The sequence below is a fragment of the Symphodus melops genome (assembly GCF_947650265.1).
Source record: "Symphodus melops genome assembly, chromosome: 2".
NCBI lineage: Eukaryota > Metazoa > Chordata > Actinopteri > Labriformes > Labridae > Symphodus > Symphodus melops.
The window spans coordinates 15,755,510-16,043,867 of NC_136692.1; the positions used below are offsets into that span (position 1 = coordinate 15,755,510).

Below are 288,358 nucleotides of genomic sequence, written 5' to 3' on the forward strand. Positions count from 1 at the left end.
CTCAATTAAGGTCAAGAAAGCGTGCAGTTGTGAAACTAAATATGCAATGAAGAATGTAATAAATTCTGAAATCAGCACGAGGGGCGAATAATGAGCAAATGAATTATGAATGAAAGAACTAATGAGAAAGAAAATGACAAAGAGAGAAAGATCTATGCAGCTTCTTAAGTCTTGTACATATTGCACAAAAGGAGTGTTTTTAAGAAACCATGTTTTTACCTGATCTTTATAGTTTTGAACATGATTATCATTGATTGATAACATAAGCTGCAACGCTGCTGCACTCTGCACCTATACAGGCTTTTAGAAGTTTCATTTATATGCCTCTGAACTTTGTCTTACTAAGGTAAAGGTTGGTGAAACTTTGCATTCTTTACAACATAATGCATTTTAATCAGTAGAGTGGAAGCAATGTGGTAGAAAGTAAATCCAACCCAATCATAACTACTATTTGCAAACATGTCTCCCACAACGACTGTTTATAACATTGACTTTGCCTCAGTGACATTACCATTTGGTTTCTGAAGTGCATTTGTAAGTCTATATTGGATCTGCTTTCTAAACCAAATGTGGTCAACCAAGTAGCAAGCAAAGAAGCTGAGGTGGTCGCTTGGTTTCCCCCCTGAATGTTTTTTCACAGGGGCGTATCGAACAAAAGTAGTAAAGTAAAAAAAAAATTACAGGAACGCTACAGACAACAGTTTTTTTTGAGTTGTTTCTCTTAAGACTACTTGTTCAGACAGGGAATGTATGAATTATCTCCTGAATACAATTACAGACATTTTAACTTCAATTAACTGTGGTTTAACTTGTTTGCACGTGATTTAGACACATAAACTGTAGTTGTTTTGTTACGTTTTTGGCTCTCTGCAAAACATTTCAAAATGTTGTTTGGAGGAAACTTGTGTGTGTACAGTCGAATCAAAATTTGTCACAAATACATCCAGTCAAAACAAATCATTCAGTATTCAGACTACACATAAAATTAATCAATTAATTTAAAAAATAAATAAATAAATGTCCCCAGGGGTCACACAGAGCAGTAAATGAACAACTGTGCAGGTATACTAAACATTAGGCATATCAAACATACTGAATAATATACTTCATGCCTCTTATGTCTCTTGAGACTTTAACCGCTAAAAGCCAGGCAGGCGAGGTTAACAAAGGTCACAAAGGTTTTTGGCAGCAGTACAGTGGAAATTGAAAGATGTTAACTTTACAGTTGAGTGCACTGTGGTGTCCTGGAAGAACATTTGAGGGCAGTCTAACTAAATCAAAGAGTTTAACCTGAAACATGGTGTTCTGATTGGAAGAAAGGTAAAAGGGCACACTCTCAAATAGAACTGAAGTTGGACACGGTTAATAAAAAGGTTCAGAGAGTTTTTGGAAAATGTGTTAGGTGAGGTTCATTAAAGTTTATGATATGCTACTGCAGGCACAGCTCACATCTCCCTTCTTCTTCTCTCCATCACTCTTCTTCATCTTTTCCCTTCTGGACACTAAATCATTCATAGTTTTTTATTGTGTAAATTAACTGTGTAGAAGCACACAGAGGCTGTCAGTGAGGTAGACTGGGATGGCTAGCATTCAGGTTAGAAGAAAGCCTTTTTGGCCACCTGCAGTTACTGACTGACTTTTGTTGCTCTTCATGTTTGCCAAATTTCTATCTGATGTGATTTCTCCCTTTACGTCCAGTTTATTTATTCTTTTTTTTTTTTTTTTTTTTTTTTTTTATACATTTGCCGGGTCTGGCTGGTCGGTTAATGTTCAACTCATTTGTTCCTTTGACAGCGGAGGTATTTAAGCTGTCATAACATACACCCAAAATGTCAATTGTAAGCTTTTTTAAAACAAACCTAGCTATTGTGAGGCAGAATAAAGATCCTGCCCAAATCTCTTTTAGAGAAACAATAGCACTGCTGTTCACAATGTAGATGATGCTGCTGAAGGACCGTTTATATGTGTCATGTTAGACAAATTATCAGAAGTGCTTCTCACGATGAAAGCTTGTAAAGTAAAAGACCCTACATTTGAGCTGCCATCTCTTCAGAATGGATTCAGCAAAAAACGACTGTTACAACATGCACATAGATGCTAAGCGAATGTCATCATTATACTAATGGTTTGTTTTAGAACATGAGAAAGTAGGCCCATGTAAACTATATAGTTACTTAAAAAAAATGGTCAACAAAAGCTTGATTAACACTTCTGAAAATGTAAAACTAAATTATAAGAATAGTGATTACTTTGTTTATATAGCACCTTTAAAAAGTGTGTTTGACTAACAGAGAGAGAAAGGAAAAGGATGCAAATTTAAAAAGGAATACAAATGAATGTAAATTAAAGTTATTGACCAGGTAGAATTAGAAATAGAGCCATAAATACATACAGATAGAGAAATAAATTAAACCATTAAATAAACAAATAAAAGCAACCAAAAAAAGGACATAGTTAAAGGACATAGTTATTCTTCTACATAACCTAGGAAAGAGTCAAACCACAATGTCTGGGGCAGAAGAGTGAGCCTTTTTTTTGTGGCTCTTGAAAGTGAATGGTAAATGGACTTGAGCGTCTATTCTACTTTTCTAGTCTTTTGACTACTCGTGCTTTTATACCACGTCATACCTACCCATTCACACACTGATGGCTGGTTGCTGTGTATATTGACCATGTTGAGAATCGAAGCCTCAACCTTCCGGTTGACCAACTGAGCCCTAAAGGTAGTTATGTAGTTTGGGTGAATTCTATACCCAAGTCTGGTCCTTTAAAACCATATTTTAGAGGAGCAGACTGCATACTGTTGTTACTGGGGTGTTGATTGTCAGACTCATCAATTCATCCTGTTGGAAGTCATAGTTTAGTGTTTTTAAGATTAAAGACAAAAATAGTTTAGAGAAACACTTTAGTTTGAAGAGACTTTTGTGGTTCTTGCACAAACTAACATTATTCAAACTGAAGTGCAGTCAACAGTTTTTCCATCCCTCTGAAATTGTTTGTTTTTGCTAAATTGTACATTTCCCATGCTGAATCAACTCCAAAGTTTCATAAGAAATGAAACGTCAAGGCAAATCCGTTTAGTGCCGTGGTTTTCCCTTCCTTACCATAACAAAGCTGTACCCAACAGGGAGTGCTGTCAAGGTATCCAGATCTGTGGAATTCCCTCAAAGCAGTGCTGAAAGTGAAAGTAGAGGTGAGTGCAGAGCTGCAAATACCACGCTAACCAGGAAGAGACAAAGCTGCATTCGCTCATACAGAGAGGGGATAATCAGAGCAGCATGAAGCAATGGAATAATGGAGATCATTTGAAAGGCTGAGGTGTAAAACGCTGCTCTCCACATCTAAACCTGTACTTGTGGATTTGAAAGGAGGGACACGAAGGGGGAGATGCAGGGAGAGATAAAGACTGAGAGATGAGGGAAGCAGGCTGTGCAAAGAGAGCATTTGAAGTGAAAATATATCCGCTCCAAACCAAATCTGATAGCAGGGGGGAAGGTCAGATTAATAGCTTCCAATTCATTTTCAATCTTCTCTGGACCAACACATGTGGCCCTCTGTGCCAAAGGCATTATTACACACGCACACATTCACAGATGTCTCCAGATACACACACCCAGATAGTATTTTTAGATTTGATAGAATGTTCCACAGGAAAAAAGCTTGAATTACCTGTTTTACATTTTACTTTTATATTACTATTTTATAGGTCTCTCCTTTTTCCATCTGCTTTCTTGGAACATTGACATCCTCTTCCTTAATGCCACTGGTCATATAATACCATATCTGTCTGCTGATTGCTATTTAACTTAACTCAGACTAATCGCACGTAAAGTGGGAAATTGACCATGTGGACAAGGGTTTCCTTCATTCATTTTTTAATGCAACAAGTGAAAGGTACGTACAGTACACATATTTGGAAAAGTTAACCCCATTTTTATTAATAGTAAATCAGTGGTGAGATGGTCATAAAGATTAAGTAATGGATGTTCGATCATGCTGGATTTTTCCAGTGTCTTGTACCAACTAAGTGATATTTCACTTCATCTAAGGGAAATTCTTTGCCTTTGGGCAATGTGAATGGCCTCTAAGATAATTATGTAGATTGTATTTCAGGGGAAAAGGTGTTTACAATATTTCACTAAATTTGTTTTTATAATGTCGTTCACACCTCTGATCAGATCCTGAAAATGTTAGATCTTGTACAGCTGCTCCATGTTAAAACCCGTTTAAAATACTTGCTGTTGTAGATCTGCCTAACTATTAATTATCAGTCACATGATAATAATAATAATTAACATTAACATAATAATAATTTGAGCTGCTTGACTTTAACTGCACTAATACTACATTATCAGTCCTACCCATTTTATTTCCATTATAGCTTATGTTAATATTAGAATGATCAGTCTATTATACGTTGATGTTATGGCTACTACCATACACACACACACAATCTGTTGAAGTCAGATGAAAACTCTGACATGAAAACTGTCTTGTTTATCAGCTCTAAAGAAGAGGTGAACTAGGTTTGATGCTGCATCGCTTTTTTTCATGTATCCATCATTTCTCTGCCGTTCAAGAGGTGTAATATGCTGAGAAATCAAATACCTGTACAATCCGTTCATATATCTATTTCATCGCTGTCGTTCCTGTGGTTGCCATGGTCACTAAAGCAGCAAGTTGACAAAAGTTGAACCATTATAAACTTTGAATATGGGGGCGAAGAACTGCGTGTGTTCCTGCCCTCTCTGACTGCTGTCATATTTATGTTGAAAGCATTAGAGGTGACGGTAACCTCACATTGCTGGAAATCCCATCCTTAATTCCAGCATAATTTGAGTGCATGTCATGACTGCGGGGTTATCCATTTGTTGGTTGATTTTAGAATTGTCTTCCTTATTATCACCTTTATTTGCCATGGGATTGAGTCTGCATAGAGGTGCAGTAATTGCAAGTTTGTCTCCGTACTTATGGCATTTCTTAGCTCTTAGTTTGTAAATGTTTAAATATCAAGTATTACATTTTATAAAGAGCGGATCAGACTGGACTTCGAACTTTACTCCACAGATCTCATTTAGTGAATGCACGTGTCATTATTTCACTCTGGCATTTTCAATTGCACCTATCCTCAAGCCGAAGCATTTTACTGGCTGGGTTAGGGGGTACAACAGCATTAGTTTAACTATATTGCACTGAAACTGTAAGGGATGATGCATCTCTTACCCCTGAAGTCTGGCATTTCAAATGACAGTTTGAAGTCTGGAAGGGAAACTACAATAGTTGCCCGAAAAATATTGTATTTCAAACCAATTGATCCAAGTGAGGAGCTAATCAGTCAGAGGGGGTGACATGTTTACTGGTGTTGTACTTATCATTGTCCGTCAGTGGTGCAAAATTGATTTATGTCGAGGCTCCTGCCACTATAAGAATAATCATGAGTGATTGTCTTTTATTGAGACTGAGGCCTGATGGAGGTAGTAAAGAGGTTGGTACTTAGATTGTACAGTGATTAATAAACTAAATGTTACAGAGTTATATAAAGTAATCTGATACAAGTGCAACATTTCTTTTCTCGGGGGAAACACTATGGTTATTCTTCATTATTTATTTGTTTAAGTCTCAAACAATTTTGTACAACATCTTGTTAGTTTGTCTTTCTTCCTGTCTCATTGTTTTGAATGTTTTACCTTATAAACACTTTTAGAAACAACCTTCAAGTTTGGCATGCACTTAAAATTTTGAATAAGTGATCAACAAATTACAATTTGTGTTTTAAACTCAAAGTTGAGGGTTACTGTGATCTCATAAAATAGACTTTTGGCTATAACAAAAATATGATTATCAGCATTCAAGAGCATATTGATGTCTACAAAGAGTATTTTAAGTGACTGTGATTTGCTGATCTGCTGGAAGGAATTGAATTCACATCACGGGAAAACTTGGAGAGAACATATTTCCTTAAAATTGAAATCCCCTTAAACACAAGAATGAACCTTTGAGATCTCGCAAAGATATTTTGACCTCGTTATTTAAAAGGATGACCTTAGCGATAGAACAAAATATATAACATGGTTTTTTGGGGGGGTTTTTTTGCTTTTGTACTTTTTTTCTATCCGTCCGAGAGAACAACATAGTCTCTGATCCATTATTTGACTCATCTTTGATAGTGTACTCCTCACATGTTGGTTCTGCACTTGCTCTCTTCTAAAGAAATAGATACACCCTGTATTTCCAGTTTCTTTGAAAATGTTTCAGCCATTAAAAAAATTGTAAGAAAAATTGTAAGAAAAGGTTTGTTGCGTGTCCCATGTGCAGAGGCCACAGCTTTGTAGCAGTGGCCGATCCAACTTTGGCCCTCTGCTTGATGTCATCCCACACTCTCTCCTTCCAACCATTCCTGTCTCTCTTCAGCTGCCCCATCCATTAGAGTTAAATAAAAACAAAAAGAAAAGTAGGCCAGAGGCAGATGATCAGCCAGCAGTATTCATTTCAACCTGTTTAATAACTAAAAACAGATTGAAATGATGAGTTTAATAACTAAACTAACAACTCCTCACATGGGGCTTTAATGATGCTGGTGAAACCTCACCTGTTCATATATATAATTATACAAATACCATTGTTTACATTCAAGGGGAATGTATTTTTTAAGAATATTTAAACAGACATATATTCAGTGATATACTGTGTGCCATGCAGGTGATTAGCTGCAACTAGACTGGACAGTTGTAACATACAACCCTGAGGCCTTAATTCTTCTCAAACATCAAAAGTTCAAAAACACAGTAGGTCCCCCTTTGTTCAGTGTGTATGTATGCAGTGGTTTGATGTTTGTGCCTATTAAACTAGACAGGTTGTGGCTGTAATGCCAGTGGGAATAGTGCTGACAGCTCTTCTAGCACTCTGGACCACTCCTATATCATGAGTGGACATGCAGCATGACTGAAGAGAAAAGCTATTCATGATGATATGTAGACACACACAGTGCTTTTCTGTCATCCGCTGTGATGTTAAAAATACATTTATCCAATTTCCTTTTCTCTCTCATATATAATAATACAAGAACATAATTCTTGTGACAATGGTATCCAAATTTCTTCTGCAGCTCTACAGTATATAAACTATTTATCTCATACTTCCTCATTCTGTCGCCGTCCTGTCTTGTCTTTCTTTGACTGTCTCCCATCCGAGCTCAACTGCTGTGCTTATGCTAATGTCTGTATTAATCACTATGCTAATATGACTGTTAATCACTATGCTAATGTAACGATACCTACCTGTCAGATTGGTTGAAAGGCTGCACTCGAGGACCTGTCCTTTTCTCCTATCTGCTCCCTCTTTCTCGTCAGGAATACTATTTATAATCATAATGTTAAATGTTTGTTTTGGGGGTTTTTAAATCACTGCATGCATTCCACACTCCCTTCCCTTTACTGCATTGTAAACATTCAGCCTTTCCCAGACTGGACTGTTTTTGTCACTCTGCTTCTCATATCACTGTTGAAACAGCTTCAGCAAGACTCAACTGAAACAATAGTTTGTATCTTTTTCATAAGCTGACAGAAAAAAAAAAGGGAAAAAAAACGTAAACTCTTGCTTTTCCAGCCTGTTTTGGTCTCTGTAACCAGTCTGGTCCTAATAAGCACCCAGAAGGACATCCCACTGAGTTTGTTTTCAAGGCTGTTTGTGTCTAAAGGAATATATGTAATTCACGTTTAACACCAAAAGCTATTTTTTAATTTATATTCATTCATGTGCAGGGGGCAGACAGAATAAGAGCCTCCATGTATCATAGTAAATGCAGAGAGTTGTATGAATGTGTTTGTTGCCAGTTATTGCGAGTGACAGCAGGCATACCACATCCCTATCTGTGAGTATGAATGTGTGTAAAATACATAGATCCACTGCTTTTGGTTCATACCAAATCTCTATGGAATAAATAGTTCTGTTGGATAGCTTTTGGGAAGTTTGAGGTTATTAAACATAAAGGACTTTATTGGATGTTAAGGAAATTGAGCTGATGAATATGTCATTGGATAACTGAACTTAAATAACAATAAACTGTACACCACAAAACAAAAACAAAAACATGTTTTTTTCATAAAAACACAACATAACATTCCAGAGCTCAATCATGATCACTGTATATAGTTTGACATAAAGAAATAAAATGCCATATAAAAAGAAAGCATACCATTACACATAACTAATAGTCTGATAGAAAATATTTTTTCCTGATTAAGCTACTGACATAAATGTAATACATGTGTTAAATACTGAGTGCTACTTACAGAGATATAATAGTTAAGTAGTCATTCTGTTTTACAATCAGCACTATATTTTGTATTTCATCAGCCATTGATCTTATCCAGATGCTTGTTGCTTGTTGTTTTAGCAACAATAGCGTGGTATTGCTCCCTGCTGTTGTATGTCAACTTGAAAAGACAAACGTCTGGAGCTCCATCATTTCAACTTGCCTCCTACATATATCACACTTACGCTCAAATCAGGTCACATTCCCCTCAACTACAGTAGAGACACCCCTCTTATCTATTCATGAGTGTGAGTTACCACCGTTTGTCTTTTAAGATAAAAGCCTGTTTTTAATGCTATACATCATCAAACTGCGGTGGTATTTGTTTGGCTGCATGCACACCCTGATCCTTACTCAGCCAAAGTAAAACAGATATACTGTATGCAAATCAAATTAAAGGTTAACAGACTGCTCTGTAGCAATCAATGTATTCTAAGATGCAATAATTGATTAAGTCATGCAGGAAAAGAATACATTAATTATCGGCTTAAACCTTCAACTGTGACCCCTCACAGATCAATACGTAATAACCTTTACTGTCGCCTCAAGCTGATCGAGCATCTAATGTCAATACTAATACAAGCGGAAATACTAATTAAAATTATTTATTTTAAGACATTATATTATAGACTAAAATGTGACACATTCAGGGGTATTTTTCTAGTTAGTAGCTTATCCTAACTATAGAAAGAGATTGCTCAATTTTAGCTTTGTTAACCACTACGTTACAGGACTTACAAACTTTCACCATTAGAAGATTGCTATATAGACACAAAATCGGCTACCACTGAAAGATTTCTGCAGTGCTTCCCATATTTCTATGAAAAATCAAAGAACTGCATCTGAAAATCATCACTTTACTCTTATAAAATTTATAGCTAAGTTATATTTAGTCATTATCAGTTCTTACCCTGCATAACTGTTATCTATAGAGAGTGGAATAACGCCTTTTCATGACAGAAATCTACTGAATTACAAGGAGCAGTTTCTCTCCAAATTTGAGATAAATTCTTTGTGAAAGAAAATGTTCAAACAAAATGTTCTGCAGGCTCCTCAGCCCATTTAACCCACAGCGTCAGTTTATTCTATTTCACTGAAAAGACAATTTGTTCCTTCACAGAAGGGTACATTTGTTTTAATGGTCAACGTTTTCACTGTTACCTTTTCTGGTACAACTTAAAGCCTAACTTCTTGGAGCAGTTCAAGCCAGCGTGTATGGAACTAATGAGGGAGCTTAATAATATCAGATGCCGCAGAGCACAAGTACTTTTTAGGTTAATATAGAGAATCATATCATACAAGTGGTGAAGAGTGAAATAGTATGGAAGAGACAGAAAACTAAATTGGAAATCTGCTGTCAGTACTTTCGGCTTGGAACTGCCAGTGTGCAGTGAATAAAACAGAATGTATCTAAGCATTTTGAAAACTGTCAGACATTGAGGCACCTTACCTTACTGAAACCAGTGTCAGTCAGGAAGAAATGGTCACATCAACTAGAGGTTAGATTCTCTGCCTGACTCACACGTGGCCCATTGATGGGTTGAGCCAAGACTGAGATGACTGCTATACCTGCCAGCTGCCTTGGCACAGTTTACCATAAAAGCTCCTACCCACACTCTCTGAACTTGGCATCTCAGGATCTGTCCTCTGCTGGTTCTTGTCCTACCTCTCAGGGAGATCTTTTAGAGTATCTTGGAGGGAAGAAATGTGTGAAGTGCACGACTCATCCCCAGGGGTGCCTCAAGGGTCAGTGCTCTTTCCCCTTCTCTTCTCCATATACACCACCTCACTGGGTGCAATCAATCCTCATTCATGGTTTCTCTGACCACTGCTCCACAGTTGTTCCTGTGATTCCTGTCAGATGCCATTAAAGTCTCAGCAAGAATTTTGTCACGCCTTGCTGATAAATGGCTATGGGAAGGTAAAGGCCACCTTCAACTGTAATCCCAGCCAGTCCCTCTATGTTACAACAGATCAATGTCCAGTTTGGTACAAGAAAAACTCATCCCCATAAAGTCTGCCAGGAACCGAGGTGCCATAATTGATGACCATCTTTCATTAAAGTTTCACATGGCCTCAATTGCCTGGTCAAGTCGATTTTCCCTGTACAACATCAGGGAGATCAGACCTTACCTGTCAGATCATGCGACATAGCTCCTGGTACAGGCTCTTGTAATATCACATATTGCAAGTCCTTACTGGTAGGTCTTCCAGAATGCTCAATGAAACTCCTTCAGATGATTCAACATGCAGTTGCACAACTGGTCTTCAACATACCCAAAACTGTACGTTAATCTGCTGTTTATCTACCCCTGCGGGCTCCCAGTTACTGATCACATCAATTTTAAAACAGCTCCTCCTTACCTAAACACTTTTATCCAGGTCTACACGCCTTCTGCCCAAGGACCCATATAGTGCTCACCAAAGAACAATGTGACCTATTTGCCTGTGGCTCATACTTACCCTGAAAGGTACAAACAACTCTATGGTAGACTGGAGACCCATGACCCCTAAGATTTCCAGACAAAAAAAGACTGTAACTTTAAACGTTTTCATTGTGTTAAGGGAGTGTCAAAAGTTAGGGGGGGCTTAACTTTTAATGTTTTTGACAGCTTATGTTTGTCCTCTTATTAAATAATGTCAAGTTCCTCTTTATTATGTATGTGCTTATGTCACTGTATTGTTTGTCCTGAGATGGAAAATCAGATTTATGTCATGCACAATCCTCCAGAGTTAAGTGCTTTGCAGTCCCTTCGTGATGTAGCTCACTGTTTTGTGCTGTCTATTCTTAAAAGGAAGTGCATCAACACTTTTGATATTGGCATCGATAGTTCTCTAGAGCCATCAGTTGTATATCGATTGAGGATGGATAGATGTGGTTTGGCTGGAGGTTTTTGTGTTCCTCTGAGGGTTTGTATGGATCAGTGTCTGGGGCTTTTTATGCCTTTATTAAGAGATTGGACAGTGGATAGAGTCTGAAGAGAGAGTGGAGACAGACATTCAGGAAAGGACCTGCATGCTTAGAGGACTTTAGCCTCTGTAAATTACCGCACTAACCACTAGCCTACTGGCGCCTGATTTGGACTACGTTAAACAACAAAAGCCCATGTGGAAATATGTGTTGAAAGTAACAAGACAACATTTAGTAAGCTTTGTGATAAAGTTACAGTATGACGTGGTCAAAGTCAGGTGACTGCGCAATTCCCCCGCTGGCCAGCACAGCGGGCCGACTAACCTTCCCTACGGTAAGCACGATTACATCTTCGATATGATGTCGTAAGCCAGCACATACATGATATGTTATCATGAAGCGTGCTCAGTTTACGAACAGGTGGACTCGAGCTACTTTGAGGCTTATTTTGATTCATGTTTAGTCACATACAGTCATTAAACGTATGTATACTTGTGAGCTTGTGCTTGTGCATGAAGCACAACTCTCCGAAAGTCTATTAGCCAACCTAACCCAGTGCCATAACATAAATCACAGCTCGGGAGTAGGCAGAGTTCTTGAAAACTAAAGGTATTTTTAAGTTAAACAAGGGTATCACACTGGGATGTTAACTCCTATATTAATGTGGTAACTCTTCCCTGAGTGTTATCTTCTCTTAACCTCCTTCTCTGCTGCAGATAACCTCGTGCTGTTGATGTCAGGTACTGCCTCTCTGCTCTCATGCTGGTTGCTGCCGATACATATTATTGTCAGCTTGGCATCACCCACTGAGCTTGTAGCCGCTGAAATAACACAATAGCTCCTGAAGAGATGGCTACAGGGGGCACAGCAAGTTTGTGTGTGTGTGTGTGAGTGCATGTGTGCCTGTGTGTGTGAATAGGTGAGGGGTCATGCAAGGTGAGCAGCAGCCTTCAAGGAACCACAAACCCAGTAATTAGCACAGCATGGTTCTGTAAACATGATTGGACTTGTGTGTATGCGTGTGTGTGTATGTGTGTGCTATTCTCATCATTATGAGCACCACCTCTTTTGTTTTTTTCTCTGTTTCATTTCTCTGTAGTCGTTCTCTCATTCCTTTCATCCCTCTCTTTTGCTTAGTGGAATTTAACAGCCGCCTTCTGTATGTCGCCATGGTGATGTATAGAAGTCAGGTGGTCTGACCCGGCACTGCTGATCAGTTCTCTCAGACCAGAATGTGTGTGTGTTTACAGGAAGTTTGCGTGTGTGATTTATGACAGCCTGCACGGTGTTCCTCAGAGACGTTTTCCTGACAGCCTAACTTTCCAAAAAAGGACTTTGACGGGACATCATTTTCTGTAGTTAAAAGGCCTTTTCAAACCTGAAACATAATTATCAAATGTTGATGAGTACAAAAATTAAAATAACCCCTTTCTACGAAACTTTGAATTTTTAGACATCTGTTCAGATTTTAATCTATAAAGTAGTCACTAATACTGTTAAATGCAAAATCATGCAGAAATGTGTTTTAAGAATGATCTTTTTAGTGGATGTTTTCAGCACGTGTTCTGTGTATCTGGAATGTATTTATTAACAGTCTATTCAAACCACTGAGGACTTGAGGGAAAAATATTTTTTTCACATTTTTCTGACAAAAAATATAGCGTCATACACTAAAATAACCAATATTTTTATTTTATTTTTTTGCGATGTTTCCGGCAGAGCAGACACTTCAATTATTGTTTTTTACGGTTGAAGTTAACAGAACCTGGGGAATATATCTAGTTGCCACCTGACATTAAAGAGAAGTAAAAGATGTCGAACAGCCAATCATGTCTCAGGGATATGGGTAGGCGGGCCTACTGACGTTCGCAGCGGAATGAAAACACAGCCTAAATTAGCGTGAGAGACACATAAGAAAGTGCTGATCCTCCCAACTCAAAGCAGGAGAAAACACTGTCAACAAGACTGTTAACTGTTTCAAAGATGAGTGCACTTGACACAATATAACTTGATAAAAATACGCTGAAGGAAAGACATGACCAGACGTCCCAAACCAGTGTTAGTGTGGACCATATTGTATACAATATAATCAGTGATTGGTGTGGAACCTCAGTAAGCAGGAGGCCAGTATAGGCTAAATGTTACTAGCCAACTGTTTACTGTCATATCAGCGTTTCCAGCTCTGAGCACTAAGCTTATGATGGGCAAATGACCCTGTTAAATTATCATTTGACAATAAAGAATAATTAAACCACAATTAACCATCAGGTTTCTTTAACTTTCACTTAGGAGAAAAAAAAATAGCTTTTAAATTTGGAAGAATCAATGATTTTACATTTGTCGTTTAGAATTATTGATATTGACTGACATGAAATTTTTACCATGATAACATTTTTAGTCATATCACCCAGGCCTACTTGGTGCATACTGAATAAATGCCTCTGAGGCACCTCTGTCTCAGGCATTTTCCCTTTTCTTTTTGTTGCCTGGTCTCATTCAGTTCAAGTAAAAGGCATGTGTTATCTCATCAGAGTAAACAACTATGTAATATACATCATTCTTTTTTTTTCAATTCCAAGGACAATCATATTGTTTAGAGGTGTTTTAAAGAAAGATCACAGATCTACTCATACTAGAATAAGCTTGATTGGATGAATCTATTCAAAACAGTTCTAATGTTGGTATTTCGGTGCTGAGAGCAGGCTGTGACATTTTGTTATATAAACTTGAAGACTAATGGCGTAAAACTATGAGAAACCCAAACAAAGCCAAGTCTCCGAGTTTGCTAAATGACAGTCATTAGTCCGTCATTAACACGTGCCTCCAATGACTGCTGTCTGATGTTGTTATCCTGGGGAGTGTTGACTGGCATGTGCTAATTTGTTGTGGGTAAAAGTGCTTGTTTGTGTTCCTTTGTTCTATGAACCAAAATTAACCAAAAGGGTCTCGCCTCTGCTGAAAGAGACACACATCCCTAAAGAAACAACACTCTGGCTTGACTAAGACATAAAAAGATGACACATTAATAATAATGATCTTAACAGGAGGGTCAAACAATAAAAAACAGCAATTCTAATGAGTCATAAATAATTAACCTCCCTGCTTATAGATAAAAATGTCAGAGCTATGCCGATTGAGAGACATGTTAAAATGTTAAAAGGCTGAGAAGAGGAAGAGAGGAGCTGCAGAAATTAGACTTTAATTTGATAACATACAAGTCATAAAACAGATCTTTGGTCAACATTAGGATTAGACTTTTGTCAGATGATAGAGTTAGAGGTTAGGGAACCTTTTTTGTTGAAAAAAAAAAAAAGCCTCACAGTCCCCAAGGTCTCTGCAATAGTGATGCAGTATGAGGATACATTACTCTGAAGCAGAGTGAGGGGAAACTCAGGGTTCAGAGGGAGGACTAGGGGAAGCCGTAGGAGTGGCAGAGGGAGTTGAGGTAACAAGCTCAGAGGATACTTGGGTCAACTGAGCGTTGAGTGGAGTTGCACCAGCAGTGAGGTTCTGGACGGATTCCATTATTTCTTGCAGAGCTTGTTATCCCACAAGGATGCCTTGAGAAGTGAGGGGTTATCAGAGTCTGCTGGGTCCATGTGGCCATGTTTTTCTGTTAAACCAATTGTGTTTGGGAGTTTTTGTGAGAGTTTGAAGAGATTTATTACAATGCTGACTTATTTCTGTTTGACAGTTTGTTTGTTGTTATTTTTTGTCAGTATTTGAAGGGGATTAATGACAAGGTTGAATAAATGTATGCCTTCCTATGCTCATCCCTTGATTTTATAAGGACTGTTGTTGTACCCTGTCAGAGCCCAAAATGTAACAATGACACAAAATGTTGTAAAAAAAAAAAAGGAACAAAACCTAAAATGTGATAAATGGTTGATAATGTAACAAAATGTAGTAACTTTTGGCTCAAAATGTATGAAGTTGTTCCATTATTAGTAGAAAATTATTGTGCCTGCCCCATAATGTAATAACTGACCTAAAATGTAACAAGTAGTTACATTTGTAACAAGTTGTTACGTTTTGGTTAATACAAAATAGCAAAAAATGTATATGTTTTGGTCTCATCAGTTTGTTACATTATTGACCAGTTAATAAATTTTGGCTTTTGCCAAAAAGTTCGGGGACTAACACTCCATTATTAGTGTTTGTTATAAGATGACAAATAAGTAGGCTGACATGCATGGTGGTCTACGTTGTTCTGCTTTATACTGAGGGAAAAGTGGCTCCTCTTTACTTTGTCCTGCCAGTGCAACCCATTGAAAAAAAAAAGTTTGGATCACTGTGTTGAAGAAAGAGGGACCACCATGCTTGAATCAATCATTGTTTTTCTTTTAAAGCAAAATGTTCCAAAAAAAAGACAGATTCACAATATGATTGCATTACAATTAATCGAGCAAATAACATACACAGTACGTTTTTGTATGTGCAAGTAACTTCCTCTCTTTTCCTTTGGTTGAAATGGCGGCTCAGTGCACTGTTGATGTCTAACATAGTTTGCTGTCCTAAATGTAAACTTGATATGAATCCACGGCAGGATAATTAGGCTGATTTTGGCCCCGATTCTCCCCTTCCGATAATCTTATAGACACCCCGATCATCGTAAAATAATCTCATAAGATCATCCTGCCGTGTGTGGTGTGTTAAGACTGCTCTCGTCTGGTTGGAAGCATGTCGGAACTGCTCTGATTTCATATCGGGGATATTCAACATGTTGAATTGTTTTGGCACAATTTCTCATTGTGTGTGGTGTCCCCTGAGGGGAAAATGAGCACAAGCCTGTTGACTGTGACTGCGTAGCCAATCAGAAAACAAGGTGACGTAGTGGCGAGGAAACGCTGGGAGCAAAACAACAACAACTCACCTCCATATCACCATGTAGCAAGTACAGTCCATGATCTTGTTGTCTCCACTCCTTTGACCAACGCTTCTTCTTGTTAAAACGTCAGATAATTTATCGCAATGTGTGTGGTCTCTAAGGTTTGGGAAATCGGCCAACAATTTTAAAATCCTGCTGTGTGAACAAGGCATTAGGCTCTAATATCAAATTACCCATTCCATTTAAATGAAGGAGCATTCTCGTGAACAAAGTGTTACACCTGCATCTACATTTGGGTGAATATTTGTTATTTACATAAAAATGGACACCAGCCTGGAAGTGTAGAACAAGGCTGTGTTCTTCGCTTCTTCTAAGAACATAGAACAAATGTCTGTCTTTTGCTCTAGCCTAACAATTATCACAAAATGTATCATTAGTTCTCATTATCTTCTTTCTTAAGGACCTGGCCTTCTCTGCACTCAAAGAAAGGAAAGCAGCTTGTATGAATATTAGAGTACGCCTTGAAACATACAGTAACATACACACAGTAATAGCTACGTTGTCTGGTTACATCATACTGTTTAATGTGTCATAGTGATATAAAATAATGTTAATGTCTTCTGTTCTCTTCACTTCCCACTGGTCACTGTATTTTTAGCTCTGTCAGTAGTTGCATTGCGTAATTGGTGGTCAGCCATGTTCCTCCAGTATTTGCTCGCCGTTTCACATGCCTGGCAGTGCTGGAAGACGAAAATAGTGAGCAACAGTGGTCGTGGGCAAGAGAGGAAGCCTACATACTTAACATCCACATCATATTACCGTTTAACTACATCACACAAAGAGAGAAAGAAAAACAATAAGTGAGACAGAAAGCACAGAAAATCCCACCAGATGGTCTACAGGAATACTCTGTGTTCGTTTGTGTTAGGTCTTGTCTCACAAGCAGGATCCAATCTGTAGCTACACACTCAGTATTTCCCTTCAACTTACATTCCTCCTATCACCCGAGAAAGACATCTTGGTTGGTTGCTGGTAGTAAACCTGTAAACACAATCTTTCCCTTCCCATGCCTCCTTGTTGCTGCAGTTTATCAGCCTCAGTTGATTTCCTGGAGCTGACTGGCTGATGGGTACTCTGATTCTCTCACCCAAAACATGAGTCAACCTTTATCTTTTTGGTTGGCACATGTTTACATGCAGTTTTGGCCTTGCAGCAACAACCTTCAGTAACATCTCCCATAAGTTGATAATAACTTATTAATCTAATGGAAGTTCTACGGGGGGCAAATAAAGATCACTACTCTGATATGTAAACATATTTTTACAGAATGGATCGAGCCATCCAAGAAAATGCCGATGATTGAATCAGCCAAAATGCATCTTATCCACTAAAAAATGCACACAGCATGCACATGCAGGGCTTCATAATATTATAGTCAGCATTGGTTGCCACAGCAACAGGACCGAGCTTTTCTTAAAGAATCCTATGGCAGCTGTGAGCCCAACATCTGGGAGAGAGGGAGAGCAAGAGAAACACATAGAGCGAGTCTGATTAAGTTTTACACTAAACTGAACACTATAGAGACATTGACTTGCTTGTTATAGGTTATTTTCATTTTCTTTACTGATTATATGGTAAAGTTGGGGACGGAAAGAGTAAAACATTTGTTGAATTCAGAAGTTGTGTGAAGATATTAAGAGTTTTTCTCCAGACCCTCTTTTTTGTTGCGAGGACATATCGGGCTGGGACTTTCAGTGTGAAGATTCTTTCAGAATAAAAAATGTTTCTCATCAAATAAACAGCTTTAGGGGAGCTACACACTTAGCACATAATTTCCGGGAGTTACAGTATTTACAGGCGCCCCTAAGAGACACTGAGTCAAGCCATTTCAGCACATAGCCAAATAAACTAATCATTGTAAACACTGATGTGATGAGGAGGCGAAGCCCTGTGGTCGGTGATGCTGAGCTCCTGAAGTCATACCAGAACAAACACAGCACCAGAATTACGTTTTAGGTTGTTTAACTGTGGCTTGTCCTTTGAACAATTAATCTGACACTGCACTGAACACCCATATTTAGCATTGATTATGTTCTGTTCCTGCATTAATGAATCGTGCCCCTCTGCATCACACTGCTTCAAAAAAAGTATTCCTTTCAACACCACTAGTGATTAAGCTATCTGTACATGGCAGGTAGTTCTCAGCTTTGTAATTGCTCATTAGTGAAAACTCTTTTAGTTATTTATTATTATGTTATTGTTGCCCCTTGACACAGAAATAAGACTTTCAAGAAATGATCACAAGCCAATAGCTAGTCACTTTTTATGCCTTTGTTATGCATTCTATGGCGTGGACACTTCAAACCCTGTACACTGCCAATCCGTCTCATTTGATAACAGCAGTGATGCTGCAGAGTTATTGTGCTATTGATTCATAATTTAAAAGCTTCATAAATCACCTTAAACCCTACAGGGCTTTGAGTGTAATGAGTTCAGTAAAAATCCAAATAGAACCGCTTCAAGGTGCAGGAGCCTGATGAGCAATGACACACTCATAGAACAAATAATAGTTTCTGTTGGTACCATCGTCCTGACAATTATCCACATCACCTCGAGCGTCTGAGTGTTTCTGAGTGTGTGCAACTACTCTGACCTCACAGCTTTGAGGAAAGAGGAGCTGACATGAGACGCTGTGAAGCATTACTGCGTGATATTCCATGACATGTTCTGCTACACTCACACACACACACACGCACACACACACACACACACACACACACACACATTCACACACACCCTTTAACCAGTCAGCTGCACTGGATCGAAGAATCCTCGTGTAAAATACCAGGAAAGAGAGAGACCTGCCAACCTTTCTGGATGTTATAGAGTGATGGAAGAAAAGAGCAAGAGAGGAACAAAAAGATGGATGGGAACAGAAGTCCAGTTTGAAGTGAGATAAATGTGTAAAGGGTTAACACAAAGACAAAAAAGGATGACTGAGGTGATACATGACATTAGAATAAATGGCTGTTTATTGATTAAGCAGAGAGCAGTAAGTGACTGTGTGAACTTTAAGCAATTTGCTTTTTAAATGAAGTGACTACAGTACCAGGAGAGGTTTCATGTTCAGTAAGCTATCCAAAGGTGATTTATTCCTTTGGTGATTAAAACCTGAAGCAAATTTTGATAAACAAATGTTGACCCTGGATCGGAAACCCAGAAAAACCCAGAACATGAGGAGAGAAAAAAAAGAACATTAAATTCCCATCTTCTTCTTACTAATTTATGGCAGCTTTTTTTCTGCATCAAAACTCTATTTTGAAGAAGTAGCCAAACATTTTGATTAATATTTGTGTGTTTATCAGTACCCTAGCCAAACATGAACTTTTAAAAGGACATGGTCAAAGGCAGGCCTGGCTCTTTCAAACATTAAACTCTGAAGCAGGTTTTTATGTTACTGTAAATGGGTGATCTTATTTTTATCTTCAGAGTACATGAAACAAATTCCAGCTATTACAAACACAGCAGCAGAGTCTCCCTCACCACAGCAGTTGGTGATTTAGTTGTACTGTTGCACTGGAAAAATAAATGACACAAAGTAAAAAGATAAAAAGATAACGTATCAAAGAGAGACGGAGGACGTCTGAACTGTTATCTTGCCAGCTTAACACTTCTGAAGTAAATTTCTGTTTGAATTTGATACGGTAGTCTGATGCACAGAGGTCTCTATTCAGATGAAATTCATTCATCAGCAGCTGAGTTTCTTGCTTTGGACTGGGATCATTAACATGATGGGGTTCTCTTTAAGGACATGAAAGCTCAAACCAATATAACTACCTCTTATCCCTCCCTATTTTGCATGTTTTATCTCTGTCGAATTCCTTTTCTTTGAGACTATTTACTTCATTTTATACTCATTTGGTTGCTGGGGAAACCAGAGGTCGTTTGCCTCCTGCGTTTCTCTCTGGATACAATAAAAACATGCAAGGGAGAGCCTGGCAGAGAGACACTGAGAAAGGGTTAGAAAGAGTGAGGCCATGCAGCGAGGTATTAAGAATTCATTTAGCCCCCGCTGTCACACACTTTCAGCCTCCTAGCTCTTTCTACCTCTGTCATGCTGATGCTTTCAGCACATGCACATCTTTTAGGTAGTGGTCCCCACTGGCCTTTTAAAACCATGAATTTGATTCTTCCCAGCACGCCAAAACAGATTTAAAATGTGTTTGTACTAAAATGAGTTAATCAGATGAATTTATAAGGTAATTTAAGAACAATTATTTTTATCATTTGTATCAATGAAACAGGCTACTTTCATTCTTTGTAATTGATATAATCTCATCATTATTATCTTTAGGTTTGGCAAGTAGAAGAAAATAGCAGTTTGAAGACAATGACAGTGATGTTCCTAATTAAAAAAACGTTTGTTTTTTGATCATTACAAACTTTTTTATGCAGACATCCTGAGCAGGCTAGCTTCACTTCTTTACACTGAGCCAAATACATTCTGGAAAGAAACAAATTACAACATCAGCAGCTTTTAGACTGGCCAATCATCATCACACTGAGTATCACATGACATCGTCGTTTCTGTTGTGCGGTGGTTGAAGTCAACCTCTGCTGGTATAGTAAAGAGCCTCAGGGTTCCATTTTCCTAGCCTCAAATATCTATTTGCTATTATCAGTGACTACTGCTGAGATATCCAGGAAGTGTCACACCCCTCCTGACCTTGCAATTCCTACATCTACACACGGCATGCTTCAGGTATAAGGGAAGAACAAGTCCCATTGTTACGTCTTTGTACACTAAATACAAATCGATGTTGAGGAAACAAGTTACAGTACAACACGTTTGCTTTAAAAGAGCTGTTTAAAAAGGGCAAAGGTGTCAACAGTTGAGTCATTGGCAACAATATGGAGCCTTTTTCTGTGTACAATACCGTCTAACAGAGGCTCCGCAGTTACACCAGCTATTCACATTATACACTGAAAACAAACCCATAGTAATGCTTTTCCTCTGTGTAATTTTACACAGCATGCCAAGGCAGCAAAAGAGGCGAAAGAAGGTAAAACACAGAGCTGTTAGGTGTTGTCGTCTCCACACTTCAACTCAGAGTTTGACTTGCCTCTGTTACCACCTCCACACACTGGCTTTATGGTAGAACACCATCATCCTGTTCCACAAATAGCAGCACAGCAGCCCTGCCTTGCACATGCTGTTTGAAAGTAGTGCAGGTTTTGACATTCACAGTTGATGAATTATAGTGTGAGAAATTGTTTTACTCTCGAGTTTTCGTCACTCTATTGGTAGGATTGCAGTACGTGCCCCAACATTACCTCAATGCCCTTGTAGAAGCTTTTTAACTTGCCAATGACAAAAAAAAAAAAAAAGACTGCTTCAGTTTATCAGGAAGAATCTATGAAAACGCGCTTGAAGTCGAACTGTACTCCTGACTATTTTAATTGAGCGGCTCAGTGGCCCACATTGCAATACTGTGGGCGTTCCAGTCAGCTTCCATAGTACGTGACATTTCCTGGATAAATGAGAAAGCTCCTGAATGAATGAGAAGCAGAGTAGCTTAAAACACCAACCAGCAATAAAGAAAGAGAAAAAGGTTAATAAATTCTGAGTTAATCTTCTTCGAACATGCTGCCTGTAATGGAGCTTTGCGCTTTGAATTCAACATTATCCTCCATCCGGTTGCAGGGCTGGTGTGCTGTATGTGTGCAGGTATCTCTTTGAGGAAGGAAATAAAAACGTGTCTCAAAGGTACCTCCACTAATTGTCTCATTTTTCAGAAGTTTAGAGGGATAGACGGACACTTTCACACTGTTAAAGGCAGCTCACTTATCGAGTGTTCAAGGAAAACTAAACTGGAGAGCTTGGCAACTCACTGAAGCTGTTTTTTAACAAATAATGCATTTGGCAGTGGAAATAACCCTGAGATTATCCTTACAGCATTAGCCCAAGGGCTGTCATCATTACTTAGACTGGGGGAAATAAGAAAGCGCTGACCTGCAGTTTCAGTCAGCCATGCATTCCACATTAAAGTGTGTATCAGCCTGGAAAGTCTGCACTTTCTATGTGGTGTGTTCACAGACGTTGCCCGGAGGGTCTCAGCACCAGCTTGGTGACACCTGCGGATGATATCTCTGTCCTCATTAGGAAGGGTCGGATATACAGAGAAGAGCTGAAGCTGCAGAAGAGTGAATGTGTGCTACTTGGCCTGCAGTATGTTCTAGCCTGTGGAATGATGACATTATTGTAATATTTGTATCATTAAGTGGACTTGAATTCATTTTCCAAACTGTTCTCATTCCTTGTTCATACGTATACCTAATGAACTGAAATTGAAAGACTGTATCTATCACATGTAAACTTGAAATTTGGCTCTCAGCACTTTGGATGTTTGGAAAATAGAGTTTTGAGATTAACCTTGTCCTGCAATGATTTGTTTAGCGGAGGCTTTTGTCCAAACAATGTACATCAAGGAATAAATGCAATGAGAAAAGAGAATAGGCCTCAACCACATGTTTTGTTAAAAGTTTAAAACCCATTTTACACCGGGCCAATAAAGTGTATCTTATCTTTTGCTGGAGGGCCCCTTGAAAAAGACTTGACAAAACAATACAATCTGGATGAGAAGATTTAAGAAAAAAAGATAATACCCGAAAAATGTGCTTATCATTTGAATTAGTATTGGAATATTTTGCCAGATATATCCCTTTGAACAACCTCTGTCCTTAAACATCTCTTAGAGGTTATCACTGTAGATGAAAATACATATTTCTGAACTTCAAAATAAAATAGTCCGAATTAAATTTCAAAAACAATCTTTTTTTCTTCTTTATGCACCCTTTATATTAATTTAAAAACATTTCTACTTTCTTACAGATCACAAAATATGTACTGTTGATTCTGTTTTTTTGGATATATTTATCATGTACATTTCCATGATTCAGATCTTACTAGGAAAGCAAAAAAAAACAACAACAAAAAAACAGCTGTTCCTTTGTACAGCTGTGGCTCAGTCGTTAGAGTCGCTCACCACTGGAAGGTCAAGAGTTCGATTTCCAGCTCCAGCAGCTACATGTCCAATGTTTCCCTGAACGAGACACTTACGTTTCTGCTTCTTCAGCAGCGTATGAATGTATATCAGTTAATACTAGGTGGACACTTTACATAGCAACCCTTGTCATCAGTGTGTGACCTGCAGTGTAGACGCAATTTTCAAATTAAAAAAAACAAACATTTGGAGTAATCAGGCTAGAAAAGCTCAATTCATTAACATTGTAGAAATGTAAATGCAATGTTTACATGTCCATACCTACCTATTTAAAAAAAATAAAGGCCATGAAGGTAAAAAAAATTCTGTCCCCTAGGGGGGGCATGACAGAAAATAATTGAGAACCACTGGTTTGACAGTACAATCTGTGAGGTAAGATATACATACAGTATATCGGATCACATAAATTGCCTCTTGAACTGGTCTCACATGACTTCTTCAGCTTTAACAGAATGTTAAATATATTTATATGTTCCCCATCAGCAGGCACACATTGATTTAATGTTGGATCGAGTGTGAGACGTAATGTGCACAATTAAAAGCATGTATTTGTGTGCTTATGTGTGGGCGGAGAGTGTGAGCGTTTCATGTTTTTGAACATGCTGCACGTGCAAATCTGGGTATGGGTACTTTTCTGCTCATGTAAGTGTGTTGGCGAGTGGGTGTTTGTGTGCATGTGTGTGACTGCTCTGTCTGTGTGTTCATGTGTATGCATGTGTTTTGCCCACTCACAGCCTATCTTTATCCGTGCTGTGATATCTACAGTAGAGCACAACTTTCGAGGAGGGTTCAGGCTGGGCCAACAGAAACATGCTGAGAATTTAAGCTTTTGTGGGATTTCTCTGTTCAAACCTGCTGTGTAGTACCCTCAAAGAAGAAGAATAGTCTCTTTTTTTTATTTTTTATTTTTTTTTTGCTGAAGCTGCTCCTGTGTTGCAGTCCTCTGGGGGAGCATTTCAGCATCCTGTACTGTACAGCCTCGGGGAGGGAATGGACCTCCTGGGCTATTACAGCACATCCTCTTTCACACGCTTGCTAGCCAAGCCTTGCGCTCGCTCCCTCCCTCAGCACACTAGAAAATGTATATGGAACTCCTCCGTCACACTCTGCTGCTTTGTTTTTGTTCCTTTCCCTCGAGTATGCAGCTTGGTTTTGCATTTTCTGCTCACTCTGTTAACCTCTCCTTTAAACAAGTGTTCTCGCCTTGGCGCTCTCAAAAAACATTTGGCAACAACATAGAAATTGTCTGCCATTCATTCTGCAGATTTCCCCTTCTTCTAAGTAGTCACAGTCCTCATAGGGAAAACCAAAGTAGTGAGGTTTTAAGAGATGATAGAATTCAATTTAGTTTAGTGTAATGTACCTACCATCTGTTAGAGCTTTACAGCTTTGTATTTTACTGTAATCTACAGTACATTTCTATTGGGATGGTAAGTGTGAGTGTCTGGGCACTGATAGAGAAAAACAGGAAATTGCTTATTTGATAGTGTTCACATTGTAAATGTGTACTTATTGCTGCTCCAAGCACAATGTTATTGGGTATAACTTTTAAGCCCTGCACTTAAAAGATTATAAGGCAGTCATTGAAGAAAAAAAAGCACTTAAAGTCACAGTTTTAATTTAACATCATGACTTTGTGTGACTTAATTGGACCCTGTAGAGTTTCCCTTCCATTGCTATGGTGTTGTAAGAGATAAGAGTGCAGTAAAAAAAAAAAAAAGATAACTTCGAAGACTTTTAAAGCTTTTGGTATAAATAAAAGTTTGTAAGGGAGAAGCCTGAAGGAGTGATATGACCCTGTGGAGTCAGAGAAAAAAAAAAGCACCGTGGAGTGTTCAACACATTTGTAATTTGCCGAAAGCAGGAGATTGGTAAGCGGCCTTCGCTTAAGAATATGAGGATCCAGCCTGTGAGTTACACACATTTTATTTTGCTTCTGCATGAGACACACTCAGCTTTAAACTGTCTCTCATGTAACTCGTAATGCTTAGAGAAGCTGTTCGGGAAAATAATTACCTCTGGATTTACATTTTCAAAAAGTCACATGTTGTCTTGAGGCACTAAAAGAACTTGATAAGTTATGATAAAAGAATATAGTGAATTTAAAAAAACAAAAAAAAACTGACATGAGTCACAGGACTCACCCTGACAGCCAATCAAAGGCAGATACTGTGTTTTGAAAATATAATACTGTTAATCAAATGTCTGATAATATTTTAAATTGCCATCCTTTAACAACAACACCAGATCTACAGTCAGAATTTTGCCCCCAGACTGATGCTAAAGAGAGAGAGAGCCGCAGTGGTCGAGTGACAGGAAGTTAAGAGAAAAAGCACCACGAATGAAAACCAAGCTGAGAAACAGAGTAATACAATGTTATTCTATGATTGTTTCATAGAGTTCATACTTTCACAGTCCAGTCTTTAACATGCAGGAAGGAGCTAGGTTGTGTTCTTCCAAGTCACAGAGTTTAAAGTTCTGCTTTTTTGTGAAAACCCAACTTAGAATATTCCAGTCGTTTCAGTAGAGGGGTTCCCACCCAGGTCATCATTTGATGTTGTGTGTGAACACTGTATTTGCATAGTTTGATTGAGAATGTGGTGGCCAAAGCTGTTACATGGCGTTCCCGTGTATCATCCAAGGTGTCATAAGCTATCGCTGAGATAATTCTAAAATGATAAATTGACATTTGAACACATTTGTGAAGAAATCTGTAAGGAATTTACTCACCCACATTTTTGCAATATTCTCTTTACTAACTACAAATGATGCATAAAAAAGTCTGTTTATTTGTCCTCTAAGCCTGAACAATGTCCTACATCTCTGCGTCAGCTGTTCTCCTTGACACTCCATGTTCTACGTGGTTCGAGCGTGTGAGTATCATGGTGATCCTGTTGAACTGTGTGACCCTGGGAATGTACCAGCCCTGTGAGAACATCGACTGCTCCTCAGACCGATGTCAAATACTACAGGTATACACAAACATGTGTACACACACACACACACATACACATTTTGCTGATCATGGTTTTTTTTTTCAAGCTGCCTCTAAATGAATCCTATACTGAACATATCCTTGGCTTGAGGTACCGCATGCAAACATTATCATTGTGTTCATAATAACTTAAACATTGTACATGAAAATGTTGAATCACTGAAACCAAGTGTTGCCAAAGGGGACCATTGTTGTTCTGATGTTTTTTCCCCCCGCTATTTTTCACAAGCGTGTCAATCAACCAATCAATCTTTATTTGTATCGCGTCAATTCAATTCATAACAAGTGTTATCTCAAGAGACTTAACAAAAAGCAGGTAAAGGAGTGTGATTTTCTTTTTTTTTCAAGGTGAAAATAAGAGATGTCAAAAACGAGTAGGAATAGAGAAATCAAACGTTTTGGGAAATGAGACGTCCTGCCCTCAGTGGCGACATCTCAATTACGGATGACAGTTTCACAGCTGGATCACCTCTTCAAAGGCTTGAATCTGTAATTTTATTCCACTCAAGGGCTTTTCTGTGAAACTGAAATAACCTGCATCTCAAACCAATGAGTGATTGGTTATTGATATTCGGCAACTGAAAACGCAGTGTAGTTCTAACTTGTGTTTTCCCATACTAACACTTCATACAAACTGTGGAACTTAACTTTCATGTGTCATGGCTGTATTACTATGCAGCTTCACAGAGCTGCTGGCGTGACTGAAGGGTCTTGTTTTCCTCTTTTCTTAACCATAGCTTTCATATATGTTCTTGTCTATGGTTTACTAAGTTACACAGGCTCATGTATATTTGATCAGGACACTACATAAATAGAGCCATGCTGTGGACAAGCACTTACAAACATGTGTTAACAAATCTGAACAAATGTACACTTCAGCTTAGCCATGCATATTTCATATATAGCTCCCTCTTAAGCGGACAACTTGAGTCACAAAATCATGCGAGACTGCTTTGTATAACAACACGTGTCGGAAACAACACACGTACATACTCAAGCTGAAATGCATGGTTACACAAACAGAACTTTCCTTGAAGAGGGGAGCGAAGAGAGTGTGCTTTATATGCACCATTTCTTGATATACATGTAAAAACGTAGAACATCTATTTCACATGCTCGCGCACGCATAAACACACACACATTCACACACACAAACACAACCTCCCCCTCTGAATTTGTCACCGTCTTGCCCTCCCATCCTGGGGTCTGTAATTCTTACAGTGACTCACTGCTAGCATGTGGTCTTTATGGTGACTTTTTCTCAGATAAGCACCTCTGCAGCTGCCTTCGTCATCTTGCAAAAGGCACTGAGTCCCTCCTCACTCATGCCAAAGGTGGACCGAGTGGGTGTTTCATCTGTGCGTGAGCGTGCACTCGTATGGCTCCGATCTGTTAGGGTGAAGCGTTTGTTAAATCAGCTCAGCATCATGTTTTCTCACACCAACACACACACAAGGCAGCGCACTCAACATGTAACAGGCAACACACACAGTAGATTGATTCGGCACCCAGGGGGAGGTGGCTGGTGAGTTGGACTTAATAGAATTTCTCCTCCAAGTATCTATAGACCCTATTCAATATAGGCATGGATTTGGAGGGCTACAGCGCCACAGTCAATACATTCCTCTTAGAAAATCCGTTGTTCAATACCATGATTTCAATGGTGCCTCACCAGCACAATCTATAAGCTCCAACAACTGTGGACTTACAGATCCTTTAGAAGCTTGACTGGTTGGCCGGCAAAATCAAATTAGTTAAAAAAGATAAAAATAAAAATCTAAAAACCAGCTGTTCAAAAGTGGTTAGTGGGTCACAAAGGTTCACAATTGTTTTCAGTTGAGGTGGGGACTTGTGGAGCAGGGCTGTATGTGGTTCATTCTGCTGGATTTCTTTTTGCCTATTTGTTGTGAAAATATCTTCACTTATGTAAAGGAAGACACAAAGGCAACTATACATTTTATATGAAGCAGTTGACATCGATGTCGCTTTATGACCTACAAAAGCAAAAAAGCCCACGAGCATAAGAAATTATTATAACTGTATAATTGTTTGAAATGTGTCAGATGAGGGGATTAACAGTGTGCTGCAGACACACATGTACAGATGTACAAGACATACAGTGAGAGGGACATTAGATAAGGAAACAGGCTTGTTTTAAGTTGCACACATGTTTTACTAACTTGTGCATGTGTCTTAATTTAAAAAAAAACAACAACAAAAAAACAACTAAACTAAAGCAGACAATTTTCTCAGGACAGCCATGTTGCTGTGACTTCACACTCAGGGAGCGGGAAGCCTTAATGATGTTAATGTGTCTTACCGTTGTGCTTCAGGTTTAAGTCATGTTTTCTCCTCACAGTTAAATGTCAAAGCTTCCCCATTCATTAAAAAGGACACAGACAATGGATAGAAAAAATGTGGAGACACTATGGGCCATCATATGTTAAAAATAACATATTCAATAATCCATTGGCTACCACCACATTCAGCCACTTAATGATTAACATTTACTTTTGAGAATCACTGATAGGAAATGAAAGACGTTTATTAGTTCTATGATAATTATTCAGAGACATTTATTTGAGTCTAAGGTAAGAATTGTTGGCTGTATTACATGTATTGACAATAAAATGTTTGAATATTTTGACTTAATAGGTAAAATGTACTTTTATCACCCACTTTATGAGAAACATAAACGAAACCTGTAAAATGAATATGGGTTTTGCTTTGAATCACAAAATGGTCTTGTTGAAATTATGACAGTCTATACATGTATTCTCAACCAAAGTGTTGGTATTGATAATCAAAAGATTCAAGGAAACAGAGAACTAGAGTGTTTGAGTGTCGACTGGTTAGATATCGCTTCAAGATAACAGGCTGATTTTGGGCCCGATTTCCCCCTTCCGACCAAAGCAGGAAGCACAACATTGTCCATGTTAAATCCCAGTCTGAGATGAATGGTGTAAAAGACAGAAAGCAAATGTTAAAATGTAGGGGCAACAGGGTTTGCATGACAACAATGGTGTCATCTGCCCAAAGATGTACTGAAGCGTTCAAATTCAAACCCTCTAAAGTCTGATTTTTTTTTTCACTTTTGAAATCCTAAATTTGTTCATACAACAAAAAAATTTGTTTTGCATCTCAAGATGCTCCAAGCATCAATGGGTAAGAGCTTACCGTTTCGAATGCCTTTTGAATGTGTAAGAAAACAGTTTCAAGACAAAACAGAAACTGACTTTGCATTTGACTTCCTTCTAGCTATAACATGACCTGAATGGCTGATGATCTTCACAGACATCACACGTTGCTATGTGTGGAGAGAGCAGTATTTTCATCCGACCGAATAGAGAAAGAATCAATAATAAGCCCTTAGAAACAGAACTGCATGCAAATACCGTTGTTCAACACACTATAAGAACAAATGAGTGCTTAAGCTTGGACACGAATGTTACAAGGCTAAAACACTTGTGTCCTAAAGTTTTTTTTAATCAGGAACATTCTTTGATGTGATCATTTGCTGAATTTGAAGAAAAAAATGTGAACGACTTGTAGCCTTCAGAACCATTCAATCAATTCAGATGTTTGCTTTGAATTTCTCTTTCAATAGGCACCTCTGTAATTTGTACTTTAGGGCTTCTAACAGATCACCTATTTGCATTTCTGTCCAGCATTAATTGAAATCGTCCCTTAAAGAGCAACTTGCAGGGTTTTTTTGTTTGTTTGGGTTTTTTTTTTACATTAATATGAGTCATTTTCTGGTAATGGCTTTTGAATCTTAATCTTTGATTTGATGAACACAAAAGGGCTTACATTTTTTTTTTTTTTTTAAAGATTTTGTTTTTGGGCCTTTTTGCCTTTAATGATAGAGGGAGGACAGTGGATAGAGCCGGAAACCAGGGAGAGAGAGTGGGAAGAGACATGCAGGAAATGGGCCACAGGCCGGACGCGAACCCGGGCCGCCCGCGTGTGAGGACTGAGCCTCGATACATGAGGTCGCGCGCACTGCCGCTGCGCCACCGGCGACCCCAGGGCTTACATTTTAAGTAAACCTTTTTTTTCTCCAACATAGCATCATGGTTCCGTTCAACGTGTAGTTGAAAACAGTCATGTTGTTTTACTGTATATTTACAGTTTCAGTAGTCCTGCTCTTCATTAGCTTGAAAGGAGATTGTTTCAACTGTTCCTGTCACCAAAAAAAGAAGGACAATACACTCAATCTCGAGGTTAACAAGAACAGTCTTTACGTTCAAAATCAGATCAGGCATGATCAACATACAAAAAACAGCAAAGATAAAATAATAATAATAATAATAATAATAACAATATGAGCTGTGGGAAACACACAAGGACAGGAAGTGAACGATCTGAAACGAGAAGAGAGGTAAGTAACACAAAATAAAACAGGAAATACTACAAAGGAAAAATGTAGAGCTGGACGTGAGACAAAAGGGAAAAAGAAAAGAGCTAGCTCCTCTAAGTGTATTGTTGTCATGACCTCTGCTTCCAAATGCTTGGCATGTCACATAATATATACTGTATATACATTTGATTTATTGAGCAAACACTTTTATCCAAAGCAGTGCACATCAGAGAGAAAGAACAACACAAGGAAGAATCTAAGTTAGATGAGTATCTAGATGAGTATGTAGCCTCCTGGAGGAGGCATTTAACTGAACACATGATACTGGGTTTTGGCAGGTGGCTTTAAACAAATAAAAAATTCAGTACGAGCATTTAGACATTTGAAATTGAGAAGCTCATTACGTGTTTATACGTATTTAACATCAGCTCTTTTCTTTGGAAAGCCGTTCAACTGCGAAACCAAATGTTTCTAAATGACAGAACAGTCGCTCATTAAGAATACTGGACACAGCTGTTGAGAGTTATCCTCCTTCTCAAGGGGACTCTGGAGTCTTTTTTCTGGGACTTGGGAATTAGTTTCATTATAGATTTATCTAAAAGAGACAAACCCGAATTGGACTGAAAACAAATAGATAAAAGATGACGTACATTTTGAAAGAAACAGGGTAGGGTAGTTAATTGGACAGATTATCAATACCTGTTGCTTTCCTTCTATTACACTTCTATATTATCCCCAGTGATGTGAGGATGTAAGCACGAGTTAAAGGGATACAAATCTTTCTGCATGTAATCCTCTATATTATTTTATGGAGATGGCAGAATACAGACAAATGAGGGAGACTTGTCAATCTAGTGTAAAGCAGAAGAGCTGGATAATTACAGAACCAAAAAAAAAACTAAAATGACAGACAGAAGAAGACAGACAGAGAGATTGAGATGTTTAAAAAACTGAATGGTGAAAATGTCAGAGAATCAACATTTCTTGGGTCAGCGAGTTTCACAAGAGATGGCACCTCGTCCAACTTATCAGTTTGACAAAGGTCAAGGTTGCACCATTTGCCCGTTCTTCCACATTAGTAGGCCAGGCTGGCACCTCGACAGTCCTCAAGGACTGCTGAGTAGAATCCGTCTTTTCAGAAGTCAGCTTGTGACAACGCAAAGAATTGCATCGATGATTCAGATTCAGATCATGTTGCCTGCAGTACTTCCATCTGAAAATCAAATTACAGGGAAAGCCAAAGTTGTCAGTTAATCTCTAATCCCCCCGTATACACAGACAAGAACAACAGCTAATCTAGGCTTTTGCTTGCAACAGCAATAACACGCATTAGCGAGTGGAGATCTTTGATTTATTTGTTTTTTTTTTCTCTCTTCTTTTAATTAGATGCCTGATTAAAGCCGTGTGTGAAGGGGGTGTCGACGGGGGGTTTATGTTTGATTACTGCTCAAACAAATTATTTTCCATTACACATCGTTTAGGGAAAACCGTTCAACCGTGGAGTGGGGGATGAGTGGGGAAAGAAGGAGGGGAAAATAGAGGGTTAATGGAGACCATAAAAAAGGGTGATGAGGGTATTAAATCTTCAGGGAGTGTGAGGAGTTAAAGGATAAGGAAAATACTGTAGGACGAGAGATGAGGGGGGAGAAGAGATTGGCAGGGAGGGTTGGAAGGAAAACTGAGACTCCCAGGAGAGTGGTGGGAAAGAAGAGAAAAAGTGGAGGTTGGTGAAAACTGGCCTCGTTGAGAATCCTAGAGCTGTATATGATCATATTTTACATTCACTCACTTTTGATTTGTGTCCAAATGAACTGCTGGGGGATCACCCACCTCTTCCTCAAGGAGCCATTGAGTTATAAAACAAGTCATCAGCTGCATTACTGAATGGTCAATAAAACTGTCAGAGCATAACAATGCTTAATAGTGTTCCAGTACCCCGGGCAGTTTCTTCTGACTGATTCTAAAAGCAGACCATCAGTCCTAAACCAAACAAAGTTATTTGTTGTTTCACATTGATTTTATCTGAATTGTGCCTTTCTATATTTATGTCTGTTTTACTGATTGGATCTCAGTTGTTGGTTCATTAGCACATTTTTCCTTTTTCCCCGTCTCCATCCAACCTCTTTTAAGACTTATTTGTAAGTAAAAGTGAACTTGTTCTAGTCAACTATTACCTGGAGCAGGTAGGTCAACAAAAGCTAATATTTTCCGTTTCCTTCTGTTGACGAGAGCCACATTCATTCTCTCAGATGTCCATTTGGTACATGTTTGACACTGACTGTAATGGCGATGAATGCATGATTGTTCGTGGCGTCCACAGCACAAAGATAATGACATTCTCCTTCTTTTCCATCCCTCACACGTTGTCTCTTTGTCTCCTGCTGTCTTTCTGTCAGGCTTTTGATGCATTCATCTACATCTTCTTTGCTCTTGAGATGGTTATAAAGATGGTCGCTCTGGGAATCTTTGGTCGACGCTGTTACCTCGGGGACACATGGAACCGGCTGGATTTCTTCATTGTCATGGCAGGGTGAGTACCTAATTTTCTCTTCATTGTATCCCTTTGTGCAGTTTGTCAGCAGACACATGCGTTTGAGGGACCATTCAAAGGCTATGTCCTAAATACAGGCACATGCTTTTTTTTTTTTGGTCACATAAATTATGTTGGAATATTTATAGATTTTAAATGTTTACAAGGTTCTTTTTAAAAGCCATGCTCCAATCCCCTTTTGTAGTTTGGAAGTTCTTAAACATAGTCCTGCATATCTCATCATGTTGGTGTCAAATCTGTAACATGAGATTGACGAGTAACATGATGTTGATTGTGATTCCCTTTTCCCTGGTCTTTCAATGAATAGGTCACTGCACATGGTCATTATGTTGCTGCTGACCTCAGCAATACGAGCCGAAACCTCAGCAACATAAAATCCTCTTAATTTTTTTTTTTCACTACTGTTTATGAAGCACAATTTATATTAAGTGTTCAAAATCTACTTGGCATATGAGTATGACTATCATATACAATAACTGCTGTAATGGACACCCTGAAAAATGCCTTCCTACTTTGCTTTTCCTTTTCTGTTATTATGATCTTTGCTATGTGAATAAATGCATTCATCTCATCTCATGGAGCCTCTACAGTTTCTATCTCCCTGTCCTGCTGAGATGATTTTATATCCACCCGTTGACAGCATTCCTTGCTTTCACTCTTTGCAGTTTCTGCTTATTTTCAAATTAGGACATTCAACCATCAGTTTGTCTGCGATATCAGATCTTTTCTCCTGATGGTTAAAGCATTTTCAGAAAAAACATCTTCCATCCTCGGTGGAAACAGGGCTTATGTCCACTACGATAAGAAACTTAAAATGCCAATGCTAAGTAGTTGCTCGAACAAATTTGTTCAGAAGAATCCCACATCACAAATTACAATTCATCCATGTGGCAACAAAGAAGCATACAGTGTCTCCTTTTATCGCTAACTTTTTATTCACCTTCACAGCGCCCTCTGTAACTTGTGTGTTTCTGGAGCTCTGGATAGGCGCATCAATTCCGAATATGCTATTACAATAAATATTTAACTAACATTAATATTGTGTCAAATAAAATCTATTTACATTAGTGTGTTTGAATTATTAACTTTCTCCTTTGTTTTCCAGTATCGAGGAAAAAATAAACTTGTGTAAATAGTGTGTAAATAACTCAAAGCTGTGGACAGCAATGACAGTGGGGGAGCTCTTTAAGGTGGGCCCATCTGACAGCACTCACTTTTGTGCTGCTAAAAAGTTTGTCAATGAAAGTCTGTCTGGGAATGAAATTTGGATTTTCCATTCATCTTAAAATTCACCAGTGCACTGTTCCAGCCCTTTACCAGAGAAGCTTGCGCACCATCTTGCATTCTCGTAATGCTTTATCTGGTCTGTTTCCTCCACATTCATCTCAAAGTCACAACTTTGTATGTCTTTCTTTGCCCTCCATCTTGTCATCCTTCACTTACCAGCCTTTAAGTAGCATCTGTAGAGATTGGCCCTCTGCGCCATGATCCATTGGCTGTGTGCAGACCATGCACAAGGATGCCTCCGCCACTAACAATTATTCTCCAGTCTTAGGTCCATCACAAGCAGGGTGTGCAACTACAAGGCGGTGGTAGCGTTTGGGGGTGGGGTGATAGAATATGGCACCGCTGGGAACTAGTGTGCTGCAAACACAGACAGTAGGCGCTCTGCAGGGAAGGGATTAGGAGCAGCATGAGTTCCACACCAGGCTCTGCTTAGCCTGCCTGCAAAGCTGAACCAGAGCTCTACGCACATGCAGATTGTTTGGAGCGCTGTGTGTTGTCTGTGTGTTTCGAGAAGCAGGTGTCCTACATCAAACAAAAAGTTTCTGTTTTGGGGTTAATTCTCCCTCAAGGCACAATCCCCCGCTGACCGCCTCATTGTCTGGTATTTTAATTCGGACAAACAAAAGTCAGACTAAAAGCCTTTTTGTGGTTTTCATACATTTTTGTATACACTAATAAGCGTGATAGTTTCCACGTCCACAACGAGCAACAGTTTGAATGATCAGCCACTGCTCATTCTCAGAGTAAAGCTTTTAAATTGAATCTCAAAATGGGCCTCGGCTATCTTTTCTTTTTCTAGATTCACATCTCCTATAGTTTCTAATAAATTTGAAATAAGTTAACATTAAATAAGTAATCACTCAAAACAACTACATCTAGGTGTTTTCATAAACTAGATATAACACTTTAACAAGATCAATTAACAATTAATAACTTAACAAAACTTGTGTAAATGCAGTCTATTTTACATTTTAATTTTTAAATTTTAGACATTTCTAAAATCTTCAGACAATATTTTTATCGCCCCTGTTTATTTTCCCGAGGCCTCATCTGAGTGCATGTCTTATTTGTAATTATTTTAAACTTAAATCTTGCCCATTATTACTATTTACCATATACTTAAAAGACAAGGATTGGCACATCAACTATCAGCATGAGCATTTCCAAAACCAGCACCATAGGAGATGTGTCTCTTTATATTCAGACCCTCTGTGTGTTGATAATGTATACAGATGCTCTTGGCTCTTAGTCGCAGTAATAGCATTACTTCCAATGACTGACGCTGATCCTGATTTGTTGGAGCACTGCGGCACTGTGCTGCCTGCAGCCGAGCGGACAGGGAGTGATGGAAAGAAAAGAAAAAGAATGGTGAAGCAAGAGGAGGCATTAGAGTGTAAGATGTTTGTTTCTTGTGCCTTTAGTCTTATCCTGTTGGCACCTGCCATTGCTCAGCATTAAGACTATTGCCTTGCTTCCACAACTATAGATTGAAGCTTTAATTTAGGACGTTAAACTGCACAGGAAGCAAAGTAGATTTTGGCTTTGATCCTTTCTGTGCGGATAGAGCAGGAACCCGTTTTAAGAATCAGAGTCAACTGACAGGCATTAATGAAATCTAATGGTTAAAATTCGTAGCATTTCAAATTATGAATTAAAATTAATGATCATGGATTAACAATAACAAAACAAACAAAAAAAGTTGACAAAGATGAGATGCCAGTTTTAAGGATCCTGGTAACCAAAAGTATCTGCGCATTGCTCAATTTTCTCCTCCGGCTGATGCACTCGAGCCCCATCACCTCTCCGTGAGAGAGATTTTAAAATGACCCAGCCTTAAGAAACCTATTACTTTAAATAGGGCATGATTTTTTGATGATTATACTCGATTGAGGTAGTTCATACCTTTGCTAGCTGCTACTGACTTTGAAGTATGTTGAGGCTATACCTGCCCTATGAAGTCTGCTTTATAAATAAACTTCACTAACTAGCATAGCACCATAGACGGAACGGGCATTGGCAAGATGACGGCAATCTGTTTGTTTTGAGGCCAACCTTTTCATGCCTGAATGTAGGCATTTTCCACCTCCAGCCCTTTTAGCAGTATGGCTTCTCGTACTTTTCTTCTAAAGAATTAGTCGAGGAAATCAGGGGTGAAATCAGGGATGACATGCAGCAAATGTTCCACATGTCAGATTTATAACCCCGGCCGCCCACTTAGTGGACTGTTACCCTCTTCACATGGACAAAGTCCTAACTGCTAAGCAAATCTTCGCCCCTGATTCTCATTTTTTCTGTCTCGATTCTGTTTTAAAGATCACTATAGTCACAACTTGTCAATTCAAGGTAGCCACATTCCCTATACCCTTTTTACGCTATCGCTTCACTGCTCTGATTGGTTGTTGTGTCAAGAAGTGTTTTAGTTTGCTCCCTTTGATAACGGCTTTTGGAAATTAAAATACAAATGAAACGTAAATGGATATGTATTGTATTTGAATGAGTTTTGTTTAATTGAACCGTGACTGTCACATGGACCTTCACTCTCTCAGCAAAATCTGTATATAATTCATCCATCCATTTTCATCCCAACCCCCACCCTCATGATCCTGTTGCATATTTGACCTGTGTGTATGTGTGTGCACATCCCTTTGTAAAAATGTGTCATGTGGGGCAGCGTAGGAGAGGCTATCTGCGAGAGCAGGCCCAGCTTTACACCTTCTCTCCCAGGATGCATTCATTCAGTCAGCTCCTCCTCTCTCCCTTCACGCCCTCTATCAGTCTCAAACACTCCGCAGAGTGAGCAGGAGAGGAGTCAAAGACATGCTGATGTGTAGCGGGAGTATGAAAGAAAAAAAAAAAGTACAAGCAATGTAATGGATAAAGGAAAGGACATCAAAGGGTCTGAATGGGGAATTGTCACAGCTTATAAAAATATACAATTTGCTTACTGAAAGCCCTTTCTATCAAACCAGCGGTATGAATAACAACCAGCACGATGGCCTCGGTTGCACAGGTTGTTGCTCTCTTATTCATCTGTTGTACTGAGCAACTAAGAAGAACCACCACATTGGCAATCGGAGTCAGCATATTGCTTGCTTCAATGTCACTACATTTACAACTAAAGATGCCGGTTGCCAGATTGGTTCCTGATTGGCGGCGCTCGCACAGCAGAACAACTGCTGACAGATTCAGCCCTGGCAAATGATCCTCTGCTCCACAGATCATTTCACCCTTGCCAGGCTGGAAAGGCTATTTTTCGCATAAATGGAGACCAAAAGTAGCAGCGTATTTTGTTGCTTCTCAAGATTGAGCAGCTTTTCCAGTTACTTCGGATGCTTATTAAAGGTGAAAAGGATAGAACAATAGAGGGCTAAATATTGGCTTTTTCTTTTTTCTTTATAGCGTGTATTTGGTGTAAGTTTTAGTTTCATGTATTTGTTGTGTTATAGAAACAAGGGGTGTAACAATCTGACTCTTTGAGGTCCAATACCGATCCGATACCTGGGCAATGGGCATCTGCAGATATAGTAGACACAGATCCGATCAGACACCAGTGTAAAATGAATAACCTGTATTCTGTAATCTTCAACTTTTGTAACTCCAAATAATCATTAACTTTTTAGTGTTGAAACTAGAGTGTCATCTGCATATTGCACTGATTTTAAACTTTACAGTGTTAACCTTGCAGTAAAAATGAAGAGGCAGTTGAAAGAAAATAGTCTTCATAATCTGACTGTTCCATTGGTTTGTCTTAAGGTCCTAGTTTTTTTTTTAAAAGAAGAAGATTTTCATATTGATCATTTCTGGCACCTTTATGTTTATAATTTTGTAATATTTAAAAGAAAACATTTGTTTCTCCGGGAAGTTGAGAGAATACCTTGTCATGTGATGCCCACAATTCTTGATCATGTATCAGTTGAGTGTGGTATTGAACTGTGGTAATAGTTCAATAATAGTTTTGTATTTCTTCTCGCGCCTACCTTCACTCAGTGCTCTCTATATTTGTGTCATTTCTTATCTAAAGTGCATACAATTTCCCACTATAAAAATCAATGAGTTCTCTATTGTTAGGACCACTGATGTAATCGGGATGAATTACCTTGGTCGAAAATAAGGGTTTGTTGTTGATCGGGAAACTCTCACCTTGACAAAACCTTCAAGTGAGTACATGACTTGGGATTCACATAGTACATGCTGCTACCTTATTGTTTTTAGTGACTCTACCAGACTGAAGACATAAGGGCTATTGACTGCAACTAAAAGGGGATTGTGAAGGTAAATCACAGGGTGATTCTGGATTTAGCAAAAATAACTGCTATAAATATGAACATTAATGTATGACAGCTTTGATTATAATGGATAATAATATTAATCAACATCATTTAGCATACTTTTCGCGGAAGTTTTGCTTGTTTATTACTTATTGCAGCTGGCAAATATGTTCATCAATTGGAAAACAAAGGTTTTTTTCTATCACAATATAAACCCACACCAATAACCCCCTTTTTTTATTTGTGTGTTTTCTGAGTCCAGCAAAATGTGTGTCATTATGAGAAGGAGTGGTGTGGGGCAGAGCGATTGAATGCAAACTTATTAAATGATTCCTGAACAATCTGTGTCATGGAAACTAAAATATGTTGCCAAATTAATTAGGAGATTAGAGCTCCAGTCCTCTGACCCTCCCTCTGTGTTCAATCAGAGAGTCAAACCTCCACAACATACATTCAGATAAAGTTAGCATCCAGACATCTAAAACTTTTGTTTAAATTAAAAATATTAATGCTTTGAGGGCACAACTGCATTGCCAGAATTAACATGACTTCCTTTTAACAAATGTTTGTAAATTGGTTATGTCTTTTGTCATCCTTTAAGATAAGTATATAAAGAAAGTTTTTCGGTTACACTTCCGGTATCAAACATGGCATCTACATATTTTATATTGGAATACAGATACAGATAGTGATGTCTGTTCACACCGCTACTCTCCAGGCCATAGCAATTTAAAAATGCTGTAAGCAGGCTGAGGGCGTTTAGATAAATAGGACTGCTGAAGAAGATGTGAAGTGAGAAAAAGGTTGTGCTGCTTGAGTGCCGAGTCAGACACTCCATTACCTGCTCATTATTCATTAAATCAGAACAGTCTGTGAGTTCATAAAGAATAACAATACAAGTCAATTACTTATGAACAACATAGTGTAACCCTCAACACACAGGCTTTTGAGTATTATTTGTCCAATAAAACCCATTTATGACCCATGATTAGTTGCACAAGTTCTTTGTTGTAGAAAGACCACTGAAGAAACACTGGCAAGCCCCCTAAGCTCACGATACTTTAATGACAGCTAAAAGGTCAAACTGTAGTATTGCTAGATTAAAGATGCTCATCACAGTTTGCAGGAAAGGAAGCAAAACCTCAGTAAGCCAGTTCATAACTTTGAATGCTGACCATTGACTGGTTGGTATGGAGGCATATGTTTTACCAAATTCAGGCCTCCATGGACTGACTGTCGTGGATTGTATTTATTGATTGAGATTGTGTTTTATTTACACTGATACAACTATTTGTTGTGCTTTACAATATAGAGGTGATCAGATAGACAGGTATAATGTATAGTATAGTATTTTATATATATATATATATATATATATATATATATATATATATATATATATATATATATATATACATAGTATTGAAGTGATGTGGATTACTGCTAACTGGCCCCCCTACTGAACACTGAATATTTCCCTTACATCTATATAAATGCCCCCGGGTGTCAAATGCTTACTTTGATGATGAATGCACTAACTGACTGCGTAACATAGCTGGAGGAGTTCATACCACATACTAAGGAATGAACACATTCTCAGAAGCATAAGCTTCACATGAACTAACTTATCAAGACATCAATGTAAAATATACTTTGACAGTCTCTTTTGTTTTCCTGCAAGAGAAAAGATAATTATAGACTTGTTGGTTGGTGGCGGACAGTACAGGATCCAATCCGTCCTGTGTTGTTCCCCACTCTCTCTCTCTCTCTCTCTCTCTCTCTCTCTCTCTCGCCACTCTATCCACTGTCCTATGTCTAAATGAATGTATAAAAAGGCCTTTTTGGGACTAAGTGAATATTTTCCTGTGGTGACAATTAGAGTAGGATATAATTATGTTCTTATTTTAGGTTGTGTTTCAAGAAGAGATCAGGTTTGGTTTTTGCCAAGCTAAGCACAAACATTGAAAGAAGGAGAAAAGAAAAATGGCGGCACTCTGTTATATGAGCCTCTAAGTAACCCCTGTGATGCAGCTTGTGATAGCATAATTTAAAAAAAATATGGCTTGTAGTTTTGAGTTGGCAAAAGGCATCTCCAGTCTTCCAGATATCTACATTTCTTTGTGCTGAGTTTAAGGACTTCTCAACTTTTTTAAGAACAGCAGCAGATCTTGAAACTGTTGGTGCAGACTTAAGTACCTCTCCCCTGAGGTGAGAGTATTTTTCAGTGAGTGATTCCTCACTCATCCTTTTTCCCTTTGGCTGCAGATTTGTGGACTGTGCTCAGTGACTCGGACAGAGCCGCAACACGGCCCGACACACTAAAGGTGAACATTCTGAGGTTGCACATGGCAACGTAAATGACTCATTACTTCTCTTCATGCATTGCCTGGGAAACTCAGTGTAGTTACAAGGAACTTTAGAAGCCTCTCAGAAGGACTAAGATGCTTTGAGAATTACTTGTTTATTGAAGGTTCTAGTTTTAAAACCAAGTTGACATTTCTGAGAAAGTGTCATCATTCAAAGAATTTTCTCAGAATATAGTTATCTGGAGCAACTCTTCGTACTTAAGCCATGCTCAGACCAAACGATTTCCATTAATGTGAGAGACCCCACACAACAAATGTGATAAATCAGCCTGATTATCTTGCAGTGTGCACCGTGCTTAAGGAAGCTTTGTGAATACTGTCCCTGGATAGCAGGCAGTGTGAGTGGAAAAATGATTTACAGAACAACAAGGTTGGAGATGTCTCAGTTAACACTGCAATCTATTCTGAATTGACATTACAAACTTCATCCTTTGTCAAAATTCTTCTGTGGACAGAGTAAAAGTAAAAGCGTGTCTCTTCCAACAGCCTTCTCCAGTGACACTCATCAAACCAGTCTGCTGAGCTCACACACTGTAAATACCCTGCTACCCGTCCTTTTGTGCCAATCACAGAGGAGCTCTGTAATCAGAGCCACATTGATTTAAGGTGGACTCAATCTCACCTCCACTTGAAATGAATGAGACTCAAGCATAATTAAACAACACTAACCAAACTTCCCCTTGCAAGTTAGAACAAAGCATACATATCAGAGACACATATTACATTCAGATTCCTTTTTCTCTGAGTTTAAACAGAAAAAATAAGTTTAATTCATGAATGTGTTTTATTCATGTTAAAGTGAGATCAGCGACTGGCTCCAAACGGATCAGATCAGATCTGTGTCTGCACTAGCCGCCACCCAATCCCTTTAACAGCGGCGGGGGGCCTCTTCTAGAGTCATTTCCAGCTCAACATCCTGCACGGTCATGATGGTGGCTGCTCTGCATCTATATCGCAAGACATGTCTCATTTCGATGACAGATATCACAATTGTTGAATATGGTGTGGTCTCTTGGCACGAGATCTTGTGAAATTGATTCGAAGCAAGTACTCACAAAAAAAAAAAAAAACATGTTTTACTTACTGTTTAAGAACTTTGTTCTTCCAGTTTCCCTATACCAGGTTAATGAATCAATCCATCTATAATGTCAATTCATAAAACATCTCATCTCAAAAAACTACTTACTCTGAATCATATTCTAAATTATATTTACAAACACTCATCAGCATCCTGCTTTTTTTAAGAGAGTTTTAAGTCATGGGCTTGAGTATGTGAAGTCAAACAGGAAGAGATGGGTAAGAACATGTGGGGATACAATGTGTAATGTAACCCTGGTGAATAGCCCTCAGCAGACAGCTGACGTCATACACACACACACCTACACACACACACACACACACACACACACACACACACACACAGAGAATAGTGTTTGGGCATCTGTACCCAGCTGGATGTGTAACAGTAGCTCATTAGAGCTCTGACACCAAACAACACTCTGTAGGAACGTGCGAATGGAAATAATAAGGAGAGGCACAACATTCAAGCACACGTATACACACACACACACGGATGATCAAACTAAACAGATGGGTAGAAAGAAAGATGAGAAAGGTGTGTCTACTATAATGGAAACAAAGAAGAAATTTAAGAGTGAGTTATTGAATTGTAAAATTTGGCATGAAAGAAAAAAACTGCAGCGGGAGAGTAAAAAAGGTAAAGAAGGAGTCAAAGGCCTCTAAGCTGTAGTAAATTAGTGTACGTGTGACTCTTTATCTTCTCTGACTAGCAAACCTCTTCTGGGGCTGAAGATCTACTGAATCCATTCATCTCATTTTAATAATTGATGACATCTTCTCCAGAAGGAGTTTGGCTTGGACTGTCGGCATAAAATGAGACATTTAGTGCTGCCTGGTAATTGCCATATTAGTTCATTCTTGCCTATTAGACCACAGCACTGCTAGTGGAACGGACGCAACACATAATTTATTTTTCACAGCATTAGTTTGCTTTCCAAGGCCACACAAAATGGGAACAATAACTGTAATCCTGGTGAACTGCGACGCCTGTGTCTGTCATGCTGTACCTTTTTTTTGTTTGTTTCTTATCAGATAGTATGTTAGTATGTTTTCAGTATGTTTTCAGTGGATTAAGCCAACTAATACTGACTATAAGAGGGAACAGGTGTGAAAATGGGGAAAGGTGTGAGAATTTAAGGACAAAGAAAGGTCAGCTAACTTTAAAAATCTTGTCAGAAGTAAAGAAATACAATATAAAGACTCACTAAATTAACCTCACTTTGGTTTTCAATAAGACATTTTCTCTCAACACTACAGAGGTGCTCATGAAATTCATGGTGTTTCAAAGCCTGCCCTACCACCAATTATCTCCAACATTCAAAGTTTCCTTCTCCAACCAGCAGCGCAGCCCAGGAGAATAACTCTCCCACTGTTCCAGTCTTGTAGCTCCAGTGAGAATAATTCAGAATATTGGAGACATTACAATGAGCTTCTTGGAGATAAAGCAAATGCAGCTTCCTCAAGCGAAGAGAAAGAAAGAGAAGAAAATCTGAAAAGAGAAGAAGGAGGATCTTTAAGAACCAGTTAAAAATCCACATCACACCCCTACGAGGCCTCTTAGAAGAAAAGTAATATTCTAGTTCTCCTTTTCAAATATTTATGAAGGTGTTTGATTAGGGAGCTGTCCTAACTCAGATACAGATGCTCAAATTAGACATAGTGTCTTTCAGAGTCTGCGTCTGAGCGATCTCATGTGAGTGCGGTCTGTCTTTGTTCGTAAAGGTGTAGCTCGGTGAGACAAGGTCGGGGTCAGATTTATTAAGCACCTTAAAACACACAAGGTTTGTCCCAAAGTGCTTGACAGCGGACATTAAAGCAAGCTTCATGAGATAATTTAAGAACAGACCATCTGTCGTCTATACATAGAGACAGACAAGAAAAGCCAGACAAATCCGTACACCACTTGTTTATCGTCGCTGTGGAAACACCAGATGTTGTGTCAAAAACCGCTGCATAAGGAAGAAGGAATTACTACTTAAAGGGATACTTCACCCATTTGCATGAAGCTGTGTATCATTATTTTTCTCGTCTCAGGGCAAAATGAGGGCTGGATTCACGACCATTCAACACTACTACCATGTTTCTAATGATACAAAGCTTCATGCAAATGGGTGAAGTATCCCTTTAAAGTGGCTGTATGGCTGCGAAGAATTTTTTTTTAATTATACTTGGATACATTAGCTCATCTGTAAACATTATCTTCCTCAGGTTTGTTTCACCTGTTTGACATGACTACGGTCAACTTGGAGTTTGTTTTCATTATTTGAAGAGAGAATCACTACCATGATTCCCGCTAGTCTCTAAATTATCTTTTGTTTTGTTTTTTGATTGAAAGCACCCTGGTGGTGGAATGTGCTGTGTGTTTAACTGGTGATAGCGTTAGCAGATAATTTCATGTTTGCTAACCCCCTCCTTCTCTTCGTCCCAATACGATCAATTCTGGCTCTGAAACCCCCCCCCCCCCCCCCAAAAAAAAATAAAGACAACAATAGACACAGTTTGAAATGTGTTGACTTTCTTACTACACAGTTTTATTATAATTGTTCAATTTCAATATTTTCTTTGCTGCAATGTAAAACACTTACACCGTTCCTTTTTTATCACTCGTCGTGCTCACACTTTGCTTCATAACTGTACCGCCTTTATTCCATCCTGCTTTAAACTCAACACAAAATACTTATCTCCTCCTCTTATTGTGGAAGTGGTTGAAGTGTACACCCTGTTCTCTGCTTGCGCCAAAGAAAATTGGCTGTCAAATTAGATCACAGCTCCTCACTGAGAAACTGACCTCTGTGATCTCACATAGATAAGGCTGTATTCAGGATCTGTGCAAACTCCCACCTTGCTGTTCATGGTCAGTGTGTTTTGCTAGCCTGTTTTTTTTTTGTTTTTTTTTTTGGATTTGTGGTGGAGCTGTGGCATAATCATGGCTCAGCAGGCTCCTGTCTCCACAAAGGATACATTGATACACAGGCAAGAGGAGAGATTCGTATTTCACAGTTGACTGAGTCAGATCTGCACCTTATGGATTCTCTGAAGCGTGTGCAGAGGTTTTGGTCACTGGACTGAGGTTTTGGTCACTGGACTGGACAAAGAATAAAGCAACATGTTTTGTTAGGGAGACCTTAAAGCTAAGGTAGCAGCAGCTTTCAGGATCAACTTTGAAACTTTTTCACCCATGTTTTTCAAGTTCATACGGAGGTACACCTGAGGGGACATGAGCTCCGGTTAAAACTCTGGGAACACACATGCTCTTCCTGCTTGACATTTGATTGAAGTTGGCAGTTACCTGCTATATTTTCTAAGGTCTTGGAAGAACTTCAACCTGGCCATTTTTTTTCTCTCAGCCTCCTGAGTATCCTTATATAACTTGTTCATGCTATCAAACTTTGAAACCTAGCACGATTCCATTTCAAAATGTGTAACTCCCCCTGGACCACCAAGAAATGGAAGAATTTCAACATTTCTTTCTATGTAACTGTTTTTTTGCTGTCAAACATATTCAAGACTTCTGTCAAGGTGTGCAGGTCTTAAGGTCGAGGAGCTGAAAGCGAATAATTGGCTGGGGCTTTTTAGACTTGTGAGAAACCACCTCTTAGACTCTAACCTCTCTTTGAAATGAGCTTCTTATTATAAAGGGATTAACTATGTTGAAGTATATTGGTGTGAAATACCTGGAATTTATCTTAGTTTCTTGTACTTCTTTCCCCTTCATCTTGAGGCCTCTCTCCCCCCTTCCTTTCCTGAGAGCATACTTTCCTCTGCTCAGACAGGTATATGCATATTGCTCCCCTCTCCCTGTCTCGCTCTTCCTAACATTGTAATTATCTCTAACACTTGATAAAACCCTCAAGCTCTACTTGTCTCACTCTCTCAATCTCACTTTATTGCACTTGTTATATTTCACTTCATCATCCCATTTTGCTTTTACATGCATGGGTTCTAATCTTTTCGTCCTCTCCTCACACTTTTCCATCTCCTGCCCGTCTATTTCTTCTCTCTTCTCATAAATATTGAACTCCCCCTCAGTTAGTCATAATATAGGAAGAAACACTCTTATACATGTGTAGATGATCAACAACTGCTCTATTTAATAAAATAAAATAAAAACAAGAAGCAGTTTTCTTCTCACTTGATGTATCCCCTTGGTGAAACATTTTGCTACTGGCTTTCAGAGTTTCGACTGCTCGACTTTCAGGTCTTCTTGATTCCAGCATTATCTGTGTGATGTAAATAATGTTCACATATAGAGTACAATAAAGGACAAAGCAAGGCATACAAGAGTGTGGCTTTCTAGTCATTAACACCATATAACCACACAACCTAAAAATATCAATCACACTGTTGTGTGAAAAATACATTTTGCTGTGTTTCATCTCTCTTCAAATGTTGCCGTAGTTCTACCTCCTGTCTGCACTCCAGTTGTTTTCTTTTGGCCAGTCGTCTGGCAAATATGCTTCCCCTAGTTTAAAAAAACAAAACAAAAACAATGTCAAGATAGGTCAAATATTAAAATATTCTCTCTTTGTTTTGATCCTCCATCTTCATTATTCCATGCTTAGTTTAACTTCAAGCTTGTTTTCTTCCTCCACCTTCAACCTCTGCCCCTCTGCTGTAATTTGGTTTGTTTGCAGGTTTGGTTGAATTGCAGGCTCTTCATTCTAAAGCACACCTCACACAGGCTAAAAAACGATAGAACCAGTTTCAGGGATCCAGTGGGTCTTCTGTACTATTTGACATGTCATTTTCAACCTATAGGTCTTTTTTTTTTAACAAATTAACAAACATGGAGGAAGAAGTATATTACACTAACTTAGAAGTTCAGCAGAAAGCCATTGTTCTTGTTTCCATTCTCTTTGACACCCTATAAACTGTTTGAAACTGTGGTTTTCTAACATTGTTTCCTATGTTCTGTGTATATTCCAGGATGGTTGAATACTCACTGGACCTGCAGAACATGAACTTCACCGCCATCAGAACAGTGAGGGTACTGCGGCCTCTCAAAGCAATCAACAGGGTGCCAAGTAAGTCATAAAATCACTTTAGATCTGGGTACTAAATAAATATGTACATAAAGGAGTGGGTGCAAACATTCAATACATCATAAATAATTTTTTTTAAAGAAGTTTATAAAATTGCTGTTCATTTTTTTGTTATAGTAAAATAAAGATTTTATTTTTTTTTTTACAATGTTCATTCATGTAAATGTGGGAGGACCACGGACAGTGATTGGTAGCTTAGTCGCTGTCCGGGGTGCTGGAAATGAATTGTGCAGAAAAATGGCGACAAGCTATACTGATAATTTTCAACAGAGATTTTGATTTGGCTCTTACTGACTTCCAGTACACTTCTTATCCAAATTCATTGGATGAACTCCGATTATGAAAACATGTGGTTTCATTTACTACAATAGTGCAAATAGCTTCAACTATTTCAAGTTTAGCGCATTTCAGTAACAAGGCAACGTGATTATGTTATCTGATTGTATACCTGTAGCTGTAAATGAGATGGCCTAGTTTTTCAGGTGCGGTATAATTTTCTCAGCTGCATTTCAAACAGTGATGGACACCTGCACAGGAAAAAGGAAAATGAAAGTAGAGAATTTAAAAAGAATGTCCTGACAGGGAGGTCATATTTCATCTCCATCTAGCTGTACACGTAGTTTCATCCTGTGTCAGATAATGAATCCAGGGCAATGCAACGTTCACAGGGTTATTTAAATTCCTAAAAAATAATTGTATCCACCCTGAGCTGTCCTAATTTTGACACTTGTCACCTGAACCCGTCACTTGGACTCCCAGAGTGCAGCTCAGCCTCTGTTCTTTTTCCTTGAGAATAATCAGGGCTGGTTTCTTGTTAATGTGAGCTTGATGTGCCGAACTAACAGGCAATCATTTTAAGAATCCTCTCTTTTAGTCGCATATGTTGGTGAGAGACTCATATTGTTTTGCTTCCTATACTGTATAAGTAACACTGCTGAACCTCCCACTGCTCATAAATCTGCATAAACTAATTAGCATTTTTTCTTGAAAGCAGGTGCGGTGAATTGTGTTGGCTACAGAGAAACGTGGGTTGATGTTCTATTTTTGGCGCATACTTTACATGGAACATTCTTTATATGGGTAGATAATGGGAACATGGAAAATACTTCAACATTTATGAAGTTACTGATACTGTAGAATTAAGGAAAATCTTGTTTTAAGTTTATCAAACCACCAGCTCTGTTCTTATGTCCATTTCTTCCTTACTGTGTGTCTCTTTTGGAACAAATGTTTATGTATGTGATTTAACTGTTTAGTAAATAGAATATGTAATGCAAGGCTTAAGTGAAAGCGTATATTTGTTTGGGTTTCGGAAAAAAAACAGTTTGAGTTGAAGATACACATCAGGGCAGCTTGGACAGGAAATAAATCTGGTTATAGTTTAATCAGAAGGTAGGTTTCCTTTCCTTTCTCGGCATCCTATAAGGTAAGACACTGAACCCCAGGTACTGAAAGATGATTACTCTATTTGTATTTAAATGGTCTTGCGCCTAGAAAAAAATCTGCTGCGTGAAATCAAAAATTTGAACGCCCCCCTGTACATCATGTACAGTATAACATCTGTATAGCGTGTAGTATACAGGGGAAATTCAAATGCATTCCTTTTTCAGGGATACATACACGGAAAATCTCCCTGTAAGAACAAAAAAACATTTAACCATCGGTCACATTTCACAATATGTTCCACTTTATTTCAGAGGGTTGTTTTCCAAACTTCCAATGCATAGCTCATGGCCTGTTATCTTAATTTACAAGGTGGACTTGGTTTACTATTGAATGTGTGCAGCTCTCTGGTGAGAGGAAAACCAAACACTGATAAACCATTAGAGTCTAATGTGTACAGCTGAAATCTGCTTGTTCAATGAGCGATATGACTTCTCTTTTGAGTGTTGCAACTGGTCCATTTGTAAGAAAGCTTAGAAACATGAAGGAGAGGTGAAAAATGAAGATTATCAATCACGTACGTCAATCCAACAGAACTGGATTGATGCGTTTCCTTAGTGCGTTCTCCGGAAACATTTCAATAAGGACACAAAACCTTTGAGGTTACTGATGGATGAAAGGGAACAAAGAAGTAGGTAAGAAGGGAGAAGAAAAAAGACAGAAAGAGAGACAAACGAGGGAGGGAGAAGGGGATTATCCGGCTCCATGCAGGATAGGAAAAGATGGAAGAGAGGAAGAGAAGGATGATGAGGATAGAGATGCAGGGGGACCCAGATGAGCAGGCTATTATGATGATAGATAGCCGAGAAGACAGTACAAAGGAGGGAGGGAGTCTTCAGATGAATGGAGATAAAATGAGCGAGAGAAAACCAAAGTGTGGAACATCGGGTGGGAAAGAGATGATTTGATCTTCAAGAAAGGAAGTGGCGGTGAAACAACAGCAAGGGCTGTTTATTTATTTTTTTGCTCAGGATGATACAGAGGTGGCTTGACAAGAAACTCTATTCCAGAACAAATTCTATTCGATACAAATCTGTACGCATACATTTTTATTTAAAACAGCTGTTATTCAATGCATGAAACAAAATATCACACCTTCTCTTATTCCTGCCCCCCTTAATGCATATCAATAACAAGCTAATGTTCCACACTATGTAATTTTCAATAATTGGAAAGACAAAATGTGATGCTGTTTGTGTCCAGTGAGAGGTAATGTTAATGCAGATTTAACATTTAAACCTAAAAAACTATCTTTTACTAAACCTAACAAAATCAGTTGGCTGTCTAAATCGAACCAGGATGTTAGGCTCAACTCTGAAAAGAACATCAGGAACACAGATATCCAGAGGGAGCTCAGGGTAGATCCTGTACTCCTTCACATTGTCGAAAGAGCCAGTGGATGTGGTTGGAGCATCCCACTAGGATGCCTCCTTGGTGCCTATTAGGAGGTTTTTTCAAGCAAATCCAACTGGGAGGAGACCCTGGGATAGACCCTGAGCTGGCTGAAGAGATTAAATATCCCCTACATCGAGTTTGGTATGGGGAAGGCACCAATGCTTCTTGGTCAGGTTAAAGTAAAAAGTGATCAAGATAGGACAAGACTGAAGTGTTATTGGAAAAAAAGATCTTGTGTGGATAAGAAAAAGCATTGATTTGTTTGCAAATTTGTTGCTAACATGTTGTCATGCTAAGATAGGCTTTTCATTCAATCTGCTGTGGTGCGCATAATCACATGTCACTACTCCCTTCTTTCTACAGGGGGAGCTCTCTGTAGTGGACTGTATCAGAAAACCATTTTTAAAAGTAAATAACCATTTAGAATACTCCTCACGGTCTCACTGGACTAAAACATGCAGCAAAGCCAGCGGAGATCAGTAATAAATAACAGCATTAATTTAATAGATGAAAATGTTTTAAACTGAGCACATTAACTCAATAAATGAATACATAAATAAATAACTTTAACTGTTTGATTACATAATGAAACACGTTCTTGCCACAACTCAAGAATTTGTTTCATACAGACTTTGGTTTAGTGCCTGTCATTACATGTACTCTGTCAAATGTCATTTACTCTTTAATAAAACAACTTCTAGGTTTGATAATGTTGCCAAATATTAACTGCTTGTTGTTTTCTGATTTCATTCTTGTCACGCTCTTCTCATGGAGGTGATGGTCTATCATCACCGCCTGCTCACCAAAGCTTTGCACCGCAATGCTTCATGGTATACACACAACTTTTTTCAAAATTCATTGCCAGGTAACAAACCTCCGAATACGGTTTTATACTGCAGACGTTATAAGCGGTAAAGTTTAAAAAAAGTTTGCTACTTTATACTCAAGAGTCCCAGTGACCCATTACTGCTAAAGTAAGTCAGCATGAGCAATACCAGACCAATAAATTAAATCTTATTGAAATTCAGCCCTCACTACTTGTTCTTAAATCTGTTCTTCTCCAATTTTAATTGACAAAACACATAATATTAAAGCAGCCTATACCTTTAATTAAACATAATCATTCCTTTAATGTAGCCATTGATAATGCTGCATTTGTTATGCACAGAAAAAAAAAATAATTAAAAAAAAATTGATTGAATTTTAAAAAATCATTATATTCAATGTATTATATTACTTGATTGACTGTGGACTGAAAAATTACCCACACAGATATGAAATGGTCTTGTTGTTTTGTTAACCACTGGCCACAAAATCCACAGGATGCAGAGGTCAATCTATAACAAACACGACTATGCGCTACAGTAGCACCTGCTTCTAACAGCCAGTTATTTCACTCATCTTTATTTCCTGGATGAATAAAGAAGCAATTCTCTTCTTTATTAAACACAATTTACCACAGAGCTCATCTCAGGGGTAATTCAATCTCTGCCCTGATGTGTATCTTCTACACTGTCATGTGCTCACACACACACACACACACACACACACACACACACACACACACACACACACACACACACACACACACACACACACACAGCAGAGATTAAAAAAAACAAAACACAGCCGTAACGCAAAGTCACTTTCGTACACACTGACTAATTTTGCTCAAAAGCTCAGTGGTGGATGTGTGAAGTGAGGCACCTGATGGGTTGCTAAATGAAATCATCCAGGCCTGGTTCCCAGTGGCCACAGCTTAAAGCACTGGACCTGTTTACTACATTACCCAAAGCACCCTTGGGTAAGGCTGCATCAGTAGCTATGGTAACAGTCATCAGCGGATTATCTGCCTCCCCTTTCTTTTCGTTTACATTCTGTCTAACCTCACTGCTCATCAAGTTTGCACTTTGCTAATTTACATTTTCTCCGCTCTGAACACCCCTCCACCCCCACCCCCCTTTTGCAGCGTCTCTGCAAGTCTGCTGTAAGAGATTAAAATGATTAAAGTTGCCTTTTAAATAAAATAAACTTGTTCCTCTATTTAGTCAACTCTAATTTCCTGCTATCAAATAGGCAGATTTTATATTTCAATAAAGTGATGAAGTGATAAGAAATTCTGTTTTAGAGTCAGAAACTGAAATGTAAGGATCACCTCTCAATTTAGTGCAGTGAAGCGCCTCATCACAGTGATATACATCATCAAAAGTGATGACGCAATTCAATAAATCTCTCAGACAGTGTAAACAGCTGTTGTCATTCTTCTGAAAGTCTTCATGTACATGCCTGAGTTGTTCGGTCACAGTAGATTGATAAACCAACAAGGATATCCATAGAAGAAGAGAGGACTGTGCTTCAGTGAACCTTTGGTCCTTTGATCTCATTCCTGTTGTGGGCAGTGGGAACCTTCTGGAATCTGAGGCTTTTCCTGCCAGTAAATCATAAAACATTTAAATACAAAAATCCCTGCTCTCTGCTAACCCAAGGTCATTTTTGTGTGTCTGTGTCTGTTGCAAAAGAAGAGAGGGAGGACATCGTTATATAATATGTTTATATTTTATATATATTTATATATATATATATAGTATTAATATATGTATATGTGTGTGTATGTATATATATATATAGATATATATATAGATATATCTATATATATCTATATATATATTAATATTAACAATTTACGATACTGCATGGACTATCATAGTATACTGTCCATTCCTAAGTTATGTTGCAGGTGTATACAATTAAAACTAGGGTTGTATCATGACAACTTTATATGGATAGCATAAATGAGATCTTAGAGTACTATGCTATTATCTTTGATATATTCAAACATTTGATGAATTATCTGAAACATGTGTAACATATTTTGACTGTATGTTACACCAACCAGAGCACTGTGTGTGTTTATTGGCGTAGTCATAGAGCCAACGAATGCATGAACCAGGAATCTCCCAATAATGCAGATAACATGACATAGATTATCCATTAAACAAACAAACCTTGTATTATTTATTGTTCAGAGAGATGTCTGAAAGTTTTTAATAGAATTCTCACCAATTCTATGTTATTTAGATTTAGATTAATCAGGTGTCCTTCAGTGTTATCCGAGGCTTCCTTGTCTTATGTGATTTCCTACAATTATTAAAAATCATTAAGTCATTTCGCTGGACCCCTGGGAGAAGGTCTTGGAACTGCCTTTCTACTTACCCCTGATTAGCCAGCTAAATGCTGTATCAATTCTCCATCTATTTTACAGATAGAATTGAACCCCTGCTGTAGTTTCTTTATGCAGATCATAGTCAGAGTAATGGGCTGTGGGATCAAAATTAGCGTGCAGATTAGGGATTGATTAGCTAATTATGATAATACGAAGGCTTGTATGGAAGTGCCAGGGTAATGTGATACAGCAGCAAAATAGTGTGTGTGCGTGTGAGTGTTAGTGTTTAGGAGTGCACAAATTATACAAACGTGTCTGTGTTTGTTTGTGTATTGAACCAATTAACAATAAAAAAGCAATCGACCATTGTTGTTGTTACCGTCAACAATTTTTTTGTATTCAACATTTGCTATTAAATGCAGCCGTGAACATGAACCCACACACCAAATCAACATTCGACACCGCTATCCCACACCACACTAAATATCCACAAAGAGCAACAAGTATGCTTTCATCTCATCCCAACAATTCCCCAATATTAAAGTGTGAAGTCAAGAAAATAAAGGACTTACTCATTGACCTCACAAAGATTCCATTAGGATCTATACATGCAAACTGTTAGGGTAAAAGTTGGGGGAAACTGACAATCACAGTTACAATCTGAGTGGTTTTTTTTTACCTCTTCAGGCATGCGTATCCTGGTAAACCTGCTGCTCGACACTCTGCCCATGCTGGGGAACGTCCTCCTCCTTTGTTTCTTCGTCTTCTTCATCTTTGGCATCATCGGAGTGCAGCTGTGGGCGGGACTGCTGAGGAACCGCTGTTACCCAGAGGAGAACTTCACACTGTGAGTCAGCGCCTGCTCTGTTTGTCAGTGTGTGAAATGGAAAGTGTGAAAGAGAAGCCAAGTGTGAGACATTGTGATGCCTGAGGCTTTGGGACCTGTTGCTCTGTCGGCTTCATATTTGATATGCCATTTTGTGTGTCAAATCTACAGTGGTTGTGATGATAAGTCCTTTGGATGAAATGTTTCTCCTGTCAGATTACAGTAGATGGTAGTACTCGTAATATCTGATACCATTTGGCATTGTAAAGTTAGTTTGGAAACAGTATATTTCTAATTGGGTTCCAAGCAATACCAACTTGTGATTAGGCTTCTGAAGCTGAATGTTAAGCTCTGTGAGTAGTTTTTAACTGGTTATGACTTAAATCAAAATTGTGGCCTCTTAGGGAACTATGAAAGAAAACCTAATATTGTATTTTTCTTTATTTGTTTTGTAGTTTGTCTTTTATATGTCTTTCTCTTGGTTTAATTGTTTATTTGTAGCTTGCATAATTTTAATTTTATTTCTGTGAATTCTCTGTTGATATTAGTCAAATGCTATTTTGCATAGGAAAATAATCAGTGATTAACGATTGAAGCTTCAGTGAGAAACATTTCCTTTTTTTGTCGTTTTTGGTGCCCCCTGTGGACGAAGTAGTACCTCCTTTCTCTTCAATATTTTTTTAATGCACGTTTGTATGTGGTGCTTTCTCTCTAATGTGAACCATGCCCCTCACTTTGAATCTTTGCTGTGATAAATGTAGAAAAAGTCTGTTTTAGCAGCATGCTGTTAATGCCATCCTCTGACATGTACTCCACAGCTCCAGTTTCAGGCCTTGAACATGACTTTGATATAGATGTTTGTTTTTAAATGTCAAATATGGACATTAGTATTAATTGAAGTCTGTTTTAAAAATGTGAAAGCTCCTCACAGGAGCTTTAAAACAACTATGACTAGCAGCCATGTGTGTTTGTGTGTTGCAAAAAAGGGACAGTTGTTTGTGTATTGGTTGTATGTAATATATGCTTTGGGACACTTTTGTATCTTTGTGTGACAGACAGTGTGTGTGTGTGTGTGTGGGTGTGTGTGTGTGTGTGTGTGTGTGTGTGTGTGTGTGTGTGCCTGTGTCTACATGGGGTTTTCACCCCTCATCTCATTACTTGCCCTTGCTCAATGTGACTCTCTAGAAGATTAATTATACCAACTATAATTTACAGACATTATCATAGTGTTGACTGTCTCTCGCTCTCTTTCTCTCACTCGCTCTTTCACTAACTCATGTATTAATATAATGGGTCTGATTGCAAACCAAAATCTGCACAGAGCAAATATCATTATCTGCGAGTCAATTCTGCCACTTAATGAAAAAAACAACCCTTTTTTTTTATTTCAACCCCTCCACCCTCTACCCAAAGGCTACCATCAGTATAAGTGACTTTGATGGAACATCTGTGTAGTTTCTGTGTAGAAACAAAAATGACTTCAAAAAAAAGGTCAGTGATCAAAACCCATAAGCTTGGATGGTAAAAATACTTATTAATACTTCATCTTATTTTATGTTATTAGTTTATGTGAATTGGGAACAGTGTACAATAAAAAGCATTAGTGTCAGAAGAGAAGAGATGCTTTGTGCCAGCTAACTACAAAAATCCTGTTGGACAAACGATGTTTGTTCTTCAAAGAAACACTTCTTTTGTCACTGCTCTTTGTGATTAGCTTCACTTGAACATATCCTCATCCCCTCATCATCACCTGAAGTAGAAGTCTACTCTGTATGTGGCAAATCACCCCTTGCTATGTGTGTATATATATATATGTTTTTTTATTAATATTATTTTATTTTTTGTTGCACACCTGTCAGTAGTCACACACCCATTCTTACTACACTGATGTGCAGCAGGGTATCCACAATCTTAGAAAAGGTCTATATGTAAGGATAGATATACTGCTCCTTCTCACCTTTACAGTTGGACGATGCCGTATCAATATCTATTCACCTTTTCAACTTTTCTCCTTGCTGTCTCTTTCTTTGGGGTGGCAATATTTTGGTTCAGCTGTGGGAATGTTATTGTTGCAGTAGTGTTGAGTGATATTACCAGGCCTAATGTTCTGTAGCTCAGTGGCTGTGGGCTGTTTATTTTTGGTGGAGGAGTCAGAAATTCAATTACTCTTCTGTCATGTCACTTCAAAATCAGAGGAAAGAAAAAAGCTGTTGTTGATATAGAAGACTCCCTGCATGACTCCCTGCAGAAGACTCCCTGCATGTGTGTCCTCAGAAGAAAAGGGGGCTGCACAGTTTCTTGCTTTTGTCAGATCTTGTACTGCTGTTGTGCAAAAGCAACATCTGACGATGGACAGATGTTGATATCCTCAACTTATTGGTAATGTGTTCCATCGTTTGGTGATTTCAAACAGTGTAAGGTAAAACATTCATAAGGTGCATATCACAACAGAAACTCTGTATAACTAAACTGCCAGTTTAAATCCTACAGTGAAGTTATCTGTGGCTGAGCTCTCTGAAATATCAAAGGAAGATAGAGACGATTAGTTAAGCTCAGAGAAAATCTAAACTTTCCGCCTAAAGGCTGATATGATTGTCTTCTTCTTTAAAGTGAAGGCTTTTATAAGATGGATTCTTCGCTATTTCCTATGCCTCTCTCGGAGCAGCCCTTTTCAAATAAGCTGAAAATTAATGTTCTTTCCTCCTGTTAACCTTTTAGAGAACAACCTCGGCAGTACAATATACTGATCAATGAGAGTGTAATGAATGAGTACTGGACTGTGGTCACCTTTCCAATTGAATTTCCAGGGCTTAATATTCGCATTCATTATTGTATGGTGACTACAACACCAGTGCACCAACTGTTCAACTTGAGAATAGTGCACTGATTGATCTTTTCTTTGTGTTTCAGCACAAGGCTGAATACCTGAATATTTCAAATCAATCACTTTGTCACAGGGGACATACAGCACCACTCGTCTCTCTGCGCCATAAGTGATTGATTTCAGTGGTTACAGGTTATTAATGGCCTTTTAAAGTCCCAGTTAATGAATAGTTCCAGCGATCTTGATGCAAGAAGGACAAAAACACTTAAGTGCAAAATACAATCAAACCTGTTTGATTAATTGCAATGTGATGTTTCTTTAAAACCGTTCAGCTTTACACAATACCACACAGCATGAGCTAACCTCAAAATGTTTTTTTTATTGGATAAATCTCCACATACATTCAGGAGATAATACCATACCATTAGACCATGGACATGTATGTGTTGTTTGGAATAGATATCAAATAATGGGATAAAATTGGTTAACTTTTTTAAATGTTCAAGAAGCCTTTGCTGATTTCTTTTTTTGTTGATGTCTTTGGTATCTGATGGATATATATGCTTAAAGTGTAGCTGACCATTTTCCTATAGAAATCTCTTGACAGGAAGATTTATTTCACAACCTATTGGAGCAATCACATTTTTTTTTGAGATTTTGTAGGTCTTATGCTCAAATCGGATGTTCGTGGCTATCTCTGCGAGCCACAATATAGAGGCGAGCTGGCTGCTGCAGACATGCAGGTCACGGCGGCTGTGTGAACAAGGAGGCAGACTGGTGGTATCGGTGCTCTCACTGTTTGCCTATGGTCACAGACATAGAGTGTGTTTTCTGCCAAGAAATGCCAAAATACAAATTCTCTCTGGAAGAAATCTCGGGATCAGTTGAGGAAACGGCCTTGTGTTGTCGTAAATGTTTGTTGAGCTTGGCAGCTATAGTGGGAGTGGCCTGCAGTGCTGTGCATTCTGTGAGTTGTTGTCGTTCATCTGCAAGAGCCAAAGAGACATAATAATCTCGGTCAAGACGAAATCAATTTAAAAAATTATTTTACATTTTTACAACATACTGGTGGTATCGGTGCTCTCACTGTTTGCCTATGGTCACAGACATAGAGTGTGTTTTCTGCCAAGAAATGCCAAAATACAATGTCAATACAGATTAATGTTTCAACGGGCGAAGTATCTCATTAAGAATTTATTAACTTCATAGAGCATTTGCTCATTCACTTGTGATACAGCTGGGCGTTCTTAAGAGTTTCTTAATAATAATTCAGCAGTCAGATATATATCACAATGGCTGTCTTCCTGTCCCCTGATAAAAAGCAAAATATAAATGGTCAGTCGTTGTTCAGGTCCAGAAGCTTAACAGGTGCTGCTTGTTCCTATATATCTCTATGATTAAGAGTACAGCTAATACCACTGTGAAAACCCAGAGCTCAGACAATAGCTGGGATTCAGCCTGTGGTAAGCCTGGGGAGACCAAATCTGCGGCCAAGCGTTTGATTAGGCCAGTTTGGCTGCACAGAGGAGTGGGCTCGACGGCGATTCAGTCTGCCAAGCCCAGGGAGAAAATAATGATCTGATGATAGGCTTTGTGGTAGGCCATCACCATGGTAACCAACCCACAGATGGAAAGGGGATGCGATCATGGGATGCCCTGACCCACCTGAGTTAATTTCGGTAATGTCATCCAACGTTAGTAAATTATGCAGACAAACAGATTTGTGTTTGTTTCTGACATAAAGCTGATGCAAACCACGTGTGATGGTTGTAAATCAGCAGAGTGTTTCCAGGAACATAATCGTAAGGTATCAAACACGAACCTTTGGCTGGTGCTTCTGCTGTCAGGAGTCCAACATCTCCTCAGGTGTGAAATGAATGCTGTCTGCCTGACACTGCCTGGTGGTGAACGTAATCACCTCAGTATACAGAGACGCAGAGCTGACATCCAATCAGATAATGAGCTCAGCTGTGAGAACTGCTGTCACTTGATGTTGGCTCCGTCCCGTGCAGAGGTGGAGGATTAGTGCTGGGTTGTGGGATGTGAAAAATAGTTGAACAACTGGGTAAACATTTGTGTTGTTAACTTGCCAGTCATCTGATTAGCAATGATCAACATGTTTTTACACCACAGTGCTTTTTTTATTCTTTTACTCACAGTTATTGATTTTTCCTATTCCTGTCTTTTAAATCTAATGTAATATAATTAGTGTATAACTTAGGTAATGAAAAACCCACTTTGATGTCATTTTAACATACTTGGCCTCTAAATGACAGTCTTCAATCTAACTTCTACAATATACAAACCCATCTGGATTATTATAAGACAGCCAAAGCAACTTTTTATAGCCATCAGACATTTTAGAAGTCCAGTGACTGGAAGAAAGAGCAATGAATTCTGCCTGATATGTTGGGGACAATGGATGGGTCAATAAACTCAAGACCTTATTTCCAAGAGACCCTGATAAGAGCGAAACTAAAATTCAATGTATATTGTTGTAACCATCATGTCGAGTGCTTTCTTTATATGATCCAATATGGTTTTGTGCATAAATAGAACATGTAAAATAGAAGAAAAAAATGAAACCATAAAATAGACCCTCCTTTTGTACTTATGGATCGCCAACAAAAAGCATTGACAAGTCTTAGATACTCTATATATTAATCAGTTTGACATTTGTATGATAACACATGAACTGCCGTACTTTATTTATGATATCATACTCGGACCATTCAACTTACACATTTCCCCCCCATGGCTAAATTTGGTTTGCAGCCAGGTGAAAACAACGTAAAAAAAACCCCAAAAACATTTGGAAACACAGGCACGTAGACAGTAGAAACAACAAACATTGTAAACAACATAAAATACATAAATACAAGCATTCATCATGTAATACCAAGAAACGGTTAAATGGTTAAAAATGTCAATAAAATCAGCATCAGAACCAGAATGAAAACCTGTTATCATTAGAGTTCAGAAGCTTGATGTCCTGAGTAAATAAATCCTTTTTTAACCTGTTGGACTTGGCTTTTGGTAATCTGTATCTTCTGCCTGAGGGCAAAAGCTTAAACTCATGTAACAGAGGGCACTAAGGACCCTGCAAGATGTCTCGAGACTTAGCTGCAGCGCTCTTTCTGAAGGTGACAGACAAATTAGGTCATTTAACCCCAAATGTAATATTGTGTTAGAAACTATTTTTGTCTCCTATTTGGATATTACCAAAGCAGGTGACAAAGCTGAATGTGAGGACAGACTCCGAATTGTTAAAAAGTGTTTACTGCACACACCAAACCAGTTTAGCTTAGATGTTGCTGTGCTTTTTTACAACCTGCTTCTGTGTTCTCACTGAATGTCAGCCTACTCAGGTTTTTATAATACTGAACTTGTTCTGGTCCTTGATTATATTTTGGATACATACTGTTGGATGAAAATATATTAACTGATGGTTAAATCGATTAACCAAAATCCCCTCCTCAAGAAAACCCAGCAAAATCAAGTTAAGGTTCATATTTGAGAACTTTTTTCTTTGAGTCAGGAACTGCTTCTGACTTAAGTTTGGTTAAGATAGCAAACTTTGTCTGAGCAGCACTGTTTTTTTCCACATATTTGCACTCTCTTGAATGAGGAGCAGAAAAACTAACGGAAAGTGATCCAGCCCCCCAAAAAAAACCTTTAATGAAGTGCTTAATTAATGAGACAAAGACTTCAGCACTGTTCAAACATTATGTACAATTAATTACAATAAAATAAGATGTCAGCACTGAGAGGAAGAGAGCAGCGTCATGGACAGGACAAAGAGACTGTGTTCTTCTTGAAGGTGCAAATTAAATCTGCATGGATTTTCATCTGCAAATGCTGTGTAAACGGATTGCCAAGCTGACAAACCCAAAGCAGGTCTTTAAAAAAGGTAATCAAGTTTGTTTTGCTCCATAAAAATATATGGATAGACAGCCAACCAATAAGGCTGCATAAGTTTTAAAGACAGCGAAACATCCATGTAGTGACAGTAACACCTAATGTCATAAAAGCTGTCATATATATATATATATATATATATATATATATATATATATATATATATATATATATATATATACCTGCTTTAGAAATATCTAGCCCAACATTTAACCAAAAGGCCTTGGTTCTACTGAGGTAATAGCTTCTTTTCAGAACGACACAATGCAGCGAGACAGAGTCAGTGAGCAGGCTAAAAGAGCAAGCTGAAAAAGGACTAAAAGTGGAGTGAGAGACAGGAAAAGTACTCAGAATGCTACTTCTGTCGAGCCTTCTCAAATACCAGGTCACATGTAATTGCTAACCAGTGGCTGCACTCATCTGTATCTTATCCTCCAGTCTGCCCTTTAAATAGCAACCTACCATCAGATTAAACTGAGATCACACACAGCTCTGCTGCTCACTGTCTTTAGTGTCTACCTTGCTCTTTCTGTAATGGCAAGGCAAACACCGCCGCTCCTGTGTGTGTGTGTGTGTGTGTGTGTGTGTGTGTGTGTGTGTGTGTGTGTCTTTCTCTCTCTCTTATCTTATCTGTGTCACTCTGTCTTTTTTCCTCACAAGATTTTCTTATTTGCTTTTCTTCTCTCTGTCTTGCTCTCCTTCGACAAGCCATTGCTTTTCAGTTTCCTCTGTTTTTTTTTCTTTTTCCAAACTCAATTGTTCCTTTTCAACGTTATTTCCTTCTCCCACATCTTTCTTTCTATTTTTCTTTCTTCACTAACTGACTTTCATTTGATCCCAGAGTGTCTTTTACTTGAACATGATTGTATGGAGATGTTTAACTTTTAACTCTGACTGAACATCATTTGTCATGCGCTGCTTTTTTCCTATCCCATCTCTCTGTAAAAGCTTTGTCACACAACTTATAACTATAAAGGACTTCAACTAACAAAGACCGACTGATCAAACACTACCTCATGCTTTCTGCTGCTTCACACGGATTAACCTGTTCTTGTAAAAACTGCACTTAAGGAAACTAAAGCTTACAGTGAGCAAACAGATAGCAGACCAATGATGCTGCATATCTGGCCTACTGAACAAGTATTTTTAAATACTGAAAGCCCGTCTTATCACACTTTGACTCATTTACTGACTTCTAATTCATTACTGACGCATTTAACTTCCTCTCTCTCCTTTTCTAATCATCCTTTTGTCCTCTCATACCCCAGACTTCCAACATTTTACTTTCAGTCTGGATGTCAGACCAGATAAATATCAGAAATAACCATGAAGGACAGGGGCGAGCTGGACAGGAGTCCAAGACAAATCTCCCCATAATAAAGTGTCTCATCTTTTAGTATGGCATTGTGTGGCATGGTGTCTTATTGTATCATAAAATTCTAATAAATATAGCTAGCATGACTTACGCTTTTTATTCCAAGTTTCATGTCATCGTGTTAGAAGTGTGAAGTGGGCTTTGTAAGGGCTGTACATGTAATGCCACGGTCTTCTCCTGTCACTCTTTCAGCACCACAGGTATCAATCTGCCTCGACCTTACTACATGGCTGATGAGGATGACGAGCGACCTTTCATCTGCTCCCTGCCGATTGACAACGGCATCATGTCGTGTACCGACGTCCCCGCCCGCCGTGAGGGGGGCAGGACGTGCTGTCTGGACAAAGATGACGTTTTGTACCGTCAGTCTCTGGGTCTGAGCCCTGAGCCTCTGGCCAATGGCAGCTTGAGTGTAGCAGGACTATGTGTTAACTGGAACCGGTACTACACCCGCTGTCATACTGGATTCAGCAACCCACATAAGGGAGCTATCAACTTTGACAACATCGCCTATGCCTGGATTGTCATCTTCCAGGTGGGGAATTCGCTAAACTTTTGACCATGTAGCCCTGTAAGAGGATCTTGAATGCTACTGAGATCATTACCAGTTACAGAAAAACAAAGGAGGCAGTTCAGAAAAAAATACAGGGGTAGACATAGTGTTGATTAGTTGTGAGTATATTCTTTTTATTACAAGAAAGGGACTTTGGTTTTGACCAGTTTAGCTTCCATGAGAGGGGACATGAACACCACTTACATGACCAAAGTGTTCAACACAAACGTTTTCAATCGAATGGGAGTTTAAAAGTTCTTTGTCAGAAGAACAGATAAGGCCTGCCTGTAGATATCCCAGGCATAAACATGCCTAACAGGCTGATGTAATTGCATTTTGTACCCTCCTGGCATATAGCGGGATTCTACTTGCTGGTAGAATGACTCACAATTATTTCTCAAACTTGAGGAAAATCAATCCCATTACAAAATTCAGTTTGTTCAAATTCTGTTTCATGTTAAATGATCTCATATTACTAACTAACATAGTGACAAGGGATATGTTAACGTTTTATGGATTCATTTATTTTGCATCGCAGCCTTTATTTTTTAATTAAATACAAAAAAATAACGCTTGCTATTTTTTGGGATATTGTTGAATGAGGATCTATATACTGATCCTCTTTGTGCTGAGGTAAGACTTTGACTGCCAATTGCGGCCTTTTTATTCTCTTCACCCACCTTTTGCTTCAAGTTTCAAAATATTCTTTCAAAAGAAGTTTCACTACCCACAAAGAAGACCTCCTGTTTTATTTGTTCACTTTCACGTCTCCTCCTTTGCTGCAGGTAATCACTCTGGAGGGCTGGGTGGAGATCATGTACTACGTGATGGATGCTCACTCCTTCTACAACTTCATCTACTTCATTCTCCTGATTATTGTAAGTCAAAATCATACACAGACAAAACATGCAGTGTTTAATATCGCTTCACATACTGTACACTTCTGTTACAATTGATCTTTTTTTAAGTTCTTGGAATCCCTCGATTCAAAAGGTGATCACGGTTAAATTAAATCACTACAACTGAATCCAACAGAGACTTAAATAAAGATAATATTCATATCTGATATACAACTCTTCAATTATCTATAAAACAATAAACTTACAGACGTGCACACACTTGTGATGGTGTTCTAGTTTCCTCAGGCAGCCAAGCTCACTAAAATCGTTCAAAAAATATTAATGAGTGCAGTAAAAATCACTTCCTTTTCTCTCATCTGCATAGACATGCAACAAATGCAAACACACACACACACACACACACACACAAACACACACACACACACACACACACACATACGCACACACGCACACACACACACACACACATACAGTGTCATGCTGAAAGCTGATCTAAAATCCCTGTAGAATCCCCATTTTTGCTCTGATGAAGCTCCTGTGTAAATGTGTGCAAAAATGGGTGTAAACCTTTTGAATGTGTGTCAAGCCATATTCCCCTCAGTAAATTTGTGTTTTTAGCCCCACTGTGTGTGTGTGTGTGTGTGTGTGTGTGTGCGTGCGTGTGTGCGTGCGTGCGTGCGTGTGTGTGTGTGTGTGCTCTCGCATTTTTGCATGCGGGTGTGTGTGTGTGTGTATTTTTGAACGCTTTATCATAATCCAGTTTGACTACCAGACCCAGTTACTTCCCTTGCCCCATGGGCTGTCTTGTGTTTTATTACACTTTTAATTGCCTGCCTTCAGATCCAGACAGTATGTTTTTCTCCACTCCCCTCTCCACACTTCCCTTCCCTTCTTTTTTTTTTTTTTTTTTTAAAACCCTTCATTTCTTCTTCCATATCATCTCTCTCACTTTAAATCTGTCAGTCTGTCAGTTATCAATCCTTGGCTTGGCTTTGCTATTTGGTCCTCCTCTCCTTCCATCATTAGTTCTAACCCTTTGTCTCTCCTTTTCGTTTCCAGTCTTCCCCTCTTTCCCTTTAACTCCACCACCTCCCTGCCTCCTTCATCTCTTCCCCCCATGATCATCTCATCTCCTCTTTTCAAGCCGAGTTCTATACTGAGCATCAGTCATGCATCTGACACTGCACATTATTCTCAGTTACACAGAAACCCACCTGAATGGTATATAAAGGAGGTTTTCTTTACCTGATTGTTGAGGGAATACGTTCCCTTTCAAGCTCATCTAACTTTACATGTGTAAGCTAACTGCTAATGATGATATGTAATGCAAATGACTTTTTCTCATTTTGAATCTTAAGCCCACACGAGATGAGAAAGTTGTGATAAGGAACACCTACACAGCCTTGAGACATTGTCTAAAAGAAAGAGAAAGTCTGTTTTTTTGATCTGGGTGTTCTAATCCTCTCTGTAACTTTACTGTCAAACCAAATTGACAGAAGCTTTAAAGCTGCCGTGATTACATTTAGGTTTGTGTTGATGGTAGAACAAAAAATCTCATTGTGCTTTCTTTTACCACTAATGTTGTCCTCCCTCCCTTAGAATCTTTGCCTTTAGAAGGTACCAAAAGGCTGATTTGAGGATTTAAAATATACCACACAGAAACAATCTTTACACTGATGGTCATCTTTGCTGAATTAGATTATAAAGATGATTGATTTTTGCATCAATAATCATTTCAGTATTTATATTCATCAGATAGAAAATCCTCACAGTAGCTTTGAAATGTGCAAAAAGTTTGTAAGTATTCAATTTAAATGGTGTTTTGCCCTTTTATTGGTGCTGCAGCGCTTCTGTCTGGGCTGTCATTAATCTACTGTGCACTAAGACAGATGACACCATTCTCTAGCCCTGACCTAACTAAGTTTTAAGCTGCCTTTAACTTCTAATTTTACCCAAGCAGAGAGCAAAAAGCTTACATCTGTGTTCTATCAGATTAGACTGAACTGCTGTATCTCACCACCACAATATTACAGCTCTTATCCCGACATACAGCTTCACTTTATATATTGAAATACAGTATATACTGTATATATAATGAAATGCTTGTTTCTTTTTATAGCTGACAACAAATTTACTTCATGCAAATTATCTTCAGCATCAGGTTAATAAAATCCCTTCAGTGCAAAGAGAACAGGTGAAGAGAGAGAAGCAGAGGAAGAGAGCAAATGACTACGAGTGTGTAGAGTAAGGATGATGAAATGGGAGGGAAAATAGAGGGAAGAAGTGGAAGGAAATCAGAGAGAGGGAAAGATGGTGAGCGAGTAGTATACGGAGAGTGTCGGGAAAAGGAAGGATGGGAACGAGTTGGAATGAGCGACGGATAGATCAAATATTCATATTATGGATGGACTGGAGTATAGGCATGAAATCAGGGAGCTGATTGGAGGGCTAGAAAGAGGAACTGACCACATGTTGGTCTCTCCCTTTGATCTTAAATGAAATATTATTAATTAGAGTGAGTCCCTCAGCGTGTCCTTCAGGCTTACATGATGCAAGCAGACACATCAGCAGGTTTAGCCGCATGCTTTACATGTAACTATTTTCTACATGTAGTTTGACAAATCACAATATCAGCAAAAGACTGGTGAATAAGATACTGACAAATAGAAAACAATGAAAACAAATAATTCTGCCGTTTAAGTATGAGCACGGAGATCATTGGTTACAAGGTGTAACCACGGTTCTCTGAGTAAAGAGACCATCTCTCCGGCTCCATACGTATCAATATGTAGTGGATAGATAGATCGCAGCAGTTGTGTGCATACAGTCAATGCACTGACTCTTGTCACAGGATATAAACATCACCACCAACATCCGTTTTCGAGGTAAATTTCCATGGATAATATCCTGCTGCGTTCTTGACTTGACAGACTTGCAGAAAAAGTACAAAGGGTCGAGCAGGTGAAACTTCGGGTTAAGTCCAGTGAAGAATTCGGCTGTATGCGTTCCTGAGTGTAAAAGCCCTTTTGGTTTGCAAACTACTTGCAGATCACCAACGAGTCTATTTTAAGTACACTTAGAGACAAGAAATGAACCAAAGACTCCCTCTGTTTTCAATCTTGTTTAGTTAAGCAACAAAGTAGAGATTCAGAGCATCTATGTCTTGGCATAACATGAACACAAAGTATAAAAAGAGACGACCAATTAATTGCTGCTTTTTAGTGTTAGCTGTGAAATAATAATGATGTGTCTAGAAAAAAAGATTGATTTCAAATTGAAATGAGAATACTCCCTTTAACATTTGGATTTATAAATATATCAAAAACTTCCATTGATGAAGGTGTCAAAGCTAATTATGCCCCAGAAAAAAAAAAGAAAAAACAAAAGAGATATTTTTTTAATTGCCTTAAAAAGTTTCATTAGGATTACACATAAAGACTGTCGTCCTGTGATGCTAAGGAAACAGTCTCACTCTACTTAATACACTCAGTTTTAAGCAACAATAGCATACCTGCCAACATTTAGGTTTCAAAATAGGAGGATGAGTGTTGTCAATGTCCTGACGCAGGAGTGTTTGGAGCGTCAAATGCTCTGCTCTATTCATTTATGTACCTATGTCTCTAATGTGAAAATTCACATTTGTGCCATCATTTACATGGTAGTCTGTTGACAGCATGTGCAGTATATCAACTTTCACCTGTCTGTCTCTTTCTCTCGACCACCATGATTTGGACTCCTTCTATCTGTCAGGGCTTTTTGAACACACGCTAACATCCTGTAACCATGATGTGCGGGTGCTAAATATTAAATAAATGAAATGTCACATTATTTTAATAATGCATACAAGAATATGCACATAAGAGCGGACAAGACCTTCATCCGGCTTCCATCTTACCTTTCTTTGTATGCATATAGTGAAGCCTTGCACTCACCCTTTTGTTTGTCTTTTTAAGCTGTTGTGGATTTGTATTGTAGTTCATGTGGTATCTACAGCCAAATGCATTCAACATATGTGTCTGTGTTCATGGATAATTTGTAAAAAAGGTCACACCTGAAAACAACGTGAGTGTTGACAGGTTGGCTGGATGGATGGAATAGAGGCCCTTTTTATCCTTAGGCACTGATAACAGTGCAATGTAAATCTGATGGTTCGACTCCTGCTGCTTCCAAAAGATTCAAAACAAAATCTGTCCTGAGGGCAATACCAACGAAGAAAGAAAAGAATGCATGGTCCCATGTAAATGTATTAAAGACTTGAGCATGTTGCTGACAAATGTAATGTTTTACAAGTCATTCAAAGCTTATAATCATAATATTAAGCATTAACCATTTTTTTCAATCTCAAATGCGATAGAGACTAGAAGTAGTTAAAAAACTTTTTTTTTTCCTTTAAATAAAGGAATTGTTCAGCCGAACCTGGCTACCTTTCTCAATTGGTCCTCACCCAGCTTAACCTTACCTCAATTTCCTTCTGCTTCTTTACCAATTATGGAAAGTAGGAGGGTACTTTAAACAGTTTACAACTAGCAACTGATAAATCATACTAAGTGTGATGTCATCGAGTAACGTAAGCATGATATATTAGCATTAATCTAAAAACAATTGGCGTGAGGAGGACAGTTTTAAAGAAGAGGGCTTGTGCATTGTGCTTCTTACCTCCACTGTAGACGTTTAGTTTAGTAGCTTAAGAGGCTAAGGCACCAAAAACTCCTATACCACCACTGCTCTGTTAATCTGCCCTCAATTTATCCATCATCTGGAACTAAACCTGATGTTTGGAATTAAATCAATTTAGCTGCTTGAATTTAAACACAAATATTTCCTTATGGCTCTCCTCTGAGTATACTAAAGCAGACGTGTAGAACATCATCTAAATGAGGAACAAATCTCCAGTTTGTAATGACAAATAAGATAAATGTGCTTCTCATTAAGCTTAAACGTCTTATAGCAGGATTTTCCTCCCTGCAGTTGTTGCATATCTGTCACTTTGACACACTGTTGTCAGCTTTGTTAGAAAATAGTTGAAGGCTGAATTGAGAAAAGAGAAACAAAGTTGTGTTTCAACCCTGCGCTAGTCACCGTTTCAACAGTCAACAGAGAGACTTTTAATTATGTTTGCTTTAATTCTGCACGACACCGAGCAGGGAGAGACGGAGGAGAACGAGCGATCGAGACAAAGACAGCAAGAGAGGGAGTGAGGGAGGTTGAGGTTGCATTTAGCTGCTTTGGCATTTCCCCTCGCATAACATTTATGCAGATTAAGTGTGCTAAATTGAATTGAATTGAGAGAGCGAGGTATAGGATGAAGAGAGAGCACAGGATGGGAGCTGGATGATGAGAGAGAGAGAGTGTGACAGATGGAGAAACAGATGATAAAAGGGAGATAAAGATGGAGAGAGTTTGAGAGATATTGTACGCTGATTAGCATCATGTTGAACAGTCCACACCAAACAACTCAGTGGAATTAAAGGATTTAAATGGAAAAATAGCTTGGTCCTGTGGAATTAGCATTTATCATCTCGAAATGCCAACCTCAACAACTTGTTTTGATACAGCGCTGCAGATATGAAGCCCCTAAGCCAGTCTTGTTTCCTCATTTATACCTGGTATTGACATGCTGTCAAAATGTTTCAAAGGATACAAATACCTAATTAATAACTTTGTCATTTTGCCACCTGTTGCTTTGATTGTTTATGAAGTAGAGGCAAAACTTTAAAAAAGAATTGTAAATGGTTTAAAATGATAAATAGATTTTCCTAGCATTTCTGACGACTCAAGCTTTCCACACTACATCCCCATTCACACCACATTCACACAATGGTGGCAGAGGCTGTAATGTAAATTGCCCATCTCACCACCAGTACCATACCATTCACACTCATTCACCTGCACTGTTGCAGCAGCAGGAGCAATTAGAAGTTTAATCTGTTGCCCAAGGACACTATGAACAAATAACAAAATATTACTCATTTTTATGAAAATTGAAGAGACAAAGCACAACGAGCTGTAAGGCTTTCTAAGTGGAGAACAACAAACACCACAATATTAATTTCATTTGTTAAGTGACCCTTTACGATGTTAAATCGTTGAAGGTGTTAGCTTAATGGAAGGTCACAGTTTAAACATACTAAACCAAGTGTTACAATACCAACTAAACATCTGTAACTTATTCAAAATCATTAATTTCAAAGGAATTTAACTTTTTTTTTTTTGACAGTCTGTATTATCCCTCAACCTTTCACACAAGCACTGTACTCCCTAAAAAGTCCTGACATTGTCTAGGTGGGGCACATGTCTGAACACATCTCTGAATCTCTTTGCCCCTTACTTTGAGCAGACATTTTCTGCTAACCCCTTAGTAAAAAGTATGGCTGGATGTTAAATCCAGCTGAACTTAGATTCCCATTTTGGCTTATAAAGATTCATCCATGCCCCACCAATTTTCTCCTCAACTTCTTCCAGCAACCTTCTTCTGCTCCCATTACCGAGTTTCAGGTCCACTCTACATGGCCACTCTACAATTTCTTTCCTCATTTGTGCCCATTTAAGATCTATAAGAAAGAAGAGTCTACAGGTTTTTAGCAGTGTGTCATGAGATTTGCGTTTTCTGACTTTTGTGCTGGTAACTGGTTTGATGTGGCTCTTAAACAGCAGAGTAAAAACTCTAAAAGTTGTTCTTAAAGTAGCTTTTACGCTCTACAGAGCTGTTCTCACTCTAGACTGGTACAGTAGTGAGCCTAAAACCAAGAAGTGAGTTAGCATTTTAGCGCCATGGGTTCCTAACTCTAAAAGTCAATGGGGATTTTGAATGGGTTTGTGGTTAGACACCTGAAATAAGGTCTGCGGTTAACACAAGATGAAGAGATGTTCATGTTGTTTTGTTAGATGACATAAACTACGTTAGCTAAGACCCACTTGTAAATTTTAAAGTTTTTACGCAAACTTTAAACAGCGGTTGCTAATGAGGAGCTAATTGAAACTACAGTGGTTGTCGCAGACATTAAACATCATCACGCCAGGAACTTTCTTACTTATCCTCCTTACAGCCTCTAGTCATGTTTTTTAGTGCTCTTGCAAATATTAGGTTAATAAACAACTTATTAAGCTACTGTTTTGCTAGCTTATCAAAACCGCTGATCAGAACGAGGAAGCATAACGGTCGTGACGTCATTATAAACCGACCGCGATGTAGCATAACATTAGCTTTTTACTTCTCTCGGCTGCATTAACTCTTCAAACTTCATATAAAGGATGTCTATCTGTGAAGATTATCCTACTGAACAAAACAGCTAACCATCAGAAATGTGTATTTGACACAGAGCTTATTTTCTGCCGTGATCCAAAATCCAAAGCAAAAATCCCAATCCCAAATCCCAAATTTTCGTAGGAACCACCGGCGCCGTTTCTTTTGGGTTGGCCTAAAAAAATATGTCATCACTATACCAGTCTATATCTAGATTCAGCACTATTTCACACCTTTTAGTGTAGCTTCAATATTTGGAGGTCAGGTTTTCTTATTTTAAAAAAAGGGTTCTAGTGTCCCTTTCATTTATCTACGTCAAACTCTCTCACAGACACACACATTCACTGCAAAACACACACACGTACACACACACATTCAAAGCCTCACACTAATCTAATTGTATTTCAGTGGCTCCAGCAGAGTGTGAGTATAAATATTTGATGGGATCAGGCAGGGTGCTGAATGGGTGCTGGGACCCACTGCCTCCCTTTCAGACCATGAGTCCACTGAGATGTCATGAAGACCAGCCAGTCCGACTAAGCATTTTCTGCCTTGGATCAATAAAAAGCACCTTGAAAAGCAAAACACAAACACGCAAAAAAAAGACATCTTGCAACAACATACACATCCACTACCTCACACTTGCTTGTTTTTCCATGGTCCTTTGTAACATGCAGAGGTTCAGATGGAGAGCAGAAGGGGGTTATCAGGCTTCACAATCGCTATTGATCACAACCCAGAGCATTCTTCATCTTCTCTGCCTTCGAGCTTTCTCTCTTCCTCTTTTTTTTAACTTTGATCTTGACCTTCTCTTTCTCTGTCTCCTTTTATATCTGGTTCACCTGCTGCCTTTTGAGAGGCGAGTGAGCCATAACACAAAACATTCTTTATTCTGACCCGACTCTTATATTTGAGTTTTAAGATATTAATACAGTCTTAAAAAAACAGTGCACAAGAGTTTGGTTGAAAAGATCCAAAGGTCAGTCCCAAAGTATACAGCATGAAGAGATGATTAATAGAACTGGTTTGAAAATAAGTCAAACTCAGAGAACAAAACTTTTCACTAACATTTCACGAGGCAAATCATGTTCTCAGAGCCGAATCAAATCTCTTAACAAGGCCGGAATTTCCATATCAGCTATAGCTTTTTTGAGAGAACATTTCAAATCTTAAATATTTGTTCCTTCTCTGAATTGTATCATGTTGAGATTTTACCCTTTTACTGTATGCCTACGTTTCAAAAACCTTCCTTATGCTGTCTCATTATTCATCAAAGACAACCAGGCTCAAGGCCAGGTTTCTGATTCACATACTGTCCAATTTAGAAATATAGGTATCATAAAGTTGTCATTATGGCAGTCGGACTGGCATGTGTCACAGGATGTTAGATACTACTGCTCCTTGCTAGATGACCTCATTAAGTCAAGGTAGTTTATTGGTGGTACGAAGTAAAACATCGAAAAATGTAGTCATTATGTGCAGCAGTACAGAGCACAGCTTGACGGTTAACTGCAAAGACTGAAACTCAATCGCTAATCCATTAAACTGTGATTCAGGCTTTGCTGTTCCAATATAGATTTTCTAAATTAAAGAGATTACAGTATGCCACTGTGATTCTGCTGATATTCCTTTTTGCCCATTTGAAGGCATTAAAAGTTGTGTTCTCACATGATTGGTATTCTAGCCTTTCACTAATAAGATTGTGTTTGTTCTATACAAATGTATGTCACCGAGTACTCAGATATTGAGGCAATAGAATTGAAAAGAGGGAATTTGGAGTAGGGATTCCCATTGCAGTTTAAAACCTAGTTAAGAAAAAAAAAACAGCTTTGTTTGCTACCATATTGCAAAATGTGTTATATTTGGACTGGACAAGTGGGCTAACATGTCTTAGCTGCACAACACCAAACATATTGATGCAAGGCTTTATTGAGTATGATTGACTCTCATCCTCCCAGGTGGGCTCCTTCTTCATGATTAACCTGTGCCTCGTGGTCATCGCCACTCAGTTCTCAGAGACCAAGCAGAGGGAGCACCAGCTTATGCAGGAGCAGCGTGCGCGATGCTCCTCATCCTCCACCCTGAACAGTCAACCCGGAGACTGTTACGAGGAGCTCTTCCAGCTGGTTTGCCACATCCTCCGCAAGGCAAGGAGACAAACTGTGGCTTTGATTAACACCCTGCGGGGGAAACCTCGGGGCTTCCGGGGGGTCGGGAGAGGCAGAGGAGGAGGGGAATTGAGGGAGAGGAAGGCCAATGGAAGAGGAGGACGCGAGAGGAGACCAGTGATGAGGCAAGGTATGTAACAAGAAAAAAGAAAGTGCTCTCTATGCTGCACCACAGTGGCATCGTGGATGAGAGCGCTGGAAATGTTCAATCATGTGGAGCTGAGAATGAGTAATGTTCCTTGTAATCTATGGAAGGTTTACAGCCTATACAGTTTAGGCTGCTTTTTCTAGCCTTCTAGGTTTTCGGGATCAATAAAGTATCTATCTTTCTATCTATCTATCTATCTATCTGTCTGTCTGTCTGTCTGTCTGTCTGTCTGTCTGTCTGTCTGTCTGTCTGTCTGTCTGTCTGTCTGTCTGTCTGTCTGTCTGTCTGTCTGTCTGTCTGTCTGTCTGTCTGTCTGTCTGTCTGTCTGTCTGTCTGTCTGTCTGTCTGTCTGTCTAGCTTTGTCACTATCTGGAGCTTGCATACTGCATACGGAGCCTGGGTCTGTTGAAGTAGGCAATGCTTTTTGGGCTCTGATGGCCATGTGGAAGGGGAGGAAAGATCTAAAAGTTGTACGTGTGGATATAATGTGCAGTAAGAGCTAACTAGGGAGGCAGAGACTCTAACCTCTAGGACATGGGAGTATAATTGAGATAAAAACGGGGTGTCTTTACTGAGGGCTTGTCATTTCATTAAGGTAAAAGTGCCTTGTATTTATTTCAAAAAAGCTCTTTCTGTAAAAGTTCTGTCTTCTCATAGATAAATATTTTGAAAATTAATTATTCTGGTTTAGGCAGAAGGTTAATCATAAACTTTGACTGTTGACAGAGGATTTGTATGGATTTGCTTCTTACAAGCAAAAGATAATCCCATGTATACAATTATCCTCTGCAAAAGCCTGAAATTATATTGTGGAATAGTTAAAAATCTAGATTTGTTTTGGGTCAATATATTTGGAAATGAAAGAAGTAAATGCAGAAGCATGTACTGTGTGTTAATAAAATGTGACCGTTTCATGAAGTTCGAGACTTACACTGGAGTCTTTGTCTTGGCTTGGTCTCAATCCCTAAAAGTCTATGTTTTTTTTTTTGGCCCTGAATCATTATTGTAGTCGTCACGACTTGGTTATATTTGGTTGACCTTGCCTATAACAGCTACCCTTTCATTTCAGGTGCACCCTGTCCCCACCATAACAAACCTGACCACGCTTCACCTGCCTCACCCATGGCCCTCAGCACCACCTCTGCCACTGAAGGCTGCCCTCTGTGTGCCGCAGCCCTGTCGCTCACTGACGGGGTCGGACCGCTTCGCAGTGCGCTGAACGAGGAAGCAGAGGAGGGAGCTGTGGAGGAAACGGACAGGGAGGGGGGGCAATCTGGGAGCAAAGAGAAGGAAGGCCAGGCAGACGCAGGGAAACATGGGAGATGTTGCCCAAAGAAGAGTTGCAGAGAGCTGTGGCATGACATCAGGATGAAGCTGTGGGGAATCGTGGAGAGCAAGTATTTCAACCGAGGCATCATGATGGCCATCCTCATCAACACCATCAGCATGGGCATCGAGCACCATGAGCAGGTACTCTCCTCTGTCACGCTTTTTCCCCTTGTGTTCTATCTTGTTTGATTTTTTTGCTCTTTTATTTCTGCGGGATCTGTCAGTCACTCTCCTTCCCACAGATGTCTCTTCATCAGTTTAATTAAATGTTTTTTTAGTGTCACAGATGTCTGTCTGCCAGCTTGACTAAACAAAATCTGTAATAATCCTTGCCAACTCAGGAGGAGGAGAAATAGGGCAGACATGTTCCTTTTTCTTTATGAAAGATGCGTCATTAGTCCTGATTTAGGATAAAATCTTTGGTGAATAGTTTAAATGCTGAATACTGAATTTAATATAACTCAATTCCCTAACCCCTATTGTCATGTATTGATTGTTTTCTAGAAATATCATATATTGTTTCTGAAATAGAAAGTACTTTTTTTTCTAAATATTGGTTGGCTAAAGTTGGTTGTTTGTTCGGGACTTGGATATAATCTAAAGAACAATTTAGCAGCTGCTTAGTGCATGAAGTATATACGTCATTGACTGTGTTGCCAAGACAACAGATCGGCCAGTGAGAGATTTGTCTAATTCTTTGCCTTATGGGAGCACTTTAACCTCTTTGCTAAAGCTCATAAGTACATACTCTATCTTATTAAAGAGGTCATCTATAAGTAGCAGTAGATAAAAGGCCTTTAATTCATCAGGGCTACAGACTCATAAAAAAACAAGCTAACATGTTTCAGCCATACTCTACAGGACATCATCAGATATGAAGGCCATCAAGCTTTTTCACCCACTGCTCTTGTAAATTCTGTCAACTTTAACTTTGTCATTGTCATCTGTCTTGGGTATTATGTATGTACTTAGAACATTAGAACTTAATGTTGTATGTGTTGTATACTTTTCAGAGCTGCACCCACTTTCTCAAGTCTTAATAGAACCATCAACCGATGTCGCCTTCAGAGAGAGTTCACAGTCTCTTTTTAGCGTGCCTGACAGTCAATGTCCAAACTCCTCGGCAATGACTGCTCTTTATAGGCTTTCTCCTCCGCATCCATCTCTCTATCATACTTGGCTTTTCTGTCTTCAAATTTTATAACACAGAATGAACTAGATCCCAAGCCAACAGGATAGACCTGTCTGCATTCAGGTTAGGCAGCTGGATATGAGTAGAGCCATCAGAGCATTATCACACCTTTGGTTCAGATCATGCTCATGAATATCTCCCAGAAATTCAAAAAAATAAAGAAGAGGACTCTTGATGCTTTCTTTTAATATTTGCTTCTTCTTTTTTTTACCCCATTTCCCCTCGCTTTCTGTCACTCTGCTTTTACTCTTTGTCTCTCTATCAATATTTCTTGCTCTTTCTATACTATCGCCCACTCACGCCTGCCATCGCCACAGTGGTGGGTCGTCTCTCATCTTGGGGGTGGCTAAAAATAGAGACAGAAATAGGGGAGGCAGACAGAGACTTTGTTCCTTTTATTGGGAGGAAAAAGTGAGCTGGAATGACTGAGGTTCCTCAGCCTGTTTGGCAATCTAGTCCTGTGTCCCTCTTTTTGAACAGTGTTTTCTAGAGGCTAAATTTATCGCATGGCTCTGGTCCTCATCCTGTAGAGTGGGGGCTTCCACATGTCATGCTATACCTGTGTGCTTTGGTTCTGTTAACATTTGAACACCCAGTATTTTTTCAGCTTCTGTGATCCTATTGGTATAATTCAGGCAAACAGTATCTGCTGCGGGAAGAGCTTATAATAATAATAATAATAAAAAGATGTTGGTAATGAGTGTCTTGGGATGCCCCAATACTATATATTATATAAGTAAAGATATTTCTGTACTAATTAAGAATGACATTATGTATTTGAATAGAACATATAACAGCTTCTCCTTTATGCTACAGTGTCATATTTTAGGATACTGTATCTGTGATGCTATTTGTTGTTTTTGGGAAAGCTTCTCTCCAGCATCCATGTACACTGTCAACATGATTTCGCATTGGCCATTGTTTTTTTTTGTTTTTTTAGCACCGAAACACGTTGGTCTGATTTATAAATAAAGTTAATCTGTATATTACAAGTATTGCTGCAGCAACACTTGTAATATAAAGAACAACAGAATAAGATGAACTTTGGAACCAACAGACAAAACAGATCCTAAAATGTTGGCCACTGTATTATTACAAGCAAGAGCAGCATAGCATTAGCACTGAGAGAACAGTGAAAAAGTGCTTCTTTGCTCTTGTAATTACTATTATTAATGATCTTTTAATGCTTGAGAAAAAGGATGTCTACTGTACTCAGTGTCCGTCTTATTAAGAAATAATAAACAGAGTAGAATACTATCCTCATTAAAAATGATGTTTGAAATGCATTTACAGAATGAAGATAGAATCTTAGTTTTGATGATCTCAATAAGATTCAGTTCTGTTTGTAGAATTACTCTTTTTTAGAAATGCAACTATGGCATAATTGGCATTTCTTATTGAAAAACAAAAAAACTCTATCCCCCATTGAACAGGATGGATTTCTTGTGTGAGAAGACACCTCTGAGATTTCAACAGCTGTTTGGGAATTAATAATGCAGCAGCGTGATGGGCACTTTAGAGATTTGACAGGGATGGGATAGAGATCAAACAGCACTGTAGAATTACTCTTTCTCAGACTGATGTTGCTAGAGCATTTGAGGGTCGCGACCTTATACCACTTCCTTAACCGCCACATTTAAACTGTGATCACAGCCGAAACTGAACATATTTGCCAATCATAAGCAGGAGTAGGACAGAGGAATAAAAGAAAATCATAATTGAGGTCTTGAAGGCAGTAAACAATTTCAAAGAAAACAGTTGGAGGTCTTTAAATGAAAATGTGCAAAATATCTGTTTGAACAAATACTGAAACCCTTCATCTGTGAATTAATGCAACCTTCCAACCCTAGCAGACGATGATTGAAGAATCAATAGCCAGCAGGAATGGGCCTTAGATGACTAACCAAGGTTACTGTTGAGCATGAATACTGCCTTTGTAAAGGAGATTGTTTCACTCAAATATTTGATAACCTATGATTTTAGCGTAAGCATTCAGCCTCCTTCCAATCAATGTGTAAATACAGAGAAGAAGACCATAATAATGAAGAAAACCACCAGGAGTCATTGTGCCCTTAGTTAGGTAGGAGGGGTTGTTCTGTCACATAACACGATCTCAGCCTAAATGTGTACACACTTGGTCACTCTTCTTGAGTGTATTGTTTTGGAAACCTGATCTACTTGGTTACAGTTCAGGAAAGATCACAATCAGAGTTAAAGCCAATGTTAGTTAAATATCGACTGGACAATGATATAAAGATGGGTTCTGGTTTTAAAGTCCAAAACAATGTGCAACAACCGTTACATTGTTGTGGTGTTACTGAACATCCTCTAGTTTTTCAAGCATCGAGCAAAAGAGAGACAAACTGCTTTTGCAGAGTTTGTTTGATGTGTTGTCAAATGTGTTGCTGCGACAGTAAAAAGCACCTAATAGGCAGAAAAACCCTTCGCTCTCAGCTGCAATTTAAGAACTACCATTGATAGTCCTGGCTTATTGATGTACAGTATGAAAACAAGTTGGGACACATTGCATTATCTGATGCTGGAACCAAAACATCTTTATGGCAGTAGCTTTCTCTCTTTTTTTTTTTTTTTTTTAGGTTTTTAAGAGTTTAAAAAAAAATCTCTCTACTAGTAGGTAGATACTTTACACAGACTTTTACTTGCCAAAATAAACTGTGAGTCCACAGTGTGATATCAATTCCCCGCTCTATTTATTTACTCCATACATCAGCCGACCGGAAAACACTTAAGGTCTGTTTCCAGCTCTGCAATAATGAGACGGTTATAAAAGATCTCCAGGGGCCGCCGATGCTGTTTGGCTGGTCTGCAAACAGCGGTCAGCCGTCACATCGCTATCAACACTGGTGAGCACGCCTCATTAGCCTGTGTTTTCACAGAGCTAAATACTCATTAATACTGACAAGCCCACAGACACACATCTGAATACATACTCTAACTCTACAAACAGACACACTGACATAGAGATGTAAATGTAAGACACACACAGCGCTCATTGATTCTGGAACGGTGAAATGCCAGAAGTGTCATTGCTGGGGTTTCAGATGAGCTCAGTGGCACACTGACGTACAGGAAATCATGATTGTGCCAAATTTAGCTCCGTGTGTTTGCGCGTCTTTCTTTTGTATCGAGCAAAGCCACACAGGAGCAGAGTGGAAGGAGGAGGGAGGAATGTCAAACAGTGTCACAGACGGCTGACAAGAAAGACACTGATGCACATAAACGACGTGAGACTGACAGCATATGGTGGGAGGCAAAGAAGAAATACTTAAACATACTTACACTGAGTGTACAAGTGATGTTTTTTTCCACTGTCAGTAAAAAAAAACAAAAAAAAACTTGTATTTTTCTATTATCACATAGAAAACTCAAACACCATAAGATCCCCACACAACTCTTTCTGAGAACTTCAATCTGCTTTTAGTAGAATAAGTAAAATGTTGAGCCTGTTGCACTTGCAGCAAAATCTGTTACGTGTTGTTCTCCCTTTACTCAGTGCTGTAGATGGAATTCCCCTTCTGGAATTAAGAATGTTGTTTGAATCTGAATGTGACAAGCAGACTGGACAGTGTGTGAACGACGTGCCTACTGGTTATCTTGTTTTTATCTGTAACCTTAGATTGCAGTAAACCAGCTCAGCTTCTCCTTTCTTACCATTAATACATGTGTCTGAGAGTTCAGCTGTGTGTAAAAGCTTGCATCCTTTTTCATCATTTGATCCATTGTGAGGCTTAAGGCTGATAACTAGACTAAGAGTGAAGAAAGGAAACAGAGATAGTTGATAACTCATTTAGCGTTTTTCTGTCTTATAAAATCTACTTTTAAAACATTTATGACACGTATTTTGAAAAACATATTGAAGTGTGTAAGTGGCAGTAATATAATCCAGTGTTGATTGACCGAGACTGCATGTTATAAACATGTACATTTTAAACCGCCCCCCACATTGTAAGCGGCTTCTCATTTCCTCCCTTGCGCTTGGTTTCCAATCTCATTCCTTTGTCAACTTTCTTCACTATGTTGTCTGGCTTAATGCCACACTTACAGCTACAGTATTTAAGTGTTTCAATGGTTGCAGGTATGACAAACTTAGAAAAAGGTAGTTGGTCTGGATCACAACAAAATAAATGTAAATGCTCAATCTAAATGTCAATAGTAAATGATTCAACTAAATGTTCACATCTAAACATCTTAACATTAAAAGATAAGGTATGTAGATCCCGCAGCCAGAGCTCTCAATCAATACTGCAATAGCTTAACAAAAGATAGCGTTGAGGCTGGCCGGGGAGTTCTCTCTGCTTTTTGAGTATGCATGTCACCGGGCTTATATCTAAGTTAATTAAAGAGTGATAACCATTATGTTGATATAGCTGAAATTAAGCTAGAAGCAAAGCTTAGTGAGCAAACAATGGAGGCCAGTGCTTCTAATGTAAGTGCAAGAAACGTGTGCGTATTCACAAACGTGAATAAAATCCTCTTCGAGATCTCAAACTTCACTTAAAAAGTTAGTAGTTAAAAATATCCCTGTTAAGTCAGTTGTAAGTCATACTTTAAAAGTGTGTAGTTTACAACATGTTTAAAAGCACATGTCCAATTGTGAAGGAGCCTTTTCATATGCTGCTAGTTCTATTTTTTTGCTCCTGTTTATTTACTTTATGATGTCCATCTTAACCCTATTTAGGGTTAAGATGCTTCATAACTAACTTTTATCTTTACAAGGATCTAGAATTATCTTTGAATGGAAATGCTAAGAGAACGTCATGATTCAACACTTTACACTGGCAGCTTTTTTAGTACAGCTTGTGGAGCCTGAAAAGACAGAAAATAACGTCTTATATTTTTGAAAGTAATGAACCTGAAGGAGCTACATTAAGTATAACTACAGTACATTTGCCTCTACAACTCATACCTTGTTCTGTTCTTTCCCTTTCTGTCATTCTTTCTCTTCTCGTTTGTGTCCTTTCTTTTATCACTAATTGCTTCTTTTTCTTTTTTTTTTGTCACAATGCGTGACAGCCAGAGGAGCTCACTAATGTCCTGGAGATCTGCAACATCGTTTTCACCAGCATGTTCTCGTTGGAGATGATCCTCAAGATCACAGCGTACGGCTCCTTCGCCTACCTGAGAAACCCATACAACGTCTTTGATGGAGTTATTGTCATCATAAGGTAATTTCGCAATCTTCAATCAAAAAAATATCCTGAATATACAATATGTTGGCAGGACTAAGGGGAAAAGATCAGTTGTTGTGTATAAGAAATATATATATGTATTTTTGAGTTTGCCATGCTGATCTAGAAAACATCCTGCAGATGAATTATTCATGTCATGCTTTGTCAAACTGTCATGTCTGTTCTACCTGTTTTAAATGTATCACCTGTATGTATTTGGATGCCAAAGCATCATACAGCAGTGAACAGATATTGTCTTTTATTGGGTGTGTCTGGAGCTTCAGGTAAGTGCCTGTGCCTTTGATCAGTAAGCATTTTTTCCAATTCATCTGTCTGAGCGCCTTTGTCTGTGATCCCCATTATAACCCTGAGATCAAATACACATCAAAGCAACTAAAACTGAACAAGATCAAATGTGCAGCCCGTCACAGAAGATGCTTGTTGATTGGGCATATCTACATCTGTCTTCTTATCTCTCTTGCTTCATAGCCAATTTCCCCCTCTTCATCTATTCCAATGTCCTCAACAATTCAGACAGCACGGCTCTGTAAAGTGCCCCTATTCAATCTCTGCCAATAGAAGGCCGAAGTTATTTTGATGGGCTGAGCTGAGCCTTTCATAGATTTAAGGACTAATGTATTTAAGGCCAGGTTTTTAAACAGTTGTTCTCTTCTAATGGAAAAAGAAACCTACCGGAACTAAAAGGAAAAAAAAAAACTGCTGTTCCACAGCAGCAAAAAGCAAGTATTAAAGGGGCTATATGTAACTTTGCCGCATAATGAAATTGTGTCTTATCGTCCATTAGTAACAGAGCGGTTGGCTGTTAAAAATGAGACATTCAGTCTGTATGAGTTGCCTGTATATCAGCGAAAGCTGCAGGAAGTGTTGTTCTATGTGCGTTCTTGACATCCTCCTCACACGGAGAGCAATAGGTGTGTCTGACTGGTTAGGAGAATGAAACTGAGATGGAATCAGCAATTACAAATAAAAGAGTAAACAACATCTCTTGGATAACACTGACTCGCAGACTTGTACGTAAGCACAATAAACCATAAAATGGTTGTATCTGTAGAAGCCTGTCAAGCCAAACTAGGCTAGATAGGAAAAGCACAACAGCTGATCTTGAGAGTTCTAATCAGCATCAAAACCATCCTAAAACTACCTTCATCATCATAATCATCATCATTAATATCATTAATCATTATATCATACTTCAGCCAGATGGATTGCCAAAGTAGCTCCTTTGAGACTCTGACAATAGCATGCATCGTTAGTTTTAAATCTGCTCAGGATTACACAGAGTAGGTTAGGTATGAATTCTAGTGCATTACTGTTTAATCCTAGACAGCCAGTGACTACAATTTGCACTTTTAATTTGTCGAAAGTGGAAATTGAAAAAACAATCTCTGTGTTCATCTTCTCAGCGTCTGTGAGATCGTTGGACAGTCAGACGGTGGTTTGTCTGTGTTGAGGACCTTCAGACTGCTCAGAGTGCTGAAGCTGGTCAGGTTCATGCCAGCTTTGAGGAGACAGCTGGTGGTCCTTATGAAAACCATGGACAATGTGGCAACCTTCTGCATGCTGCTGATGCTCTTCATCTTCATATTCAGGTGAGTTGATACATGTATGTGTTGTGCATGATATCTCTATTTGTTGGTGTTTCATTCTAATGTAATGTAATTCTTTCAACAAATGTATTCAAGTTTGTTTCAGGATGATTACCAAGAGGGATAAAATGTTTAAAACGTCTGCTTTTCTATCTCTATGTATGTGCTGCCTTTCATCCTTTTACCTAAGTTCACCTGTTTAATAGCTTCCATTGATGCCCAGATTGTCATATGTGTCGTAACAACTATTAACCCTGAGTTCAAAATAATGAGCAGACACTTGATGATCTGGTTAGAGTTTACAAGCACACACTGAAAGAAAAAGGAGAAACATAGCATGCAGTCTTTAGTAGACATTCAAATGCGGAAACAGCCACAGGCTGAGGGCCTTTAAGGTTGTTCAGCTGTAGCAATCAATGGCTGTAAACCTCCTCTTCTTGTGCACTTTTTTCATTTTCCACTCCAGGCAAGGTAATGTTAAAAGAAAGGGCCCTGGTCTTATCAAAATAGACATACAATGACTGTATGTAATGGTAGCAGCCCTGCAAAAAAGTAAAACAAGTTTAAGTTTGATACTTGTTCTTATACAGTATATCAAAGTACTTACACAAGGTACCAATCCATGTGTTGTTCCTTACTCTATGGTGTTTTTTTTTCTATGTTTAACTCAACATTAATTGTCATACTGGTACTAATAATTGTATCACAAATTGATGGTGTACAAATGCTTGTCTGTATACGTACAGCATGTTATGCAAATATGCAATTAACAGCACATTCAAAGTCATATCCAATGTGTCTTAATGTTAAAAGCAAAAAATGTAGAGTCTGTGGAATCATTTGAGTTCCCTGTGTAAAATTCTTTATATTATACCTTTAACTTGAGTACATTATATTGATCAACAATAACATTGGAAGGAGAACACACCCTTTGTACTCTGGCTTTAGGGTTAAGTCTTGTTGTAATATTAACATTGAACACCGTTCTCCTAGCATGGACATATTTTGTTATATTGTCACCAGCCATGGTACAAAAACAAGACAAAATACATAAAGCAGCGCTGGAAAAATTGGAAGCAGTTGAGAAAAATATAAGCCTTATTAATCTAATAGGTAGCTTTGTGTTCATTGTGTAACATACAGCAGATCATGTGCTTTCCTTGTGTACAGTTTGTTTACTTCATCAGAGACTCTGCTGTTGTGTTGCAGTATCCTGGGAATGCACATCTTTGGCTGTAAATTCAGTCTAAAGACTGAGACTGGTGACACAGTGCCAGACAGGAAGAACTTTGACTCTCTACTCTGGGCCATTGTCACCGTTTTCCAGGTAATCAACTCATAACTGCTGTGATAAACATGCATTAAAAAACAGTAGCACACAACCCTGCCACAACTCACAATGTATATGTATCTCTAAATTCAGATGACATATTTCTGACAGATGTAAAATTCTAACATGATCAAATACTGATCCAGTACTGTTAATACAAACTTCAGCATATTCAAAAATCGTTAAACCATACGAGAACTCTCTGGTAGCTTTGGTATTCTTGCAAACTTCAGTACTTATTATACAGATAAACGTTTAGTTATTTTATTATTTGACTTGGTGTGCTAATATTTATATCCTATTTTCTCTTTGTTAATCATTTAGATACTGACACAGGAAGACTGGAATGCAGTTTTGTACAATGGTATGGCAGCCACTTCACCAGTTGCTGCTCTTTACTTTGTGGCCCTGATGACCTTTGGTAACTACGTCCTCTTTAATCTGCTGGTGGCCATCTTGGTTGAAGGTTTCCAGGCGGAGGTAAGAAGAGTAGTGCCAAATGGCTTGAGCAGAGTTGACTTGTTTTAATCATAGGATGGTGTACATTATATAGATTATTGTCTCTGACTTGTGTAGCCCTCAAATAGCAAACAACAAAATGCTAATTAACAAGCTCTTACTTTATCATAATTTATCAAATTGTTAAACAAAAAAGTTCCTAAAAAAGATTTGACTTCATCTGAGCATGGCCTGTAAATTGATGGCAATCAACGTTTACCGCAGGCTTAGCTTAACATGAACTTTTAAACTCTGACAGTCCTTCTGCGGTTGGCATATCACCATCCATCTTAGTCTAACGTGCAAAGCGTCCTCTCCGGTGGACAGCTGACATCCATCTGTCTGTGTTTCTCAAAGACAGAAGACTTTAACCTTTACCGATGACCTTCACAGCTCAAATAAACCTGGGTTATTGTGGCCTGTGCACAAAGCGTCTAACAAGGAAACACTTTGAAAACCTAAAGTGCTACTTTTTTCCTTAAGTTAGGTGGTGATCATTATCCTTTGCTGATAAATAGGGAGTAAGAAGGTCTAACGTGCATGTGGAGTGCATGTTGGGGACACAAAAAAGTGAAGCATATAGTTATATAACCCTTAGCTGTCAATATGGGTTGTCAGTTGATTAGTTACACACTCATTTTTGACAAGACATCTTAAGTTGACTTCTTTACCTTAGTGGTTTTCTGTAAGTCTTTCCAGCACGTTTTTATTGGGCTGAACTTTCACTTAAAAATTTTAAAACATTTTTTAACCAGCTTTAAACCATTCTTTTGTAGTAACCATTAGCGGTCTAAACCTGCTGTTACACTGTTGACAGTAACTTAGTGTAAGAAATGTAACGTGCACTCCCGTTGCATACTGTAGATATGCAAAATGTAAAAGACAAGGTCAGTGTAAAAACAAAAAAAACAGGGTGCAGTTATAGCTTGCATGCTGCCTCCATTGTGAAATAACCTTTCTTGTTTACATTACCCAAACCATGATGAGAACACTGTTGATATCGATATCAAAAGGAAATGTGAAATTATGAACGACAAAATCCATTCAAACAAGACAAAACTGCAATACTGAAGTTTATGGTTTATCTAAATCCAGTGATATGGATTGTTTTGCTGCTCTAGATCTACTCGTAGATAAAAGCCTCACTCAGACTTCATGCTTAGTCATGTATTGTATGTACAGCCTTGTATGCAATAAGCCAGTAAATCCAGTAAGGGGAGTGAAATCCAAAGACAGACAAGGTGTAAAATTATGCTTGTAAAGCAACATGCATGATTAGCATGGGTGACAGTGGTGATACTTTAGAGGGACTGTATCACCACAGATAATAATGGTGTATTAAACACAACAGTTTATTTTTCTAAGCCATCCATCTCAGTGGAAAACACTGGAAAATTATGCTGTCAATCTGCCATCAACTGTCAAACTCCCAGACGGATCATTGGAAAATTGCAGTGTGCTTGAGTAACTCAGTGGAGTTTTCACACACGGATCAGAGCATTACCATATTCATAGTATGTAGCTGTGGTGTTTGTGTGTGTGTGTGTGTGTTGGAGGGGAAACAGTGACACACATCAAAATGATTTTGATTGATCTTTATTAAATGTCCAAACAAAACACAGCCTTCAGTCTTTCACTTTGTCTCTGTGTGGTTCATTCTTTTCTGTCTCTTTCTTTGCCATCAATCTTCTCGCCTTCGCTTCTCCCACCTTCTTTCATTCATTCACACTGTCTCTACTACACACTGGGGATTTCTGACCCAATTTACTCCAGATTTTTCTCGTAGTGAGGACTGAATGGGGAAATCCTGTTCCTGTGTGAATGAAGTTAAAGAGTTTTTTTGTTTTGTTTTTTTTGTTCCTGGTTTCATCTGTAAAGTCAAAAACATATCTGAGGCATCTGGATAAACTCAAATGAGTTTGACAGTTATTGGGAGAGAGCAGTCAGTTTCTTGACTGACACAGGCGCAAACACTCAGCTTCTGTAGTAAAACTCTCTTAAGAATCCCCCAGAGTACTGGCCCTTTGCCATCCCATTTTGTCTTTTAAATCTGTCTTACGCTCTCTGTCTCACTCTTCCTTTGTGTACAGGGTGATGCCAATCGCTCTTACTCAGATGACGACCGTTCATCATCCAACTATGATGAAAGTGAGAAACATGACTCTCTGAAGTTGTCTGGTGAGCTTATGGCTTATTTCTAACACTCACCCGTCTTGCACTTTTTGTTATTGAAGTTTTAACCATCATTGGCTCTGAGTTATTTACACTAGCTAACCAATCTGTGGGTTGTGACTTTATTAGCCCCTATATGTTGCCAGCTTTTTATGGATGACTTTTTCTCATCCTTCATTTATCAAACACATGTTTAGGAATGTTAGAGCATGTCTGCAAAAAGTTGAATCAGGAGTCACTGGCATTTATTTGGGAATAAAACATTTTTAAATTGGTGGTTTAAGATTTGAAAGCTCTCTCTTTGATTCCCCTTGAGTTTAAACAAATAATACAGCTATTCAAATCAGCGATTTTCTTATTCAATTCAAAACGGAACAACAAGCCCAGCAATCTGTTTGCATCTGACATTTAAGCCAGCGTTGTTTTTTCCAGTGAGGCTCATTTGATGTGCTCAACCGTGAAAAACAAAAGTAAAGCTAGAAGTGTGAGCCAAAGGATTACAAACTTACAAAAACTCACAGGATAGACAGCAGTCTCTGCAATATGAATGAGCTCTATCTTTACAGTATCTAGGGCTCACAATGACTTAGAGCCTTCCTTTTAACAACACAATTCAGAAAGGATTAAACACGAGTTCAGACATACAGGTTGAGTGGGTTTCTGCTGCAGAGATGTGATCTTTGCAGTGTAAGCAAAAGACAAATCTCCCTTCCCTTGTTTGTCCCTTCAAACATGGCAATAAAACACTGTATTTCAATATCGATTCACGTATACAGCAGAGAGGACTTAATTCTGGTTCTGTCCCATTTTGTTATAAGCCTCCATATTATTTTGTTTTACCTTTATCTTTGGTTTGGTTTTAAGAGGCAAAGGTGAACCAAGGGTTATACATTATTTTCGAGGTCTTTATTAACCAGAACATTTATCAGAGGTTTGCTAAACACTACAACATTGAACTTAAGCTATTCTTAGTTAATTGTGTTTGTGCCCAGAGGAGATCTGTGGCCTTTGATCCAAGCTGGAGTTTACACTGCTGTATTTAAAGAATGTTCACCTATTCAGTAACTGAGTGTACACCTGCTAATTCAGTCGCTAATGCTAACATTCGTCAATAACGACATTTATTGTTGCTAAATCTCTAAAATTTGCCATTGCCATCATTACTTCCAGTTTTATTTCCTCTCAAGGAATTAAGGCAGTCAAATTAAATGTTTGTGTCGAGCCAGAAGAGACCTGACAGAGAAAGTGAAAAAGCTTTGTTGTCTCGTGTAAAATACTCAAAGGGCGTGACTATCGCATCTCTTCAACGTTTGACGTCTTGACATTGTGCTTTCCCACGGCTCCTGTAAGCTTGACATGTCCCTCCTTTCTCGGAGTGAAAAAGTCTCACTGTCATATCACTGGGATGTCTGCCTGCACCCACCTGTATATCCCACAGCAGATTAAGACATGTTGCTCTGGTGCTGTCAAATGTCAGGGTGGAAAGGGTAGAATATCGAGGACAAATAGCAGTTGAGGTAAAAAATAAAAAATAAATAAAAAAAGTATCGAGAATGGAACTAAAACAGCAGCTAGATGATGTTTAACAATGAGAATACGTAATTCCTTTGATAGACACCAAAATGGAACATGGAGAAGGGTTTACACTGTATATATTGCATATGAAAAAAAAAAGAAAATATTTTGTTTAATTTCTACCAGACCCAAGGATCTGCACACTGACACCTAATGGTCACCTGGAGCTGGGTGCTCTTTCTGGGCCGAGGGGATCGTACTCATCAGAAAGGCGGAGCTTCACCATTGAGTCCAGAAAGAGCAGCATGATGAGCCTGGGCAAGAGCAGCCTGGAGAGGCGCTCCCTCTCTCTGGTACACCGTCATACTATTAACCACTGACCTGCACATTCTTATACAGACATTTCAGATTGTGCCATGACCACACTGATGTCAGAATATTCATTCATATGAAATGTGCTTCAATTTCGTCCCTTTTCAAACAACCTGTAAAAACAATTGGCATTCATGTCAGCATTGAAAAGGTGTCCAACATGTTATCCTTTATACTAAATATTTACTTTTTTTTACTACATTCTACTAAAAAATATCTGTCAGTCAGGAGAAAGTGTGCTTTGTTTCATCCAAAATCTGCTGCATGAATTTAGTCTTTTCTGTCTTTTTTTAAAAGCTGGACGTGACCATATTTGGACATTTTGCTACTCCTGTACCCTAGACTACAGGTCACAGCTGTAACAAAAATCCAAGTAGACATGGCTCCAAGCATCGCCTGCTTAATTTTAAATGACCATGCAAGCTTAAATAAAACTTAAAACGTGCAATAGAGACAGAAGAAAAAACATTGGAAACATTTACTTAGGTTGTTAAACAACTGAGAAATTGATTCAAAGACAAGAATACCTTTCGTACAATTTATGCAACTGCTGGCCGTTAGAATGAATGTATTGTTCAACCATAATGCTGCATCCAAGCCCCATCTCCAACCAGTCAGTGCATCGAGTTTCTTTCAATCACTTCACTTCTTGTATTTTTTAAAGACAATTTGACATTGGTTGGATTTCGTTTCAGTAAAGTAGTCGTTCTAAGTTCAGCAATTGCCCTTAGGATCAAATCAATAACATTATGAAACACAATAAACTGCATTAACTGACTGGTGGTAGAAGACGCCTTCACAGCAGCACATTACATTTGTGCAAATGTATACAGAAATATAAAGATAAAGTAAAGGAGCTGTTGTTAGTGTGTTTGGAGCCTGACAACATGACATGAAGTGCATTAGTACCAGCTGTTGTCTGTGGTTTCGTCTGTACAGTGGAGAACAAATTCTCCCGACAGAAATATTTGCTGTGTGAAACACACAAATATAAACACACACACCCAGTGTTCCTCTTGAGTGATCCGCAGTGCAGTTTCTGTGAGGACCAAAGTGTTATTGAACAGCTAACGTCCACGCTTCATTTCAGTTCCTATAGAGACGAATGACTGGTTTCTTTGGTATATTTGAGCCTGCTGACATGTACGTTTCCAAGGGTAAAACATGTAATTATATCTGACGTGCTGAGAGGATTAGATGTGGGAAAACAAAGATCTGGTTATGTTCCACTGAGTGTTACTGGTACTCAGGGGTTTGCCTATTAAACTTGATGACAGCACACTGAGTGCACTGCAGTCTCATTTGAGAGGCATAGTTAAAATTCCATTTGTTGAGTCTTTTACTTATTTGATTTATCTTCTAATATATTATTGACCTCAAGTAGCAGGCACGCTCTTATCCTAATACGCCTTATAGCTACATATGAATACAGCAACCCTGCAGTGCATGTGCATGCTTAAGGAGATGGATGCCCTGAGATTATTCTGGATCTGAGGGCATTCTGGATCACAAGTTTTGAGTCTCAAGTTTAAAGACAAGTAATTGTGCTGTGCATTTATGGTGGGACCAATTCAAGCATTGAAGTGAAAATATCCATAATTTAGGAAAATGAATAGTAATGAATCATTAAATGCAACCCCAAAATATTTTGAAATTCAGACAACTCGTTTGGCAATTGCTTCCTTTGGCTCTGTTGAGATCTGGGACCATAATTAATCTTTTCATTACGTTATAAGTGTGTTTGCACAACTATGGCAGCTTTGTCTCAGGATGATTAGCTGTGTAAAAGTTGACCTGTATTAAATGTAATTGTTTTAATTAAAACGAGTTCTTTTAATTGGAAAGTGACATACTGTAGCACTGATAACTGATAAATAATGGATTCTCGTACACTGTATGAAATCTTCAGTGAGTATAAATGGAATTTAAATGAAGGGCTTGGTGGACCTTAATCTATCAGTATCAATGTTGCCAAAGTATCATAGGACAAATCAGATATTTTGACAACATAAAACACACTCACATCCACTACAAAAAATAAAAAAATAAATGAAGAATAAAAGCAACTCAACATCCTCTTTTCTCTACTTTGTTCAGGTCTATGTTGCTTAACATTTTGCTTTATTTTTATTGAAGCGCCATGGTCGCAGTTCCAACTATCACAACTGGGGGCGCCCTTTACATCCGCAGTCTGCATGGAGCCGCAGGTAAGCGACTTTCACATTAATAGATTCTTAAGATCCTCATTCTACTTACTGTACTTATGCACTAACATCGTGGCACTAAACATTAACTCTTGTTTTATGTTCGTATAAGCTTATTGATTAATTTGTACTTTATTTAATAACATGGTATTGATTACCTGTTCATCAATATTTGATGTCTGCTAATTGGACTTTTTTTCCCTGTAGGTCAAGTTCCAACAGCCTGGGTCGGAGGAGTTATGGGTTCGGTGGGGCTCCTCTGGTGGGAGGAAGCCTCCGTATTCAAAGCACTCGCTCCCCCCACTCCTATACCTATGCCGCTGAGCAGGAGTCCCTTCTCTCCCACCCACCTCACTCCCATCATCCTCTCCCTCCTCATCATCCTCCCCCACCGCCGCTCTTCCTTTCCAGGCACTTATCTGGAAGGAGGGATCGACGGGCTCTTTCCCTTGAGCTCCCAGAGCTGCTCCAGGCAGGAGGACAGCCCTCTGGTCTGCCCCCCATCCACCTAGAGCCTGGGAGGAGGAGTGGGTCAGGGGCAGGGGGATCCATGACTGGGGGGTCTGGGGCTGGCAGTGGATTAGGGATAGACCACCGCGACTGTAACGGCAAGACACCTTTTTCAAACACTCACTTGATAGCTGAAGTATTCCCTCAAGTGAACCCACGCAAGGACAGAACAGACCTTGATGAGGAGACAGATTATGTGAGTCTCTGGAATTTCTCTGTTCAACATAAAAGCACCAATAATGAAGATGCATCACCTTCTAATGACACAGTACAATTTTGATCTGTTAGCTTCATAATGTAGCTATTGGTATCTTATTATTGGTGTCCTTTAACCAGCTAAAGGCCCATTTGTTCACACTTGCCTTTGTTTGATCTGGCTGTATTTGATTTATGTGACTGTTTGTATTATCTCTGGGGTTTTTTTGTGTGTGTGTGTTTTGTTTTTTTTGGGGGGGGGGGGGGGATTGTGACGCACAGTGTGACATCTGCTATTAAAATGTGCCTTATAAATCAACTTTACTTACTACTTTATGTGAGAGGGGCTTTAGGGCTTTATTCAAGAACACAGCTTGTATTTGAAAATTATGAATTCTTGATTTAGATAAGCTGGTTAATACAATACATTTGTGATCATAGAGAAGCAACAGTGTTGAGTTATGTAACATCTGCAAGCATTCCTCCTTCAGTTAAATCTTAATGAATGTGTTAATTTTTTTAATGATGTTTACATATGGATCATGGATGATGAAAGAGTTTATCAGGAAACATAATGTAGCAATGGGAGTCGATCCATGTAGCTAAAAGGCCATCATTCTAATGCTATGTGGTAACAAGCTCAAAAGAAAATGTATAATATGTATTTACTCTAAAATATTTCTAATTGATATCTTCATAACTTCTGGTCTTTTCACAAATGACTCTGTCTCCCCCAGAGTTTGTGTTTCCGTGTCCAGAAGATGATGGAGGTGTATAAACCTGACTGGTGTGAGACCAGAGAGGAGTGGTCTATCTACCTGTTCTCTCCTCAGAACAAGTGAGTGGAAAAGTTAAACATTACTGTACCTGCGACATAAACTTCTTTCAAATAATGAAGATAAACACATGTCCCTGCTTTGAGTTTATCTGTTGTATGTTGTAGGCTGTGGTGAGTAGTCAGTCAAACATTAGCTTGTTAAGGAGGTTGTTCCACTTTAGCAAGCAGAAATAGAGATGACACATGGATTCACTTTTAAGACTTCTATGGTTTTTCAAACCTACCATGAAATTGGATGTATAAGACACACTTTAAAACCTTTTTTCATCAATAAAGTAGGCTGTGTCTTATATACAGGGGTGATGGGAGAGAATAAACCAGTATAAAATGCAAAGACATGTGCTGTCATAATTACGAATGCAGCTGCCCCCAACACCCACTGCACATGATGGAATCAAAAAATGTGCCCCCATTTATTGTGTATTGCGAATGCTTTTTCTGCTGGAAAAGTGCGACTTTTTGAACTGCTCTTCTCCTCTACTAAGTCATGATCTTGCATTTAAATAAAACAGTGGCAAACTGTTCAGTAAATAAAATTAATGGAGCCCTAGTTGTGTTGAAAAAAAACCTCCTAAATTAAAGACAAGTGACCAGCGGAGGTGGGCAGTTTTGCTGTGAGCCCAATGACTGTACAGGTAGCTGGCTGGATTGCAAACTCCACATGAGCTACAGAGCTGCACATTGTAAAATATGAAAACATTTTGAATATTGCTGAACGCACTGCAAACTGTAACGCAGTAAGACAGTTTGAACCTTTTTTTGAATCTCTGCGAGACACCGCAACACAGACTGGTGTTGGTACTATACTGGTGCAACATACAGTATATGAGATTTTACGATAATCTCGAAGCATCGTCTCTTTAATCTTGATCCTAACAGAAATCGTTTTGTCTGTCATCTTTTCTTGTGTTCAGTGATCCAGTTTTCTTTAGTGTAAGCCTGAGACAATCTCCCACCTTGTAGAGAGTCAATTAAATCAACCAAAAAGTTGTTAAACTCATAAAGCTTTAGTCAACTATGCAAAGGTCAGTGGACATGAACCAGAATCGTTTAACAAAGTTTACCTTTCAGCGAGAACACAAAGAGAGCACTATCTCTGTAGCTCTGTAATTATGAGAGTTTTCTGTAGCCTCTTTGTTAACCTTTGAAAGGGGCCAAAAAACAAGTGTGGAAATGTGAGTCGACCATTTGCACAAATATTAGCTTATGTTTCAAGGTCTTTCCTGATAGAGACAAACAGGAAGCCACTCAGTCAAACCATTAGTCTGTTCTCATTGACAAAGCTGCTACCTTCTGGTTTCACAAAGGGCTTGTTTAGGTCATATCACTGTGTTTCCCTCAAACCATTTTTCCTTCTCCAGACAGCATTATTGACTGAGCTCTTAGTTGTATGTATGTTGGTGTGTGTTTGTCTGTGCTATTATGGGGTTTTTTTTTCTCGATGCATTGCTGTCAGGAGTGCCCCTGAAAGCAACACAAGAGAAAAATCACCCACTCGCTCACTCACCCGATTCCCCGCATGCTGATAGCCACTTAAGGAAAGCCGGGCCCTAGGCCTGTGTTTTGGCATCCTGGCAGGTGCCATCTGTCAAGCAAGGGCTGTGTGTGTTGGCGGTGTGTGTGAACTAACGTCTGACCATATCTCCGAGAGCGTTGCGTCGCATGTTCCTACATGTGTTTTGTAGATGACTTTGCATATGTGTTTGTGGGAGAGTGTGAGCATATGCACCACTATGCCTTGTTTATACCTTGGTGTGCTGTTAGTGTGCGAGCGAGCATATGTGTGTTTCTGTGGGTGTTTGCTGTAGCTAGTGTACCTTAGCACAGTTAAAAGGAGAGCCAGATATACAAAAGAAGAAACAAGCTAAAAACCGGAGGCGTGTCTCAGGCGGGATAAGTGCAGACGCAAGTGATGCCGCCAGTCAGGATCGATATCAGGGGACAGGGTTGCCAGATTTCCATTGAATAGATAAAAGCACAGGGTTGCCAGGTCTGGTGGAAAAGCAGTTAGATTAGGAGATTGATTTCTTCAGCAAGAGAGCAGGTGCAGCAGAAGGTGTTGTCTGGTCCCTATATAGCTGGCAGAGGAGAAGAGATATGTTGGATTCACTCAGGATCTACTTATAGCCTTTACTGGCTCTGACAGTGATGGTTTAACAACAACACTGCAGGTGTTTGAGGTTGTCTATTCAGTGGTAGTTGCCACACAAGTCAGTCTGGTAGGTGCTAAGCATCAGTGGTGCAACATTAGTCATTTATCTCTCAAAACATTTCTGGATTTTGTCATTTAGACGATTGTTGGAAATATTCAACCTAGATGTTAAGAGAAAAGTCTACATCTTGTAACAGAAGGAAAAGAAGAACAGAGTAGTAATTAGATGGTAGACTTGGGTTTTAACTTCTTATCCTGTGGAGATAAAGACACAGGTGGCCACTACTACTGTAGGTTTGGACCAATTGACAATGCCAATTTCCTTACTAATTGCCGAATAAGCATGAAGCCCATTGAAACATTAAGCTCTTATTCCTATCTGTGACTACTATATTTCCCTTGTTCATTCAGCACTCTTCTGTGTTAGCCTTCATTAGTAATATGTGTTATACGTGACTAAAGTTTGAAGTCTCTTTTTGCAGTGTTGTGAAAGCATCAGATTTCCAAACAGTCTGACAATATAAGAGTTTTCCCTTTGCATCTAAAATGTCCAAGGTTGTTACAATGTGTTTCCAACAAGTTGTTCCAAAGGGGTTTAACAACTTCTCCAATATTCTTCAGAAACACTTTAAAGCCTCTCAAACCTTCTGCCCGCGGAATGGATATGTTTGTGCTTTATTTGTGCTTTTTTGACCATGCTAGGATATGCAATATGGAAAAATATCCAAATTTTAATGCCATATGGAATATTTGTATGAAATTTGAAGTAGCTTAGTGATATAAAGAAAAGAACTAAGCAGAAGAGAAGAAACTGTTGTTGTTCTAAAGTGAGGTCCAAAAGGTTGATTTTAACTTTTCAAGTATTTCCAGAAGAATTCAAATCCTTTCAGAGCTCAAGGATATGTTAGTAAAGATTGTTGTCCCATACTTCTGAAGAATGAACAGAGAATTGTGGAAGATTCCGAGACAAATCACAGCGTTTACTTCTGTGTTGCCTTATATCCCTCACTGTATTGTTTCTCTTTTTCCAGGTTCAGACAGCTCTGCCAGTCCATCATTGCCCATAAGCTGTTTGACTACGTGGTCCTGGCCTTTATCTTTCTCAACTGCATCACGGTGGCCCTCGAGAGGCCCAGGATAATGCAGGGCAGTCTGGTAAGAGCTACTGTACAAATGAAACAAGTAGTGTTGTCTGAGGTGAGACCGCTCTTTGAAAAATTAGATCTAGATAGACTAGCTCATTTCAGACCGGAACTACATCTTCAAAGTACAACTCTCACAAGAGAGCAGGCTCTGTGTAATTCTGATTGTCTCACCATATACAATTTCCCATAAACTGGTTGTTGCTTGTCCTCGGAAAATGAATTACTTCTGAAAATGATTTATCAGCCGGTAATTAGTTCAAATGAGCAATGTACTTCAAAATAATAATTTTCTTTCTTTGCTCAAAGCTCTCACTGGATTCTGGCATCAAACAGCTTCTCAGCAATGGAGCAACAAAAAAATATTGAGTTGTAAGCACTTTTCAAATCAAGAGTTTCGATGCGTTCAAATTAAAGCACAGAAAGTACTCCAAGTTTGGCATTCAATTTGGCAACAGGATTCAAATTTAATTAGGAAAAGCTGAAAAGTGATGCTGGAGTGTAAAGCCGAAGAACTGATTGTCGATTTTCATATCCTGCTTAAAAGTGCCAAGTGCAGCCATGCTTTTTATTTTCCTCGAGCTGCGTTTCTGCCACTTCTTTTGTCAATTTTAATTGTTCTTCCTTTCCTCTTTCAAACCTCTGCCATTTTGTTTCTCTCAGTTTTTGTTCTCTCTCTTCATGTTTCAGGAAAGGGTGTTTCTCACGATTTCCAACTACATCTTTACTGCAATCTTTGTTGCCGAGATGACTGTCAAGGTAAAAAATATATATATTTTCATTTCTTTGTTTCACTCTTTTAGATCTCAACTACCCTCTTAATTTCTTCTGTTGATCCCTCTTGATTCGCTGTGTACTTTTTTTCATTCTCCTCCCTCTTCTTGTGCATGGTACAAGGAGAACAATAATAAGAATAGCAGTATTTACTTTCCCAATGATCTTGGATGAAATGATTTTTTTTATTCCATACAGAGCAGTTAATAAACAACCTGTGTGAAGCAGATTGATGTTGAAGTGTAGAGAGGCAATGTGAACCCGTCTTTCTGCTGATGACATTAGCTCTTTTTTTGGAAGTTCACAATAGCATCATTCATCATTCATGTAGTTTATACTGGTAGGCAAGTTTTCTAGTGATGTTTCAGCATCCCAAAAAACAACACCTGATCCTCTGTTAACAACCCATTGAATCGTGAGTTAAGTTGGTACATGTTAAAAAAAACAGGGTCTTGAAAACCTTCAAAGGGGTGGCTGTGGTCCAGTGGGTAGAGTCATCGTTCTTCTTCTTCTTTCCAAGTAGACACAGGAAGTCAGTAGAGGCTACAAGCTGAGCTACTGCCAATGCCATTGACTATGTTATTCGGTTAATATTCCTTCAGGGGTCATTGTGAGGTTTCTACTGTGAGCCAAATAATCCACAGAGGTTAACTGATAAAACAATGACTGAGGAAGTTAATTGTTTGAAATCAATGTTTCTCCAGCACTCTTTTGTGAAGCGTTGGGGGCTGTGAGCTGAGCTGCAGCGAACTTGAGCTCAGCTTGTTCTTATCTCATTATTACCACCACTCTGATTACTTAAACCTTGCATCCAGTAGCGCAGTCAGGTTTCTCACTATTTCCACCTTTTGTTTTCTGTTCCTATCTACTTGTTCCTATCCTTTTCCCGTTATCCATTTTCTTGTTGTTTCACGCTTTATTTCCAAATTCCTTCCTTCCTTTTCTTCTTTCATAGGAACGTTCTTTTCCATTTTACCCCACAATGCTTTGCTCCCATTCCTCTTTCCAAGCCCTCCGTCCTTACTGACGACTCTGTAACTTGTGGATAAATCAGTTGCAGTTCTTCTGTTATCGATGGGCAGCTAGATAATGCAGTTAATTAGAAGGTTATCTCTCTTCAGCTGGCCTTTAGCTACTCCTGGACTCCCCATTGCAACACACACACACACACACACACACACACACACACACACACACACACACACACACACACACACACACGCAGACACACATTACCATGCACACACAAACACTACCTACTTATCTCAATCTACTAATCTGCTATCCAGAGGACAGGGCATCATCCATTATTAAGAGCTGTGTGTCTCCAGGCATTTTCAACATTGGTAGAAATCCTATGGTGATTTATTTATGACCAGGGATAATGAAGACATATGTAACACAATGATATGTAGATCAAGAGTTCAAATGTTGCACATATATATCTTCTGTATATGTATATACATCTGGCCCCTGGTTGAACTAAGCTGTGTTTGTTATTTGCTTCTTTTCTCGAGTGTCATCTCCTTCTTTGCATCTTTATTTACTTCCATTCTTTCCATCAGTCTTCTGATTACTCGCATTTTCATTTGCGCTATCGTCTCCATCCCGCTCATTTTGATTAGATTTATATTCATTCGCCTCTTATCGTTTTCTCTGCTCCTTTGTCCCCCCCATTTGTAATTTAATCAGTTGAGCTTCGTTGTTATCTGAGTCCTCTCTCAGATGTGGTCTCGGTGCTCACCCTCCGCTCACTTTCTTATCTGCAATAGAGATACAGTATTTCAACTGTAACTCCAACATCCATTCACTGTTGAATGAGAGATGTGATGCTGCAATTAATCAATTATGAAGTGTTTGTCGTGTCACTGAACCGTCACAAATCCAGGGGACTCATCTTCCACTTGTGTGTGTACAAAACACTGTTGTCAGTCGAGTTGTGCCCACACTCGCACTTGTCTCAATAAACTTGTGACAGTGTTGTTTTTGTAATGTATAATACACTATTTTACATTAAGCTATAATAAAACTGAGTGTATAGAATAACATCAACTATAAAGACTAAGATCAATGCTTCATGATCAAGCACAAGCTTTAACTCTTTTGGAAGGGTACCAAAAAGGATTTTTTTCTCCAACATTTAACATCAAACCTTTATAATCTATATTTATGATACAGTGGTGCACACATACATCTATAACAATAAAGCTGTGATTTCCTGTTTTATCATTTGACCTACAATTGTTTAGTTAATCCAACACAGTTTCCTTAAACACATTTTCAAAGTGTATTTAATACTTGGATTACGGTTTTGTCTTCATGAGGAACTTTTCCGCCCTTGGTTTCGGATATTCATGCATTTAATATGCAAGCTTAGAGTAAGGACAACATTGTTGTGTTTGCGTAGGTCATTCCAGATGTGTTTGTTTATTTGCCTCTATGAAGGTTTATTTTCTGATGGGCCCACTGCCCAGCAGAACTGTAGTATTGCTTAATATGTAAATGATGTAATCTGAAACATGTGTTTTTTTTGGGGGGGGCGAATTAAAAATGTATGTCCTGCTGTAAAAGTTATACATGACCCAGTGCTGTTTAAACTTTGTCAAACTGGATGGAGAGATAATCTTGATGTGATAGAGAACGTTTGGTTACGTTGTAACCTTGGTTCTCTGAGTGAAGACACTTTCTCTCCATCCAGTTACATATTCCATATGCACGGTGGCCTGTGAGAGAAAGTCTCGATACAATAGAGAACAGAAAAAAATACCCTCAAAATGTTTGGAGTGTAAATGGCAAATCATTAAATCATCTATTTACTTATGGATTCGCACATTTGTGAGCTTACTGTGAGAAGAGAAATGACACTATTAAATGCACTCCGAGCGGGATTGTGTCAGACATTTTCTTCTGAAAACAATTTTCAAGGCTCAAATAAACATCATAATTATCCCTGAGTCTCTCCCTCCTACCTTGTTTGCTCCCTTCATCCCCTCATCCCTCCCTCACTTAATCTGCTGGTCAGTCTGATCCCTCTCTTAGGAGGCACTAATTAAACAGTTTCCTCCCAGAGACACACTCAATCACAGAGGTCTCCACCTTATTTCCTGTCCACACAGGCAATCACACAATACACACACAAACACGCTAATATGCACAAACATGAGCAGCAGTGATCAGTGTTATCTGCACAAAGGGAGTATGACCTTGAGCAAATACCTTCCATTAAAAATAAACAGGAGACTGAAGATCATGGCTATTCTTGCAACGGTCTGCCAATCTTTGTCTCAGCTTAGTTTTTTCTGACCTTTTGATGCCATGAGTTAATATTTTTTTTCCATCTATAACTGACCATATTTGGACAATGGGATTGATGTGCCTTTATCCTGTTTGACAAGCAGCCTTGATAGAGATCTGTCAATAACAGGTCGCTTTCCAAAAGCATACCCTACAATATATTTGCTCTACATTGCATTGTGAACATCATGCTGTATGGAAGATTTGAAACTAATCACATAGACCTACAGTATAACTCAATTGGAAAATGTTTACAGTTTTACCATTGTACTATTTTATGTTGTAAAATCCCCATGCCTCTGCTGTTATTTTCAACATTAAAGAACAGCTGTTGTAGCGAATTCTGTGTAATACATGGTCATTATCCAAAATCAAATTATATTTCACTATATGTATGGTATCGTGGCCACATTATTGTGATATGTATCGTATCATGGGATTGTAGGAAATACCCGGCCCTTGTTTTAACTAGCCGCTCGAGGTTACGCAGTTATTTTCTGCCAAAACATCTGGTGTGGTGTGGAGGCTGTGTGACGCAGCCTGAAAACACAGTGCATACCTAGTCTGGCCATCATTGTGCCTTTTTTCTTATTTTTCTGTCTTTAAAGCAAACATTTGAACAGACAGTAACTTGTACATTTTTATGAGACCCCAAAGGTGGGATGTTATTCATTAAGCTTGTGCATTGCATCTTGTAAAAGTTCATGTCATTGCATTGCACTGCATATGAGTATGTTGACTCTGGCTGAACTGATAGTGGACAATGCATGACAATAGCCCACCTATACTTGAGTGCTGATATAATCCAATATTACATTTTGTATTTTTGCACTGAGCTCTGGCTTTTAATGAACATATCTGTAAAAAGGACACTTTTTAAGATACAGAATAACAACGTTTTTTTCACAATAAAATGTTTTGTGTTTATTATAAATCAACATTTAACTGACTCAAAAACTACACTAACCTCAACAAAGGGAGTATGTTGTTCCCCAAAGTTCATTTTACACACAGCTTAGGATGCAAACTGAAGTTTCTGCTGACAAAGTCCTGCATTATAGTACTCATGCATTTGGGGGGGGGCTTGTGTTGGGAACCGGAGGGTTCGAGCCTCTTGGCAATTGGCAATGTAATCTTATAAATAACCGTATTAAACTTGTGATCGCGAAACCAACCCTTAACTGACAGGTACAATAATTGCCACCTTTCCTGCAAAGTGATATTACAAATGGGGTTTGAATGTAATTTCAACTGGAATTTAATGTGACACACTTGCAGTCTCACTTCCAAAGGATGGCTTAGTGTTAGATAGGCAGACCTGACAGCACTGGCATCAATCTTCTATTGATTTTCCATGCATTATGTGGTATTACTGTAATTTTGTATATGCCTGATGGGGGCCCAACAGCATTCCAGTGGTCCAAGTGGGGCTTCGGTATAGCCAGCTGCTATTAATAAAGCAGATATTTTATAATTCCATGTACTGGCTGTCAAAACGTGTTTAAAGACTTGTCGTATCGAATCTGACAGTTAGTTGCATTGCAGATGTCATAGAGGACATACTATAAAAAGTGTTCTCACAGTCAGTTATTGTTCATGTTAACTATCAAACAACACAGAAAGATGATCTCTTTCTAAACAGAGCTTTGTAGAATACTACAGACTGACAACATTGGAAATGTTTGGATCGGTGTCTTTTTATTTTCTTATCTCACTTATATCTGGCTGCCTTGGTTTTCTTTCATGTTGATTCATCGCATTTCTTGTCCTGTCTTTGCTATATACCCAGCTTCTACTTTATATCTATAGAGTTAGGATACCCTGACAATAGCTGGCACAGTTACTGTTATCTGCTGATAGTTACTCGTTTTGAGTAACAGCTGAGACAGCCATGGGGTTCGTTCATGGCAGAATACGCTAAGCAGTTCTTTAGAAGCATTTTGTGAAAGTGAAGAGGACAAAGTTGGAGGCTAAAATGTAACATCAAGTGACTCTAAGGATAAATCTACTTAGAATCCCTGGACAAGCGTTTGCTGAAAAGGCTGTCTTCACTTACTGTCTGCACATCTTGTAAAATTGTTCTGTTAAACTATTTTGGTTACTCCAATTTCTCTCTGAGTAAGCTACTTTTGTTGCATATCATACATTAATTGATTCATCACAGACACTAGAAACAAACTTTGCATTTTCTTTTTTTTGTTTACAAGTTCTAAATACCAATCCAAATTCCTGATATCCCTGATTTGGAATAACAATTAGGAGGCTGTGGAGCTGTGGAACTGTGAAGCGCATGTTCATCTGTTTGCATTGAGTTCCAATTACACATTGGCTCGGTTTGGCTTACTAAGGCAGTACAGACCCAAAATAAACAGATATTACTTTGGTTTGCAGCGATAGGTAAAAACGTGATGAACGTACACAAATAACGTGCTTTGTCGGGTCACTAGACAACAGTAAACTTTAAAAATGCTTTATTTCAGACACACCTGTAGCTACATTACCTTTTAATGTAATCTCAGGAAACAATAAACATGCAAACCTGCAAAAATAATAGTTTGCATTATCTTTGTATGTAATCAATGCACTAAATGTTCCTTTCTCTTTTGGGCTGAAGAGACTGAAAGACTTTAAGGGTGGCAATGAAACTTCGCCTCAAAGGACACAATCTCCAGTCTGGTTAGATTTACAGCAGTTACAACAAATCCCAATAGTGGCCAACTTATATCAGATTGTTTATAGAGCCTTTGGAAACCCCCTGTGTAAAATAATTCACTCATCTACATTGTGGTGTGTGTGTACTAAAATAACACATTTTCTTCACAATAAAGCTGCAGTAAACACATTATAAAGAGAACAGCTAAAGCTCCTCCAGAAGTAGCTTTATTATTGATTCTTCTCTGGATGGTAGAGGACTTGGCAATGAAAGAGAATTTTGTGCATAGACACATTCTAGTGGCTCTTTCTGTAGCATTGTACTGCCATTATGCTTGGGGTCATGTTCCCAAAAAGATGCATCATCACCATCAATGATGATTTAACCATTGCCCCTTTTTTTTCTCCATAGTTCCAAAAAGTGTCATAGTGCCATTTTCTGCCTCGCGGTGTCCCTGACAGTTCTGTTTCAACATGACATGACAGTCACACCAGGTTGTTATTACCATGAAAGCACCTGCATGGCACATGTCATCGAAAAATCAGCCATGTAGCTTTTCCACCAACCTTTAAACTCTTTTCATTTCACAAAAACTTTCTGTTTTTTATTTGAGAGCTCTTCTTGACTTTCTACTCCGCCTCTTGCTTCCACCTCTCATTCTTTTCTCTGATAGCTGTCTCACTGTTTCCATTAAATTGTTGACTTCTTTCACCTCATTCAACCATTTTCTTGGAAGAATCTACTTCTCCTTGTCCTTTTCTGATTCCCGTCAGTGCTTGACGTCAAACTGTCGCTAGTTGTTGTGTTTACAGCTGTGGTCGCAGCAACATACATCGTTTTATATTTGCGTGCATGCTTGAACAGCTTCTGACTTTAGAGTGTAAAGTGAAAGTTTCTGATTTGAGAGGATTTGGAGGTACTTCTGAGCTACTTTTTCTTCCATCACTTGGTATTAATCACAAACTTTTTTCATTTTCTCTGTCATCAGAAACATTTGATGAAAAAAAGGGGGTTAGCTTACCAAACAAATCCATAACACCACTGTGGATTCATTATTCTAAAAGAGGTTGAACGGAAGAGATGTCTAGACCTCCATCTGAATGTAGCAGACTCACTCTCGTTATAATGGTCTTTCCTTTTCACTCGTCTACATTTCCTTTACTCGTTTCCTTGCCAGTTTTTCATTTGAACACTCAATTTCTCATCAGGGTTTAGGGGCTGTTTCTTGTCTTCTCCTCCTTTAATCTCCCTGACAATTTAACCCTTTTGAATGTAGCCTACTCTCACCCAATCACACACCTCTCCTCCTTCTGTATTTTTAACTTTCATCTTTGAAATGTTCAAATGACTCATGTCCTCTCTTCTCAACAGCTGACATGGAATGAAATACCACTTTGAGATGCTTAATAAGGAATCTGAATATCAAAGATTGTGTGTATGTGTGTGGGTGTGTGTGTGTGTGTGTGAAGGTGTGTATCTGTCTGTGTGTGTGTGTGTGTGTGTGTGTGTTTGTCCAGCCACTTGTACATTACCTTTGTTGGATTCTCTCCAGGTTGTGTCCATGGGTCTGTATCTTGGGGACAAAGCATATCTTAGGAGCAGCTGGAACATCCTTGACGGTTTCCTCGTATTCGTGTCCTTGACGGACATTGTGGTGTCGATGGCGGGCGGGGCTAAGATCCTGGGGGTTCTCCGTGTTCTCAGGTTACTCAGGACATTACGTCCCCTCAGGTAAAGAGAACGAACATGTCATGTTTTCTCTTGCTTCCATGGACTCTGTATAGGTTGACCTATCCTAATTTTTGCATCATGTCATTGGTACTGAACTAAATAAAAGTCATGACATGAAAGTTATTTTAGTGGTTTTTAGAGGATGTAGCTGAATCAAATCAGGCTACAATACTACGCTTTAATCGTCGCTTTGATGATGACCCACAGTTATTCATATAAGAGCAGGTCTAAGACTTAAAATGAACTGAAGACACGTCACAGTCTTTGAAACAACCAAGTTGTTGTCTCACAATGCCCTTTTCTCTGGATTTGTCTGTAATTCTCTCTGTTCATTACTCTCTCTCTCTCTCTCTCTCTCTCTCTCTCTGTCCTGCAGGGTGATCAGCAGGGCTCCAGGGCTCAAGCTGGTAGTAGAGACCCTCATCACGTCGCTCAAGCCCATTGGCAATATCGTCCTCATCTGCTGTGCCTTCTTCATCATCTTTGGCATTCTCGGTGTTCAGGTAATCTCTGTCAAAAATGGATGAATGTCTCTATTTAATCAGGAGGTAACCCCTTAGGAAGGTATCAGGGGGATTTAAAGGTTTTGTATGGGACATATAGTCAACCGAACACCAACCTTCTGGTTGACGACCAACTCTTCTAACTGAGCCACAGCCACCCCACCCTGAATGTGGTGCTTCTGAATCCCAGGAGTTTGTCCCTTACTTATAACAGCTGTATGAAAGAACATTCACTTATACAGTATATGGTATAAATGTATAATCAACTAAATGTATATCCTTTACATTTTGATACAATTTATTCAAATTTCCTTCAGTATGCCTCTCCATTTTCCTGTCAAAAATATCTCATTAAATCACACTATGTACTTTAAAAGTGTCAGTTTTAGCCATATCAACAAAGTAGGATACATCATTAGATATTTATATTTTCTATAGTTATAGCAATTTAAAAAAAACTTGCAAACATACTAATACTTTATTTTCCTCCCTGCAGCCGTGTATGTCTGTTTGCATCACGTTTTCAATACATTATGTCAATTATTCTCTCTTTATCCCCTCTTATGCATTATTTTAACCATCCCCTCGGAAATTAAAGACATCTTCTCTTAGAACAAAAAAAAAACCTTCTTTCGATATGAGTAGCTGTTTCAGTTAGATTTCATTCAAATATTGGTTGCAGAAGCCAATTAAGAAATTCTTTCAAAAGTCGCACGAAAGAAGCTCCTTAAAAACAAGTGTTGTCATGACTTCATCAAAATGTATCCTGCCTCTGTATCTCAGTTCTCTCTCTGTGTTTGTTTTTCCTTCACAGCTCTTCAAAGGGAAGTTCTTCTACTGTGTGGGATTCGATGTGAAGAATATCACAAACAAATCCGACTGTCTGGCTGCCAACTATCGATGGGTTCACCACAAATACAACTTTGACAACCTTGGACAGGTACAAAAGAAGAAAACACAACCTGTCTGGATTTCTTTGAACATATTTAAAACAAACAATGTTACACACACTCTCATTAAGATAAAAAATTAATAAGCACATGCTATAGGACAGAAAATTTGTCATACTGTATTGTGCAAGCAGACTTGCTTGAAGACATTATTAAATAGTAAACTATTGTCTAAGGAATGCTTCGAAATCTGGGAGAAAAATTCTTCTGCTCCAAACAGCCTGTGGCAAAAGTAAGGTTTGCTGAACTCCGGTACTATACACAGGTATGTTACTAAAACAATACTTGGTGTTTTATGTTTTTGTTTTCCAGGCTCTCATGTCCCTGTTTGTGCTGGCCTCAAAAGATGGCTGGGTCAACATCATGTACCATGGCCTGGATGCAGTGGGGATAGACCAGCAGGTAACACCAGACACAAACTGAAGACTGACTTTTTTCATCAAACATTGTTACTGTACAAACGTGTGTTCCACTTAGTCACATGCTGACACACAGAAAGTCTCAAACTGCTGACTTACTCTTAGTCATCTTTTTTTTTTTTTTTTACCGCTTATTTGGTTCCGGTTTGAAGTTGCAGAATGAGTCATTTGGGCTTCTTGCCTGGATCCTCAGCATCCTACAGCTCTTTCTGGGGAATCCCACGCATTCTTCGGACAGATGGGAGAAGAAATCTGTCCTTCTGTTCACTTGGGATCTCCACCCAGCTGGATGAACTCCTCCCTAGGGGGACATCCTGATCAGATCACCAAACCATCTTAAGCAGTTCCACTACTGGCTAATGAATATCAATTTTACCTTAATTTAAAGCTACATTTAAACAGGTTAACATTGTGGTTTGACATTTCAGCTGTCCATTGACAACGGTCCAAGACCATTGCTGTGATTCAATCCCTCTTCAAACTTCTTGCTGTGTCAGTCTAACTAGAAGCATTACCACTGTGCCAATGATGAAGAGGCTTTGTCTGACAAATGTTTTAACCGGACAAAGTCTTTGCTGGAATAAAGCTTACTTTATTTGTATCCATTCCATTTCATCTACCATTGTAATCGAGATTAAGGTTAATAAAAACAATGAAAATATACAGAGAAGTTCCTGATGTTAGTAAAGTTCCCTGGTACCTGACAAATCCTGCACACATGCTTAAAGTCAAATTCTGATGTCAATAAGCCTTCTTAACTGTCTACAAGATGAACAGATTCTTTTTAGAATAGTTTTTTAAAAACATTTATTTAAATATATTATTTGAGAGAGAGGGCATTATTCTGGATGATTCAGTTTCCTCAGGGAGAGACCTCACTGCAGTCCAACATGGCTCTTAATGATGATTTGCACTACAACCCATGCTTGTTTTAAAAACTCAGTCATCCTCAGACAAAAAAAAAAATCTGACTCACATCTTCAGTTTTTATGCACCTGAAGTAGATTTTTCTTTTGTAATGACTCTCTAAAGTAACTACCTCTACCATCTGTTCTCACATTGTGTCCCTTCCCTGTCTCTCTTCCTGTTCGCCTGTCATCCTTTTTTAACAAGGGGAGGTTTGGACTCCACTGACTGAGGATGGACTTTGTTAATTGGAAGACTATGAGCTCAAATCATTTTTTTAACTATTTCCCTTGCCCATTTTTTATTAAAGTTTGCCTTGCTGGGTGAATATGTTGTTAATAAACCTGATATGTTAGTTCTAACCCAAATGTATTGTATTTGTTGTTGTTTTAGATTTTTTTTAATGGTGGAAAACCAAGAGATTCTCCATGTCCTGTGTTAAATTCAACATTGTATTAAAATTCAAAGCCACACCATGATGTGTTAACATTCATTCACCACATGTTAGAAATGTAAAAAAAGAGACCATAAAACAGAAGCTAATGTATCTTGTAACTGTTGAAGGGTACATGACAACAGATGCTAAACATATAATATTGTGTGTTTCCTAATGACATGCAAAACAAAGCACATATTGTAAATGCTGCTGTATACGCATTAAAAAAGCCACTCCACTTAGCTTACTGTGTGTGTTTTCCATCACCTTGTTTGATTTGAAAGTCCAACGTATTCATGACACCTTTTTGGACATTTTTAACTCTTAATCCTTTTTTCTTTTGCCCATTTTTCCCTCCCTGCTCTCCCCTCTTTTAGCCAACAACCAACAATAACCCATGGATGCTGCTTTACTTCATCTCCTTCCTCCTCATCGTCAGCTTCTTTGTGCTCAACATGTTTGTGGGCGTCGTGGTGGAGAACTTTCACAAGTGTCGCCAGCATCAGGAGGTGGAGGAGGCCAGGCGGCGAGAGGAGAAACGCCAGCGACGCATGGAGAAGAAGAGGAGAAGTAAGACTAAGGGGAACGAGCAGAAATAGAGGCTTTGATTTCAAAGAAGGGAAGATGAAACATAAGTATAAGTAAATGTTGAAGGATTAGAAAGGCAACTGGGTTTAAATGAAAAAGAGAAAATCTTATTTAGTAAAGAAAGGACTTAAGAGAAGATAGGATGAAAGATGGACAGAATCAGTCCCTAAGGGGAAAAAAAACGGAACACCTTAACTGCATTGCGATTAATGCGATAGCCCTACTTACAAAAACTCAACAGAAGAAAAGAATTTAAGTCATCTAAAGATTATGAACCTTTACTGCCTCTTTTTTTTTTTTTTTACTGTTCTCGCATTATATTATATAGTCTCGCAAAAACAAATCATTTCTGTTTTCATCTTGCAATGCTACTTTCTCAATGCTCTTATTATTTTTAAAACACATATCTATATCTCTTTATTTTCCATATCTCATTTTCCTTTGAACTCGTTTCTTTTGTGTACTTCATTTCAACCCTCCTGAATTCATTTTTCCTATTTTATTCCTGCCTTTTCAATGTTCTTCGTCGTTTTTCATGATTATGTGCTCTCATTTCCCCCAGTCCCTTCCTGTTAAAATCTTAGTAATATTTGGTTTCCATGAACCATCATTTACTTTTTTTCCCTGTTTTCTTACTAGTCTAAATCTTTGTTAAATCTCTTCTCCTTCCAGAGGCCCAAAAGCTGCCATACTATGCATCCTACGGTCCAGCCCGCCTGGCCATCCACACCCTGTGTACCAGCCACTACCTGGACCTTGTTATCACCTTTATCATCTGCATCAATGTGATCACCATGTCTCTGGAGCACTACAGTCAGCCACAGGTGAACAGGCTTCTCAAAGGCAATGCAGGGATGATCCGGGTGTGGGTGTTTGGAGTCAGACAGATCCAGTAGACTTGTTGAAGGGCTCCAGAGTGGGTGGTGATACACCATCTGGGCTGAGTTTTTTAGAAGTGGGCACTCCCGGAGGCAGACTGCCAACCTGCTGCTCTGAATCAGCAGCAAAAACAGCCAAAAACCAAAACATTTATCCACGTGCTGGAATACAAACTGTCTGGCAGATTGGGGTATTAGTTATTTGAAATGTTTTTCAGAGGCACTGATGCTCTGGAGGAAGAATATAGTTTGAGTTAAAACAGGCATGAAGTTTGACAGCTCCTACTAAAACCTGATTCCATTATTATATTGTCGTCTTCGCGAGATGTGTGTCAGGATTTGCAGAGTGTAGAAAATGAGAAATCAACAAAAGGAATTAAAAGGATACTTTTATTTACATTCTCTCTGAATTACCTCAAAATGAATGACAGTAATTTTAAATGCCTAAGGAGGATAGTCCTGCTAAATTATAGAAAACATCATCTGCTGTCTCCACAAGGCTGAAATAGAATGATCTGTAACTTAAATTCCTGCATAATAATTACAGCATTTTCTTTGCAGGAAATGGAATTGCTTGAATAAGCCTCTACAGAAAACAAACACGATGTAAACAAGGCAGTATTGAGCTGTGGGAGAAATATCTGTTTATTATAAAGACAACAGGGTTCCCATTGTTTCTCCTGATTGAGACGTGTTTTGTGTTGAGGCTGCTGGCTCTGAGGATTGAATTGAAACTTTACTCATCTCGAAAAGGCATTAAGCCTGCTTGCTTTGTAGATATAACATGTAAGCAGCTTTTGTGACTGACTAGCTGTGCATACTCATCCTACACAGCTTGTGAATTTCTGTTTGCTTTCTATTTTAGGTCTATTTACCGACTTTAACGAATAGGGTCTTTCCTATCAACACCTATCTGAGCTGCCAATGCTCTCTGAGATTAGGCTCCTTCCCACACATGCAGGCTTCAGTCAGACACAGGTTCTTGAATATAATAACACTGGACTAAAGCCCAATGAACGCTGATGTGTAAAAGACTTGTTCTAACACTTTTATGACAGTTTGTACTTCTGCTTTAAATTTATCAGGTTAAGAAAAGTAAGCTAGTTTACCAGCTTGGTAAACTAGCTTACTTTTCTTAACTAGATTAATAGATCAAGGCAGACTTTGGGGCATTGGTCTGTATTTAGAAGAGATTATAACTGGCTCTCTTGTTGAGTTAGATAAAAAAAAAAAATGTATGCGACTCACACACTAAGCTCTGAAGCTACAACTAATGATTAGTAAGCCTCGCTAACATTAGGCGTGAAACTAAACACAAAAAACATGTTGCGTGTATGTCTAATATGAGGATTGTAGGCCTATTGGTTTCTTTTTTGAGGAAGATAAGTAACACAAATATAAACTGGTTTGCCTTCAACTGCTGGTTGACCAGTGTAAAGTGTTATAAGGAGCCAAGAGCTAGCCTTAAAGCTAAACTAATACGCAGTTGGTGGTAAAGTTTGTACAACTTATGAATATTAAGACATTAAACATTAATGTCAATCTTGTCTTCTTATTTGAAATCCTTAGTCATAGTAAAACTGTTCAGCTGGATACAGGTATTCTTTTTTCTTGAAAGATTTGAGAATCTTAAGAATAAAGCTTGACTTTGATCAGATTGGCAGAATCATTGCCATAGCTGTTGGGATTATGTCCAATTAGTTTTTATGCATAGGTATGTGAAATATTGGTTGATTGGAATTGGTCTGAAAAATATTACCTGTCCTGTATACAGAAGACACACTCATAAACATACTTGTTCTTTCTCCTCACTAAGGTTGACAAAGTGAGTTTAATAATGTTAATATCACGAGCTCATTTATGTAGTCATTTTCTGTCAGACTCATTAATAACAGTGTCCTCTGCTCCTGTTTTAATATAGTTGTTTTCTGTCTTAATTAAGTTGTCTTCTATTAAAAGAGATGTATTGCCAAAGCCCTTTTTCACACAATAAATGCATAACAAAAAATATTTTTTTATTCCTGTTATCACATAAATGGTAGTTGTATTGGCATTCAGTGGATTCAACATACCAAATTACAAATTTAACTCATGACACACAAGTGTTTATGCCTTGAAATTATTATTATTTATTTTTTTTTTTGCATTTGGCTTTTTCTAAAGGTAAGATCTAAGATGGAGAAAGAGGAAAAGATCTGTTGATCTTGTTTTCTATTTTTCAGTTTTTTGTAAACTTCATGTCTTCTTGTTTCTCTCTGTCTTAGTCCCTGGAGACCGGACTGAAGTACTGCAACTACTTCTTCACCTCCACCTTTGTGATTGAGGCAACTCTGAAGTTGGTGGCGTTTGGTTTTCGACGCTTCTTCAAAGACAGGTAGAATTACGATACTCGGTTTAATAAATTATTTTCAAGCTGATATTACTGTTATCCGTTTTTGACAATGAAATGGAAAGAAAATGATGGAAAACGCTACAATTTTCATTGCTCACTCTCTCTCTGGTTTCCTAACAGTTACAGAATTGATTTTAAAATAGTATTGTGGGCTTTTAAAGCTCCTAATAGACCTCTCCATGTCCATAATCCAGCTAGAACTGCTCATAGAAGTGCCCAAAAACAAGGCAATCACCAGAGATAATTGAGTCTTTGCGGGAGCTGCCTTGAATCTGCTGAACAGCTCAACACTTCAAATAAGATCTCTCCAGACTCATAAGTCTTTTAAATCTCTCCTTGTTGTTTTTAAATGTATAAATACAGATGACCTGACTTGGCTTCACTTGACTGAAATGCAAGACCACTGATTTAATCAAGCAATGTCAGATAACATGTTCAACACCCTACAACATAGATTTGTCTCTTTTAAGTTCTTTTTAGTCGTTTTCTCCAGTGGCTGTTTTTCCTTTTCTTTGTGTAATTAGTACCTATTTAGTTATGGTAGAGTAATCCTGCTCAGTTAAGAAAAAACTAAAAAAACTAAAGAATACCTGTACGATTGCTACATTTAACAGAGTAACACTCTGTTAAGGGCATCAACCGCCAGATGTCTTCTGCACGTTTTGGCTACGAATGACTTTACCAATACAATATGTAAGAGCTTGGCAAAGATATATATTGGAGATTAGGATATTTGATGTTCAAATGTTTATACAGTCAATGGTTTAACTAAATGGATGTTGCTGGTAAGATTCCCAAGCAGTATATCTTCTTTTTTTAAATATGCCCTTTCGATGAAAATCATCTTGGAAACCTTTAAATAAGATTCCAATTGCTTGAAGCCTTTGGGTTGTCAGGCATGCATGCACTGACAAAAACCTTGCATATTTTATTTTAGAAGGTGTTCTTCTGGTATTAACATAAATATTCATGAGAGGAGCCCACCTTCAGGTAATAGCTTATGCTGTTAGGCTTTCTTCTTCCACATCAATATTTGGAGAATCATGCAAATTATGCATAAAGTTCATGTAAAATATGAATATTTATTGAAACATTAACATAACATAGATGACGCTCTCAGTCGTGACGTCCAGTGACACATACCAAGCTTATGCTCACTGGCTTACTTTCACTTAACTGCGGGGAAAAAGAAAAAAAAAAAAACGTCTGTGTTTGTGTGTGTGTGTGTAGGTGGAACCAGTTGGACCTTGCCATTGTGCTGCTGTCAGTGATGGGTATCACCCTGGAGGAGATTGAAATAAATGCCTCCCTTCCCATCAACCCCACCATCATCAGGATCATGAGGGTCCTCAGGATAGCACGAGGTAAAGCCACACAAAAACTAACACACACACATTCACACACAGAGAGGTTCAACAGGATCATGGCAGGAACACACATGTCCTCCAATGGCATTGTACAACATGAGCGCTTTGATTTTGAGACTGTGTCACGTAACATCTTAGTCACCTTTATGAACTAAACAATTTAACTTTATATGAAACTGGCTCATTTTTGAGGAAGGTCTGTCTTCTTCTGATTCATTTTACCTGCTGAATTTTTAAAAAACAAAGTAGTGGTACACCCTAACCAGATTACTAGCCATCGTCACTCACCTGGTTCATTCCTTTATAAACTCTTTTTTTTGTGAAATACGAGCATTAGATCAACACTGAATACAGTCAAAGCAGAAAGAATGGGATGTTTTGAGTAAGATATTTTATGTGTTTTCTAGATTTTTTTGGGCTAAGTTCGTTTAGAACAGGTGGTCTTGGCTTGCTTTCAATATATCCCCTGTGAGAACGCAATCAACCTAGCAATTGGTACAAATAACTGGTTGGCTTATCACACTCCAGTTGTAGGGATATAAGCAGCAATTGTAGTGTGGTAATAGAGCAGCAATAGGATAATTAGATTGCAACCAAATCAGCATAAACATAGCAATAGTCTAGCATTAGTCACCGTCTCCATCAAATTCAATCAGAATGGCATCACAGGACTCAACAACCTCCTTAAACAAGCTTAGGTTTAAGCTCTGGTTTCTTTATTTGTACCTGTAGGTAAATTTTACATAAAACACATAAAACAATAAATAAAACATACAAAATGCAAATGCCTGGTACATGTGTAAAGGTGCACAGGTGCATAAAGGTTACAGGTTTCAGTCGTACAAATGATAAAAAAAATCTTGATCAGTTTAGTTACAGAGCCGAGAACAGTAGATAAAAATAAACAAATAAATCATGAAGAAGCATGACACCAGCTTCCCCGCCTTTGGTCTCCTACCTCTACATATTGCTATAAGAGTGCCTCTGTGGGGACTGATCACAGGTTTTACGATTGAAAGAATATTATCTGGCAACCTTCAGCTGCCAGAAATAATCACGAGTACTCAAAAAATGATTGTATTTCATTAGTAATTATGTATTTTTGTTTTCAAAATCTGTTGTCGTCAACCTCAGAGACATTTGGCTCAAAATCTCCTGTAATCACTGTCACTAGTTAACCGTAACTTTGGCAGAGCATTGAAAGCCCCTCTTGTTCATGTGTTGATTCACAAGTATTTTAACTTCTGTGTTTTTGTTAGTCAACCCATGAGTCATGTTTGGGAGTTTTAAATAGCTAACTAGCATCGTGGATGCTTCCCACAATGCAAAGTGCAGCTAGTTTACAGTACCTACACAGTGGGGAAAGGAGGCTGAAGCATCATGGCGTACAGACAGCCCTGCGTTTGTGCACAACAGCCTAAGGGGAAATGTGCAAACATGTATCACTTTCTCATCTGAATCAGAACAAAGCAAACAAGCTATAGGTGTGAAAACACCCATTGACAGTAAGATCTTTACATTTAATGGTCATATAGACACGCATATATATGTGCTCCACATATACTCTATCTGTAATTTAGACAACATTTTTCTCCTGATTGAAGGTAAAGCTGGTTTGAAATTCTCTGTCATATCACCATCGTTATACTCCTCTGTTCTTCATATTCAGAGGAAATTGCCAGAATTGCTCTCTGGGCTGCACCGCTTCCTCTTAACTCCACATTTAGGAGGATAAAGGCAAATTACATCAATCTCACTTAATCCTTGCCCTCCTACCATCCCGCTGTGCCCTTTATATCACTGCCCTGGGACCAGTAAGTACCCCCGATGGTAATATGCTAGTTAAACAGCAGCCAGTGTTAATTAGCAAGCAAGTGGGGTATTTGATGGTGCAAGTGCGAGGCCTACGTGACTTGAAATCTTTCTCTGTCCTCTCTAAAAATGTTGCCACTTTGCCTAAATCTTTACTAACTCGGGTGAGTGTGGAAATGAATGTTAAATAGTCCGATTGTATTGGTTTCTATGTCTTACAGTAGCTGAATAAAAGAAAAAGTCTGAAGAAACGGAGGGATTCAATTAAACTGGATACATACCGTTAAAGTAATAAAGTATCAGTTATATTAATTGAACGCTTTCTTTTTTTCTTACCATATATTTATCTTGCTTCACAAAAGTATTGAACTGTTTCTTCTTTGGGTTCACAAAAAAAGTAACCTTATGTTATTCTGAACAGAAACAGGCGTATTAAATTGAGTTTTAAGACAGCAATATCTTAGGCAAACACATCCGTCATTCTTCATATTTAAACCCTTTTGTCCTGTTAGCATGAAGCTGATTGTTTGAGAAACATTTACCGACACACAAATCTAACATCTGTGTCATGAACTAAAACCAGGGATGATCAAGACATTGCTCAAACCCTACACTGTCACCATGAGACCCCCCTTTTGTCTCTCTCACACACAACCTCAATCAAACAACATCTACCTCTCGGTAGGCTTTGTTGTCTGATTGCGCTGGTCCCCATCACACGAATACTGCACTTTTTTCTTCTTGCAACCGACCACAGACATGTTCCTCCTGAAATTGGACCTCTGGGAATGGTGAAGGGTCTCTAATGGACAGTCGGGATCCTTTTCCATCCATTGATCGTCTGTTATCGCTCTCCTACTCCCTCTCTGCCTCCCTCTGATCTCTGCTGATTGTTCCCCTCTATCTCTGTGGCATCTTTTGTCTCCATTCTCTGTGTCTCTCTATATCTGTAGATTTAACCTCAGTACCACACTGACAAACACTTTTGTGTTGATGCTAACGTTGTGTCTTCCTTTGATTTTTTTACAGTGCTGAAGTTGTTGAAAATGGCAACAGGGATGAGGGCTCTGTTAGATACAGTGGTCCAGGCTCTTCCTCAGGTATGTGTCATCACACACACACACACACAGATACACAATCTCCTCTGGCTTATCAGAAGAACACACGGGAGCCAATTACCATTTTCGAAATGATAAATGATCAGTGTAAATAGAAGACTTCTGAAGACTTATCATCCTTAGTAGCCGGGCTGTGGCTCAATTTTGCCCTAAATGTTGTAACCCTTTGTTCAATTTTTATATATTCATTTATTCAGGTCAGGAAACATTGAGGCCTTTGTGGCTTCAATATCAGATTTATTTTATTCCCTCAAGGATGGAAGAGAAAAGAGCAGCTAAAACGTTCTGCTCCCATGGCACACAAGAAGACATGTTGTTCCTTCGCCTTTGCCCAATGTAATATATCTCAACGTTTTTACTTGTCCTGGAGTTTTGGGTACATTGTGGAATTTAAAGAGCAATATTAAGCAATATATGCAATCTAACAAGTCTCCTGTGAACAGAATAAATGTTGCAGAGTTCAACAAATTGGCTTCTTTTTGAGCAGAGGAAAGTTTTACACTTAACTTTCATTAGATGGCTTCCTTGGTTGGAAAGCAAACTTGTTATTCTGAGTTTGAGTGAAAATACAATGAGCACACTGCAAGTAAGATGGTTTCTTGTCAATCACTTGTAAATAAGAGTTGAGGTTCTTTCTTCCTTTAATTTCTTTCTTTCCCTCTTTTCTGATCATCTTTCCAGTTGTGTTCTAACTGCTGCTGCAGCTGGACATCCAACCATGATATTATTATTAGGTTTAATATTTAATTCGTAGGTATTTTCAAAGCCTAAAGCTGAAACCATGTTCCATGAAAAAGACAGATCAGGCACAGCCCACTTAATGGTGGATAACTGATGACGTATCTTTGGCATGCTGCTTGTCAAACTGCCCTTCAAACCGTAAATAGCTCTGGATGTTCTGTAATGTCATCTGTTGAGTTAAGTCTCCCAGAGAGGACATTGCCTTGGCTTTAATATGGACATGGAGGGGGTGCTTTTAGTCCAGAGGGAAGGTTTCATATTGATTGTGTTTGTGTCAATAAATCCCCTGTCAAGACTGTCAACAAAACACCAGCCTGTTGATCTGTCGTTTCTGACACCTCTTTTATTATACTACATTTTTCAACCCTATCTCAGAGACTGTACATTTACATGGGTCAAACATATAGGATCTGACTTTGGAAGGAACATTCTCCCTCATGATTTAACTGTCATGGTTCTGATCGGGTGTATCACATACTGTTTTCATCTGCAGATGTGGTGCATTAGGTAGTATTTAGCGCAGCAGGAGTGATTGAATGAGACACCACATTAAGCTCACTGATGTGTTTGTACCCGTTTATACTTAGACAAGACAGACGGATTCACTTTGGGTTGGTTTTGGAATTTGTTATGGAATATCCATTGTGTTCCTGTATTTGTTTTTGCTAGTTCTTTGATTATTCGTTAGTCCTAATTATGTCCTAATTTGAATCTTATTGTAACTCATCAGATCGTATATTATGCATCATCTTTGTTTGCGAAGCTGCGGTGTGGAGAACAGCGTCTGATGACAGAAAGCACAGAAAGAAAAAACAACAAGCTAACTGAATCACACCTCAAATAAAACATTCAGATGTGAAAATATCTGATCAAGGAGTTTCTTACCAGTTTGAAAACAGGTTTTTTTTAGTGTATCAAAATAAAAAACTACTACGCTGCACAGCTTTGATAATGCAGACATGTTTCAGTACTTAATCTGAACTCTGTTTTAGTGGTTTAAAATGCACTAAAAGCCTCAACGTGACTTTAAAAAAAACCCACAGATAAATGAAGACAACATTTTTCATCCTCTGCATCTTGTTTGGGCTGTGATACATCATTTCGTGCATATGTAAAAGAAGCATATCCTCTGTTTGCCTGACATTATAGATCCCTATATTTATATAGCTTTGTTTTGAAAAGAAACCTGAGAAAAACAAACACGCCTAACAGATATAGAGTGTCTTTATTACAGACGTTTGTCAAGTAGAGACTTTGTGCAAACAGAGGTGGATTTTTTTTGAGTCCTACAACCAAGTCGATGCTCTGACTGGAGCCCTCTGGGAGGAGTTGTTTTCTTTCTGAAGCACAGAATGTACACACGATACACAGATATAAACGTAAGCACCAATGAACACAAGCTCACACACAGTGACAGAAATCTCCCTCTGCTTTAGTTCTGCCTGCGATCGATAGTCCCTGTTTTCCATCTGCACACACACAAAGCTTTGCAGATTTAAAAAAAAAAAAAGTGTTTTTCATCCAAATGTAAAGACACTTTGAGCACAGATGAAGTGAAAAACACTGTTGTGATTTATAAAACAGTTAAAATAACCTTTCAGTATTAAGTATAGGTTTTCAGGACTGTATCTGTGTAAGGTGGGGGTTTCTCTATCTGTGTTGAATGAATGAGGAGAACATTGTCAAACAGACTTGTGGATTATCTTAGATTTATTTAGCCATGGTCAAACAACATAATTACATAATATACATCACAGACAATAACTCAAACATGCTTGACCAAGACTTCACAATGATTGACTACATGCTTGATGACCAGAACCTTGCAGGTACCGACATCGTGCTCAGGATCTCACAATCTCTGCAGTCACTGGCCAAAGTATTCTTCTTCACAGTGTTCATTATATTCGGATTCAAAGACTGCCCACAAATACTTGACTCTATATAAGACATGAAGAAAACATCTATGTTAAGTAAAATCTCTCAGACAACAGACAGTTGGCTCCAAACCAAATATAACTCTGCTGCTGTAATATCTCTTACACAAGTATTATTAGCTTCACAAACCTGAAAAGAAATACTCTCACATGGTTGACACAATTAAAAGATAATCCACAAATTTATGAAGATGAAGCAATCCATAAAAATATATATCAATCTGATATATATTTTTTAAACTGCTCTGCAATGGTCTGTCTGTCTTTTTGTTGTTTATCATATGAAGAGCATGCGTTACTCTGCAAAAAAGACTCTTTTCTATCTGATCGAAATAAAAAAAAATGTAGTCAATTTAAAAGCATTTCATTTATTTCAGTGTATTTTTATAATGTGAAGAATCGGATGAGCTAATGTGTTGTAAAGTAGCCTTTTCTGTCTAGACAACCACTGAAGCCAACAATCAACAAGTCAATTTGCATCATAGAGAAATGTTTTCCACAATAACTAAATATCTAAAGGCTCTTAACATTGTAATGATAATGTTTATTTTTAAAATAGAGAATTTGAGTGACTTAATTTTAAAAATCTATTAAATCAAAATACGAGAGACATCTGGAGAGAAGTGAACGTTTCGTGTAAATTCCTCGTCTGATTGCTGTATCCAAAAACACATTTACAATTCAAAAATATTGTGAGGATAATCAAAAGGATCCACTGACCATGTAAATGTGGTATTTAAGGAAACAAACAGTAACAGATTTTTTTGAAGGGGCAGCGGAAGGTGAAATTGTAAATATGCAACACTGCGTCTTAGGTGAAATTCTGAATTAGCCGTGTCACCTTTTCTTCTCCTCTGTCTCATAAATGTTGTAAAAATGAATGAAATATTGAAGGTGTCTTAAGTCCTCAACCTGGAGGATTTTATCTAAGGAATAAATTAACCCTCTATGCCTTTAAGAGTGGTCTTTCTTTTCAGTTTGAGACAGGTGTAACACCTTCTAGTGTGTCAGCACGACTTGTGTCACACTACCAAATTACATACAACTGTAACAAAACAGGACCCCCTATGACTCGGAACACTGAATGAGTCATGATTTCATTACACAGAAAAGAACACATTCAATAAACAGTGTTAAAAGTTTGCAGCTCAGTACAGGTTTGTTCTCTATGGAAACCAAAGATATAATAAATATCAAAGTGTGTGTTTCTCGCACATTTCTGTTGCCTGGCTGCCAGCTCAACTGCTTCCATATAGTATCCAACAATCTGTTTCTTATACCTTCCCTGTGGTGTGCTTTCGTTCTTTGCTAGAGGGATCTTAAGACATCACATGGGCTTAAGTTACAAGCCACAAACTGCCTCAGGCAGTTTAGCTTTTAATATCCGCTAGGAAACATCAACATGCATGAGTGTGGAGAGAAAGAAAGCTGTCCGTGGGCTTTTCCCATTCCTGCCTCACTCATTCCTCCCTCTGTCGCTCTTCTTAGATTAAACTATACGTCTTATTCCCTCCTAGTTCACTCTTTCTCCATCTATTTGCTTATTTAATCAAAGTCTACAGGCGCATATTTGAGAGCCTTGCATTGCTTTCTCTGAAAGGTGAATTAGCCAGCTTCATGCAGCTTAGTGTCTGCAATAACACCACAGAAGTTCCTTAACGCATTAACACTGCACATCTGTGACGGCTCAACATGGAAGGTTTCATGCTTGGTAAAAGGACAATATTTAGAATTTCAGTTTACATGAAAATATCAATGACTTAATAGTTGACTCAACCTATGTAAAATCATTTTTTCTTGAGTGCTTGCAGAACCTCAAATGTTTCCAACAGCTGTCAAAAATTATAGTGTCACGTGTCTTGTCTCGACAGCCACCATGAGCCGCCATGACAGATGTGGCATGTTCATCGTTGTCATGGAAACACCAAATGTTGCATCGAAGACTGCTATATAAGGAGTTGCTGCTGAAAGCTGTCTTTCTGTTGCTGTATGTGCTGCTGTGATACAAACCTCATGTAACTTATGCATCATCAGTAAGCACATTACCTCCCTTGAAGGTTTTTTTCTAAGGCTTGATTTTGTTCACTTTGTTTACAACCATTTTTGGTTACCTTCGAGTGTGCCTGTTTAATGTTATGACCTTTCAAAAAGGAAAAAAAAAAGATAACATTATAAATGTCGTTTAGCATTTCAAATATCCTCAACAGAATCCTGTCTTCCTATTTCATGACATGGTGAGGAGATTCTGACTATTTGTTTCACTTCCACTGAAGCGGTTACATTTTTTAATCTCTTCACCAAGTACACAACACTGCATAGTGTTTTGCAGCTTTGCGACATGACACGTCATTAATTAAAACATCTTCTCGTCTCTTATCAAAATGTCAATCAACATGTTTGAGAGGTAATAAAGCAATCAGGGGGAAATGTAGACGATTAAAGTGTTGTGAAGATGTTTGGGTTTTTTGTATCAGAAATGATCAGATTGTAAAACTGCTAAAAAAAAAAAGTTTCATCCTTGATGCAGATGATGAGGATGGGGCGACAACTTGAGATGCAACCATTCCATATTTGGCAAACATCATCATCATCTCAGCTCTGAACATATCCTTCCAATTCAGCGTTCTATTTTATCTAAACACTTTTTTAGTGTAGCCATGGCTGTCTCTTACCAATGCTGCACTTTAACTTTCAACCCTATCAAACATCCAAGAGGATATCCTTTATCAATATTTTTTTTAACCAATACAGCCAGTTTTACCTCATTTCATAGAAATGTATTCTCTGTACATTCTTGTGCATTGGTTTTTGGTGCTGATTGCATTTGTCGCTGTTATGTTTGTGATGTGTCTCTGTCGATGTGCAGACAATAAACTCATCCCCTGGGTCTCTCTGCAGTCACAGCAGTACAGATACGATTCGCTGTAACCAGACAAACAAGTCCACTCTGTGTCTCCTCTCATATCTGGCTTGTTTGGCAGAGTGTCTGCCCTGGATTTTTTTTAAAAACTCACTCCTATTGTGTCAAATCACAAGCTTAGCTTTTAAGTAGAGTGTAGGGTAACATGCAACTGACTTTAGCATCATCCCATGTGATGGCATTTGACTAGCCCATAGGATGAACTGGCTTGGCAAGACATCGTATTACCTGTCTGTTGTTGTTAATGTAATTTCTTTTGCTAGTCATATATAAAGAACTTCAACCTAAGCCATTTGAGTCTCCTCCATCTTTCTTGAGGTCAAGTATCTATACATTTCCTCAACAGTGTTCAGTCTACTTCCTGCTCCAAGGCTTCAAGGATATCAGTTGCATATTCGAATGATTAAAACTTTTGAAGCTTCTCCAAACATGTTTGACCACGCCAACGTGCTTTTGGATTCGACTTTATTCATTGGGCATACATCTTTGCTACTCACTGAACATCACAGTAAACTACGTTCTCTCTTTCATCTACATGTTTTAAGTGACATTGTGTGATAGTAGGCATCCTTTAACTGATGAACAAATAACGATTTCTGACTCTCTCCCCCTTCTGTAGAATTACATTTAATTTAAAAGTAGAAACAACCTTATCAGTAACTGCTTTTATAGGACTTCTCTGTGTGTTGTCTTTCTGTTTTACAGGTGGGAAACCTGGGCCTGCTCTTCATGTTGCTGTTTTTCATCTATGCAGCTCTGGGGGTGGAGCTGTTTGGGGAGCTGGGTAAGTCTGTGCTACCGTGTCCTTGTTGCTAATTGAGTGACAAATGTTTGAATATCTGAAACCAAAAAAAGAAGAAAACGCCTTCAAAGTAATGATTCCAGCATAATGTTCTTCTCCCAGGCTTTTCATATTTTGTGACTTTACAAATCATGAAAAAAAAAAATCCACAGTTTTATTTTTGAAACTTAATAAGCCCAGTGTATAATTTACCCCTTCTTCACGACTAACTTCTCCTTGAGATCGTTTAAGATCATGATTCCTGAACCACTCCAGCTATCAGACAAACAGTCAGATGTGATTGTTTATGAGTCTTTATGTTGAGTCTATTGCTCAAAGACAAAAATGAAGAAAAAGACAAACTTTGTAAACCGTGAAATGTTTTATTATACTCATCAGTGAAAGCTCGTAACCCTTTCCTTCTCATACCCGCTCTTTTCCTATCATCGTGCCTTTTCTCAGTGTGTAATGCTGACTACCCGTGTGAGGGAATGAGCCGACACGCCACTTTTGAAAACTTTGGGATGGCCTTCCTCACACTCTTCCAGGTTTCCACTGGGGACAACTGGAACGGCATCATGAAGGTAATACAGTTTGGGAAAGAGTTTGTATCGCAACTTATCTGGCATCATTTGTCATTACGACAAGGCCATGTTAGCTGATCGTTTTTTACTTTCCAGACTGCTACCAGGAGAGACAGCACTTATTTTCTGAGACGAGGGTCAATAAGAAATTGGGCACGGGAGTCTGAGATATTTACAAGCATGTAATTTTCCTTCTTTTTTTTTCAGTCAGCAAAACCATTTTAGACCAATCTGAGTGCAGACAGAAGCTGAACTGCAGACTTGTAATTGAGGGTCTTCAGTTCAGATCAAAGTGGCAGACAATGTAATCACTGGGGAAACCACAAAGTAATAAGTGTGTCTTTAAGCAGAGACGGTGTTTCGAAAAAAGTAACAGAATCTTCTGTGAGGTTTGATATGTACTCTCACAAAGTCGAAGTCTTTAATTCTGATCTTCAATCACTCATCTATCACCTCAATCAAGTCTCAATCTCTAATCACAACCAAGTACCTGGAGCTTAACATTTGATCACAGCTAGTGAGTTACAAGAATGAATGCTGATTAGGCTCTCAGAGAGTGCAAAAAGAAAAGAGAGAGAGACTGAAAAATTAATCGAGCCTCCAGCTTACAGCAAGCAGACATGTGAAAGTTTAACATCGTGCTATTTTTACTTATTACAAATTGTGCCAATGATTCTCTGAATGAGTCTGATTCATTGAGTATAAGGGTGTTACTTATCTGTTTGTTCCCTAAACTAATATGCAGAGTTTGAAAAACAAAGACACTGTGATGTGTTTTAAACCTCTCGGTCATTGCTACAGGAGTTTTTCTGCCCTTCTATTCTGGAAAAGTCTACAGTAGGAGTAATAAGGTCACTGATCGTGGCACTATAGTCGTGTTTTACCGGAAAAATGATGAGAACGGGGTCATAAAAAACTGGGTATAGCACTGTGCCAAGACATGTAGAGACACATGCAAACAAAACATTTTAAAAAAGGGTTGTAAGGGGAAGCAGAGCATTGGGCCTCATTATCGGGGTGGAGCAAGGACGAAAACAAGCATATGTTTATTTTTGGTGGAAATTTAGTCCAAATATTGGACTAAGAGTCGAGTGTGTTCCAGCTGCCAATTTAAAGTTTTTTCCTCAAAATAAAATCAAAAGCATACTGAACACTCGCAGCTAGTGCAATTCAAATACATCGGAATCAGAGATTTACACAGATTTACACATACAAGGAATTTGTATTGGTACAAAAAACCGTTAACAAGGGAAATAAAGCCAAAATAACAAGAACTTAAATATAACAAGCAATTACCAACATTTCAAATACAATTTAAAAAAATGTCAAATATAAAGAATAATTTAAAAAAATCCAAAAGGTGAAATAAAATAAAATAGAATGCAATGTGAAGACTTTATACTGTATACCCATGAAAACACACAAAGCAAGAAATATAATCAATACAAAAAATAAATCAATGTTAGGAAATAATGTTTGTGAGGTAAAAGCAACAAATAAGTTTGTATGTATCTTTAACTGAAACAATTCCTCAAGTATGGAATCCCTTCAGCTGACTTTCTGTAAATATAGCTGTAGTTTAACACTCACTCACCTGCACTCTTAAGACTGGTCGTGGTGTCACGTGGAGAGAAAGGCTACCGAGTATACGAGGCCTTGGAGGGTGGCCTACAATAGTTAATAATAAGAAAAAAGTAATATAGGGCCAGCATTGGAGGTGGTCTATGGAGAGTGTCTTTGTACATGGCTTGTAGTATTATGTAATTCGTGAAGTACACACACACACACAAACTCACAAAGCCTACAAATCTTTCTTATTACTTCCCAATTTAAATAGGGACCATATTTTTTTTCTCTAACTATAACGTAGTTTATTTCCAAGTAAAGTCTACTGGGAAGCTTTAATATATGATTAAATGTTAAAATGCTCTCCCACTTATCTTCAACCATCTGATTTTCTTCCTGTTCTTCTTTGTGTTGTCATCACTGAAATCTTTCAATTCTTACATTTTGTCCACCCACTCTTCTTCTTCTGACTCCTTCCTTTGCCCCTAACTCTCCCAACCCCCCTCCACACATAAGGACACACTGAGGGAGTGCCCACCAGACCGTCCGGGCAGCGACTACGGCTGCCATGCTGGCCTGCAGTTTATCTCCCCGTTGTACTTCGTCTCCTTTGTGCTCACGGCTCAGTTTGTTCTGATAAACGTGGTGGTGGCCGTGCTCATGAAGCACCTGGACGACTCCAACAAGGAGGCGCAGGAGGACGCCGAGATGGACGCAGAGATCGAAATGGAGTTGGCTCAGGGAGGCCTCTGCTGCATGGGAGGCATTGGAGCCATCGCCGGGGCCACGGGCGGCGCTGTGAGCGGGGCCGGTGTGGGTGGAGGAGTGTCCGGTGCCATTGCAGCAGGGGCAGTAGGGACTGCAGGTGTCGGGTTGATGGCTCCTCTACGAGACGGAGGAGGAAGTGCAGCTCATGAAGGGCACACGCACAGGAGATGTCGACTCTTCTCTCCAGCTGAAGTAAGATTACTTTTAGACTTTTAAGAACATGCAAAGCTAATGAAGCCACACTGCTACTTTTAATAATGCAGAATCACAAGTTGGGCTGTTCAGTTGTTTTTGGTATATCGTTGTCACTACACCTGACATTTACTTAGCTGAAAGGCAAAGCGAATGGACGTAAAACCAGGCTCGAGAAACAAGAAGACGGCTGTTTTGTGCAAATCAGAAAGAATGAGAAAAACTATAAAGGGAAAAGGGCATGTAGAAACTGCTCCAATCAGTAAGTAAATATTTCCAAAGGAAGTTGAACAATTGGTGAGTAAAACAAGAACTGCTTATAATCTGAATTTCTAACAGAAATACAAACGCATTCATCTGAACATTCATACAAAGAAATAGTGTCAGAGTGATTTGGACCTGGTTTCAAAACGACTCAGCAGAATTAAAATAACAAAAAGGCTTTATTGTTTGTATGATTGGGCGCAAAGGTACAACAATCCCTGTAATCATCCCTTGGTAAAAGTGTTCGCAATTTTACCACTCACTGGGTAGGTTGACATTTCTTTACACGTTTAAATAATGAAAATGTAAAAAAGGAATGACTTTTGAGAGATTTCTATATTGTCATATTTTTTAAGACAGGGCCGATGACCAAGCTTTATTTGACGATGAGTTATTATTTGAACTGTAGAGATCCTTTTGGTCTGCATACCACCTAATTAATTCCCAGCCTTCACACTGTAAAATACAAAATTCTGTCTTTAAAAGTACAAAGTGAAGTTTGATGTTTTTATTTGCATTGACATAACAGGCAAACAACTGAATGAAACACTAAAGACAAGTAGCTTATGTCTCGCCTACACTCAACAGTAACATGTGTTCACCTTCCCCGTCATAGTCAGAGCTCAGCCGACACTAATCATGCAGGATCACGAGTGAAGACCTGATGGGCTCTGAGACCGCTAATCTCTTATCCAAAAAAAGCTCCTGGAGTCCTCTTACATCCTCTCTGAATTCAGAGAGCCGTGCCAGAAAGATGAGTCACCGGTCATATAACAACACAATCACCAGATCACCAATCTAATCACTGCAGCAATGATGCATGTCAGGAGTCACTATGTAGTGGCACTTCACCGTGGAGTACCACGGAGACGTGTTGTTTTGTTTTTCAAGGTACCAAGACAAGCTGCTCACAGAGCGCATGGATGGCTAATTATGACATAAACAGAAAATTAATCCCTTTTGTTATCTATCAGTAATGCAATATTCATTGTTATTCCGAAGTGTTCTTTTTTTCTCCAGCTGGTCAGACCAAACAAGCACTTTGCAGACGCGACCGGGGCCGGCTCAATGAGCAATAAAAAGTCTGTCTCCAAATGTATGACTCATGAATGCTCAGTCCTTTATCCAATGGACTTTGCTAATTTAAAAGCATTAATAATAGAAATCAGCTGAACTAGAAAATTATCATTTAAAAACACAACACAGAATTTAGATTATCCTCAGCATCATTTCTCAGCTTGCCCATTACTGGAGAGGTCTGAACACAATTTGTATCTTTTGGCCCATACTTTGTTTTAATTGGAAAGTTTTGACCACGGAAAGTTCGGTGTTTGAGTTCGGCTAAAACATCCACCACTAAACTAGACATATAACCCGACTGCCACTGTTTTGTTTGTCCGTGATACTGACAGGTTTCCCTTCAGCTGAGATTTATCTAGATCAGGGTTTCTTAACCATGGGGCCCTTCGAAGGGCCGCGAGCGCCACCTGCAGGGCCGCGAGGGGATAATATGTTTAAATCTGTGGGCCGTAAGGGCCGTGATCGTTGGCCTGCAATATACTCTCCGACCACCAGAGGCAGTATCATCAGTTAGAAGTAGGCCTACATCACGAGAAGGAGAAGAATATTTAGCTTAACGTCTATGGAGAAGTCTCAACTCTGCTAGGTGACTACCCTGAGGCCCCCTTTACAAGGAGACGCTATGACAGAAATGCATCGAAACGACCGCACTCCGGATTCGAAGTTCAGACCGTCTACACGGCAGGTCTTGCCTGAGTGAAAACGATGTAGTTGTCACCAGTAGTGGGCAGTGGAACTTTACAACGCGACACACGCGACACTCAGCAGTATAACCACTTCCTCCACAACATCCTCCTCAGCGGCTAGTTCTCCCAAGTCTTACCTAAATGCTGCGTATGGTCGAAAGGGTAAAGGTTGAACTATTTGCCGCAAGTATTCGTTGCTCTTTCGGCGGCGACATACACGATGTATCATATCAAGGTTCTGTTTTAAAAGACGATACAACGCCAATAGCTGCTGAAGCACATAGCCGCCGCCATTGTTGTTTGTTCTCGACTACTGCCCATGTCCAAATGTTTCGTCTTACTGTCACTGCGTCTCCGTGTAAACGGCGCCTGAATCTGAATGGAAACGTCATGGAGAGGTTCTTAAAACGAAAAAATAATGACGTCAACGGGGGCAGCGCTACACAAAACAGAATGCTCTTTTTAATTTCACCAAATCTACCTAACTTCATTGAGCACCTAATTGTATTGCTTTTGTTGCTAAGTTTATATTGTGTTACTTATTTGACAAACATGCACTAAAACATGATTTTATATGAGCAAAATTAATTAAAAGATCTTAACTTGTGCAAGGTTTAATGCATAAATAGCCAATGTATAGGTTGATATATTGATTAAAAAACATACAAATGAAGAACAGTATTCATTATTACAACATAGTGACACAAATAGCTATTAAATAAAAATGACCGCAAAAGTTAAATCAGAACCATTCACTCGATTGGGCCTCAGACTACCTTGCCCTGAAAATGTTGGGCCCCAAGGTCAAAAAGGTTAAGAAACCCTGATCTAGATAACAGGCCGCTGTGATTTAAAGAGAACTCTATTCAGCGTTTAACTTAATGTCAAAACATTATCCATTTCCTCGTCTTTGTGCTGTCCTGGTAACACATTTAATTTCTCTGTTATTGTAATGGACAGTTCTCCTCTTATATAGTTACAGATACAACTTTGTGTGTCGCGTTTTCTCTGCAGATTTCTAAAAGCAGGACTTCAAGGTCTATTAAGTTTCCTTTTCTTAATCTTTGGTAGAATTTTAGTCAACAAAGCCTTTAAACGCAGCATTCCACAGTAATCAAGCGGGCATTTAGGAAAGGATGTGACTTCTTGAATAGTAGTTCCTTCCATAAACTTCTTTATATGAAAGTGGTTAGCCATAGCACTCCAGCGGGGACTGTGTGCATTTCCCAAGTGTTGGAATCCTGAATGCCGATGTACCACCACCACCATTTCAGGATTTCTCGCTGTGCGCAGCCCCCTAACTGTGACACCAACATTAGCAGTTAGCATCATTTATAAGACTCGAAATAAGGTACCGCACCGAGTTACTACCAACCTTAAAAAAGGAGTTTCATGTTAAAACATTTGAGTTTTCACTGGACTCAGGAACTCAGCTTACAACAAGTGTACTGTAGCAATCATATGTTATCAGTATAGGATTATTACTTTATGGCTGTAAAAAAACAGAATTGTATGAATTTTTTTAAAATCTCTTTCTTAGCCTAAGTTTTAGGATGACAATTGCTTTCAGAAAAGGAACAAAAAGGTATCAAACCATCACTCAAAAACAGTGCTGTGACTCTGATGTGGAACCCAAGAATGAAAGCAATTCAAGAAAGGTTTAGGAGAAGAACACGAGTGTATTATTACATGTAAATAATACATGATAGGCACGATTGTCTTTAAAATGACATACTGTAGTTTCTTGCCTTCTTCCTGCTTGTTCAGTCAAAAACTAAAATAAGAAAGAGATTGTATGTTGAATGGCATGTTCCAAAGATTTCATAAAACTATTGAAGCAAAAGACGTAGTTTACTTCATGCACAGCCACAGTTGTTGCAGCACATCATGCCATGCTCTGCGGGTCTGCAAAGCATCTGGAACTGTTTTTATGCATAACGTTCTGCTGCTCTACGCATGACTTTTTACTCCAATGACGCAAATACACTTAAAAAAATACATACTGTACACGCTCCGCTCCAACTTTTCAGATCCACGTGCCGAAATGCACACACGTGTAAAGATATAAAATGCCCGCTTTCTCCAGCGCTCTAAAAATACCATGAGTGGGGGGCAGTGACGGTGGTGACTCTCATTCTTCAGCTCGCTGATTGCTGCATCTCAAACAGCAAGCCGGTATACAAGTTGCGTTTATAATCATGCTCTCAAAATATTGGAGCACCTGCGCATGAAAACAGGTATTTTTAGAGGCACGCCTGCTGAGGCAGAGAGCAGGGAAACGTAAACAAACAAAAAAGACAGAAACAAAGACGAGGTGGGGAACCAGGGAATGTAAAGAGGGAAAAGTAGAGCAAATAGAAATTAAACATGAATGAACAGCAAGGAGAGAGAAAACATGACAGGAGAGCTAGTGATCTCTGTGGCTAAATGAATGACTTGGAGACACTGTTTGAATTAAAGGACTGACAAGGTTCTTGACTTTGTCATATCTCGGAGAATGACAAAAGGCTTGTTTGAACCAGGCAGATGTCAGGTCGAGTGTTTCATTTAACGTGTATGAGCAGGTAAATCACAAGGCGGCTCATTAGAAATGATCCTGTAAACACTATTTCCTATTAGCAGAAGAAGAAAGCGCCGAGGGTTTTTAACTGATTGCCTTCTGTTGCCAAACATCTATTATAGACATCATCATAATAAGAGGGTCTCTGCACTGGTGTACATCTGTCATGTAAACGCTGGAAACAGACCTCTGTTATGTTACCTCTGTGTCTTCCATATTTGAGCATATTATACCTCTTGAAAGAGATTGTGGGACAATTTCCATACTGATCTTTTAATGCTTTGGCTCAACATGCTCAACACGCAAGCTTTCACTAAATTAGGTCCTTTGCCATCAGTGTCTCTCATGGGTCTATTGTATCCACACTTTAAAAAAAAAAAAAAAAAGATCTGTTTTTGTTGTTTCCTTGACAGAAACTATCCCAATCAACTCCTCTTGCAGTTGCAGCCAGCAGCCTTTCAACATATTTTTTACAATATCATAGTTAACATAACTATTTATGAATTGTACAACAATAATTTTCCATCTCTAGGTACAGCATATTATTAGGGAAATGCTCCTTTTCATTGTCAGGGGCCACAGGCAAAATGAACGATTGATTACAATTTGAGTTTTACCTCTCAGTATACTCAACTTACTTTTGTTTCTAATGTCTATTTTAGTTACTGTCTGTTTATCTATTGATCTTATTGATGGTTGAGCAATATGAAACTTGAGTTATCTTTGGGTTTTCTTTCTTATCTGATATCTCATTTGTTTTTGTTTACGGCCATGTGATCATCCACACAGCACACCCACACAAACAGGGCTTTTTATTATTTCCACAGGTGGTCCAGGCCCAGGTAGGCAGGACAAGATCCTCTTATGGCCTTTGACTTTGCTGTATCTCGGCATGTAGAATAACTATTGTTGGCCACAATACATTGAACTGGACGGAGATTCTGATATGTTATCTCCATGTAGACTGTTTTTTCAAAAGAGGAGAGAGAGAGAGAGAGAGAGAGAAGCTCACTTTGGAAAGACTGAGATTGTGAGTGGGTGGCGGGCTCGGCCACACGCTCATTGTGCTTATAGCCAATTGTCTGTCTGCTTCCTGGTATTTTTAACCAGAGGAGGAGGAAAAAATAAAGATGTGAGAGAGTAGGAACTCTATCAAGTGTTTTTGTCTATATGAGCTGTATTGTTAATCTTCATTCTGATTTGCAAGCAAGTAAAACCTGTTGACAGTGACCAGGTGTTTTCTTCCTCCTTTTCACACGTAATTTTAAATTCTTTTATGGGTTTGTTTTGTTATTTTGTCTTTGAGAAGAAAAAAAAGTACATCATGCAGCAATGATGTGTAGTGCATAGCAAATTACAGAGTTCGGTCATGTTACATGACACGTTTGAGACCTCCATGAATGTACACTTGTTAATAAAGTAATGAAGCATTTCTGGTATCTGAATCAAAGTATCGACTCCACTAAAATGTTCTACACTTACATTATGATCCAATCCATGTGAGTCGGCTGACTGAAATATGTGTTTAGTTAGCTGTGCTGATGGTCGCACAGTGGTTATGTCCAAACCATCATTAAAGTGCTACATGAGAAATGAAAAGTAGTGTAGGATAGTGTGGCAGTCATTTTGATTCAAATAAGAAGAAACCATGTGTGGAACTAATATCTTGTTGGGTCCAGCCAGGATGGCAAAGTTCAGGCTGTGTATGTTTGGAGAACTACGACAAAAGACTCTCTATCCCAGCATGCCTTGCAGGTACTCCCAGAATGCCTTGCCACACCTAACACATAGGTGTGAAGTCTGGGAGGTATAAAACCGGCCATGCCCCATTGTTCACTCTCTTTCAAACGTCGCCTGCCGATGTCCGAAGATACCCAACTTTGTTCCTGTTTCCAGCACGCTTCTCTTTGTTAAAGTTTTGGCGCGCAGCTAATCCAAAGGCCTTGAAGCACACCGACGTCCGAAATTCCGAGCTTAGATCATCCACTTGAACGCATCTCCCAAGCAGATCGTTTATTTCTCCCGTGTTAAAACGGTATAGAGAGAGATTGTAAGGATTACGTCTCGTTCCGTCCTTTAAAGAAAGGACACCCACGGAGATCACCTCGCTCGACGGAGGACACGACGGCCCTGCTCAACCCCTTTGGACACACACGCCGCCATCAGCTAACAACTGCAGGAAGGCCGCTCCAGGACCTCTTTTCTTCCTTTCATCAACCGTGGACGAAACGGTGACAAGTGAGGCTTAGCTAGGTCTGGGCAGTTAGATATAGAGAGTGTGTTTAATAACTGAGTTATTATGGTGAAACGGTGATAATATTTTGCTTGGTGTTTGACCGATGTGTCTTAGATTTTACTAGAGTAAAATCTCTTTTGTTTCCTTTATTTGTGTCGCTGTGCCCCCTGTGTTTATCTGTGAGCTCCCGCGTCATAACCGGGCAATAGACTCATTATCAGAAAGACTAGTGTGAACGCTGTCTGATACAAATCCAGCCGCTGGCTTCTGATAAGTGAAAGTTACTATGCTCTGAGTTGTGGTGAGCTCCAGTCCGAGATTGAGCTGTCGAGGGGCGTTGTATCTCTCCCGCTCTCTCGCTTTACACACACACGCACCTTTCGGTAAACGCACACACATAGAGATCTGTGGCTTTCCAGACGCTGCTGAAACGTAGATCACGTTCTGTGTCCGCCATCACGTGACCACGCGTGGTCGCTACCATTTTGTCTGTCTCTGTCTGTCTGTCCCCCCCCCCCCTTTCTCTCTCTCTCTCTCACTCTCTCTCACACACACACACACACATGTGCCACGCTTGTTTGTTTTGTTTGTTAATTGTAGTTTATCTTATGATGGTTATTTGTTTGATTGGGTTTCATTGATTTACTTGATGTTGCTTTGTTAAATAAATTCTATTATATCTTAAAAAGTCGTTGTTTGTGATCACTGTGAATTTGCTTTGTGACTTAGGCTGGGTGAAAGGGCTTTGTGTTCGGATTTCACACCTTCAATTAAATACAGATTATTAATTATTAATGATATTGGTATTTAATTAAATAATTTGAGACTGATATTGGTAATATTTTGGTTGTTCCCTGTTTACAGGGTGGTGCCCCGAGGTTTATTAAACGCAGTTTAATAACAATTATTGATTTAGATTAATAATTAAATAAACTTAATTATTAATTTATTTTGACAATCAAATTTTACTTCATAAAACCCAACATAACAGTTGGTCAGGTATTCGCTCCTGAAAATTCCCAACATAATGGTGCCCCGTGTGAGGCCCTTAATAAACCAGCTTTGTTACATTGTTTGTTCGCAGTGATCCAAACTTTTTATCCTGAAGTGATTCTTCTAAGGAAATTCTCTTTTCTTTGAGAGATTACTTTTTGTTGTTTTTAAAGCAAAGCAAACATCAAGCTGTGTGTTAGTTGTGCTGTTGCGTGTTGACGAGTGAGTAGTTTAATAATTTTTTTTGTGCTTATTGTTGTTGGAGACAACAAGTTAGCCATTTGTTTAGTCAGGAGTGTAACTTTAAAATTGTTACAGAGCCAGCTGCCTGAGAGGTGTGTCTTCCCCCAATCCTCAAAAGGACTTGAGGTGTGAATGTTCGCACCTAGCTGCCAGGACAGACTGCACTGATCCGGTTCAGAACCATAGATCAGAATTGCCTCCTGCTGACTTTTATCTTGCAGCTTTGCAGTACCTTAGCAGTAAATCCACTAAGGTATTCTGTTTTACCACATTAAGATGTCTACCAGGACTTCTTGTGAGCCAGGAGCTAAGACTCCTTTTGGATCAGACCACCACACATCACCAAAAGAAACTGTTGCTGGTCTGACGCAGCTCTCCTTAGAGGAGATTGCCAACCTGATCAGCTATTTCATTAGCATTTGTAAGGACACCTTGAGAAAGGTAGGTGACCAGGCCAACCCCCGAGCCAAGATCACCCCCAACAAAGACAGAATGTCTGCGAAAGACATTCAGCAGCCAGGGACCAAGGCCCCCTGTGGATCACACAATCCACCCCCTCAGGTTGGAGTTGCAGGTTTAAACCACGTCCCTTTAAAGGTCAACAGTCTGAACACCTCCACCCTCAGCACAGGCGAAGATAAATTAAATGAGTCGGTTGAGTATATGACTCATCGAACAGGGAAACCACAGTACACATCTTCAAATGTTCGCGGCCAACTTCTCCTCCCTTTCCAGCGCAAATCATATTTGCAGCAAAAGAGACACCAGGCACAGCTCGCCCAGGTGCAAGAAGATAACCAGATCCTAAAGGACGGCTTCAAAAGGATGCAGGACCGACTTAAGACCTTGCAAGTCGAATGCAAGGCCCTGCAGGAGGAGAATAAAATACTGCAAGAAAGCTGCAGGTTAGCCAGACATAAAGAAAGTGTCATGGTACCCGGAATTCAGGAGGAGCAGGTACGCACCGCAGCCCCCACGCCAGCTGAGGAAGCCCTACACAAGGGATGGGATACTGAACCAGATCCCTGGAGGAAGGAGACAGACATGTTGGACGACCAGAGGACTTATGAGTCTTCAGACGACTCGGGCAACTCCCACCAGGCTGTTACTCATGGTTTACAGACCAGACAGAGTGTCAGCGCCTCAGTGGAGACACTCCAGCCAGAGGTCCAATCCCTGCCGAAAGAGAACAAATCTCTTTGTCAGCACCGACAAACTGCCAAGCAGAAGGTGTTAGACACGTTTGAATTAATTCAGGGAGCCACGTCGTCAGGATACGACTCTGATCGTGCACCAAGCCCCTTAAAAAATCAAACGCCCCTGCTGAAAAAGCTCAGTAGAAAACCGAGCAGCCAGGTTAGTCTAATGACTAAACAAAGTCTTGTTCCCCCTGTCAATCCTGAACAGAAAGATTTTGACTGTAGAGCCCCTCCCTTTGACAAAACGCTCCGGTATATTGACAGCTGCCACACCTTTTCACACCTTCACAGGTTTGAATCACCCCATGGGAAGGGGGGTGACATCTCAGCCCCCTCAGGCAGAGATTACAGCAGGCCCTCTCCTACTACCTGCAGGTTCCCACACATACACCCTGAGCGTCACAAAGGTGACGTAGCACTTGAAGGCAACGAATTGCCTCGTGCTATGAAGCAGTCCAAGAGACCACGTCACCGGCAGAGAAGACGACAGAGCCAGGGGGGTGAAGGGTTGAGCCAGCCATAGGGTAGGTTCCAGCCTGAGGAGTCAATCACTGACAGACCTGAACAGAACTCTCGGGATGACCGAAGCCTAAGACAGAAGGGTAGGTATAACCAGAGTTCCCAAGAGGAACTCTCGGGATGACCGAAGCCTAAGACAGAAGGGTAGGTATAACCAGAGTTCCCAAGAGGAACTCTCGGGATGACCGAAGCCTAAGTCAGAAGGGTAGGTATAACCAGAGTTCCCAAGAGCTTCATAAGGAAGCAGGTCTCGGCAGTGAAATGACTAGCACAATTCCAAGGGGGGTTATAGATGGGGTAAGACAGTGGCAGGCCTCCAGCCCTTACAAAGAACCAGGTTCTGACTCCACATTGGGGAGGAGTGAGTAGCTCCCATTTCAAAATCCAGTAACTCTACTCACGCTTTTGTTGTTGTTGTTTTGTTTTGTGGCCTCACACCCATAGTGAGACTCTACATGTACATGTACATTACGCACTGACATGCCACAAACACACACAGGCTTTCTCCTGCCCAGTCAAGGAGTTAGCCCACAAATCTACACATAAAACTCTTCTCTTTCTCTCTTCCTCTTGTTTGTTTGTTTCATGTGTTTTGTCCAAGAATGCACCTTGAGCAGCAATGCTTCGCTAATGTCTGATTATGTTTTGATGTTTAGCGCTAGACATAGTTAGACAGTCTGCCCAGACTTTGCCTCAATGTCTGCCCAGACCAAATGCCTCTTGAATTTATGGACTGTTTGCCAAATTAACTTTTGTACAAGTATCTCCAAAGCACGTGGACTGGTGGCCCATAGTGCCCTGAAGACCATGACCTGCATCCCGCTCTTCAGGCCAGGGGGGATGTTGGGTCCAGCCAGGATGGCAAAGTTCAGGCTGTGTATGTTTGGAGAACTACGACAAAAGACTCTCTATCCCAGCATGCCTTGCAGGTACTCCCAGAATGCCTTGCCACACCTAACACATAGGTGTGAAGTCTGGGAGGTATAAAACCGGCCATGCCCCATTGTTCACTCTCTTTCAAACGTCGCCTGCCGATGTCCGAAGATACCCAACTTTGTTCCTGTTTCCAGCACGCTTCTCTTTGTTAAAGTTTTGGCGCGCAGCTAATCCAAAGGCCTTGAAGCACACCGACGTCCGAAATTCCGAGCTTAGATCATCCACTTGAACGCATCTCCCAAGCAGATCGTTTATTTCTCCCTTGTTAAAACGGTATAGAGAGAGATTGTAAGGATTACGTCTCGTTCCGTCCTTTAAAGAAAGGACACCCACGGAGATCACCTCGCTCGACGGAGGACACGACGGCCCTGCTCAACCCCTTTGGACACACACGCCGCCATCAGCTAACAACTGCAGGAAGGCCGCTCCAGGACCTCTTTTCTTCCTTTCATCAACCGTGGACGAAACGGTGACAAGTGAGGCTTAGCTAGGTCTGGGCAGTTAGATATAGAGAGTGTGTTTAATAACTGAGTTATTATGGTGAAACGGTGATAATATTTTGCTTGGTGTTTGACCGATGTGTCTTAGATTTTACTAGAGTAAAATCTCTTTTGTTTCCTTTATTTGTGTCGCTGTGCCCCCTGTGTTTATCTGTGAGCTCCCGCGTCATAACCGGGCAATAGGCTCATTATCAGAAAGACTAGTGTGAACGCTGTCTGATACAAATCCAGCCGCTGGCTTCTGATAAGTGAAAGTTACTATGCTCTGAGTTGTGGTGAGCTCCAGTCCGAGATTGAGCTGTCGAGGGGCGTTGTATCTCTCCCGCTCTCTCGCTTTACACACACACGCACCTTTCGGTAAACGCACACACATAGAGATCTGTGGCTTTCCAGACGCTGCTGAAACGTAGATCACGTTCTGTGTCCGCCATCACGTGACCACGCGTGGTCGCTACCATTTTGTCTGTCTCTGTCTGTCTGTCCCCCCCCCCCTTTCTCTCTCTCTCTCTCACTCTCTCACACACACACACACACACACACACACACACACACACACATGTGCCACGCTTGTTTGTTTTGTTTGTTAATTGTAGTTTATCTTATGATGGTTATTTGTTTGATTGGGTTTCATTGATTTACTTGATGTTGCTTTGTTAAATAAATTCTATTATATCTTAAAAAGTCGTTGTTTGTGATCACTGTGAATTTGCTTTGTGACTTAGGCTGGGTGAAAGGGCTTTGTGTTCGGATTTCACACCTTCAATTAAATACAGATTATTAATTATTAATGATATTGGTATTTAATTAAATATTTTGAGACTGATATTGGTAATATTTTGGTTGTTCCCTGTTTACAGGGTGGTGCCCCGAGGTTTATTAAATGCAGTTTAATAACAATTATTGATTTAGATTAATAATTAAATAAACTTAATTATTAATTTATTTTGACAATCAAATTTTACTTCATAAAACCCAACATAACAGTTGGTCAGGTATTCGCTCCTGAAAATTCCCAACAATCTTAATCTCCTGATCCAAGAACAAACGGCAAGTCTAGATTGATACTTAAGTAAAACAACTTGACTGTGATTACTATATAATAATAATACAATAAGTCCTGGAACATTATTAAGATGATTATATCAACAACTCTTTTAACTGTTTATACAACTGTAGCTTTATGAAAGAGTGAACATTTTGGGATCTTTGACTGTTTTGTCTGTTTGCTGGAGCTGGATACAGGTTACTAGATGGTTTTGCTTGAGTGGCCATTGGTCAAGAAACAGTCCAATACTCTGCTGCAGATGTGAGTTCAGTTAAAAATACAGATGTATTGGCCTTTTCTGATGATTTCATTCTCAGACATGTCACACATCTGTTTTAAATAAATATTTAGTGTGAGGTAATATCTATTAAACCGTTGTTTACATGTTGCATGCAGATAAAGAGCGGTAATTAACAGCTAAATGTAACATTAACATGATGGGATTCCTGAAAAAGAGGGAGATGATGCATCGTGGGAGTATCAGATGGCAGTGCAATGAATCAAACAGGGTCATGGGCACCACTTACTGCAACCATGGCCCCCAGCTAAGCCAATCAATCAGACTGCCTCACCCCTTGCTGTGCGTCTCTCTACACTTGAAACAATGTGTGTGTGTGTGTGTGTGTAGTACATCAGTGGGTGCCTCCAAGGTCTGGCTATCGACTGTGACTGCCCTCTTCACCTCGCAGCCGTCAGCATTAACTCTAAAACTGAGCAAAAGGTTTAGGAATGTGCAATTGGAAGGAACTGTGGTTCACACACAGCTCGGATTCTCGTGTGCTTGTTGTATGGAAAGATAAATTGCTCTTCATTTAAGGTCCATATCCAGCCCATAACATGTTTTCCTTTAAGCTGCCCCTGACAAAAAACAAATGCCGTCATTCAATGAGAAGTTATACAAAGTGCAACACAGTGGATGAGTATTGTTTTATTACAGCGATCGCGTAATTAATCTTACAAATTTGACATTCATCTGGCCCTCTGAATGGGTTGAAAGCAAGCAAAAGTCATCAACCTCCATTTTCCACCTGCCAGCAGTGACAGAAAAGAGAACCTCCTCCAACAGATTGAGGTTAATTAAAATACAAGATAATGTCATTACAGGTTTTTTTTACGGAAGAGTTGGGGGAAAGATGTAGAGTGAGGAGTACACGTGTGACTTCTCGCGCCTCAGATAGGAGTGTGATGATTGGTTAACAAAATACAGTACATTTTATAACTTTCTACTGAGTGTGAAGAATGGTGATAGAATGATGTTTTACAAGAAGTGGAATAACATTTTATGTAATAGCCTTGCAAGTTTTTTTTTGGCCTACAATTACTTGTAAAGTCTGTACTGAATGCACCTGTGTACCAGCACTACTATCACCCATAGAGGGGGGTTCCAAGTATTTGTGGTTATTGCTCAGGCATTAGTTTGATTTATCATCAAACTACTTTAACATGTATCTGTTTTCTCCCGAAAATTGTGAAAGTTTCCAGAAGTGCGCTGTTCCCTTTATGCTTGTTATTCTCTACTCGAGATAAAAGAAAGAAAAACAAATGTTTCTGGCATCAGTTGAACAAGTGTGTAACTTCACTGGTTTAATTGGATTACGCAATATTCTCTGTCATTCTAATCTAAACTTTCTGTTCTTTGTGAAAGTGACAAAAGGTCAACACAATGTGTTTGACATGTTTGTTGCAGGAGAGCCAGTGGCTTGACAGTGTGTCTCTGCTGATCAAGGACTCTTTGGAAGGGGATATGATTGACAACCTTTCAGGTTCAGTTTTTCATCATTACTGCTCGCCTCCAGTCTGCAAGGACTGCAAGAGCCACCCACAAGAGGTTAGTAGGGTTGTGCACACACACACACACACAAACTTCCCTGCTTCTTCTCGAATTCTAACTGTCAAGCTCTTGATTTTAATCATGCAGCATAACTAGTGGTTAGTGAGCATGCCCCACGTACAGAGACTGCTATCCATGCCGCAGGCGCCACAGTTTCGGCTCCTTTCTCACGTCTCTCCTTAAATTCCTTTAAATGTATAATGTGTGTGAGTGTGTTATTTTACTTTGCAGCAAATAGTACACTTATAACAGTAGATTAAATTAACTTGCGTTTAAACAAAATTGTCTGCTTTATCAAGTCTGATCATTTTTTATCACTTATACACACAATGTTTCCAATTGTAATAAGCTATTTCTTTAACACTCGTACAATGCATTTTATGCAAAAACAAAGAAGTCACATTATTTTTATATATTTGATAGATTGCTTTTATATACTTGCCCTGATAAGTACACGTTTTTCCACTTCTGCCGTGAAGACAACACAATAGGGCCATTGTTTGACAATAGTGCAAAGTCCAATTCAATATCAATCAATCACTCTTCATTGTACAGCGCCAATTCAAGAAACAAGTGTTTCTCAAGATACTTGACTCAAAAAGAGAGACACAAAATAATAATAATTATTATTATTATTTAGAAAGACCCTACATTAATCCACCATGATGAAAGCACTTTTAAACATTGAGCAGATTTGCCGTTGAGGAAGAACTATAGACACAGTTTTAATATCGAAGCTATGGCACACTTATGTCAATTGTTTATATATATATATATATATATATATATATATATATATATATTCTTTTTTCTTTTTTTTTAACTTGCCCACAAGTACAGAAATTTGTTTTGAATGTGTGTTTGCCATGTGAAATTGAAAGCCATTGGGGATCAAATCCTTTGTTTGCATCAGAAAGCATAGAAGAATTATGAAAGAATTTCATAATTGGGAGTAGGACTATTGGAAATTGTGTGCAACAATCGTACACTCAATGATGTATTCTTGTATCTGGGTACATTGTTGATGTTTAAGGTACAGGTAAAATGACTAACTTAAAGGACAACAGGTACTTTAGTGATGTTCTGTAGGTTGTCCCAGTTTCTAGCTTTTGTACTAAAAAACGGTTCAGGAACAAGGCAGTTAGATTTATCAAAGAAACCCTGTCTGCAGAAACAAACACACCCTGTGTAAGAGTAGAGAAAGAAAGATACAGAGAAAGAAAGTGTCTATCCTGTGAATGTTTGAATCTCACATGACTAAATCTCATGAATGTGTAGAGCTCTGCCAAAGCACACAGCAACAGTGTGAGTCAAACATCTTACGGAGGCATCTGTTAACATTTGCATCGCCTGGTCAATATGAGACCAAACATCAGTGAATCCATCTCTATCTCCTCAGATAGTTTATGTTTCAGTGATAATTAGCCTATATTTATGTATTTTCCTGTTTTTTTTATCCAGCCAGTGTGTACAAAAGATGCTACACATCAATATCAAGAGCTCTACGTGATCCTCAGTATTTGGATGCAGTGGGTTTTCTTGTATTTATTTATCCTGTAAAACTGCAACTAATTAATTTCAAGGGTTGGAATTCCAGCAAAGTTAGGTACATTCTTGTTTACAATTTGAAATGGCAATCAATAAGATAATCTTGGCACAATCTCTCATACATGGACCAGAGTGTGCATCTTTGTCCCCAGCTTTATGTTAACACATAAAGTGAATTGCCATTACCAGGCTAACAGAATTAGCAACAGTTTTGTAATTGTTCTTTGTAGGTGGCCTTCTGGCTGAATGAATCAATGATAAGTTAATCAATGGGTCTTGCCATTACACTCACTTACCCTAAGGAAGTAAACGAAAGAGGATGCCATGCTAGTCTATTTAGAGATAGCTGTAACCATTAGGTCGGCTTGCTATTGGTTCTGTAAAAATGTCAACAAAAAAAGGGAAGAAGTTGCACTCTGCAACAGATCCCTGCAAATGTGGAAAAAAAGCTGTCAAGATGCACTCAAAATTAATTTATATAGCCGGTTAGAACATTCAGACATTTTCTCTGCCTTCATTCGTTGTCTCTCTCAAAGGTCTAATCCTACATTTTCCCACTGAATGATTTACACTCTAAACCTGGCTGCTCATCACATGTTTTCACTCATGACGCACAAAGACATGTGAAAACATCAGTCAAACGCACAAACTCAAAGCAATTTCATCTCAGAGCAAAAGTGATGAACCCAGTCTGATGTATGGGCAGATTGTACATTTGAATCTGTAGCAGTGTATGAGTCACAGCAGATTACTCTCCATGTGTTTTGTGCAAAAGTGTGTAAGGTAGCGCTTAGCTTCTGGCACTAAATTATGATCTACATTCATTTAACCACGTACTCACTGAGGACCTCTGCAGAGCGATATTTATTTCTCTCTCTGGGCATATAAAATATACTGACATGCATGAGGGTTGGCTTCAATGCATATGCAACTAAATGTACCTTCTCTCTAATACAGCAACATCTTATTTATCTTATTTTCTTCCTTTTATTTTGCTTCTTGGTTTCTGTCTATTCAACTCTAAATAATCCCTATAGTGTCTGAAAGTTATTTGATCTTCTCTTCAGGCAGTCAGGTGAACATGAAATCTTTTTATCAAACCACAATACAAAAAGGATTTTCTTCATTCAAAAACATTGAGTTAAAATTCATTAATTAACATTAATGAAGTGTGTGATGTGGTTTTTTTTTAACTTGAAGTTTAAGTAAGTACTTATCTTAGTGACATTTTGAAACATAGCTGATTCATTTGTTTACATTTTCCCTGAAATAATTTATATCTTTATCAAAGGTTATTGAAAATATGGTTAAAAAGAAACTGATCATGCATTACGCTGAGTTTGACTTTCATGCTGAGACTTTGATGAATTGCCTTTTGATTTCTCTGCTTGTAGGACTTTAATACATTTTTTTTTTATTCTTAATCCTTACCAGGTCTAACAAGCTCCCTGTCAGTTGACGAATGCTAATGGACCTTGACACCTCACTGTGTGTTTGTTGTTCAGATCCAGTTGGCGGAGGTGGAGCAGGCGTCTCTGATGTCAGAGCAGCTGTCAGACAAGTCTTCATCTCTAGCGCTGCCCGATGACCTCAGCCTGGACGAACACAGCAGCTACCAGCTGCTGGTAAGAGACAGCCAGGTATCTGCACGTACACAATAAGAGTACACACACACACACACACACACACACCTACACACACACACACACACAATCACACATGGGTACACCACTAAAAATAACTTTAAACCTTCAAATCTACCTCTTTCCTACACCTGTCAGGTGAAAATATGAATACTGTAATGAACATTACATTAATAGGTCAAATGGATACTGTGGAAATTCAGCTCTGTCCAACTAGTTTCTGCAAAGTTGCCAACCCAAGCTTTAGTGCTTCATCATGCAGAAGGGTTAGGGTTAATCTGGTTCAATTTCTTACAGATGGATCGGAGTGTACATCTTAGTCGTTAGCTTCATGCTAAAACACTGTGAAAACACACACACACACACACACACACACAATAGGCCCAGTTACCCTGTATCTCCCCAGTCCCATGCTGTCCCATGTCTGGTCATTGAGCTTGTAATGTCTTTAAGGCAGACTGGTGTCATCAGGCTTCGTTGCTCCGTTTACTTTATTTGTTTTTTTGTATTTCAGATCCATAGGTATATATCATCATAAAAAGCACAATAAATACAAATACAGGACATCTCCTGCATAGTTAAATATCATCTGCATAGAAATAAAAATCCATGGAGTGTGTCCTCATAATACTACCCAGAGGAAGCATATAAAGTATAAGGGAAGAGAATCGGTCCAAGCACTTGTAATGCCAATTAATAGTCCCTGTAACAGGAAGTTAGTCATTCAATAGTCAATTGAATGAATCAAAAGACATGAGAAAATATAAGCTATTCATAAATCGATTCAGTTGTCCACATTCCTTTGACCATTTATAGTATAAATCATATAAAGTCATAAATAACTCTTTTTTGTAGTCCTTTAAATAGGGTTGAACGGTTAGTCTGTGTGAGATCATGTATTTTACTGGGAGTCATATCCCTCTAAGAATGTTATTTCACTGTCTTTAAGCTATTTCTAATTACACCAGCTTCAAATTAAAGGCACTTCATTGAGATTTAGCCTGAATCGTGTGCTACAAATTAACATTAGCACTAAACACACACACACATACACACAAAAACACACACAGTGTCATGGGCTTTTGGGAGTCAGCTCATGTCATTACACCCTGTGCATCACGTTAATCATCATTAATTACTCCTTACATGCTCTCCTGCCTGATTAAAACACCTGCCTCCCTACATGCCTCTGATATGGGCATGCTGGGATCCTTGAGTTTGTGTGAGTGTTTTTTTTTTTTTTTTTTTCATATCTTCATCTTTTCATGAACAGTTCTCTCTTAGCTCTGAGCAGCTCCACCTGGTCTGATTCATCGCTGCTTTATTAATGGCCATTTTCATTTGATCCAGTTTATTACAAAACAACCCTATCCGAGCAATTTGGAGCTTTGAAGCCTACCGTTTTCACATCTTTTTTTCCCCCTTTTTTTTTATCACTTCCACTTTTAATCAAGCGTGTGTATAGATGGATAAAGGAAGGAACATGAAAGGGAAGCTTTTTTTTTAAATTGGTAACAAATTGTTACCAGATTTCCATTATGACAAGGGAAAATGAAAGGCTTAAAATGTATTATCTTTCCGTCTCCATGAACATCAGAGCACAGGGATATCCAGTCTTATCCTCCTTTCATTCACTTCTCTTCCTTTATTTTGTTTTTTGCTGTTTCCCATGATGCTCTCAGAGGGGCAGTAGTGATTCCCATAGCTCAGAGGAGTTGCCAAACCAGGGGGGCTACAGAGGGCTACATCCCTCCAGCTCAGGCAGTGAGCTCGGGGTCCAGGAGCTGTGCGAGGTGGGTGTTCATCCACGACTGAACACTCCCTCTCTGGATCAGCCAAGTCCGGAGCATTGCACAGGTACAAGAGCATCTTTTTGTGAATATTTGTATCAGATCCCGTGTAAAAGAAAATAAAAACAGGTCTGTTTCCATTGTAATCGAGAACAACCTCTCTAGTCCACCTCAAACACCCTTAAGTCCTCTAAAAGCTGTTTTTTTTTCTGGCAAGTCAATTCTGTTGCTTGTTGTTTTTTGGTAAGGAGAATATCTTTCAAATACCAACAAGAGCCTGTTAAGTTTTTTTATTTATTTCTGGAGAAGATTTTTTTTTTTCTCTGTTTCATTAGTGAACAGAGAAAAGAGAGTAATGCATTATAAAATGTTAACCTTGAAAAGCTTTTATTTGACTGCTGATCTGCCGATAATCATAATGAATCATTGAAATAATGTCTTTTGATATTAATTACCAAACTGTTTTCCAGTTGAGAATATTAGATTGAACTTTGTCATTGCACAAGTTCAAATACTGAACTACAAAAATGCAGTGCTTTGCTTGCGTTCCCATTTCAGATGGCTCTTTCCAATGTGGCCGACAAATGCATCCTACTTTTAAAGCCTCCTCAACTAAAAATCAAACAAATTGAACTCTCAAAACATGGAGGCAAAATTATACATGGATGGCGCACACATTTAAATTTTAACCCTGTGCTTTGTGGAAGATAACATTTGATTGTTAGTTGGTTGAAAAGATTTGTGTATGTCCCTGAGCGCATTAGACATTTGAAAAGTTTTACAGGAAGAGAAAATTCCATCATTTTGATAAAAAAACATTCAAACCAGGAAAATACATCTTTCATTTAATGGGGACTTTATGGCAACTTCAGTGACATTTGTTGTTAGCTAGTTGGTGCTGCTGTTTAGGTCTGTAGGCAACAGGAGTAATGCTTAGTAACATTAGATTATGGGCATGAAAGACAACACAAAACACAGCATTGAGAACATATAGGGGGAAAATAAGACAAGATAAGAAAAATGTTTGAAGAAAAGCCCAACAATAACACAAAATATAAGGGTAATTAATTCACTTACAAATGGTAACAATAAAACAATAAGAAATGTATTAATTGGATGAAAATAATCAATAAAAAGTTAATAAATAAAGATAGAGATAGATAAGACTTGTTGAAAAACAGCAGTAAATAAAAATGTTTTTAGACCTGTTTTAAAAGCACTAACAGATTGAGCCTCAGGTTCTCCATTGGCTTGTTCCACAGCGTAGAAAATAATTCTGTTTAAATGTGAATGAGTAATAAAACCTCCTCTTGTGAGAGCATTTTTCATCAAGAGTAGCAAAAAGGTTCAATTGAATCGCTGACATCATCAGATCACATTAGAACAGGATTACCTTTCATGAGCACTCTGGAATTTACCCTCCGGGTTTTCATTAAGGCATGACTTTGGCATGTCATTGATAGTATCATTTAAAATAGGGACGTCATTTCTGAGCTTCTTTGGATCCGACACACAAGAACATGTCTGATATATTGCACACAGATGATTGACTTCCACTGCAATTAGCGCAGTGACAGATGAGGCGAGCAAGGACACGGAGATGTTGATGAATGACATATTATGGTATGCTGATGGATCTTTGTTCCTGTGTTACATGACTATCATGACTGGAACAGATGGAGCGACACATTACAAAGTGAATTCAGGGGGACTGTTTTACAGGACACAATACCACTGACGTGGTTTATCTTGTAACGTCATGTAATCATGTCAAATACGGAAAAAGTGGAGTTTGGAGAGATGAGTTTTCCTTTTTTTAGGTCAAGGATTGAAGAAGAAAACATCTCAAATTAACAGGGACGCTGTTTCAAAGTGTTATTTATGATAGAGTTTGTGTGTTTTAAAATGTAACCTCAAAGATTTCTCAGCTTTTAATACTTTAGATGAAATTGGATTTTTCTTATAAACACTTGTTCTGTTTGGCCTCATGAAGCGAAAATCATTTTGAACCATCCAGTCGCAAGGTGCCTCGCAGAAGTGAAGCAGAGATTTAGAGTTGAGTCTCATCTGCGTAATGGTAGAGTCAAATAATGAATGTCTTTAGCTGTCTTTCGTTCAGGTGTTTGCAAGCATTTTTGTGCGATCTAGCCATCGAAAAGACTTGGAGTGCAAAAAAAAAAAAGAATCATGGCTTTGTAGAAGCTTTTTAAAACCTAGACTTCTCTTTTCAGATGGGACAGGAGAATGTTGCAGTGGAGGTGATGACGGGTCCTCCCCTGTCTTACACCTACCAGCAGACTTCTTCCACCCAGCTGCAGCAGCTCATCCAGGCAGTCCTGACAACAGAATTAGCCCAGGACACAGAGGGCCGTCTCGGCTGGCCTCCCCAGCCTCATGGGCCTCTCTCCGATCACCCGGAGCCAACAGCAGGCCCCTGAGCTCTCAGGTATTATGGACAGATGAATAGATGGCTCTGTGTGTTTCGATGGATGGATGAATGGCTGGTTCGATGAACAGGGACCTGACATCCATATATCTGTGCAACACATCAGAGACTTGATGGAACAGCATAAATAGATATTTCCTTCAAGAGCATTCAGTGAACCACAGTTGTCATACATCAAAAAACCCTTCAGGCAGTCAGATGTGATTTGCCAAATGAGGTATAAAATAAGCTTGTTAGCCCCGATACAATGAGCACAATGCTTAATAACAATGGATTCTGATTTTTGGCTAAACCAAAAAAGATGAATTAAAATAAGATAGCAGACATAACCAAACATAACAGGTGTGTTTGTTTATTTTTGTATTTGTGTAAAAATTGTGCATGACACTCCCCCGCTCCCCATCAATAAACTTTTTTAAACTGAAGGAAGAATATGGTTGTGGATTAAGCCAGGATTTTCTTTGTACTTAATTGAACACCTGTCTGTTGGATGCTGAATGAAACAAACACAACTGAAAATGCCCTTATTGAAGTTCTTCACATGTTACCATGGAGACAGATATTCCTTTCTCCTCTACCTGTTTTGATTGTTTAGCTCGTGTCTGAGTGCCTTTGTGATCCTCTTCTGCTACAGTAATGCTCTGTGGCACTCAGCTAATTAGCCTAGCCAGCCCCTGAGTCTGATACAGACTGTGTGCTCACTGTTGTTCTTGGCTCTGGTTCTCCACAGTCTCTTAACGTTTGTCTTTGTCTTTCATTTTTTGGTTATTTTTCTACCAATCATTCAATTACTTCTTGTTGCCATTCTCATGTAATCTAAAATGAGATTACTGCAGTAACTGTGACAGGACCTGACTTCTGCCCATGTGTTATTTGTAATGAAACAACTACTTTAAGACACAAAGGGTGGGTTTCACCAGTCAGAAGGACTTTTAAAACATAGAAAACAATCATCATGTAAAAATAAAGTATAAACCATTATTTTCTGAGTAATTATCCTGTTGGTACACACCAAGACCTGAGAAAAATAAATTGTGTCCGTCAATTGTATTTAACCTCCAATCTCTATTATTTCAGCACCCATCTCACAGTGACTCCTCCCTGGCCACTGGTAGTTCAGAGGGCAGCTTGGAGACCACTGTGGAGGAAGGGCTCAGCTTTAGCGTCTCCCCGTCTCAAGATCAGGATCTCCCTGTGCCTCTCCACTGCGCCCTCCCGAGCCAATCCTTGCATCCCCATGGAGAGGCAACAGGAGACCAAGACCGCTCTTCACTTAAGAGACGTAGTACTACTTTTAATCTCCAAGCCACAAGGGGGCACCAGAGAAGCCAGAGCAGCTGCGGTGGCGATAGCACCAGCCCTGGCTGCCCCCGGCAGGACTCCATGGACCCATCAGATGAGGATGTGGGCACAGGGCCTGTTGGCAAAGGCTTTCAACAGACCATCAACAGTGAACACTTGTCAGAAACTCTGAATAGCCTTTCGCTGACATCACTGCTCACACAGGGCTCTCTGGCTCCCCCACTGGTGAAGAAATGTAACAGCACAGGCTCACTGAACCAAACAAATCTATCTGCCCGAAGTAAAGATGGATGCAACTTTTACGGCATAGATTCACATGGTTACTTGTCCAACCCATGGACGGAGGGAAAGGCTAGGAGTGATGAAGATGACAGTAATATTGCATCCTTCAGCACGAAAAGCAGCAGTCGGCCAACAGACACAAGCTCCAGGAAAAATAGATGAAACACTTGTTGCCTCGCTGTAGTTTAACTCTTAACAAATTGCATTTCTGGAACCTCAAACAGTTAAAGGAAGAGACTTGTAATACAGTACAAGCAAGATGAACACAATTCGTAAATTCTTACTTTGAATTGTCTGTTCTCGTTCCTACTTGGATATGGCTGCTCGGGATCAGTCGTTTCTCAAAAGATTACCGCTGCCTCTGAGTTCTGACATCCTGTTTTTCTTCACAGGATATGTGGCTGCTTTTTGAAAGGACTGAAAGATGATGACAGGCGCTTAGCCTTTTTTAGTGTGACCAGGATTCAGCCTTGATGTATGGCATTTCTGGGCGCTGTATTTTAGCCAAGCTGAAATAAAATACTACTGAGAAAGCCATTAGAGAGAAAAGCAGGAAAATTACAGTGACTGATGAACATTATTCAGGTGATGTTATTTTAAAAGGAATGAAATTCAATTTCAGAACTTGCTTGACCCAATGTGCCATCAACCTTTGTGCTAAAAACAGTGTCATCAACAATGGACAGATGGCTAACTCTGAAACTTCTTTTGAAGACGAGCTGAACTCTGTCCATGTTTTTGTAATAACCATCGCAAACAGTAGCATTTCCCAACCTTCTTGCCTGTTTAGCAGATTTGTTGGATAACAGAAAATTGGAAGCTTGTATATTTTCTGTGTTCCGTTTCAACTTCAGTGTATTGAAGTTGTGTGAATGTAGACACGTCTGTCTCTGTTTGGGAGGGAGTGGTAGACCAAGACCACCAAGGGGCCTGGCTAGTCTGAAAAAGTGAGACATTTGAGATAGAAGAATGGTTGTGTTACTGCTGCTGAGAATACATGTGGGTCGTCCGTTGAAGTGTTGTCCACTTTTAAAGTGGGCTTTCTGCATACCCATGAAAGGGCTAAAAATGTATTGAGTGCAGACCTGGGCCAAAAGACAAGCAAATAATAATTTTGCCACTAAACATTACGTTTAAAATGTCTCTTGATACAAAACATACAATTAGTTTTCTGAAGCCCTCCCAAGTTTTACCAGAGTCGTAGTATTTCCTGCAGGTTTAACATTGCAGAGGGGAGAGGACAAATGAAAAAAAAAAATGTTGAATTCAATATGTAAATAGGTAACTTTAATAGTTTAATATCATCCAGTTTTCCCAGAGTTCTCCTGGTTATATTCAGTGCAAAACAGCAACAGTTGCTGGTGTCACAAACCCAAGGTGCTCAGTCAGCAAATTAAAAGATGAATGAACAATGAACCACCATCATCAACATGCTCCCTACTTAACATTACATGTAAGACGCATGTTAGCAGCATGTCATTAGAAAAGACAGTGGGTCTGTCGGTGGAATTACCTCCTCAACAATTGCATGAATTGCCATGTAATTTTGTAAAGGCGTTCAAGGTGTCCAGATGATGCAACCTATTATTATTATTTTTATTTATCCTTCTAATCATCATGTAGTTGTACCATATGTGGCCCCTTATTCATCCAGCATTATCATGTCAACAATGTTGCCGTAGGAATATTTGTATTCATCCAATAATACCTAAATGGTTCATGAGTGAATACCTACAAAATGAATGACATTGCTATCAGCCACATATTGTGCTTGGTGTGAGATTGCTAATTACGAAACATTAGCGGGCTAACATGCAGGATTTATAAAGTTCAAAATGATCACCTCCAAAGGTATGTACTGTCATAGAAAGAGCACAATGCATCACGCTTTGATATCCATGATGCCAAGAGGGGGCATTCATCAAATGTCATCTGACTGTATCACGTTTTTTTCTTCAAAAAGGCTCAGTGTTTCAGTTGAGATTAGGAAAAAAAAAAATTCTAAAAAAGTCTCAAATTTTTCTTTACCCCGTTTGTCGTGCATCTTCCAACAACGAGGCACCTTAAAACATATAGCGTCAATGTAGGACTCTGAATTTCCTTCATCTTACTCCTTTCAAAGTACAAAACCCTCAAATCAAAGAAGGTTCAACATAAAATCCAAATAAGATGGGGGAAAAAAACAAGAGTTTAGAGAAACAGTGGGAGAATCCAAGGTGAACTGAATGACATTAAAGTCTCATCAGATGCTCAGAGTACAAAGACAGGTGATCAGGTACTTCAGGTTGCCCCAGTGAAAAACACTGGGCAGAGAGGTTTGGTGTAACGTCAGATTTCCAGGATTGTTTTTGTTCGCTGTATTGAACCCAAATGATTATTTGACTCAGGTCTGCTTGAGTGTAGCAAGATATTAGAAATGATGTATGTAGTATGGAAAGCAATGTGGTCCCACAAGATGTAACTTCTAATAGTTTGTTTGTCAGTCATTTTGGTAAATTGTCATGACCCATCATGTTGTCACAATGTGTCACAATATCTGACATCCATTGCAGGTAGACCTCAGGAGGACCAGTATGCACACCCACAGACACACACATGCCCATTTATACAGCACACTGACGCACACAAATACATATTAAACAGTCACCCATACAAAGATGTCAATGTCTACACTCTGCAGGATGTCTCTGTAGGTGTTGAGATGAGATAGAGGAAACCTTGTCTTCATCTCTTCCCCCACATCATAATTTCCTCCTTTTTTCTCATTCAATTATATGATCTCCCTTCCACAGGGAAGCTGGAGTACACAATAACTATTGACGACCCCCCCCAGCCCCCCTTTATTCAAGATATGCAATATGCTACAGTAGATGTACAGTTAGATGTATGAGACTCGTATAGATAGATGATATGGTGAGAGAAGATTATATTTATGAATTCATGTATTCGAATAAAATGTCACAAAGATTCAAAGGTCACTGAAAGGATGATGTATTCATGTATTCCATACTGTTGGAGAGTGTGTTTTTTCTCCATCTTCCCTTCCTAATTTTATTTCTCTCAAATGCATGTGGTTTTATTTTTTCTGTTTTCTTAAATGTCACTCTAGTGTCATATAAAAGTGAGATAGCTTTTCAACCTCTGACTCCTGAAGTTTTTTTCACAACAAATGAGGTTTTCTTTTTTTCTTTCATGCTGTCTCTACTACCGCCAAAAAAAACCCAATTATTTTCCAGAATTATCACCAGTAGAGTACCGTAAAAAAACGTTTAAATTTGCTAGCAAAAAAGTATACGTGTATATGTGTGTGTGTGTATATATATATATATATATATATATATATATATATATATATATATATATATATATATATATGCATTAAAAGAAAATGCTTTAAAAGACAATGCAGATTCATGACATCATAAATGCATTAAAAGAAAATGCTGATTTACCAAATTCAGTGTCAACTCGAGGGTCTTTAAGAACAAGCAAATCAATAGAACGGGTCATTAGGGGCCCAAATGCCGCTTCTACAGGTCTGTAATGTAAGGGGGGAGTTTTCAAGATAAATAAAAATCAATGCTTGTTGTGCCTCTCTTCATGAAAAGGCCAACCGACTGTCTCATACAGGTCATAGTGATTAGTGCCAATCTTTCTCCAAATCACAAGACCGAGTGAGAGACCAGAGGCTTTAGAGTTGAAGCTGCGGCATGCCTAGACATTACATCTCTGTTATCCATAACTGACAAGAACATAGCTTCAACAATAGTATTTGTACAGGATAGATGAAAACTTGATTTGTTTCTGGCAGGGCAGCCAATTTTCTGCTGCAGCTTGGACACAACAGGGTTTCACAACTTCAATCAAGCCACATAACAAGATATTTATACTCAATGAGTCTCTCAGTTTCTGAGCCCTTTATAGTTGATATGTGTACACTCTCATAATCCATGCGTGTGTCTCAACAACAAGAGAGAAAAGTTTCTTTTCCCCTCAAGGATTAATAAAGAATATCATCTTCTTCTTTGCTTCACAGATCAACCACTAAAATAACACATTTACGCATTACATGATAAGTTGAGACAAAAAAGAATACAAAACACAGACACACATCTGTCTTCCATTTAAATCAAATCTGTAAGCTCTTGAGGAAAATGCAACATAATAAATTGATATTAATCAACATACGCAGATAGTATACAACTCAATGCGCCCATCTATCAAGCATGACCAATTTTTGTCTTTCATTATCTAAAATGTCCTCGAAGAAACATTTGGTAGATGCCAAGGCTTCTGTCTGTCAAATAAAACAAATCTGCCCTTAAAACACATCTGTTACCCCCAGCATTTTTAAGTTAAGCCCAGCACACTGATTTGAGCTTTTTACATAATACTGTTCCATTTCCCCTCTGACAAAGACATCTTTCTGTTGCCTTCCCTGTAGTCTGAGGGGATTCTGGGAAATAATCTCCTTTACAAATATTATTGTAAACAAGACATTTGGGCTGTGCTGTTACGGAGTCTTACTGGTGCTTTTACCCACACCCGTTTGTTTTGGTTGCTGGCACTATAAAATGAAGGTAAGGTTATTGTTTTCAAAAATGTTAGAAACAATTTAATTTGACTCGGATAAAGTTAATTACACAACAGGCTTTGAAAGGGAAAGTAATCAGAGCACTTGTTTGATTGGTCCTATTTACCGTAAATTCCGTACTATTGAGCGCACCTGGATATAAGCCGCACCGGCTAAAAATAAGTAAATAAATGTATTTGTACATATATAAGCCGCACTTGATTATAAGCCGCAGGTGTCCACGCTATAACAAGAGCTATTTACACAGATGTAGGCTACCGGTAACATCCACAAATACTGTAGCGTCCGTACGGACGTTAAAGGACGACGAGAGCGTTCCAATAATAACTTTTAATAACCCGATCACTGTCGTGACCACGCCGTTTACAGCAGAGAGCAACACATAACTTGCCGTAACAATCCAACTCTCTCCCCCAGCGTTCTCTCATACAGCCACTCAACACGTTCTCGCTGGTGCATTCACTGACTCTCCACATAATCGGAATTATGAACACATTATCAACTACTGACTTTACAACATGAACCGTTACAATACGAAGCCTAGCCGACGGTGTCTGTAACACGGCTGATGAAAAAGATGACCGTAATATATTTCACAAGAAAAAGTCCATCCATTCACTGCCTCAGAATGACTTCATTACTCACTTCCTCAGTCTCTGTTGTCGCTGTCAGTGTCATCTTAATGTGCAGCAGCTCTGTTAGCTTCTTTGACAGCCAGCTCGATCGCCTTTAACTTGAAAGTTGCATCATATGTATTTCTCCGTGTGTTTTCCATGATGAGGGTGCGTCCATGAAGCGCAAAATGACTGATATTAAGATCCGGCGTGACGAAGTCAAATGTTTTTGCGGCAGAAGCTCATTGTCCCCCATAAAAAATCCATGCATTAGCCGCACCGGAGTAGAAGCCGCAGTGCTCGAAGTGTGAGAAAAAAGTAGCGGCTTATAGTCCGGAATTTACGGTAGATGTTGCCATTAAAATTCAACTTTTTCTCAATAAATATATTATGATTGTTTGGGTACACATACCTTTAACTGAATTGATTGTCTTGTTTATCTGGATGTGGGTCAATTTGAAACTTTAATTTGTTTAAGTAGCCGAGCACACATACGCATGATCCCAGCACGTTTCACAATCAAATAACAAGTGCCCTACAACTTTACTATGTTTGCATAACCAGTTTACCTAAATGCTTCAGTGGTAATAATAAACTTCTGTTACGCAACAAGTAATTCAAAATCCCAGATTTGAAAACAATACAGTGCTTAATTTCAAACATTTTTTAAAAATAATGCAAAATAAAGTACTAAGTGGCTTCCACTTCTATGTTACTTCATGTTCACTTTTTTGCTCTTTTCCCTATCAACCCCCCACCCACCCTTCAGTCCATGCAATCTCAAATCCAAATTAAGAGCGTCCTCTCTTTCTTCTGATGTCACTCACTCCCTTTCATCTCTCATTTTCCTCTCTGATCTTACCCAGGCTTGGGCTATTACAGCGAGGAGCTGCCAACTCTAAGAGAAACGTCATTAGTGAAATATATTGGACACAGCTTTGCTTTCACATAAACCCCTATAGAAATTAATTCTAACTCTATTTCCTGCTCTTTTCGTGCTGCTTGATACCGAAGCAGAGGAACTTTTTTCAATACATCCTTCAGCAGACGTGAGTAACCAACATGGCACATGTGTAGAGATAATTATAAAACTACAATTGAAAAAGTGAATGACGCAGTCTCAGATGTATAGTTACTGTCTGTGGTGTTAATAAGACTACATTTACATTTGTAAGCCCCAGCTGGATTGAAACAGTAGGAAGCTGCAGGGTAAAAATGAGCTGTCGTCCCAACTCTCTGCTGTCTCTGCATTGGGTTTGTTCACTGTCTTCTTCAAGTACCCACTGAGTGCACACGTCAGACTGTGCAATGGTGTTATATTTTCTGTCAAACTACAGAAACCAATTTGCAAAAAAACTCTAATATGGAATACTCCACTCACACAGGTTTTATTGCTCAATCCAAACAGTTGGTTAGACATCTTAAGCTGATTTAACATAATGAATTCCTGAAAATGTGTAGAACATGTCAGTAGGCCTGCCCCTAAACTCCTTTCAAGTGTCCATTATTCACAAAAGCATCGCAATGACAGACTTTCTTTGTCGAACGGGAAGGATGGGAGGGTCAAAGGAGGTAAAGCATGATGTAAAAGGTAATACAGAAGTGCACTAGACCATGTCCCTATTTTTTAATGCTATTTGTAGTTTGATACGGTCACAATATCAACAAAAGAGTGGAGAAGAACAAAATGACAAACGTAAATTGAACAAAGGGAGAAGTTGTTTTAGTTTTGGTTTTGTGTAGAGGCTTTAGTCCTCCAGGAGGGCAACCCGGGTAATGGTCAAACCTGTAGCTCCTTTCCTGCATTTTGTTCCCCATTCTCTCCACCTAATTTCTGACTCTATCCAGTATGTTTTCTCTAAAATAAAGTCAGACAAAGCCAGAAGCACCCAGTGCATGTCGGAGTGTGATGCAACCGCAGCAGGCCTTACAGTTTGATTTGTGTAAAAGTTAAAGTTTGACAGTACACTGAGGCCACGACCTTTTCTGCATTATTAATGTGTAAAAAAAATTGTAATGTCGTCAAAAAATTGTGTCATCAAAAGAGGGCGCTCTGTAACAATTTTAAGGAAAATTTTACGAAAATACAAAAATATAAAAAATTTTACCAGACCCGATAACCTTGAAAATTTTTGTGAGTTTTCGTTAACATTCAGGCACTCAAAAATGATGGCAAAGTTGCGGAAGATAAAAACACTCCTTTAGGAAACAATAGGGTCCTTTGCACTGTCAGTGCTTCAAGCCCTAATGAAGCAGTTTTGTTACTCACATGGAAATCATAGAAACCAGTCAAGTGCACAGTCTACGGTCGTGCACCGGTAACAGGATATGAACATTATCACCCCCTTCTGCTTGCTCAAAGTGATAATGACTGCCTACATTCTTACAGGTAAAGTCAGAGTGACAAATTCAGATGCTTGGATTAACACATTCAGCTCACTCTTCAGGATATTTTCAGCACTATTAGCAGTAACCACAGTGGTCAATAAGTGCAATTCTGTGCTATAAAGTCATCCAAAATGTATTATTAATATGTGCCATTTAAAATGTATGTCCAAAATTGAATGTGCTAGGCTACCTTCTTACTTTTGCTCGAGAGCTATCAAGCTTAAGAGATTGCTTCTCTTTTCTGTACGAAACCATGTTTATGTAGCATTATAGTCAAAGTCAACATCAAGGTTACAGTGCTGCCAGTTTTGGGTATCAAATCTACTTGGTTGTGTTTCAAAAAATGAATTGTTTAGTTTTAGGTTAGTTTAAAATCTGTGCTGACTGAATCATTGGTATCAATGCAAACAAAGGTATTTTGTTCTTTATGGTACAGTACGTCGTTACCAAAGGACAATGATTCAGTAGTCCCACAATGATTTTTACTGTTACATCAAATTAGTAGTTGATTGTGTTTACGTTACAATTTATTTGCTTCTTTAAGAAGCAAGATCTGCTTCTGTTTGTGCAGAGTCACACACAGACATCAAGTGCCCGGACATCTTCTAGTTCAGAATGAGTTCAGATCAAAATTGCCATCAATCTACCTTCACACCTGAGACTCTTCTGAGCACTCACACACCTACCTGTTCACCTCATGGAACACTTTAATCACAGGTAAGTGCACAAACACAAGAATAGACCGATCATAGTTATGGTGATCCAAACTCATTTAGCAGCCTGTAACCATAATCAATCAAAAGTTATGAAGGATCGTAATATGTTCTGCTACAAGTGTGAGAAAAGGAATACTTTACGTAAAAAAAAGGTGTTCCGAGCTGGTGTGGACCAGCAATTCACTTCTAAGTAAGTGCCAGAGGGATTAGTGTGTTAACATGACATTTTTGAAAACCAGCAGGATTTTGATAGTAGCGTCCTCTCTGTTCTCTGTCTTCACTCACCCCCTCCCCTCTGTGCTTCCTCAAAAGTTACGCTTGTCACTTACATACACTCACGCCATTGGTCCAGAAGCAGATTTCAGCTCATGCTATTGAGTGTGGGCTCATGCATGCATGAGGTAGAGAGGCTTGATGGGTTTATAAAACGTGGTTGAGTGCCGACGTTGATCGAAGTTTTTATGTTTACGACTGCGACAGGGGATTTTTTTTTTTCCATTTCTTTTTCAAGGCACATGAATTAATAATTACTATCAGAAACTAAAGACAATTTCTACCAACATACATACAAGACATTATATTGGCAAATATTGGTTTAGTGAGTATTGTCTTTTGGGCCCCCAAATGGCCACACCTATTCTTCCTGGGCTCTGCAACATAAAACATAATCAGAAACAGAAACACACCCACAATCAACACCTAAATTAAATATTAGCCTCAGTAAAAATGACCAAACATGCCTTGACAGTGACAAAGCTGAAAAAATAAAGTCCAGAATTAAAAGGTAATTATCAACAGTAAAGGAATAAAACTTAAGTTTGTCCATTACATCATATGTATAACTATAAATTATTATGCATGAATTATATTGTGCTATCATTCATCATCATTCATTGTCATTGGAATCTTAACTTAAATTGAACATATTTTAAGTGTTCATATGTCAATCATATTTTGATATTATATACATTATATGTACAAAAAATATTAAAATCCAAAATTTATAAGATGGATGGATGGATAGATAGATAATTTTGGCAGGTTTTTTTTTTTTTTTTAACTAAACAGGTTAGGTGTGAAAGTGAACTTAGACCAACCCAGTCACACAGTTTGCGTACAATTAACACAACATTGTAATGTTGTGCAATGCATAAGCCAAATTGCAATTTTGCGTGCACATGATAAACCTTGCAACATACTGACTGGTTAAGGTTAGGAAACGGGATTGGGAAAGGTTAGAATAGTGTATATGGGTAACCCCTTGACCCCTCCTGACAAAAGTTAGGGATTGGCGTATCATATACACGCAAAATTGCAATTTGGCGTATGCATTGCACAACATTACAATGTTGTGTTATTTATACAGAAAACTGTGAGACTGGGCTGATTTAGACAGCAGACAAACTTTTCAACCATGCAACACATGAAACAACCTTTAATCAAGACATCTTTCAGACTCAAAATAACTATCCAATCCAATACAGAAATACAGATCCAGCCACAAATTGTGAAGTTATCCCAAAATGACACTGACAGTGAATGATTAGCGAGACACCAGCTGTAGGAAGTTGTTAGATGTTGACCAGCTGTGAGGCCTACAGAGCTGCATCTTATTGCTTCACATCTGCTTCTCACTGCTGTGTGTATCTCAATGAAGTCTCTGTACTTGCCACTTTACAAGAGCCCACCTGCAATGAGTCTCCTAATTACAAATTTACCGGTGTTTCTATTAAGTGGCATACAGTGATCTGCCAAGCATACAGTAGCCCTGTCACTCTCCCCTGAATTTCCTCTGCCTCATGGACTCCCGTCTGACTGGTCACTTAAGCGCATGGCTTAGCTTCTAAAATACCCCTGCTTCATAATGATAATGAATTACCCTCAATGCCTCTTGAAAATGTTTTCCTCTTAAGAATAATTAAAAATAAGGAGTCCAATCCTCAAGCTTTTTTTCCAAACCAGCTCCAACCATCTGTGACTTTGTAGCTCCAACAGAGGATTAAAACATGATGTGAAAACCAGAAAAGTAGCCTATTTAGAAAATGGTGCTGATCTTCACATATTTTAGATGAAAATCAGAAATGTAATTTGTTACCTCAGCTGGAATATCCAAGGGGGGTCAGGGATGAAGATGCTGCTGTAATTTCTTAACAGTGGAGTTGGACTGAACACACAGATGCATTTCCCTGACAAACCATGTGTGACCACTTGATAGAATTTACAGTGCAATAACAGGATAAGTACTCTCTCAGTTTAATTCTGATTCCCATTAAAAAAAAAGCATAATAAGGCCACAGAGAGTGAACTGCTGGGCCGTTGATAGCCAATTAATCAAAAGAGAGGCTACATGCGTGTTTCCTCTGTGTGCTTCACAATAGGAAGCCATCAAGAGGCTGAGAAAAGAGGCAGCCACACATCGCGACATGCAATTACCAACCCTGACTCTCTTATCTCTGACTTGGGCTTAACGTAAAGCTCAGGCACCAACGTCACATTCAGCACAGTGCAGAAGGTGACAATGAGATGTGTTTAAAAATGAGCCATGTGGAAGTGCCAGGCATGTGTTCAGTCTGCTGAAGAAGCACCATCATAGCAGCCAAAGAAGACTTGGAGACAATAGAAGAGCGATGGTCTTTGCTGCAGAGCTGGCAGAGATGAATGCACTAACTCTGGCACATATAGACATATGGTGTGAGCACAGTCAATCAAGCACACATATGGGGGCTATCACACACACCAGCAGCTTTTGTTTGTTTGTATGAATTTAAGGCGTTCCAAACGTGTGTGAATTAATACTTAACTAAATGAAATGATACAAATTGTAATATTTAACATTTCAAATTCGAGCATATGTTGTCCGGCTAGTCTTCATGTCCATGCTGACAGAATGTGGATAAATGCATTTAGCTATGTATGATGCTGTAGCTGATTCTTTAGGTCAAGGTCAGGGTTGTAGGCCAAGGCCAACTGCTGTGGGACTTTAAACAACATTGCAATAACCAAGCTAACTTTAATTCACAATTAAGTAAGTACATTGTTAGTGCAACAATTGTTTCTCCCAATATCACTCACAACCCCCTTTTTCTGTATCAGGACAAATTCCAGAAAACAGAAGCATAAGTCAAAGTTGGGGAGATTTAGTTTATCAACAATAGCCTACAAAGAAGAAAAAATCACTGCTAGTTAGCAGAGCAAACATGCTAATGCTAAAAATGTATCACAAACAGCGATATACTATTATTAGATATTACTAGGACTTCCACATATCAGATAGCTTAAAAAATATTGCCAGTTATGTATTTGTAAGCTACTCAATGCTATTAGTTTAAACTAGCTGAATCTACTTTGGACTAAACCATCTTCCCATTTAAGACTAAATTAATGGCTTAAGTGTAGCAAATGCTAAAACTGAATCCATTAAATAGTTCCTTTTCAGATTGTAAGATTTTCACTAAACTGAATAATTTTAATTTGAACGTTGACTGTCAAATGCTAATCAGATGCATGTATTACAAGTGCCAGTGAGACCGAATTTGAAAGCTTACGTAGGTGTAAGCAAGCTGAAGAGGGGGAGAGGCAGGATGAAAATGAAGCATGATATTACTGCAATGGCTCTGTAACCTCGTGGAATCTCTGTCTGTCTGTTTGTCTGTCTGTGTGCACACACGCTTGTGTATGTGTTTGCTTCTGCATGCCTGCCTGTGCTATCAATAGGGAGAGATGAGGGCATCTGTCATGGTTTGGTTTTGTTCTGTGTTTGGTCCTGTTTTAGTTTTCATTATTTCCCTCGTGTTCCGTGATGTATGTTCCTAGTGTGTTTTACTTTAGTCCTTAGTGTGTTTTCCTGTATCCCTGTGTCCTCCTATGTTGCCTGTTAGTTTATTTCCTGTCTTGTGTTTTAAGTCGAGTCTTTAGTGTTTCTTGTTTTATTTTGTATATCTGGTTTTGGTGGTGTCAGTGTTAGGTTTTACTTTGTACTTGTCTTCAGTGTTCTGGTCTTGTGTTCTTTGTTCCTTGTGTTTCCCGCCTTCCTGATTACCCTGATGTTCCTCACCTGTCTCGTTAGTCTCACCTGTGTCTGATTACCCCTTGTCTATTTAGTCTCTGTGTTTCTTGTCGTGTCATTGTCTTGTTGGATGTCTTTTGCTGTCGGTTGTTTCCTGTGCAAGTGCCCTGAATTTTGGATTTGGATGTTCTGCGTTTTGGATTTAGTTTTTTCTCAGTAAGTTTTTGTTTTTACCTTTTTGTTAAAATAAATTATTATTTTCTGCAATTGGGTCCTCCTCCCTGTTTCCTACCCCGGATCGTGACAGCATCACTGTGCAAGTCCCATCACATAATTTGTAATTCCAGCTAAATGGTAATTCCCAGGCTAAAAGGCTTGACAGTGGACTTAAACAAGGAGGAGTGTGCTGATTGGTCAGTGTCACAATAACATGGTATAGCATTTTGATGGACAGGACAAGCAGCCCTGTCTCATATTTATATTATTTTTATCATTCCCATAAAAAAACATATCTTGTGTCACATATTCTTCCATGGAATGACATTTGTATTTCTTTGTTTGTTTGTTGTATTTGAGTGTATACCAGCTCAATATTTTGCAGTTTAAATTTGTGTAAACGGAATGTCCATGTCATTTTTTTTTTTTCACATGTGCAATATTTTGTGCTACTATATATTTCCTCACTTTGAGCCCTGACCTAATCTGACAAATAATCTCTTGCTAACGTACGTAGTGTTTCCTTGTTATGGAATGGTCAAGAGCAGCAGTAATTACTTGACTTGCCTGTAGATAAATCACATTTCACATGACATCTATGTCCAAAAGCAGATATTGAACAGGGACGGATTGTTTTTCTTCTTGGTCTGTGTCTGAGTTGTCAGTATTTCTCTATTTTGACATTTCTCAATCATTATTATTATTATTATAAGTATCTAGTGTTATTCGTCTGGCCCCTACTTGGAGCTTGTAAAACGGAGCATAAGACTGTCTTTAAACTCAGTTCAACTGTCGATGATGAATCCATCTTGGTTGTGCTGTATACTTACTCTGTTAGTTACCGTATCATTTTAGGCACATTTTCTTTGACTGTAACCCTTTTCTACTATTAAACTCAGTCTTTTAAATTTCTTTTATTTCTCATATATTTATTGCTCTTTTGAGCTTCTCTTTGTTGTACTGAAATGTTGGCGCAACTTGGCAAAAGGATTTCAGTCATTATTAAAAAAGTTCTATCTTAGGGTGTATTCACACCAGGAAAGTCGTATAGTCCACTTTGGTCCGGTCCAAATACAATGTTTTTTTTTTTTTTTGGTTTGGTGCGGTTTGTTTTCACATTGCACTTTTCTTAAGAGGCCCAGAATCCATAAACAAAACCACGTGTGCAAAGATTGTTCAATCATTGGATAAAAAAGGTTTAGAGCGAGGGTAAAGCGGTAATCGCAAAATGAAAGTAAACAAAAGTGGAAAACTTGCGTGCTGCACTCGTTGTCCTGGTATTAAATATTTTAGCAACAATTTCACCCATTTGGTACAGGTACAAAAATATTTAATTGTGTAAAAAGATGTAGACCTATGTGTGGGCAACCAACCGGTGTTATGATGAATGTGGCCGAGGTTATCGATGAAGTATGTGGCGCGGGGGAAAGGAGGAGGATCAGACTGCCGTGGGGGGAAATATGTTAGGAAAACTCTGCTGCAGCTGCTGTTCTGTTCATAATCTTTGTGATTTAAAAGTGTTGGATAATAAAAGAACAGAGCATTGAAACACCAGTGAAAGATAGACTTATATCCAAGAAGTAGGCAATAGAAACAAACAAGAACACTGTGCTGCTTACCAAACAAGAACAATATTTCCCTTAATGCGCGAGACAACGGGAGCCTGTTATGTCCAAAAAGGCTTACGATTTTTAGAACTGAGTCAGGCTGAGGTCCAGTCGTTTTTACACCTCAAACGAACCGTACCAGGGTTCGTTTGGAAGCGAACCGAGACTACCTCTTCGGCTGGGTCTTGGTCTGGCTGTTTGGCGAGGCCTGAGTTCGATGGTTTGTATTCACACCTACCCAAAAGGTCCGCACCAGGGTTTTAGTTCGTTTCAAGCAAACTAAACAAGGTAGGTGTGAATACACCTTTAATCTTTCTCTTATTTTATCTCGTCACTGTAGCTGTGGATTCTGTTTCAGCATATGACAGTATGACCTTCTCTATGTTTATCTTATGTGCTTAACAGAACATGCAAAGAAAATAACTAGACAGTAGCACTCCACCATAAATATCTGTAAATAATGAAGGCACATATGAAAGTTTTAAACTGAGCACATATTTACTCTACCCTCAGAAAGAGGTAGTTAACTAGCACAGCACATTCCTTTTTTTCCTATAGCGTGTTTCAGTTTGTTTTTGTGCCCTGTAGTTAGAAGACCCTCCACTGTGAACTGATCGACTATGCATGCCTGATCATTTTGACTTCATTATTGATGAGCAACTGTCAAAACAAAGCCATCACATCAAAATGTAGCTTCCCTCTTCTGCTGACAGGCTTACAGTGCCAGAGACTGTTCCTAAATGTATTATAATATCTTAGAAATCTGAGTGTTGCGTACAAACATATCGAGTCAGTCACTTTTAATTGAACTTGATTATCTACTTAAAAGTGAGCACATATCAGTAGTAAGCAGTGGTGAGTTCTTGGGCTCTTGAAAGGCATAATTGTAAAGACGATTTCTAAAGAAAAAAAGATCGCCTTCATCTGTTTTGTGACACGGCAGTAAGAATGAACTTGGTAGCGATCTCTAAACCTTGAAAATAATATTAGTCTCTAAATTGATATTGCAAAGAAACAACTGCCAGTTTGAACTTTCTCATCATTGCTTCAAACAAAGTCTAACACTCGGGGCCTGATTTACTAAGATCCCAATTAAAGAGTACTAAATTGCGTGTTTATTCCAAAATGTACGTTTGGTTTGTGGGCGTTTTGAGGGTGATCTACTAACAATAACTGCGTGAATGATAACAGGTGCAACGCTTGTGGAGGTGGTAGTATTTAAAGTAAGATTTTAGTGTTCTACCGTTTCACACCATGGAGAGTTGAGACGAAAAGGAGGGCGGAAAAAAGAAATTTAGTCTGATGGAATAGATACTTTAATGGGGATAGTGTTGATGTCACGGATGGATTGTGGGAGAGAGTTCCAGAGACGAGGGGGCAGCACGGCTAAATGCTCGAAACCCCTTTGACGAAAGGCGGAAAGCAGGTGTGGCGAGGAGTATGGTGGAGGTAGAACAGAGGTCTGAAAGGGTATGTAGGGTGAAGGAGATCATAAAGGTATGTAGGTGCGAGATTACGGAGAGCCTCAAAGGTGAGAAGGAGAATTTTAATATCAATGCGGTATTTGACTGTGTGAAATGTAACTGTGACACCTAGTGTTTACAGTGGATACTACAGTCCAACTTTAACATATTTGGTTGGTATTGTGAATTGATGACATAACTTAATATACCAACTTACCGTAACTACAGGTAAGAGGTTTTCTAAAAAAGCAAGCAGAATCAAATAAAGAGTCCAAATTCCTTATTCATTTATGTTTATGATTAACCTAATTTGCATTTTATTTGATTCTGGGAGGAAACCAGATCACCCGGAGTAAACCAAGCTAACACAGACAGATGATAGATAGATAGATAGATACTTTATTGATCCCGAGGGAAATTCAAGTTTTTTTGTTTTTGTTTTTTTTTGATAGATAGATAGATAGATAGATAGATAGATAGATAGATAGCAGAAATGTAGAAATTGTTTTGATAGATAGCAGAAATGCAAACTCTACATAGAGACAACAGATAACGATGGAAACACCCCCAGTCCTACCTCTGTGCGGCTACAGTGCTAATCACTGCGTCACCATGCCGCCCACTGAGAAGGTAAATCTAGAAACAAATCAAACTAACAATTAGGGTTCGTGTTTCGAAACTTGCAGCACAAAAATACCAACAAATGGTTGCTGAATTGCGCTGCAGTGAAGACAGCCACATACTGTATCTGCTCTTAAATAAAGGTGTCATTAAAGTCCACTTCATAGGGCCTATCTTTTCTTATTATATGTTCATACCTGCAAATTCTTCCACAGAATTTCAATTCTTCTTCTTTAAATGATCAAATGTTAAGAATACAAGACACCTTGACCCCTCTGGTCATCATTCTGCCATCTTCCCATGGACTTTGAAGCTGTACAGACAGGAGTAATCAGGATTCTCCCAGTTGTTATCGACCTGCAGCTTCACGTATTTGAAGATTCTGTTTTCGCGACTAGGGATGTTGAAAGTCTGTAGCTGGTCTCCATCTTCATCATGAAGAAACCTTCCTAGTTTGGTTCCTGGATCTTCTTCAGTTTCCATACCATAGACTCCTTTGGGGCTTTGGTGATTGTAAGAGTTGGGGACGAGGTCTTTGTAATATGGCCCAGTGAAACATGACTTATGGCAGTGGGGCGATCACTAGATGAACCTTTGGACCTTTGAACGACAAGCAGTTTTCTGGAATTAGTTCTGAGCGTCCCTGAATTATAGAATTTGGATTTACAGAGCGTGCCAAAAGTGGTATTCCAAAGAATGCTAGATAATCTTCCAAGGGGTAATATGGCTGAGATGTCAAGTCATGTACGATTCTGGCTCCTTGAGGCCCCAGAGCGAAGTTCGGGAAAATGTTGCCCATTGGACGTAGCATTTTCATGTCTTTCTTTAGACTCCGCAGCTCATCTTGTAGACATCTCAGCTGCTCTGACATGACTTCATATGCTGCATTCATGTCCTTATTAGTCGGGGTTGATGGTGAGGTGATTCCTGAATGTTGTCACTTTAAGTAGCAAAAAAGTATATAAGTCCACTACACAGACTCAGTACACAGGAAAATTTGTGGAGTATATTTTCCTCAAATTGAAGAAAATTTTACTCTAAAAAAGACTACATTTGGTCCCAGTCTAAACAGAATAAAAAATACTCTGAGAGCAGAGTAGATTTTTTAGAGTTAATTTAACTCCATTTAGTGTTAATATTTTACTCCACATTGATGATGGTTCACTCTACATAGTATTAAATAAAAACAACTCTACACCCATTTTACTCTCTATAGAATTAAAAGTTACTCATGTAGAGATGGATTCCATTCTATATAGAAATGTATTTCATTCACTACAGAAATGTATTTCATTCAACATTGAGGTGTATTTCACTTACTGTAGATTTGTTTTTCACTCTGTACAGAATTGCTTTTCACTCAATCACCATGATACAATGAATGATGATCCGTAAGCTCAGTCAATAAATCAGCCACCATACCTTAACAAGCACTTTTTATTCTTGAAATATGCAGATAACAAAAATATATACACACGGCCCATTTTCAGCCTTACAGTCCACACTTTTTTGGTTCACAGGAAACAGTACGGGACAATAAACAAACTGGAGTCATCACGACTGTATGACATCTGTATATCAAATGCTTTGTAAAAGAAAAGCTCTTTGACATCCAAAACATGAGGTCCATCTGTTGTACACAGAACTTTAAATGCATTAAACTGCTCATGTAAACATACTGTTTGCAATGCAAATGTAACCAACAGTAATCTCTCATTCTTAACAACAACATGGTGGATTTTATGGAACACTGGCATCTCACAATGCACCTTAACACAAACAACTAAACCTGGACGATACATATTTCCATGGTGTTTGGCCCATCTAACATGTAAAACCTTGGTGTCAATTGGTACCTGAAGAGTCTCCGCTATCTCACAGCCCCAGTCCATCACATTTAAAGATAGCATTTTAGCTGGTCCAATCATCATTCTGTTGGGGTCAAATGTGTACCAACTGTAAGCTATTTGACTTTGGTGTTTTTTTGCCAATGTTTTAGTTACATTTTTGAAGCTTTTCAATTGCTTTTTAAAGAAATTATGCTTCGCTTCATACCGCATGCGCCAGCTATGCAAAAGTGGCCCAATTTTAAGAATACATGTAGGGTAATGCACCATAAAATGGTGCTTTGGGAGCAGATTCTTGCTTGGAAACAAATGCTTAAAGAACCTATGGTGTTCAGCAATTAAGTGTTTCAAGAAAACAGTTATACCCTTTGATAACACTGGAGAAAATACAATGTTTACTATTTGAAGCAACAGCAGCAGCAAATACCAGTGCTGATCATTTGGACAAACCAAGTCACCAAAAATAAGTGGCAAATTGCGAAGCAAACACCAGGACTGGATGGCATTTAACCCCAAGTCATTCGAGCGCTCTCCTAACTTGACTGCAGGTGGTTTGTTGTTTTGCTCCATGCTGCATGCCTCTGTTTAGAAAATAGTGGATGATTCTTGAAAAATTCTCCATCACACAAATCATGAAGATTTTCTCTCGAACAGGAATCAGCCTGCATCATCTCCTTAATATTAGGGTGACTGTAAATAAACTGTAATGTTTTCAAAATTGGGATATAAACAAACTTGTCAGTAACTACAACCTGATCATAGGCTCCAGTAGTTCGATTGCGCAGGGTATCAAATCTGGTACCAAGAACATATTCAACTGGGTCTACTGTTCCCCACTTCTCTTAAAAATATTGCCTTCTTTTATTTTCAGAATTGATTACACCAAAAGGATTTTCCATTTTTTCAAAACAGTCATCAATTTTACTCTCAATGTCACTTTTGACAGGCTCCTGTAAAGACAGACACCTCTTCACAGATTCTTTTGCATGATTCTGGATATCATCAACAATCTCTTCCATGGAAATTACCAAAGAGTTAATGGTTGTTTCACCTACACCTGCCACTTTAAGTTCAGCTACTGTTGCAGCACAGCTTTCCACGAGATTCTTACTGAGGAGGACTGGGGAAGGAGAAATTAACGATGGCAAATCACAATGAACTGCTGCTAAACCTTCAGCTGTAGAAGGGCCTTCACCAGGATCTAAACAAGGTTCATGTGCTTTATTGAGATGCTTTCTGAACCCAGAAAAGGTGCCTTAAACTTGAGAACAACCAGCCTGGCCGCATTTAAGACGAAGTGTCTTTCCTGAACAAACCCCATGAATCAACTTCAAGTGCTTTATCAAGGAATTAGCATTTGCCTGTGGTCTTTTACAAATGAAACACAACATTTCAAAATCAACTCATTGCAGCATCCGAGCCCTCAGCTCTGCAACCCTAGGATTCACCTTTGTGTTACCAACATCTATTTCATAAATGGTGGTCTGCAAGAAGTTGTACATGTTTACCAGGTCGCGGCTGTACGAGGCACCAAAGACTAAATGAGCTTTAAAAAGCTCATCAAAACAGGAAAGCGAGTCTGGTGACTTACAAGGTATGGCATGTTTGTCAATCACAATGAAGTACTTGTGAATCACACTCCTCTTGGTCCCCACAGCAAGCAGATAGGGTTGAAGGCTTTCTGTGATGCTGTCCAGATGCCCCTGGATGCTGATGCCCGTCTGTTACACACAAACTTCATTAGTCAGCTAATAAATGAATCAATGTCCAATAGTACATATTGGAAATTATCAATAGACAGTTTGAGTAAAATCTATATGATTTAATCTTTATTTCAAAAATAGAAATCCTCATTTAACTGGAAGCTAATCTTACCTTGATGAACTTCACAAGCTGGTCACTGGCTTGTCTAGCCGAGAGCTTTGCTGGTCTCTTGCGGCCATGAGGTGATGGTGGCAGAAGGTGGATAAGGATCAAAAAGGACGACATGTCACTGTCCCAACCTTAAAGTACAGATAAAAAAAGCCGACAGTCATTGTACAGTTAATTGAATAAAAAAAATATATGAAAAATCTCCTTTACAGTAGCACAGTGATCATCAAGGTGGTGTTGTACCTCTAAATGGACCACTAAGTTTCAGAAGCACATAGTATATTAATTATATCCCTCCAGCATACCATTCTCCACTTCGGTTGTAGATTCAGCATTCTGAACCAGGTCTTGAAGCTCGCCCGTCTGTGTGAGGCCACGACTCTGTTCAAGGACTTTCTGCTTGTTGACAGTAGGCCACTTCTCCAGAAACTTTGCAGAGACTGCATCACCAAACATCAGATTGAAATCCTGTTCAATCTTTAAACAAGACAGTAAGTCAAGACAGAACAGAAAACATTTAGGCACTGTAGTCATGACGCATATCGTGAGCTTCAACCAGACTATTGTAAAGAGAAGAATAGATTTTTACAGTTAAAAAAAAAACATGGCAGATGAAAAATCAACATACCATTCCTGGTATGTCCAGGAATCTTGGAAATATCGAGGAACTCTCAGAGGACACTGGGTCATGAATCATCTTCTGGCGATAGCTGAAGGTCTGTTTCATCTTGTCTTTGGCAACTGTTTCATCAGCTGTATGCTTCATCAATGCAATGGCCTCACAACAAAGGCTTTCTGTGCTTAGCGAGTTTTCCTCTCTGAAGGAGGGTCTATCAGCTTTTGGGCCACCTGTAACAGTGATGGAACTTTTACTGATGAGCAGGTTTGCCTGCTTTATACAGGGATCTGATTTTGTGTCATAAGATTTAGGAAACAAGGCTAAGAAACTTAAAACTGCAAAGATTTTCATATGTGCAGTTTTATTGCAAGAAGCAGGTCATGAAGAACTGAAGTCCACCTACAAACAATCATCTCCTTCAATCATCTAAGTGGGAATAATAAAATAAATAACACCTCAAAACATTTGAAAGCAGTTTAAAAATGGATAACAAAAGCCAGGATCACATTACGGTTTTGCTACTGAGGACACATCAAGTTTCCCACTAGAGGTAACAATATTCTGGACAATGTTTACACTGTAAACAAAGGGGCCTACAAAGCCCTCCCCCTCCCCCACCTCGGAGCCTCAGACCACACCACTGTTATGCTAATGCCAGCATACAGGCCACTGGTTAAAGTCACCAAACCAGTTAGGAAGCGGGTGTGGCCTGAGGGGTCCACAGAAGCACTCCAGGACTGCTTCTCCACCACTGACTGGAACATGTTTAAACAGGCAGCCACCAACAACAACATCACCGACCTCCAGGAGTACACAGAGACCGTCACGTCCTACATGGAAAAGTGCATGGACGATGTCACGGTCACCAAGACCTTCACCATTCGGGCCAATCAGAAGCCATGGCTGACAAGTGAAGTCCACAGGCTCCTGAAGGCCAGGAACACTGCCTTCAGAGCTGGGGACGCGGTGGGCCTAAGGACTGCCAGGGCCAACCTGTCACGAGGCATCAGATTGGCCAGGAGGCAATACTCCAGGAGGATCGCAGACCGGTTCACCGACAGCAGAGACACCAGGAACCTGTGGCGGGGGGTCCAGACCATCACGGACTACAAGCCCCCTCCGCAGACCTGTGACAGCTCCACCTCTCTGCTAAACAACCTCAACAACTTCTTTGCTCGTTTTGAGGCAGACAACAGCACTCCAGCACAGAAGACGCCACCTTCTCCTGGCGACCAGGTACTGACGCTTTCCCGGGATAGCGTGAAGCGATCCCTCCAGAGAACAAATGCACGGAAAGCGCCAGGTCCTGACAACATCCCAGGTCGTGTCCTGAGAGACTGTGCTGAGGAGCTCACAGATGTCCTCACCGACATCTTCAACACGTCACTGAGCCAAGCTGTTGTCCCCACATGCTTCAAAGCCACCACCATCATCCCGGTCCCCAAGAAGCCGTCTCCATCCTGCTACAATGACTACCGCCCGGTCGCACTAACCCCCATCCTCATGAAGTGCTTCGAGCGGCTGGTCATGCAGCACATCAAGTCTGCCCTCCCCTCCACCCTGGACCCCTACCAGTTTGCATATCGGCCTAACCGATCGACCGACGCCGCCATCTCCACTGCCCTCCACTCAGCCCTCACCCACCTGGAGACCAAGGACGCCCACGTCAGAATGCTGTTCATCGACTTCAGCTCAGCATTCAACACTATCATCCTGCAGCAGCTCATCCACAAACTGGACAACCTGGGCCTAAGCACCCCCATGTGCAACTGGCTGCTGGACTTCCTGACAGGGAGACCACAGGCAGTTCGGGTCGGCAGCAACACCTCCAGCACCATCATGATGAACACGGGGGCCCCCCAAGGATGTGTGCTGAGCCCCCTCCTCTTCACTCTGCTGACCCATGACTGCGCCCCATCTTCCAGCTCCAACCTCTTCGATAAGTTTGCGGACGACACGACTGTGGTGGGTCTCATCAACAACAACGATGAGACAATCTACAGGAGTGAGGTGAGCAGGCTGGTCTTGTGGTGCAAGGACAATAATCTCCATCTGAACGTGGAGAAGACGAAGGAGATTGTTGTGGACTTCAGGAGAACGCACACCCAGCATGCTCCTCTGACCATCGACGGTGCTGCAGTGGAGAGGGTGAGCAGCACCAAGTTCCTGGGTGTGCACATCTCCGATGACCTGTCCTGGAGCCTCAACTCTGCATCACTGGCCAAAAAAGCTAATCAGCGCCTCTACTTCCTCCGCAAACTGAGGAGAGCAAGAGCCCCATCCTCCATCATGCACACATTCTACAGAGGCACCATTGAGAGCATCATGTCCAGCTGCATCACCGTGTGGTACGGCGCCTGCACCGTGTCCTGCCGTAAGACTCTGCAGCGCATCGTGAGAGTAGCTGAGAAGATCATTGGTGTCTCTCTTCCCCCCCTTCTGGACATTTACAACTCACGTCTCACCCGCAAAGCCACCAGGATTGCAGGTGACCCCACCCACCCGTCCTACAGCCTCTTCAGCCTGCTGCCATCTGGGAGGAGACTGCAGAGTCTCCGTGCTCGAACGAGCAGGCTCAAGAACAGTTTATTCCACCAGGCTGTCAGGAGACTCAACTCCCTCCCTGCTCTCCCCCCATTCGTCCACTCATCCCCTTTCCTGCCCCTGCCTCCATCCCCCCTCCGCCTCCTCCCACCCTCTGCCCTCAGTTCTCTACCCTCCTTCACCCCTCTGCCCTCCATCCCCCCCTTTCATCCTGCCACAGTCTGCCCCTACAGGTCCTGGCATCACCCCCCTCCACCCCCCGCGTGCTCCACTAATTCACGCACCCTAAAACTCTGCACAGCCGTTATTGTATTGTTTATTGTATTGTTTATGCTATTTGCACTATTTGCACACTACCTCACTTTTTAACTTTGTAACTTAATCTGCACTCTGTTTATATTGTTAATACTGTAATTTATCTACATTCTACCTCATAGTAATTTATCCACATAGTGGAACACTCACAAGTGCCCTTGTCTGTCGATTGTCTGTTGTTCGTTATTTGTTGTCCAAATGTCTTTAGTTAAGTTATTTGTTGTATAGTATTGCTAGTTTTTTTTAGTGCTCTTTTTATGCACTGCAGGTTTGCACTGGGGGGGGGGGGGGGGATTGCAATTTCATCTGTGCTGTATGTTAACATGGAGCATATTTGACAATAAAGAACCTTGAACTTGAACCTTGAACACAGTAGTGCGTCATCTAGATCAGGGATGGGCAACTCCGGTCCTCGAGGGCCACTATCCTGCATGTTTTAGATGTCTCCCTCTCTTCCACCACACCTGATTCAAATGATCAGGATCGTTATCAGGCTTCTGCAGAGCTTGATGATGAGCTGATCCATTTGAATCAGCTGTTGGAAGAGGGAAGCATCTAAAACATGCAGGATAGTGGCCCTCGAGGACCGGAGTTGCCCATCCCTGATCTAGAGAGTTTCACACACCCTTACTTATCAAAACATCTTCCATTTAGGCACTTGTTAAAATTTCATAAAGGATGTAAAGCCATTTGTAGAGCTTACTAGGGAAAGACGAGTATCTTCAACTCTCTTTCTTGTAGAGGGACTATGCTGCAATATTGTGGTGTCATCAGAGTCTGCTTCATTGTGTAGCACTTGTGTCAAATGAGTGTCTAAGTTTAGCTACTGGACCAGTTCTAGGCTCTGTTCGAGTGGGGTAACAAAATAAAAATAACACCAGAGACCATATACTTCAAACAAAAGCCGGCACTTTACTGAAGTTAACACAGAATTAAGACAGAACAGTATAACTGTTTAAATGTATGGAAACACTCCTGCAGGTAAAATAAAATGTAAAGGTAAGTCACTTTAGTTCCCTTTTTTAGGTTTCCTATTTTGTGATCAGACCGGTCTGTAAATATTTCCTTTGTTTCTTAGGTTTTAAGTTTGTACCTATTTTAAGGTTTTAAGTTTCTTGTCTTCCCTCTTAACAAGTTAAAGACACACATGAAAATGAAATAATCACAATTACACTACGTTCACAAGTGACAATCATGAACAAACAGTATAAATGTAAACCTCAATTTCAGTTCAAAGTTATCTTCTCGAATTCGATTCAGTTCAGGTCAGCTTCTTAAATTCAGCTCAATTCAAAAACAAAAAGGGTCCAATACTCCTACCGCTCTGGCAGCGAGTTCACCAACAGTCCAACCGTAGCAGCGAATTCTCCCACTGGAACGATGAAAGTGATGTCTTGCTTCTAGAAACGATGTCCTTGGGTTTGGCTCGCCATCTTGTGTCCCGCCTCGCGTGTCGTCTCACACAGCGGTAGAAAAGCTAATTTTCTCAAACACTTTCCAAGTAAACAAAATCAAGAACTGTTGCACTAAACTCAGTCACAACATTCGTTTTATCAATCACCATGTAGGTGTCGATTTTCAGCTTAAATAAACTTCTTTCACTGTATTTTCCTCACTGTTTTCTCTTTAGCCTTTCGCTAGCTTCTCTTTCTCCTTCTCTCCCTCGTGCGTCTGTCTTGCACGCGCTCCACACACAGAGAGCAGCGTATCTCTTAAAGAGACAGCGTCTATTATTTTTTCACAGCCATAACTTTATTTAACTTTCTTAATTAAACGGTTTGACTGTTTTAACACACACTGAATGAATTAAACATGCATCTACTTTTTTTAAGGATTGTTATTTATGCGTTTCAGTTTGTAAATAGTTTAACTGAATGAGATGTGTAACTTTTTCTTAATAATTAACCTATTTATGCATTTTAACAAAGTATTCTCTATTTATTCAATTTCTTGTTAATGTGACTTTTCCAAGTGGGTTACATCCTCCCCACTTTACCTAATGCACGTCCCTGTGCATTACCTTAAAGACTACACTGTAAAAACTGCATGGGGTTGTTGGAAGCTACGTTCTACAAATGCGTCTGTAAATGCTTCACTCAATCCTTGAAATAAAGATTGAACTATTGTAACCAGTGGATTACCTAGCTCAGGGTAAGTCAGTCGTTTTGGTGCTTGTCGGTCTCTAATGGATTTTCTTAGAGCTTCATTTCGGTCTGCACCCTCTTCACTGTCATTCGTTTCTGCAAGGTTCTGTGTAGGAGAACAAACTGTGTTCAGATTTTCTCCAGGTAGGGGTTGAAGGTTTTGTCCAACAGGCAGACTGTCCTCTATTGGATCAGGTAAGTTGTCATCTGCATGATCAGGTATGTTGATTTCTCCAAGATCAGGTTGATTGATGTCTCCAGAATCTGATAAGTTTGGACCTCCAAGATCAGGCGAGTTTAAGTCACAAGTATCTTCAGGGAAAGTCTCAGCTGCACCTGAAGGATCTTGTTCAATAGAAGTCAAGTTTTGAGAAGGTTCAATGTCTTCTGAGACGTTCTCCACAGTTTCAGTAGGATAAGTGAATCCTAGAGTTTCAACTGTTAAGTTCTTATCATTGAAATGATCATATTCTTCAGGATCACATCGGGATTCATTGTCATCCACTTCTGAAGTGTCAACTTCTGGATGCTGTCGAGTTCTTGGCCGTTTTGGAGTCTTTGGTGTGTCATTTTCAGTTTCAACAGGATCCATAGGTAGGTATCCGCATGGAAGCAAAAGGTCACGATGAAGAGTTCTCTGTGGACCTTCTCCAGCCTCAGGTTTCACAACATATACTGGAATGTCCCCACACTGTCTCAGGACAACATATACATCTGACTCCCACTTGTCAGCTAACTTATGTTTCCCTCTTAAGCGGACATTTCTGACTAAGACTCTGTCGTCTTTTCTCAGAGTAGACTCAACAACATGTTTATCAAATCTTGCTTTATTGCGATCTGCGACCTTTTTTGCATTCTCTGAAGCAACTCGATAGCTCGTCTCAAGATGAGATTTCAAGTTCTGATAGTACTGAGAATGTGACACTGGTTGGTGATGAACTGGCAAACCGAAAGCTAGGTCAACCGGTAACCTTGGCTGTCGCCCGAACATCAACTCATAGGGGGAAAAACCTGTCACTTCGTTCTTAGTACAGTTGTAGGCGTGTACTAATGGCTTTACATGATCACGCCAGTGACTCTTTTTCTGATTGTCAAGGGTTCCCAGCATGTTGAGTAGGGTCCTATTGAAACGCTCTACAGGATTCCCTCTCGGGTGGTAGGGTGTGGTTCTGATTTTCTGGGTACCTATGAGCTCACACAGTTCTTTTATCGTTCGGGACTCAAAGTCTGGGCCTTGGTCACTATGAAGCCTTTCAGGGATACCATAGTGAACTAGAAAGTTATCCCATAAGCACTTAGCTACAGTTAGAGCTTTTTGGTTTCGAGTAGGGACTGCTACTGCATACTTTGTAAAGTGATCTGTAATGACCAAAATGTCTTTGGTGTTACTTGAATCTGGTTCAATCGAAAGGAAATCCATGCACACTAGCTCAAGTGGTCTAGTAACTGCGATGTTAACAAGTGGTGCAGCTCTCTCAGGTAAGGATTTACGACGTATGCAGCGACTACAGGTCTTTACTCTCTTTTCAACATCAGCTGACATTTTGGGCCAATAGAACCGTGTTCTTACCAAATCTAGAGTACGCTCCAAGCCCATGTGCCCAATGTCAACATGTAAGCTCTTTAAGACTAAAGGCCTCAACTCCTCTGGGAGCACAAGTTGGTAAGTTGTCTGTGCACTTTCTTGTCGCTTTCTGTATAGTACGCCATCCAATAGTTCTAGCCTGTTCCATTCTCTTAAGAGCAGACCAAGCTCTGGGAGCTCCTTTCTCACACTTAGTGGAGGTTTTTCTCCAGACTCCATCTGGTAGATGACTTGTCGGATGATGTTATCGGCTCTTTGTTTCTCTGTCAACTCAGCTGCTGTGAATTGAGGTATGATGGATGATCCACCGAGCTGTTCTTCATCTCTAAAGCTAGCTGGTATGGCTTTTGGATGATGAGCAAGTGACATGATCAATACAGTCTCAGGTAATGCCTTTGTAGATTCATCATCGAAAGAGTAATGGACTAAGTGTTTCTCACAAATGGCTTTGACTGTGTTCTCTGTTATCAGATTTGAGTCGTCAGGTTTAGACAAGTGTTTTTCAGCAAACTTACTTATCCTCTCCATCTCTTTTTGTGATGTTAAGTCATTAATCAAACCACTATGTGGTCTTCTGGATAGTCCATCAGCGTCTTGGTTTAGTTTCCCTGCTCTGTATTGCAGTTGAAAGTCAAATGTTGACAAAGCAGAAAGCCATCGGTAGCTTGTCGCGTCGAGTCTGGCAGAAGTAAGGATATAGGTTAACGGGTTGCTGTCAGTAACAACAAGGAAGGGACTACCATACAAATAGTCTTGGAACTTCTCAGTTACTGCCCACTTAAGGGCAAGGAACTCTAATTTGTGAGCCGGATACCTGGCTTCACACTGTGATAAGCCACGGCTTGCGTAAGCTATGACCCGTCTGTGTCCTTGCTGATCTTGATACAGGGCAGCACCTAATCCAACAGTGCTTGCGTCTGTATGTAAAACATATTGTAGTTTGGGATCAGCGAACCCCAGAACTGGAGCTGTCGTCAACTTTTCAATGACAGTCTCAAATGCAACTTGGCATTCAGCTGTCCACCTATCACCGAAAATGTCTTTGGGGTTGAGATACTTCTCTTTGTCCACCTTGTGACTGTTGTTCTTCCGCAGTGGCGGATACCCAGCAGTGAGTGCATTGAGAGGTTTCACAACCTTTGAGTAGTCTTGAATGAATCTGCGGTAATAGCCGCAGAATCCCAGGAAGGTTCTAAGTTCCTTCAAAGTGGTTGGTTTTGGCCAAGTTTTAAGTGAGGCTATCTTTTCGGGGTCAGTCTCAATGCCTTTCTCAGATACAATGTGCCCTAGATACTTAACTGATGACTGAAAGAACTTACACTTATCAGGGGACAATTTCAGTCCGTATTCCCTCAATCTGTTTAGTACATTGAGCAATCGCTCTTCATGTTCCTCCAGTGTTTGAGAAAAGACAATGAGGTCATCGATAAAGACAAGAGCCTGTTTCAGGTTTAGTTCACCAATGCAACGCTCCATAAGCCTTTGGAAGGTGCTGGGAGCATTTGTGATTCCCTGTGGCATCCTGTTAAACTCAAAGAAACCTAGAGGGCAGACAAATCCAGTTTTTTGTTTGTCTGACTCCTCCATCTCGATTTGGTAGAAGCCAGATTTGAGATCAAGGACGGAAAACCACTTGGATCCATTCAGCACTGAGAAACACTCCTCCAAGTTTGGTAAGGCATAGGAGTCTTTTACTGTTTGAAGGTTAAGCTTTCTGTAGTCCACACAGAGTCTGACATCCCCATTCTTTTTCCTGACGACAACTATCGGTGAGGAGAAAGGAGACTCTGACTCACGGATGATTTCTGCATCAAGTAGTTCCTGTAGATGTTTTCGTACAGCTTCGATGTCTTGTGGATGTATCGGCCTCGCTTTGTGCTTGAATGGTGTCTCATTGCTGAGTTTTATGTGGTGTTTTATTTTTTCAGTGCGCCCAAAGTCGAGGTCATGCTGTGCGAACACATCTGGCATGGAGTTGAGCTTTTCAGTGACACGTTGTTTCCATTCATTGGGTATTGGAGAGTTCGTAAAGTCAAATTGAATCTGTGACTTTGGTTCAGACTTTGAAGTGTCTGACTTGTCAGTTGTAATGGGCTGGACACTTTGAATGGCATTTACTTCAGCTATAACACACTTGGGAGAGATGGTGATATCATGGTCTGACTCGTTCTTGAGGATAATTGGTATGCAGCGATGTAGCTTGGATGGTAGGCTTGTTAGACCATTCGTAACTATTAAGCCACCTGGTAGGGGAGAGGTTTTCGGATGTTCAACTATGACCCACTTTCCAGTGTTTGGTGTTCTGCAGTTGACCGATCCATCCACAACTTTGGTCTGGCCAGGGCCAATGATCTCTGGGTCTTGACCGGAGAGTCTCACAACACCAAGGCTGGGGTCAGTTTTTTGTCTGTGTCTCATCTCAAGAGTCTTGAGAACAACCATGTAGCCATAGGGCAATGAGTCAGAGTTCTGAGGGTTTGCGTCGGTGTACTGCTCATAGAGGATGTCTAAGGTGTTAGTGCCTATGAGGACCGATGACAAGGTTGAGCGCATATCAGGTACTATCAAGGCTAAAGTGGGCACCTCAATATCAATGCCGAGGATACTCTTTGGGAATGTGATGGTTACCTCAACATAACCTAAGTAAGGGACATCTTGGCCATTGGCTGCTTCTACTTCTAGCAAGTCTTTAATAGGTCTAATGGATAGGTGTGATAAGTTTTGCTTGTAGAATGACTTTGGAATTGTTGTCACTTGGGACCCTGTGTCTAACAAGCAGTTACAGTCCTTTTCTGCAATTGTCACTTGTGCAGTGGTCTTAGCTCCAATGAGCCCCTTTGGTAACGTCATTATCTTTTGTCTTGAGTGTGAGCATGCAAGTGAAGCTCGTAGTCTCTTTTTGGGACATGTCTCCTGTATATCAGCCCCCATCTGTCCCTCAACAAGGGCTGATTTTAGTTTAAATGGGCAGATTTTGTAGGATTGTTTCTCATCTCCCATATTGACTGTTTCTCCTTCAGCATTTTTCTTTTTGAGGCCACAAGTGATGGGTTTGGTTCAGATTCACATTGAGGCTTTATGTGTCCATCTTCACCACACCTGAAGCAGTACCAAGGTCTTGGCTTGTCGTCGCTCACATTACTTTTGCTAGATCGTGGCTGTTGTGTGTTAGCGCTGTCAGCTGAGAACTTGGTTGTGGCAGTCTGGAAAGGTGCTTTCTTTGAATGTGCCTTGCTGTCTTTTTGTGTGATTCGGGAGAGCTGGGTTTGCAAACTAGCTATTTGCCTTTTCAAGTCTTTCATTTCAGATTTAGAGTCACCATGGGTTTGTGGTGTTGTGTCACACTTTTCAGCACATTCACCACAGGCACTTTGGAAGTGTGAAGACACCTTCTGTCTTGAGACACCAAAATGCTGCTTCATACGATGCTCTTTGGAGTTACGTTTATCTTCTACTGTTCGAAGTAGTAGGAGGAGTTCTGCAAAGGTAGGTGGGTTTTGCCTCCTTTGTTCTAGCTTTAATTCAGATATTAAGGTATTATCCCAGCAGCCCCTGCAAAATTGTTTCAGAAGCTGGCTGTTCAGATCAGTTACATTTACACCACCTCTCCTGAGAGTGGTGTTTAGCATGACTTGTAGGCGCTGAAGATATGCTGAGGATTTCTCGCCATAGTTTTGCAGTGTGTTAAGAAACTTGGCATAGAGGTCGTCTCCGTCTTCGACTGTGCCGAAAGCAGAGTCTAGAATGTTTAAGTACTTTGATGGAGATGAGTGAGGAGTCAAATGCTTCACAATGTCGACAGCAGGTGACATAAGACTTTCAAGTATTTTTCGTGACTTGAGCAAATCTGATTGGTTTGCGTCACTTAGTAGGAAATCTGCATTTGAACGCCATGTCTCATAATCTACTTCATGGTTTGGACGGGGGGTGCGTCCAGAGAAAGGTCTGAGTCTCACTGAAGTATGAGCTTGTGATATGCCATCTTCACGTTTGACTATATGTTCAACAACAACTTTCTGAAGATCAGATGGGTAAAGGTCGGTCATGCTCAGGATGGGTTGTATCTTTTCGGTGGGAGGTGGTTGGAATGGTGCAGTATCAGGTTCAAGGATTTGAGAATGTTGCGGTTGAGGAACACTGGGCTGAGGACTTACTTGTGCTGCAGCCCCAAAGGCATATCCTTGTGCTTCATCCAAACCTGTTTCTGTTTCTCCTCCTTGGTCGACAGTCTCACCAATGCGAGATAGCTCTCCTTTTAGCACATCTGAAAAGTCTTTGCCAGTCAGTTTTGCTATCTCCTTTAACTCTTTGAGATACACTTCTGTCGCTGATTGGCTAACTGTAGGAATGTAAACATTTGTTAAGGCCTGGATGTGGTAAGTGAGCTTTGCTTGAGTTTTGCTATCAAGCTCATATGGCAGTAAGGGTGAAAGGGCTTGTACAGCTGTGCCATATGTGTACTCTACAATAATCTGTGGGCCTTTATCTTTGTCAGGTAAGTCAATTGGGATCTGTCTCTCAATAGAGCCGTACTGTTTGAGAAAGTCATAAAGTTCTTCATCAGCTTCTGTGTCTGTTATGCCGCTAACTAAGAGTGAGTTTGGAATCTTAACGCCTGTCGCTTTAATTATCTCCATTTTGAATCAATATTTAGTATTTATCTGGTCTCTGGTTAATAACTTTACATCTGTTTTGGCCACTCCTGGCTGGCTCGCCAATTTGTAGCACTTGTGTCAAATGAGTGTCTAAGTTTAGCTACTGGACCAGTTCTAGGCTCTGTTCGAGTGGGGTAACAAAATAAAAATAACACCAGAGACCATATACTTCAAACAAAAGCCGGCACTTTACTGAAGTTAACACAGAATTAAGACAGAACAGTATAACTGTTTAAATGTATGGAAACACTCCTGCAGGTAAAATAAAATGTAAAGGTAAGTCACTTTAGTTCCCTTTTTTAGGTTTCCTATTTTGTGATCAGACCGGTCTGTAAATATTTCCTTTGTTTCTTAGGTTTTAAGTTTGTACCTATTTTAAGGTTTTAAGTTTCTTGTCTTCCCTCTTAACAAGTTAAAGACACACATGAAAATGAAATAATCACAATTACACTACGTTCACAAGTGACAATCATGAACAAACAGTATAAATGTAAACCTCAATTTCAGTTCAAAGTTATCTTCTCGAATTCGATTCAGTTCAGGTCAGCTTCTTAAATTCAGCTCAATTCAAAAACAAAAAGGGTCCAATACTCCTACCGCTCTGGCAGCGAGTTCACCAACAGTCCAACCGTAGCAGCGAATTCTCCCACTGGAACGATGAAAGTGATGTCTTGCTTCTAGAAACGATGTCCTTGGGTTTGGCTCGCCATCTTGTGTCCCGCCTCGCGTGTCGTCTCACACAGCGGTAGAAAAGCTAATTTTCTCAAACACTTTCCAAGTAAACAAAATCAAGAACTGTTGCACTAAACTCAGTCACAACATTCGTTTTATCAATCACCATGTAGGTGTCGATTTTCAGCTTAAATAAACTTCTTTCACTGTATTTTCCTCACTGTTTTCTCTTTAGCCTTTCGCTAGCTTCTCTTTCTCCTTCTCTCCCTCGTGCGTCTGTCTTGCACGCGCTCCACACACAGAGAGCAGCGTATCTCTTAAAGAGACAGCGTCTATTATTTTTTCACAGCCATAACTTTATTTAACTTTCTTAATTAAACGGTTTGACTGTTTTAACACACACTGAATGAATTAAACATGCATCTACTTTTTTTAAGGATTGTTATTTATGCGTTTCAGTTTGTAAATAGTTTAACTGAATGAGATGTGTAACTTTTTCTTAATAATTAACCTATTTATGCATTTTAACAAAGTATTCTCTATTTATTCAATTTCTTGTTAATGTGACTTTTCCAAGTGGGTTACAATTGTCTCCACTGGCGCTTGCAAAGGAGGTGCTTGCTGAAGAGCTCAACCAATCTATCAGTCATGTTAACATTTAATTGGTGTGATTAACACTGTAACCATTACACAATTAGAACCATACATTAGTACTAGTGACATTTTTGTAATTCACAAATGGAATGGCAAAAATTAACATGCATTTAACATGAAGTTAGTATCTCCCAGCAACTTACCACCAGGATTTGGGCTTTGGGATGAACAAATCTTCAGAACACCAAGGTCTGGTTTCTTTAGAAGAAACTCGAACACCTCCTCATCAACTTCAGTGTTCGATTCATCATAAACTTTTATGTCCAAGGTTGGGATGTCAAATTTCTTGGTAACTGCAAAGACAAAATAAAACTGTACAAACTTACTGTTTAATCTTTCATACATTTCTAAAGAAAACCCAGAACAAAACCAAAAATTACCGTAAATTCCGTACTATTGAGCGCACCTGGATATAAGCCGCACCGGCTAAAAATAAGTAAATAAATGTATTTGTACATATATAAGCCGCACTTGATTATAAGCCGCAGGTGTCCACGCTATAACAAGAGCTATTTACACAGACGTAGGCTACCGGTAACATCCGCAAATACTGTAGCGTCAGAGAGCAACACATAACTTGCCGCAACAATCCAACTCTCTCCCCCAGCGTTCTCTCATACAGCCACTCAACACGTTCTCGCTGGTGCATTCACTGACTCTCCACATAATCGGAATTATGAACACATTATCAACTACTGACTTTACAACATGAACCGTTACAATACGAAGCCTAGCCGACGGTTTCTGTAACACGGCTGATGAAAAAGATGACCGTAATATATTTCACAAGAAAAAGTCCATCCATTCACTGCCTCAGAATGACTTCATTACTCACTTCCTCAGTCTCTGTTGTCGCTGTCAGTGTCATCTTAACGTGCAGCAGCTCTGTTAGCTTCTTTGACAGCCAGGTCGATCGCCTTTAACTTGAAAGCTGCATCATATGTATTTCTCCGTGTGTTTTCCATCATGAGGGTGCGTGCATGAAGCGCAAAATGACTGATATTAAGATCCGACGTGACGAAGTCAAATGTTTTTGCGGCACAAGCTCATTGTCCCCCCATAAAAAATCCATGCATTAGCCGCACCGGAGTAGAAGCCGCAGTGCTCGAAGTGTGAGAAAAAAGTAGCGGCTTATAGTCCGGAATTTACGGTATGTTCATCTTGACTTCAACAGCAATATCATATGTATATGCAAGGTTGTTGTAGGAATTAATGTGTCAATTAAAGAAGAGTGCCTAAAAAAGTAAAGTAGACATGCAACATATTTTACTCACCACAGTCCAAAAAGGATGTGAACAAAAGTTGGCCCTCATAACAAATGTACTTCTGCTGATCTCTGTACTTCACTCGCACAGTCGGCATCCTTGAAAACAGTTCACGTTATTGCAAATACTATATATTTTATTACAGTATTTTTTTAAATCATTCAATAACTAATAATGTCACTTTGTAATGTTATGCCTGACCCTCTACACACACAAATCTAACTGTATCTCAAAACTGCCGTCCTTCCCCACCATCCTCCATTCAGAGTAAAACATGTGCACTAACCAAGCAAACTACCAAGTCCACAAGTGATCAAGTCCACAGCATTTATTCCACCACGCTGCATTGCTGTTAATAAAACGCGGAATGTGGTGGATTTTACATCCAAGAGCTCATTTTCCTATAGAACAGAGAATCAACACCACGAAACGACATGTGCCAACATACATTAGCCGCGCCATGTTAGCACCACACGAGGTCTAGCAGCTAACGGCTACACAAGCTAATGGACTTCGCTAACTAACTAAAATACGGCACAATGACAATTTCTATACAATCTCAAAAGTGGTACAGCTTCAAATGTCGTTAATTGCACAGTTTAGGTTTGGTTGAATTCAAATTATAATGGTAAAACTGGTGTAAATTGTGGAGCATGTAACTATACGTACCACCTCCGTGAATGTCAGCGAGCAAAGAGAACGAGTAAGATCACACGAGGGCGCTCCAGTACAACTAACAAAAGGAGGTTTGCATAAACAAGGCTCCCTTTTTTCACTCTAGCACTGGTGCCAGCAACATTGTCAGTCAGTCGCACTTCTTACATGCTCACGGGCACAACGCCTCACGAGCTGAACATCTGCTTATCGATGGACGCCGCATTTACTGGCGTTCCCTAAACGCCTCACACTACAAGCTGTGGTAGATGCTGCGGGCTGCTCAGACTGGTGTGCGACCACACATTACTTTGAAAAGAGTAAAATAAAGTGTTCTAAAGTCAGATTTGCCCAAGATAAAACAGAGTGATTTCATCCACATGCGCCGTTTTCTATAAGCGGAGAAAATAGCGCACCTACTTGCCCTATGCCTTTTATGAGCGGAGCGCATTTTAAAATGCGAAGACCGCAGCCGACCGTTAGCCATGTAATTGGCTAGCGCTAGCTCACCAGCTCGGTATGCTCCTGATGCACCTGTGCTCTGAGTCGGCCTTCTGACTCACTGCTGAGGAATACACATCAGGCAGGAACAGACTGACAGAGCCACGGAAGAAATAAAAGTTCTACATTCCACCACTATAGCTCACACAGTAGCTGCATGTGCTGGTTAAAGCGAAAACAAGTAGCTAAAATATCGTTGTTCAACGGCATCAATGCAACAAGTTGAAATTGAACTTGCACACTCAAAAGTCGCATTTTTGCTCGCAGTCTGGAGCCCTGATACATAAAGGAAACACAAACGGACTAAGAAAATATCAACTGCCAAAAAAAAAAAACACCTGGCGTTGATACTCCCCAAAAGTGGCAGGATAACGTTCAAAAGCCGGATGCTGATGTTAGCTTCTGCACTAAACCTAGCTACACTTTAACACTTGAAAGATGTAATGATACTTAGCAGTTTACCTTGCAGACAAGAAATAATACAAAAATAAATAAACGTACCTGATATTTTACATCATTTGAAGTAACAAACTTCCTACAGTTGCTCCTCTGCTGAGTGGCGCTCTTCCCATGTGCGAAAAATAGTAATGGCGTCAGAAACGAAACTTAAGGATCCTGAGTGGGTGTGGTTATGCATTTTACTCCAGGAGAAATTCCTCTGAATATTTACTCCCACTCTAGCGTCCAATGGTAGTGATTTCACTCCTGACTGATTAGAAATTACTCTTTTTGAGGAAAATATTTTTTACTCTGGAAAAAGTACTCTCCAATTTTTGCTGTGTACAAAGAAGAGAAGAGAAAGCCACGATTATTCAAGTTGAAGGCCTCTGGCTTTTTCTGTCCATGCTGCGTCTGTAGTTTTTTCCAAGTCTGCCCGTGCTGTGTCTGTACATGGTTTTGCTCAGGCTGCTGTGGCTTTTTAGGTCAGTGCTGAAAAATTGGCCTTCGTTATTATCTGTTTTACCGCTAACGTCTATGCCAGGGGTGCCCAACCTTTTTTGTCTACTTTCTAATCTACTTTTCAAGTAGCCAACTTCCCGAGATCTACCAGTCCAATGTCAACATCGCAAACCCACACACATTGTTTCCAGTCTGCATTAACTAACTTCACAACGCTCTTTCTTGTTGTCAAACAACCACGAGGCATCAATCCATCATCTTTATTTATATAGCACTTTATATACAAAGTGCTGAACATTAAAATCAGTGCTCCCCTCCTTTACATCACATCCCCTCCCTCCTTACGCACGCACGCACACGTTAAGTTTGGGAGTGTGTAAACGCTGAGCGCTCAGACCCTCCTCGCGATGTCACGCCGGCTGTGATTGCGCAATATTTACGTTGACTCGCGATCGACTTGGTATCAGTCCGCGGTCGACCAGTAGACCGTGATCGACTGGTTGGGCACTCCTGGTCTATGCTGTACTCTACGCTGACATCCAAGCTTTCGATGCTTTGCGTATCACTGTTTAAGGTTCCTCTCTCTTTCTGGGGCTTGCATGGAGTTTTGTGTTTTCTGAAAATCCTGTATAATTTCTCCTTGTAGGCAATCTCCGTTCCCCCCTCGGGGTCGTAGTATCCGGTACATGTCCTGTTCACTGAGTGTTTTCTGCAGACTCTGCTTTATGTCAGTGTGTTTATACAACTAAGCTTTGGATCAAAGCCCTCTGAGAATTCCAAACTCTGAATGGTTTGTTTACACTCTGTTCACATCAGAGCCATTCTAGAATATTCTCTTTACTTTGATTCATCTGGAATGTTTACATTCAAAACAAACAGTGACTGTGATGACATATTTTTATACGAGATATATATAAACATTAGATGACTTACCTGTTCTGTTAGTCAATGGAGAGCGACGTAGCAACGTCAATCGTGCATGTACTATTTAAATAACCCTAAATTTCTCAATTTTCAAACGGTTTGATTTGTTAGAAATGTCAGAGACAAGTGCTGTCAAGTATCCCGTTTTGGCTGGGAAATTCCCATACCTTAAAAATCCAAAACTTGATGGGTATGGTCAGAGATGTCAATACATAAGTGAAAATGAAAGTGAAATATAGCTTATGAATTTATTTTAAATATAAAAAATAAATCATGTTACCTTTAAACTACTAACCCCTCAGGCCTTCTATTTCTTTCTCTTTTTGTTTTTTTACTGCTGCCCAGTAAGAAAGCAAAGAAGTACAGCATCAAGTTCCTGGCCTCTACATCTGCAACACCAGCCTGTTAATTAACAGCAAACATCTGCTAGGTGTGGTGGAGAGGAGTGGAGTGTGAATCTGCAGAGGAAAGCTATGGAATTAACCCTGAGAGCTGAACCTCCAGTCCTTTATTTAAAAATGCAATTTTCAGACTTTAACATGTGCAGTAGGCTAACAGAGATTATCTATAATGTAAGGATCTTTTAAAAAGAGATCGACAATTTTGAACGTTTTCAATTATTAGAGTTATAAATGGAATACTCTATGTTTAGTGTAGTTCTTTAAGGATGTTAATAGATGGAAAGTGAAGTACTTTTGCACTCACTACCATGTGAATATATGTGAGTAAAGTGTGTGTGTGTGTGTGTGTGTGTGTGGGTGGGGGGAGTTTAGATTAGAAAATTCCATGCCAACTCATGCGGTCTTCTATCTCTCTTTTTTATGGATTTAACACAAGGAACTTTGATTGGTCAAACATTAGAGCCAACCCAGCATCACTGTAAACTTTGGGGAATAACAGTGAAAGCATTTTAAAGTAATAAAAAAAAAAGATCTAAAAAATAAAATAAAACCTGCATCAAATTAAAATTAGAAAGTATTTCCTGAAAGCTTGCCACATTTGGTATCCACCACACAACCAGCCCACACCATCACAAAGCTCCTGTAACAATGCCCTCCGTATATTCAGTTGTATCATGTTAATGATGTTGCTCTATAAATCTAGTTCAGATGGCTTACATCGCTTTAAGGCCCTAATCAGCCATCAACATGATGGTGTGAATGTAGACAGAAATAAAATCACTATGGTTTGTAGTTTTGAGGGAACTCTCCTGTGGATATTTTCTCGGATGATAAAGGTATAGAACAATGTGCAGTGATAACATTTTTGAGAAGCCTTAATAGACCGGACACTCATCTTCTCACAAATATTGATATATTTTGTCTGTAAACCTGCTGTGTCTGCTTTTCGGGCATCTGACTTGATTCTCACAGTTATCAGTTTGCCTCACATGTTTACAACAACTAAACACAGTGTCTTCCACGATAAAACTACATAAAGTGTTTTCTTCTTCTAACTCTGTCACACAAACCAAATTAACTTCAACTTTATTTGACCTTGAAGGGTGATTGGTTTTGGCAGGGCTGAACAAGACAGTAAAAAGACAAAGATAAAAGTACATCCAAACAGCAAAAAAACATGAGGCACAGAATATAGCAGCCAACAACAAGATCATTGACTGAGGCTCTATAAGAAACGTTCATTAAAATAAAGTGCGGCGGCAACCTGAAATTTTAACAGCTCACTATTAATACACTTCAAATGAGCACATTACAACACAGTCAAATACATATATCAAAACCAGACCATAAGAGGGTAACTGCTGACAATGTTTCAAAGAGAAATTGAACAAAGACACACAGCCAAGCTCAGACACAAACTGAGACACAGCATCACTGAACAGCATAACCAACACAACTACCCCCCACCCTTCCCCTTTGAATTAAGGAGGGAAATGGCACTGGGGACAAAAGAGGGCCCATTTGAAAACTAATACCTACATATGATTAAAATCATTGAGTGCGCATTGATTTTTCAGACAACCTTTTCGAGGATGGTCAATTCTAAGGAAAGAATTTGCATGACGACAGAGTGAAGAAAAAAAATGGAGAGAGGAAGAACTCTGGACTCAATCAGCTGCAATTTGTGCTCAGACCAGTGAGCGTGGTATTGTTGGATCAGAGTGGACAGCATCTGTTTCTGAACCAATCAGATCAGTGAACCATGACTTCACTGCCCCCTCTACCCTATCTTCTGTTTTCTTTTTAGTAATGACTCAAAGATTACAGGTCACCTCACTATTGTTGGTTTGCTCCAAGATTACTGATATGTTATTGTCAACAAACCTCAGGGTGTGTACATGTACACAATACATGGGTTATAGAGGGGTTTTTATGCATTTATATGTTAAAGTTTGTATTATTCTGTATATATTTAAATTTGCTATCTACCCCTTTAATGCATGTTCGTCCCTATTAAAAAGATAGAATAACACGCAGCGTTCTGATCTGTATCAGATATAAGAATCCGATTCTTCACTTGTGGTTTGAAACTTTTTATATGATATTTAAACAAAAGAATGCCAGTTTGTCAAATTGTTACGGCCAAATACCAATCAGATTTTGTCAGTGATGGTTGGAAATGATGGATGGATCACTGTCATTCAAAGCACTCTACAGCAGTTCTGTATTTCTGTCCACCATATTGACATTCAATGTTGGCGAGCATGTACTATAAATGTAGGTGATGTAAGACTTACTTTTCTTTTTCTTGTTGATACTGTACATTCAACCAGTTGGCTTTATCAAGATTATCTCAAAAATCACATTAAATCATAAATAATATGAGCATTATCAAAACAATTGATGTAATTTCTTTGCAGTTTGCAGAGGACCTCCACCATGGTTGACAAAACAATGATTTCTCTTACTTTTGAGCCAAAGGAATGCAGGTGAGTTTCTTTGAGACATATTAGGATCTCTTCCCGTTTCCGAAATATAAATGACAACTTCCCAAACGGACAAGATGCATTCTTAAAATAATTATTTTCATGAAGTCTACCCACTGGGCTTGGGTACAGATAAGAATGGAAGAAGAGATGGAGTTTTGTAAAATCTTAACCCCTTGTTAATTACCAAATGGCTTGACAGGATGTTTTTTGAGTGTGTGGCTTCAGCTAAGTGAGGTGTGCAATAATGAATGATATCTGACAATAAAGGTTCTACCAACTTCTTTTACAATGCTGCCTTTAGGAAAAGTAGGAACTGGCCATTTGGGAAGCGAAGGGCAAGGAATTCTTCAACATTCAAGGCTCAGTGAGTGCTAATTAGCTAATAAAAAAAAAAAGCTCTGATGCTGAAAAACATCAAAAAAGACTTTAAAAAAAGGTAAAATCTGAAAACAAAATCTGCAAGTTAAATAAATGAATATGATATAAAATATGAAAATCTATATTAAAGCAAAAATGAAAATCATTTTTAACAGAATTAGAGAACTGACTTAAATTATATTTGACTGTTTAAAAGTCGTTGATTTTTCAAAAGTTCAAATAAAAAATTGAGCTTTCAAATTCAGATTTTAACATTTTGAATATTTGTTTGTTTAGGTTTTTTTTCATTTTCAAATCAACAAACATTTTGGTCTTATATTCAAAATGTGTGTCCTGTATGAGGTACATCTACATTACAGTTTACACAAGTGAAATGGTATCCACATTTCTTCATCATTTGTCCTCTCAGCACAAGTCCATAGCCATTAGTCAGAAAACCTTTGAGGCAAATCATCTCCAAAGCAATATGGGCTCACCCATGCAGATCCATATGCTGAACCTATGGAAGTTCCCAACCATACACTGTAGGCTATATCACATACATCAACATTCATTTCACACCTGAAAGTGATGTAAGTGGGAAATCAAAGTAAACAGGATAATCTCAATCCCCAGGCGTCAACCCTTCACATTAAATGGCCTACATCATTAAAGCAAGGTGTGGGTTTAACACCCCCTCTATATTGTCAGCTGGAGTCCTATACTGGTAATAGTCACTGGTGCTTGTTGAACTGATTTTTCCCCCTGTCAGTTGGGTTAAGAACACCAAAATGCCAATACCCACTTTGTAGTTGGCTATTTTACTATCAAAAATGTTCTTAAGTGCACCTTCAGTGGACCTAAGACAAAACCTGCGAGAGGTTCTTTTCTACGATAATTAATTTAACTGAAAAATGCTCTTTTTTGTTAGAAAGTTGTTATCTATGTATTTGCATTTAAGTAATTTTCTCCAGATACATTTTTTTAAGATTTTGGTTGAAATTGTATCTAGGTCCTGACAGTAACTAATATGTACTCTGAAACAGAAAGGGGGGGGGGGGGGGGGGGGGGGGGAATCTGTCGTCTGTAGCAGTTTTAAACACGTTAAAACTACCACCAATGTCGGCACTCGACCATGTTTTATAAAGCCATCATGCCTCTCTACACCATGCAGGCACTTAGAAATGAGCTGAAATCCCCTTCTGGACCAATGGCACTAGTGCATGGAAGTAGGGGGCGGGGGGGTTGTTAGTTTTCGAAAATGACTGACCCTGCCGCAAAAAGTAGCTTGAGAAAAGTGTTTTGCTAAAAAAAAAAAAAAGTTGCAAAGTTGAAAAAAAGTAAATTACTGTCCTGTCTCTACAACTGTCAGAAAGGCAGTGACTACTCATTGCGCTTATTATGAAGTGCTCTACCTAGTGATATAAACGGTTTGCTTAGTCAAAATTGAGAATTTGGGGATCGTCGGTGGCGCAGTGGCAAGGCGCGCGATCCCATGTATTGAGGCCATAGTCCTCGCGCGCGGGTGGCCCGGGTTCGCGTCCGGCCTGTGGCCCATTTCCCGCATGTCTCTCCCCACTCTCTCTCCCTCATTTCCGACTCTATCCACCTTCCTCCCTCTATAATAAAGGCATAAAAAGGCCCAAAATAAATCTTAAAATAAAAAAATTTGAGAATTTGTATATATGTCCGCTATAGCAATTAATTGAAAATGTAGAGCACTACCTCAAATTGATTCATTACTTCAGATAGTCAGTTTTCTCCATTATGTGATTAGACATGCTACAAAATTTAATGGAATCTGACAGCCACTTGGAAAAACAGAAGATGGTTATAAATGGCTTTTCTGGCTACTGTGTACAGAGCATTGCTGTATACTGTATGCTGTGGCTGATTGCTGATGAGATGCAGCTGGGTGAACAGGTGATTGGACCAGATGGTCTTATAGAGTCTTAACTCACAGGGGGAAACTAGAGGACACATGAGACATGATGCTCAGGACTGGAAAATGCCACAGGACACGATACAACATGTGGCTCTCTGAAAGTCACCTATCCAAATCTACGTAGTTCATACAGTAAGTTTGTGATGTTTTTTTACATTCACACACTAATTTAATAGTCTAATTTACCAAGTAACCAGGACATTACAATGAAGGCTACATTTGTAAAATAAAAAAAAAATAAAAAATACATGGGTATACAACAAATGTATTGACCTTGAAATACTGAAAATGTCATTACAATTACTTTATACCTAAATTGTCTAAGTCCGTTTTTAAAATAATGCCCAACAACAAATCCATTTTAATCCAATGAATTTTATTGACCACCAATTTTTGGCTTTTTGGCAGTTTGCCAATCACTATCCACTTGATATAGTCAGATTTTTGCAGCTTTTAAGGAATATATTAAATGTGCCAGAAAAAAGTAACATATTCAGACGTAAATATTACTGGACAATAAAACTGATATGCCCCCTTTAACTCGTTGATTGGAGCAACTCTAGTTTATAAACCGATTTATGGAACATAAATGTTTTCACTTCCATTGGAGCAATTTTCAAAACATCAGCAACTAAACCAGAAATACTGGCATGGCTAGACCTTAAAACATGGAACTAAAAATATTTGTTACTTCTATAAACTAACCCTTTAACTTGTCTGGTAATAAATAAAAATGTTTATATAGGAACAACAGACACTTTCTTTTTTATTAATTGATATTTTTTTGAGCTTCTAAAAGTGAAGGTAGCGAGCTGTCCACCCTTTATAGGATTTCCCTCTTTCCTGAATCCTTACAATAAAACATCACCTCGTAAATATTTCAATTTAAAAGACACATACACACAGGCAAACACATACACACCTATAGCAAATGACACACCCATCTTACTCCTACACATTTGCAATATAGTATATATGCAATTGCAACGTATCGTGAGGGTTTAAGCCTCAGCCCACACTGCTCTGCTCTTCATTTCAGAACTCACATACCCTCAGAGAGCAAATACACACAGAAGCTCTCTCTATCTCCCTCTGTCACCATGATAGGCAATAATTTTCCATCCACATTACATAACTCGGATAAACCTCTTAAAAATGCTACGCCTCTCAGTGTGGAAATTGCTAATCCTTGTAGATGCCTCAGCGGCAGGCTTTAGCCAATTTTAATTTTCAATAACAGTTAACATTTTAACATTTTACAAATGGTAAAGTGGACACTTTAATCCAAAAGGTCTTAAGAGTGCTATGTTTGAGATCATCCGACTACACTTTGTCTTCACAGATGATTCAAACAGGGTTAGCTGCTTCCCTAAACTTCAAAGGGAATAAAGTAATTTTCTCATGTTTGTCACAGTTTATTTAGACAAAGACATTTAAAGTTGCTAAAGGAGCAACTAAAGCAAAAAATGAAATGTCAAGAAATTAAGACACTTATTAGAGGCTGCAGAGGCCTTTTGTCGCCCCATCATTTGTTTATCGTAAGCATTTGTTCACTAGTATAGTATATATATAGTATATGCCGCAGCATACGATAACTGTTGCTTAATTAAAGGCATTTATGGGGGCTGTAATGACAACGTTTTCTGCTTTTTTATAGTGGGGATAAGTTTTCCTCTTACTTCCTGTAGCATCTTTAAGAAGACAGAAAAAACATAATTACAGGAGGGTGCATTACCTTGAAATTCAGTATTGGTCAGTGCATTGCTTAATTAAGTTGTTATGTAATATTCAATCTTTTAATGATTCTTTTTCACTGTGAAACGAAAGCAGCTTTATATACAGCAGAATAAAAAAGCAGACTAGCAGATGAAGCATGTCCACAAGTTCTGCTCCTGCACACGTGTACATCCTGCTCAATTTTAATTGAATAAAGCAATCCTGAAATATATTTTATTTCAACCTGTAATTTGGTAAATCTAATGCTGATACAACCCGTTTAAATGGGTGTCAGAGCTTCCCAAAACATGTCTAAGAATATCTTGCTAAAAATCCACTCTGATGCTGTACAGTGTTTGAGCATGCCTATAAATCAATCTATTTCAGCCCTGTTCAGAACAGGCCTTTTCTGTGTCTGTAGTTTTAAATGACAATGAGCTGTGTTTGAACACACCCCTCTCTGGAAGGGCTTGGATGGCTAGGGCTTTCTTGCGCCATTTCCTAATGTTTACAATGAGAAGGCAGACTCAGAGGGCAGAATAAACACCTAGCTATGGGATGGTCAACCACCTGGGGGAGGGGTTACTGCCCTTTATGATGTCATGATAATCTCCAAAGGGCCTGTTTGAGCACACATTTTCTCACCGAAAGTGAGTTAGCGTTTTAGTGCCATGGGTTCCTAACTCTAAAAGTCAGCAGGGATTTTGAATGGGCTTGTGGTTAGATCCTGAAATAAAGTTGGTGGTTAACACAAGTTTAAGATATGTTGACGTTTTGTTAGATGAGATAAGCTACGTTAGCTTTTTAAAGTTTTTTACGTGTACTTAAAACATTGGTTGCTAACAAGTAGCTAACTCAAATTAAAGTGGTTGTCACAGACATTAAACATCATCAACCCGGGAATTCTGTCAATAATCGTCCTTACAGCCTCTCATCCTGTTTTTCAGTACTCTTGTAAAATTAGGTTAACAAACAACTTATCAAGCTACGGTTTCACTAGCTTGTCAAAAATCACTAATTAGATCGATATAGCATAACAGTCGTGACGCCATAATAAACTGCGGTGTAGTTCACTATAGCTTAATGTTAGTTTTTTACTTCTCTCGGCTGCATTAACTCTTCAGATTTCATATAAATGGTGTTCCTCTGCAGAGATTATCCAGCTGAACAAAAAGCATCAAAGCATCAGAAACATGTTTGACACAGAGCTTATTTTCTGCAATCATCCAAAATCCAATGCAAATATCCCATTGGATAATTCTCGTAGGAACCACCAGCGTAGTTACTTCTGGGTTGGCCTACAAAAATACATCATTATTCCGGTCTATTGGGAGGTTTGTAGACAGACGAGGCACAAATAGTGTTGGAAATATATGGTGATTTGTTTTTTCATAATGCATGACCTTTAACATTGTGTTTTCTGCATGGTTCACTTAATGCCTATTGTCACATGTCAAAATAAATACAATTGTATAATCTTTATGAGGTTTTTTTTTTTTTTTAAATGTAATGGGACTTTAGTAATTCAAGATGTTATTTTGAATGTGAAGCAGAGTGTCATTTATCATTAATATCGTTTCACTTGAAGTTTGTAACCAAATGTTTCACATATCAAAGCTAATTTTGTCAAACAGACACTAAATTGTTTCCTAAATAATCTTTTTGAAGCCCATAGAACAAGATGCTGATTTTCACATCGGATTGATGACCTCCATAACATGCATCCATAAGAGAAAATCGATGAATTAGCAATGTTAATGTTTTAGTTCGAAAAAGGAAGTGTACATGCTCCCTGTATTCTCCTCATATTCTGACAGCCACATTTATAGATCCCGCTAGAATAAAGAGCCAAATCAATGCTGCTCTATAAAAAGGGACATTAGAACATTATGGCGTCTGTCTGTGTCACTCACTGCTTCAGTAAAAATAGGCAAAAGCTTGATGAATATGCCTGCTGTAGTATTGAATCTTCTCTTTCAATGGTGAAAGCTATTGTTACTACAATGAAAGACCTGGTTGCTGCTGCTGAGAGTACTTATGTTGAGGATGATTTATGTTGAAGGAAAGGGCAAAGTCAATCAATCAATCTTATTTGTCTAGAACCAATTCATAACAAAAAGCAGGTAAAAGACCTTACCCCTTATTATTTAATATTACAAAAGAGCATGTAAAGAGATAACAATTATTGTTACTCAAAATAATTGTTAGGCTGATGTAAAGGTATGTTAGAAGCACTTAACACCATGCCATTTTCATTTTGTATTAACAATGATATCGAAAGAATATGACAAAAATGAGGGAGTAGTTTGTCTGTTTTTGTTCACATAATCTTCAGACAGATTGGATACACTCCTCTGTTTACCTAATTGAACACTTGCAACACAAGATTGTACAAAAACTTGAAAGAGAGATAATGAACATTTATTGAGATGTGTGAAGTGTTTGTAATCTTCACACTAAATCCATCCGTGTGCAATAGAAGTGTGGTTGGTATCATTGAAACAAAGGTGTTATAATTTGAGATGTTTGATCGGCTGAGAGGAGGTCAGGAAAGTTCCTGCCACTGTTCTCCTTTATTCAATCAAATAAGTGCTTCAGTATTCAGTATAACTTTTAAAAAAAAATCTTTCAGGTCTGTAAAGTGTGAATAAATCCCTATTTGCCCAATCTAAATTCACTACAATATGTCATTTTCCTTTATGAAAATAATTGCTCTCTCTTTTTACTACCTACGCTGTTCTACCCTCAGAGTTCCTGCGAGATGACAGGAATAATAACATGTAACAAGGTTTCTAATGACCAAATGTTTTTCCCAGCAGGGCAAAGAAGAGCTCAAAACAACAAAGTTGTATCTTCGCTGATCTCCACGTCTGCATTATGATGCATCATAGAAATTATTAATTTTAACATCCCTAGTATTTTTTAGCCCCCACAAAACAACAAAGCAGAAATAAAACAGTGGTCGAAGGTAGGGAGGCTACAACTAAGGCAGGAAGAAGTAGTTGTTTGCAGATGTAAGACCCTGGGCTGGTATTTCCAGTACCCTGTTTGTCTGATTGGCTTTAGAATGCCATTGCTTTCATTGTCAGTCAGTCAAAAAAATAAAAAATACAGGGCAGGACTTGGAAAACAAGAAGACAATGTCCAAGCTGTTAAAAATGTGTTTAAAGCATAAACTCCCCATAAGAACACTAAAAACTGTTCTGCAGTTGTTAATATTGTTTTTTTTAGGCATATAAATCAGGTATCATGCACACAGACACTATGCCAGTAGATGAAGGACACAGATGCTACCTGGCCAGAGCAAAGTTTGATCTTCCTTTCCCATGCTCAAATGTCAAACTGTTGCAAGCACACAAACACACACACACACACACCGCAGACACACAAGCACACACACACACACACACACACACACACACACACACACAATGTGACAACTGCAATGAAAATGTAGAGATAACATTATTACTCATCCAGTATAACTGGTAACTACTGAACTATCATATTCTTATTAGAGCTGCAGCTATCGAATAGTTTAGTAATCGAGTATTCTATCGAATATCCCGTCGATTAATCGAGTAATCTAATAAATCATACTTTTGCTTAATTAAGGTTTAACTCGTCTTGGGTCGTCCCTACAAACCTGCTTCTTTGCAGTTACCATGGAAACGCCTGCTTGTTACAGCCAACCACCTCTGCTCTACAGCTGCTGATGATGCTCACCATATTACTGACAGGGTCCCAAATTCACTTTCTGATTCACTGGTCAAGGCGGCAGGTAGATGAAAAATACAGGCCAAACACGTTTTAATGGCTGAAATAGCAAATAGTGTTTTGTGTAGCCTACACATCTGTTACAGTACATTTAATAGAGAAAGCATTATGTTCTGTTGAATCAATCACAGAATCAATCATATTATCAGATCAGGAAATTGAGAAACTTTAAATATATATTTGCTAAATTATTATTCCACAAACAAGTTCTGTCTTGATTTAGCTTTGAAGACATCATACATTTCATATTATCAGCCTGTATATTGTTAAAAGTGTATATCTGTCTGCTCCTGCAGCGCGTGCATTCAGCGCGCTCACAGACTACAGAGACCATAGACGCGTCTATGACAGAGACTGTGAGGACGTTGCTATCGTTATGTTAGCTGCAAACACGGAGAGAGTGAACGGAGAAAAGCCGGATCACGTGTTCCCGACTTGGTCGTATGGATCACGGATCAACTGTGTGCTGAGTAAAAGTTAAAAGGGGCACGCCGCGCTCACGTGTGCGTGTGCTGCAGCTACATTAAACGTATTTTATACTCATACCAAAGTTTTGATGACGCAAAAAAAAAAAAAAAAAACTTAACGAAGCCTCGAGGCAGCGAAAATTCCTCGATGAATTTTTGTAATCGAATTATTCGAGTTATTCGAGGAATCGTTTCAGCTCTAATTCTTATACACACAAACACACAATTATTATATTTGTATAATAATACATTCATCGTAAGGCAGACAATACTTAATTATGATGATTTTTTATTGATGTTTAACCATTTGCATTTACAATAAGAAACACAAAACAAAATGTTGTGTTTTCGTAAACAGCCCACATATACAGGAGAGAGAAATCATATATGCCATATACATACAGTATCAAAAAAAGAAAGATGAAGACAAAGGGGGAAACAAAGATTGAATTGTCTCTCTCGCCTGGATTGCCACAACACAGAAAAAGTACAAATAAGCAAATAATAATGAGGGGGGCAAAGAAAAGACTTCCCCCTTTATATCCCACACCTGCCTGTCCCACTTCACCCAACCTCCCTCTCCACCTACCCAGCACTCTCTCCCTTCCCACCCAACACTTCCTTCCCGCCCCAAGGACCCCATGAACAGACCAAGCATAACAGAATGCCTCTGCTTCCACTATTAAAACCCTACAGACTCACTTTATCACTATGTTCTAAGTTTCTAAATGGTGACCCAGATAACACTCATCTTCATATTCTGTATAACAAAGTTGATTGGTGTTTTCTAGCACAGAGACTTTAATGTATTTCTTTATCTGTGAATCCCTTATTGGAAGAACACTATCTTATGTAACATCTCTGTTGAACTAGACCGCCCGTCTCTACTAAACTCGTTCTAATGATTGTCTATTGCTTCAGGTCCTGCAGTTTCTCTCTGAACTTGAAAAATACGCATTTAGCTAAAGGAGCAACTAAAGCACAAAAGAAAATGGTACGTGGAAAATCAGACAGATAATAGAAGCTGCATAGGCTTTTTGTCATCCCGCCGTTTGTTTATCTTAAATTTATTCTGGTAAGCTTTTGTTCACACACAGTCCATGCTGCAGTGGATATGAGAACTGATGCTCAAGAATAAACTCACTACATAAGGTAACAGGAAGGTGAATTACCTTGAAATACAGTATTGTTAAGTTCATTTCTTAATTAAGTTATGTATAAAGATTATTTTTTTACTGTAAATTCAACAAATCACCTCAAATGAATTAGAGGAAGATAAGCTTTACAGCAGCACATGCACAAAGTAGACCAGCAGATGAAGCACGTCCACAAGTTCTGCACACTTGTACATCCAGCTCAATTTTAATTGAATAAAGCAATCCTGAAAAAGTACATTTTTTTCCACCTGTAATCTGGTAAATCTAACAATTATACACGTTATTAAAAAATACACAACAGAAGTTTGACACTTTTTTATTTGCCAGTCTCTCTCTCTCTCACCTATGCTTAGATCAATAACACAGGAGCCATGGCTTTCTCAGGCTCTTGTTAAACTGTTGAGAGAAGTCAAAAATCCATTTGTAACAATGAGTTGAACTATCAAGCCCACAAACAAAAGTTTGACGCATACACATAACATTGTAAGCCAGATACAAGGCAAGTTTTTTATGTGAATTTTCCTCAAGATTTGTAGAGAAAAAGAAATGACAAAAATGCAACATGGCTGAGAACATAGTATCATTTAAAGTGTGTGTGGCTTCTTTAACTCCTTAAACTCTTGATGACGTGTTTTCCCCAAAAAATACCTTAAACTTGGGGAATGGCTTCAATTTCAAAGCATATTGGTTATGGGTAACTTTGGTTTGTTGACTGAAAGTCAGTGAGAAACTATTTTTACTATACATAGCCCACACATGGCGTAAAGACTGGATTTCATAGACTCTTCAAATTATTCCAATCGTTGGGGCTAGAATTCATGATACAAGGACACCTGCTGCTCCTTTTTCCTTTTTTCTTCTGAATGAGTCGATTGTGAGTCACTCAACGTAATGCACCAGTTGAGTCATTGTGTCTCACCTACACAGCGTCTGTGACTGTTGACTCGCCCGTGACTAAGAAGCTCAGAATGTCATTGTGGTTTCTTCTTTGAAAATATATAATAGAAATTGTGAGTTGTCCCATTGTGTGTTATACTATAGCTACATAAAGTAGAATGTGAATTGTGTTGTGTTACGAAGAATTCTATTAGTTTTGGGGCAAAGTCAGATAAAAATGATGTTTAATGGCATGTCTATGTCATTGATTATAAACAAGACTTTAACTCCTTAAAGTTCCTAGTTTTGTTAGTTTCTTTTGCAGTTGACACATTCAGTATTTACCCATTTCTGAAGACATAAATGATGACATCATTGAAGATAATAAAATATATTTTGTGACCTAAGGTTTTGGGGAACTATATCTTTTTTTGCTTTGTGTCACAGGCAAGCTCAAGTCTTACCAAATCTAATTGTAGCTGGCGCTGTTTAGGCTAATGGGCTGGAGGCCTGATTTTTGTCTGTGTTCGTCCTGTTATTAAAGTTTTTTGAATGTCACGTGACTGGAGAGCTCCGCCACACTACGGACTTCACAGAGAGAGAAACAGCGGGTGCTCCTAAGAGATGTGGTTTTATTTTGTAGTTTTTTCTGTTGGTCAGCAGGCGAACACGGTAAATATTGTTTCATATTTTTAAACAATGCATTTATTTAGTTAATGTTTGCTGTCATACGTAAAAAAATATGTTTGTTGTCATGGTTAAAAACTTTTATTTTTTCATCCTTGTAGTTTTCACGGTGTCACTATCTTCTGCGAAGATTAAAACTATGATGGACATCAGTATGATTCGTGGACCTTTTTTGACCAGCAGTTATACTAATAGTGTTAAATTGTGAAGCATTACGACTCTAAACGAAACTTATAGTATATAACAAATTTGAGAGATTTCTTTTTTTTTGGAACCACTTTGTTAACCAATAAGATTCCTTGTTTTTTGAAGTCAATCACATTTTTCTATTATACCCCCTGCCTTTCCTCTAAGAGCAGATTTGTTAACTTCATGGTAATTACAGGACATTCCACTGCCTCATGACTCTCTGCCATCCTACCTGACACCTCTGCCCTCCCAGGTGCTGACACAGAAAAGAGCCCTCACATTGGGCAGAGCTGACACTGACATATGGTTGTCTGTGAAGAGGATTCCTCAGCAGCATCTAATATGAGTGGATCAGGCATCGCAGTGCTTTACTAGTCGAACCTTATCTATTCCACCTCTTAGCTGCTGACCTTGACTTTCACACACACTATAAGCTTGTAGCATGAAGCAGATCTGTCATTTATTTTTACTCATTATTTAATTCCAGTTTTCAAAACCATCATGATATTCTAAAAAGCTCTTGTGGCCTTCATACTTGAACAAATAATGTTGGTTAAATGTTCGCCTATCTCAACTATTACTGTCAGCATGCAGAAACCATGTGCATGTTTGCTCATCCCTCCATAGAGACCATGCCTTTATTTTTTTCACAGTTTACACATGTAATCCGTGTGTCATGCTCTCCTGCATGTACTCCATCAACATAAAACGATAAATGGAAAACAGTGTTAGCAAATGTGTAAACAAAAAGTAGGATAACGTACACCAGGAAAGCCAGCAGTCAAGAGGATGGCTTTAATCAGAGCAAGGTGATATCAGTAAATAATGACCTTGTTCCACAGGGATGATCTTATCTGCCTCTGCTGTAAGAGACACAGTTATATGTGAACTGTACTCTCTCTGGTTAACCGATTGAGGGATGAGTTTAGATTGTTGCATTTTCCTTGGTCATCTTAATTTGCTGAATTCTCTCAACATGTATAAATTCTCATGCATACTTTGATTTTAACATACAGATGTGTTCACATTTCTATAAACCTATGTACATACAAAGGTCTGCTCTTCAAAGTAATGTACCAGCTGGGAGAGGACAATTCTACGCAAGTGTTTCTGTACATTGAGAGCTGGAAAAAACCCTAAGCTACACTGTAATAAATTGATTTTCAATTACGCTGAGTGACTCACATGATTTTGAAAGTAGTATCCTCTCTGTTCTCCATATTCACTCACCCCCTCCCCTCTGTGCGCCCTCAAAAGCCACTCCCCTCACATATAAGCAAAAACACCATTGGTCCAGAAGCGGATTTCAGCTCATGCTTTGAGTGTGGGCTTGTGCATGCATGGTGTAAAGAAGCTTGACTGGTTTATAAAACGTAATCAAGTGCCCACGCTGGTCGACATTTTTTGCGTGTTTACAACTGCTACAGGTGACAGATTTTATTTTATTTTTTTTCATTTCTTTTTCAGAGCACATGAATTATTAATTACTGTAAGGAACTGAAGACAATTTTAACCAAAATCTTAAAAAATTTATCTGGAGAAAATTACCTACCCTGTCTTTAATTTCAGGAACTACGATATTTGTTGAATCTAATTTAGTTTTGTTTCGCTTCAACATCCAATTAAGAATTGGAGTAAGTTTCGCTCTAAACGTCACGACGTTGATACCTGTAGCGCACAATGAGAGCGTTGTCGCAATATGCTGGTTTTTTTTATGTCGTAGCCATCCTGTCATTATTTAAGCTATCGTGACGGAGTGGTGAACTCGACCAATGAGGATAGTGCAGTGTCACCTCAGCATTTTGTTCATATTTTGTTCTAATAAGAGGGTAGCGCTGTGTATAGTATAGTGTTCATACTGTATGTTTATACATTTAATGAAAGGGAACATTTACTTATGGTAGAGATTCTTAAACACTGACACCACTGTTGGACAACAAATCCAAAAAAAGTGATTTCAGGACATAAAACATTTACATTCCAAAAGTAAAAGTAAAACCAAAGGGATTTAAAACATGTATATGTGGCTACTGTGAGGTAACAGGATGCACAAAGGTGTGGACGAGCTGTCCTATTACACACATTGTGAGTCAATCAAAAACTTTTTTTGAGGTGTGACTTGTACAAAAAGAAATGTTGTATGCAAGCTTCACCAACGCACTCTCTTCCTGCAGGCTCAGCTTTTTACAGAGGCGCTAGTTCGCCTGTGCTCTGCTGATTCTACCTCTGATGTTGGCTCAGCTACAGAACGATTTTATCCCACCAATCCACCTCAATCCGTTTTACATTAAAGATAAAAACACAACCAAGGCATAAACAGTAACACCTTTGAGGGGGAATGTGAAAAATGGCTGAAGTGTCACAAGTGAATGATAAATGTGTGTGGGTTGCTCAGTCAGAAGGGTGACACTGTGCCAGCTAGCAGAAGCGCCAAGTAGCTGATAAGCTTGGATGGATAATGTGGACAGACACACTACTAGTCTTCTATTTAACATCAACAAAACAATTCTAGGTGTCCTCAAAACTCCATTAAGGTCATCACCATTTCAAACTATGAGTTTTACATGCTTGCCGTCTCCATGTTCTCATTTTAAAAAGAACTGACAGAATGTTCACAGTTGGTATAGAAGATAGCTGAGCAACAAACGTGCCAGATATACATCCAAATAAATATAATACAACAAAAATATTATAATGGGATACCTTAAAGAGAATGATCCAACAATTACGTTAAGTAGTGAACATTTATTTTATTATATATTCTGAAGATAATTCTGGTTCTTAGCTATAAGAGCACCAAACAGGTCTCAAACAATGAGACCTGTTGACAATTAAAAGATACCAGATTTAGAGGACTCAAGCGGTGACTATGTTTTTTTGAACCTTTGGACAATAGATCCCACATCCTTTTTGGATGCAAAGGTGCACAGAGCAGTATGTGCAATGTTGTGTTAATCAAGAAAATCTCTGAAGTGGCAAAACTTCTCCTGGTAAAATGTAAATGAGAACGGGAGGCGACACCAACAAAACTTGCCGTCTCACTTGTCTGTTGTGTCTAATTGACTTCCTGTCTTCTGGGGTGTTTAATTGTGTAAGCATGGAAATTCTTGTTTCAGTTCATTTCAAGCTCAGACAAGAAGCCAGAGGACTTGTTTTCTCTTTTGTCTTCCCTCAAACTTTGAAATATCAGTTGTTCCATCCACATGAATGAACACGCGCATCAGCATCGGCTTGTGAGTTTTGTTTGGACTTGGTATAGGCTTGCAGAATGATGATAAACCTTCTGGACTTAAGGAGAGGAGGTGAAGAGCAGGGATGAATGACAGTGACCCCCCCTCTGGCTCTGGCCCTCCTTTTCCGCCTCGTCTCTCCACAGCTTCACTGAGTATTTATCCACCGATTACCCTGCAGTTATCCCATCCATCTCTCTCCTATCCTTGCACTGACACGCTCAGAAGAGACTTGGGGGTTCAGTCTGTGATCCAGGGCTTAGTGCAGCATTAAATGCTTATGATGTCAGGAGTCCACAAGTTTGAAACTGGTCAAGACTTTACTTGGTCCAGGATATCTGTGTCTTTGACAGCAATAGTTTAAAATAACCGATTAGCAGCTGCTTTAGCCTTTCAAGCATCTGTTACATATCAGCCTTTACTGTCAGTGTAAATTCTGTTTTCTTGCTCAGCCCAACCAAAAACTAGCATTAATTCTCAGTGGTATGAATACCAGCAGAGTATAAGAAAAGTCTTAACCTTTGATGATTATTATTTGATCCAAAAAGAGGACCTTTGAGGAGTGTATTTTGAACTTCACTCTTGGGACTTTTTTTGGCTAACTGTTTAATGTGGGGTGTTTGTACACATTGGGCCATGTATCAGGCAGTGAAAAAAACATTACGATAGTGTCACCAGGTCAATAGATTAAATGTATTCAGTTTGTTATTTATACAACCAGGCGCTAGCTGGAAACATTTGTATTGATTGGGAGTCTTGTTCTGTCTCCATCTGATAGAAATACCGGTAAGTCCAATCTTCACTCTCCTTTTAGCTTTGTTCTGGTCTCCGAGGTTAAATATCTGTCCGTAAACTCCTATCTCCACCTCCACACCTGCAAATGACCTGAAAGAAACCCTCCATTACCGAAAGTCTCAGGTTGTACCATTTGCAGGACAAACAGACAGTTAATCAGTCTTAAAATAATGAACAAAGGGTATACATTAATATCTTTACATTGTTCCCTCTTTTCTCGCACTCTGAAGAATACCCACACTTAATTAGTAGGCAGTCTTCCGACAGAGCAATATGCCTGCCAGATGCTTGTCACTGTGAACATACAACCTTAAAAACTCTGTTTATAATGCTTGTTAGTTGCATTGTAAAGCAGGTTTTGAAGTTACGTTTGAAGTTAGGGATTTCATAACATCTCGATTAGAGAGAGCATCGCTCTCGCCTTTGTCACAGCCCCAAATGAAAGTTTGGGCAGCTACTATGAGTTCATTGTTTCATAAAATAACTAATTCAGATGTAAACGGAAGCAAGGCGTCAGGCAGCAGCCTCGTGCTGACATGTCGCCCTGCAGACGCAGAGAGTACAAGGCCCCTGGAGGAGGCAGAGCTGAGAGTTAATGATCTTTCTGTATGCAAAGGCCACGGTTCAAAAGGCACTGGCAAGATAGGAAGTGGCAAAACCCCATTAACTCTATGACAGAGACTACTACCAGTAATACGCTCTCTTACGCTTTCTTTCTCTTCTTGCTCTCCTTGTTTCTCACTCTCTGGTTCTATCCCTTTTTTTGTCTCTCTTCTTTCTTCCTTTCTTTCTCTACTTCTTTCAAAATCTCTCTTTTGTCACCCGTCATTCCCTCGAAGGCACTTCTTTTTTTTTATCCTTAGTCGTCCATCTGCTTTTCTCTTTTCAATACATGGCTTTTTTTTTCATCAATTTGCCTCTTCACCTTTGCTTCTTACACTTATATTCCATGCACACTGAACCTAAACGAGTAAATAACCACTTCGAGGTTATAGTTAAGTTAATGCATTCAAATGGTTCACAGTAAATCAAATTTCCTCTATAGAACCAACTCATGTATGATTTTGCTTGCCAATGAACCCTTGGCGCTCTAATTTGTGTTTTTTACAGGAAAGGGCTCCACCGGTTGATCCCTAATATGCAGACTCTTCAGACGTGCAGTGCAATGCTGACGTCAGAATGATGATTGGTTGCTTGAAGCCACTTCCTATTAAAGATTACCTGCCCATTTTAACAAACTGTTTGACCGATGAAGGTCTAGTACTGAAACATTGCCAATAAATGTTAGTTTGAAGGTTAGACAGTGTGTGGAGTTTAATGTGTCAGCACAGTGCAGTTGTTTGGCATCCTAAATATATCAAATGTAAAAGGCTGTGCGTAATTTGTTGAGATGTATTGGATTGATTTCATCATGTTGTAAGGCCTATGTTTTTTATAACGACCAGTTCAAAGGAATCACATGTTTTCAAAGACTGTTTGATGTGCTTCTGTCAATGCTCTTCGTGTCTGTTGATTCATATTCTGCCCTTTAACTAGTTTCGTTCCCAGCTATTTGTGATCAAGGCAAAGCTTTTCACCCTTCTGTGGAGGCGTAGCAAACATTAAAACCTAAAAATCAACTGGTGTGAAAGTCAACAACCATTTCTCTGCTCAGGCAATTGGCCGGCACTTTGCCCGACAACTCCTGAAGACTAATTTATGTCTATATATCTGAGCACAGACTGAGAGTCCAGACTCAAAGACAGGGCCACAGACAGGGCATGATATGTCAGAAGCACCCACCAAGACACATACTAATGACCTGGACTTGCTGCCATTTAGCCCCTGTCATAGACGGCCAGCTTCAAAATGCCACCAACTGTGTGCATATAAATCATCAGAGAGGAGGAGAGAGAGAGGGTGTCTCTATCCACCATTTATTGTTATGTACATGGAAATACGGCTCTCCATTTATTTACACAGTTAAATTGTATCTTTCATATTTGATTTGAAAGATACAATATATAATATATATAATTTGATTGTATCAATTGTAAAATTCATTGTACAAATCAATTATATCAATATAATTGACTGTATTTGTGCTATAAAGAGTGAGTGTTATCCTGATCAGATTAGATCCTGTGAAGAAATCAAATATTTTGATCCTGACCTAAATATAGGCTATTTTACATTCAAACACACAAGCGCACTTAAACGGCAGAGCTACTTACTGCCTGTTGACAAATGAGATGGGTAACGAGGAATTAGCCCTTTGCTGTCGCAGGGGAAATCCAGCTCTGCAATATATTTCTCACTGATTGTCAAATCAGTCCTAAACTGCTATCGCCTCACTTCGGATACCAGATAGAAGTAGTGACTGCTCAGACCTGAGGGACATTACTTCAAAGAACCCCTTTTTTTTTTCTTTTTTTTTCCACAAAATATTAATGGATTTGAACTTGGATGACTATTAGCTGCTGATTATTACCAATATGAGTGATAAGTATAGCCTGTGTGTTGTACTTTTTCTGTGGTGAGTAAAAAAAAAACTGAAGCAATATCTGGTTAAAGACCAGATATATTTGAGCTACAAAGGAACAGCCATGACAGCCACACCTGCATCACATATAACTACATTCTACACGCATAACACAAAGAAAGGTAGGGAAATGATGCCACCTTCTGACCACACATAGAACTGCTACAGGTAGAGGACTGAAAGGGATACTGTAAATACACATCTGATCTTTTATTTAAATTACCACTTCAGCTACACAGAATTGAATGAATGTATTGCACTTCTTGCTCCCTCACAGGTTGCACAAATGTGCAAAACTTCAATTGCTGTGATATGTTGTAAACATTTTTTTTTAAAGCCAAAAGTAGGCTATAACATCCATTACAAGTGAGTGAACCAATGCCTGCCTTATAAATTTGGGTGCAGCTCAGTTGGCGCTGGAGTGATAGTGAACTAGCCAGGAATAGCTTAATAAGCAAGTTTGAACAATCTCAGCATTTCACTTCCTTGTGTAGGTTGACATGCTCACATCCTCCGCCCCGTACAGTCAGACCGGGTCCAGGACCGAGCTGATTCGACTGCAGAGCCTACTCCTGCAGGATTTCGCCTCACTGCTGACCACCTGCAGAGGGTCAGAGTTGTTCCTTAACTTGGCTGCAGGAAAGAATACATCTGTTGGACTTTTGCGTGAAAACTTCAGCGTCCTAGGTTTTTTTTTCCCCTCAAACTTGAGGCACACCTTACCTGTGCTGACTGCACATACCTGTGCGGACTTGTCCGCTGCCCGTTAGGTGGGACTTAAGTGGGGAAGAAGAGACACACCTTACTCAACTAGTGTGAGTTGAGGGCGCCCCCACACCTTCTTCCCTTGGCCTATCTCTCTCTTCCTGAATGTCGAGGAATTATCATTTCGTTCACTAAAATGTCGACAAACAGAGCAACGCGAGCACTGAGGGAAATCCTGCAAAACCCGGGAAATGACATTTGTGCAGACTGCGGCGCTCCTGGTAGGTTAAAATTAATGTTTTTTTCTGTTTACGCCAAGTATGTCTGTAGTTGATATTACATAGGAAGAAGTCTACAGGTTGTTCGCACAGGTGCTGACATTTTTCGGCTGCTTTAACATAAAATTAGATATGCCAGAGTACGCTCTCACATTAGCCTACATTACTGTGGCAAGGTGTATGTAGGACTCAGAGTTTCGAGCTTTTCTGGAGCACTTGAATGCACCAGTACCAGAGAAGTTGTAGTTGGCCTATCTGTTTGTCTCTGAAACTTCGGAAGACACTTTCAGAGCTCAACAAGTCCTGACCTGCTGAGTGGGGTTGCGCACACTCTGGCCTGCTAGTTTCAGCCCAACAGAGTTTTTTTTTTTTTTTTTTTTTAACGTTTTATATAAAAAAGTTATTGCCATAGCTATAGGTCAACCAGATGAATATAGGCCTTTCTCAATCTGCCTGTCATTGGTATTGAGGGAATTTAGACGTTACAGAGAGTTCAAACAAACAAACAAAATGTGTTCTCAGGTTTAATTTAAAGTTCTTTTTGATAATCAGATTATCTTTAATACAACTGAAGCTTTAGCTGTAACAGTAACTGACTCTTAATCTGTTGTGCCATTGCCCATTTTCTGGGTGTAGAAACATTACTCTCTTTTTTTGCCTTCTTATTTTAGAGGATTTGTTTTTGGTAGATTAAAAAGAAACTTAAAAAAAATCAGATTTGTCTTTCTCCCAACAAATGCTTCACAGTCAAATAGAGAAATCTGAGAATCCAGGCCCTGAGGCCCCATATTTCTGTTGTTGAACCTTGCAACAAAGACAACAGATCTAGACATAATCTCTTCAATCTCTACATCCTTCATTTATCCAAGGAAGGCTGACTAACTGAACAGTCATACTAAAAGCTGCACTGGGGTAACTGTTTAGCTCAAAGATCGATTTGTCTGCAAAGTAGGCTACTCTTAACCTTTTGAAAATTTTCCCTGTCATAATCTCTGTTCCTCATGATCAGAGACAATGTGTGACAGTTAGACATAAAATCCTTTGGCACAAGTATCAAACAGCCAGTCCTGCTCTAATCAAACATGCAGCTCTGGAAAATACAATAACGTTCTGTTGTGTCAGACATAGGGATCTCTAGTGATAAGAATAAGGACAGTTTTTTTTCTCTCTCTCTCTCTCTCTCTCTCTCTCTCTCTCTCTCTCTCTCTCTCTCTCACACACACACACACACACACACACACACGCACACACACACATAAAAGGCTCTGTTTACTGGCAGGTTGTGGAGTGTGAGTCAGAAAGATAAGACAGGTGTGGTCAAAGCAACGAACGTGTCTCGCACATTGAAGCGCAAAGAAGGAAAAATGGATTTTCCCTAAAAATGTTTCTCACTTTACAAGACATCAACAACTTTTGAGTTGCCTTCAAAGCAGCTTTTTGGATGCATATAATCATATGGATTTTTTTAGTCAATGTGAACAAAAGGACTATTGTTGCAAAAAGACATGATCTGGAAAGCATGTTTTCATCACTTAAAGATTTGCACATATTTATTTTTACACAGCTTTCAGCAGGTTAGAAAGTCGTGTATTGGCTTTATTAAAGTAATGACTGTATTATAAAGATAAAATATAATTTGGAATCTGTATTCAGGATTGTTCCTGTACCTATTGTCAGCCTGCAGCTAGCAGATCGCATCACTGTAATCACCTCAATATATCCCAAAAAAACATTGGTTAAGGGAGTGTATTGTGTGCAATGGAGCCACTCCCCATGTCCTCTGAAGCATAATAAATCAGATATTTTATATTCATGTCAGCCTTACAAAATATACTATTGGAACACTATAGTTTGCTCTATTAACAAGCTTTAATCAAACTTACCCTCAATAGCCTTATACCAACTGTCACATTGTTCGCTCTTCATAATCTTCTCTGCAGATCCATCATGGGGCTCTTCTCTGGGAGTCTTCATCTGTCTGGCCTGTTCAGGGATCCACCGCAACATCCCTGATATAAGCAAGGTCAAGTCCCTGAGCCTGTCCCACTGGGAGGACCACGAGGTGCAGGTGAGACCATCGAGCACCAGGTTATATGTTTCTGCTGATAAAATACTGCTCTCAACTGGTGGGTAAAACAACCAGGTAATCATTTGAATGAAGGTGACGAGGAGCAGTCAGTCAGGCTGACAGCAGAATCTTCTGGAAATCAGTGGTGCCAGTAAGAGAAACAGTCTGGCACATGCAACTTTTAAACATGTTACCATTGCAGTATTAAGAACTAAAGTAATAATTTAACAACCTAATTAGGTGCTGGCAGGATGTTAAATTTAAAGGTTTTATTGGCATTCAAGTTTCAGGTAAAATGTGACAATGTATCGACATAGAACTTCATCAAGGTCATTTCCACTCATAGTCATAAGCTCAGCTAACCATCTTGTGGCAGCATCCTTGTTTTTAAAGCATTGATGTAAGTATCAACCTTCTCTGGACATCATTATGTCCATATCATGTTCTCCCTCATGAAAGGTCCTTTCTACAATACCTGATCATTGGTTTCATGATGGATTATAATGTGATCTTTACAATCAGGAGCAGAAAAGTACACAGCTGGATTTGAATCCTTTAATAAAGAGGCACCATTGGAGAGAAAAAGGAACAACAACTTCTTTAATATATATATAATTATATTATACATGTAATATATGAATCTTTTATAGAGAAACAACTCATGTTCACATTGATTTTAAATGTGAGGACATCACATTCTTGGTCGATACATTTTCTCTGTGTTCATAAAAAATATGCAGGGGCGTATCCAGATAATAAGTAATGTTGGTACTTTGCACAACTTCATTGAGTTATCTCGCTGGCTCTCTGATTTATTATTTTTTGATAAAGTGTTTATTTCTTTTGGAATTATTCTCCTGTCAAACTGAGGTTTGGAATGGTTAAAATGTCAGGTAATGTGACTAATGTTTTTGCTCTCACTTGTGTTTGTCTGTTTTAGTTCATGGCTGAGAACGGTAATGAGCTGATGAAGAGTAAATATGAGGCCGCTGTTCCAGTTTATTACTACAAACCAACACACAAAGACTGCCAGTGAGTGACGACGGCAACCCAGTAGGCATTTACTTAAAGGAGCAATGTGTTCGACATCTAGTTAAATATGATACTATCTATATGTGTATATATATATATATATATATATATATGCTACAATGACCTTATATCATCCCATATTATGCTTTTTCTGGTTTCATATGGTCTTTAGTGTTTTCCAGGTGGCTTTCTCCATTGTATTGAATTTGGATTGTAGTACCCATTGATACTATCACGTGTCAGAGTTACATATTGCCACTTTAAGTAGAGACATTTAATCGTTTCCCCTAATTGTGTAATACCATGGGTTTTAAAGTCACTCAACCTATAGATTCACCCTTGGGCCTTGCATGTGTGAACCAATGACAGTGTTTGAAAATTAGTTTTTGTTGTGTTTTAAAAGGTAATCACTTTATACTGCTAATAGAAGTGCCTTCAACCATCAGCTTACAATGGACAATAGTCTAAACATGTTTAGGTATATATGCCAATAACTACAGCTAATTATAAGTGATTAAAGTAACGGCCTCCCAGGATTGTTGCCTCTGGTGTGAAGTCTTCACACTCCACAAATGGCTTTTCAGTACAAAAAAGCCAACGGATGCCTTTGTTGAAAGCATTTCTTCTCTCTCTCGCTGCTGCAGGGATGCTGTTTTGTCTGTAGTTTACCTGTTCATCACACCTCAACAACTGTGTATCACAATGTGTGTAATTGCAGCTGCCCCAGGTAGCTCCCAGACGACAAGAATGTTTGGAATTTTATGAACATACAACTGGGTTTTTTTGGGGGGGGGTTTTCCCCGTTTGTGCAAGCAAACCTTCTAATGTTGCATGAAATAATAGCTGCCACCCTAGTAAACATTGTTTTTACTTCACTGAAAAAATAGAAGCTCACCACTGTATATGTTCAAAATCCCCTGAGTACATCTCAAGCCCCAATCTCCCCTTTGCTCTCTCTCTCTCTCTCTCTCTCTCTCTCTCTCTCTCTCTCTCTCTCTCTCTCTCTCTCTCTCTCTCTCTCTCTCTCTCTCTCTCTCTCTCTCTCTCTCTCTCTCTCTCTCTCTCTCTCTCTCTCTCTCTCTCTCTCTCTGTCTCTCTCTCTCTGGACTGTTACTTTAGCTGACGATTTCTACCAAAGATTAAAAAATAACAAACAAAAGAAATACAAACACACAACAACAAAAATACAGGTTTCCAAGGGTTACAGTTCAATTACTTTTTTTTTTTAATATTCTGATAATTCAGAAGACAGATCTGGACATGGTTGGTGGCTATTCAGAGTCCAGGTCTTATGTATATATCCATTGTGCTAGCTGGCTTTCTAACTTAACTAACTTACTCCAAATAATAAATGAATGAAAAGTGAAAAAAGGGAAAAACTAGTAGATGGTCAATACAAATTGAAGTATCGCAACATGCTAAGATTCTTTATTTTATAAAGAAGATATCTTTTCTTTTTGCATCGGCAAGGACAGCCATCCAATTCTGTTGTGCAGTGCAATGACAGTACAGGTCTGCCTCTAATGATCATCATAATGATGTTTGACATTCTGTATTTTATACAGAAGAATAACATATATATATATATATATATAAGCTTCATAATACTGCTGAAATGGGCATTGAAATGTAAAATATGGCATGTAACTTCCGTAGCCAAACAGATGGTGCTCTGTCTTCTGCTTTCATGCATCGTCATTTACTGTGCATGCTCCCCAACTGAAAGCACGTCTGCCTCTACCCACCGCTTTTTTTTCTTTTATCTCGCTCTCTAAACATGTTGTTCATGTACACAGGGTGCTGAGGGAGCAGTGGATCAGAGCAAAGTATGAAAGGAAGGAGTTCACTGAGCCTGGGAAGGCCTTTACGTATGAGGAAGGTGAGTATATGTCCACAAAAACACTTGCATACACACAAAAATGTATGCGAATGAGTAATGTTTGCTTTTTTTTCTTGCAGGAATAAGAGACGGCTTGTTGATGAAGAGGGGGCGGGACAATGGGCAGTTCCTCAGCAGGCGATTTGTCCTTTCAGTGAGGGAGGGGACTCTGAAGTATTTCACCAAATATGACGTAAGAGTAGCTTCATGAGACTTTAAGTGGCCAAACTCAGCTAAAAACACACATAAGCTTAACACACTCCATAAAACCAGTAACACTAGGGACTTGCGATAGTCAGACAATGTCGTAGAAACACAAACACCTTAACTAGACACCACTTTAGAAATGTTCTCTCTCTCTCACAAACACAGAGACACACAAGTGCACACATGCACACACACACACACAAAAAAACAGTTATCTGCTAAATGTGTCTTTGCCTTTCTCCTCTGCTGAGTTTGAGCGTGTTCAGACAAGCTTAGCCAGCAGTCTGTCCTCTGTCAGTGTGTTTGATTCACTAAGCTGTACAGCACCTCAACCAATTAGGGCTGGGAGCACTTTGTGCATATGTCTTTTCATAGACATGCTTTTTTTTTTTATAAAGTCAGTGTTTTTTTTCTGTCTCCCGGGAGTGTTTTAACTGTGAAATAATATTTTACTCACAATCCTCATGGCAATAAACAGTGACACAAAAACAGCCCTGTAGAGTCACAGATGCGATGAAAGCGAAAATGTTGCTGTCGTTGCTTCAGTTTTTTAAACCAGAGAGCAACAGTAGTACTCAATATCTTGCCAAATATGGAGTGATTCAAAAACATAGATTTTTATTCTGTAAAGAATCAAAGGCAGACTTCACACAATGACACATATCCTGTTCCTGTAGATGCTCATTTGTATTCATGTTGGGACACATTAAAGCTCAGCTTCTACAAGAAGGTTTACCAGGATTAGTGTCAGCCGATGAAGAAAACAAAACTCTTAAACTAGTAAAACCAGCAGTCCAATAACTAAGCAAATATTATATTATAACAGTTTTCATGTCAATAAAGTTAAAATTAAACACACACTGTAAAGCTAATTCTGCTCTGACCTTTATAATTTAAAGTATGTAAAGTCAGTACTGATGTGGGCATTGTATTGAATCATTGTTGTGAACTGACAGAGTTGAGCTGGAATCAAAGCTCTCAAGTTACCAGTCGACCTTCTCTGCTCCTTCCCCCCTCTCTCCTGCAGGCTAAGGAGCCCAAAGCTGTTATCAAAGTGGCCTCCATCAATGCAACCTTTCAGCCCGAAAAGATCGGCAACCCCAACGGCCTGCAGATCACCTACCTCAAAGACTACAGCACCCGCAACATCTTCGTCTACCATGATAACGGCAAGGTCTGTGTCGCTTTATTGTGTGGCTGATGATCTGTGCCGAGCACAGAACCTAAGACGCAAGAAGAAGTTAACTCACTTAAATCTAAGCATACCTGTGGACCTGTGTTTTTTGTGGTGGGGTTTTCCACCCTTTAAGGCTGGCAGATTAAATATGTTGAAAGAGATGATATTGAATCGCCACTTCAGTCATTTCATGCCATTCACAAGAATACGCATTCCAACATATGGAATACTTTGGTGTTTGTTTTTTGATTAAGCAGTTACAACTTCCATCTGAGAATAAAAACTCTTTTTTTCAGTCTATATTAAAGCACATTGCTATTCAGAGAGCCTTTCTTTTAGAAAATAAAAAACAAAACACTCCATTTGAATGCAATCTGAACAAAAAGGAGGAGTGCATAAAAGTGCAAAGCAGTGCACAAGTAAGGTCACGTGACTTGTTAATTATATATTTTAAGCTTATTTATAGAAACCCAAATAAGATCCTCACACCAAGAAGTTCCTGTTTGAAGGATTAATGAAGTGACATTTCGAGTCAACATGCTCTTCCTCAGACTTCAAATGTTATTAGAGGTCCTTTCCATTTTTAGGCTGTGTCAGAGCTTTGATACCTTCAAAGTCTTTATTCTCTCCCTTTCCAAGATTTACAAGGTGCCAACAAAAGAAAAAATAAAACAACTCATTACCTCTTTATGTGTTTCTCTCTGCATCCATTAGGAGATTGTAGATTGGTTTAATTCAATCCGTGCAGTTCAGCTTCACTATCTAAAAGTGGCTTTTCCCGGGGCGACAGATGTTGAGGTGAGGACACACAAAGAATCAGGAATTCAAAGGACGTCAATGGTTTGACATTGTTAAACCCTTTGTACTCTGATGATGTGGTTATTTAACGTGTTTTTTTTTTTCAGCTGGTACCCAAACTTACCCGTAATTTTCTGAAGGAAGGATACATGGAAAAGACAGGACCCAGGGCAAGTAACACAAGCACACGCTTACATACACTCTGTAAACCTTTTATCACCACATCGCTTTATCTTCCCTTCTTCATTTGATTGCGTTTACCCCAGTGCAGCAGTTGGCTCTTTAGAAGCCAGTGTATTTCTCTACTGGTTAGCCAGTTTTAATAGCTCCTATTTCAATTTAAAAATGAATTTAATGCATGGGTTTCAGGGGCATTCATTAACATTTGCTAGACCTCCCCTGAAAATGCTTTGCTAATTTAAGCCTTGTGAATTTGTCAATTAAGTTAATACCTGAGGGTGTTTGCAGCAATTATTGATATTAGCAGTAATTACACTTAAAAGTCCACACATTAATACACATTTAAAGTCATGATTCCAGCTCATATTACCAATTTCGTATTTCCTCAAGACATTATTTTACTCTTGCAATAACTTGAGTATCTATTAAGCCTCACAAAGTGACACGTTGTGTTCTCCAGTTCTACAGACCCCTCTACGTCAACTGACAGAGCAGTGGGAGCAACATATAGATTTGATTGTGCTGTTTAAATTTTTAAGTAACACCTGCAGCGCACACAGTGAAATATTGTGAGTCACAGGCAGCTCAAGTCAAAGAGCTTTATTTTAGTCAGAACTTAGTATAAGAGGGCTGATCACGCAGACAAACACTAACTTGAACATTTTTAAAAAGGGCTGGTGACACTGAAGTAACAATTAAAAAGCTGAAAGACGAAAAGCTGCTGTAAGGAGAAAGGCGCAAGAGAATGGAAGTGAAGTAAAAATAAGCAGATTAAAGTTGTTTGTGTTGCTTTTCTGATGTCATTTCCTTTTTCAAAGAATGACAACACAACATACACATACATCACAATGTATATTGCAGAAAGGATTTTTTTTTTCAATAATGTGCAGCCCTAGGTCAAATCAAAATGTATAGTTTAAATGACTTATACTTACTTAATTATCTCTTCACTAACAATACAACAGGGATCAAACTTGGTGAACTGCTGCCCTCGTACACTATTAACAGACGTAAAGATAACTGAGACATGTTGTAACAAAAAGGATTTATCCCTCGCTCAATTTGAACGGATCAATAAACCAACATTTAACAACAATTTTGTTCAATTAAACTTGGACGCAGTTCTTTCCTCACATCTCCCCCAGCCCAATTTCTTCCTGCTATAATAGAACAGGAGCTGAGCTAAGAGGTTAACTAACCCAGCTGTCAGAGTGGCTGCTCTACATCGCTCGACAGGCAGACTGACAGCTGAGAGGTCATACCTGCCTGCCTCATTGTCTGTCAGCCTGTCTGTAAGGAAATAAAAAAGCTTCCAGCTGAAGATCCCTCTTAATCCTTTGGTGTCAAACCCTCAAGACACACACAGACACATAGGCATGTGTTGGGATTAAGTTTACACACAAAGAGGGATTTGTACCAACACATTTATTAGCATATGTACACAAAGGCCTGTGCTTTCGCACTTGCGATTCATGACTTGAACTCAGACAAAAGCAATACTGAGCAACCTGATACTCAGCAACAAAACTGGTTATTTTTCAGACAGACTTAATCTAGGTGTGTCAGGCTGCGAGATGAAAGGTATCTTTCACTGTGTGCATTGGAATGGATGTCATAATTCATTTCCCTCACACATATGTAAGACATACTTGTCAAAGGAGTCACTGGAGAACTGAAAGGGTAACAGCCAGTTGTCATGGCCAGTGCCACGATGAGCATTTCAAACACTTTCATGAGGACAATTTGTCAGCCTTTGGGGACCTCATTATTAAAAAACTCTACACTATGAAAAGAGTGTCAACTTCCTGTGTTTATTCTGCAAACTCTCCAAAAGTGTTATGCTTCATTTACCTCTAAATCTGCTTTCTCCCTGGATTTGGATCTGCTGCCAAATATACTCTCAACTGTGACAAGAAGTTTGACTTCAATATCAGAGATAAATTCATGAACAGAGGGCTATTAAGCAGGTAAGATGAACATTCAGACATTGGCTGCTGCCAAAGGCTAAACCAGTTGTAGTGTTAGGTAATAACAGCCGCATGCAAATTGTTCAAGAAACGCTGCTTTTATATGACTTCCATGAAAGCATGAGATGTTGCTTAATGCAGCTTTTTGAAGATGTAAATTCTTTGGAGAGTGGTTTAACAGAGCGGCAATATACACAATACAAGTTGAAACTCCACCAGCACACACACACACATACGTGCACAAAGTGTACAACAATTTCCATCTTAAAGATATATTCGGGGCAGAAAAATAAAGCGAATGTAAAAAAAAAAAAACATCCAAATCCTCAAAGGGCAACCTGGGGCTAGCCCCAAAATTGAGTCAGTCCCAGTCTTAGCACACATATGGTTTAAAGTGCAATAACTGAATATCAATACAGCAAAAAATGGAATATACCCTATGTGAATTTATTATCTAAAAACAGAGAAGTCAAAAGTCTCTCTGGTGTTTGTTTTGTTCACACTGACCATCCAGCATTTCCTTAAGCTTACGTGTCACTCAGAGGCTCAAACCTGTTGCATACATGTGTATTCAGCCCTCCCTGTCCAACTGTTAGCCTTGTCGCTACATGGGCTAATTGAAAAGGCCCTGACCACTCAGGGAGTAATGAAAGAGGTGTGTCCAGACAGAGCATTCGTTTTAGTCTGAAAATAGGCTCTGAAAGCACTTAAATAATTAACAGATAGCATACAGTATGAGGAAAAGCTGATATAATTGTAATTGTAAGAGAAAAGTTTGGATCACTTTTAACGCAAAAACTACGCCGACCCCATCTTTGATTCAAGCACAGTGCTGCTTTGTTTGTGAAGCGTCGTTCTCTGTCCCCTTCACCTGTCTGACTGTTGCTGTCAACCTGTTTGAATTTGCAGCAAACAGAAGGTTTCAAGAAACGCTGGTTCACCCTCGACCACAGACGACTCATGTACTTCAAAGATCCCCTGGTATGTCGTCTTTACACGCACCTACACACATCACAATGACTTGAGTGTATGTATCAGGTCATACTTTGCCTTAAGATGACGCATTAGTCATTATGTTTCAGCTTGATTTAAATGCTTGAATGGATGTTGTATGATGTTTCAGGTGATTATTGCTGTTACTCGGTTCGGAGAGGTTGATGTGAACAGTATTCATTCGTAAAACATTATGGCCATGACTCCATATGTGCAAACTTGTACCATATCATCTGGTACCAGTGCTCAACAATGTGAACATTTTGAAATTAAGCTTCCCACTCATCAAATAACATCAGTGGAATTTTTATAAAGTAGCAATCATTACAGAGACTTTCCTTGAGAGGGGGCGATCCAGATTTCCCAAGACTTGGCAAAACACACATCAGATTGCTGATGTAATAGTTCAACAAAGAGGTGCAATAATGATAGATGCTAAGTTACTGAGAAGTCCCTTTTTATCCCTCAGGCAGACAAAAGAGGAAGAGGAAGCCTAGCGAAATGGACTGGGAATATGTGGAGGAAGCTCAAAGAAATTGTTATTTGATTACTACAGAACAAAGTTAATGCATGTTAGATGTTTTAATGTAAAAACAATTGCCCACTGTTATTCTACCTGTTTATTCCCACTATATACTTACACTAAAGCCAGATTCATTTGAATAAATAAAGTTGCCATCACCTTCTAGTGACAACAAAACTTAATCAAAGAACCCCATTCTATGTTTTTAAAATGTTGTTATGAAAGATAACGTAATCTTAGCATGTGAGCTATCCTGCTAAAAGGTCTTTGTGCTTTCACAGCCTCTGTGAATTGAGAGTGACTAAACAAAGAAGGGGGACTCATTAATATAAAAATGAAATCTGGAAATGTTGATAACTAAAATTCTAGCATTGGCCCAAGCGAGCTTGATGCCTCCATGATGCATAATAACATATAGGGCTGAGCGATATATCAAGTTTTTAAGATGCCAATATATTTTCAAATAGATAATATAGATATCTATAGATAGAGAGTAAGACAATATTTTTAACATCAATATTGAGTTTATGTTGCATCAAAATAACAATATATGCTTCTTCTGTAGAGCTGCCAGTTCTCTCTCTCTCTCTCTCTGAGCTGAAATTTAAAAAAATAAAATAAAATAAAAAAAAGACCTGATGATAACATGCTCATTATTGATGATAGAGATAGTAAATAGTAATGGACCAAGCCTGAGTGACATCCCCCATCTGTTGCTGCAGGAGGAGTCCCACCGATGGTTATGGCCATGCTGGAAATGCTGTATCATAATAACCTTTAATGAATTAAAGTAAATGCCAGACTAAGAACTGGAGCTGAGGCGGGTTTTAAAAACAGGGTTTTTTTGAATGGTGTGTGCATGTGACTTCCAGTGCTTCTGCAGCTGAGCCTGAAGCAGATACTAGAAGAACTGCAGGATTTTGAACTTCAGCATAGGCTTTATGACATTGGAGGTTGACACTTGGTGTTAACAGTCATTTCAGTTAAAACCAAGAATGACTTCAATGGCTTGGACCAATAAGACTGATACCTTTTGCTTTTACATTCAGCACTTTGATACTATCCTGATAAACATGTTGGTCAGTTCTCTACACCTACTATATATATTTTGCCTTTTTCTGTTTCTAGGATGCCTTTGCCAAAGGTGAGGTGTTTTTGGGGAACAAGGACCTCGGTTACAGTGTCTGCCCTGGTCTTCCTGCTGGCACCCATTGCAATGGCGCCTGGCAACATGGTATCACTATAGAAACCCCTGACCGCAGCTTCCTCTTTACATGTGAAATGGAGAGTGATCAGCAGGATTGGCTGAAGCAATTTGATGATGTCCTGTGTGCAACAATGTCCCCCCAGGACTTCTCAAGTAAGAGATTTATTTTATTTTATTTTATTTATTATCCCTAAACATTTGGCGATTAGCCTTTCAAATTAGCAGCTTTTTGCAAGAGGTCCTTGAAAAAATATATATAGGCAGCACATCTCAAGTTCCAAAGTAAAGGTGGACAAAGAAGTTACATTTTACAAGTTTATTTTCACACAAAAAAAAACAGTTATTAATGTGTCTGACCATTTTTGCAGTTTAGGCTTAGCACTATATTGAGAATCCTAATTGGTGAAACACATCCTCCCTCTCCAACTAATTGTAATTGAATTGTAATTCTCTACAAATGTTATTGCAGTCCATCCAAAGGCCTTGCACTCTGGTATAAGATGGAAAAATGATAGAACAATTGCAGCAACCATATGTAAAACTATGTGTTCAACTCAAAACAGATTGGTTTTGTAAAATGAATCCAAAATGTATTTTTTTATTTTCTTACTTTGTTCTAGAGAAGTGAGATTGATAAACTGCAATCGTTGACTACAGTTATGTCATTATTTGAATGTTAAACTGACAAACTAATGCAAATTTTAAAAAAAGACCAACGCTTCTTTCTATCAAATGATGTGTCTGCATTAGTAGAGTTTTGTTTTAAATTGCATTTTAATTACTTGAATTTGTTTCCTAGTGGAAGCCCTGTTCAAGCACAGGCATTGATGGACCAGCGGCCCCTGAGACCATCTCCTTTCTTCTCAGCTTATCACAGATGACACAGGAACTACATCTGGTCTTTGACTGACTTCTAAATGGATTTGAAATCTTCAAGTGAATCTTGTTCAACCATTTGCACGTTAGTTTGGGCAGTAAGATTTTGTTTTAATTGTTGTTGTTTTTTATGTAAGAGCAAGTCAATCAAATATTTATAGGGGCATGGATTTTGTTGGTCATGGTCACTGACTATGGGAATATATCAAAAAAACATATTACATAGTAATCATGAAACTATTCATAATAATAAAGATAATCTTATCTGCTAAAATATAAAAGACTATTAACACTGTCTATACTTTTTTAAATTAAAGGCATCTTATTAATTGGTTGACTCATTTTAACTTTATAATTACTCTAATTGATTAAAGCATTTAGATTCAGTATACGTATTGCTTCTCTTCATGCCTCTTGCTGCTTATTCTGTAACAGCAGTACAGCAAATCTCTTTTTTTTTTGTAAAGCACAGCAGTATCTTTAGACACACTACCTGTACAGTTTACAGTATATCATAAAAACAACAAGGATGTTACCATTGTGGGGGCTTTTTAGTGCTGAGGCAAATTTTGTAATTAAGTTTTAACTTGAAAAGAAGTGTTTTCAACAAAAGCAATAAGAACATGAGAACACTGATGGCCTTTTCATGGTCTAACAGTGCCTCCATGTGGAAAACACTAAGTTTTTGATGATAATGATTAAAGTCCTTTCAACTATCCTTCATAGATATCACAAAGATAAATGGTAATTTTGTTTTCCTTTTCCAGATTTTAGTTTATAGAAATAATTACAATTACAGTTGATCAGCGAATATTGTTTGTTTGTGCTTTTTGTTTTACAAACAAAGAAACATGTCTGACCGACAACACATGAAATTACTGATGACGACTAATAAAAATATTTTCTTTGGAAGTTTTTAAGAAATCTTTGGAAATATTTTGTGTATTGATTCAAGTGATTTTAAAACATTTACTATTTACTACTAATATTCGGGACCTAACAATATTTTGCATAATAATTATGGACACTTTGGCCAAACTCTGTATTGCAGAACTCTTTGCTAACCAGCAGAGAGCATCATGTTCAATTTCAGTAGCTGAAGAACAGAGACGTGCTGACATGTGAAGTAAAGATTTTGAGGTAGAGAATACTTTCTAAAGGTGGGTGTGAATATGTGATAAACAGAAAAACAAAGTTCAAATACTACAAAAGACAGATATACAAAGCCAAATAATACGATGTAGCATTTTAAACTGTGCCACACTATAAAGCTAGACACCTAAACTTGCTAGTATGCTGAGTAAGGGGTCAGACAGGTTAATGCAATCACTAACGTGATCATTTTTGTGATTCGGCACCCAGTACGATGACTATTTATCAGGTCGGCTTCACTAAATTTGTAAGCAAATTGAATCTGCTTAAAAGACATTGGCAGGTGACGCTGTCCAAGCATTCACATGAAAATTATTTTTAATACAACGTGATGCCTCTCGGGCTAAGAAACGCTAGAGTGACGTTTCAACAGATTATGGACTGTGTTGTGTCAGGTTTTCAGGCCTGTTGTTTTCATTAAGATGACACTAGATTTGGCAGAGTGCAAATTTCTGATGGCGACTTCCACTTATCTGTTTAAGAACCAGATTGAAATACAGACCCATAGTCATAGTCAGAGTTCAGTAAAAGCAGTGTTAAATCAGCGGAGCATATAAATCCAAAAGGCAAAAACAAGAAGGCAGGCAAGGTCTAAAAAACACTAGTTGAGAAAGGGCTGGACCAAGGCGACACGAGGAACACACTACTCCAACTGGCATCATCAGGGTGGGTGAGTGTCTGCAAACTCTTTAAGCTCCAAGACAGAAGCTTGAGGTCAAACAGGAATACATTACGAATATATATGCCCATGCTAGTTTTTCACCCTGGTGTCAAAGAGGGAGGTGGGGAGAGGAGTTTAACCAGTAGAATTCCAAGGGACACAAAGACAACGGACCTTTTCCATCAAATGTGGTCCAAAGATCCAAGGAGAAACTGAAGCTTCGTCTGCCGTGAATGAATCAATACTTCATGAAGGTGTTGAGGAGTGAGAATTAAGGCTCAAAAGAAAGAATCCATCATACTCAAACCAAGAGGACAGACATAATATGACTGGATATTACAGCTGTGGAGTCCACCCGGAATGCTGAATTTAACCACAGAGGAAATGGAGGGACGTCCGGAGATTGGATCATCTCTTTCATGTACTAAAATTATGGGATTTCAGCCCAATAAGGAGAATCTGCCTGGAAATATCTAAAGCAGAGCGCTTGTTAAATACACCTCTGCATAGTAGGAGTTTGCTATCACAGACTTTTAAGTTGAAAATAAGTGTCCTGAATTACTGTGTCACTCTGCTGCTCTCAATGACCCTTGTATGACTTCAACCCCTTGAAGCCTCAAAAAGGGAAATCCTTGCTGTCTGTAACTGAGAATATCTCCCTCGTCACAGGATGGCTAAATCATTGCTGGAGGCTTTTACGCTGACAATTTTGAAGGAATCTGGAATCATGGCTGTGTGGAGGAACTCATTTTTTTGGAAAAGTGCTGCAAGTCACAGTCAGATATGCAGTCCATGAAGCTGTTAGTCATGTCCATATCTTACTTAGATGTTTTACGACGATAATTATTTTCATCCTATATTCCTTACCTATTGCCTACTGTTATATTGCTCTCTATATCATGTTTTACACATTTAAACAAAAGACAATATGACAAGCTATGTTTACTTTCCTAATGGACATGTTTTAAACATTTCCTGCAAGAGCTAACGGCCATATACTGTATTTGTGTGGAAATTGGCTCTTAAAGATTAGAGCCTGAACTCTGACGCTGGTGAACCTGCAATGAACTGCACTTCTAATGCCACCGTCGATCCACAGCTGGAACTTGTCCTAAGCCCAGAAGCTGGAGATGCCGGGTCCCAGGAGAGTTCTGCTGGTGGTGGGAGCAGTGGAGGCCTTTGGGTGACCTACCTGTTGGGTGCCACACTGATGGTCATGTGCGCCATGGGTGCAGTAGGCAACAGTTACACTCTTATTATCACTCGATCAGCCGCTTTACGCCGCACAGGTTCCATGTATGTCTACATCATCAATTTGGCTCTGGCAGACCTGCTCTACCTTTCCACCATCCCCTTCGTGGTCTGCACCTACTTTGCCCATGACTGGCTGTTCGGGGAGGCAGGCTGTCGTATCCTGCTAAGTCTTGACCTTCTCACTATGCACGCAAGTGTCTTCATTTTGGTCGCGATGAGTCTTGAACGATACCGTGCTGTGGCTACACCCTTCAGTGCCCACAGGTCGTCCTCTCGCAATCGGAAGCTAGTAGCAGGGGTTATCTGGGGGGTAGCTTTCCTGCTAACGCTTCCCATGATGGTGATGATACGCCTCAGGGAGGGTAAGCCAAATGCATCTAGATTGGTTAAGAGGATCTGCTTCCCTACATGGACTCCTGAGACCTTCAAGGCATATATCACTGTTCTTTTTTTGACAAGTGTGTTGATTCCTGGATTGGTCATTGTTGGGCTGTACGTGGGACTCGCTAGGCGTTACTGGGCAGCACAGGCTAGTTTAGGAGGTAGCAGTCGGTCTGCCCGGAAAAGAGGACTCAAACAAAAAGTTGTATCAATGATATTTTGCATTGTTGTGGCTTACTGGGCTTGTTTCTTGCCTTTCTGGGGATGGCAGCTAGCTAAACTATTCTCTCCAGAGTCTCTTAGATCTCTGTCACCAGCAGCCCATAATTATGTGAATTTCTTTGTCACATGTCTCACCTATGGGAACAGCTGTATCAATCCATTTCTTTACACTCTACTAACCAGGAACTATAAAGATTACTTGGCTCAGAAAGGTCATTCTGGGGGTTCAAGTAGAGCTGACCCAGGGTCAGCTGTGACTACACCACTGCATGAACTTTAGTTGACGGTTAAAGGATCACTTAGCATGTCACAAGCGAGAACATTTGTTTGAGAGTAAGCATGGACATTTTTGTTCCAGTAATTGTGTACAAAACTAAAAAAAATATATCAGTGTGACGCTTTTTATCTGGAGTAGCACTTCCAACAAACTATGTTAAATCCGCAAATATATTTGATGTTCTGTTGTCAAAAGAGCTATTAAGTAGTGAAATTCAGCACAATCAGCAGAAGTTTTCCCTGTTACCAGATAAGCAGACTTTCATGTTAGCAAAAAGCAATTTGAATTTAAAAGTACTTAACTTGTATTTCACGTCCTAAAATTTAACGCTGATCACCAGGGTGAGGTGCATGGTCATAATTGAAATATATAACAATCTCTAAATTTCTTTTTTTTTTTTTTTTTTTACATTTTTTCTTTTCAAATGACTGATGATTGAAAAAATAGCAAAATATTCGGCAAATGGTATTTTTGGTATATTATATAAGAACTAATAATTGCAAGAAATCTCTTTGTAATTGCTGAAAAACATCTTTCATAAATGAAAGACATTGTCAAATTCAGCCTTTATGCTCCCATTGCCATCCAACGTCAACACACATTTGAATCCCTGCAAGGAATGTGTTTGCATTGTGCCAGATTCCTCATCCTCAGGGCAAGGCTTCTTTGAGCCTTCATGCAAATTGTCTCAGCAGAATGTGGTGCATCTCACTCCTGTTGTATTTTGTATCTCATTTTATTTCATCTGTCTGACATTAGAATCCTCTGTTTTCCAAGTTTTCCTTTCTTGACCCTTTTTATTTGTTCGCAGTACAAGTTGGAACTGTTGATCGAACTTAACAATATTAAGAATTTTAGATGTTAAGATTGCAGAAAAACACAAAAATAAATTAATCTGTATCGATTAATTTATCCAAAATTGTATTATTAAACTACAGTTGGACAAACTACAAATGGACATAGTTCCTTAAAAGGTCCCTTGTTGTTCCTGCGGTCAAAGAGGGGCTGATGCCAATTCAGGATATAAACAAAAGAGCACAAAATGACATACCGGCAAACGGACAACATCATTACGCTCACCAAGATCATTGAAAGTTCACTGAATAAAAACGCCACCATCCCCTCCCTCTCACTTGAAGAGAATTTTTCTGTGTTGCATGAATCAGTTGTTGATTAAAAATCATCAGAGGTTATCTACAATGTGTTGTATTTGTTTTAGAGCATGAGAGATAAAGATCATACGAAACATCATGGTACTGAAGACAGAGACAACACTTAAACATATTTTCAGAGACTTTATTCACAAACCCAGAGACTGATGTGAAGTAAAGGACATACCGGTACATTGAGATAAAATGTGCTTTGGCTCCCTCTTCAGGCCATTTTCCCTTGATACAAAATCAGCAAGCCATGTTACATTTCTGGGGTTATCTTTATGGCTAACTTGTTAAAACAGACTATATCAGCAACAGAAACATGTGGACAGGTCAAGGTTTAAGGGTAACAAAGAGTTGAACTTCTACTTAATCTTGATGCCCACGATCCTTGCTTCACCGCCGATACTGAAATACTTGTACTTGATGTCACCGAGGCGGTTGGGGAAGTCGAGCATGGAGCCGTCAGGCAGCTTGATGTAAAAATGTTCCATATTGAGGTTGACGTAAAACTGAAGAAAATGGAAGAAAGGGAAACACTGAGTTATCTTTTGCTGTCTGTCAAGCAAAGTCTCAAAGTGCCTACTTCTGTTGTGACTCAAAGTTAGTTAGAAAAAGCTATTCCGATATGGTGACTCCCATTGTTGGGTTTCAAAACTCTGCTCAAACGAATCCAATAGGAGATTTCACTGGGATGTCATCAATATTTCTATCAAGCAGATCCAGAATTAAAGTTAAAAGCAAACTGACCAGAAGTGATAAATTGTGAACTCCTGGGAGAAATTAATTAACCATTTTGATGTCTAACAAATGAAAACTGTAAATGTTGAGCAATACAATTTAATCCAAAATTTGAAATACTTGTGTTTTCTTTTCTTTTCAACCATTTGTGTAGAATTAGTAACTTGTGTGAGCAAATGAAGACAGAAACTTAAAACTGACTAATAAGTCAATTCACTTGTTTTGCTACTTGTGCTACTGCTACTGTACACATAGATTTTACCTATGGTAAATAAAATGCCACAATTGTTATTATTATGTTGTATATGATTGCCATTTCAGACCAATAAACTAGTGGATGATCGATCTCCTTTGCTTTGTACTCCTCACATGCATGTTGCACATCTGTATGTTCTGCAGGAGATCAGAGCGGTAGAAAAATGGTTGATGTATAGTGTCTCCTTAAATGCCTTGGAAGAAATGCAATGTTGTAAATGTATTTTGTTCATATTTAAATATACAAAAAAATATGGTTCTGTTGTTTGTTACCAACTAAATCAACATTTGAGAAAGCACAGACAAACTTAGAAACATCACACCTTGCATTCCTCCCCACGCACAAAAGGGAAGTTTCCTTCTCTGCACTCTTCCCCCCAGTTTCCCCCGGACTTGGAGTTAAAGACGATAGTGTTGGTGTCACCACCATTATCAAAACGGGGATTGAAGTGCATGGCAATGTTCTCAGGATCATGACCGATGTTGATGGAAAAGCTGAGATGGAGGCAGGAGCAAAAAAAGAGTGCAATTAAAAAGGGCAGAGGTGGATCAAATGTTCACTTGTCTCACAGTACACTGTATGAACGTACTCTTTATTAAAGTAAATAATCTACATCTTAAAGTTAAACTACACAAAGAATGGATTTGTCAAGTTTGGTTCTCTTTCAAGGACAACTCACGAGTTGCAGTCATCTGAGGGCTTGACACGGATCTTGAACTCCTGGCCCTCCTTGAATGTCATGTCAGTGACTATCTGAAAAGGGATAAATGGACATTTGAGGTCAAAACATACATTTATATTTCTATGGATTCAAAACAACATTAAAAAAAAATAAAAATGATTACACTGAGGAACCACACATTTTAGCTTTGAGGAAAACTTTACTAATTTCAGCTTGAAAGAATTTCCTTTGAGTGTCATTCATGTTTTTAGAACATGTGAGCTTTGACTTTTTTTATTATTTGGGAGAAAAATCAAGTTGGCTGTTTTACAATGTTCACCGATGGGAAAATTGATGAATCCAGGTGTTCTTATCTGAGCTTTAATGATTGACCAGGGTGGAACTGTGGCCCCTTGTCCATAAAAGTACGGAAACAGGAAGGCTCCATATTTGTCAATGTACTGTATGTAGACTCTATGTAGAGACAATAAAACCATAAAAAACACCCATTAAACACTAAACACATTGAAAAAGTTACCTGAAACAGTACTCCCTAAAAAGTGTGGGGGAACAAATTACAGTTGTAGAAATAATAAGAACCAACAAAAACCAACAATAAACACCTAACATTGATTTTGTAACTCGTCAAACCATACCAGGATGTTTCTCATACTCAGTGAACTCTTTCATCTAATCAATAATGCCATAAATTCCATTCAATATAGTCCTTCCTATCTATATGGTGGGCATCACATGATTCCACGCTTGAACTTCAACATCCTGGACCCTGTGTACCTGTACCACACCCATAGATACCTTGACCCATATCATTAACAATATACTCTCTAAAGTCGTGCATTTTCTACTATCTCAAAACAGCAAAGGTTTTGTAATAGACTGTCCAGGCAAAGTGCCCGAAAATAATTAAGTTATACCGTTTCAATATTACACGTCACAAAACATTAATGTCTAACAGAAATCAGAGAGGTTAGGGACATAGTACTTTTTTATTTTGTGAATTGTACTAATTATAGACAAAGTAAAAAGCCTTTCTTTGTCAAAACACAGAGATATTTTAGAAATGTAAAGTGATGTAAAACAGAAGGGCTCATTAGACAATATAAAAAGATAAGGAATAAAAGGATGATGAATGCAAATATGTTTATGTTGAGAGTTAATATGTTCAACCTTTCAAAGTTTGACATTTAAAAGTAGCACAAAGGAAAACGTACTTGCCTGTCAAACAGACATCTTAATGTTGGTGGGAAATAATCTCCTTCATCACAATGATAGCAATAATAGATAGATAGATAGATAGATAGATAGATAGATAGATAGATAGATAGATAGATAGATAGATAGATAGATAGATAGATAGATAGATAGATAGATAGATAGATAGATAGATAGATAGATAGATAGATACTTTATTGATCCCGAGGGAAATTCAAATTCAATAAAGAATTGTTGAACAAAGCTTTTCACACTGCTTACCATCTTGGCTGTCTTCAGTGGGGTGATCCTCGTGGAGTGATAAAGCTCTGCGGGCAGGTGAATGGTTTATATATCACTACTGACGCTGGAAGCAGGAAGTGACCAACCAGTTAAGGAGCTGTAAAAATGACTAATCACAAATGACAATATTTACTCCTTGATGACACCACTGCTGTCACATTATAGGATGTTGCCAACACTTGACAGATCAAATCAACCGTATGTAAAAAAGAAATTGTTTGCAAAGTAATCTTGTTTGTATAATGACTGATCAGTGATCTCCACATGTTGGGTAAAGTTGATCACATTTGCAGTACCTCAGAAGGAAAGTCTGTACTACTAAGCACACTGTTATTGCTGTTTATTTACTGATTACACGTTACCTTCTCAGGTTGTCATTTTTGCTAAAGATAAAGTCCATTTGTCTGTTTTTATTTTCATTTAAATAGTTTTAAGAGTTATTTCAGACATTTATTTACTATTTTTTCCATAATTTATGGTGGTTGGTTGTACTGAATGGGCTCTTGTGTTTGACCAATCAACGTACTGACATAATGGACCTATCCCAATGCACTGAAGTTCCTCTTATAATGAAAGAGTATCTATTGAAGCAGGATCTAAAAAAGTTTCTCTAAACTGGTTTGAGGAACTATAAAAATTTGTGGTGTGAAATCAATAAAACAGAGGGAGAGTTGCAACTGCTCCTAACTATAAAAGCACTGGAAATGAATGTATTACCATACACAGGCCTGCTCTGCTGTATATGAATCCCAGCTCTATAACTTCCTTTTAAAGGCATTGATTCATTTTTAAGTTTGTAGTATCATTACTGTGTTTCAGTTTGTGAGAAAATGGGGGGCTCAAAGTGGCTCAGGATTACGTCCAACAGAGTAGGCGCGGCTTAATGCACTGAAGCCAATCAGCTGCTTCCATTTCACGGTGGGCGTGTCACACAGGCAGAGCGCAGACACCGCAGCTAACCCGAGTAAACAACCAAGTTAGCTTGTTAGCTAGCTAGCAACTTCTGGTATGTCTCCTCTTCAGAAGAGGTTTCATTATCTATCGTATTAATCTTTGTTTGCCGACTTGTTCTCGGTACGTTTGAAAATACGTTTCCATATTAAAGGCTGTGTTGATTTCATGTACGTTATTTTTTTCCGTTTTAAAAGGTTTTAGGTCTTATAGGAGCAAGTCTTTGACTGGGATTAGCTAGCTCCCTGTGATCACAACCTAACTTTCCGGCTTTGCTAAAGGTTGGTCAGAGAGAGCTACGTTTATTTATTTATTCTCTGCTTTTGCATTGTGTCTGTTTCCAGAAATGGCGTCGTTATCGGCGACAGAGCCAGCGTTATGCCCGGGTGCGATGCCAGCTGCAGAGTCCATCGTGCCCGCTTGTATGTTTGCACCGGACCAGGAGTGCAACGACGACCCATCCGGCGGAGAGGGCTTTGAAGACGGCGAGGGTACAAACGGCGAGTCCGTGGATTATTTAAACCTATGCAGCAAGGTGGGCCTTTTTGCAAATAATGTGAAGTAACACTAAGATTCCCTTGGAAACTGTGTTTTTGTTTTCATTTGATAAACGCATGCTGTGCAGAGACGGGACAAAAGTCGTGCATGTGATCTGCACTTACAACACATAACAGAGAGTGACACGTATGTGTGCATGTGCAACCTGAACCAGCTGGCAGGCTCTCCATACACGGAGTTACTGTATATGCACAACATGCAGGAGCAGTCAACGACATTAGACTCATTCATACAACATTTGACTGATCTACAGAGCACATTGCCCTTTTTATTGAAGTTGTAACTTTAAACCACTTACACTGTGTTTACTTTTTGCATTTGTGAAGCACCTTTTAACTAATTGTTTTAAAAGTGCTGTATAAATAAAGATGTACTTACTTACAATAGACTTGATCGACTCCATTGTTTGCTTCTTCACCGTCGTCTCTTCCTGTCTCTCACTTTACAGATGGTCCTTGTGAGTCCAACAGGGGAACAGTATGATTCATTATTAAGGCACCTTAGGGAGCTGATAGATGAGGGCTGTGGAGAGACAATCTATGTGGTGGGAATGGGCTCAGGTAAGAACAAATAACGTGTGATTCATTTGTATAGTCAGATAACTTTATTTGTGTACAGAATGAATTGGCAAGCAGCACGGTGTGTGTGTCTGTGTCAGAAGTGTTCTCTGTCTTCAGAGTAGTACTAAATCTTAGCGCTCTTTGATTTTATACGGGACAACAGTCTGTATGGAGAGTGAAAGAGCTAAAGTGCATTGGCGACAGCACAGTCCTAAAACACGGGCTCTTTTGACACTGATTTGGCTTTTTATTCATCTCTATAAACATACACAAGCATGAGTGTGCAGATAGAAAACTACCTGAATATGCCGTCTCAAGTCTCTACTAGTTCCTAAGCTACGAGTTAAGTAAGGTAAGTTACAAGTTTGTCAGGAGTGGGAGTTGTCCACCATTAGCTTTTCGACAAGCTTAAGGAGAAAGTCTTTCATTGAGCTGAGACTTGGTGCACTGACGAGAATAAAAAAACCCAAAACGGGTTGTTATGGTATCTGCTGTATGTCTGGAGCAGTGAACAGAAAATGTCTGCATGTAGCTGTACTGTTTAACACTTCTTTTTTTTCCCTGTACAGCAAGAAGGAGGGAAATGCATGTTAAATATGGCGTCTGTTGTTGTAGTCAGAGGAGTCAAGGGTGTTGTCCTGGAACAACCCTTCCTATTTTTATCATCTCCGACTAGACCTCTGCTGATAGTCGACTGACCTCTAGACTTGTGCTGCTTGTACAGTATAGTAGCCCGAAATGCCACAAAGTTCCAAATCGCACCATCAAAATGAATATGTGTGGCCTTAAGTACAGTAGAACGTGAAACAATCACAAACGGATCAATCACCCGTGACGAGAGGAAGACGATAAAGAAATGCACCAATATAAATAAAGTTCAGCTAAAATGATCTAAAAAGTTCGGACTGCACCTTTTTAAAACCCCCCAAAAAAACCAGCATGTGAATTGATGAGGTCATCATAAAGCCTGATGCAGTTTCAAACTCAGCTGTGAAAATGATGCCAGCTATAATGATGTAGCATTAAGTGCTAATCACCTGCCAGTGAATTGGTTGTAGCAAAACCTGCCATTGCGATAGGGCAACATCATATAATATTCACCCGGTGTGTGGGATCAAAATATCCCATAGATGGCACCAAAGACTTGCAACATTTGACCTAGAGCCAGTAAAAAACAAGGATAAGACTGCTGGTGTTACAGACACGGATATTATAGCTCGCAGCTCAAACATCATTGAGAATTCAGACAAGTCCTACAAAAGAGGGCTGCGGTTCACGTCTGTATTGTTGGGTAACACGGTCTCTAAAGTTAGGCTCAGGACACGAGTGTGTAGCAGAGCTGTGTGTCCTCCCAGGCAGCTGACCCCCATTTGTTTTGTGTTTAGTTTCACTCTGAAGCCCTTGGACACACAGACGCTAACACGAGGGCCTCTGTCAGTTATTTCTGGCTGATACAGCAACATGTGTGACCCATGTGGCCTGTTGACAGGTCAGAGTGCATGTGTGAAAGGGGAGTTGCTTTGTCTTAGTCAGCACAGTGACAGGCTGTTACTACTTCACTAGTCCATGTCTGTCTGTCTGTCTCCGTCTGTGCCTACTGACCTGACCGGGTGTTTCTGTTTCTTCAGAGTCTACTAGTCAACTAGTTTTTTTTTTTAAATTGTTTTTTTTTTTCAGCTGCCATTTAATTCAATTCACATAACTTTATTTATCTGTCAGGGCCTTTAGTCGGGCAGTAAAGCATCAGTGCGCACACAGCTCACATGAATGGCAGCACACAATAAAAAAACCCTACATAAGCACATCAATGTCCTTACGAGACACCTTTTTGAAGTAGATCCACATTTGCTTTGTAAAGCGCTCTTGATCAACGCAATCATTAGCGAATGTTTCATGTTACAGCGCTCGTTCTCAACATGCAAAAAACATCCGCTCTTGAAAAAAACGAAGACAATGCGGAAGTGCAAAATCCGGCAGTTTGTCGAGTGTCCGCTTGAGGCTTGCTCCAATAACACCGGAAGTCACACGCACACGACTGGCAAAAAAAAACCAAAAAACCCATATTTAGGTGCATCGCTGACATGACTGACAGGTGGGCGGGATGTAACCTTAAAGCTTCGGCTGTGGTTAGGTTGACTAAAAGGTAGGCTGCGCCCCGTGCCGTAAACAATAGCTGACGTCACTCAGGCTTCGTCCATTAACCTCTCTGTAAGAGTCGGGTTCAATGTAAACCTGATTATCCCAGAAGGAGCATTGATTTGCTTTATAGCCACCAGAGAATGAAAGGAGAGCCGCTGAATGACATTAAAATACAAGTCATTCCTTCCTTTCTTCTGCAGCCTTGTTTTGACACCCTTCTGCTCTCTCTCTCTCTCTCTCTCTCTCTCTCTCTCTCTCTCTCTCTCTCTCTCTCTCTCTCTCTCTCTCTCTCTCTCTCTCTCTCTCTCTCTCTCTCTCTCTCTCTCTCTCTCTCTCCTCTCTCTCTCTCTCTCTCTCTCTCTGCTCTCTCTCTCTCTCTCTCTCTCTCTCTCTCTCTCTCTCTCTCTCTCTCTCTCTCTCTCTCTCTCTCTCTCTCTCTCGGTGTAGACGGAGGTGACTACGGTCTGGATGAAAAGGACATGGAGGCATCGGTCGCCACAGTGAGGTCACTCTGTGAACAGATCGAGGCTGACCTGATCCTTCTGAGGGAGAGAACAGACACTGGGGGAAAGCTTCGCGACTACCTCATCCGCAGGCGTGTGGGGGAGCAGGATTTCCTGGAAGTCAGGTAAACATTGATCGAAAAAGGTTCAGACAAGGGAAATGTATATCCAATTAGCTTCCGTTCAGGTGCCAATGAGTGTAGCCTGTGTGATGACAGTGGCTGTGCTGGACCACATCAGTCTTAAAAAAAAAGTATGTTTATTATTTTAATTATAAACCAAATCCACATGTTATCTTACTCTTCTATGAGTATCATTGTATCCCCATTGTATTTGTGCCAAAGACACAAAGTCAATGATAAGACTCGCATCATGGAGCGTGATGAGCCTAAGTAATAGTCATATTGCATGTGTATATGTCAGAGCAGTTACTATATGTATCATGTTCTTTGTTATACTCTTATAATAAAATAACTTAGTTAACGAATGAGTCATTAGTGAAACATAATAATTAAATAAATGACGTTCAGGTCCAATTAAAGCTCTCCGCGTTAAGAACATGTCTTTTCCTACTTCACTGTCGCACAAACAATGGTGTTGATTACTAAAATAAGTACAATTTCGATCCAACAAAAGTGCGAGGCAAACTAAATGATGATGAACGCTGCTCAACGCCGTCATGTCAAACGGGTATTTGATGAACGAACTTTGAAACCGGTGAAACAAAACCTGCCTACACTAAACTACCCAAAGCAAACAACAGAACAGCACCCTCTAAACCAAAAAAATAATCCTAATGTGTGAGTGGAGCAAACAAAACTGTGAACACACGACGTCAGACCACTGCTTCTTTAAGAACATTTACAAATAGTCACGAAAGAGAGAAGGAAAAAGACAAACAAAGCTGCACGTTGACGGTGAAGGCGGCCAAGCGTTTTTTAAGGAGCGTGTCGGCCGGTGCTCTCCTCTGATTTCCGTTAGTTGCAAAGCAGCTGCCCACCGATCAGGCTTGGCCAGCAGGCAGCTCAGGTGAACGGTGTCAGCAGCCCTGCGGCCCGTAACAGTCGGCTAAAGCTTACGTGCAATGCAAGGACGTTTTTCCTCTCCCAGCGTATTATTTTACAACCTGCTCACACAAAACTACCAACGTATTGAAACCCATCAAGTATCTCTTAAAAAACAAACCTAAAAAAAAAGCCCAAAAAATTTGGTTCAGGAAACATAATCATTTCCACTATTGCGATATCATTCGTAAGTAAAACGTTTGAATCTTTGAAAGTCACAAAACTTTCGTGGACGAGCGTGTTGTTTCAAAACTTTTAAATGATCTCACTGAAATAAATAAATTCCATCTCCTACCATCTTTTTTTTTTTTTTTTTCCCCTTCCAGAGTGGCGGTGGTAGGGAATGTGGACGCAGGGAAGAGTACTCTGCTGGGGGTTTTGACCCATGGAGAGCTTGACAATGGCAGAGGCTTTGCTCGCCAGAAGCTCTTCAGACACAAACACGAGATGGAGAGCGGCAGGACCAGCAGCGTGGGCAATGATATCCTCGGTTTTGACCAGGAGGGAGAGGTAAGCTCTATGGAACGCAGCACGGGTGCGATGCTTCTGGATTTATTTAGAGTTCTGGGTTTTTTCCGACCTCAGAGACAGACGTCTAAGTTCAGCCTCTCTCATGGATGCAGAGAGTACAGATTCTGTTTGTCAGAGCACGACACGCATTTCGTGGCGTTTGACTAAAAATTCAAAATGACAGGAGGCAAGTTTGGAGCTAAAAAAAAAAAAATCCTATCAATATAAATTAAAACTATTAAGTTAGATGAAGACCAACTCTCTCATGACATTGCCGAGTTTTACTTTTTAAAATATTGTTGTGCAAATCTTTGCTTTATTTTTTATTTTTTTTGGTCTTATTTAGTTAAAATGTTATTTATTTGTTTTTTAAATTTTCCATCTCTCTACTTCTCTCCGTGAAGGTTGTGAACAAGCCGGACAGTCACGGCGGCGGTCTAGACTGGACCAAGATCTGTGAGAAATCCTCTAAAGTCATCACCTTCATTGACCTGGCTGGACACGAGAAGTATCTCAAGACCACCGTCTTCGGCATGACGGGACACCTTCCTGATTTCTGCATGCTCATGGTGAGAGAGACGGAGAGAGAGGGGAGGGGCTTGGACATTTTCTGTGGTTTTTCTTTGTCCCATCTTCAAAATCCAGCCCAAATCCAGGTAACCCCCAAGAATAAAAAAAACTAACCAAACCTCCTTCTTTTTCCGCGTCTTCTCCGTCTCAGGTCGGCAGTAACGCTGGCATTGTTGGCATGACCAAAGAGCACCTGGGTCTGGCACTCGCTCTCAATGTGCCGGTGTTTGTCGTGGTTACAAAGATAGACATGTGTCCAGCCAACATCCTCCAAGGTAAACAGACGTGTTCTTGCACAGCTGTCACTCAGGGCCGTGTTAGAGAAGAGCTGTGCATATCTCATAACAAGCATTACTGCCGGAGTGAGAGGACTTCCTGTTTAAATCCCTTCAGTCAGACATGATTGTTGTTTACACTGCTGCAATCTTCTCTTCTTTAATGAGCACAAAACATCCAATATGGTAGGTAAAGATTTATAGCCACAAACTGCCGGAAAGGTTTTAATAAATGCGGGACAAAGGAAGAGTTGTATTTTCATCAAGAGCGAATACTTAAGAGAGCAAACTAACGAAGCAAGTGGGAGCTCTGCTTTCTACAATTTAAGAAGTGGGGAAGAAAAGCAATATCTAAGGACCACCTGTTATTTTCTACAGTTTCCTGATTAGACTCCTCACATCGCGCTCTTTGGAAAGTATGTTGAAAGTGAAATATTTCTGCAGCTTTTTCATCAGCAGTATGTTTTCCCAGACTCTGTGACAGGCTCTACTTATGTGGGTTTTTTTTGTTTTGGAGAAAGAGTCTTGTACTGAACTGTGTGTGTGTGTGTGTGTGTGTGTGTGTGTGTGTGTGTGTGTGTGTGTGTGTGTGTGTGTGTGTGTGTGTGTGTGTGTGTGTGTGTGTGTGTGTGTGTGTGTGTGTGTGTGTGTGTGTGTGTGTGTGTGTGTGTGTGTGTGTGTGTGTGTGTGTGTGTGTGTGTGTGTGTGTGTGTGTGTGTTGTACGTCTCCAGAGACACTCAAATTATTACAGAGGTTATTAAAGTCGCCGGGCTGCAGGAAAATCCCCGTGTTGGTGCAGAACAAGGATGATGTCATCGTCACAGCCTCCAACTTCAGCTCAGAAAGGTAAACACGCAGGAGAGGACGAGAAATGAAACGAACACAGAACTGCAGAAAAGCAGGGAAGATGAAGGGAGAGGTAGAAAAATTGTCCTTCTTTATCTGCCGTCGAGGATCATTAGTTTCGTATCCAGACAAAACAGAGGGGCACGTACTTCACTGTTCAGCTGCTGGGATTCTCACGCGTGTATGTTGCCGTTCAATCCCTTCTTTCAGTTCTTGACCGTGTACGGACGAAGAGTTTACAGTCCAGTTTGAGATCAGGCAGAACATGTCGTGCAGCTTGTTTTCAGATCTCCATCAGCAGATTACACTTCATCCACATCAACAGAAAAAAAAAAAGAGCTGTTTTCACTTAAAGAGCTGAACTACACAGTGATAACGAAAAAACGAAACAAACTCTACGGCACAGTGTTGAAATATTGGCTGTTAGTGTCGTGGTTTACTGTTTCCACACGGCTGGGTGGTGTACATTTGTATTAAGCTGTATTCAAAACACTGTCTGAAGTTGACAAAGGAAGTGTGTGCTGGTTTAGCATTCATTTGATTCCATAAGTGGGATTTCAGGGCAACTGCAACTAAAACAGAGAACAAGCAGGGCAGGATGCTCGCTGACGTTTGTGCTTTCATCCCAAAGCTGATTCTCTCACACAGTTTCCATTTCTTTATTTTTCTAGTTTTAGGTTTTGACTTTGTCGAAGTCATTTAAAAAAAAGACGCCTCTTCTCCTCTCAATCCCTCCCTCCCTCTGCTCTGCAGGATGTGTCCAATCTTTCAGATCTCCAACGTGACGGGGGAGAACATGGACCTACTGAAGATGTTCCTCAACCTCCTCTCGTCGAGGGCAAACTTCAGCAACGACGAGCCGGCTGAGTTTCAAATAGACGACACGTACTCTGTACCGGTATGTAATAAACCCCCCCCGCCCCCCCTTCCATCACAAAGTAGTGTTTAACAACAGGAGCCTTTGCACCAATCAGAACGACTGACAGTGGTTCTAATGTTGGAGTCGGGTCCTGAGGGAAGACAGCAGCAGAGTCTCTCTCTGCAGCTGCAGGTTACACACAAACAAATACCAGCGTGTCTCTCAGCAGCACTGTGGCATGGGAAAGTGTCTCTGAGCAAAACACTCAACTGAATTTATGCTTTTATTGTCCGCAGACTTCATGCGAAAACGTGTTGTGGTATGCACAGGCTGGCTGTTATTTCTTCAACAAAAGAGCGGAATATAAAAAGGACTATTTTCTGTACGTTTCCGAAAACTCATTGAAGATTTTGACTACGACTGTTAACCTTCTCTTTGGCAGGGCGTCGGCACGGTAGTTTCCGGAACCACGTTACGGGGAATGATCCGACTCAACGACACGCTGCTCTTAGGCCCCGACCCGCTGGGCACCTTCATCCCCATCGCCGTCAAATCCATCCACCGCAAGAGGATGCCTGTCAAAGAGGTCCGCGGTGGACAGACGGCGTCTTTTGCCCTCAAAAAGGTTTGTCGGGACAGAAGGTCAAATTGACACTCTGCGTGCTTTAACAGTGAGAAGACTGCTCGACAAAGTTGTTCAAAACTTCTGTAAAGTTGAATTATTCAGGGACATTTGGATGTGACGTGCGTATGAAAAGGTTTTCTTACTCTCTTTAACAAGTTTCATAATTTATGCAAATCCCAAAGTGTGGGTGCAGGTAGAGTTCTGTCTCTGGTTTGGCTTCACTCTTCACTTCTGTTCCTCACCTCTCTTTTTTTTTTTTTTTTTTTTTTTGTCTCCACTCGTCAGATTAAACGCTCATCTATAAGAAAAGGCATGGTGATGGTTTCTCCGAAGTTGATGCCTCAGGCCACCTGGGAGTTTGAGGCTGAGATTTTGGTGCTGCACCATCCCACCACGATATCTCCGAGATACCAGGCCATGGGTAAGTGGGGACGCAGTCAAATCTCCTGTCGGGTTAGACTCCCACTTCGTGTAGCTCACGCTTAAGCAACACTTAGTATTCAGTGATTCTGTAAAGGCTTTTATGCTTGCCATCTGTACGCAATTGCTTCCACACAACTCCAGCATTTTCTAACTCCAAACGCGGAGACCTTTGGAAACACTGCTGGCCCTTCTTCAGTCTTTTAAGTCAGAAAGGAGTTTTAAGATGAAAAGGTTTTGTCTACATTCTTACAAAGAGTAACTTGGGTCACTCTTTTTCTTGTCTTTTTTTTCTTTTTTCGAACCAGTCCACTGTGGCAGCATCAGGCAGACAGCGACCATCCTGACCATGAACAAAGACTGTTTACGAACAGGAGACAAAGCCTCAGTCCACTTCCGCTTCATCAAGACCCCCGAGTACCTCCACTGTGACCAGAAACTGGTGTTCAGGGAAGGACGCACCAAAGCTGTGGGCACCATCACCAAGGTGATGTGGCTTATGGACACTTGATCGCAGCGTGGTACATGACCCTAAAACGCACCGATGCAGGTTAACTGATTCTGTTTCTTTTTTGTTTTTTTTCCGGGGACTTTGTGATAACAGCTCCTCCAATCAGTGAACACCCAGGCAGCTAAGGCCCAGCAGGCCAAGATGCAGGCCAGCAAGAAGACTTTCAAAGACGGCACAGCGGCCAACGAGGAGGCTGGATCATCAGCACGGCCGCTCAGTCCGAATGCAGCACAGCTACCAGTGAGTAAATCCGTGCTCTGTGAACTGTCTGTTCGTAACATGCGATACGTTTTTAAGGGGAAAGATGGAGACATTTACTGTTAATGACAGTAAATGTCTCGCTTTGTGCTTCCATTTGCCCCCATTTGCTTTGTGCTTTCATTTGCCCCCAAGAAAAGGGTCAATCAATTTCAATCCAGAACTTTTCACGTGTTCTATGATTTTTGCAAAGCTTCAACCAGTGCTGTGGTTTTTAATTATCTGAACGACATACTGGTTAGTTACTGTCCGTGGTGCCTGGAACAAAGAAAAAAGAGGTAACTTTTGAGTTTCCTTGAAAAGGACTACAGTAAAGCTTGATTTGTTTCCTTTTCATAAAGACAGTGTTGCATATTTCCTGTCACATCACATTTGATCAACTCTACAACTGTCAAAGCAATTTTACTTTGGAACGGTTCTGTAGTGCTGCTCAAATGTGGCTCGGTTTTTGTGTCAACTGTTTCACTGTCATGGCTGCCTTTTCTTTTTTTTTTTCTCTCTTGCCAGATAATCATCTTTTGTTCTTGTCCTTTCTTTGTCCTCCGTCCATGATTTTTTTCTTTTTTTTTTTCCTTCTATCCTGATCTTTTTTTTTCCCCTTACAAATCTCCCGTCATGCCTTCTTACCCTGCCTATAAAATCCTGCTTTCAACTCCACGTCTTGGTTACACCTGTCCTCCTGCCTCCTTCTTTTTCCTTTACTCACATCCTCACTTCACATCCTGTCCTCTCTCCTCTCACTTGTGCCCTTCATGCTCTATCCTTCAACTTTAACGCTGTACTTTTTTCTGCTCTCCTCTCTCTCTCTCTCTCTCTCTCTCTTGCTTCCTCCCCCCCTCTCTCTGCCTGTCTTGGCACGCTGCGTCAGACAGTGACAGAGGAGGAGGCTTTGTGTAAAGACGGCAACAAAGAGAACAAGGTAAAGAAAGCAGCCTGTGGGAGTCATAATGAGGTCCCTGTCTTCTCAAACTGGATGATTTTTTTTTTTTTTTTTTTTGTTGATCTCCCACCCTTTCCAAACTTTCCAAACAATGTTTCCTGAAGATTGCACACACTCCCTAATATATGCATTCATACTTCTTCAGAGTGACACAAGGAAGCCACTGTAGTGACATTGCAGTGTTTGACTGTTGGCCTCTGAGAAGCTTCACTTGTATGATATTAAATGTTTAACTGATGAAGATGATTTTGAACTTACTGCACGCTTATACTTTTCTTAAAGGGGACATATTATACCCTTGTTTCATCTTTTCAAACAGTCTCCTCTGCTCTAAATGAAACATCTCTGCTGTGCTTTGGTCCAAATATAACTTGAATCAGGCACCAGAGGAGGTTTTGGGACTGTGTATAAACCAGCTCTCTCAGAACGCTCCGTTTTGGTGTGTGTGTCTCTTTAAATGCTATGTGAGCCACCCTGAGTTTTCTCGGTAGACATCACTCCTCTGTAGAGAGAATAAAAATGGCAGACCTGTGCAAAAGTGTTTCCCTTGGTTGGAGGTGCTCTTGCATCGCTGTGTGCAGAGATTCGACTGACCATGAGTCAACATGGCCTCCTCTGGATTCACGATTTGACTTGGCGTATTTAAAGAGACAGTGTGCAAAATGACTGCACTTAAATAATTCACAACAACCTCCCCATCGTCGACCTGCAGAGACAATCAAAGTGCCTCATAAAACAGAAAAGCTCTGCATATTTAATGAATGAAGAAGTTGTAAAGGGCTTACTACCTGCACTTACCATGTCCTGCAAGACACTCTGACCTGTTGTGATTTAACTTTTTCATTTTATTCCTGCCCCCTACTTAAGGACTAACCGTAACCACGTTTACCCTCTTCACCCTTTTAAGTGAGGAACAGCCTTGTTTCAAAGAAATGCATCCTTAAATTTAAACACCATTTGGATCAGCCTTCCCACCTTTCCCAACTCTACTCAAGTTGTTACCCTCATTTCGAAGGAAAAGACGCCTCACTGTTGTTCTCCTGTCTGCAGCTCAAATCCGGAGGCGGTGGCCGGAGGAGAGGTGGTCAGAGGCATCGAGGGAAAGGACTGAATGCTGCCACAATCTCAACGGCGGTTCCCGCTGGAACAGCAGGCACAGCCTGAAAAACACAAACCTTTTATTTCTCCTCAGCGCTCGTCATCTTAACAGGGAGGGAAAGTGACGGCCACCTGGGGGTTGTACTCAAAGACTGATGCACAGTTCTTTAACATAAAGGATTCTTTAACTATTTTTGACGTCTTTTCCCGATTTAGTCAATTGAACGCTTCATTGGTGTTTTAACTTGTGGTCCTCTGAAGATGATAACTTTGGGTTTGAGTTTTACTAGAGTTTTCTGAATTTGTAGATAACATGGGGAGTTTGTTTTCTAAAAAACAAACACTTAGGGTGTCCATCCTGTTTGTAGTTCATTTGATCTTTTTTTGACTGCAGTAACTGTTTTTATCGAGTAGAGGCAGAAGTCACTTTCCCTCCCATCATTTAGATTTTTTTTCTTATACTCCTGTTTGTCATCCTCTCACGTTCTCATCCCCGTCACACTAGTTATTACAGGAAGTAGACTGTGTTCAGCAGTTGAAAGTTGAACAGTGATTTCCTTTTAAAAAAAAAAAAGCAAAAAAAAAAAAAAAAGCAACTCAACAGTGAGACTTGCAGTTGGAACTCATATTGGAATTTGTTGAACTGAAAGGGAATTGATGCCTATAAGAAGTTTTGTTGGTTCAGCCTACCTTTCTGTTTAGTAGTTGTTTAAGTTGTTCTGACAAGAAAAAAAGAAAGGCTTTCATACGTTCTGCAACACAATGAAGCGTTTGAAGCCATGCTTCATCCTGTGTGTATGCTGAGATCTGTCTCACCTTGACAAAACAGACGGGACACACAAAAAAAGTGATCTCTTATCCAGTGTAAGGGTTATAGACAGGATTTTGTAGGAGTTCTGATTCCAGTATTTTTTTTAAAACTAGCATTAACTTGATGTCTAAAATGCTGGCATCTTGTCAACCTTTTGTAACAGTGCCAACATTTGGTCAACTTTAAAAACGTGGACCTTTGACCTCTCCAATACCCTCTTTACCAGCAATTTAGAGCAAAACAGTCCGTCGTTCACTGAATGGGAAAGCTACATTTGTTCTGAATGATTTAAACAAATCAGTTTTCTCTGTTTGAGAAACCCTTTATAATAAAGTTCATTGGTACATGGAGCCACATTGGAAACAAGAAATCCAAAATCCTTTTATTATTCCCCAAAGTGTCAGAGTGGCTGTGTCACCAGCCACAACACACTTGCTTAAGGTCCCCTTATAGTTAGCTGCAGCTATAAGCACAGAATATTGCCATTTTTTTTGTAAACACCAACAAATCCAGAAGCTGATTTCAATATTTTTCCAGACGTAGGTATCTACTTTTATGCAAAAAAGTCAAGTTGTGTCTAAAGCCAAGAAGAACACACGTAATAAACATAAACACATATTGTACACACACAGGCAATATACACATGGTCTCATGGGGCAAATACAAATGTGTTAGACACAAGTCATTGTTTATATTCACAAAATATTGGATATTGTATCAGTCGTTTTCAGCTAACTCAGCTAATACTTTCCTCTGCCAGAAATATCATGAGAAACATGCTGACATACTTATTCTTTAAAAGGACCTGTTTTCACCTGGTTTAATAAAGTTATTCAAAGATTCCTGGTTCACATTGTGAAGTAAATAAATCAGTGTCATTGTGTTTTCACATTGATATCCTTACCTGTCTTCATATACAGTACAAAGATTTGATACTATTGAGTAATTTCTTATCAGTTTGGGATACAGAATTACAAATTGTAGGACTATTACAGATTTACTCAACAGGTACAATAAGATCTCCACAGTTGTTGTTTTGAAGGGACATATTTGTATGAATGTTTGTTCAAACAGTTTTGCATAAAAACTGAGGATAAAAAAAGATGCCATTTGAATTAGGTGATGCCACTTTGTGTTGTAAATCATTTTAAATAAAGATATTGTTAAAAAAAGACGTAGCAGTAATGATTACTTCTTTTTTATAAACACTTCATACAGTAGTTGCAATGCTCAACAGAGAAGTCCCACATATTTCTCATACCATGCTAGACAACTCAAACAATAAAAATAACGTCTTTGTCGTGGAGTTATGGTTCAGGGATTGTTCCTGATCTATGCAACTGGTGATCTCTGGTTAACGGGGTGAAGACTGTCTCCTGATAACCTAAACATATCTTAGTTCTGAGTCTGGCAAGATTCTTTCTGCAGCCCTGGCTATCCGTGACCATCCATTTCGTGCCCTGAAGCAAAACAAGCAGCTTCAATTCATTAAAAAAACAAAGAAATACACCATCATAATCATTCTTTGCCATAGGTGGTTTTTTTTCCTGTTTTCTCTTTGATGTATTTCTTATTGTGCTTTCTTATATTTGCTTGGACCACTTTAATAACTTGTTTCTGTGTTAACTGTTAGGAGAGCCACTCGACAAGCCCCTCTGGGTTTAATTAGCTTCTCCAGCTTCTCTGCATTTCTTTCAAAAGACATCCATTTTTTTTATTAGCCAATCATACTATTTCTTTTATTTTGTTTTTTTTAAGTGCATGAAATAAATAAAATAAAATAAAAATAAATGTAGATTATCTTAAAGAAGGTTACACATGGTTTAAAAATAAAAAGGCAATTCAAAAAGCTCAAAAGCTCAGCCCTTCTAAAGAAATCATTATTTTTTCTTAATTGCAGTGCTAAAGATCACATTTCTAACCTGTATGGTTCTGGGTTAAAAGGTGAGCGTGTGAGCACTGTTGTAAAGGCAATTTTTAAATCTTACTTCACAACTTCGTAGTTTCTCTCCAAATAACCCTTTTTGTTGTTTCGAAACACTTTGCATGGCAGCCCACAGTCAATGCAAAGGGCTTCCAGTGAAATGTGTTCAATAGTTCAGAAAGTGTCATCCTCCAGACAATAGTCTTCAATCACCCTGGGTATTAACATGGTGCAGTGTAACTGCTGATTGCTTTGTGGAATTTCAATCAGAGTCTCTCCATGAACCTGTCGACTTATTTTCACAGGTGGTGTCTGCTCACATGGTATTAAAATGAAAATAGGAATAGTCATTGACACACAGCCAGGGATCAATGAATGGTGTGATGAGTAAAGATAGGGGGTCTTTAACAGTTTATAGGCATATTAAAAACAACCTCTTGTATCGTGTCTCTCCGTTTACTCCTCTATCCCCTCTTGTGTAATAAGCTTGACTGCTTTTAAAACTCACCTCGTGATTCAGTCAAAGCCCAACAACAGCTCCACCATGTCTGTCTCTGATTTTATTGACTTACACAGCATGCAGCAACCTCGTCACCAAGTCTGCATAACTGAATGGGACTGAATGTCACAATATGCAGACTCATTGCTTTATCCCAAGCGTGATATGAAGAGACTTAATTATTTCTTTACTTGAAATTCTAAAAGGATAAAAAGGCAGCCCCCTACACAAACGCACACACACACACACACACACTTTGAGCTGCTGTTGCTTTGAGCAGTCAGCAACTTTAGTGTAATCTCGAACTCTATGTTTTACATTTCATTTTAAATGTTCAATGCTCTTATCAATCAATCAATCAATCAATCTTTATTTATATAGCGTCAATTCATAACAGGCGTTATCTCGAGACACTTTACAAAAGCAGGTAAAGGACCTTACTGTTTATCTGTTAACATTAACGAAAGAGCAGGTAACAAGACCATGCCCATTGTTATGTTTACAAAAAGCAGGTAAAGGACCTTATGGCTATATTACAAGAGCCCAGCTTAATCCGTCATAGCGTGGCAAGAAAAAACGTCCTTTTAACAAGGCAGAAAACAAAGGTTTTGGACTTATGCAGAGTGGTCAACAACAAGAGAAGAGTGACAACCCTGATTCTTCTGAAAAACATAACAGGCCTGTTATGACAAAACTGAAAGTAATAATACAGTGACATCAGAGTATTTATATCCGAGAAAAAAATTACGGGGGATTCATAAGCTCGATTTCATCTTTCTTTTTATACAATCGTATGGTCTCTAAATAAAGCTTTGCATTCTTTAGCCGAATTCTGGAAAAGATTGTTTGCGTTCAACTTTCATACACAACATATGCAGTACATACCAATATGTGTTATCATGATAAATAGTGATCGTCCAAATGCTACAATTTTAATAGCTAAATCATCAAATATGTTCTTCCTATAGCTGATCCTACTGGCAAAAGATTACAGTCGATCTCGTCATAGGATCTTCATCAAAGCAATTTATGAAGGCCCTCATTGAACATAATCAGAGAACAACTTTTAAGGTCTTACGTTACATACAGACCTTTGTTGACGAGAAAAAAAAGTCTACTTTCAAATTGAGAGCTCAGCTAAATTATGTTTAAGAATCTGTTGTGTCATTGTCGCATAACTATATTTAACTAATGGACACATTTGACTATGTTGGGCTAAATGTCCAAAACCTTTGTATTAGTAAAAAAGAGCAAAACAGTCATATTAATGTTAGCTTTCACAAGGAAACAACTGTCGTTCAAAATACAAATAAATACAAACAAAGGGATGAGTTTAACAGAAAAAATGCTCCCTGTGATTGATTCCATCTTTTAATACTTAATGTTACATACATGTGTTACCAAAATATAGTATTCTGCTCGTGTCCTTTTGTTGCTTGATGTAAATGTACACTCTGATGTACATCGCTGCAGATGAAAGCGAATTGTAGTATTGTTTACATGATGTTGTGCCACTTGGATCCGTTCTCCCTTCCCCATGGTTTAAATGATTTAGTCATCGGAGTAATTTAAAGGAAATGACTTTTAAAGAAGTAGTGGGTTTTTTTTTGAATTTTTGAATCCAATCGTAAAAGTGAAGACAGATAACAACAGAGTAGAGTCAACAGTAGAGTCCTACTTTATACATTTGTCTGAACACGGTTAAAATGAGGTTATTTAGGGTCCCCGTCTTTTAAAAGTAATGCTATGAATAAATGCTGAAGAAACTGTGTTAGGTGACGATAACCGTAGTCTTTGTCTGATTGAGTCACTGTTTAATTTCAGTATTTGTGATAAGTTAATAGGAAATAAAGACCATTAAATTGCTCTTAGCGCATGACTAAAATACACTTTATTCTTATTTTAACAGAGGCATGATCTAGTAAAGAAGGCAGCAAGAAATAATTAGTATTAACAGCGTGTTTGACCAACTGAAGTGTTTTTGCACAAGAATGAATCCAATCAGCTATAAACCATCTGGTACTGTTCAGTTCAAGTCTCAGTAGTCAACGTTTTGTATTAGATTACAGGAGAAATACAGTCTTCACATTTCATGAGATTGTGTTTTTTTTTTAGGTTGTTCCTTTGACAATTTTGTTTTGATACCAAATACATCTTATCCTGTCAATATCTAACCCTAATGGGGAAATATTTCAATTTTTGAGTATGTGGCATGCAGCATTATCATCTCTATATTTATGTTTGAAGAAGACAGCAAGATGGTGTCAATGTCAAGAGGTTTTGTGAGATAACCTCTGAGGTCACTGCTGTCCTGTCCTCAACGTTAAAATTCAGAGAGAGGTCTCATCCCTGAGCCTCTGTGTTCATCCAATATTCATGTTCAGTTGCTCTACTCTTTTCATTCCCAGTGGACATGAACACCACAGGGACTTTGCAAATAGATCAACATATTATCTTTTCTCTCTCTCCAGACCATTCTTTCTTTTCTTGGTATTTCTCTATTTTCATGTTTTCTGCTCCCTTTTAGTGCTTATATGCACTCCTAATGTTATTTAACCATAACAATCTTCATCTAGATCAACATGTGATATGGCTTTCTTTTTGTGTCTACAAAGTCAGTTTATATTCTTCAAGCGTTCTTATAGTATTTTTACATCATGCATTCACACAAAAAAGAGCATTTCAGTAAAAGCCTTAGTTTTTTTGTCACTCAAGGCAACCCAGGGGTGCGAGCAATCACATGGACAGAGTTACTCAGCTTTATATTGATCTCAATGTACTTGGGGGCATCAGACCAAGTTTCAGGCACATCAGACTTATAGTCTTGTGCTGTTGTTGAGCTTGATTTTGATGAAACAGTAACCTGCTCTGTTACACATAAATCATGTCTATTTTCTGTCTTAGAAACATCTGTTACCTGCCTACTTGTATTTCTTTTTCTTTTTCTTTTTTTCAAAGATGTTGCAAACATGTATGTCCCTTCTTATGAGTTACGCTGTGAAAGATTGAGTGGCATCTAGTGGTGGTGTTACAAATTGCATGATTGGTTTGTCCAATCTTAACTACTGCATTTAAACTGAGCAAAACTTCAAAGGACGCCTTCCCTTTGTAAATTTAAAGGAGATAATCAAAGGTAATTGAAAAACAATTATTATTATTTTCTGTTGACAGTGTGTTCAAACTAAAGTACACTAAGGAATATTATATTCATGTGCTTCCACAACATTGCTAACACCAAGAACCAATATTAGTGAATGAAATATTTGGCAAATCTGGGAATAAATTCTTTACCAAAAAACTTCCTCAGGAAGGTTTTCATAAAGGGGTCTTCTTACATATATAAAAAAAACATTTAAATCTGACTCCTGTGGGAAAATAGTACCTCAAACCTTATTGGGAAAAACATCAAATGTAAACCTCCGCCTTATAGCCTGTGAGGAGTCAAACTAAAGATGTTTTGGGATTCTGAATCCATCCAATAAAGGATTTGGGTTGTTGTTGTTTTTTTGTTTTTTTTTGCAAAAATCGACTCTTTGGAGGAAAGATGGCCACTCCCACTTTTACATGCACATTCAAAGTAGGTTTATATGTTGATTTCAATATCTCAATTATAGTTAAAAAAAATACTGCACCATATTGTCAGATGTCTCAGAGGTCCAGGTCTTAATCTTCTCCAGACTCTGTTACTGTCTACTGTTCTTAAAGTGACGATGGGGGCTCATAAGTCATAGAGAGGGAGGTCTCCAGATCCCTTCCACTACCAAATAAAATAGTTTGATGTAGATTTTACCCATTATTGTGAAAACACAAACAAACAGTACTTGGGTTTCAAATACAACTATAGGGGCAAAGTAAGATTCATGCTGAAAGGTTGATGGTTAGAAAAAGTGATGGTTAAAAAAATAGAAGATGATTTGGAAGAATAAAGCAAGCCAATCTATTTAACTTGCTGCAGCCTGAAATTAGAACAGAAGGCATGAAATTACAGCTAAACAGAGCTAACTTCCTTGTATGACTTTGTCTTTTTTACTGGGATTCGATCCAGTGATACTTACTTGACTCCAACTATGGAGATTATTTGAGGGCCAATGCAATTCTTTTTTGCCCCAACCTAAGAGCTTTCAATTAGTGTTGTTGTAAAAAATAAGACAATCTGCTCAAGAAGTGCTACAGAACTGGAAGTGGAGCTGTCCAACTGTGGTAAAGAGAGAAGCAACAGACTGAGAGACAGATGGAGGGAAATGGGCTGGCTGCAAAGCAGGCCAAAGGAATAGTGTGTTGACTCAAAACATGGGGTGGTTGGAGAGGGAGACAATAATCTTAAGAATAAGTCAGAAAAAACAAGCGCATTGAAAAAAAAATGCGATGGTAAGTTCAGACAGGAAGACTGGTGTAATTCTTTCATTCATTCACCTCTTCATTCATTCTGAAACCACACCCCCTAACACTACCTCTATCTCTCTCTCTGTTGAGCAGCTGATCATGGGCATGTATTGTTTCGGAATTAACCAACCAGACTCTGCCACAAACCAACCAATCAACATACTGCTGTCAAAAAGTTTAAAACTCTCTCCCTTTAACAGTCAGTCTGTTGCTTCAGGCATATGCTGCAACCCTCCTCCACACCCCTGCTACCTCCATCCAGCTAAGCAGAGTCCAGGCCAGGCTGAAACCCACTCCTCTTCACCACCATGCATCGGTTGAAGTGTCAATCAGGGGGTCCCAGACCCCCCTAGATCCCTTGTATTTTGCACCTTGGTTTTGGTGTAAAATGTCAACCGTTTAAAAAAAGAAAACTAAACTAAAACCTTTAAAACCCAGGACATTTAAGGAAAAAGACAAGTACGTTTTGCCGTAAATGATTCTGTATGTACATTTGTCATGTACTGTCATGTACATTTAACTTAATGTATCTGATGAAATACATGCATCCTTGATTTTATGGCAATTATTTGAGTAACTTTCAAACAAAAATGTTTAAGATATCTGCTTATTTTGGTTGCATTAAATATAATTTTTTTTCCAACTCAATAGAATTATACAGTTTTTAGTTGATGAGCACTTCCTGTGATTTTGCTTTTGAGTTCAGCAGCTATCTGGTAACAAGACATAAAGAAAGTGCGAGTGATTTAACTGGACAATTTCATTTGGTTGACAAAGGCAAGGAGAGTTATTTTATACTGTAATGTTAATGACAACTTGCGGGTGTATGCTGCGCTTAATATTTACAGTTAACATTACAAAACGAATTACGCAAGCAATGTAATCCAGAGAGAGACAGAGACACAGTTGAGATAAATGATGCATGTTATGTTAATGTAGGTTATAGTGTGATGGTATGGCACTACAATATCAGAAAGATATCAGGAGTATTTGCGCTAAGAAAATAACAAGCTTCATTTTGAAAGTTACATTGAAAGCAATTGCTGTTAATCTACGGCCAATTTTCAACACGAAAATACAGTTAGCAATGCATCGTGGGATGCTTTCCTTGAAGCAGACTGACAAAGGCCATAAACAGTATAATGATGTTTCAAATTACAGGACACTGCAGTATTTTATTTTTATTTTGTTTTAAAAAGAGGGTGTTGCCTTGAGAACTTGAAACGTGATCAGCAGTGTGGTATGTTAGGTTGTTTGTCTTTTGTTTCTAAAAATGTGCTACTGCTCTTTTTTCTCAATCAGTTTTCTTTAGTTTCTCTTTTTATATACTATCTATGTCTCTGATGTTGTGTGGATGGATATGATAAACACCTTGTGTCAACGGACCCTAAGCGCACACAGACAGAGGAGATGAGGAGGACGACAAGAGGCAGTCAACTCTTCAGCAGGTAAATGGAAACAGAATATGGTGACACTGATTTCAATTATTTATTTTATTGTTAACTAAAAAATAATGTTAATTGGATCAATTATTAACGTAAGTTAACTGTTAGTATTGTCTAGCTAGCGCAAAGCTAACTGATGCCAATGGTATAGCTCGTAGGGGTTCGAAGGCATAGCTAATGAGTGGTAGCGGGTATTTGTTCTTGATTGTTATGTTTGAGACCCTGTTGTCAATACAGCTTCTCAGGGATGTGTGCTTTTTGTCCACAAAAAAAAATCCCGCACTGAGTGGGGATGACAAGGGTCGTACGATGCCAGAGTTAAGGGATTCAGTGATATAAGCCTCCATGGCATCACGTTTGAGGACTGAGATATTGAACAGACGACTGGTAGGAAAAGGAGCGGCAGGTATCAGATCTGTGGTGAGTCATAGGGTTGAAGGATAAAAGTTGCTATTTAAAACTTTTCCTATGTTGTTAATGGAAATCTCACTCCTCTAAATAATTACCTCAAATCTCTGCGCATTCTTTTGATGGGATGAGAGGAATGACTGGGTTAACAGAGTTTATTAACCCGATGAATCAAGAATACAAGTTACAGAGTCTCTGGGTTCAACACTACGTGTCCCTGACGACAGACAGATACCTGGTCAGTTCGTGAAGTCTGAGCCCCGACTATCTTTCCCTGAACCCTTTTATACATTAGACAGAGATTATTTAACCAAATTATGCATTTGAGAATGTGCGGTTTCCTTCCTCCAATTGGGTCAGCTTTCCAAATGATGCGCCTCCTGATGTTTGGTTCCGCTTCTCTCATTGGTGCATCATACTCCCGAATCCTTTGTCCAATCTGTAGGGGAAGACACATCCTACCTGTTTCTTATCACAACCTGACATCTCGTCTAGTAACTAATAGTTTTAAGGAGAAGACAATTTAGGTAATTAAGAATCAAGGCTCACTCAACAAAGTGGGTGAGTGATTAACTGTTCAGGGCCTTAAACTAAACCTGTTTGATTTGGTAAGTGATTCAGTTTAAAGGGCCACATCAAAACACATGTTGGAATGTGCACTCACTTCTGCAAGCCCTCTTCACAGAATACCGTTAACCTCTGAACTAAAATCTCAAACAATTAGATTAAAACACATATAATAACTGATATAATATAAATGTGAGCAACAATCATTCATACAATGGATATCTAATCATTCCTTTGTATTTGGTGATCAAACCTTTATTCAACAATACATTATTGCAGTAAACACTTTGATTATGAGCAGAAAAAGGCCTAATATTCTGATAGGGTCTATGTGGCAGGAGAGAGAGCCTTCTGCTTGTTAAACACCTCATGAAGATCTTGATACACTAATGGGACTGAGGGATGCCGAGGTGAGACAGGATCAGTGACAGTAGGAATTCTAACAAATAATTTCCACCATGGCCCAATCAATGACAGGATTATGTAGGGAAGTCATAAAAAAACTGTTGCATGGGACGATGGCATTATGTGGAAGGCTAACTGCTCACGGTGGTTACCTGCTCGGTGCAGAGGCAGGGTCTGGGTTTAATAATCAACCCGGAAAAGCTGTTGGCCAATTAAGGCATCAAAAACAAGGGGCTGGGCAATCGGAAACATATTGATGCGAGCTTGCTTAATTAACTCGACAGCCAGAAAGTTTGAATCTGCACCTGAGTCAACGAGGGCGAATATGGTTATGTTTTTTGTTTTTTTTACTGGGGACTGACTCTATTGTCTATAAACATAGTCAACACCTTTTTATGTGTTGACTATTTTAAGTTTTACATTCAGGATTCATGCTAAGAATATGGTAGCAAGCTAAAGCCAGCATTGAGCTGAGAAAGTGATAAAACATAGCTTAATATAAAGCTTGCATATAACACTAATAAAGATAAAGAGTTTTTCAAATCAGCATCTTAATTAAACATTAACTGATGAAGATCATCCATCCCTTTTGAATTGATTAATTAATATTAATTATGATTTGCAAATCTTGTACAAAACGCAATTGTAATAAGATTGAGTATAGCATTATGCGAACTACGGAATTTGTCATTTAACTTTGGCTATGTATGTCATCATAGAGAAAGCTTAGAATTTAGAACTCGCCGCATCACAGGACAGAAATTCTAAGATATACGAGATGGGATCAGAAGCTCTCATTTCAGTACAAGCGGCAGTGAGGAGAAGACCTACCGAGATAGTGAGAACCAAATTGTATTTGAACCTTCAAAAAACAGTACAAAAAGTACAAAACTTTGTAAATTGATCCTAATTATGACCCAAATTGTTTGGTGGTAAGTATTTATTTTCATGTTTTTTGTCATTGAAGATGAAGAGCAAATAACCTAAAGTTTCTTGTTGGTTGGTAAAAAAATATTTATCCAATTGTTAATGCAAACTTTGAACTATATTAAGGCTTTTTTATTAAGGTTTTTTTTGTTTGAAAAATGTGTCTTTCTGCTGATTTTGACCTGTACATGTGCAAATAAAGAGTGCCCAGAGTCTGGATGAAGTCATTGAACAGGTAATGTTTAGTTCTTAGTTACATTCAGAAGTGTTTTTGTGTTTCCAGATGGATGTCCATCTACCTTATCTGCTCCAGCATTAACAGCAGGCAGAGGGCATGGAGATATACCAGCTGGCAGAAAATATCAGCCTCATGGATTCATGATTCGTGTGGAGAACCAGGAATACTCTCAACTGTACTGGGAGGAAAACCACTAGGAGAATGGCAGGGTATGTGTTCAATTAAGCTTTCAGTACTTTTGTTGTACACACTATTGGGGGATATGTGTTTTGTTCATTTCTAAAGTACTAATCATACATGTTGTGTACATGTGTACAATATGTAGCTTTTTTCATCCAATAGAACATATAAAACAGAGTTTGGATGAAGTGAATGAACAGGTATTGTTTACTTGACAGTTGCTTTCAGATTTTTTTTTTGTTTCCAGATGGATCTCCATCTACCTTATCTGCTCCAGCATCAACAGCAGGCAAGAGGGCATGGAGATATACCAGCTGGCAGAAAATTTCGACCAGCCTCATGGATACATGATTCCTGTGGAGAGCCTGGAATACTTTCATCTGTACTGGGAAGGAAACCACTAGGAGAATGGCAGGGTATGTGTTCAATTAAGCTTTCAATACTTTTGTTATACACACTGTTGGAGGTTATATGTTTTTTTTCATTTCTAAAGTACTAATCATACATGTTCTGTACATGTGTACAATATGTAGTTTTTTTTTTTTCATCCAATCAAGCTTATAAAGAAAAGTTTGGATGAAGTGAATGAACAAGTAATGTTTACTTGACAGTTCACTTCAGAAGTGTTTTTGTGTTTCCAGATGGCTGCTCCAGCATCAACAGCAGGCAGAGGGCATGGAGATAATACAGCCGACCTATGTGTTAATGGTCCCAGGACATCCTAACTATGTCTTACTTACCCAGAACAGTGAATCTTTGTGTTACTGATCCCAGAACATCCTGCCTATATTACTGATCCCATAGTAGCCTGCAAATATGTTCTCTATGGCATCGAGACTATCTCTCCAACCAGTTACATGTTCCATATGTACGGGGAACTGACCCACTGGGGCAGTCGACGTGGATATTTCTTTAAGACACACCGCTACGTGGCCCATGCGCGGGTATAAAAGACCCAGGTGCGCATGAAGTCACTGATTAATTGATTTCCACTGTGAGTGCGGAGAGACGTGTGAGCAGATGTGAATGGATGAGAAGAGACCCAAAAAAAAAAAAAAAAAAAAAAAAAAAAAAGCAAAGAGTCTAACAGAGGGGGAGAGTTAACACGAGCAAGCAGTATCGTTGCCCACTTACCTTGCGTAAGGAGAGAGAGCTGGTCTCCGGGCCCCTCTCCGCTGTTTGTTGTTTATCCTCTGACATTAGGCAAAACAGTGACTGGTGAGAGGCAAACCATAAGGCGTATTGCACGTGTGGCTCTGCTAACGCGCCTAGGTATGAGTCCACTGCCGAAGCTGACAGAGTCGGCCGGTGTGGTGAGGCGCTCCTCCCGGTGTAGTGGGAGTACAGCGGGGTGTATTGCCAGGTTGCGGGCTTCCACATCCGTGCGTCCTCCCGGGGTTCCAAAACATCAAACATAACGCTGTTGACACTGACAAATAGTGTGCGGGCATACAAAAAAAGAAACAGATTCAATCACACACTCAAAAAGGGCGGAAGGCTCAGGGGGGAAAAGAAAGAAAGATTTGCCTTGTTGCTGTCAGAGAGCCGTGCGCCTACTTCCTGGTCGCCTTGGTGACGTCAGTATGGTGGCCCGAGAGGGACAGTGCATGGGCTGCACAATGAAATCGCCCATAGAGGACGGGCATGATTTTTGCGTGGTGTGCCTGGGTGTGGAACATGCTTTAACGGCGAGAGATAGTCCAGCCTCATGCATGAATTGTTTTTGTATGTCAGCGAGACAGAGGGAGGCCCGCAGTCATGTGTTGGGACACCAGCGACACGCTTCTGATCAGGGGCCATGGCCGGCAAAGCGAGCCTGATCTGCTGCTTTGGCAGCTCCAGGTCAAGCTGAAAATGAACCCCCACCTCGGCAGCCCGAGGCGTGGGTGAGCTCCAGATGGGAGGAGAGGTCAGTGCCACAAAGTGGCTACGTTACTCAACGGGCACTTTATGAGCCTCCTGCCGCTTGGCTCCAGGCCGGAGGAGCGCCTGGGGGTCGGGCGACCACTTGCGACTACCTGTCTTCCCCTGAGTCAGACAGGGAGGTTGACATTCTTAGCATTGAGCCCTCTGAGGGGAAGGAGTTTTTTCTCCTGGGTCAGCAGGGGGCAGCATTGGAGGAGCGTGAGCAGCAAGCACCTCTCCATGAAATTATGATTAGGGCGGCCGCAGCTCTAAAAGTGGAGAGGCCGTCTTATCAAGGGCCAGGGCCTTCTCGTTTTGATGATGGGGGGGGGGGCTCAGCCTACACGGCCCACGGATCCCTCTTCTGCCAGATTTCGATGAGGTGATCCAGAGGCCGTTCCAGTCTGTGTCAGGCTCAGGTCGCTGGTTGTTGCTTTGCAGACGCTTATCGGCGGTCCACAACCGGGAGAGAATAGGCTGTGGGCCATTGCCCCCAGTAGACCAAGCTCTGGTTGCCCTGGTGTCTCCCTCCAAGTCAGTTCTTGGGAAAGGTGGCTGTCCTAGTAAGAACTGCAGAATGATGGACGCACTGTTGACCAGAATGCACGGGGCCATGGCAGTCCAAACTCAGCTGGCGAATACAGGGGCTATTCTGACGCTGTACCAATGGCATCTGACCCAGCAGCTAAAAGATGAGTGGGGGACAGAGCTGCTGGCAGAATTACAGCAGGTCTCCTCACTTCTTCGAAAATTAATGAGGGAGCAGGCAGAGGCAGCGGGCAAGGCCATGTCCAGTCTCTGGGTGGTCCGACGACACCTATGGTTGTCACAGTCAATGATGCAGCAGGAGGACAGGGCATGTCTGCTGAGGCTGCCGGTGGACCCCTCGGCTATGTTTGGGCCAGGCGCTTCTTGTATGTTGCAGCAGGCACAGGAGGCCCAGCATTGTGCTCATGAGGTTTCTGGGGCTCCGAGGCGCAATAGGGACTGGCATCGTCCTCCGCCCCAGCCTCAGTCTCAACCTCGGATTCGACCAGGGCAGCCTGAGCAACACCAGCCGAGCTGGCCAGAGGCCGCCCAAGCCCTCACCCCAATCCTGACGTCATGGCTCTCCAAGCCTGTTGCTGCCCCCAGAAGTGTGCATCATGGGAAGCACTGGGGCAGGCCCCTGGGTGGTCTCATCAATGACCATGGGGTATCGGCTAAAATTTCGGAGCGCCCCACCAGTGACAAGGATAGTGGCGTTTTCAACCGTGGCATTACCCCAACACAGGGCAGCACTATCCTTAGAGATTTTAACACTCCTGGCGAAAGGAGCCATCTGGGAAGTGCGCCCACAGGCTCAACAGGCAGGTTTTTATTTCCGTTATTTTCTGGTACCCAAACAGGACAGTTCGTTAAGACCGTTCTTGGACCTCAGGGGACTAAACAAGTTTCTCAGACCCCTGAAACGCAAGATGCTAACTGTGCCGAGGGTAAGACAGGCTATCCTGAGGGGAGACTGGTTCACCACAGTCGACCTCAAGGATGCTTATTTCCAGATCCCAATCTGGGAGGGGCACAGGAGGTTTCTCAGGTTTGCCTTCGAAGGCAAGGCCTTCGAATTCTATGTGCTCCCATTTGGCATCTCTCTGGCTCCCCGCACATTCACCAGAATTATGGATGCAGTACTGGGGCCACTGCGGCACAGGGGTCTCAGGATACTGAACGACTACCTGGACGACTGGCTGATTTGTGCGCAGAACAAGGAGCAGTGCCACTGCCATGTCTTAATCTTGTTTGCACATGTGCAGAGTTTGGGACTGCGAATCAACCCAGACAAGTGCACAGACCACCCAGTTTTTAGGCATGCAGTTGGATGCCAGGGCTGGGGTTGTGACTTTGACAGAGGAAAGGCAAATATCCCTGATGGCCTGCCTCTCTCTTTTTTGGCTGGGAGCCAGGGTCACCTGGAGGCTGTGTCTACGCCTGTTGGGTCTCATGGCAGCATCAGTACAAGTCGTCCCCTTGGCACTCCTGCACATGCGTCCAGTACAGAGGTGTCTTTTGTGCCTGGGGTTATGTCCCCAGAGACAACTATAGGCCAAGGTGCAGGTCAACAGAAGGCTGGACAGGGCCCTCAGATGGTGGCGCATCCCAGCCAACATAGAAAGGGAAGTGTGCTGGGGCCAGTGCTACGCTGGCAGGTGGTATCTGCGGATGCATCCTTGAAGGGATGTGGAGCAGTCCACAACAGCGAGGGGGCCGGGGGTGCTGGAGAGCCCCCTGGGACGACCACCACATCAATGTCCTGGAAATGAGGGCCATTTACCTGGCCCTTCAACACTTTGCCCCCAGTCTGCAGGGCCATCACGTGTTGATAAGGAAAGACAGTGTGGCGGCGGCTGCATATGTAAACAGGCAAGGGGGTTTTGGGCTCGCCTCTGCAGGATGGCATACGAGCTGTGGACAAATACGCAGTTTCTGTCACTGCGGGCCAGGCATGTGCCTGGGGAGATGAATCAGAGGGCCGATCTTCTCTCCAGGGGTGGTCCAAACCCTGGCGAATGGAGACTGCCCCCACAAGTGGTCAGAGAAATATGGCATCGATGGGGTAGGGCGGTGGCGGACATTTTTGCATCAAGGAACAACGCGCGCTGCCCGTTGTTCTTCTCGCTGTGCATAGATGCACTGGCGCACGATTGGCCCCGAGGTCTGCTCTATGCTTTTCCCCCATTCAGTCTTCTCCCGTCTCTGTTGCAGAGAGTCTGGGGAGAGGAGGTGAGGCTGATAAAGGACTATCTCTCCAAGACCAGGCTGCTTGGAAACCGTGAAAATCAATTTAAATCAGTGACTTCATGCGCACGTGGGTCTTTTATACCCACGTATGGGCCACGTAGTGGTGTGTCTTAAAGAAATATCCCCGTCAACTGCCCCAGTGGGTCAGTTCCCCGTACATATGGAATATGTAACCGGTTGGAGAGATAGTCTCTTCACTCAGAGAACCAGGTTACAACATAACCAAACGTTACTGATCTCAGAACGGTCTACCTATGTGTTACTGATGCCAGGACATCATACCTGTGTGTTACTCACCCCAGAACAGTGAATATTTGTGTTACTGATCCCAGAACAGCCTGCCTAAGGAATTATAAATTTGGGCTTTTAAACATATTATAAAGATAAAATCAAGTACTGATCAATTTGTATGAGAACGAGAAATTTTGCATCTGGCAATTTTTGCACCGTTAAAAACAAACGAGCTAAATGCTTTTAAATCTTTCTATTTGTAGAAATATTTTGAATCTTTATTTTTGTATAATTTGAAAGCATTGTTTTGCACTGTTAAAAAACAATTAAAATATTTTTAAGTTATATATTTATATAATTTAAAAGCATTTTTTGCACAGTTAAAAACACGAATAAAATGACGGGACTCGCATGAAGTTGTGTGAAAAATTTATATATGTATACATATAAATATTTGTTTTCTTATTCTTTTTTTCAACTCAAACACAAAACCTTGACACTTCTGTTTTAATAACTGTATCACAATAGTGGCAGAGGAGAATATATACAAATATACTTTATTTAAATGCTAACTATGTTTTGCCAGATTGCTGTTGGAGTTTTATAAAAGCTCAACAAGTGTCATTCTTGTCCTCTTAAAGTGTAGTCAGACCACTTTGGCTGTTGTATCTGAACTAACGTGTCTTGTTGATTTGGTTCAAAGGTTTTCCAAGAAAACAGATGTTATCATCCAGAAGAAGTCTCCTGCATTCAACATGTTTCCATGCTACAGAAGAAACCCCCTGACTCTGTATGGGACTTCATAAGGGTCAGTCTGCTCTCTTCATTTTTTCTCTCCACGTGTTGTTTCGATTGTCGGATTTTGCTACATTAAGTCACACAAGAATTGGTATTATTATCTTCATAAGAATTGCTTTTGAGTATATATTGTTTATTTCTTATTAATTATGAATATGTAGTTTTTTTGTTTTTTGACAGAGCGACACTGGAATAATGCTGCAGAGAGTAACAGTGACAAGCCATACAACAGTCATCTCTCCTCTCCACACACCCAGACTCTTGTAGTTCATTCTCTTTACCATGACCTCTACTTAATATTTTTACTTAAATTTGGTCAATTCCTCTGTGTGCTATATTTTGCAATGTTCTGACTTAAGTTATATTAACTCAACTTTTAACAAAGTTAGATTCAATTAATAATATTGTGTGCAGTCTGTTGCCTCAATTTTATTGAGTAGTTAATGTGTATCTCTTTTTATAGTGCAGAGTTGGTCTAAGAGTTTCTAGAATACCAAATCTAGAAAACAAAACCATGAATCAATTCCTGTAAGAAAGACCCTTTTTTTTTTCTCTTTCTTTCTTTGCGTTTTGGATTATTGTGATTTTGCCTTTGTCTCCTTTTACCTCTTTTCCTTCTCTTTAAGAGAGTTTGAACCGGCCATGGATTAAACTTTGTAAGCCTATAAAAGGACATGGCTTGTCAGACTTTCAATTATTCATAATGCTTAGAGCTCTTGGCATGGCTGCTGACAGCTTACACAGACATCTGTGTCACTGTCCTCATGAGAACTCCTGGCCGGGTGTTTAGTCTCCTGTGCAAAGTTACAAATGTAGTCTATTTTATCATCCAGATTCTCCATATAGCAGTATTCTTTCTTGATATAAATGGGTTACATATTGACTGTTTTTGCTTCTCATGGACACGTTGCTTCAGAAGTATTACACTGTTTCTTCATTTGCAAGCATTTAAAACTCCAGCATTCTAAATAAGGTTAAAACATTTCAAATTAAGCAAAGAGGTTCAGGATTAATTAGTCAGGAGCTGCAGGTTGAGATCAAACCATGGCATGATTCAGACTTGGTAAAGCACAAAATAAACCTGTTGACAAATAAAGTTGATGATAAATGATGAAATTGACTGGACTGTGTTACTGGATTGTAGTTTCAATATTATCCTAATTTGAAAAATCATAATTGACAAGTGTTGGTGTATCCTCCTATGTTTGTGAAGCATGTGTCTCAAATTTGTACCAAGGTTTACACTCCAGTTGCCAGTTGCCCAGCAGGTGTCAATGTTGGGTAAGGATTTTTACAAATGCAGCAGTCACAAGGAATTCATTTTAGTTGGTGTGTCTAAGCAGTAAGGCATGCAGCTGTCTGGCTTGTGTCCGTTGAACAAACTTATCTTCAATGTCTGATACTGTACAGTCAGCTATAAAATATCAGGATTTTGCAAATGCGTGTGTGATGTTGCACAAGATGTTGGCAGACAAAGAGAGAGACACATGATTTGTGTGTGTGTGTGATGTTGCAAAAGAAGTTGGCAGAATAAGAGAAAGACACAGAGGATGGAAAGAGAAAGAGGGGGAAGTTGACCGTTATATGTATGGTGCTTCATTAGATGAGGGCAGCTCCCACTTTTGGCTCTGATTCTTCGTGATTCAGCTGTTCTCAACTCTGCCTGCTGCTCTCTCTCTCTCTCATCCTCTATCCTTTACTCACTCAGTTCTCCTTTTGTCACTCATAAACACTGACAATCGTCTTTCTGCCTCCACTCATTCAGGTTAAAGAGAGCATCCAGAGAGAGAGAGACAGAGACAGAGAGAGAGAGACAGCTACAGACACTAGCCAAGATGTGACTCTGGCATCTTAAGTCGATAATGGAGTTATTTCTTTATTATCCCTTCCTGCATCTGTCATTGTGTTTGTTGCCTCCTTCCCAAAGATTTCTGACGCGTTGTTTTTGAATTTCCATCTTGTGCTGTCATAGAACCACTGTGTACTTTCCTGTAGTCTGGGCTATCACAATTCCAAATCTAAGCTAAAAATTGGCAATTTAAAATCTTAGGCTGCATTTAAAACATATGCTCAAAAGCTTTTTTTGAAAAATGCTCGTTAACGCATGAAAACAGACAAGACAACGCGCACCAATACACTGGGGGCGACCGTCCATGGCGAGGTCTCAATGGACTCGAGATCATCCAGACTATGATTGAAGTTATTCCCTATACATTCGAGAATTCAAACATGGAAACCAATAAGTAACTACTAAGTAACCATTAAGTACCCCTTAAGGTGAGACGCGGCAGGCAAAAACCTCAATTTCGAGATTTTAGGCTAATTCACTCCCTAAACATGTAATCTTTCAAACTACCATAAAGAAAATATCCAAATAATACATATGTTAATATTTAAATACATTTTGTCTGATCGCAGCATTTGATTTCTTGTAAATTTGCCTGAAAGTGCACGTCACGGGACATGCTGTGTAACGGCTGCTCTCTCATGCCCGTCATGACAGATATCTCTGTAAAGCTTTTTCTCTCCTGCACAATGCTATGTAATCCAAATAAGGACACTTCCAGCAACCAATTGAGAACATTTAAAGGGAAGTTTAATGCTAAGAATGTAATCTCATTGGCTTGTGTAGGTTTCTGATATTGTGATTTGTTTGACGCAGACACCACTAAGTCACCATTGAACTCTTTCTGACAAAAAAGTACATGTTCTAATTTTCAAAATGACAATACGAGTGTGTATGGAGGGGCTGATTGGTGCAATATGATAACTTTCATTCGATGAATTTAAGTGGTCAAGTGATTCACGCTTTCCTTCTTCACAACAGGCAAAGCAAACCACACCATTGTCTCGAGTCCAAAAACTATAAATGTAAGAAAGTTTGTCGCCATATGATCTGTGCAGAGTAATGTTTCCAGTTTGTTTTTAAAATCTCTTTAGGTTTTTGTGTTTTACCAGGTGGGGATAGAGAACAAGCCTCAAGGGATTTGCTTCTACTTAGTTTACTCACACTGCCTGGAGTTGAAAGACTTGTTGCTGCCAGCCAGATACCAGAAACCTGCCATGGCAAGGGATGTTAGCAGATGTGCTAAGCTGAAGCCTTTGGTAACCTGATGGCATGATTCAGTGTATCTGTATTATCTTTAACCTTTATATTTTATTAGTTAGTAATGTCATTTTGACATTCTTATAAGAGCTGTTTTGTTTGCCTTTGGTTAAAATGAGTGTTCCAATTTGTATTCTCTTGAAATAGTTTCAATAAATAATGTATTATCTTGTTCCTTAAGTTCTTTTTTCCCCCCCATACTTCGTGCTCTTAAGATCATAATCTAAATACATTAAATTTATTCAGAGTGCTAAAACGTGAACATATTTCCAAAAACATCATTATGTACTTGGTGTGTTTGCACTAAGGTGATTATTTTGCATCAATGTTCTTATCCAACAGAATCTTTAAATTGCTGTAATGAACCTCCCGAGTTCTGTTCTGACAAGAATTACTGTCTTAAAAACAGTGCTTAGAGGCTTGTTCAGTCCAAGGCTGTGGATACTGTAAAACTTGAGAATAATTGTGTTTGTTGTATTGTGCTCATTGAGAAAGTGAAGTTGAATTTCTTCTCTCACATTCAGCATCCATTCCCCTTTACTGACTGTCTACTTTTGTTTTGTTTTTGTCATTGTGTTATTTAGACACTCAATTCTGACAATTCCAGGGAACAAACATATCTACCTCCAAGCTATATGACTAATATATGGCTTAAAATGTTATTGTTACGGATGTCCATTCATCATTTGCTCTACCAACTCCTGCACCAAGCACTTTGTGGACTGGTCCAAACAACCTGTTTACACACATCTTTGTGCATTGATTTAATTGTGTAGTATATGAGAGCACACCAAGACAATTTACTATCAACGGAATTGTTGAAATGGCTAATAATATACTTGAACTTGATATCTGTGAGCTTATGTTTCTTTGGCTTTTGCATACAAGGAAAATGTCACTGTTTAGACAGATATAAATATGACAATGGTTGATAAGTATAGTTACTAGTTACACTGGTGTGTAACGATCACAAGTGGAGGCCAACATTGAGGCATTTTCCTGAACATCCAAGATGGCTGCTGTAGGGGTGGAACGCTCTGAATCAGCTCTTGCAACAGAATTCTTTTAACTTGTCTGTAGTTCCTGTGTTTTACAAATGGAGTGTGGACAACAAAATCATGTCTTGTCCAACGGTCTGTCAAAAAACATAAATTAGAAGCTACTTAGCTTAGCAGTCTACAACTACATCACAATTTCTTCGCTTTTATTGTTTATAGAGTCCAAAGGCATTTCGGTCTCTACCTTTTAACAACACAGCTTGAAAATGGAAAACCAAAACCATCCAGTCCTGTTGTTGTACTCTAAACACCATTACAGTTCAAAACAACTCCCTTCCCTTCACCAGCTAAAACTTTGTAGATACTTTAACCTTTGTTGTTGTTGTTGGTCTTTTTAAATTCCTCACATTCATGGCAGTTTAATTCATAGATACTCTTTGGCTGTATCCTCTCTGAATCCTCAGCAGCATATTCCGACTTTTTTTTTTTAAAGTTCCAAACCCAAACACCTAACATGTCTTTTTTGCATGAAGGCAGACACCATACTAAGAATATGTAGACTTTAATTTCTTTGGTACACATATCTGAAAATGTATGGATATTATTCCATTCAAAATTGACATTTGGTAAATAAAGTAAATATTTAAAAAGATGGCAATAGCGACAGAGAAAGCAATGTGTTGTATGTTGGCTTGACTAAATTGTGTGCCTGCAGGGTTTTTAATTTGCAGTGGGGAGATTAAAAGCTTATAAATTCAGAAGTAGGGAAGGAATTTCTTGGCACAATGGGTGAATCCTTACAAAACTTTTTTATGAAAATATGACACCAAATGATTTGTGTGATAGGCTACAGTCACAAGCTAGCTCCAGGAAAAAGAAATCTTAAGAGTACTGGCTGAATCAAACTTACCTTTCACAGATGGAAATCAGCTGCAAATATCTTCAGGGAAAATCAAACAACTACTGTATCTGCCCGCAATAATTTTATAAAATACACACTGAACCTTACAGTGTTGGAGGTAAAGAAATGACACAAAGGACCCATTATTTTCTTCTTGTGTCTAAGCAAGTTTGTGGCACAATTTGGGTTTTAAAAAAAATATTTTGATATGTGGAGATGGTGCGTAATAATGCATAATGAGTTGGTTCATTTTCCTAATTTACAAAAAGTATCATAAAAAGGATCCCAGTAGTTTTTCAGTAACCCTGCAAGAAATCATACAAATTAAAATGTACATTTTTGGTGGAGAAAATTAGAGCTGAATTATCTGTCTCTATGTTGGAAGACTTCAAATGGTACATTTCTTGTAAATGTTTGTATCTAGAGAAACCAAAGAGAGACAAAAGTTAAAAAAACAGTTGAAAACAGAGATGATGATTAACCCTTTGATACACAAGCTATGGCTACCCCCTCTAATACACAACATGGATCAAAAATGACCGCATTCATTTTCTATGTAATTTCATAGATGAGCGTTTCTTTGCTATACTTTTTAAATGAATATATTTGATCATTTAATATACCAGGTATTCATTCAATATCTTGTATTTGATCGCCACAAACCATTATTTTTATGTTCGCTTTTATACACAAAAGTACTGTAGGTTTTGGATTATATCATCAAGTCATTATTTAAATAGAGAAGAAAACGACACCATTTTCTTTCAGACATTCTTCAAGGTTTACTCAGTTGAAAGCATCAAGAATGAAAAGAGATTCAGGTTTCTTTCATACCGCATTAACAAATGTTTTATTAAGTAAGAACACTTACATTTATAATATTTTATTCTATCTTTCCTTCTATCTTCATTTTAAACCGCTGTCATCGCATAAAACCATATAGTCCTGCACCATGGTACACAGTAATGACCTCATGAACTTAATATTGATGAGGGAATTGATTATACCAATACGCTGCACGGGTCAAAGCTGTCTGCAGGTCATTGTCAATAATGCATTGGAGCAAAATGCAAACACCCTCATATATACTCAAAGCCTTTTTACTCTACATGCACTGATTCCATAATTATTTCTTAACACATGTAACAAGAATGGTTTTCTTACCACACTGTTGTAATAGGTAAATTAGACAAAGAAGATGGAAATGCTTCTTCTAAATTTCCTCAAGAGACAATAGGTGCTTTGTAGCCTACTGTAAACAAGTGGTTAAAAAATAAATTTCTTGCGGCATGAAATGTATATCAATTTGCATATTATTTTCTTGTGAGATACTGGATTTTATTCCATGCAAATTCACAATAAATTTGAGGTAAGTGGAGGGAAAAATATATCTCTCAAGACAAGGCATGCATCAGTGAGTTGTCACAGGGGATCACTTTGCTTCAGTTGAATGGGCTGTAAGCCAGAAAGGTTCTGAAGGTCTGGTCAGAATGGCTGTGCAAACACGGTAAATGTTACAGTTGCTGTTACATTCAGTAATGGTTACCCTCAAACACACTACCACACAAATATGTTACAAAGCAGTTCACACAGACTTACATTTAAGTACATGCAGGAGCACCTGCTCATACTCTTGTTCTATATCAAATATAGTACAGTACATCACAGGCACATAAGTAGATGGAAGTATTCAACCCCCTGGGGTCTTTTTTTTTTTTCATTTACTCCCAATATGACACTACTGTGTGTACAGCCTATGGTATACCAGCAGAATCATTAAAAGGCAACAATGTCTCAGTCACACATGTGGCCTTGAATGCATACGTGTGTGCGTGCGTGGAACAGAAGATTTCTGTGGACGGCTGCGTCAAACCATAAAATGGGTGTGGCAGACAGGGTTTTGAAAATCAAACTTTTTCTCCAGCACAGTGTTGTAATGCGGACAAATTAATTGTATGAGGTACGTTGGCATGTGTGTCGTGTGGGCGGTCCATATGAGCTGTAAGGGCGGAGTGTCTGCTGAATTATTAATAACAACGGTTACAAATTTGAGAAGCAGAGGGAGAGGCTTCATGAAAACAACTTTCTATCATCTGCCACAGTTTTCATGGCACCTCAGATTAATATTAATCCTGCTGTGTCAAGGAGACTCTCAAGCAGGTGGAAGGTATTAAAGCTGGCATTACAAGGTGCAGCCTTTCACCATCCCAAATCAGAACAACTTTTAACTGTTCACTGGTAAGCTACACCATGTCAATCAATAACATGGCTATTAGTCCATCCCAAGTGGATCACCACCACTCCCAGCTCGGAGCAGTTTGGTCATGGGGGACTAAGGAACCCATTTTTGAAAAATGCTTCAGTCAAGATAATGTAAAGTCACAAATGTGATAAAATTCCATTAAAGGCCATAAAATATTATATTTGGCACAGAGTGTCCTGAAATATATGGAAACTTTCTGCCACTACATTTGAAGTTATTGTTTCTAAAAATCATAAAAAGACAAGAAAAATAGGTTATACGGCACAAAATCTTATGGAATATGATATGTTTTAAGCACTTCATTGTTAATATGACTGCCTATTGTCATTTAAAAAACTACCCTACTATAATGGCTTCAATTTGAGCCCAACGATAAACTTCTGTATATGTGGACCAAAATACTTCACTGTATGTCACCGCAGAGGGAACAGAATTCTCAGTCTGCAGCCTTCCAGATGGAGGTTAGCATGGAACTGCACTTAGGTTTTTTTTTTCACATGTTCTGTTTCTGGTGCTATCTAATGAGAGGGTTTTGACAAGTGAACACCACAGTATGAATAAACATGCTTTAGAAAGAAATCTACAAAAAAAAACATCTTTTAAATAAACAGCACACATACAGGGAGATAACAGTTAGCTTTAGGTATAAGGGGCTGCAAAAATTGATCAGTACTCAGTGGTACTTAAACTGCCCCAGTCAAATGATATAATCATTTTCTTAGACAGGTCTAGGAGGGAAAATATTTTAGCATGGTTTTGCTCACAGCCAATCCTTGACGCCATTTTTATATACAGTAATACTTCTTCTACTACCATGGCAGATGGTCATGTGAGGAAGTCAATTCTCCAATTACAATTCCCCAAAGTATCTTATGATTCAGTTTCACACAAAGTCATTTAATATAACTTTGATAATTGTAATAGTTTACATGTTTAAATGTAATATGATCAAGCAGCCAACCACCAACACTTTTGAAAATTGTTATTCATTACTTATGAACATCACAAAGCACTGAGCATACCGTATTTGAAGGATGTTAAAATTATTCTCCCTATTCAATATTACTTTTTTGTATAGTTTTGCACAAAACACCTGCTGGGTAGAGAGGAATGTTTTTTTTTGTGTGTCCGTTTTGATCCCAGCTCCTAAAGTCACATGTTAAAGTATAAAGATTGCCACCTAACACTTACTGTATCCAGGGACATGTTTGTGCTGATTATAATATCCTTTATCTATCCGTGTATGAATGTGTGGCTGAATGCTTTACACATTTAGTGTAAAAGCACTTTTGGGCAGGAGAATAGAAAAACACTATGTAAGTAGAGTAGAATCATTTAATTTCTACATTTAAAAATGCATTTGTGTTTAGATCAGTACATTTAGATAGTGAAGTGATTCAACACAACTGAATGCTTCCATTTGAATAGCAATAGTATTTTAGTAATAATATATTTTATTGATATTGCTTTATGTTTCAGTGTTATGTTTTCTTTTTGTAAAAAAAATAAATAGGAAACCAAGTCTAAGGCACATTATGAACCAGCAATGCTACGATGTGATTAAGAAGCCTGAAAATCAATATTTTAAAATATTACCAAGTACTTTGCGGTTACTACCCACATCACTTTCCTTTTATCACTTTATCATTATCACCTATCCTTGTTTGCCCCCTCTATAGCTGAGGGCTTTGATGATAATGTTCCTTTAACCATTGTGGGCTTAGTTTGGCATTTTGAGACTTTAACATCAACAACATTTAACATCAACACTGTGTCATGTGGTGTTTAGCACTATTGACATGCAGTATTTTTTTTATGTTGTGACCCCCCGGCTGGCCTTTCTATTTTTTTTGTTTTTCATTTAACTAGATTGGTCCCATTGAGATTAAGAACATATTTTTCAAGGTGGACCTGGCCAAGACAGGTAGCAGAAAAAAAATAAATAAATACAGAGCATTGAAATACAACCATGTATGATTCAGATCTGGTCGTGGACATTGCATTTTCTCTCTACTGGTTACTCTAAAATGTCCACGGTATGACCTGTGTAGTGTGTAAACCACCTCCAGTGTATGTATTATTGAGTATATACACTCACCAGCTAGTTTATTATGTACAGTTGTTCAATTGCTAGTTATTGACAATATATAATCAGCCAATCACATATTAGTAACTTAATGCATTTAGGTATGTAGTGTAAAAGAGCATCAGAATGTGAAAAAAAGTTGATTTAAGCAAAGTTTGAACGTTTCATGGTTGTTGGTGCCAGATGGGCTGGTCTGAGTATTTCAGCAACTTCTAATCTCCTCGAATATCACAAAAAACCATCTCAAGAGTTTACAGAGAATGGTCTGGAAAATAGAAAATATCCATTGAGCCTCAGTTCTCTGGGTGAAAATGCCTTATATCAGAGGTCAGAGGAGAATGGCCAGACTGAAAGGCTCAAACCAGTCTGGCCAATCATATTTGTATGGCTGTTGAGGATTTTAACAAAATCATTTGTGACTTTACATCATCTTGACTGAAGCATTTTTCATAAAAGGGTTTTTTAGTCCCCCAGGACCAAACAGCCCCGAGTTAGGAGTAGTCGTTATCCACTTTGGATGGCCAAATTTTTTGGGCTAACTAAAAATCATAGTGAAAAAACAGTAGCAGAAAACATCCTGAGGGAGGGACCTGGCTCCCGCAATATATGTGTTATTTTTGCAAAATCTTTTCTGGTATAATAATGTTAATAATAGTTATAATTGTAACTATTATTCCATTATTTGTATTTGAATGTGACTGCTTGACTGTTGGGGAAAAGAGACAGTGGCAGATTGAAAGAGAGAAGACAATATTAATGTGATGCATCCTTCACATAATGTTGGTAAATTAGCAGGGCTGTGTAAATAGGAGATAGATGAGTTATGTTGCCCACACTCACTTGGTGATGCAGATAATACTGGCCCTACTGGATGAGTGGTTTGAAGACATATTGAGGAAAACACACCACAAATTGCGATAGTATTCTCCGGAGGATTTACATTAGTCTTCATTGGATAATCGAAGACTTTATCCGAGGTCGGCACCCTAATGAAGATTTATATGACTGATTCATCAAAACATCAACACTTTCAAATATGTGTGGACATCTCGTGACATCAACCATTTATACACTTCTCCTCACTTACATATCTCCAGTCTGTTTTTAGTGAATCTCGCTCTCCTGGATCTCCCTCACACATCTGCAATCTCTTTCCGTCTTTCACTCCCTCATGTTTAATCAGTCCACCAGGCGGTCGTCTCTGCAGGGGACTGTGAATTATTGATGCAAGGGCCACGAGGAAAATGAGCAGAAACAGCAGGAAGGAGGATTGAGAGGGAAATGAGTGAAGGGGGAAACTGAACATTTCCCTTAGTTCGCCCTGACTGATTTAGATGGACATATAAGGAGATGAGAGGAAAGATAGAAAAGAAAAAGAGGGAGGAAAGAGATAGAGATTGAAAAGGAGGCTGACTGAAGATTTCAGGTATAATTAGCTTGACAGGGGATCTAAACTCTTTTTAAACCAGAGCCTAGCCATGTTCAGTTAGGCTGTGAGGCCTGATAGAACTTCAGCAATGAAACATGAACTTCCAATATCATGAAACAGTCCAAGTCAGATATGTTACCTATAAATATTTTACTACAGCAACATTTTAAAAGAGAATGTCCAAAGTCTGGAATAGTTAGTAAAACGCAGATTACCTCCAGCATTTACATATAAATTAGATTATGTTCTGTAAAAGTTACATCAATGTCAGGTGCAAAAGATGGGATTTGGAAGATAGGGAGCACGATGGAAATTAAAGATATGGTGGTGGGGGAGAGTGATCAGCCTTTGCTTAATTAAGCAGCAGTTTCATTGGATTGATTCAAGGTTCAACCCATTATATTTCAACGCCTCTTTTCATACAGCACAGGTTTATCAGACTTTATAACAAGACAATAACAATACGAAGACCACAAATGCACTGCTCCAAATAGGAATAGTGAGAATTCAAAAATACTGTGCAATAATAATAATAATATAAATAAAAAATTAAAAAATAACATCATAAAACACTTAATATTTTGTGTTAGAGATTGTCCAAGTTATGCTTTAATTTTCCACTATTTTCGCAAATACTAAAACTACATAAACTAAACGCACTCATTGTGTTTGGTTTGGTTTCACAGGATCCATTAAGGGTTTCTCCATATACTCTGTTAGGGCTTTGTCTATTTTAATGATCTACCCTTATCTGCTGGAAGCCAGACACACTCTATGCAACTCTTAATAATTGAAGGATTTTTACCTGAGGAGCTCCTCAACTCAGATTAAATGTAGATTTTTAAGGACACATAACGAGACCTGGGGTTATTGGATGTGGAATAGAGAGACCATTAAATAGCTCATATAAAAGATGAGACAGCTATGGGGGGATTGGGCTATTGGGAGGATAGGATAACAGGGCAGAGAAAAAGCATTACAGTTAAAACTGAGGACAATAAACAGCATGAAAAAAAAAACATGTCACGGTTCTTTGATCAAATTCTACTCACTTATCAAAAACGACTTCATGACAGCCACAGCAGACCAGCATTCAATGTAGTTTGTTGCTTTCTGTTCTATATATAACAACAATTAAAAACCGTCAATAATAAGCAGTAAAAGTGTGGGATAAACAGACATATCAGTCATTGGCCTGCCAGTACTGTAGTATGAGCAAAACACAAACTACAGCTAAATGGCCCATACAAAAAAATAAGCAATGTGCAGGGAACAAAGCCAGCTGTTATTGTAGATACTAAGGTGGAGACTTACTGCGACTTTGGAAGGAATAGCTAAGATCAAGCTAAAAGGCAACCTCTGGTGTTTAAAAAAAATGAAGCCTACGCAGAAGTGCAAGAAGTCAATTCATTCAATAAAGTCTGTTTTTACTAGTTAAAAAAATTAAACTGGTTTGATAAGCTCATTCATTCATTCATTCACGGTAGGCACTGCACTGTGTTGCTGTTAGTCAGGGGGACTAAGAACTACCTCACCTTTAGTTCTCTGCCTGTCATTAGGTTGACTGAAAATATGGCGTGACAGCATTTTCAGCATGGTAACTGCCTTTAAAAGGATTCTAAAATAACCTAAAGTAACAGAGAGTTTACGTCATTTCGGCTTCGTCCATCATAATTCACAGTCTATGGATCAAGCCCATAGGGGATATCAGCATTGAAAAGTTGGACAAGATCAGAGAGCTGCAACATCATCAAATCTGTCATCCATCATGACTATAAAAAGTAAAAATGGAACCGCAGTACGATTTACCGTAGCAGTAGTAGTAACAGAGTCCCTTTTTTATCACTTGTTACTTAGTTTTCTGATAAGCCAACCCTCCCAAACACAGTGCCTGTAAAGCAAACATGCAACCTGTGTGATTATCATGACAGTGCAAACCGGAGCCTTTATGAGCTGCAGCCATCATGCAACCAACATACAGTTAGTGTGAAATGGGCTTGCATGTTAAGATTCAACAAATATGGCCTGCACTGATGGAAACGCTGCAGTCAGGTGACATAACAGAGGCAGAGACCCTTTAGTCTCTCGCTGCTCATGAGCTCTTCTCAATGTGGGTGCTTCTTATTAAATATGGTCACTTCGACTCTGCGCAAACATCTTTTTGAAATTGTGTGACAACAGATTGTGCGTCACACAGACCTGTGACTGCATGTCTTGTTTATGTGTGCCTGTGTTAGCTCTTGGCTCCCCATGGGGAGGTCAGTGGTGCAGACCAATGCAGACTGGGATCGATTGGGTTTGTAATGAATGGGTGGGGGGGTTGGACATGAAGATCCTCAACAGGCATCAAGCAGTGGTGGAAAAATGTTGCAGCTGTGATAATTCACTCTCGCTGGTTAAAGTGTTGTCGCCTGAATGGAAATGAACCGAGATGATGATAAAGGAGGGTGTGAAAGAAAGGAGGGATTCAAAGAAAAATGGATGGTTAATCAGTCGATCAAAAAGGTTTATCGAGCATTTCGGCATCGACTTACTTGTTACCTTCCTTTCAAGCGTATTATATGCTGTGCACAACACATTAAACTGCACATTTATAAGCTCCATGTGTGTTGTATAGATTTGTCAAACAGTAGTACAGTAGAAACCGTGTGTGTGTGTGAGACAAATTTAAAGTCCACATTTGTTCAGGTGCATGTAATGGATTGTCAAGCTAACTTGAATACTACAATTAGCTAAGTTGTTTGTGGATATACTTGTGCATGTTCCTTTTTGTGTAGAGGAACGTTTTAAACTTTCCCAACCTGGTATACTTTTATGAAGTATACAAGCCACCATCTTGGAACATAAATGTGATTTTATCAAAAATGTTCAAATGAAATGAGTGCAAGTGCAGAAAAAAATAGTTCCACTCAATATAGGGGTATATATATATCCACAGTGTGTGGTCATTGAAAATGTGTTATCCACAGAAAATGAGACTGTATAAAATTACAACCTCATCCATTGGGAGATATCAGAAGGAGATATACATATTTTGATACTCCCCAAAATGTTTTTCATTATCTCTATTTTTAACGTTTATTTATGCTCTCTTTTTTTTTTTTGAGGGGGACAAATCCTTTCTATATATTGAGGGGGACACATCCCCTGCGTCCCTGGTATCTTTCTCTGTGCACGTCAGCAAAGTGTGTCTTCGAGATGAAGGATGTGTCTGGCTGCTCTGCAGGATTTCCCAAGTTGTTACTTTGATTAATGCTCTGCAGTTAATCAGTCAAGTTAACTCCCCTGGGTGTGAAATGAAACCAGTCACCCAAAGGAGGAACACAGAGACACGGCACATGAGCATCTGTGTGGTTTCATGAACACACGTGCAGATATTTACACATGAACGCTAATTAACCATGTGGAAGAGTAGTTAACTGACTACCTAATTTTGTTATGTATTTGAATCAAACGGTTTCTAGTTGGGAAATATACAGATTATAACTTTCAATCTGTTCATACTTGGATGGTCTGCACAACAATTGCTTTTTATTGTATTTAAGTTTTACATTTATGTTAAAGACTTATATACATGCGTTACCATCCCATGTTATTGCTGATGATAATCATGATTTCTTTACTCACTCATTTGTTTTTCCAAATTCTTTACAAAAATACGCCTCTATTACTGTTATTGAAAGACTTTTAACAGACTGAAATTATCAAATAAGCTAACTATGTCTCGTGTCACTACGAGTTTCCAAATGTTGCATTTTGTTCAATGAGCCAGCCCTTGGCATCTTATACAGATTATAAAAATACATCAGTCTAAGAGCTGAATTAAAAATGTTACCTTCTTTACATTAAACCTGACGTTATAAGGCAGAATTAGGATTTCCTTTATTGCTACCCTATCCTCTCAAAGTCTCCTGTAACTGTTCCAACCTCCAAAGTCAGAAGTGCAAGTCTATAGCCTACTGCCCATTGAAAATGTTTCCTTTCTTTCCTTAAGCTCTGTTTTAATGTTTTTCTGTCTGTAAAGCATTGTGAATTTCCTTGTGTCTGAACAGCGCTATATAAATATTTCTCGTTAAATTTGAAGACATAGGGTGCTAGTATATGTTTTAAGAAAATATTCTATACTGGAAGTTTAACTTCAGAAAAAAATTAATACATTCCTTGATATAGATTCTACACACTTTCAACACAACAGCAATGGTACATACATAATACCCCTTAAAAATATATAATTAAAATCAATCTTTAACATCTGCAGCAGTAATCTGCAAAAAAAAGGCGCAACGTTCTATTTTATAGCAGTACTCACATAGTTATTCAGCAAAGAATAACTACATTTACTTTGTATACCTGAAGTATTTTTTACTTGTAATACTTTCATTAAAAAAACAAGAGGTTCTCTGAGGAAACTCGATATGGGTTAACTTTTCTGGATATTAATATTTCATTTTTGCACATCTGGCCCCCCAGCAAGTCTCAGTTAAAACCTTTGATTCTCTGGCTGATGAGAAATCTCAGAGGTCCTCATTAAGTGGACTCATGATGCAGAGTAAAGCAACTCCTCTGAGGAAACTTTCACATGTGAAGTAAGAATATGGCTTTTAAGATCACAGTGAATATTCTCGGTACTTTTCAAATAAAGCTCATTTTTTATCCCAATGGTTTTTGCAGGTATCACATTTCTCAAAGCCATGATGCAAGATACGTTATAAGAACTTTTTTTAATGACACTGTTTAATTCCGTTTTTTTTTTTTGTGTAAATTTGAAGGTAGGTTTCCAAATATTAACTGAAATAGTCCTTTATTAGCCATGCTGCATTGGCGTCATTAACCCAGGTTAATCATCAGTGGGACAATGCATTTTCTTTTCATCATTTTAACAAGATTAGCATTTCATTTAAATTATGTATGGCTATCCAGAACTGAGGAACTATATGTAGGAATAAGAGCCCGCCTAAGAGGGCAGATGGAAGGAAACCCATTTGAATGTAAACTGCAGTATTATATATTATATGGTATTAGATTAATCTATGGGCAGCTTGCAATGCAATTCTGTATATACGTTACATGTAATATCCTTTCGTTATGGGAGCTGCAATTTGAAGTAATGACTCCAGGATATACGGTCACCCTGAGGAGTTGTCTTCTCATCACATGGGCTATAATGGCTTTATCATTTCCACTTTATGTGAGAGAGATTAAATTGATTTGTGCAGTTGTGTGTGTCTTATCGGATTTAAATGTAATTATAATCACGTTTCCCTAATTATGTTGTGTGTATTACCTCATGCTGTGATGCAGTGATATTACAGTTCCAGGCCAGAATTAACCTTTTTACTCAGTTAATGTCAGAATAAATGAACACAATTGCATTGGGAACTTTTGAGCAAGTGCTGGACTCCATTGGCTCTCACTTTGGATACTCAGCAAAATAACGTCTTATTACATTAGTTATGCAGAACCAAACCCTCTTATCTCTTTTCCTTTGTTATTTATCTCCAAAATTAGTGAGGGAGTCACAATTCTGAGGGGAAGTTTTTTAGAGATTACTCATGTCAGATTAAACCTGGCCAGCTTTTTATCAAGAAAGTCACAATTAAAGGTCAAATTGGGGCTGAGTTATTACATTTCAGTCACATGTCCCTCATTCATGAAGCATGATTAAGTGTGTGGTTTATAATAAAAAAGATGTATATACTATAATGCCTAGTCTTGAATAGTAACACATCTTAATTATAACTTCTCGAACTGAAACAATGTAAAATGCCTTCGAGATTGATCACTCTTTAGATAGCAAACTGATGTTTACATGGGTCATTTTCCAATAGCACATGTAGAAAACCTCTGTAATTAGGCAAAGTAAGACATCTGCATTTTGACTGTTCAAAGATGGTGTTCACTGTGCAAAAAAAGTTCTTTCTACTTATCAGTCTCAAGTTGTAGCCTCTACATGGTTTTAGATTAGCCACAACAAGGCCATTTGTAAAGCCCCGTTTCCACACAGCGGTCTGGTATATGGATCAGTACAGTTTGGTTCGGTAAAGCCTGATCCCGTTTGCATTTCCACAGCCAACCGTGCCCTATTTGGTAGGCAGCGTGTAAGCCAGATGCTGATAGCTGAGTCAGCTACCCATGATAGCAGCTAATCGCTAACTGCTAACCCGCTAATAAATTCAACAAAGGAGAAACACCTGATTCAAACAAAACCAACGCTGAGAGACATCCAGCAGTTCCTCTTCTTCGTCACTGACATGTGAATCTTTGTTACAAAACTCTATCAAGCTTTGTTTCAGAGAAGGCTGTGTGTCACGAGGAGAAATGCAGACGAATAAACAAGAGATTGTGTTTAAACACGGCGGGGTTGTGTGTGCCGCTGTCACACGGGATGTGACGATTCTTTAAACCAATCAACAGACTGCAGTGTTTAGTTCCACCTCTTAGGATCGGATCGATATTTTTCGCACCCAAACAGAAGAGTCCCAAAAAGTAGGACGGTACGGGATGGTAATTTTGGGATCTTTCCCTGCTTTCGTTAATGGAAACGACACAAAACGCGTGCCGCACAAAGACGAAGCGAACTGAACTGCTAGGTGGAAACAAGGCTTAAGCCGATTCTAAGAGGAAAGACCAGAAGTAGAAGAAGACAAACTAGAAAGCCTAATGCACAGAAAAAGAAGACGTAAAACCAGTATTGGAGAAAGAGAACAGAAGAAAGTAGAAGCAAGTAACAAGACAGATGCAGAAAAGAATTTGATGCAGAAGTAGATAATGAAGAACACCAACAAAAAGCACAAACAACGGAAGCAGAGGAAGAAGCAGACGAGCAAAAACAAAGACATTTTGCTTTTGCTGCCTGGCCACTAATAACAAGAAGTAGGAGAAGAAGCGGATCTAAAATGAAAGCAGCACCCCAAGCATGCAGGCTAGCATGCATTCTGATTTGTTGTACCAACAGGATGCTTCAGTGAGCCAAATAATTATATGTTGCGTTACTGCTTAGGTAAAGATGTTTGCCATCTGTGTGTAAAAGCAAGTGTCATTTTAGATGGTGACATAGGTCGTACTCTCAAACATCGCAAATGAAACATAGTATAAAGTCTGGATTGAATCACACACATACTATATACAGCTCTAGATAAAGATGAGGTATCCTGAGGAAACGATGCAGGTGCTGGTGACCGTTACATATTTCTCTCTTTTTTGGTTGTTGACATTTCTCTCTGTGATCTTTGACCTTTTTCTTCCTTTTATGTCCTAAATGGCTTTTAGTATTCCTGTTTTCGTTCCTATCTCTTCCTGCCAATTTTACTTTACCTCTCTCTAATCTCTATACATACTGTTTCTTACTCCCTCTCCAATTCATCCCAACTTTTGTTTCCCTCTTCTTCTCCCTCCAGCTGTCAACAGTCAGCTTATCCTCTTTTTCTCTCTCATCTTCCTCCAATAAGGACTTGGCTCTACAAGCATCTTTTTATCTCATTATCTCTTAAGTAATTACAACCAGCCTAGAGTATAGGATTACAGTACAGTAACATCCACTCCAAAACCTAATGACATTTTGTCCTTTTAATGACCAAGCTTTGTCCCGCATCTTCATTTGTCTCTGCTTGTCTGCACATATTTTTGTTAATATCCTAGCTGGTTTCCTCTTTGGTTGTATAAACAATAATAAGACTTGAGCTGTGGACAAATATGCAGAAAGTCCATGGGAAGATACCAGAAAAAAACAAATGAATGAGGAATTTCTCTCTGTGGTACAAGAAAAGGTGAATACAGGTCCAAGATACAAAAACATTGTCACTTTAAAATTCTGAAAAAGCAGCTTGATCAGCATGAAATAAATAATGATCTGGCACTCAGCTCACATACGTAATTTACCTGAAGGGATCAACATTAGTGTTTTGAAGCATAACCTCAAGATTTAAATATGCCTCAGATACTAACTGACAACTACAGCATATCATTGTGCTTTACTGGAGAGGATTTGATAATCTAAGAAAAAGTAAGTGCAAGTGTTTCTGTAGGAGATACACATGAACAACAATAATACATGATAATTATTTTTGCTGGCTGGGACTCAATTTAAAAATATGTCATGCAAACAAAGAAACACACTAAAATTATAATTACCAGCCACCTAATTACCCACCTATACTGTAGTAACTTAATAACCCTGGTAGGCTAATTAGATTTGAATGTTAAGGAAATGTGTGTCTACCATAATACATGTTTACAAAATAGAGAATAAAGCAAACGCTGAACTAATGAAAGAATGATGACTAAACTCAGGACCATGAAGGACAACCTTTTTAACAGTTAATTAACACATAATATTGTGCAAAGAAAGGTTGTCTGTGAAAAAAACAAACACCACTTGTCTAAATGCCTCAGTATTATTACGTATGACTTGGTAACTTGTGGGGTTGAAAACAAATTAATGTGGGTAGTTTTTACGTTAATAACTGTAAAACTATATTTCTAGTAAACAATAAAAATACTTTGATGTAAAAAAAAAAAAAAAAAAAAAAGGCCTTTAACAAAAAGCGTCTCAAATTTGATTATAAAAACCATGCATTTTTGGACTTTACTTCAGAGAACGTAAACAATTACTATTTTTTTTATCATTATCTTTAATTCATTTCAATAAACCAGAGTCATTACTTCGGCAAAATGTGTTCTTTGTATGTTACATCAGCATATCTGAATAAAATGTAAACTACAAGCAGAGAATTTGACGTGTTAAAGAGCTAAGAAAAAGCCCCTTTACTTTGTTGCTTAATAAAGTTGCTTACTCTCCTGTATTGAAGCTGTGTATATAAAATGTATACCCTTTCAAACTTAACCGGTTATTTTGTTCTCATTTTCTATCAGACAGCACCCACATTCCTACTCTCACACACTGTTCAGAGTTCACTTTGGGAAAGCACATCATCATCCGTCACTTTGAAAAGAACTTTGGATGCTAGTGCTGCTTAATGTACTGCCTTTGTTGTGGATTGATGGCAGACTCCTTCTCTGCCTGCCTGAATAACACTCAATATTTTTTTATTTATTTATTTGGTTAACCTTTATTTATTTAAGAGTCTTGATGAGTCTAAATGCTTGTTAAGCATCACTTCTGAACAGCCACTTAGATCCGAGATGCCAAAGTGAAGGCACAAACTGCTGCTCTTTTCGTATAGCATTTCTCTAGATCTCTTGTCTGGAAAGCCGATTGAACATAATTAGATATAAAAGCTCAGTATCCTGTACTAGTAAGGTCTTTGACTACACTAGTTTACTAGAAGAACACTGAAACATGTAATAGTAAACTAGTAGAGAGAAAAAATACTGACATGTTAACTATTAATGTCTACTGGTCAACTAGTAAGATAAACATGCTTACTCATTAACTAGTGAGCCCCTACTCTTCGAAAAAAGTACACTCCCAGGATGCAGGCCTGCTTGTGGTACCTACACAGTCTCTAAATATACTATGGAGGTAGAGCCTTCAGTTATCAGGCTCCTCTCCTCTGAATTCATCAACCAGCATTTAATCTATGCTAACATACTAGTAAAATGTCCACAAATAAATAATTGCATGCAACTAAACATTTATTTGAATCATTTAAAGAGAATGTCTAAACTTCCACTGGACCGCAGTTAATATACTGGTAACACTTTAACAAGTTAAAAATCGGATCAATTAAGGTCAAACGTTGACAGAAATTCAGTTGATCTCGGTCTAGAACAATGGGCAAACCAGCAATTGATCATTGGAGGGGACATTAGTTTACACCGCTATAAATTTGCAGGACCATAAAACAGGCGGCACCATTCATGAGCTGCCTCTCCAAGCTATACACGTAAGTTGTTGGTTTCCACTGAAAGGGGACTGCAAGTCTATCAGTCTGCCACATCTTTTATATTGGTCAATAGACATAATTTCGCTACACTGAATATGAATACAGATGAAGGGTTTTACAGTTAAGATGATGTTTGATGGCAGGCAATCATTCACCATGGTCATACAATGTGTTGGGGATTTTGTGAATGTGTTCATAGGCGGACCATGGTCATACATGTGAAAGTTGAAGATGGAGTATAGTAATGAATTATAAAGATCTTCTATCATTTGGCAAAAGGTAAAAATCAAAAGTTTGATTTCCAGTTGTGGCCCCGCCCCTTGACATACAGTCATGCTTTGCACAACTATGTATAGTGAGTACGGAAAGTATTCAGACCCCTTTAAATGTTTCACTCTTTGTTTCATTGCAGCCATTTGCTAAAATCAAAAAAGTTCATTTTATTTCTCATTAATGTACACTCAGCACCCCACCTTGACTGAAAAAAATTGACATTTTTGCAAGTTTATTAAAAAAGAAAAACTGGAAAATCACATGGTCATAAGCATTCAGACCCTTCGCTGTGACACTTAATTCACATGCTGTCCATTTCTTCTAATCCTCCTTGAGATGGTTCTGCTCCATCATTGTAGTCCAGCTGTGTTTAATTAAACTGATTGGACTTGATTAGGACAGGCACACACCTGTCTATATAAGACCTTACAGCTCAGTGCATGTCAGTGCCAATGAGAATCATGAGGTTGAAGGAACTGCCCAAAGAGCTCAGAGACAGAATTGTGGAAAGGCACAGATCTGGCCAAGGTTACAAAAAAATGTCTGCAGCACTCAAGGTTCGTAGGAGCACAGTGACCTCAATAATCCTTCAATGGAAGAAGTTTGGGACGACCAGAACTCTTCCTAGACCTGGCAATTCAGCCAAACTGAGCAATCGTGGGAGAAGAGCCTTGGTGAGTGAGGTAAAGAAGAACCCAAAGATCACAGAGTGGTCCAACAGAAGCCTCTTCTCAGTGCAAGACATATGAAAGCATAGAGTTTACCAAAAAAACACATGAAGGACTCCCAGACTATGACAAAGAAGATTCTCTTGTCTGATGAGACTAAAATTGAAGTTTTTGGCATTAATTCTAAGTGGTATGTGTGGCAAAAACCAGGCACTGCTTATCATCTGCCCAACAGTGAAACATGGTGGTGGCAGCATCATGTTATGGGGGTGTTTTTCAGCTGCAGGGACAGGACGACTGGTTGCAATTGAAGGAAAGATGAATGCGGCCAAGTACAGAGATATCCTGGAAGAAAACCTCTTCCATAGTGCTCAGGACCTCAGACTGGGCCGAAGGTTCACCTTCTAACAAGACAATGAGTCTGAGCACACAGCTAAAATAACAAAGGAGTGGCTTTGAAACAACTCTGTGACCATTCTTGACTAGCCCAGCCAGAGCCCTGACCAAAACCGAATTGAGACCTGAAAATGACTGTCCACCAACGTTCACCATCCAACCTGACAGAACTGGAGAGGATCTGTAAGGAAGAATGGCAGAGGATCCTTAAATCCAGGTGTGAAAAAACTTGTTGCATCATTCCCAAGAAGACTCATGGCTGTACTCGCTCGGAAGGTGCTTCTACTCAATACTGATCAAAGGGTCTGAATGCTTATGACCATGTGATATTTCAATTTTTCTTTTTTAATAAATTTGCAAAAATGTCTACATTTGTTTTTTTTTCCTTTCAAGATGGGGTACTGAGTGTAAATTATGAGAAATAACATGAACTTTTTTGATTTTAGCAAGTGGCTGCAATGAAACAAAGAATGAAACATTTAAAGGCGTCTGAATACTTTCTGTCCATGGACCTAGCCAACCATCCTAATGATAATTTATTTAGCAAAAATGACAAATACAGCCTGTGATTGTAAGCAACATTAATAGAAATAAGGCTAACTCACCTGTGGTTTCCAATTGTTTCCTTGCCTCAGCTCCAGCATCACAGTGAAAAGGAGAGAGCTCACTTTTGGACAATTTTTAAAGATATATTATTAGGACCAGAGACCACAACATGATTGGGCAGTAATTTAACACCTGTTGTGTTGGTCAGGTGTGTGAAATATTTTAAAGTCTTCAACACAAATAATGATGTTTTTTAACACATGTTGAAATAGTCACACAAAAAATGTGTAAGATTTTAACACATCCATTTTAAGAGTCTGTCAAATAAAAATACTTGTTGCATGATACACAGGGGAAATGACTACAAAATAAAAAAAGGAAATGCATTCTGAACACTGTAATTAAAACTGAAAAAATCATGACAATCTGAGCTTAACCTATATATATTTTTTTTTTCAAACTGATTATTTAATTTGTATCTCTGATGGGCCTCATTTTCTGTTTGAAAGAAGCAAGGTTCCCTTCCAAAATCCATCTGGAAGATAAAACATGATAAAGTGCCCACTACGATGCCCTTTTATTGGAGGAAATACAATTCATTCCATGCAGCTGATACTCATATTTTCAACCTTCCCCTTGAAGAGCTTAGGTCCTCCACTGTGATGAGAATGAATGAAAATGCCTTGCAGTTTTCTGCACAAAGCTTCAGTGTCTGCATATGGTCCAGGAATTTAGATGAAAACGATCAGTGAGATGAAATACAAGCTGCCTGCTGTTATTTGAAAGTGCTTCATATTTTCATAATCCCTCTCTGAAAAACAAAACTGCAGACATCAACACATTGCAGGAAATAAACTCAAAAGTTCAGAAAAGAAAGAGGGAATTATGGGACAGGAGGCGGAAGCTTGATTTTCAAGGCATGTCGTTGTCACACACAAGCACACACTTCAACTGTCTTCCAGCACAGATTTCAAGGCTAATGAGCCTGAAAATTCCTCACTTTACCTTTAATGAGATAGCCGTTCTCCAAATTCAATATGGGCTCAAAGATTTTATACTTCTAATCTTTAGTCTCAGCTGGGTTCCTCCTTAAATGCAGACAGCTGACAGTTTGATTTTATTCAAACAGAGAAGTATGCACTGGATCCAAAAACTAGGCTGTACACAGCTGATCTTGAAGTTTCTGTTGGCTTGATGCTGTTATAATTCAGTTTTGTTTTTTGTTTATTTTAACAAATGCAGTGGTCATTGGTTGTTTAGACTTACTGTGCGTATGTACCCACTACTTCATCATAAGCTCATTAATAAAGCCCCGTGTTTCAAAAATGAAACAAAAAATTCCCAAAATAGATGTCTATAAAGTTAAGTTTTGAACTAGCTTTAACTGTATTTATCTGTCACAGATGAGCATAGCAGATGGAAATCCAAAGAGCCACCAATCAACTCCTCAAAGCAAGCAAAGGGCGGAGCTCTCCAACTCACAGGTGCCATCACTTATGACTAATTAAGCAACGTTTAAAGAAAAAAAATGAACGTGCACAAAACATAAAAACAAACACACATAAAAGAAAAACTTTCACACACAAAAAAACTCTCAACTTTGTTACTTATTCTAACAAAACAACAGCCTTCAAATACAAATGATTGTTGGCAGCATGAAAGACAGAAAGGCTTTTTTCAGAAATGTTTCTGTCAACTAAAACCACCTCTGAAAACATTGCATAAAATCATGTTGGAAAACAAAAATTACTTTAGCTATATAAAATGTTGTGACAGGAGGGGATGGGGTTGGATTTGCTTTTTCAAAGGCATTCCTCTCTCTGATGACAAACTTTCTTGGACTAATAAGCACGAAAACACCACACTTTACCTATAATTGGAAGCTGTAGCTGATTTAGACCATCTTATAGAGGGCCAAATAATGTTTCATCGTTTTTCCTCGTCAGCATTTCTTCAGATGAAGAAAAACCTAAACACTTACTTTAAAAAGCCACAGAAACTTTGTAGCACATAAACACATGCCACCTTCTCCTGCAAAGGGATTTGCTGGCATGATGCTTTATTATTAATTTAAAAATAGCAGCAGTACCAGAGACAAAATAATTGGATATGATCAGGCCCTCAAACTCTATGGGTTTAAATATCTGTTAGATTCAACCGCTTTAAGCTCTTCCCTATTGTTCTTCATTTTGTCGACTCATGCTTACAAAAGTGTTACATCTAATATGTTTTGAGTGTTACCAAAAAACACAAAAACATTTCTGAGGCAGAAAAAATAAAAATTACTTTTTAAAGATAGTTAAATATAATAATGATGCTCACAAAAAGAGGCATCATAACTAATTTCATAGTGAATACCTTTTTAGGTACTTCTGTCAAGATACCACCCTCAAAGTTATTAAACCCTTATTATCTAAAGTGGATAGTGAAAGTAGATCCGAAGGACAATCCGAATGCACCCATAGTCGCTCCAACGTGTCCTGGGTCGGTCCCGAGGCCTCTTCCCAGAGGGACATGCCTGGAACACTTCCCAAGGGAGGCGTCCAGGGAGCATCCGGAACAGATGTCCGAGCCACCTCAGCTGACTCCTCTCGATGTGAAGTCATAACATACCTTTAAAGTGTTTGTGCATAAACCAATCAGTGATGTTACCATTCCACATTATCAATAGTTTGTTTTCCTATAATGTTTGTGAAACATTGGCAGGGTGCTCCAGGTGGTTCTATCAGTGAGATGGAAAAAAAAAAAAAAAGCTTTGATAGTATGGCAGCCAAACTGTTATTTTTAAAGCATCTGAACAAAAACCCAAGCCTAGTGTGCATTAACAAAGAGTAAATTCACAATTCTCTGTCAAAATGTCCCCTGGCTATATTCCAGTATAGCTCAACCAATATCTGTCACTACTCTGTGGCTAACCTAATTTCAGCCGAGGGCCTACAGCAGGAGACAGCAGTTTTACTGTATTTTCTGAGCATGTTCTCCATGATTGAAGCTGCTCTAAGGTCCAGGTCTTCTCTATGCCTTGTCATCATTCATAATGGGGCCATTGAATGTAATTTGGGAGAGTGATTGGTAAGCGAAGCGAGACAGAGATAAAGAAGAGAGGGAGGAAGAACAAGTGAGAAAGAATAAAAGCAAAGAGCTTAATGTAATGCCAAGTTGAAGGGATGGCCTCCGTGCGCAGGAAGATCTCTAATTTAATAAAACGCTGTAAGATCATCAATCCTGTTCGTAGGAGACACAGCAGAAAGATTATACTGAGTGTGTACTGAACAGGGCACACTTAGTATACTGTAAAAAGGCTGCTCTGCGCAAAAGAAAGTGCTTGCTGCATTCTTGGGCTTTTTGCTGTTAATGGCTTGCGCAAAAACTTTCAACAGAGCAAGGCAGGTAACTGTCAGCCCGTCCTGTGGATCTGCTACGTTGATCAAGGGGACATGGTTTGCAAACAGCTTGTGCACGCTTTTAACATTGAACATTTTCCCCCCAATTCCAGAAGAAATGTTCCTCTTCTTTGCCTAACTGTGTGTGTTTGTGTGTTGCAACCTTCATGTTGCAAATAGCAAGTTTGATGATCATTTGGATCTTGCAATAAGACAGGCCTGCATCACTGATTAGTTTTTGGAGCAAAGCCATTTTGATGCCAGGCCCCATAACGTGTAAATGTTTCACCAACACAAGTCTCTCCTGACACTTTGCAAGGCCATTGTTAAACCAACATTGATTAGCAGCACCCTAGATGATTGAGATTTCATTTAAAATAACAATCTGTATTTTGCCTCTTCATGTAGAATTATGACAGGTACATCCAGATCTTTCTACATTGCCCTGTACAAATATCTGGCCTCCAGTCAGTAGTGGGAGTCATTGACACAGAGTCCCAGCTGAAGAATTCTGGACTGTAAAAAAAAAAAAAAAAAAGAGAGTGAGTGTACTGGAGTTAAAATGATTGTCCTAAAAAACACTTCTTTCCTACCTGCTAATCAAAGTTTCTCTTTCTTGTCATGTGACAAAATGCTTCAGAGCTTACATGTCATGTGATTTCTCAATTAAAAGACATTTGGTTTACGTTTTTAGACATGTGTGCCATTGATCGACATTTGAGGCAAGAAAACAATAAGGATGCATTTTAATTGAATAATTGGTAACAAAGAAAGGGATCTTTGGTGCCACAAAGTTAACAAGTGAAAGACGAGGGCAGAGATTTTTTTTTGCAGTTTTTGCTGAAGAGAAAATAGAGAAAACTTTGACATCCCTCACACTAAAAAGAAGAGTAATTACATTTCTCAGAAAAAGAAAGAGTTACAGTTCTAAGTGTGTCTGCCTTTGACTGTTTTTTCTAACCACATAAAAATTACTGCAATTAATTAATTAATTAAAAAAAATTAATGCAATCATGGTCACCTTGAAGGCGGCTTAATCTTTTATTTTAAAACCAGAATGTGTTAGTTTTTGCTCTTTTGGTTCGAACAATGGACACCCTAAAAGCATATCAATAACTATGAGAAGGGGGAAAACTGTGTTGTTACGTCCTTAAACTGACTTTAAATTTTTCACTAAAGCTTCTTAAATTCAACACTGCAACCTTTCGTCAAAGTTGTTGAAGTGTTTTAATGTTTCTATCCAATCGAAAAACAAACAATCTCTGTATGGATAAAATGCATTTAAGAAACAAAAGAGACCATACTTGTTGTTTTGTGTTATTTTAGTCCCAGAAAAGCTGTAACACAGGACACAAATCCAATATTACAATTCCAATATTATTTACCCTCAGTATTAGCATATTTATGTACGGAGAGAAGAAGGAACCCTGTTAAAACTTTGCTGAGCTAACCGTCTCCCTGCTTTAAAATGCAAAGAATTATGACTACTGCATACCAAATGAGAGACATATTTGTGAATTTGAAGTTAATAACTTACTGTAAGATGAAAGTCTACCAGTCAGGTCATATTTTAAATCAGTATAAAAATGGCACAACTTTGAGATTAATAAGTGATTATATGATTACAAAAAGAGGCTCAAAATGAGGTATAAAAATCCAGAGAATATTGCCCTTGTTATTTAAAATACTGTAGTGGTTCTTGGGAAAAGCACATTTCAGGGACTGCTAGTTTCATACAAAAAGGTCCTTGTAAAATCTGACACTGCTCTTGAAATGATGTTGGTGTGAAGATCCATCTCAGTTTAGTTTGTCAATGATGTCACAGAGAATTAAGATCCAAATAAAAGTTTGATCTTTTCTAATCTAAAAAAAACAATTTTATTATGTATTATTATATTATTGTTGATGTACTTGTTGTAATTGTTGTTTCTGATCTTGTCAACAACTTATCAGCTTCATGGAAACAGTTAACACAAATGTAGTTTACAGAGTTAGAGTGGTGTCACATTGTAATGCTTTAATGGGAAAAATCTGCGCTGACTTGTTACACAAATGGTGTTCTCTTTCTTCCAAGCTATACACTACACTGAGAAAACACAAGCTAAAACTGCAGACTGTTGTGCAATCAACAGATAGCTTACTTAGTGATTAAGCTTGGTTTTTAGGTTGCAAAGTTTTACATATTAGCTTCACCAGGAAGAGAGCTCATAGTCGTACACGCACATGTGCTGCTGTATCAACTTTGGATAAAATTATGTTTTATACCCATAATAATACAATCTCAAAAAACAGATGACACTAATCTCAACCAATAAACCACACATTTCACATGCATGCTGATTTCAAAGCTATTAGTCCTTACAAGGTTTGCTGAGGAATACATGGATCTGTTTGCTCTTTGGTCTATTTTGAGCTGTACAATTATGTAGCAACTGAGAAACAAAAGCCTCCACTGTGTTCCACATAGAGTGCAGTGTTTGCAAGCATAGGAACACACTGATTTCACATACTGTCTTGTTTCATGCTGTGTAGAGAAAGTAGAGCTGCACTTCAGAGAAAATGTGAATTTATTCAGACATTAATGGCTGATCCAGATCTATAAAACACACATCAGAGAGGACGACAGTAAGAGCTAAGAGGGGCTGAGTAATCAATTACAGCTGCTGGATCACTCACACAGTGTGTGTGTGTGTGTGTGTGTGTGTGTGTGTGTGTGTGTGTGTGTGTGTAGGTGTGTAGGTGTGTGTGTGTGTGTGTGTGTGTGTGTGTGTGTGTGTGTGTGTGTGTATACAGGTACACGAAGTGAAGTTCTCCACCTTGAAGCACAGATCTGGTCCTCAGTTACAGGAACTATAGTGTCTGCATGGAGGCTCTTTATCAACAGTATGTATATATGTATGTGTCTATGTGTTAGAGTCTTTAAAGTATGACTGTGTCCTCAGTGACAGAATACATTCTCAACTGAAAAACTTTATTGTTTAAATGTACGAGTGCATGTGTGTCTGTGCTCATTGTACATTCTTACCTACAGATGTCAGTATTTATGTATTCATTTATTAGTTTTGTAATTTGGTTATGTTTCAGTTTTAAAAGGGTTGATTCACAGGTCAGGTCAAGTATTCACTCATACTCTTAAATATTCAACTCTATCAAAAGGTATAAGATGTAGAATTTGGTATTCATGTTTACATTTAAATAAGTTTATTAAAAAAAATTACTAAATCCATATTTTATTGTTGATTACTCACTTAACTCAAACATTTTTAACAGTCACCACAGCCAGAGAAATCTGTCATTTTATAGCTGTAATGGACCGTGTCTTGTTGGAGGCAGTCATGATGAGCCACCATGACAGACAGAAAATGTTGAATGTTGTCTAGGAAAACTGGATTTTACATCAAAGATGTAAAAAAAAAAAAGCTAGCGGAAGCTTTTCTGGACTATAGGTCGCGTCAGTCAAAAAAGGTCATAAACTGCCCTCTTTCGGCTGTAGACGGTAATGTTTACACCTCAGTTCATGTCAGTCAGTAAGCACATAGCCTATATTTTGATATATAAGTCGCAGGACTGGCCAAAAAATAGGTGTGACTTAAACAGTAGTCCAGAAAATATGCTACTGTCATTACACACACTCAGAGCAGATTATCTGTTTTATGTTTGAGTGAGAGGAACTCAGGACTTCAGGATGTACTTGTGTTGTAGTTTGCAGCCCCTCCTTCCTTTGTCTTTTTTTTTTTCCATTGGTTGTTTTTTATCGTAATTTGCTCGCTCCCCTTTTGTACAATCCCCTGTGGGAGAGATGCTTGAGCAGGCTGTGAGATTTCATTGTTGTTCTGTTTCTCGTTCTGTCGCTTTAACAACACAACACAAGGCAGAAACCCACCGGTTACATGTACAGTAAGAGACAACTCACGGCCTTTTAGTGTATTTTTACCACTAAAAATGTTCCTTGTCTTTGTGGATATTGTCATTGCTCCACTGTGTGTGCGCATGTGTCTCTGTTCCTGCAAGTCCTTAGTGGGAAAATACTGTACATAGTATTTAGAGGAAAACATTTCTGCCCCAAAGAAAGAGGAGCTTGCGTTGTGTGCATCCACTGTCTGCATGTGTTTGTCAGTTTCTCACTCATGGCAATCAACCAGCATGGATTTGGAAGGGTAAAAGTACAAACTGTGCTTTCTTATCTGTTCACTACTTCAGCAACGCTCTCTTTCGCATGTAATCACAGAAACAAGGAGCATCTTTCCCCCCCCCCCCCCCCCCTCTCTCTCTCTCTCTCTCGCCCCTGTATCTCTGTTTTTCTAATTGGTGTGCAGCATCCACCCACCAGCTGTCAGGAGAAGGCCCCATTGCGGAGCTCCAAGCCAGCCAATTACTGTCAAGGCAAGCTTACGCCACGTGGACCCAGTCAGACATCCCGAACCTCCCGGAGGGCTCTGACACGGTTGCCCGGTGACGGGGAGGGCAAAGCGGGTCAAACGCCGGGGCTG

The 288,358-nt window shown here is 39.1% G+C and overlaps 5 protein-coding genes and 1 long non-coding RNA gene across 14 annotated transcripts; 5 read left to right on the forward strand and 1 right to left on the reverse strand.

Moving 5' to 3' along the window:
• Positions 1 to 25,243: 25,243 nt before the first annotated feature.
• LOC306820688 (voltage-dependent T-type calcium channel subunit alpha-1I-like) lies at positions 25,244 to 150,778 on the forward strand. Of its 2 annotated transcripts, none has more exons than XM_079338610.1 (36): positions 25,244 to 26,089; positions 32,869 to 33,002; positions 46,951 to 47,048; positions 53,755 to 53,914; positions 62,203 to 62,545; positions 63,349 to 63,441; positions 72,625 to 72,964; positions 74,052 to 74,452; positions 80,538 to 80,689; positions 82,117 to 82,302; positions 83,509 to 83,626; positions 83,954 to 84,109; positions 86,218 to 86,305; positions 88,001 to 88,167; positions 90,323 to 90,393; positions 90,598 to 91,096; positions 91,833 to 91,933; positions 95,117 to 95,240; positions 95,918 to 95,986; positions 103,501 to 103,679; positions 104,056 to 104,182; positions 104,997 to 105,122; positions 105,445 to 105,534; positions 107,271 to 107,463; positions 108,154 to 108,305; positions 110,624 to 110,733; positions 111,982 to 112,115; positions 114,960 to 115,030; positions 121,352 to 121,430; positions 121,890 to 122,011; positions 124,094 to 124,537; positions 138,486 to 138,626; positions 141,683 to 141,817; positions 143,503 to 143,677; positions 145,842 to 146,056; positions 147,134 to 150,778. In XM_079338610.1, exons 1-36 carry the CDS (start codon positions 25,928 to 25,930, stop codon positions 147,800 to 147,802), a joined length of 6,624 nt encoding a protein of 2,207 aa, XP_079194736.1. In that variant the 5' UTR covers positions 25,244 to 25,927; the 3' UTR covers positions 147,803 to 150,778. The 2 variants fall into 2 exon arrangements, with proteins under 2 accessions (XP_079194736.1, XP_079194737.1); XM_079338611.1 differs by having other exon boundaries at positions 141,683 to 141,802.
• Positions 150,779 to 205,961: 55,183 nt separating this feature from the next.
• Positions 205,962 to 220,437, forward strand: LOC306817270 (arf-GAP with dual PH domain-containing protein 1). 2 transcript variants are annotated; one of them, XM_079334024.1, is made up of 11 exons: positions 205,962 to 206,233; positions 208,547 to 208,674; positions 209,615 to 209,706; positions 211,503 to 211,585; positions 211,666 to 211,778; positions 212,820 to 212,966; positions 213,684 to 213,767; positions 213,875 to 213,937; positions 216,824 to 216,895; positions 218,559 to 218,790; positions 219,437 to 220,437. In XM_079334024.1, the coding sequence occupies exons 3-11, from the start codon at positions 209,618 to 209,620 to the stop codon at positions 219,463 to 219,465; spliced, it is 912 nt and encodes a 303-aa protein (XP_079190150.1). In that variant the 5' UTR covers positions 205,962 to 206,233; positions 208,547 to 208,674; positions 209,615 to 209,617; the 3' UTR covers positions 219,466 to 220,437. The 2 variants fall into 2 exon arrangements, with proteins under 2 accessions (XP_079190150.1, XP_079190149.1); XM_079334023.1 differs by lacking the exon at positions 205,962 to 206,233 and adding an exon at positions 206,250 to 206,609.
• Positions 220,438 to 222,389: 1,952 nt separating this feature from the next.
• uts2r4 (urotensin-2 receptor 4) lies at positions 222,390 to 223,463 on the forward strand (the record flags this gene model as incomplete). The annotated part of the gene is made up of 1 exon (XM_079337968.1): positions 222,390 to 223,463. One exon carries the CDS (start codon positions 222,390 to 222,392, stop codon positions 223,461 to 223,463), a length of 1,074 nt encoding a protein of 357 aa, XP_079194094.1.
• A 1,279-nt stretch (positions 223,464 to 224,742) lies between these two features.
• lgals2b (lectin, galactoside-binding, soluble, 2b) lies at positions 224,743 to 229,714 on the reverse strand. 4 transcript variants are annotated; one of them, XM_079337263.1, is made up of 5 exons: positions 229,675 to 229,714; positions 227,767 to 227,813; positions 226,291 to 226,364; positions 225,934 to 226,105; positions 224,743 to 225,126 (listed from the first exon to the last, which is right to left on the reverse strand). In XM_079337263.1, the coding sequence occupies exons 1-5, from the start codon at positions 229,697 to 229,699 to the stop codon at positions 224,980 to 224,982; spliced, it is 465 nt and encodes a 154-aa protein (XP_079193389.1). In that variant the 5' UTR covers positions 229,700 to 229,714; the 3' UTR covers positions 224,743 to 224,979. The 4 variants fall into 4 exon arrangements, with proteins under 4 accessions (XP_079193389.1, XP_079193388.1, XP_079193390.1 ...); XM_079337262.1 differs by lacking the exon at positions 229,675 to 229,714 and adding an exon at positions 228,505 to 228,580; XM_079337264.1 differs by lacking the exons at positions 227,767 to 227,813; positions 229,675 to 229,714 and adding an exon at positions 226,604 to 226,938.
• gtpbp1l (GTP binding protein 1, like) lies at positions 228,686 to 241,656 on the forward strand. 4 transcript variants are annotated; one of them, XM_079337259.1, is made up of 15 exons: positions 228,686 to 228,793; positions 229,083 to 229,273; positions 229,745 to 229,856; positions 232,443 to 232,623; positions 233,889 to 234,072; positions 234,477 to 234,641; positions 234,794 to 234,917; positions 235,650 to 235,764; positions 236,518 to 236,662; positions 237,066 to 237,248; positions 237,534 to 237,669; positions 237,977 to 238,155; positions 238,273 to 238,419; positions 239,306 to 239,356; positions 240,428 to 241,656. In XM_079337259.1, exons 2-15 carry the CDS (start codon positions 229,085 to 229,087, stop codon positions 240,539 to 240,541), a joined length of 2,025 nt encoding a protein of 674 aa, XP_079193385.1. In that variant the 5' UTR covers positions 228,686 to 228,793; positions 229,083 to 229,084; the 3' UTR covers positions 240,542 to 241,656. The 4 variants fall into 4 exon arrangements, with proteins under 4 accessions (XP_079193385.1, XP_079193386.1, XP_079193384.1 ...); XM_079337260.1 differs by having other exon boundaries at positions 228,729 to 228,908; XM_079337258.1 differs by having other exon boundaries at positions 228,729 to 228,861.
• An 18,988-nt stretch (positions 241,657 to 260,644) lies between these two features.
• Positions 260,645 to 261,252, forward strand: LOC306842063. Its single transcript, XR_013781665.1, has 2 exons — positions 260,645 to 260,845; positions 260,933 to 261,252. It is a non-coding gene; the product is annotated as an uncharacterized lncRNA (long non-coding RNA).
• Positions 261,253 to 288,358: the final 27,106 nt, after the last annotated feature.

What these genes read in the sequence shown, in the direction of transcription:
- LOC306820688 (XM_079338610.1), top strand. Translation starts at nt 25,928, where the DNA reads ATGTCCTACATCTCTGCGTCAGCTGTTCTCCTTGACACTCCATGTTCT. An exon ending in GGATAATGCAGGGCAGTCTG is followed by an intron (nt 95,241 to 95,917) that starts GTAAGAGCTACT and finishes TTCATGTTTCAG; the next exon opens with GAAAGGGTGTTTCTCACGAT. An exon ending in GACTCTTCTCTCCAGCTGAA is followed by an intron (nt 124,538 to 138,485) that starts GTAAGATTACTT and finishes TGTTTGTTGCAG; the next exon opens with GAGAGCCAGTGGCTTGACAG.
- gtpbp1l (XM_079337259.1), top strand. Translation starts at nt 229,085, where the DNA reads ATGGCGTCGTTATCGGCGACAGAGCCAGCGTTATGCCCGGGTGCGATG. An exon ending in CTGATTTCTGCATGCTCATG is followed by an intron (nt 234,642 to 234,793) that starts GTGAGAGAGACG and finishes TCTCCGTCTCAG; the next exon opens with GTCGGCAGTAACGCTGGCAT. An exon ending in CGTCTTTTGCCCTCAAAAAG is followed by an intron (nt 237,249 to 237,533) that starts GTTTGTCGGGAC and finishes TCCACTCGTCAG; the next exon opens with ATTAAACGCTCATCTATAAG.
- lgals2b (XM_079337262.1), bottom strand. Translation starts at nt 228,565, where the DNA reads ATGCCTTTAAAAGGAAGTTATAGAGCTGGGATTCATATACAGCAGAGC. An exon ending in CACTGAAGACAGCCAAGATG is followed by an intron (nt 226,365 to 227,766) that starts GTAAGCAGTGTG and finishes ATCCCTTTTCAG; the next exon opens with ATAGTCACTGACATGACATT. An exon ending in TGCGTGGGGAGGAATGCAAG is followed by an intron (nt 225,127 to 225,933) that starts GTGTGATGTTTC and finishes CATTTTCTTCAG; the next exon opens with TTTTACGTCAACCTCAATAT.
- LOC306817270 (XM_079334023.1), top strand. Translation starts at nt 206,525, where the DNA reads ATGTCGACAAACAGAGCAACGCGAGCACTGAGGGAAATCCTGCAAAAC. An exon ending in AGTATTTCACCAAATATGAC is followed by an intron (nt 211,779 to 212,819) that starts GTAAGAGTAGCT and finishes TCTCTCCTGCAG; the next exon opens with GCTAAGGAGCCCAAAGCTGT. An exon ending in CCGGGGCGACAGATGTTGAG is followed by an intron (nt 213,768 to 213,874) that starts GTGAGGACACAC and finishes TTTTTTTTTCAG; the next exon opens with CTGGTACCCAAACTTACCCG.